Source organism: Neodiprion virginianus, chromosome 2 (genome assembly GCF_021901495.1).
Source record: "Neodiprion virginianus isolate iyNeoVirg1 chromosome 2, iyNeoVirg1.1, whole genome shotgun sequence".
NCBI classification, from domain to species: Eukaryota; Metazoa; Arthropoda; class Insecta; order Hymenoptera; family Diprionidae; genus Neodiprion; species Neodiprion virginianus.
In genome coordinates this window covers 12581054-12814172 of record NC_060878.1, presented here as the reverse complement: position 1 = coordinate 12814172, position 233119 = coordinate 12581054, and the positions used below count along the sequence as shown (strand labels likewise).

The 233119-nt window shown below is 37.8% G+C and overlaps 20 protein-coding genes and 2 long non-coding RNA genes across 46 annotated transcripts; 11 read left to right on the top strand and 11 right to left on the bottom strand.

Annotated features, from left to right (window-relative positions):
* Positions 1 to 296: 296 nt before the first annotated feature.
* LOC124297396 (arylsulfatase B-like) lies at positions 297 to 9959 on the bottom strand. Its single transcript, XM_046748378.1, has 9 exons — positions 9030 to 9959; positions 6280 to 6439; positions 4487 to 4719; positions 4039 to 4300; positions 3813 to 3970; positions 3213 to 3504; positions 1313 to 1590; positions 541 to 723; positions 297 to 444 (listed from the first exon to the last, which is right to left on the bottom strand). Exons 1-9 carry the CDS (start codon positions 9195 to 9197, stop codon positions 403 to 405), a joined length of 1776 nt encoding a protein of 591 aa, XP_046604334.1. The 5' UTR covers positions 9198 to 9959; the 3' UTR covers positions 297 to 402.
* Positions 9960 to 10978: 1019 nt separating this feature from the next.
* On the bottom strand, positions 10979 to 20587 carry LOC124297397 (arylsulfatase B-like). The gene is made up of 8 exons (XM_046748379.1): positions 20249 to 20587; positions 16476 to 16635; positions 15584 to 15810; positions 14985 to 15225; positions 14257 to 14414; positions 13395 to 13689; positions 12634 to 12941; positions 10979 to 11757 (listed from the first exon to the last, which is right to left on the bottom strand). The coding sequence occupies exons 1-8, from the start codon at positions 20393 to 20395 to the stop codon at positions 11524 to 11526; spliced, it is 1770 nt and encodes a 589-aa protein (XP_046604335.1). The 5' UTR covers positions 20396 to 20587; the 3' UTR covers positions 10979 to 11523.
* A 1823-nt stretch (positions 20588 to 22410) lies between these two features.
* LOC124296878 (armadillo repeat-containing protein 7) lies at positions 22411 to 24562 on the top strand. Its single transcript, XM_046747257.1, has 4 exons — positions 22411 to 22982; positions 23262 to 23429; positions 23597 to 23905; positions 23973 to 24562. Exons 1-4 carry the CDS (start codon positions 22874 to 22876, stop codon positions 24455 to 24457), a joined length of 1071 nt encoding a protein of 356 aa, XP_046603213.1. The 5' UTR covers positions 22411 to 22873; the 3' UTR covers positions 24458 to 24562.
* Positions 24563 to 25396: 834 nt separating this feature from the next.
* Positions 25397 to 26861, top strand: LOC124299056 (follicle cell protein 3C-1). Its single transcript, XM_046751919.1, has 4 exons — positions 25397 to 25661; positions 25875 to 26162; positions 26339 to 26410; positions 26644 to 26861. Exons 2-4 carry the CDS (start codon positions 25884 to 25886, stop codon positions 26755 to 26757), a joined length of 465 nt encoding a protein of 154 aa, XP_046607875.1. The 5' UTR covers positions 25397 to 25661; positions 25875 to 25883; the 3' UTR covers positions 26758 to 26861.
* Positions 26862 to 27655: 794 nt separating this feature from the next.
* LOC124299053 (zinc finger protein 836) lies at positions 27656 to 32273 on the top strand. The gene is made up of 5 exons (XM_046751916.1): positions 27656 to 29140; positions 29196 to 29281; positions 30223 to 30538; positions 30738 to 30841; positions 30962 to 32273. The coding sequence occupies exons 1-5, from the start codon at positions 28030 to 28032 to the stop codon at positions 31733 to 31735; spliced, it is 2391 nt and encodes a 796-aa protein (XP_046607872.1). The 5' UTR covers positions 27656 to 28029; the 3' UTR covers positions 31736 to 32273.
* Positions 32274 to 33932: 1659 nt separating this feature from the next.
* On the top strand, positions 33933 to 60919 carry LOC124299052 (E3 ubiquitin-protein ligase TRIP12). Of its 8 annotated transcripts, none has more exons than XM_046751909.1 (25): positions 33933 to 34299; positions 36194 to 36228; positions 36699 to 37097; positions 39056 to 39379; positions 42193 to 42544; positions 42648 to 42841; positions 43477 to 43650; positions 46136 to 46512; positions 46967 to 47251; positions 47448 to 47828; positions 48590 to 48762; positions 48851 to 49025; positions 49690 to 49912; positions 50075 to 50318; positions 50632 to 51037; positions 52644 to 52832; positions 52971 to 53159; positions 53277 to 53468; positions 53627 to 53832; positions 53990 to 54415; positions 55027 to 55279; positions 56383 to 56628; positions 56836 to 57165; positions 57692 to 58010; positions 58683 to 60919. In XM_046751909.1, the coding sequence occupies exons 3-25, from the start codon at positions 36728 to 36730 to the stop codon at positions 58877 to 58879; spliced, it is 6225 nt and encodes a 2074-aa protein (XP_046607865.1). In that variant the 5' UTR covers positions 33933 to 34299; positions 36194 to 36228; positions 36699 to 36727; the 3' UTR covers positions 58880 to 60919. The 8 variants fall into 8 exon arrangements, with proteins under 8 accessions (XP_046607865.1, XP_046607867.1, XP_046607866.1 ...); XM_046751910.1 differs by lacking the exon at positions 33933 to 34299 and adding an exon at positions 34795 to 35141; XM_046751915.1 differs by lacking the exon at positions 33933 to 34299 and adding an exon at positions 35301 to 35771 and having other exon boundaries at positions 39056 to 39373.
* Positions 60920 to 61305: 386 nt separating this feature from the next.
* On the bottom strand, positions 61306 to 63543 carry LOC124299054 (transmembrane protein 256-like). Of its 2 annotated transcripts, XM_046751918.1 has the most exons (5): positions 63371 to 63543; positions 63177 to 63294; positions 62637 to 62796; positions 61695 to 61813; positions 61306 to 61617 (listed from the first exon to the last, which is right to left on the bottom strand). In XM_046751918.1, exons 2-5 carry the CDS (start codon positions 63264 to 63266, stop codon positions 61474 to 61476), a joined length of 513 nt encoding a protein of 170 aa, XP_046607874.1. In that variant the 5' UTR covers positions 63267 to 63294; positions 63371 to 63543; the 3' UTR covers positions 61306 to 61473. The 2 variants fall into 2 exon arrangements, with proteins under 2 accessions (XP_046607874.1, XP_046607873.1); XM_046751917.1 differs by having other exon boundaries at positions 63177 to 63543.
* Positions 63544 to 77377: 13834 nt separating this feature from the next.
* Positions 77378 to 83089, top strand: LOC124297603 (deubiquitinase OTUD6B). The gene is made up of 4 exons (XM_046748814.1): positions 77378 to 77668; positions 80875 to 81259; positions 81516 to 81735; positions 82475 to 83089. Exons 1-4 carry the CDS (start codon positions 77599 to 77601, stop codon positions 82661 to 82663), a joined length of 864 nt encoding a protein of 287 aa, XP_046604770.1. The 5' UTR covers positions 77378 to 77598; the 3' UTR covers positions 82664 to 83089.
* Positions 82889 to 87952, bottom strand: LOC124297597 (lysine--tRNA ligase). 2 transcript variants are annotated; one of them, XM_046748802.1, is made up of 8 exons: positions 87762 to 87952; positions 87077 to 87215; positions 85327 to 85773; positions 85004 to 85249; positions 84333 to 84755; positions 83511 to 83704; positions 83186 to 83348; positions 82889 to 83113 (listed from the first exon to the last, which is right to left on the bottom strand). In XM_046748802.1, exons 1-8 carry the CDS (start codon positions 87797 to 87799, stop codon positions 83027 to 83029), a joined length of 1737 nt encoding a protein of 578 aa, XP_046604758.1. In that variant the 5' UTR covers positions 87800 to 87952; the 3' UTR covers positions 82889 to 83026. The 2 variants fall into 2 exon arrangements, with proteins under 2 accessions (XP_046604758.1, XP_046604757.1); XM_046748801.1 differs by lacking the exon at positions 87762 to 87952 and adding an exon at positions 87333 to 87644.
* A 122-nt stretch (positions 87953 to 88074) lies between these two features.
* Positions 88075 to 93755, bottom strand: LOC124297601 (solute carrier family 66 member 2). Of its 2 annotated transcripts, none has more exons than XM_046748809.1 (7): positions 93214 to 93755; positions 92999 to 93135; positions 92588 to 92771; positions 91647 to 91755; positions 90352 to 90474; positions 90030 to 90237; positions 88075 to 89946 (listed from the first exon to the last, which is right to left on the bottom strand). In XM_046748809.1, the coding sequence occupies exons 1-7, from the start codon at positions 93414 to 93416 to the stop codon at positions 89684 to 89686; spliced, it is 1227 nt and encodes a 408-aa protein (XP_046604765.1). In that variant the 5' UTR covers positions 93417 to 93755; the 3' UTR covers positions 88075 to 89683. The 2 variants fall into 2 exon arrangements, with proteins under 2 accessions (XP_046604765.1, XP_046604764.1); XM_046748808.1 differs by having other exon boundaries at positions 92588 to 92804; positions 93214 to 93753.
* Positions 93756 to 93856: 101 nt separating this feature from the next.
* LOC124297596 (conserved oligomeric Golgi complex subunit 4) lies at positions 93857 to 98402 on the top strand. Its single transcript, XM_046748800.1, has 11 exons — positions 93857 to 94182; positions 94251 to 94398; positions 94488 to 94685; positions 95244 to 95618; positions 95694 to 95902; positions 96036 to 96231; positions 96370 to 96617; positions 96971 to 97193; positions 97356 to 97622; positions 97709 to 97894; positions 98064 to 98402. Exons 2-11 carry the CDS (start codon positions 94336 to 94338, stop codon positions 98319 to 98321), a joined length of 2223 nt encoding a protein of 740 aa, XP_046604756.1. The 5' UTR covers positions 93857 to 94182; positions 94251 to 94335; the 3' UTR covers positions 98322 to 98402.
* A 1070-nt stretch (positions 98403 to 99472) lies between these two features.
* Positions 99473 to 106995, bottom strand: LOC124297595 (putative leucine-rich repeat-containing protein DDB_G0290503). 2 transcript variants are annotated; one of them, XM_046748796.1, is made up of 15 exons: positions 106651 to 106995; positions 106415 to 106552; positions 106093 to 106140; positions 105926 to 106023; positions 105367 to 105850; positions 104249 to 104398; positions 103629 to 103874; positions 103471 to 103551; positions 103253 to 103390; positions 102980 to 103168; positions 102768 to 102905; positions 102240 to 102386; positions 101819 to 102066; positions 100805 to 101006; positions 99473 to 100715 (listed from the first exon to the last, which is right to left on the bottom strand). In XM_046748796.1, the coding sequence occupies exons 2-15, from the start codon at positions 106478 to 106480 to the stop codon at positions 100512 to 100514; spliced, it is 2439 nt and encodes an 812-aa protein (XP_046604752.1). In that variant the 5' UTR covers positions 106481 to 106552; positions 106651 to 106995; the 3' UTR covers positions 99473 to 100511. The 2 variants fall into 2 exon arrangements, with proteins under 2 accessions (XP_046604752.1, XP_046604755.1); XM_046748799.1 differs by having other exon boundaries at positions 103629 to 103802.
* Positions 106996 to 107252: 257 nt separating this feature from the next.
* On the bottom strand, positions 107253 to 121968 carry LOC124297593 (coiled-coil domain-containing protein 18-like). Of its 6 annotated transcripts, XM_046748785.1 has the most exons (31): positions 121928 to 121968; positions 121556 to 121828; positions 120642 to 120824; positions 119898 to 120094; positions 119431 to 119446; positions 118201 to 118283; positions 117418 to 117601; positions 116673 to 116882; positions 116414 to 116596; positions 115060 to 115113; positions 114701 to 114742; positions 114491 to 114613; positions 112980 to 113105; positions 112871 to 112918; positions 112637 to 112774; positions 112457 to 112552; positions 112240 to 112371; positions 112027 to 112137; positions 111782 to 111877; positions 111481 to 111615; positions 111341 to 111406; positions 111050 to 111136; positions 110862 to 110954; positions 110691 to 110786; positions 110548 to 110604; positions 110390 to 110479; positions 109488 to 109634; positions 109229 to 109324; positions 108561 to 108611; positions 107721 to 107783; positions 107255 to 107642 (listed from the first exon to the last, which is right to left on the bottom strand). In XM_046748785.1, exons 2-31 carry the CDS (start codon positions 121721 to 121723, stop codon positions 107481 to 107483), a joined length of 3333 nt encoding a protein of 1110 aa, XP_046604741.1. In that variant the 5' UTR covers positions 121724 to 121828; positions 121928 to 121968; the 3' UTR covers positions 107255 to 107480. The 6 variants fall into 6 exon arrangements, with proteins under 6 accessions (XP_046604742.1, XP_046604741.1, XP_046604740.1 ...); XM_046748784.1 differs by lacking the exon at positions 121928 to 121968 and having other exon boundaries at positions 121556 to 121919; XM_046748786.1 differs by lacking the exons at positions 107721 to 107783; positions 108561 to 108611; positions 121928 to 121968 and having other exon boundaries at positions 107253 to 107642; positions 121556 to 121919.
* A 1260-nt stretch (positions 121969 to 123228) lies between these two features.
* Positions 123229 to 129782, top strand: LOC124297602 (mitochondrial uncoupling protein Bmcp). 4 transcript variants are annotated; one of them, XM_046748810.1, is made up of 10 exons: positions 123229 to 123474; positions 125329 to 125372; positions 125691 to 125778; positions 125864 to 126011; positions 126872 to 127151; positions 127284 to 127402; positions 127558 to 127618; positions 128153 to 128242; positions 128328 to 128554; positions 128637 to 129782. In XM_046748810.1, exons 3-9 carry the CDS (start codon positions 125700 to 125702, stop codon positions 128442 to 128444), a joined length of 894 nt encoding a protein of 297 aa, XP_046604766.1. In that variant the 5' UTR covers positions 123229 to 123474; positions 125329 to 125372; positions 125691 to 125699; the 3' UTR covers positions 128445 to 128554; positions 128637 to 129782. The 4 variants fall into 4 exon arrangements, with proteins under 4 accessions (XP_046604766.1, XP_046604767.1, XP_046604768.1 ...); XM_046748812.1 differs by lacking the exon at positions 123229 to 123474 and adding an exon at positions 123498 to 123525; XM_046748811.1 differs by lacking the exon at positions 125329 to 125372.
* Positions 129294 to 132187, bottom strand: LOC124297605 (ER membrane protein complex subunit 5). The gene is made up of 3 exons (XM_046748817.1): positions 131848 to 132187; positions 131659 to 131711; positions 129294 to 131510 (listed from the first exon to the last, which is right to left on the bottom strand). The coding sequence occupies exons 1-3, from the start codon at positions 131927 to 131929 to the stop codon at positions 131277 to 131279; spliced, it is 369 nt and encodes a 122-aa protein (XP_046604773.1). The 5' UTR covers positions 131930 to 132187; the 3' UTR covers positions 129294 to 131276.
* A 6-nt stretch (positions 132188 to 132193) lies between these two features.
* On the top strand, positions 132194 to 139951 carry LOC124297594 (BRCA2-interacting transcriptional repressor EMSY). Of its 5 annotated transcripts, none has more exons than XM_046748792.1 (15): positions 132194 to 132273; positions 133876 to 134050; positions 134211 to 134392; positions 134703 to 134824; positions 135064 to 135192; positions 135313 to 135478; positions 135746 to 135883; positions 136500 to 136751; positions 136886 to 137029; positions 137229 to 137368; positions 137454 to 137585; positions 137657 to 137830; positions 138016 to 138263; positions 138344 to 138510; positions 139543 to 139951. In XM_046748792.1, exons 1-15 carry the CDS (start codon positions 132261 to 132263, stop codon positions 139770 to 139772), a joined length of 2412 nt encoding a protein of 803 aa, XP_046604748.1. In that variant the 5' UTR covers positions 132194 to 132260; the 3' UTR covers positions 139773 to 139951. The 5 variants fall into 5 exon arrangements, with proteins under 5 accessions (XP_046604748.1, XP_046604749.1, XP_046604747.1 ...); XM_046748793.1 differs by having other exon boundaries at positions 132194 to 132807; positions 137714 to 137830; XM_046748791.1 differs by having other exon boundaries at positions 132194 to 132807; positions 139543 to 139950.
* Positions 139952 to 140314: 363 nt separating this feature from the next.
* Positions 140315 to 143117, bottom strand: LOC124297604 (small nuclear ribonucleoprotein-associated protein B). Its single transcript, XM_046748816.1, has 3 exons — positions 142951 to 143117; positions 142255 to 142789; positions 140315 to 140513 (listed from the first exon to the last, which is right to left on the bottom strand). Exons 1-3 carry the CDS (start codon positions 142951 to 142953, stop codon positions 140398 to 140400), a joined length of 654 nt encoding a protein of 217 aa, XP_046604772.1. The 5' UTR covers positions 142954 to 143117; the 3' UTR covers positions 140315 to 140397.
* A 3841-nt stretch (positions 143118 to 146958) lies between these two features.
* LOC124297607 (uncharacterized) lies at positions 146959 to 210992 on the bottom strand. Its single transcript, XR_006906641.1, has 4 exons — positions 210874 to 210992; positions 206136 to 206210; positions 148159 to 148347; positions 146959 to 147047 (listed from the first exon to the last, which is right to left on the bottom strand). It is a non-coding gene; the product is annotated as an uncharacterized LOC124297607 (long non-coding RNA).
* LOC124297606 (uncharacterized) lies at positions 148810 to 150173 on the bottom strand. Its single transcript, XR_006906640.1, has 2 exons — positions 150047 to 150173; positions 148810 to 149936 (listed from the first exon to the last, which is right to left on the bottom strand). It is a non-coding gene; the product is annotated as an uncharacterized LOC124297606 (long non-coding RNA).
* On the top strand, positions 152033 to 158877 carry LOC124297599 (Krueppel homolog 1-like). Of its 2 annotated transcripts, none has more exons than XM_046748805.1 (2): positions 152033 to 152398; positions 155706 to 158877. In XM_046748805.1, exon 2 carries the CDS (start codon positions 155732 to 155734, stop codon positions 157241 to 157243), a length of 1512 nt encoding a protein of 503 aa, XP_046604761.1. In that variant the 5' UTR covers positions 152033 to 152398; positions 155706 to 155731; the 3' UTR covers positions 157244 to 158877. The 2 variants fall into 2 exon arrangements, with proteins under 2 accessions (XP_046604761.1, XP_046604760.1); XM_046748804.1 differs by lacking the exon at positions 152033 to 152398 and adding an exon at positions 154561 to 155398.
* On the top strand, positions 163541 to 168184 carry LOC124297600 (aspartate aminotransferase, mitochondrial). Its single transcript, XM_046748807.1, has 8 exons — positions 163541 to 163825; positions 165108 to 165264; positions 165346 to 165474; positions 165668 to 165889; positions 166910 to 167066; positions 167172 to 167270; positions 167350 to 167666; positions 167755 to 168184. The coding sequence occupies exons 1-8, from the start codon at positions 163740 to 163742 to the stop codon at positions 167875 to 167877; spliced, it is 1290 nt and encodes a 429-aa protein (XP_046604763.1). The 5' UTR covers positions 163541 to 163739; the 3' UTR covers positions 167878 to 168184.
* Positions 204599 to 230759, top strand: LOC124297598 (T-box transcription factor TBX20-like). Its single transcript, XM_046748803.1, has 6 exons — positions 204599 to 205496; positions 214023 to 214275; positions 217112 to 217385; positions 217880 to 218044; positions 226724 to 226800; positions 228039 to 230759. The coding sequence occupies exons 1-6, from the start codon at positions 205094 to 205096 to the stop codon at positions 228637 to 228639; spliced, it is 1773 nt and encodes a 590-aa protein (XP_046604759.1). The 5' UTR covers positions 204599 to 205093; the 3' UTR covers positions 228640 to 230759.
* Positions 230760 to 233119: the final 2360 nt, after the last annotated feature.

Genomic DNA, 233119 nt, shown 5'->3' with positions numbered 1-233119 from the left:
ACAATCATCGCATAATTTTTCTTAATTATCTGAATTCTGATACCGACTAGTGAGGCTGCACTGCATAAGGACAAAGAGCCTCGGTCATTTGTATAATGCACGAACCGTGTATAGGTCCGTGGTATAATGCTACTTGAATTATGCCGCTTACTTTCAGCTGGTATCGAGTACATTATCTACAGAGTCTGCAGGCAACGTGTATTTATTGGTAAATTTATCGTCTCATGGTCTGTATGGCGCAGTCCAAAGATCTACATGATGGAAACATTGAAGCAGAAGAAATAAAACCCACGACGTGCAAGTGACAGTTGTCATTTATAACATTTGAACAGATTGAGTTAAAATTTAATATCATTTAAAATGTTGATCCATATCTCCATTTACAAACAGATACGTCAGGTATCATGATTGCCGAATCGACCTGAGATTCATGATGATGTCACCCTGAAACAAGAACCAGAAAAAAATTTTAAAACAATTTCTTAAAATTCATTTGAAAATTGATTCAAATTACTAATCAGCATGCTAATATAAGCTTACGGCGGAACTGGTTTGTGGCACTTCCAAAAGCGACGCAGATTCATCATTGTGGTTGAATTTTATCCACGGCATCCATGCCCCATTAAACTTGGCAGGACTTGAAGTTCTGTCGTACAAACCGCTCGATTGCTGGACCAAAACATCTTGATATTTCTCTATATAACTCTCCATTAGTTCAACTATCTGTGAAATAAAAAATACATATTTATTACACAGTTTATTTACATACCACAGAAAAGTTATACATCATGTATAAATCTGTGAAAATTGTATTTTTCATCAATTTAGTGACTTATGTTCTAGTAACTTTAGGTAAGATCAACATTGTGAACGTCGCATAAGGGTTCAAACTTTGTCGCATAGAATAATATGTTTTTTTTTTGTATTTTTGAAAAATTAAAAAAAAAAACAAAAAAAATGACATGGACTACCGGAATTATGACATTGTGCTGCCGAAGCAAGCGACAAGCTAATCGTTTTGGCAACATTTTTTAAACATTAAGACACAGTGCGGCATTATGTAAGCTGTTGGACTTTCATTTTACGTTATTCAATCGATGCAAAGTAAAATATTCAATGGGAGATATAAATTCGAAAAAAAATATTGAATCAAAATAACATGCTTGTAATTAAATATAACGGCCATGACAGTCAGTGTACTATATTTACTGTCAGTGTATAACATTGTTCGAAAATAAGGATCATGTAGCTCGTGTATCAAGCTGGAAAGAGTATAAAATTTTCGAAAAAGCATAAAATAACTGTGTCCTACCTCAGGATGCTGTTCAGATAGGTTAACAGTCTCACAGGGGTCAACGCTTAAGTCGAAGAGGCATCTGCTCGTGCAGTTCACGTATTCTTGGAATGGTGGACACGACATTTTTGTTTTCAAACGCAAGCTGATGATTTGTTGCGGAGTTGCAACGGACTCAGAAATTTGAGAAATCGCCTGCCCAGCAGCAGAAGATACGACTGACGCTGCAGAGTAAGGCGGATAATTATCCCCGTCGCCACTGTCACCATAAAAATCAGTGTAGTTGACTTGGTTACCTAATGTATTACGAAAAGAAAATCATCAGTCACGTATAATATATAATGTTACGAGTGCAGAAAGTGAGTGATTTCCGAGGAGCGTGACACACGCTATTTTCTGCAAAACCTGTAAAGGAGAGTTTGATAGGAGAAGCAACCAACGTGCCACTCACAACGCGTACAATTGTGATTAGGTAAATTACGCCAATGACGCAGTGAGTAATATTAAATTATTCGAAATTGTGCATGCGTCAAAGAAAGCTCTAGCGCGTAAAATATAGCATTTCAATTGTGCGCATGCGCCACCGCTGCTTCACCGTACTGTTCGGAAACGAGGCACCATAAGCTGTACGCCATACAAGGTTCGAAAATTGAACTTTCCAAACCGTTGTTGGATAAATAATCTATCATGTGTATTGCAAGGCTTTGTTCATATTGGTTGAATCCTTTCCATGTGAATCCATTATGTATTTATCTTCTCTTCTTTTTAACGAGTTTCTGGATTTATGTATATTCATTTTTTGTCTGTGCTGACTTCCATCATTCTAATATCTAGACATTACGTATTGCGAAAAGCCATCTTATGATGTGTGATAATCATCGTATACAATTTCCCAAATCTTTCCTTTTCACTTTTTTACCGTCAATAAACTTATCGTGAGCAAGTAAAAGCACCCCTGGCGAAAATAATTTCTACGTCAAACTATGAAAATCGTAGAAAGTAGTAGCCAATTATGAAAAATTATGGAAAATCCACGTACTTTCTACGGAAAATGATGAAAAATGCCTATTGGGAGTAGATTTAATTTTTTTTCCAAGAACTTCTTAGGAAACTACGCGGGTCAACGAAAAATTACGAATATCTACGACTTTTTATGAAATACAATTTCAATTTTGTACCCAAACATGAAGAATTTTTTTTATTCCTCGAACCGCGTTGAATTTTATAGAAAAGTGCAAATACTAACAAAAAATTATGGATTTCTACGAAGAATGATGAAAATCTACAATTTTATACGAAAACTAGTTACAATTTTGGACTTAAACCATCTGCTAGATGTAGCATCTCTTGCGCATAAAACTTATTACAGACAATTAATTAAGTACCGATAAGAGTTTGGGTCTATATCCGAAGTCTGATCTTCTCATCATTTTACATTACGATCTAGACGGATTTAGAGAATTTGTCGTATATTTTTGAACTCATCCTATCTCCATTAGGTGAATTTTACGAAAAAAAAAACTTAGCTAAAAATACTGTAATCTACGAAAAACTATGATTTTCGATGAATATCAAGTGCTAAAAGTAAAAAAAATTACTCAAATCTACGATAATCTACGAAACAGTACAATGTTTTACGAAAAAGTGAAATAATCTACAAACAAATATGCATTTCTACGAAAAATGAACGCTAACGGGTTAGAGCAGATTACAAAAATCTACGAAAATCTATGAAAAAGTACAATAATCTACGAAAAAATTCTATGCCAAAACCACGCACGTCTCCAAATTTGTCTGCTTAATCGTAGCAATTTTCGTAGGAAATCGTAAAATGTAATTTTTAGTTTGGCGTAGAAATTATCTCCACCGGGGACCGCAGCCTCTGTAGTAAAAAAGAGAAACTTCACGTCTGACCAACCTTGTAGAAATTTAAATTTTCCCATAACTGCTCCAGCTACCTTGAACTTTTCATCCACATGCAAGAGAAGCGAAGTTCTAGGACTTTTAAGGCCGTACTTCAATGTCGGCCATTGATCCACCCCGTCGAGTTCTCCGAGGACCTTGACATCCCCACCGGCAGCTGAATACAAGGTCGGCATCCAGTCGGTAATGTGCATCAACTCGTTCGATACTCTCGACGAATTTACGATCAGTGGCGAATAAATGCAGCCAACTCCTCTGACGCCGCCGTCAAACATGCTAAACTTCAACTGGAATGCAAATTTTTATATTTATTTTTATCAGATTATATCTCTTGAATAACTTCGATGACGTGAATATTTGTTCTGATGTTTTTAATTTTCTGAAAATGCAACCCGGCCAGTGACAGAAATGATTTTTGATCAATTTCTTTGTCAGTTTTAGGAATATTATTTCCTCTTATCAGATCTATGTCTTGTTCTGTAATTTGGCAGAGGTCACAAGAGACTCTTCAACTTCCGAATAGTAAAGCACGAATTTTTCCTGTCGCAGATGATATCGTGGCTGAATTTATCCCGTTTTTTTCAGCATCACTCACCCCGCGAAGAGGATAATTGGATCCATAATTCACGTGGAGTCCTTCAGTCTGGGCACCATTATCGGTGGTGAATATGACGATCGAGTTCTCCAGCATCCCGGCGTTCTTCAAAGCCTTTATCGTTCGCCCGACCGAATTATCAAGTCTCGTAACCATTCCTGAGCACAAAAGTACACGTCATGAGTGTCGGAAGAAGCAAAAACAAGGCCCACGGATCAATACTCACCAGCAAATTTCCGCCTGTTGATATCCTTGATGTAACCGAGAGTCAAGTTCACTTCTGTCACATTCCAAACCTCCAGCGGTTCCTCCGGCTCTCCGCTGTGCGGTGCCAGGTGAGCTATCTGCAAGTAAAGAGGTTTCGACACGTCGTGACTTTTTATCACATCCTCAACTTCCTCAGTCAGGAAGTCTGTGAAGTAATCCTTGTTTCTCTCAATCGTCAACTTCTGCCGATCGTCGCGATGCAGGTCATAGCCAGTCTCATTCTGCAAACGATTGTATAACAAGTGCATCGGTTAATCTGGCTAACCTTGATGAACGACACCACGAACTTCCTCCGCAGATGCAATTCAATTTCATTAAACATTGTTAAATATAATTTTTTTATTCGATGACTCGAAAACTACTGAACCAGTTCAATCCAAAATGTAATCGGAGAGATAAGAACGTACCGTTTTGTCCTGCCTGATGGTGTGGTCGAAGTACTTTATGTAGCCGTTGTAGTACCCAACGAAGGAATCAAATCCTCGTTGGGTTGGAACGTGATCTACGGTGTAGTAGCCGAGATGCCATTTTCCCAGCAGTCTGGTGGTATAACCCAAGTTACGAAGGTGCCCCGGGAAGAGCGGAATATCCACTGGGATTCCCCAACGTTCTCCAGTAGTCAAAGGTATCCCTTGCATTCCTGTCAATTTCGAAACAAACATTTACCCTGTTCAGATCCGGTTCTTTTGAATTCTTTAGACAACGAGAGTATCAAACAAAGGAATTGTGACTCGATGGTTCAGAATTCACAATCAAAGTTAGCTCGGTCGAACTTTATTGAAACGATCTCTCTTGAGTCTAGAAGAAGTCTATTAATCCCGCGAATCAAAATGAAAAACCCGGACTGGCAGTAATTCTAGTTAGAACAAACGCATCGTTGCATCATTTCTTTGGTATCAGAAACGCAGTATCGCTGACACAATTTCAATAAATTCTCTACAAATCACCTACGGAAGATAAATTCCACTTTTGGTTCCTAATATCTTCGCAAAAATGGTGTAAACAAAATTATTACTGGGGATCATCAATGAACTCCTGCTGTCATATTAACGTTGTTCAAAATTCATGTCTGATGGCATGCTCTGCTTTTTCGGTATAATTTAGCGAGTTTCGAAATAGCCGGACAGTCAGTCTACATGAGTTGATCAGTCTCGAGATGCAACGCATAGTGTAGCTTATTATTTGGAAGATCAAGCATTTCCAAAAAAAATGATTGTAAGCACTCGATCAGACCATAAGATGTGGAGTATCGACTAACGAACAAAATAAGCCCTGGCTTATCGAAATTGGGCAAACGATATGGTTTTTCAATCATTTCAACTTGTCCATAACCAAGCGTTCTTTATTTGAATAGACAGTTTTTAATTTTCTTTGAACTGGGAAGCGATTCGACCATTGGAATTCTACTCAATTTAACATAAATGTGACATTCTTAACCCTGCGGGATTACATTTGTCATTCAAACATGACTAATGAATTCGTTATTTGAGAAATCATTTAACAAATGAGTATGAGACAATAACATACAGTAGGCGGGAAATCATTTGCCCCAAGATACATGAAGTATCTCTCAGAATATTATTGAGATATCGGTGTACATGTGGGTATTTTTCAGTTTTTTTTTCTTACTCTGACAATAAGAATAAATTCTTTCAACGAAGCTCGACTCAGTCAATCACCTGTGGCTTCAGTTTCTGAACCAACACTGAGAATAATTTCATTTGTTATAGCAACTAGAAAAATTGAGTAAAATAGGTATCGTTATAAAAATTGTTTGAATATTGTTGGAATGACGAAAAACGACGTACGCGTAACCATTTTGCGCTATTGTCGATCCTTTTTTGGTAATTGCAACGCAAAATCAGTTTCTTCGGTTTACTCTACGTTTTTAGTTAAATAAGGCTTTAACGTCAATTTATTGTTGCACAAGCATTAAATTTTCGCAACAGTTACAAGAAAATATAGTAACAGTGATCGTAATGAGAAAGAATAGTAAGCGATACTAGACTTTCTAGTAACAGCTATAAAACTAATTTTCATTTTCTACCTAGAACTATATTTTTCGATTGTGATAAACAATGAAAATGAAGTCAAGGACTGAGCGGTAACCGAAATTAAAAATTTCTCTCAGTGCAGTGTCAATCGTTATTTTGCAATTCAATTAATTTCTACAGTATCTTATTTAATAATCAATAATTACCAGCACGCAGAGGATATCGTCCAGTGAGAAACGCAGTTCTGGATGGCGTGCATGTTGGCTGAACGTAATAACGATTCAGTATCACCCCATTTGCCGCCAAAGCATCGATGTTCGGTGTCGGAATTTGATCGTGCCCGTGAAAGCTGACGTCGTTCCAGCCCTTTACACAAAAACCTCGAAGTTAAACATTTATGACTAAATGACTTATGACGTCGACGCCCAAGTCACTGTCTCAAAATTGCTGTAAGCTTCCATTGATTTTGTCTAGATCAGCGTGTTCTAGGTAAGTATGCCAGATAGTAAATGAATACATGAACAGCGAATTTTTCCCGCATTTCAAAAGTTCACCGGTGCGTGAAATATTTAAAAAAATAGTATGTCATTCTATAAGTCATGACACATAACATGACTTTTATTCACCATACTTTATCGAGTGATTTGGGAAGTAATGCGAATCACAAAGTGCAATTTAGAAGAATAAAAAATACTAATTGCATTCGTAATTTATAATTAGCAGAATAAGCAATACTAATTATATTTGTAAATTGGAAACATAATCAGTATTTTGTTTTTCTGCTAATTACAAATTACCAATGTAATTAGTAATTTCGATGTAAATAATTTCACAAAGTAATTAGTGGTGCCCAACACTGATCGGAAATACACTAAATCATTTATTTAGCAGTTTCTAGAAAAGGTCCGTACAACACCAGATATTATTTGAAATAACGTCAAAGAGTAGTATTATTCAAAAATCTCGTTACAGAACAATTACTGTGGTACACAAAATTATTTGAAATTAATTTGAATTAAGCATAATCAAGCCTAAATTATCCTAAATCATTCAGAATTAATTTATATTAACCTAAGTTTGTGTCAGAATTATTCTCATTTTTGATTTGAGAGAGATTTCTGAATTCTGAATGCTTCTGTGACGAACTCATTTAAATCATTCAGTTCAGTAAATTATACAAAGATTAAATAGGCGATGATGTCAGTACCGAACACTATCTATGGGTATTTCTTATCAAATTTCGAAATTTGAGTCTTGAGTCATTAGTGCTAAGTCACAAGCATTTATTATCGATGTAACATTTTTATTTACATGCAAGTTATTGACACTAAGATTGTCAATACCACAAACGAGGTATCATACACAAAATGGCAAAACAATTTGAGGTAATGTGCCATTGTTTTCTATAGTTTTTTTCGAATTCGTCATTTCATCGCGATCATTTTCTCATCATATTTAAGAGTGAGAGGGATGATGATTGTATGAGGGAATGATTTATGCAGTATTCTATCTTAATCGCCTTTTAAGATTGTCGTTTGAACTTCTTTATTCTTTTTCTCTAGCTTATATAGCATGTTTACTTAATGTTCAACAGATCCGTATATAGCGAAAAAAATGGCAAAACAAAAAAAGTTTTCCCGTATTTTATAGCTATTTTAAATTCATTTTTCTACATTTTATAAACAAAAATATGGAGGAAGATTACATTTGAACACACTTTATTTAGTAAAACTTTGGATTTCTGCGATTAAAAATGTTGATGGTAAAATCCTAACTGAAATTTCGGAATTTGATGAAAAATACCCATATATAGACTGTTATACGACAAAGGGGTCAAAGATGCGCTTCCTAATGTTGAAATCGCGTTGAGAATATATCTGATTCTCATGGTGACAAAGTGCAGTGGAGGACGTTCATTTTCTAATCTGGAATACGCAAAGCTTGAGTCTTATCTGGAATAGACTTCGTACCACCATGAGACAAAACCGACTGAACAAATTTACTGTCATAAATATTGATATTTTGCGGGAAATGAACTTTGAACAGTTGATAGCCAGCTTTGCTCATCGCAAATCGCGAAAAGTTGGTGATCTTAATAGCATAGCTATGAGAGTTCTACACGCAGATTCCTGTTACCGACACTTACCGACAGTCTCCCTAGACTCAAATCAGTCATCAGTTTCAATTTCAAGCAAATCAGAAAATTATAGAGTATCAGTGACGTGTTTCCTTATGTTACATGGAAACCCACATTGCAGTATTCAATAAAGCTATTGCAGAACCTTGCAAAGTTAACAACGTCGATTCGTGGAACATAATTTGTATGCCAATACACGTAAAAGATAAACTTTTGTTCATTTTCATGACCCTGAAAATTTGTTATTTCAGTTCCAACTCTTTTTGCCGTTTATGAAAACTTCAAATATGTTTTTATGAATGTTTCCGTCTGGCACAATTGCACCTGATCAGCAAGGCTTATAATAAATATCGATCAATGAAATTAAAAATGTAAAATATTTTATCATGTAAATTATAGCCCCACAATGCAGCTATACAAATCTAATACGGATAATGTATCGCACAGAGATAATTTTTTATGATGATTTTTACTCTACGATTCAGCTATTGCATGCCTACATGCTTTTAGAATACCACTTTGTATCAACCATATGTGTATAATGGTTCAGAAATATTCATTCGTAAGATTACAACAGGATTAAGTACCAGTTTTCTAATAAATTGCGCATTATTGCATTTATCATTTTGTTTGTGTGAAATACTTAACATTTATTTCATCGAGTATGTTATACGAAATGCAAGTAAAAACTTTCTTTTTACTAAATCATTAAAAAAAAGAAACTACTGAAACATCTTCAAATATTTGCATCTTGGATATTGTTCTTTTTTGTAACGATTGTAAATATAACATATCTCAAATTATGACATAGAGCATTACCAGATCGTCGGCAATAATGGTGATGATATGTGGCTGATCGCTTCGAGGCGAATCTTCATTCGATTTTTCGCACATCGTATTAATTTTCCCACTGCATGAATCTGCACAAGATATCACTAACAGCAGACCAATAAGGGCACAAACAGTTTTGGAACGAGGACACTTCATTTTCAGATCTGATGAAATTTCTTTTCTTGCGATCAGACTGATTTTCTTATTTATTTGTATTTATATTGATGTATACGTATATATACACACATAAATACATACACACTGCGTGTGTACGAATATATATCCCTGACAGAAACGTACTCTTGCATCAATTAAACATACAATATGTATTGCTAAATATTATCACTGATTTAAAATACTATCCCGAAACACAATTCAAATTCGATACGTATAAGCATTGCGGATGCCGCTCGCTTGGAGAAATAGGAAGAAGTGAAACTCGGCAAACTGGTTAAGCCTTACAGCTGGTTACAAATATTGGACACGGCTTTTCAACTGACCAACTACCATGCGTTCTAATAAATATAGATATATAAAATCTGTGTCAAGTTATCGATACTTTTTAAGTCTGAAACGGAAATCGACAATCTCTACGGAACATCTAAACGACGCGCACGCCGCTCAAGACGAATTGTGAGTTAAATGTCGGTACACGTCCATATATTAAAACAACTCTGTCGTATGTTTGTCAATGAGGTCATAAAACGCTTCGCTTGATGTCACCTGTGATATAGTAACATCAGATTCGCTTATGGAGGGGATTAATTCTCGTGTATTCTTGCACACTGAACATATTTCGTTACCTAAAGAATTCTGAGTTACACTTCATCCACAATTCTGAGTTTTGTGTTATTATGAACGGCAGATTTAAAATTTGATACCCAAAATATACCGAGATTAAGAATTTCTTCAATAAAACGAAAACGGCAAGAAATGTCGATAAGTGGAAAAAGAAACTTTTATCAAGCTGTTATATAGAAGCACGATTCTCCTTCTAGAAAATTTCTTCGTATCTTCCACAGTTTTCGAAAGAAACTGAAAATTCTTATTTAAACCCCACCGCCTTTTTGTAACTTAAAACCTTTAGCCTTGCTCCAAATTTTTTTACTCGTAAAATTCGATAATTCAATTTAATTGAAGGAAAAAATTACTCTTGAAAATTTTCTAATATTAATAAGTTTGCGACCATTGAAACTGAACAACGTATCGCGTATGCGCATGCAATCAACTGGGTCAATGAACTTCGTAATTAGTGTGGCGATTAGCGAACGACTGTAGCTTAAAATATGCAGTGTCAACTATAATTTCGCAGGATACAACGTATTGTTATTACACGTAAAATGCAACTTGCAATCAATTTGAATACTCTTCTTACTGCGTAACTTTTATAATACCGTATAATATATAATGCGTGAGGTGAAAAAAAAGATTTATACCGAATATACAAATATTATATACTTTACATGATGAATAATATTTACAAAAATCTCTATCGTAAATATAATACGTATAAAATTACATAACAATATACAATATTAATATATATTTATATGCGTACACTGTAAAAAAATTTCTGTAAAAATTCACTAGTATGAACAATTTTTGAGGTCAATCCGAAGATTTAGCACGAGATAGTGTTACATGAACACCAATAGTGTTGAATTGACAGCAAATCATATTCCATATAGGTCCACACCAGAATATTGTTTACAGTGTATAAATTTAAGAACCTGTAACCTGTGCACTTTAATGTCATAAATTATTCCACGTCGATCATCAAAAAATTATAATTAGCTGTAATCAAATCAGTTTTTGGTAATCTTACAGCTGCGAATATGTCGACGAAATGAAAAATTCAGACATGCGCTGAATTCTGTAATCGACTCATTATCTGTTTTGTGGACAAATTACTTGTACGCTTGTATATAATATTCTGATCACTTAGCTGCAGCTGTGTGTAATTAGAAACATTCGTACTCGAACGTTTTTTGTTGGTTGAACGTATCTGTAGCGGTTCACTGACAATCAACGTCGCTACATTCAAGGAGTAAGCTCCCTGCACAGTTTCAAACTTATACAATAAATATATTATTATATTACTATTATTATTATTATTATTATTATTATTATTGATATTGTACTTACATAATAGGTATATATTCGGCACAAAACGCTTACATCTATGCGATAGGTATAATATAGATATAAATATGAGGTGCAAATAAGTAATATAAGATCATTTATGCGTGACAGATCAATTATAATAAGTTGTGGTTAGGTTATTATATTATAGTTGATTGTAATTTTAATCGTCATCGATAAAATTGATTTCCACTAGTTCCTCCTTTTCCTCGTTTCGTTTATTATACTTGCTTTTTTGTGCAGCAGTGAGCTGATCGCCTTTTGCGCAGTTCTGAGCGTCATCTTTGTAGGAGCAACGGAAGCTGGCGGTTATATTTTTCGCGGGAAACGTGTCCCTCAGTCAAAGAAATGCGCGGAGTCCGACGACCAGCAGAACCATTCCCATATGGGCGCATATTGCGATTGTGCTAACCGCCGCCCCGCATTTTGTGTAAGCGTAAGCCCCGGCGCTTAACCAAGGCTGCCAGGTGCCGTTGAAGCTGCGAGGATCCGCGTGCCAGTCGACCGGTATCAGAGCCTGTTTCTCCAAATAGTTGGAGTACTTCTCCAGGAAAAGATCCAACTCCGATACTATCTAAACACGAAAGTGTCGAAGGTGAGAACGACCAAAGATAATCGATTAATCGATTCTCGATTAAATCGTCAGTTCTTTAACGATTAATCGAGTACGATCGATTATTTTTCAAACTCGATTAATCGATCGACTCGATTATGTTTCCTCACGATCGGTTTTTGTTTTTTACTCCCAGGAACAACGCGATACAATATTAATTTATGTCATTAATGTATCTAATATTATCATTGTCTTACTTATTAAGTACCTATTTGATATAATAAGTGAAAGTTAAATGAATATTTTCACCTGAAATTGAACAATATTTTGAATAAATCTCAAAATCATCAAAGAACTTTGCAGCTATTGCGTTTAATGGGAAAGCGCATGCTCCGCCGGTGGTCACATGAAATTTTAATAATGATACTGGTCTATTAATAACTTGTTCGGGAAAATCTAAATTTTCATTCCATTATATAGCTACATTTTTCGACGTCCTGCCACATTGAAAAAGTATCTATAGATGTATAAGCACAAAAAAAAAAAAAATTAGAAATTATAAAGTAAAATAATTTTCACCAAAAAAATATGACCGACTGCAAATCAATTAAACAATATAACTTTGCTCTGAAAAAAAAGAAATAATTTTCTTTTGCTTATGAATTGATGAATCTAATTAAACTTTTTGTATTCGGCGACAAATTTCAGTTATAAAAAACTTTCGTCAATTATTATTCCGAAGGAAAACAATCTTTTTTCCAATGTCCTATATTATATATTGTATGAGAGTATAACATACGACTAGAAACAAATATTTGGTTTTGAATAAACGCTTGCCGGTTTGTATTGCGAAAGGAAACTGGCTCGGGACTTTTAACATGCAACTGTATTACCCACCTTAGGAAAATCTCTGGCAATATTCTTCGTTTCGCAAGGATCGTTAATAATATCAAAGAGGCACTCCGTCTCGTTGCAGGTGTCAAAGTGTGACTTCCGAAACGGACCGGGATATACGGTGCATTCGACGCTAGCGTTGAGACGAAGAGGAATCATGGCACTGTACTGAGTGATTGGACCCCCGAGATAAGTAGTAATCGTTTTCGAAACTGCGCTACCGATAACCAAACTCGTATTGTAAAACACATCTCGCATATCACGACCAGATTCTCCCTGATATCCATCGTAGAATCCCCGGTTGAAAGAACCTGAAACAGGCAGAGAACTCTAATAAAAAATTGCTTTCAAAGGATAGACCGGGACTTATCGCGTTTTAGTAACTGATTCAGCAAGTCGTATTTCATTCTTTTTTCACTCTTCTGAAAAATAGAATTGCTTAGAATAATTGAAAATGATTGGGTTTATATGATCGCGGGCGTATGAGCTTTGAGAAAGGTTCGCAAAATTCATATGTGAACATGTAAGATGTGGTATTCAAAGCGAGTGCAAATCAACTGCATTTAAATTTATGAACTGTTTTCACTGATTCCACAAGACCAGTGATCGCGAACTCTAAATTTTTCCAATGTTTAAGCAGATTCCGTTACTTACATTAAACAAAAAAAAAGTATAAAATACGATTTGTTGAATAGGTCCGTAAAACAAGAATCTCCACATTCGTTTCATCCGATTAGCCAATTTAACAATTATTAGCTGAAAACCTCGAAGGAGTTTGTAACGGCCTTGTATCGCCGCCTCAGTTTCGGAAACCTCATCGATGTTCAACAGTAGCGAATTCCTAATTTTTCCACCATGTTCCGTGCTGAAACTCGGCCACTGGTTTACACCATCGATGTCACCCAAGTCCCCAACTTTACCACCAGCTGCTGCATATAGAGTCGGAAGCCAGTCGGTCATGTGTACCAGTTGGTCTGAAACCCGCATCGTATCGTAGAGCCGCGGTGACCAAATTGCAGCCACTCCTCGGACTCCGCCTTCGTACAGGGTGTACTTTGTCTGTGCGAGTTTGTGATGGTAGATTATTTTATTTTATTACAATATTTGTTTCTTATTATCTCGTGCCAAAACAAAATTTGTCAGCCTTTATGACTCAGTCTCTAAGGTTTCTTAATTCTGTATCCCACTCATTCCTAAAATTCAGAAGAAGTCGTTTTATAGCAGGTAAATACACATGGCGATTGAGTTTTTTCCGAGAAATTTTTTTCAACATTTTCAAAATAGAAAAACTATTTGCAATTAAATTTGGATATCATTTTGTAAAACGTGCAATAAAAACAAGTCAAAAACGAGTCCATTGTCATGGCCATAATATTTAATCATAGAAGTGGTTTTTTTTATCGCATATTTCACCCTACGCTGACTCAGTATTACGGAAGAAAAGTGCAACAGCTTCCACGATACTTTCTGTACATGTCTTACCATTTGCTAAACGATCCAAAAACAATCCCCTGATAATCACCCCGACGCCATATCGTCAAGCTGTTTTCTGTTTTTTTTTTCTCTTTATTTGTTTGTAATCTTCAGGTAGCATGTTTATAATAATTCTGTATTGTTTCAACTCACACCACGGAGCGGCCAATTTGAGCCGAAATTACGAAACTCGCCGACGGAAGCGGCGCCGTTGTCAGTCATAAACACGATCAACGAATCCCTCAACATATGCTGGGCTCCTAAGGCGGCCACGATTTGGCCTACTGAATCATCAAGGCGACTGACCATCGCTGAAACAATATGTATTCTAGGAATCAGAACCTAAATCCAGGGCTGGATTTAGGGGGGGGCAACCGGGGCTACAGCCCCGGGGCCTCCACGAAAGAGGGGCCCCCACAATTGAGACTTCGAAAAAAAAATTTTCAAATTCCAACTAGTATATAAACACTAGTAAAAATTTTTTTACGCTGTTTTCGCTTTTAGAAATTTTTCTTTCGCTGTTTTACCTTGCAAGTGGCAAGTGTGAGTTTTGTTTCTTTTTATTGTAATCTTCAGAAGCCAAATTATTCATTGAAAAGCTCAACGGAAAAAAATTGTCCGCTTTATTTGGAAAATAATTTGGGGCCAGGGGGCCTCCACTCCTTTGTTGCCCCGAAGCCTCTCGACCTCTAAATCCGGCCCTGCCTAAATCATATGCCATAATGATAAAATTTTTCGAAGAAAAATCCGGAAATCTGTGTACCTGGTTTATTTTATTTTTTTTATTCTCCGTTTCTGCATCTCCAAAAACGATTTTCCAGATCATTACTATTGTTATTATTATTTTAATGAGATTATCAAATATCTGGGTATCTACATACCAGCAAAAATCCGACGGTTAGATTCTCGGATGTGTTTGAATTCGTCCGTCCATAAGTCTTCGCGAGGAACTTCGAGGGGCGGATGAACCGCCAAGTGAGAAACTTGAAGATAAAGAGGACGAGATGGGTCATGTGCTTTTATTACCCGAATTGCTTCGTCAGTAAATAAATCCGTAGCATAATCGCCCTGAGATCCCCAGTCCGGCTCCACTCCTCGGTGCATGTCGAACCCACTCAAATTCTGCAACGAAACATAACAATAATAAAAATAATAATTACAATGCCACCCCTTTCAGGTATGCCCCCATAAGCGATTAGCTTGTGTAGGGTAAGGAAAGGAGGGGTTGGTAACCATTTTTTTTCTTCCATTGAATTGACAAAAAGTGAGATATGCTTATTTAATAAAAATTTAAATTTACGTACGATGCGATCAGTACACAGTAAATTTTCTGCAGCTAGATGGCATCTTTTATTATTTTCAATCCCAATATATTCCAATATTTAAAAATTGTTTCACGATTAGAATGACGGAAGGAAATCGGTTAAACGAATCATTAAATAATGAATTACGATAATAATGAGCTGTGAATGTTTATCACCTGTTGTTTGTATTTGTGGTCAAAATAAGTAATGTGGCTGTTATAAAATCCGAGGAACGAATCGAAACCGCGGTGCATCGGCGTGTGCTGTGGCGTGTGATAACCAACGTGCCATTTTCCTATTAGTCTCGTTACGTAACCGATGCCCTTCAGGTGCTCTGGCAAAGTGTGGACGTTCAGTGGAATGCCACGTGGTTCTCCACCCTTAATTCCAGCACCCTGCATCCCTATAAAAAATCGTTTAATTACAAAAAATATTGAGTGGTATAATACTCACAATATTTAGAAATACATAATTCTTATAACATATGTATAAAATTGTGTTTCAACATACGATATAGATTTTGTTTATTATTATTGTTGCCATATTTGAATTCGAATAGGACTTACCATTCTTCAGTGAGAAAAATTTCATTGTTATAGCAACTAGAAAAATTGAGTAAAATAGGTATCGTTATAAAAATTGTTTGAATATTGTTGGAATGACGAAAAACGACGTACGCGTAACCATTTTGCGCTATTGTCGATCCTTTTTTGGTAATTGCAATGCAAAATCAGTTTCTTCGGTTTACTCTACGTTTTTAGTTAAATAAAGCTTTAACGTCAATTTATTGTTGCACAAGCATTAAATTTTCGCAACAGTTACAAGAAAATATAGTAACAGTGATCGTAATGAGAAAGAATAGTAACCGATACTAGACTTTCAGGTAACAGCTAGAAAACTAATTTTCATTTTCTACCTAGAACTATATTTTTCGGTTGTGGTAAAAAATGAAACTAGTTAAGGACTGAGCGGTAACCGGAACTGAAAATTTCTTTCAGCGTTAATTGTTCTATTTCTTTCAAGTGATAATAATAATCATCATCATGTCAAATTAAGGCAGAAACTTACCCATACGGATGGGATATCGTCCGGTGAGAAAAGCAGCTCTCGAGGGTGTGCATGAAGGCAGAGTGTAGTGGCGATTGAGGATTATTCCATTGTAGGCAAGAGCGTCTATATTCGGTGTTGGGATTTGGTTTGACCCGTGAAATCCAACATCGTTCCAACCCTGAAAAAAATACAATGATTCATTTGAAACTTCTCGATCATTGATTCGAACGGTACGTAAAAAAATAAATCACATAATTCCTGAATAATTCAAAATTGGAGTTCGGAATAGGTGAAAATGAATGTCAATCAATTAATATAAAACTAATATTCCAAAGTTTCGATGGTGCTATATTGTTCAGTAAAGTTAGCGGAACTGAAATTTGATGCTTAGATAATTTTTCACATGCTGTAGATAATACATTGAAAATGAAAAGTGTTCTGCAATATATATGTGTGTGCGTGAGTTTGTATGAATGTATGTATGCGCATGTAATTGTCACATATTGCACAGCATATTACCGGCAAACAAACAACCGAAAGAAGAAGAATTATGAGAAGGAGAAAGAAAGGAGGAATGAATTAAACACAGAGCGGCAATTACGTAACCTAAATGAATTTCGTCATCACTTTGCAGGAATTTTATTTGTTTGGCTCGCCGTGAGTCAGATGCCCGTGTCTGCGGATAATCTTCCTCATTGCACGTGCCCCTCTCCTTCTTCGCCCTGGATGCGTGGGCGCCGGTTCTAACATAAGTAGACTAGTAGAAGCCTCCGCATCTTAAGAGGTAATTGCCTTAACTCGGCGTGCATTATTAATCCGAGTCGAGAGTCGTATACCTACGGCCTACCTCAGACTCTCTGAATAATAATACACCGGAGAATATTAAACTCGCAGTTAACAATGAGACGGAATGCTCCTTGATCTCTGAGGCAAAGCCACATTTCTGGCGCATGCAACTAGTAAACAACCCTACTGTCCCGATACAACAGGCCATTTGGGTTCCAAGTTCCAAGAGTTACCTGCATTCAATGAATCACTTTGTGTTTTTGAGTTCTACCCAATTTTTAACCGGAATCATCGGCTTTCATACTCTTACTCAGGGAAAAGATTCTTCAAATTGAATAAATTTTTTCAAAAACTGATAAATTTTTAAATTACCGTACACTTGAACAAATTTTTATTTAATCTGAAGTAATATCTGGTACACCCTTCCATGTTCAACATGAACAAATCAGTTTGTTGTTTTAGAAACACGATCATCAACTGTATGTATTTCTACAAAGTATTTATTTCAAAAACCAATTTAATTTGTTGAATTCAAAAAAAAAAATTTTACGCCAAGTCAACTCCTTCAAAAAATTATTTTTTTAAACGAAGCAATTCTGTTTTGTTACTTTTTGCGAAATCAAACACAACTTTGCTTACTTTGAATATATCTATGATTCAGATTGAAGCAATTAAAGAATGATATTGTTTACAGTGAATAATCTCTTCTCTGAGTGTTCGAAACCGAGGGACGACCTCGACCATTTTTAATGGTGAACAAATTTACTCGTAACTACCACAATTTTAGGCGGAATTCAATATTTCGAGTATCAGTGTACTTAAAAAAATTCCAACGACTATCGGGGCATTTTTTTTTTTTTATCTTGGTACGATATTGTCGAAATTGTTATAACGAGGTGAAAATTAATTCGACAAAAAATTATTCTAAAACCACGCGTTTGAACATATAACAGCTGATAACTATGATTCAAAATCTGGTTAGACAGTAAACTATATTGTAGCATTTGTTTCGCCGAATTATTAAACTTTGAACTCAAGTACCCTAATTTGGATTGATGAAATTTCAAATTCTAAGGTAAAAGATGATGATGTATACCCTCACTATAGTGCAACGTTTCAGTCATTGCGTTTTGAGGTGTGACGATCTTAAAAACACAAAATATTTCTGCTCATAAAGACTGATATAATTACCCTTACGAATCCGGTAATGAACTTGTTTACTCTGCAAAGCGACTCTTAATATGCACGAAAGCGCAATTCTCTTGACCTCTCTAGACGGTCTACTTTATTTTGAATTTCTTTATTTATAATTTTTAATAACCGTTTGTGCGTAATCTGTTACGTCCGGCCCGGACGTCACAGATAATAAGTAATTAAAAATACATCGTGTTAGGGGCGATTCTGGTATTAGATTACGCTAAAACAAGGGTAGACCATTCGGAGAAGTGTTATCTAATGTCACCCTATTATAGTAGGCATTCTAGGCAAGCGTTAGCTAACATAGGGAATTTGAAGTGCGTGCTATCAATTAATATAAAGAATCTTTAAAATGAGGTGTTAATAATGCGTGAATTGCTCGGTAATAATATCCCAGCAAATATAATGTTTACTGGATGCATTTAAAAAAAACAAGGCAATTTATAATCTATTTAATACACAATGAATAATGGATTCACGTTTTAATGAAAATATTAATGTGTATTAATAATTAATAATAATTAATATTTAATAAAGTGGGAATAAATTTATCAGTATGCGGTTATAAATGGTATTTCTGCCAGTCCCATCAGGTAATGAATGGACTTGCCAATAAACTTTTCAAGAAGCGTTAGCTAACGTTAAAAAACAGTAGTGGACAAAACAAGAAAACATGACCAATTGTTCTCACGAGGGGTGGCATGCGAAAATTTGCAAAAAATGCATTAGCTAATACTTGAATGACCCCTTAACTGCTGCAAGGTTGTTCTCCCACTTTCACTACATCCTTGCCACACAATCCGCCCCCTAAATTGACGTGAAACTACATAGAAATACTTGCAATTCAAATTATTCGCTTCCAAAAATTACGTCGTCGAATTTAGAGGGTTTTTGACATCCCTACTCCCTTCAGATGACATAAGAAAAATTACCGACCCCCTTCCCCCGTGAACAAATCTAGACTTCCTTTCTTAACAGGAATAAATAATCACGCGCAGTATTCATTTTTACCGACCGAAAATAAGTAAATAAAAAGTTCAGTTCTTTCTCAATAAAATAGTACTCAATAAAGATCGAATAGGCTATTCGTCAAGGAGGTCAAGTGGGGGTTGCTCGAGCATCGGCACATACAGCTCGGGACCAAATATATAGGTATACCTGTGATAGAAGCCACACCAGTCCCCAAGCTGCAGCGCCTCAACGAGTACGCGGTAATAGAAATATTTTTTTTATTGTAAATGTTGTTATTTGCATTTGACGTAATGATTTTTGCACCCCCTCCGCCCCATATAATCGATAACGTGATTTACGGACGCATGCAATAGACAGGAGAGTCATTATCTTGTGGACAAGCTTCCCGGTATTGGAGGAACATGAGTAATTATAACGCGCATGCGCAGAAAGAAGCCCTGTTGTATTTGAAGTGTGCGCATGCGCCAACCTCTTCTTACCGCACAATTCGGAAATGGGGCATCTGACGTAGGCTCTACAGGCTTCGAAAAACGAACTTTCCAAGCGAGTGTTGAAAAAAAAATTAGGTGGGTAAAGTTACAAAATGCTCTAAAATCAAAATGGCCGCTATGAGCCACTTGAAGTTTTATTTCGGATCGATAATCGTTTTCGGTTCTTTGTAGCTAACAAGCGATATTTATTGCACGACAGAAACAATGATGGTAAGAGTGAATTGAGTATTATTTCAAAGTACAACTCATTGTCAATCTGAAACACTGAGAATGTAGCCTGTAAGCTTCAGACGAAACGTAGAAATGCCAATGGTTCCCTCTTGAAAATTGTAATTACGGGCTTACCAAATCATCAGCCATGATGACAATGATGTGAAGAGGGGTGTTATACTCTGTAGGTTCGCGTCTGTAATATTCGCGATAAGGTTCGCAGGAGACGAAAGCGAGTACGAGTGAAGCAATGCTCGCAAATTCCGCGAATCGCAGCACCATGATTTTACTTGATATCCGGTTTTAATTTGATAGTCGTAATTACCCTCCAGAAATAATGATAAAATTATAAAAATAATACATAAACACTGTTTCAATTCAAACGTGGAATAATCGACACCTCAGGTAGCGATGCACTTCAAGACCAACTGCATGCGGATATGAGAAAGCTCTTTGCCAAGGGCCGCCAAGCTTATATAGCAAAAGGCGGCAGGAAGATGGGGATATCAACGTATGAATGAACCCCAAGAATTGAGGTGGGGATCTGTCAGAGAAGAAACTAAGCTCGTATGTGGCTAATGACTCGGACAATCAGCAAAATACGTGCTCCGGTGCTCGGTCAACTTCATTGAATATATACGTGCAACCTGAGACCTGCCCGAGACCGTTTCTCATACTATGATCTTGCCCCATTTCTTATCCTTCTCGTTTTTCTTTCTTGTTCCTGTTTGTTTCAATTTATTATTCTCCTACGTCTTCTGCTTCTTTTTCTCACTGCAATCGCACACCGAGTTACGTCTCATTGGTATTCCAAGAACGTTTTTAGAGAAAAGTTCACCAGGAAGCGAGCGTCTTCATTGTATCTATAAGAAGCTATAAATCCATGTCAACCATAAACCGGCGCACACATTTTACTGTATTCATTGATTGATTCGTGGATTGTTGAGATTACTTATCAGCTGGCGCAATCCAGATTTTGCAATTGACTTATCAAACTTATCATGACTTGCGCACGTGACAATCAAGCCATTGACGTAGTAGGGTGTTTTTTTATCAATTCTTTTATACGAAAGCAATCATTCGAATAGACAACAGTAAGCAAAACAATTTTCTAAGTAACAATAAAAAAACGTCCTCACGTGGGAGCAGAGGTGAATTTTCAATCCCAATTAGGAGATTCTCCGCAACAGATGCGTGAGAATTCGTTTAATTTCAGTTGTAACCGACTTTCGAGCAGGCCTAAAGGTCATGAATGAAGAAAACAAGACCTCCTAATTTTTCGGTTGAAGGTATAATTCAAATTATTAAAATTTTCGCCCCTTAAATTCATAATTGCTCGCTCCTAAAATTCACCTGCCTTCGGATCACACCTTCGGATCCCTTCATCGATTTTTCTGCCCTATTTGCAATTAGTTTTTTTAGAACTTATAATTCTTCGATGATTGGCTTTGCCACGAGCTTTGCCCGCCTTCGCTCGACGCGGATCTCGATGATGAAGTATGGTTTTCGTCACATTGCCAATACTTTTGGAAAACTAGAATGAATATCCGAAAAAATCCGTTGGCTCAAAAAAAAACGCTTGTAGATTGAAAGTACAGAAGCCATAGTCAAATTAATAACAGTCATTACAAACAGACGCAGTTCCGGCGGAGGTGATTGCTCGCCCCATTCGGACTCAGTTTTGCACCCGCTTTCCTGGATTCGTGCCTGTACAAGAACTTTCACAGTGATGCAAGAAATCGCCGATGTCGTCATTGGTATAATGTGACGAAAATCATGGCGCATCATTGAGATCTGCGAAGAGCGAAGGTGAGTAAAGCTCGCTACAATGTCGTTGATCAAAGATTTAAAAATTCTAAAAAAAACTAACTGTAAACAGAATATAACAAGCGCCGAAGATGTAACTTATAAGGTCGGCGGATTTTGGAAGTGAGCAATGTTGAGAAAAATGACAATCTTTTCAGCACACAAACATTCCAACATTTTATATGAGAAGTATACATACAATTCTATAACTAATAAAAACAGGTCTTAAAGGTACTTTTCAAGCAGAAAACAATTTACTTTTTCTGAAAAATATGTTTCAATAATATTAAAAATATATTTTCTCAGTTATCTATTTTTTACCGAATGTAAAATTGTGTTCTTCAAATTTTTAAGGATGGGGTTTACGGTACTCTAATTTGGTCGAGAATAAAAAATTCACAAGGAGCCAACATTTTTTAACATACTTTTAATTTTATCAACATTCAATTTATCGCAACAAAACTGTTTAAGATATAGATTTACCGTCCCCCTAACACTGAGATGTCTTGTACCTGAAAAATTCGAGTTACCATCCCGATAATTGCGGTTGCTGCAATCGCACGAACACTAGCGTCAACGCAGCATGTGCGAAGGGGGCGCTCCGAAATTAGTTCCCAGTACTATCGACGGCCTGTTATCTCTTTTGCGCTGCCGCGTTCGTGAGTAGTTCTACCTCTGTCGCCCATGACGAGCACTGTAAATACCATAGTAAACACACGAGTCAAATCAATGAGTCAAATATCGTTAATCCGCACGTGTGACTCGCGTAATGTTCCGAATACCTGTGAAGGAAAGTTTGATTGAGAAACAAGCAAAATTTAATAAAATAACTTGAAAGGAGTAGAGCAAAGGCAAACAAAAAGTCGAGAGGAAACGTAACCTAACCTGAACGCGCAAACTTCAGGTCAAACACCCAAGCTGAGCTTGTAGGAATTCGCGTTGATTTTGGATATTATGTTTACTAGAAAAGAACAATTGATTGCACGTACAGGAAAGAATAAGGTTGGACGTTTTGAATTCTTAAAACTTTTGACCAACGAATTCAAAACTTCAAAGTCTAAAGGTAATCAACACTGTTATTATGATTGTTGTGTTGTTTTGTTGTTGTTGTTAATACTTTTAAGCTTGCATGATTTTTCATTATACAAAGATTTCGATGACGGACTTCCTATTTTAATTTTAAATATGTAAATATGGAATCAGTTGAAACAAACGTACTAACAGGAATACATGGGAAAGAATTCCTAACCCAACTAACTGAAAAGTCCCAAATGAGCTTATTTTTTGCAAAATAAATCTGTTGAATACATGACTGATATGAAAATTGATTGTATATTTACAGAAGCAAAGACACAAGTGTTGGCTAACTTGGTCAATTTTGCCTACGATCCAATAAACTATGAATATCTACGTAAACTGGGAGTAATCGATCTGTTTCTATATTTACTCTCCGAAGATGACAAAGATTTTATCCGTTTTTCCATCGGTGGAATCTGCAACTTGTGTTTAGGTAACTTCACTTATCGTCAACAAAATCCATCATTGGCAAAAATTATTTTCATGCACTCAGAAATTTTTACCAAACTACTCAGAATTTGAATTTCAGACAGTTGAATATTTCTGATAATTTTTTTTTTGCCATGGATTTCCCATGTAAAACCTAAATTTTGCTTTCAGATCCACAGAACAAGGATTACATCATTCACAGTCACGGTGTGCAGGCTGTATCGTCTCTGCTGACATCCTCTGATGAAGAAACGGTTCTTTCAGCTATAACGACACTGATGTTCCTGATCACGCCTTTTTCAAAACCACTAATAACTTCCCCTGAAATTATCGAATCTATGATATATTTCTCAAATAGTTCCAACATTAGAATTAAAAACTTGGCAACGATATTCCTCACAGATTACTGTTCTGATACCAACGTTAAGCACATTAAAGAACATCCAACAGTTGTCCCAGTTTCCGCGATTCCGCTACCGCATTGAGCTAATTTTCACCCTCTAACAACATTTTGATACTTCGGGTCACACAACGATATTATTTAAATAATTCGTGATGAATAGCAGGCTCTTTACATTCTGCGCAAGGTATTCAAGGTCCTACAGTGCCAAACTTCCATCTAAACTTGCCTCTGATCAATACCTCAAGCCTGGCGATAGCATAACTATAACTAAATCAATAACCGAGGATGATATTCTGAGTTTCGCCAAGCTCACTGATGACTTCAATCCAATTCATATAACGTCTCCTAAGAACATTGTACACGGAGCATTCCTAAATGGTTTGGTTTCCGGTGTTATCGGTACTAAATTGCCAGGTGCTGGGACGATAGTCGTCGAACAGATAATCAGGTATCCAAAGCCATGTTATGCTGGCGATACTGTTTCAATAAGCGTTGAAATAGTCACTGTAAGGAAAATTATCAAGTGTAAATATCGATGCATCGCTAATATGGAACGAATCGTTCTTGAAGGTGAAGCTAAACTCATGGCGAGTAATGCCCAAGTGAAGAAAATAAGCTTCACGCAGTAGGATTTATATATCTGTTCACTAATTTTAACTTTTTTGTTATTTAAATGTGTAATAATAAAAGTGAAATCTTGAGAAATAAGTTGCTCAGTTTTCCAATAGAACAAACATTTCTGTGGTTTTCTGAATCTTTTTCCACACTCAAAACTGACATCTCTAAGTTCTCGGAAATTTCTCTACATGCATTTTCAAAACTTTTGTATCAATTCTGAATATTAGACAATGCTCAGAGATTAATTATTTCCTCAAATTTAAACAAATTCTTATAGTATTATATTTCAATTTAATTTCTTACTTTATCATAATGTAGCCAACAAAATTAGATAATATTACTTGTAACACAGTTTCTGAATCTTTTACTTCAAGAACGTAAAAGTTCAAGCAACAAAATGAAAAATCGAAAAAAAACAGAATGGCTTTGTCACATTCGGGAGAAATATTTGTGAAAATGAAAACATAGGTATATTAGACCTATCCTTTTTCTTATAAGAACGAAAATGAGGTGTCCGAAATTTTTGAATTTCCATATATTACCTTCAGCAAAGAGTTTCCGTTTTCTTAAGACAAATAACATTGAGTTCCTTGAACGCTCAAAAGTTTGGATTCACTAGTCGAAATTTCTTACCACACTAAAAGTTAGATAGCGGAGTCAAGAATAGAGATAGCCAAATTTCCCAAGCGGGATTTTGAACTGAACGGACATCTTCTTTTTGCTTATTTAGAAAAAACTGTACGATTTTTTTTGAATCCGGTACGCATTTTTGCTTAAAAACCTCAAAAAATAAATGCTTTTTTTTATAAGAAAAAGCAAGTCTTTTTAGGGGTAGGTAAATATAAAGAGGAAAAAAAAGGAACATTTTTTAAAATTATTCCGAACCAATTTAAGGGGTATGACCATCGAAATTCGATTTCACCCTTCTTAACGACAGGTCTAATGTATATTCACACTATTCACCAATACCAAGGAATCAGCCAACAGTTGTTGTGCGGTGCTGCAATTTATTCGCAGGTATTTTGCACACCAAGCAATTTTTTCTTTCCTTGTTGACCTCAATGTGTAATTGTTGACGCTGACAATTTTTCCGAACTTTGCATTATGTTGCAATCAGCAGATTTAAAACGTATTTGGATAAACGCGAAAATCATTATTTAAATCGTCATTCAAGTTCCAGTCATTAAACTAAGAAGTGTTTAATTTCTGCTACAGGTAAGTGAAATTGTGAATCAAAGTGACATGCATTATGTTTTATTGTATTTTTCGGACTTACTGAGTTATACTATTAAGAAAAAACACTAACTCGAAATTTATCATGATTTTTATTGTACTGTTTATTAAATTGAAACATGTTCTCCAGATTTATTACAAAGAAGTTATTTCCTGGCAGTGAAGTTTTCTCTCAAATTATTTTTGTGCCTACAGCTTATTACCATGCGCCTACAAATTCTGGCGGTGATTTTGTGTGCGTCGCAAATCTATGCGGATGAAACGGCACAGATAGCAACGACAAGTAATGAGACAACGACCGATGCTCCTACAACTGAAACAACGCCACTCGGTTGTGTTTGCGGAGTATTTTTGAGCGGACAGTTCAAGAAGGGAAGCAAGGAACAACCCAAAGGGAATCCAGCTCTACTCCATGAACATCCGGACGATTTTCCTTGCTCAATTGTCGGGAACAAACTCTGTACCAACAAATGCCTCGACACTGTCAGTAATTTTTTTTTCTTCTAAAACTATTAACGTCAATTTAAATTCCTGCTCTCTTTTGTCTTTATCTATTGTTATTTCTTTTGAATCAAAAATAGAAAATGAATACGTGCGACGATCATTCATTCATCAATTGAATAACTATTTACAATTTTGAACATCAATGACCTTTACAGATTGTCAAGCATCTTCCCAACAGTCCAGCGATTCTTTGTGGATCAATTGATCGTGATTGTCACAAAGAAAGGGTAAGTGTTCGATCAGGTCAGAAAATAAAAACGAGCTCACCGATATCTTGATATAATTTAAAATTAGATAAAATTGGTAATATTGTGTTGGAATTGAATTTTCTAATCACATGATTTCATAACACTGGTGAAAAGAGACGATTCATTTCAATAAGGGTGATAAATTCATATTTCCTGCTTTCGTAGGAATTGCAATGTTGTGTCTAGTTTTCAATACCACAATTCGCTTCCAGGCATACTTGTTTATAAAGAACTGCAAGGACGAATGGATAAATACAAATCTCTCAGCTGGACGCGAATACTGCTGCAAAGATGGATTGTCGTACAAGTGTCCAATTTTAAGCTGATTTGAAAAAAGATGACGGTTCATAGAATTGTAACATGCATGTACTTGCATGTTTTTTTCGATTATAGGTAATTGGCTGTTTAATAATAAATGTCCTTCCACAAGCTTCGGAAATGTCCTGCAATTCTTACACTTCCTAACAATTTAAGAAAAGTTTTCATGATTAGAACCTTTAAAACTATTAAACTCTAGTGTTTTTGATTCAATTCTAATGTTTTTAAGCTCATTTTGCTCGCTGGTAAGAATTTCACAAACTGTCTAAAGAAGAAAAAAAGCACATTATAGAACAGTTACAATATGCAAAAGTAATTGACTAACATCTGTTGTACCTCACTTGAATAAATATATTTTCATCCTCTGTGATGAACAAATTAAGCCGAAAAACATTAACATTGGTTAAAAAAAAAAACACCAGATTTCAATCGTTGTCAACATTCTAATTATAAAAGCTTTTCTCAAACTTTTAATATTAGCTTAGTTTATGTTATTCATGTATGCTGAAATTCGATTCTTTTACATGATAAAAATATTGTTTTATTCGTGTTCACTAATCTAGGCGTAAAATAGATTGTTATACATTTATTGAACGATTATTCTTCGGTTTCCCTAACGTTTGATCCAGAGTAGCCCATGCATCCTTAAATGTTTTTGTACTTCTTATTTCATTATTACATCTGTTTCAAACGAAGACTAAAATTTTATTACACAATACATTGCACATATTCTCAAATCCAAAAATGCCTGTTAAATCAGGATATTACTATTATTATGGTTGTATATCTCTTGAACCTCCCGCCCTAAAGTGAATATAAATATAGAATAGGTGTGAGGAGCGAGTTTTGTCTGAAAATAAGTATTAAGCCTGACATTTCTATAATTAGAAATTCGGATTTTATCAAAATCAAGATTCGATGCTCTACAACTCAACAAATCAACGCAATTGAAAGATCTTGATTTCAACTTAACTCTATACCTGATCATCGCATCTAATGAGCATCTAAACAGGTCAAGATCAAATGCAGAGCCTAAACAACGAGGGCATATTTTGTTCTAATTTTAACTATGCAGACGCTAGAGGTAGCATGCTTGCAATGGTTGTTACAGTTCCTAATACTATAAGTAGTTAGTTGGATAACTGATTTTTCCTAACTAAAATCAAATGCATCTGCTGAATGCCAACGAAAACCTGGCGACAAAGTGAAGTGTAAGATGTTTAAACCGTCGTACATGTATTAAAAGAATTACGTTGAAAGGAACCGCAAGAGCAAGTAAAATGTGTGCAAAGTTACTTGCGTGTCCGCTCTGCTCTCAGCCTGCGTTTTTGACGCTTGACGCACTGCGCGCAGGACTTATAAGTGTGGCGACACGTCCACTGGCTTGTCCAGTATGTAATGAAGTATTACTAGGCGTAGACAAGCTGACGATACATTTATTCAGTCACACGATTAATTTTTCCAACGATCATAATGCCAGGAACGGTATCAGCTCTGTTATTGACAATCAGAAGAACTTAAGAAATGAAGAAGACGTCGACCACACAACCATTCACAATTGGAACGTAATCAACAAAACCATCGGTTCTCAACACGATTTTCCTAATGTGAAGAGTTTGCCAAAAAGTCAAAATCAAATAGTTCCATCGACTACGACAACTAATCAAGTGATATTTTTACAAACGTTGCCACAACTCCAATCTGCAACCTTAAGTCGCAATGTGAATAATTCTGTTGGCGAGGAAATTTACATGCAGAGTATTATGCCTGCCGGAGAGTCGGCGACTCAACAAACGTCGTCAGGATTTAGTAACGATAAATTGAAACAGTGTGTAGAAAATTCATTGACAAATTCTAGCAAATCTGAGAAAGTTGATGAAAATTGTAGGAAAAAAATCCTTCAGTTCCAACCAATTTGGTCGGACAATTTTTTGTTGAGCAAAGAAATTAATTCGGCTATTGAGGAAGCCAATTCATCTGAAATTGTAACAGTATCGTCAAAAGTGTTACCAAAAACTGACATAGAAGTTTTGCTTGAGTCTGTAGCCAAAGGTAAAGATGTCAACGAAGCAGAAACGATGAAAACAGAGAACTCTGAAAAGGAACAAGGAAGTTCTGAGCAATGCCAAGTGTCACCACAAATCAAGTCGCTAAAACCACTGGCTACAAAAGAGAAAACCGAAAGATGTGACATATGCGGTGTTTATTTTTCTGATCAGAACATATTAACTCTTCACAAACAACTTGTGCACATGATTAACGAGAAAGATTTGAACAGAAAATCTGAAGATTTATTGAAGAATTACCCCTGCCATTTGTGCCCAAAGGTTTTCAAGATGAGGGGCAGTCTTATGGTTCATATGAGGGTAGCACATATTGGTTTTAATTTAGGTAAGACTGTTTTACAGCCGAATCTGTCGAAGTAATAACGCAATATGTGATCTAGGCTCGCTACCGAAGGAAGGCGACGCCTTTCCAATGCCCGGCGAACATGGATACAACTGCCCAACTTGCGGGAAACTATTTAAGAAGGTATTTTCGTGTAAAAATAATTTCCGAAATTTCTTGCAGATATACTACACGTTTGATCTGCAGTTATGAAAAAAATTCTGTATTATTTTTAGCAAAGTTTGAATTATTCTGATAGTGTCTGAAGAGTTTCAGGAAATTCTAGAGATAGTTTTTGGAGAGAAAAACATATTCTTTTAGAACTTCATTTTCTACTGACGGTCTGACAAAACATTCTGAGATTAAAATTTTTTTATTATTTCCTATCAACTCAAGTTTGAAGTAAAAATCGAATCCCTTTCTGGGAACAACTCAAATTCTTTTCTAACTTCTTCTTTCTCTTGAAAACCTGCCAAAACTGCCAAGGTCTTGGCTTTCTGAATATTTCTGTTCATTTCGAGTTAGAGGTGAAAACCAGCCCAATTTCTAACCAAAACTCATACTTTTCGAGAACTTCATTTCATATCGCAAGTCTGCAAAAAATATGAGCTTTAGTGTTTTTCGTGGATTTGTGAAAGAGAAATTAGACATTTTTAGGCAACAGTCCAAATTATTTTTTCTGAAATTTAGCTAAAAAGTTTGGATATATTATCTGCAAAAGAACAACTCCAATAAAACTAAAGTTATGAAAATTTTGTGGAAATTCTCCAAAATTGTGAAGGTTTACTGTTTATTTGCTGAAATTAATTTCCAAGATTGAAATATTTCCACAAATTTTCAAAGATTTTCCAGGACAACTGACAAACTGTAAGAAATTCATAATATGATTAAGATCATTTAAAATTTCAGAAAGTTTCTGAAAACAAATGTCACCAGGATTTTTAATCAAACCTTATGCCTTGACTCTAAAACTGTCAAAAGAACTTCAGTTCGAGTACTGAGCAATTTTTTTATTTTTTATTTCTAAAACCAAACCTTTTGTCTGAATTCTATCACCAGGAAACATTTTTTTCAAATTTAAACAGGAGCAACATGTTACTCAACACTTGAAAACACACGAGGGAAAACAATGGGAATGTGATGTGTGCAGTAAAATGTTTACGACAAAATATTTTCTGAAAAAGCACAAGAGATTACATTCTGGCGAGATGCCTTACAGGTGTAACATCTGCGACAAAACGTTCACTTTCCAGCAATCTTATCACAAGCACAGGCTTTACCACAAGGACGATAAACCTCATACTTGTACCACTTGCGGTAGATCTTTCAAGGAGCTTTCTACTCTGCATAATCATGAACGTATACATACGGGCGAAAAGCCTTTTGCCTGCGAAACATGCGGTACGCATAATTCATGTTTGGTGATTATTCTCTTTCAATGAACAGGCCTGAAAACAGTAGATTGGACTTCATTCTTCAGATATCAGAATATTTACAATTTTTTATTTAATTTTCTAACACTCTGGATAATGTAAGAAAACCCAGATTGTTGAAAATCTGCAACTAAGCCTAGTTCAATAATTTATTTCCTTTTTGTCAGGCAAATGTTTTCGTCAACGTGTATCGTACTTGGTACATCGACGGATCCACACTGGAGTGATGCCATACAAATGTACAGCGTGTGGCAAATGCTTTAGATACAAAGTAACAAATCAGTTAATTTACAAAATCGAAAAAATCTATTCTACACTGTGAATATAGCTGGTTTAAAAAAACTATTACTCATAGCGCATCTAATGCTCGTATTTTCTTCTTTTACATTAGGTGAGTCAACGAACGCACAAATGTACAGCGCAACCACCAGGAACGGTGGTGCGTCAGTCGAGCGACCTGGTTCAACGACTATTGCAGGTATCGCAGATAAAAGATTCCAGTTCGTCAGATGGTGGCAATACCAACAAGGTTCCATCATCGTCAGAAACCGAAACTTCACAAGTTCAGTGTATAGCAAACGAGGAGAACAGGTACATTTTGATAATTAATAACCTAGGTCAGCATGTTTTAACGAGGCAATCAGAAGTCGAAGGTAAACGATTGAAGGAGGAAGTGGATACAGAGCGGAAATTGACTGCAATGAAATATGAGGAAAGAAATGATGAAACATTTATCAGGGACTTGTGGGGTCACAATATTCTAAATGGAACAACACTCAAGGATTCTATGGAGATATCAGTAAGAAGTGGCTTAGTAGAGTCCGAGCAGGAATTGCTATCAGGTGATGGAAAGAACGACTTCTTTTCCATGGGACTGTCATCGTCCACAGAGAACGAAGTTCGATCACCATCAAACGAAATGGAACACCTAAGACTTTCCTCCCCAACAAGCAGTGAAACTATCGTCAATAATGTCAATCAGACGTCCAGCGTTGAATTACACTCAATGACAAATGACTTTCAATGTGGAATGAACGGATGTCACGATATAATGATTCAACAAGACTTCGTAAGCGAAAATAGCACAGAAGCTATCTCTTCATCAACGATCAATGAGGAATCTTTGAAGCAATTACTCTACGGTAATACAGAAACACACAAATAATTTCAGAAAGAACAATTTCGTTTAATCCCTTCAAGTACAATCATTATATTTAAGTTATAAATATACATAGGTGTATATACATTGTAGACATTAGAAACAAAATTCTTAGGCAGGTTTTCTGTAACTTGCATAAATATTTTAACACGCTTTATTTTAAATTTGGTATCACTAATCAAAGCGATCATCATCGTTTGCCTGATCCTCTTTCTCAGAAAACTGTGTGTAGTGGTGATCACAGAATCAGTGGAATACATCTCTGTTATTAAGTGAAATTTGTTCTTAGTAGGCGTTTTCGAATTACAAAACTTGCGCAATGTGAATCTTAGAAGCTTCGATTGTATATCTTGATAATTAACTATTTTCGTTAGTCTTTTTTACTCATTCTCACTCACAAAATAAATAAATTATATGTGTTTGTTTTCTTTGTACATATATTTTCATCTCTACTACAATGAGATGGTGGTATAATTTTGAATCAAGATATTTTTATATACTTGGTACAGTGTTTAAGTATAGAGGAACACATCCAGTTTCGTAGTTTTCAAACTCATCAGATTATTTGTAGAGGTATATTTGAAAATATCATTTGAACGAACATAAATTAGTCAAACGGATCATAGGGTGGGCCAAAAAAACTAGACCAAGTTTAAACGTTAATAAAATCCGAACGCGTCCATCGAATTTTAAAAGCTTTTTTACTCATAATTAGAAGTATACACCTTACGTCATGCGTATGAATTTCGTGTTTCAGGTCAGCTGAATAGAATCTAGGAGAATTGCTAAAACTTCAGAATCAAACTGCGAATTACAATTTAAGATGGAAATTAAATTGAACGTTCTTTAATATTATTTTTTTCATGTTCTCAGCTACCTTTTCACAGTCCATTTTTCAAGAACGTAAAGATTGGTCGACGCGTTCGGATTTTATGCACGTTTTAAACTGGATTAGTTTTTTTTTTTCCCCGCCCTGTAATAGAAATTGCAATGATTATGTGCGCGCAAAATAATACGGTACTTCATTCAAATGAAAATTCCCTTTTGAAACTCATAAAAGAATCCTGCAATTCTCTCTAAAATCGCTTGATGTTGAATATTTCTAAAACAGGCCTGGAATTGGTAAATAAATTTCAAAATTAATCGACGCTAGAATGGCCGTTTTACGCATATTTGTACGCATAGTAACATATTGAGGATATATTATGGGGATATATCTTAGCCACGGTGATCGTAGCTGCCTTCGGCATTTGAGAATAACGACTTGAAACGCGTCGCAAGGAGAAGCACCGTGTTTCAAGGTAATTGAGCAATTAGATGTAAATACCGAATATTTTTTACAACTGGTTGCACTGGATGACTGCATGGAGTGCGTTGCATTAATTTGCAGGGTACAATTTCCCTAGTTTTCAACTGATGGCGAAGGCGGAATCTTAGGAATGCCACAGTGATTAGGAGCTAGTATCCCTTCAAACTTTGGCCGTGTTCGAAAATTGACTGACAGTACTGTCAGCAATCTTTTATCTCTTTTGCGCTGCCGAGTTCATGGACAGCTCTGTCTCTGTCCTAGGGAATTTTTAGTACTGGCAGTCAATTTACGAACACGGCCTTTGTAGACACTCTACAGAGCTAATATTGGAAAGCATCCATGGTTACGTTACTAATATGCGCTTACCGACCATGCATTTCGAAAAATATTGCCAAAAACCTATTTCGTATATCAGAGGGCCCTCCAAAATGGGGAAACACTAGTCTCGGGGACTCAAGGGTACGAAGAACGCGAGTGCGGATCGAGCGTGGGATTTCTCAGATCAACACTTCATGACGTCCCCCGATAGTGTTCTAGTCGTTATGTTGTTATACTGTTGGTAAAACAGTTAACTGAAGCGTCGCGCGTTAGAACATATAAGGCTGGATTTTCACGGGCAACAAAATGCTGCCGCAGTACTTTGCTGCGGAGGCAAAAGGCAAAAGGCAGGGAAGTACTACCTATAGTCCTCACACAACAGATAGAGCGCTATCTGGTGCGCGCTGAATGCGAATTATTACCTGCGGCAGCATTTTGCTGCTCATAACCGACCTCACCGTAATGGGTGATAGTCAGCCATATTCACCGTGTTTAAAGGAAAATGTACAGTTTCCACTCTATTGATATTTGGTATAGCTTGTGGTTGGTGATGAAATTTGTATACCTACATGGATTAGGTGGTAGGCGACACGGGAAACGACGGGTAGCGGTGGACGGTTCAATGTAGAGTTTAACGTTAAACCCCGTTCGAGATTATACAGCGTAACTAAAATTGAATCGTAATTGAAAAGGAGAATCGAGCATAAAAATTCATTAATTTTAAGTATAGCTGAAACGTTACCGAGTAATACGTAAATAAATAATCTAATCTGCGATATCGAGAGGGAGTATATACATATATTCTTGGTTGAAAATATCTCGATTAGCAGACGACATTGAGAGCCCGATCGACTTGACAGACACTTCTGTCTTCACATGTCTACTTGCGCATCTCGTTGCATAACTTGAGGTCCGAGTTCCCTGGGAGGAGCTCCAATATTCGGTAAGTTATGTATATCGCGAAATCCAAATAATAGGATAAATACGTCTTTCATAAAAAAAAAAATTAGACGCTCCTCAGACGTGTCGCACCGATACGGTCAAGAGATAATTCCATACATCGATCATTAGACTCACAAGTAGAGATCACGCTGATTTACCACGAAAGCTGTTTTGACATGGTAGGCTGCAGGCGTACGCCAGAGACCTTGATGCTTTTATCAATCGCCAATCCGCGCTCTCCAAATTAGTTCCGTCGACCAATCATGCAATTTCTTTGTTAGCCTAGGTTCCATAAGAAGCATGCCCTCACCACAGCTGTAGAAAAACCTTACGACGCGTGTAAATGAATACACACACAATTAAAACAGCCTTGGTACTTATACACCTTGTAATCAAAATTTCTCACGTCAACATTAGGTACAAATTACCAAGCAAAGTCAAAAATAGCAACGAAACATTAACACATGAAATTGAAATCAATAGTAAGTAATTTTCAGCTAACGGCATAAAGTTTTGAAACAAATAAAGAAACTAATTTTCTGATTTCGACGGTTAAAAACGTACGTATCATACAACACAACGTATGTGGTTGGTACACACATGTGAGTGACGCAAATTTAACGGGGGCGGAGCGTCGAGGACTGCTTCCAATCCTAACCAACCCGATTGAATAGTTCGCGTTTCTGGACTCTCATCGAGTCGATGCAGGTCCAGAATAAATATCCCCGCGTGCCCGATCGTTTCGAGTTGCAATTGAATAGTTTGAAATCGATAGAAAATCGTGACCAAGGGAAGTTCGAGGGTTAGACAACGACGCACCAGGATTGCCCTCGGGGCGCTGAGGTAACTAGCTCAGCTAATTTTTCGTCTACGCATATATGAATCGGAGTCGGAATTACCGTCAGCGTCGGCCATGTGCTGCACCGTCTCTCTTTCTCTTTCTCTCCTTCTTTCTCGAAGTATAGGTTTTTTTCATCCGCTACGTTTCGAGGGACTGAGAGGAGCGACGGCCAACAGCAGTGAGTCTGAAAAGGAGACTCGACCAAACTTCTCCTCCATTCCCCGTTCTGCAGAGCTCAGGTTCTCCATTACAGCAAATGGATGCTCGAAGTAGTCTGAGCGAGTCTTTGTTGCGATCACTGAGAGTGAATAAACTCGTTATAGCGCATCGTTGGACGATTTATTGAGGCGGAAAGTGATTACCGATCGCGTTCTTTTACCGCCTAACGAGCGACGAGTCTGTGAGCCTTGTCAGCTGTGCATCGTTTTATTCGACAACCTTAGTGCGCTGCTGCTTTGTGACAACCAGACAATCAGCCCCCCTATCTAAGTACTGTTTGTTTGTTATGATTCTCGCGATAAGTTTCTTGAAAAATTTCGACAGCCTGATGTATCCAAGCTGCGACGCTAATTTCGTGCCAATATTAATATAACCGACCGTTACTAAAATATCGCAATACGTTTTTGATACCAGTAAGTACATAACAGGTATACCTTGTAAACGTTATTATATTAATCGATTTATTATAACATCGCTACACGTTTCTCGAGACCTTGAATATTAAATTATTTCCCTTTATCTTTTACATCACTCAAAAATCTAATCGTAATCGAGGTATATTCAATCCCTTGTTTTTCATCCCCTCCCGTCTCCTCAACCTTTTATTTAATTAAGATTATGACTCCTCCGTCTATTTTACTTCTTTCACTTCACCAATTAGACCGTTTAATGGTCGTGGTGTGATTCATTTCTTCTTTTTTTTTTCCTCTATACCAAACTTGTCTAATTTATCTGTACGTACGATGATGGTGTGTGGATTTGTGTATAAAAAGTAAAAAATGACAGAAGAATTAGGACTGATTTTTATACAGCTCTGTATGTTTTTAATTTACAGGGGAAAACTAATGGGGTTTCACCAAAAAAAATCAGGTTAGGCATTTGTTATTTAAATTAATTCAAATCATTATCTCTTTGCTTCTTTACTTTTAAATCAGAGGTGAAACTATTGCAACCATCCTATGTATAAACATTTTAGTTATCGCCAAGTGTTTGTTTGACAATATCTCGAAAAGAACTGAACGTATCCTCATGAGTTTAAGCCCAATTTATGTGGATTTCCTTAGTCCAGAATTGATTTGTGCTTGAGTAAAATCAAGCGAGTTATTTCTGGGTTCTTCGCAGAAATTAAAATCTTATTTTTGGGAATTTTTATTTTTGGAAATAATTGGCATAATTGGAAATTTCAGGCTTCTTTCATATTTTATTTACTGTTACCGTTCGTTCTTGACTAGCTATTGGACATTTTGGAAAAGGGTACGATTAATGGAGTGCGGCGATTGATTTGACTAGATTGAGCGCATCAATTACGTAACCAATGTCTTTGTCATTTATGATTCCAGACAGAATAGTGGCATGAGTCGATTAATCTATGGCAGATCAACAAGATCAGTCGTTGTCAGGGGGGTCTGTAGAGAAGGCCAGTGCTTCAGCAGACGCCTCTAAGGAAGGCGGTAAAAGCTCTAGCGGACCGGCCAGTGGGACAAGCAATAACAGTAACAACACAAGCATAATAAGCCCAAGCAACAGTAGTGCCGGATACAGGAAACGGCAGAGCAGTGGAGAAGTTCAGGGTAATACAGAGGAGAAAAGGCGCAGGCAGACCTTCGCCAGCTCTCAGAGTGCTGCTCTACATACTCAAAACAATCTCAGAAGGTCCGTCGATTCGGTCAGAGGAGAAAACGCCAGGAACAAATCAGAACGCAGAAGCCATAATGCCACTGGCTTAGGGCCACCCACAGGTTATACAAATTTCATTCAACTTTTTCTCACCATGTTCTTCTTTGATTGACAAATATTTCTCACTGTTTTTCAATGGGATTTCTCATCATTTTTTGTAGATATTTCTAAGAAACATGCCAAGCCTTTATATAGATCTGAAAATAATTATTCATTATTTCTTGAGAAATCTGAATTATTTTGATATGTGGGGTTTCAATAAAATTCTAGAGTTTCCGGAAAAAACTCGGATTGTTTCGGAAGTGAAGTTTCTACTGGAAATTTAGTTATTTATTTAAATTTAGAGAATTTGAGGTTAAAGTTTCCAGCTATTTGTAATTGAGTCTAGTTTGAGCGAAAAATTGAATGAATATATGGGAAAAATTTAAGATTTCTTCTAGATTTCAGTTTTTCTCTTGAAAAACTGACAAATTTTGAGTTCCCATCTTTTTGACTATTTCCGACAAAGTCGAGTTAGAGATAAAATTGGACGAACTTCTATAAAAAACTCTTATTTGTAAGATGCCTAGATTTTTATTAATGCCCTGTGAAACACTGGGATGAATTTCTGAGGAAAATTTCGAAAAAACCTTTCTAATTAATCTCTCTCAAATGCAAGTGAAAAAATCTAAAAAGGGCCGATTCACCGCATTTCAAATTGCCTCAGAACACTGCACATCAACATATGGCATATGAACTTATACACACATTATTTGACTCTACATTATTCAACACAGACTTATTCTACACTTGTTTAATTTGACTCAAGACGTATTCTACACACCTGTTTTCTAAAACATATACTGTGTTTTACACAGAATTATTTGACACAGACTTCTTTGGTATGGGATATGATTCGACACGAATTTATTCTACACGGGTGTTATTCGACATAAACTCATTTCACACGGGTGTTATTTTGACACATTGTTATTCTACCAAAATTTCCCAGTAGACATGATTTCATTAATGATTTTCATTTCCAATATTCTGCAGGACATGTATTTTGTATTATTGAATCGCTCAAGTACTGTGGTAATGTGGCATGAAAACCAAAATACATGGCCTGTTCAATAATAGAAATAAAAATGACTAGTCTACTAGCATGTTCTAGTAGAATACCGTACTGAATGAGCCTATATCGAATAACACATGAGGCAAATATTACTGTGTAAAATAAGCTCGTGTGCAGTATGTTGGTGTGTAAAGTAGGTGTGTTCCATGTCTAGGGTGTACCAAAAATATTTCTGTGATTTCCTTGCAAAATATAATGCTATGAGCGCGAACGGTCTTCACAAAAAAAGATTCTTTGATTTTTACCAAAACCAAAATATTTCTGTATTTACCGAAACAACAATATTTTGGTATACCAAATGTACCGATTACAAAATTACTGCAGATGATTGATATTAAATTTTCAATACTGAACACCTCTAGTGTAAAGTAGTCTAAAGTGAAACGCAACAAGGTAGAAAGGTATAGAAAAAATCGGGATATATCTGTAAAAAAATATTTTCAATGAAACCAGAGTCGTCGAAAGATTTCACAGACATTTTCAGGAAATATCAAGGTTTTTCATTAACCTGAAGAAATTAATTTTCTGCATTGAAAATGAGACTAGGTTTATAGAAATGATTAGATTTCGTTGACATTTAAAAAAAAAAAAAAAAAAAAACGGAGTAATCGTCAGATGTTAGCATTGTGACAAAATTCCTAGAAATTTTTGATAGATAGTGAAAATAATTTTTGCCCGGTATCTGGGATTATTCTTACATAATTGGAACACTTTCAAATAGTTGACAAAAATCTTTGAAAGTGTTTTCAAACATCTACAGAAAATTTCAGGAAATCTTCACTGAAATACCAACTTTTTTAATGTTTCAGAATTTTTTTCTTAGATGTATCAAATCTCCTAAATATTTTCATCATCTATCGACTCTCATTTGCGAATGAAATTAACCGTTCAGTGGTTGTGTTTTAGATACGGATCGGCGGCACCTACCAAAGACGCAACAGTCGAATAGCGGAATCCACGGTAGTACGCGGAGTCGCAACTCCGCCAGATCCTCACTGCCTGATTTGAACTCAGCGCCGATAGACTGTGTTGCGTCTCGCACGCGATCTAGAACCCCGCAAAATTCTCAGAACAATACGCCACACGGCAGCAGCAGTTGCGACGTTCTACTTCTCGGACTTTTCAACAGCTATCCACCTAGGAAGTCATCCACTGCTCATCATAGCAATTCCGTACAAACACACTTAGGATCTCCTTTAACCAGCCATCCATCAACTTCGAGAGGTAGAGGTGAGTTTTTGCACTTTTTTTTTCATCATTTAAGTTTACATGTTCCGCGAATTGGTTTGAATTTGCGAGAATGGCCAGAAGCAAACAACCTGTGAATTTCAATCGGCTTGACGTGTTTTGAGCTCCGGATCACATAACCAACTTACGGGAGCCTAATGAGTACTATCCGAATAAAAAATTAGGCAAACAGAAGCAAACCGTTTATAAAATCTTCAGTAATCTTCTTTGCACAAATGATGTTGAGCGTGAATGATATAACATTTCTACCATATTATAAAAATGATTTTGAGTAAATTTCAATAACACAAGCTAAGATATTATGAATCTGAGAAAACGCTTTACCATTCCCAACATTCAAAAACTATTTGAATTCTTGTAATTTTGATCCAATTATAATCGTAATGAACTCATTTTGCTTGCTGATCAGATCGCTACAAATTGTCTGAAAAACTTTCAATAAATCTTACATTATAGTATAGTTATAACATGCAGATATAATTGTTGATGATCATCTGTTGCACTGCATTTGCAAAACTGAATTTTCATTTTCATGTAAAAATTTTCCACGCCATCGATCAAATTGGTCAAAAAACATTGCAATTGGATCAAAAAGACAAGAGATCATCTATTTAAAAGTTTTTATTAAAAAACATTTTCTCAAATTGTTGACATGTTAGCTTGTGTTATTCAAATTTGTTCAGAATCATTTCAAAGTGTGAATCCGAGTCTTTCTATTAATCATCCTAAGGGGGCGCCTTAGTTGAATACGAAGTTGCTATATATATCTCCAAATATCACAATCCACGTATCTCAAATGCAAAAAAGGGCATAGCTGCCCCATTTTCATTTGACGTAGAAATAAATAAATGGCACCGGTTCTACGAAATTGAGATAGTAAATTCGTACAAGTCAATTCATAGATTATTATTATTATTATCATTGTTGTTATTTTTATTATTATTACCCCTAAACTGTCCTACAAAATACATAAAGTTCCGATAATCTCCCGTTCCAATATGATCTGAATTGGCAAAATTTAAAAATATATTACGAAAGAAGTTCAATTCATTCCTTTGGAGCTTACAAACTAAAAGTAAACAAAATATTAATCGCTGGAGTTTTCTTTGTTGTTGTCTCAGCTGAGAGAACATGTAAAGAGTTGCACACGTGTAACACTTTCAAGTTATCTCTGCAAGGTTATCAAGCCATGTTAGCTGGAAGTACTTGAAGTGATTATCATGTCTACCGCACATTACATTTGTATACTTTTCACTGTGCATTAATGAGTACTGTAAAAAATTTGAGACGTAGTAAGATTGATTCAAAATTAAACACGCACTACTGTAAGAATATACGGATGGCCTTTCATCTGCCAATGTAAACACTTCGTCATAACGAACAGCATGATTTCCTTAACCAAATCAAATCACGATTAAAGATAAAAGTGCCTACTTATATTATATATATATTTAAATACTGTATAGACTGTATCTGTGACAGCTCGTAAATCAAAAAATGTAGGCATAGATTAGGCAAAAGCGATGCAGGAAATAATACAGCTTCACTTTTTTCTATGATCGTTACTGAAAGTACACGCTGAGTTTATTATACACAATCTGAATATCCATTTTCCTTCTCATTCTATTTAATTTAGTTTGTTTTTATATGAAAACAAGTGGGAGGAGAGTGGAAGGCTAATTTGTGATGTGAAAATGATACGCTGCGGTAATGAAAACTACATTTTCATACAGTTTTTTCCCCCTTTTAATTAACCCCATACTGTTGATATATCTTGGAAAGTATAATTAAAGATAGGAAACTAGAGATAAGTCATATGTAAATTTACAAAAAATAAGTGACTGTACAATAAGTGTGGAAAGTTTACCGAGAAATTATTATTACAGAATTACTAATCACATAATCTTATGATATTTGAAAACTTGCTACGATTGAATAAGAAGAGAGAAAAAAGCATTATTTCTCCCAGTATTCTAAATATCCGTCTTGGAATGAGAATTCCGTCCACTTCTGTTGTAATCCTAGTCCGCGTGCTAGGGGGGGTTGAGTAATCACTTTTACGTCTTCTCGGCAACTTGGGGAATCCTTATGTTTTTCGATGCGCTGAACCGATTTTTCGTGATTTCCAGGACCAAAAGTCGTCATTTTTCTAATTATGGCCCAATTTTGGTCGAAAATAAGGATTTTTCCCTATTTTCCGGAAAACGAGGGTTTTTGCATAATTCAAATAAGTTTTGTTTTATTCATTCATTATGTACAATGAATACTGTTCACGTAAATCGCAAAAAAATAAAATCGAGGGGTTAATCACTCCTGAAATCTGGTGTACACCCTCCTGTGAATCTTGCGAAGGCTTTTGAAATCTTGGAAATCATCCGACACATTTTGTAGTTTAGGAAGTTTCCTGAAATCTCTTAATATCCACTGAAATCCTCTGAAATCATTAAAGTCTTGAAGTTTTTGAAATCTTTGGAAATCTACCGAAATCGCCTGAAATCTCTTGAAACCTTTGCAATATTGAAATTAGGTGTACATTAAATCTGAAGCAGCTGAAAATCGCTGCTGAAGATATTTAACCAGTTTATTTTCTGTTCCTAACATTTTATTCGGAAGACACAGTCAATTCATGCTCAAACTCATCCTCAACTTCTTTGGAATTTAAAATTAGTCCTGGAGAAAAAGCAAATTTTTCGTCTCTCTTGGTTGTTTTATTTCCCATTTTCAACTGCATTACTCCATTTTATAAGCATCTTCTTATGCCTTGTTTCATCAACGCTTTGAAAATATTTCACCAGGTTACAAATCCCAAAGCCTGAGCAGCGGCTCTATTAGCAGCACGAGTAGTCGGGTATTGGGTGTAAAGTCCAGCATCAGAGTGGGTAACGCAGCAAGTAACTCAGTGGAGAGCGGTGGTGGGGCGTTGGCACATGAGGGGGCAGGTACGAGCGGCACAACGGCTGCAGCAACTGCTAACCCGCCTTCGTCCTCCGCCGCCCACTCCTCGCAGTCTCACCCAACGCACAAACACCTGCTCCGTTCGCGGGTTAAGCTTGCTGCCGATCAAGCCAAGGAAACCATACCTGGTAACAAGGTTCAAGGCAAACATAACAAAAAGGATTCTACAACGGGCTCCTGCTCCAGCTCCAGGTAATATTTTTTTCTTCTCTTCTATCCTTTGGATAACCAATACTCAAAATTGGCTTGCTTTTCGATGCTGATATCTTTATTACCGTCCCGTTTCATTGCTTAGACATCGCTCTTCGTCTCGGGCCAGAAAACCGATGGTGGAGAGTGGTTCTGGAGGAGCAGGAGTTGTAATGTCAGGCACTGACGCTGCAGCAAATAGTTCTACCCCAACTTCAGTTACATCTACGATTCCAAGCGGCCAGTTGGGATCATCGACTGGCGAAGAGGAATCAGCTTCAACGGCAATCTCTGCCATTGGTAATATATTGTGAATAGAAATGATGTTCCTGATACTTGAAACATTTCAGAGAACTAGATACGTAAAGACGGATCTTTATTTCACATCTTGGCAGTGTGTCAAAGTACCCATCTCATTAATATCGTCGATTTGTTGAAAATCATAAAAATTTGTCAAACACGATTTAAGATGAGGTTTTGAACTTCGACTTTAAGATATCTATGAAATTGAGTTATACAGATTAGATAAACAAAGTCACTTTAATATTTCTAACTTGACTGCCTAATTTGAAAAGTTTTATAAAATGGCCAAAGATTTTTGTCTAATTAAATTCATTTACTAGCTTGAAAAACATTTCTGTCTGCACGTATACTAGTAGACTAATAGGATATGACTCAAGATCCATTGAACTGATTGAATTCGATTTTTTTTCTGTTGATAATTAGATTATTCCGGTTTATTTTCACATTGTAACAGTGCTTTCTGGTGCTAGCTGCCTAAAAATATCACAACTATCTTTAAAAAAATAAAAAAATGTCAAATTTTCTTATAAAATCTAGGAAGTCCAAATGAAGTCATTCGAATTCACCATTATTCCAAAATTAACCAATATACGAAAAATTATTTTATATCGATTGTTACTCCATTTGTAAAGCGAGCGGAGGTCCGTCTGGAATGTCAGGTACTACTGGAGATAGTGAAAGCGACGATGGCGAAGTTGGTCGGCTTCAAGCACTCCTGGAAGCTCGAGGATTACCTCCTCATGTGTTCGGAGCCCTGGGACCCCGGATGCAGCATCTTTTGAACAGAAGTATGGGCGCCAGTTCAGGTAATTTTCACCTTTGCCATTGTTCAACGCAATTCATTCGAATAGGCAAGTTTCAATGTAATTTTACAACTAAACCTGTTACTCCTGAAACTTTAACCCAGGGTGGACATTAAATCTGAGCCCAAATCTGGCTGGATGTTTTATGTTTTTTCATGTTTTTAGTTAGCATGAAGTTTCATTTTGTTATGGTAAACAGGAAAGTGTAGTAAAATGGGTATTGACAAAATGCAACATACAAATATCAAATGAAAACCAGCTAATTATTTGGCACAACTAATCGTTCAGTATAATTATGCCTAGTTGTTGTTGTTACATTTCTTTAACGAAGCTTTAGACTGCCGGAAAGTCTAAATACAGTCTCTGTTTTATTTCCCTTAGAAAGTCTCAAAATATCGTGTCTGCATCATATATCTAATATGTGTGAAGTTCCGATTACAGTCAGAGACTATATTTACACTTTCTGGCAGTGTAAGGTTAATATCAAAGAATGGTACATACATTTGATCATTGGTATTTATTGTCGATGAATAGTAGTAATTGTACCGTATGAATCATAAGCTAGAAAAAAAAGAAAAACCTTTTTAAACATCTGCAGCTATATTATTTACACTAATTATGGTGAACACGAATTAAGCAACGTCTCTATGATTATTTAACAATATGCTTATTTATCATTTCATGCACAACTCTCCTTACATCCCATGCAATTAAAAGATAAATAATTTGAAACTATATAACACCCAGGTATAATCCAGTCAGACTGTTCCATTTCCCTGATTTACCCCAAAAGGCACTTAGATGTCTGCCCGTGGGTTTCAAAAAATTTTTCACGAACCTCACAATTTTCTCTGTGAGCGCATGACATAAACTCGTCACTAATCCCAGCACGTTTTTAGTAGTCCTGCTACCCATTTCGGACTCAGTTCACATAGTTTTTTGTCAATAATATCTTTACGTGAGTTTCCTGATGATTGAAGAATCGCATTACGCGTCTTGCACGACACTGAGTTTAGGATTATTCGGGCTATGTATACATGACATCTTCTTCGCGTTGTAGTTTGAAGAGCTTATTTTTCATGTGATATTTAAGCAAAGCATTACAAAATAGCTGTCGAACGTCGTACTATGTTTCCTTGTGCAACTGATTTGTCGGGAACAGTTGATCTTTTCCATAAATAATCTTTAACATTTGACTATTTGATGCATTTAGAAGACTAATTGCATTTTTCACAGCCCTACCCCAACCAATGACCCATATCTCATACTTTAAACAAACAAAGCTTTGTAAACCATTTGTAGCATAGAGTTAAACACAGGTTTTTAGTCTACTGAAAGCAAAAGTAAAGTAGCGCAGTTTTTTTTACTAATTTATTGATGTGCTCACCCCATCGCAGGTGTTGATCGATTATAATCCTGAGGTACTTCCCACTCCTAACTCTCATAATTTTCTTACAGTTAGTATTGCAATGTAAACTATCACACTCTTCACCATATACTACTAGTCCATCTACGTCTCGAATGCTGTCGCAATAGCATCCAAAAGTGATATAATTTGTTTTATCAAAGTTTACCGTTAGTTTTTTTTTCTTTGAACCATCTATAGATCCTTTGAAACTGTGGTTACAAATTCTCCCTAAGGAGCACCCTCATAGGGAATTGCAGTATCATCTGTGAATGAATATATTTTTCCCTTAAATTTAACTTTACATAGATCATTCAGGTAAATAATAAATAAGAGGGGCCAAGGACTGTGCCTTGTGGAACCCTATACTTTGAAACATTTACCCCCCCCCCCCCCCCCCTCCCCCCTCCCCCCCTTGATGTTTTCAATTTCCACAAACTGCGGTCTTTCTATTAGGTATGACTTGAGTATTTCCTGAGCTCTACCTTTGATTCCCACGTCATTTAGCTTGTCAAGTAAAATTTCGTGGCTTAGAGTATCAAATGTCATTTTTAGGTCAACAAATACACCCATACAGGGTCTGCTCTTCCCAATTGCCTCATAAACAAATTTCGTAACTTCTGCTATTGCATCCCCCATGGACTTTCCTTCTAGGAAACCGAACAGAGTTTTTTCAAAGAAATTATTTTTAGTTAAGTAGTCCATTCTGTCCTCCAGGCAAGTCTCAAAATCTTTGGCAATGTTCGAAGTCACAGAAATTCGCCTGTAATTATTAAGACACTTACGATCACCACTTTTAAATAGTGGTTTAATTTTTACTGTTTTGAAGCACTCCCGAAACTGTTGATATCTCAACATTGTGTTATTTGATTCTGCTCCAATTGATTCCTATCATGTATTAGGGTTTTGCTTTATTCTTCTGCACCATTATTGGCACAAATAATACTGGCTGGAGATTATTTGAACAAATTTTTCTCCCTTCATGACTTTTGATTTACAGTTCACCTCATTTATCTGCAATTAATAATTGATTATTTACAGTTATCCTGATTTAGGGTTTAATTCTTCATGTTGCAATTCCAGCTGCCAAAGCGCAACAGTTATTGGCAGGCTTACAGGCAGTCGACGACGAGGGCGAGCAGCTGCAGGCTGTGATAGGAATGGGAGAAATATTAGTAATGGGAAATGAGGACACGCTGACAGGTTTTCCAGTGAAACAAGTTGTCGCAGCTTTAATCAACTTACTTGGAATGGAGCACAACTTTGTTATAATGACACACGCCTGTCGTGCTCTGACTTACATGATGGAAGCCTTGCCTCGTTCATCGACAGTCGTTGTGGATGCCGTCCCTGTTTTTTTGCAGAAGTTGGAATCCATCGAGTGCATGGATGTCGCTGAACAATGCCTTACTGCTCTGGCTATGTTATCGCGTAGACACAGCAAAACAATTTTACACGCGGTACGTGTCATTTTTTATTTTTCATTCCTGTTTGAATATGGAATAACTCAATTTCTCAATCTTTTGGCAAGGCATTAAAGTACTTTATTGTACATACTACATTTTGATAATCCATTTCAATTTGCTACAAATTCATTTTTATCCGTTTATTGACGGAAATGAAATCTAGTTTTGGGTATGAGTCAAAATTCCGAATGGTTATAACTTCGAGTGTTGAGAACTTTCACATATGCCGTGAAGCATTTACAGCATAGCACAGCCCTGCAATTGGAATTTTGATTCACACCCTAAAATATGGACTTGGAAATGTTCCTACATTTCCTAAATATCATGTATCATATCTCCTACAAATATTGAATAATCTAATGAAGGCTCACAATTTATACTGCCTAAGTTCGACAATCAGACTTGATTTTAATATACCTAAAATTCTTGAACAATTTTATAATTACAGGGAGGTGTCTCGGCGTGCCTGAAATTTGTAGACTTTTTCAATATTACTGCTCAGCGGGCGGCTCTGACAATAACCGCCAACTGTTGTCAAAACTTACATCCTGACGATTTTCATCTAGTCACCGACAGTTTACCTTTGCTAACCAGCAGACTGGCCAATCAGGATAAAAAGAGCGTCGAGTGCGTTTGTCAGGCGTTTAGTCGATTAGTCGACAGTTTTCAACACGATCCAACTATGCTTCACAAAATCATCAATGCCGAACTTTTACAAAACTTACAACAATTAGTAAGTCTGCTGTAATTGCGAATGATTATTTCTGTTCATTGCAAAGAATATCCTAAGATTGTACATTCTGTTACGAAAAGAGTCCTAAACTTTTTTTACAAATATCTTAAAATCCGAACTCATTTTTCATTCATAAAACTAATACAATCTGCTTCTAAGTTTCCACACCAATACATCCTGTATTTTAAATTTTCAGCTGATGATTACACCGCCAGTAAACAGTATTGGCAATTTTATAACTGTACTACGAATGCTTTCTGTGATATCAAATCGCTGTCCTGACCTGGCGCAGCTGCTTCTCCAACAAAACATAGCTTTCACACTCAGTTATCTCCTTACCGGGTCCCTGGAGGTTAAGACTGAAGATGTGGAACTGGTGCCACGATCTCCACAAGAGTGGTACGAGATAACTTGTCTAATAGAAGAACTGATGCCGCCGCTACCTACCGACGGTATATTTAGTGTAAATAGTCTACTTGAGAGGACCAATAATCAACAAGAAACTGTGCACTGGGAATGGAGAGACGAGAGACATTGTTGTCATCCTTTCAGCACCATAGATTCAAGAATCATCGAGGTATGTGTGTCTGTGCCACCTAAATCGAAAATTGAAGAAAGAGAAAAACCTGTTCAAAACTCTCCACCAACGTTATTTACATCAATGATTGTGAAACACCCCTAATATGTAATAAGAATAATTTTGGACAAATTCTAATAACAAACTAAGATATAAATAACTTGAAAAAAGGTTTTATAATTAGATCATACAAAATGATTAAACTTTGATATTTTTCATTTGATTCTCATTTTTTCGGCGTATTTTCTTCACTGTACAGATTGCCACGAATTATCTGAAAAACATTCGAGAAATCGTACATTGTAGTAGTGTTATAATGGGTTACTGTAATTTTTGGCAAAGATTTGTTGCACCATACTTACATAAATCTATCTTAGTCTGCTTCAGAAATAACGATTTGTAGATTTTTTTTTATTGTCGCTCTCTGAAGACCTCTATCGTAAACAAATTGAGTCGGAAAACATTAAAATCTCATTAAAACAAAAGAATCAAGAGATCAATCATTTTGAATATTCCAATTATGTAACTCTTACATTGTAGATAACTTAGTTTGTAATATCCAAATTGCTTCAAAGTCACTTCTATTATTACATAATCAGAATGTAGTTTCATTCATCATCGTTGCCATAAATAACACTGCTGGTAAATTTTTTAAACCTTTTTTCCCCCTGAACTTTTGATTCGTTAGGTACGACTCCATTCATACTCTGTTTTCCCCGTTTTGACGAATGTTAGCAAATTTTCATTTTGTAATCATTCAGATGGCCTTCCAAAATGGCGAGGATGAAATATGCTTATCAACATTGGGCCGCACTTACACAATAGACTTGACTGTCATGAAGCAGATTAATGAGGACATTGGAATGGCAAGGAGTATATTTCGTAGGGTTAACACTAACCCTGCGGAAGGGAAGACTCCCAACTGTTTGTCAAGGTAACCAAAGATGCTTAATTGATTTACTTACATTTCTCCAAAACCTGGCTTTGGCATTATATTTAACTCACAAACTCTTATTTTCCAGTATGGACGTAGTGCCTCCTGTTATCGAAACCAATGAATGGTTAGTTTCATTCATTCGGACGTTATTCTCCGTTTTGTATGAAGTATACAGCAGTTCTGCCGGGCCTGCTGTCAAATGCAAATGTCTTCGAGCGCTTCTACGCATGGTTTATTATGCTTCTACTGATCTACTCAGGGTGAGAATTACTTGTAGTCACCTCAAACATTTGTAACTTTTTACTTCTCTGTAGTCAGAGAAGAAGAGAAGTTATTAAAATCACCCCGATAATGAGAAATTTAGTTTTCGGTAAATCTCCACGTTTTTCAGGTCAGAACCAAAAAAGTGTAACCATTTTGAAATTGACAACTGAGTGTGTGCGTGATTAATTTTTTGTCCCCTGATATATCGAAAAAAAATTAATGCATTCTAATGATTTCTGTCTCAGACGTTGCGGGATTTAAAAAAGAAAAAATCGATTGAGGTATTCTTGGTTAATGTGCAAAAACGATAATTTGTTTATTCGTCGAAAGTTCGAAAATCTGCATACTCATATAGATGAAATTTGATCTACTGGCTTGGCTTCGTTTAGCATAGACCTGATCAAGATCTAAGGACATAATTTATACATTTGAACATTTGTAATTTTGCAAATAACTGAACTAGTGGAAGGCCTCTTCTTTCCAAGTCATTGGATTTTCCTGCATATTTTTTTTCATTATTCCGTGATACTTCGACAAAAAGTGATTTGAAATTTTAACAACTGATCAGAAATGAACTGACAAGTGTCAATAAATTGTAAATTCGAAAGTATGCTGCGTAAATGCAATAAATTATCATGTCCTTGTCTCTTTACTTTAAAGGATGTGCTGAAAAATCAGGTGGTCTCGTCGCATATAGCAGGAATGTTGGCTTCCCAGGATCTCAGAATTGTGATTGGAGCTCTGCAAATGGCAAGCATATTGATGAAAAGGCTGCCACAAGTATTCGGTGTACATTTTCATCGCGAGGGGGTATTGCATCAGGTTAGGCAACTGGCAGACCCTGAAATACCACTTGGCGTGTCACCACCTAAATGTCCTTCGGGTCAGTGCGCAAGTAGATTAAAACAGCAAACTCTGATTCTTAATATTGCTACTTTTAAACTTTCTTCAATATACCTATGCTGGACAGATCCTCAATCAAAAAATACGCTAACGTTTTCACCTATTTAATTATTATCTCCCTCTTTCTCTTACGATTTCACAGGAATTTCCTTGCCAAGTCCTCAACCCGGTCCATCGAACACTCCGCTTTCTTCCACAACGACATTGTCGTCAAGCAGCGCAACGTCTCCCATCGCGTCACCGACAACCAATGGAAATATATTGATAGGTGCTATAGCTACTAGCCAATTAAAACCAAATCTCACTGCCACTATGGAGACTCGCAGTAGAACTGATTTAAACACCAGCGCCACTGATGACAGCAGCACTCCACAGAATGCTCATTTGTAAGTTATCATCACTTCCATTTGTCCTTTTGATCAAATTACAATTGCTAAAGCATGATGATAAGTTGTTCTGCAAATGGTCAGTAGGTTTTACACAAACAATTAATTAACAGTTTGGATAGACTATTTGGATAGATTAAGAACTACGTAAATTCAGTAAGAATACTTTTTTCTTCGTAACTTTTGGTACATACTACTTGGTCGCTCCATCCTCAAATTAAATTCTTGTTGTTTATGCCAACTCTACAGATCTTTCTGAATATTCAGACATTCCTCTTGTCGTGGAAAATGACTTCATGCTGGTTTTTTTCAGAAGAATCGGAGATGTTCTAAAAAGAAAACGACAGAACAAAAAGGGCCGATTCTCAAGACTGTCAAACGCGATGCCTCAACAAGCCCAACAGCAAGAGTCATTGTTCACCGGTTTCACACCGAAGAATAGCCGCTTCTTGGGTAATTTGAACCCGGCTCGATGGGGTCGAAAATCTTCTTCGTCAAGCGCCACAAGCGACAAACGTGACTCCAGCTCTTCAACGAGTTTAGCCAAACCACCGAGCAATCCTAGTTTAACTGGGGGGAATCGTGACAAAGCTAAGGCTTGGGTCAGAGAACAGGCTGCTCAGTTCTTAGCCAGGTATCAAGATGATGCTCCTTGTACACATCCGGCGCTCACTGTACTTTCCAGGCTAACAGCAGCAATACAGCGACTGCAGTCAAACGTAAGTTTTTGACAAGGGAACTTTTTGTCTAGAGCAAATAATTCTAAAATATTGATACCATTCAGGAGGCCTGGGAAATTTATTGAAATTGTATATGCTGTACCTAAAATTTCCTGTGATAATGAAGAATTAAAAATAATCCTGTATTCGTGACTCGAATTAATTTAAGGGGATATATATGAGTAGCCAGGTAAAGAAGTAGGTGACTTTTGGAGTTTTTTTAATTCAAATGTGCGCAAAATGAGCGTCATTTGTGTTTTTTATTTATTTATTTTTTTTCTCCCATTGTCAATACGAAGCATTGTTATTGACAGTAAGATTAATAACGTCAACCATTTCGCTCGATGAGATGTTTTGCAGTGTCCACTATATTTCAAAAATGACTTAATCGATTTGTTTAAAAGTTTGCAATATTATTTTTGAACTCTTTATCTTCTATCGCGACTCGGTTGATTTATTTATTTATTTTTTTGGATATCGTGTGAAGTTGAAATTTCAGACTTCATCTAAAATTTACGCCTTTCTTCAATTAACAAAAAAGTAATATGATGCTCAAAGAAGAATTTCGTATCGTGGCAGAGGATAAAATGTCTAAAAATACTATCTCTAAATTTAAAGTAAATAACTTGAGCTGTTCTTCAAACATCATGAGCAATGCGAAGCATCATGTGGCCAAGTAGAATGTTTGACGTTGTTGCAGTAACAATGCTTCTTAATAATTGATTCTGATAAGAAGAATATGTCACTGAAATTCGATCGACATACTTTCGAACAAAAAAATCCACAATTGATGAGAATAATTTGTTGTCAAGTTAAATTAAAAAAAATTTATCACTTGTTCCACCGTGTATTTGCAGATACCCCTATAATGTGCCACCAGATGCAATTTACGACGCAGTTTTTTAGAGTTCACACGCACAGGGAAAACCGGGATAACTCAGGGAATTTCGAAAATAAGACTCGAATTTTAAATTTCGAAGAAATAAAACTCGTTCTTAAACAAAATATGAAATTCTTCATTCATAGTGAAAATCGCAGGCTGTTGTTTGTGAATTGATAGTCAGTCGTTAAGATAGCTACTAAATAATACTGAAGGTATTAATATTAATGTGTAAAGAAATTGTCATCAATCAGAAGCATATATTTTTTTAAGTTTTCCTACAAAAATCGTATTTTGAGGCTGGAATACCTGGAAAAGTCAGGGAATTTCAGATTCAGTTTTTTATTAAACTGTAGAGTATCTTAGGTTTGAGAAATTCTATATCATATATTTACATTCTGCTCGATTTTTCATCGTAATTCCATCTGAATCACCAAAGTTAGTTTGCGGTTTGGTATTTTGCCTATGGAAAATTGATGACAAACTTGAAAAATCTGTGAACACATACGGATATTAATGTGGGCTGAAGTCCTCCATTGCCAACGTAATTGACTAGGGAGTAAAATTAGCTGTCGCTGAATCAATTTCCATATGTTGTATACTGATAAGGAGAAGAAGTCATACATTAAATTTTAGCTGAAATTTCATGATAGTTTAAAGAAGATCATAGTGTAATATTCAATTTTCTTTTTATAAATGATGAGTTTTTCAACTTCGTACACGCAGGAAATGGATGAAATGCTGTCAGCATTAACCGAGCTCCGAGACATTGTGTTAGAAAGTGATATATCGCCATTCGAGATGAACTACAGCGGATTAATAAAAGCTCTTCTCAACTACCTCACTACCACAGACGCGCCAGGGCATCGATACGATCGCTTACGGATGTTCTGGAAGCTCTTCGCCGATTCCACCGTAAGTTTCGTGTCCATTAATGAATAACATGCCATGTATAAACGAAAATATTCTAATTATTATATTGTTGGTCATTTCATTTCTCGTTTGCTAACTATTTCTTTCAAGTGCTTTTTTGTTACTTGCTCTACTATCCAGATTGAACAAGACAATGGAGTGTTGGTCGACCTAAATGCCAGGGCTTTTGGTGCACTCGTTGCCAAATTGAATAGCTGCGTTGCTCAATTGGAACAATTCCCAGTAAAAGTACATGATTTACCGGCTGGATCTGGAGCCGGACGAGGCGGAACGAGCGCTTTGAAATTCTTCAACACTCACCAACTCAAGGTATTTGAAATGGAAAATAATTTTTCTTGCCGTATTTTAAGATTGCACAAAGTTTTTGTGGCAGAAATTATTTTCATCAGCTTGACAAAGAATTAAAATGACTGAATCTTGTTTCAGTGCAATCTTCAACGACATCCAGACTGCAATAATCTGAAGCAATGGAAGGGAGGTACCGTCAAAATAGATCCCCTTGCGCTTGTTCAGGCCATTGAACGTTATCTGATGGTGCGAGGATATGGGAGAATTAGGGATGCTGAATCAATGGTCAGTGATGACGACAATAGTGAAGATGACATCGATGATACTTTGGTAGGATTCCTCACCTGATTTTTTCATTGACAATGTAGTTTGGGAAAATTCTTTTAATGTTTTGTACCTTTATTTTTTCCCGTTACTTCCCAAATGTCTGTTCTTCCTTGATGTATTTGTTGTCTTAAAAGGTCATTATTTTTGATACCATGAAATAGGCTGCAGTTGTGATAAGCCAGGGCTCGGCTAAACATAAACTTCAATTTCTGATCGGCGATCAAGTCCTGCCGTTCAATATGACAGTTTATCAAGCGGTGAGGCAGTTTGGCTGCGTGGGAGTTGATCATTCGGAGGCTGAAACTGACGGAGAAGCACCTCTGGGTCACGATGCTGTTTGGGTACAAACACACACAATTTACTACAGGTGCGTATTCAAATTTTTTTTCTGTTCACTGATACATTTTATCGGAAACTTAACCCGTTTGAATGGAAAAAAAAATTGAAAATCGTAAATTTCGATCGAAACAGTTTAGTCAATAATACGGTGTGCATTCTCAACGGTTTTGTCTTCCGAAATTCAGGCCTGTACCTGAGGATGAAACAATGGTATCCTCAAAACCTGGGTCAAGTTCTCAGAGCAGTAGCAGCCGGAAAGGAAAAGGAAAGAGTACGAAAATAAGCTCTAAGAGAAAGGAAGACAGCCTTTGGTTAGAGGGAACGATTCCACCACCACGATGTCCACTGGCACCTTATCTCACCCCGACACTCCCTCTCTCCGTAACAATAGCAGACGCTTCTCTGGACGGTCTTTGTTTACTCCGTTTGTTACATTCGTTGAATCGTCACTGGGGTGTTTTATTTCCTCATCTTAAAAGCATCAGACTTCTATCCGCCCAAGATTTTGTTAATAATAAAATTGCTGCCAAAGCGAATAGACAACTCCAAGATCCGCTTGTCATTATGACTGGAAATCTTCCTTCTTGGCTGCAACAGATTGCTGCAGTTTGGTAAGTTATGCTTATTACATATGTTAAATTACCAGATTGAAGTTTGTAACATTAACGTAATTTTGTACTATTAATACACCTTATGATATGTTATATAGTAACGATACTTTTTCACAATTACGTCGTCATTTCAACTTATGAACTTGAACCTCATATTTCAAATAAAAAGCTGAGTATTTATCCGAGATCAATTTTTATTCGAATGATATTTGAGAACTAATATATAAATAGATTTTTACAATATTGGTCTTAATTGATACGGTTCTTCTAAGTTTAGTACTGATCTAATTTTTACTAAAATCGGCTCAAATATTCCTGAGTTATTTGCATGAACGAAAATTTTTCGATTCGTTAAGAATTCTATTAACGGATTAATATATTTAAATGAAATTTAACTCCATTTAACTTGGAACAGATGAGGTTTTGAGTAAGATCGGTCAAACCATCCTTGAATTATTAGTAAAAATGAAAATCTGCTCATCAAATATTTTTACCCTTGCGATTAAAGGAAATAGTATTTAGTTTCAGGTCACTTTCTTTTAAGCCAGTAGATTTTTCTGCTGGCTTTTATGTTTTTTGGGAAATATGATGATATCGAAATTGCTTTTCAGCCCATTCTTATTTCCATTTGAAACACGACAACTGCTCCTCTACGCCACATCATTTGACCGAGATCGTGCACTGCAGCGACTTCTTGATTCCGCTCCTGAGCTCTCAGGCTCGGACAGTCAGGAGCGAGTAACGCCACGTTTAGAGAGGAGAAAGCGAACCATATCAAGGACAGACATCCTAAAGCAAGCTGAACAAGTCATTCAGGACTTGGCCTCGAGCAAAGCGCTGCTTGAAGTCCAGTATGTTAATGAGGTAATTATGCCATCATTAATCCATTTTCTTTTTGCAATATGCATATCATCTCTGTGTTTCAAATCCCTAAAGTTTATTTCGCTATTCGTATTACATTTGATTTTCCGTATTTAAGAGATTTTAGATACTCACTGTATTGAAGAAATTCAGAGATTCATATTCGTTTCTGTTATTTTTCAGTGATACATATCCAGGTATAAATTTTGTATCTTTTCAATATGGCTTTTGATTATTTTTAATAATGTTTGAACGGTTTTGAGAAATTCTATCAAGTTTTTTGAAAGAACTTTTATTCCTTCGGAATTCCAGTTTCTACTGACAATTTAAAATTTTTAAGTACTCCTGACCTAATTGAGTTCGAGGTTAAAACGGAATAAATTTCTAAAAACAACTCACGTTTCCCGAACTTCTTTTTTCTTTTAGTAAGTTTTAACGGCACGATATAATGAAAAATTGGAGCACAGTTCCAAGAGAAATTGAACATATTTAGGAAGTAGTTCAATAGTAATTTCTGTGAAATGTCGCTGAAGTAATTTGAACATATCTGTAATGTACCGTATTGTTCTATGTATAAGTCGACTCACATATAAGACAATCTCCAATTCTAAGACAGCATTTCAGGTGGTTTTCTTAGTTACCCGCACATAAGACGGCATATTAGGTGAGGATGATTTTGGCTGGTGCTGCCAACGACAAAAAGCCTCGGCTTATATTCGAAACAATATGGTCATATCTGCAGAAAAATTAAAATTATGAAAATCTTATAGTATTTTCAAGAAATATCAACGTTTTTCGAGAAATTTCGTAAAATTTATTCCCTGTATTGAAAATTAAACATTTCTACAAACTTTCTAGAAATTAATAGAATTTCAATTAGAAAAATTAGGAAACAGTTGGGAATTCAGATTCTCAGTACATTCGTAGAAAGTATTGAAAGTTTTTAAAAATAATTTTGGCCGGGGTATACACTTGATCTTTTATTTAAATAGCCTATGACCGTTGCTTCCTGTTACTATTTTAACAAATTCAATAACTGAACAGGGTATTTAGAACTATTTATTCATAATCATCAATTTTTAATTTTGGAACTAATCTCCTTATAGGTCGGTACAGGCTTGGGACCCACACTTGAATTTTACGCTCTGGTTTCAAGAGAGCTGCAACGTGCAGACCTTGAATTATGGCATGGAAGTTCAACACCAACTCTGGGAGGATATGTAAATAGCCCTCACGGCCTCTTTCCGACTCCCATTCCATGGAATACAAAGGTTTCACACCTGGCTAAGCAGAAAACTAAGTTCAAGTTTCTTGGAAAGTTCATGGCCAAGGCAATTTACGATTCTAGAATGGTAAGTGACACATTTTCTACGTAGTTATGAGTCTCAGACGAATTTTTCCTTCCTTCAGACGAATTGCAAAAAAAAATCCTAAAATCGCAACATGGACGAATTGAAGAAGTCCGAGGCTTGTAAATTATAGAGTTGAACCAATTATATACCTCGGATAACTTCTATAATTATTACGGTAGAAAGTAGTGAAAATTTTCTTTTTTTCAGCTGGATTTGCCATTCAGTTTAACTTTCTATCGTTGGTTATTGGGAGAGGAGCACACCCTAACTTTAAACGACTTGTGCTACGTTTGCCCTGATGTGTATCGCACTCTCTGCAAACTCCAAGATATCGTTAGGCGAAAAGAGGCGATTGAAAGGGATCAAACCTTGAGACCTGCCGAACGGAATCAACTGATCGAATCTCTATCTTTGGATGGATGTCCCATCGTTGATTTGGGTCTAGTCTTCGAACTTCCGGGATACGATAATGTCGAATTGAGAAAAGGTGGTAGCGAGCTTCCCGTTGATGTACAAAACCTAGATCAATATATCAAGGTGTGTATTAGTGTGTTTCGTTTTCAATAAATATGGTTTTTTACTTCATCCTTACAAACTGGCACATTGCTAAAAAAAAAAATTCAAACCTTAAGTTTCCTCTGGAATAAAACATTTTCCTATTTGAAATTACATAGGAAAGACATTTTTTTTCTTGTTCTGATTGGTTGAGAATTTAAATCTCTGCAAAATGCGACTGAGCAGTAACAATCTGAGAAGAAAATGAACATTTTCTCCGTGTTATTTCAATAAGAAAACTTCGAGTTCTGCCAACAACTTTTGAAAATTGGAATCAAGAGGTTATTCTTCAGTAAAGATTTTATTTTGCTTATGTATTATGTACAAGATTTTGAATGGGGAATTGAGAATTCACAAGAATTGACTTTGATGCAAAACACTCCGGTTTGTATTAAATTTGCCAGTTTCGTGCTGAATTTCGATTATAGATTTTTTTAAAATTGTGTAAATCTTACAGAAGGTGTAATAGTGTTAGGAAAAATTGACCTGATACAATTTGGTTTCACAGTTAGTGGTTCACTGGTTCCTGTACGAAGGAGTATTCAGACAAATGGAGGCATTCAGGGAGGGATTTGAATCGGTGTTCCCGCCTTCGCAGCTTCGTTTGTTCTTTCCTGAGGAGCTTGAAGCTGTTTTTTGTGGCCACGCTCAGACCGGCGGCAACTGGGATATAAAAACTTTGCTGGAATGCTGCCGAACGGATCACGGCTACACTCCGGACTCTCGCGCGATTCGATTCTTGTTCGAAGTCATGTCGGAATACAAGAGCGAAGAACAACGGCAATTCGTTCAGTTCGTCACTGGCTCTCCTAGGTTACCGGTCGGAGGTAAGTTCTTTCATTTATCCTACATTAGATGTTCTTCATTTTTACTCTTTTGTTTGTATGACGCACATTGAAAAATCGAATGTAAGGCAAACCTCGGTACGGTGAATGGAACTTAGAGATTTTTATCAATGTGAATAAAACTTATTGTTTCCAACACCAGCTCAAAAATTTCCATTTTCGAACACTGCGGTAAAACAAAGCTATTGCACAATTAAAAGCTATATTTTACACACTAGGTCTTCCTTCGGCGTAGGCGCACTTTCGAATAATTGAATTTTACGCAGTGTGTTATTCAACGTATACCTCTGACTCTGGTTTTAGATGCTGTCAGTCGCACTTTCGTAGCTTCTCAAATTAAACTTTCCTTCATAGGTGTTGCAAACTATAGCGTGTGTCATATGTGCGGGTAGGCGATATCTGACTCGTGTAATTACAGCGCTCGATTTGGCTCATGCTGCAAACTGTACACTCTTCGCAAATTGCCTACTATCCGTACTTGCAACACAATATACTACTGAAATCTTCGTGATATTGACTATTGTGAGAAATTGCTAAATGAGTCACGAGTTCCACCGAAATTCAAAACAAGAGTCGTTAGTTCATTGCATTGCACAAACACAGTTGAATGTGTTTCCACACATAGTTTAAAAACCTATTTTCTTTTTATTCCAGGCTTCAAAAGTCTAACGCCGCCATTAACGATAGTACGCAAAACATTTGACCCGTCAATGAAAACCGACGATTTCCTACCCTCTGTAATGACGTGCGTAAATTATTTAAAACTGCCCGATTACACAACGCTGGAAATAATGAGGGAGAAACTAAGGATGGCTGCGCAAGAGGGTCAACACTCGTTCCATCTGTCATAGAAATGGAATATTCGCCTGTTGATTTTTTCTGTTATATTTACCCCCTTTTCTTTGCCCCAATTTTGCCGATTTACTGAATTCAAACAAATTTTCCACTATGAAAAAGCAAAAAAATAAAAAATAAATAATAAAATAAAATAAAATAATGTTCGTAGTCAAGGGTTTAATGAGAAACAATGAGAAAGATAAGTTTTATTACACTTTATATAATACACACACGCGTATACCTAGCAATTATTATTATTATTGTGATTTTTTTGTCCATTGCTGAAGAGACATTCGCGAGTTTAATGTTATTTTTTTCTGTATCTTTTCCCCTCTTCTATTTTTCTCTCATCTTCTGAATGATTAGGTCAATTTTTAATAAATATTCCAGTTTCATGTTTATCGTTGGTTCTGGTTTTTTCTGTTTTTTTAATTTTATGTACATTCTTGCAGTTTTTTTTTTCGAACATTTGATTCCTGTTTCAAATTTAACAATATTAGCATAATTTTAATGGATTCAATAACGAGTGAGCAAACTGCAAGGCTCTCTCTTCCGAAAAGAAAAACAAAAAAAAAAAAAGTTGAGCACCTCACAGTGTTATGGCCAATCTCGCCTGTCTTGTCTCTGGCACATTACAATGATGATATAATGAAAATGAAGAGGAAAACAACAAAGAAGAGAAAGAAAAAAGTTGTAAATATAACTATTATTCTCCACATACTATGGTTTGTTACGTGCAAATCAATACAAATAATTTATAGAATTATTATTATCATCATTATTATTATTATTACTACAACAATAATATTCTACTGCTAATATCGGATAATATACCGATTAATTTTCTGCGCGTTATGAGGACCGAGTCCAGAGTAGGTTGTGAAATTAGTAATTTGTTTAAGAAATTTGAGCCGATTTTTATCCTGTCTGCATCTAGAGTATGTTCAACTAGTTACTATAGTAAAGTAGAAATATAACAAAAATATTGACAATGATTTATACAATATACATGTACACAAAGCGTCAACAAAACTACGAGACGAACAATGCGAGACTCGATCGGATTGACGCGCAGATTTGATTAAAAAAAAACAGTTCAAGAAGAAGAAAAACAGAAAAAGAAAAATACCATAAATAGAAACGATTAAAAAAAATATATAGCTACCATACAAACAAAATAATTATAATAATGAACTAACGAATGTCAGGTGAAGGAGGATTTAAATTAGGATCATGTAAAGTTTTATATTTGCGGTATGTCGAATGCCGTCATCGGTTGTATCTGCCTCTGTCGTTTCGCCTCTAATGACACATATTGTACACCTCTCTTCAAGTTCCTTCCTCCCCCAAAAAATACTATGAGAACAAGTAATGATAGTAACATCAGAAGGTAATTATTCTTTTGTTTCAGTATTTTTTTTCCAATTTTGTCTCGTACACCTAATTTTTTTTTTTTTTTTGTCCATATCTGTAACAGTAATCACACACGTTTTATTATTGGTATCACGTCAGGCGCAATTATACTTATATATATATATACACGCATATATATATTTTGTATACATATATATAGAGTAATGGAGTAATATCTAATAATTAAAATTTTAAATCTGTGCAAGCGTGTGTGTGTGTGTGTATTCTTTTCTTATCGATCTCTTGTGTTTGATTATGTTGCTGATTATCTCGAGGCAAAGAATGCCGACCAAATTAGGAGTTATGTAACCCAATAAACATGAACATACATGTATGGTTATAGACATATGTATGTGCGTACTATATTCACATCTGTGTTATATTTTATATGCATACGTATGTATATAAATATTCGATATTTATACGTTATTATATTTAATTTTAATTCATATATATTGTTAATTAATATTATTCGATGATTATTATTATTATTTTCCTTCGATTTTTTTAATTACTGTAAGTTAAGATAGTCTGATTATATTACTTAGTTGCGTAAGGAGTATATCGCCAACATCATCAGACCGTATTCCGCTGCGTCGATGTATTACTGTGATTCACGTTAATAAAAAGGATATCGTGCACTTATTATGGATTGGATATGAAGGAAAAAAGGACGTGAAGAAAAGAGAATGATTTCCAGAATCATATATTATATGTACATTTCAATCTTAATTTACTACAATTACAGAAGTCACGCTTGAATAGAAAAAATTTCGGCCCAATGTCAACTCAACAACATTTTTTGTTTCATTATTATTTCAGCAGCTATAAAATTTTTTATTAAAACCCGTAGAATATTTCTGAAATTAAAGAAAACAAAGCTTCGGGAAATTGTCTGATTTGATATTTCTCAGGGTGATTTCTAAAATGCCAGTGAAATTTGTCTTACACGTTTATTTAAACTTCAGTTTTTCAGGAAATTTTTGACTAACAGAGGGATTAACGAATGAACGTTTGGCAACAGTAATTATTGCACAAATAAATGTTTATTGCAGTTTGGTCAATAGGAAAAAAACACAGCAGCAGCAGTTGATCAACAGTCACTGAACTAAAACTTGAAACATTATTACCATAAGTTACAGTAAAATGTGGGATAATGTACCGGCTTATCGTATATCTTCATTTGCCGAAGTATTCAATAGAGCATTGCTAGCCAGCCGAGGATGAAGCAAGTGCCTCCGAATGGTGTCACTTTGCTAAATCGTTTGTCGGAGGTAAATGCAAAATAGTAGCATGGACCGCAGAACATCAGAATACCAGAAACCATGAAGACACCAGCCTGAAACATGCAACCTTATCAAGACCTGTATACTTCATGCGTCTAAATTCTGTACAGAAGCTAGCAAAGGTTCTTACCACATTTGACGCCCTGCAAAGCGGCAGGCCAAGCAAGGCCAAAGTGTGAATAAAGTGGTATCTATTGGCCGTTTCAAAAATCCTCATACTATCTCTAGCAGTCTCTTTCGGATATTGTCCTGAATTAATTCATACTGTTAATAGTATTATTTCTACAAAGTGTCGTGTACATTTTGATTAGAAGTGGAGGTGAGACAAGTGTTAAAAACAATTCAAGGTACCTAAAAACAATGAGCCCATTGCATGGAAATGATTCTGTGCAAATTTGAAGCGTACGAGTTACCATAATTTTTATATATAATTGCATCTTTTTTATGCAGATTTTTTTGGATTTTTATTTTTATAACTAAAAGGATCAAAATGATTATACTCTGCTATTTGTCAGCCAATTTTACTGTTTTTGGGCGCATTTTGGTCACTGTCCAAATCTCCACAAATATTTAGAACAAAAATCAAGAAAACTTACCGTATAAAATGTTTATAATGCGCAAATGTAATATTCACAAACATCTTTTGGATGAAACTCGCACAAATCCATTTGTATACAGTCTAGAGATAAGTAAGTGTAAAATTTTTTTTACTCTATCTCTTGCAATCCCTATGCTTAGCAAAATAACCCAATAAACATTAGAAGCGGACAAAACAACACCAGAGTTTAATTATTTCAAATGTTCTAATTATAATACCTTTTCTCAAATTGTTAATATCTTAACTTGTGTTATTCGAATCTGCTCAGAATTATTCCTAATCGCAGTATGAATATCATTTCATTCATTCATTTATATTTGTATTTATATTGTTCATTTGTGTTCAGTCATTAGCACAAATATCGTTGCTGAGATTTTTTCCCCAGTTTTTTTTTTTTTGATTTCTATCTTTTGATTCAGATGGCAAGGACCATTCATATTGAAAGAAAGATCAAGTCAACATGTTTCAACTTACGGTGAGATCCGTATGCACCAAGGACTACTGCTAATGCTCCACTGAATGCTGCAAGTCTCACGTATGGTCCGGTAGCGGCTGCAAGCTTCCATAACGGTACAGGAGATGGTACAACCATTTTAATATCTGTCTGTGGAGTTAATCCTACGTAACTCACTAACTGAAATTGCAAAAAAACAAAATAGCAATCAAATTGATTTTCACTGTGATCAACTTTGTTTTAGTACTAAAGGATGAAAATTTATGGAAGACAAAGAACTACCAGCACTATGGATTACTATGATGAACATTCTGGAATTGAAAATATGCGAAAAAGTTGCACAAAAAAAAAAAATTCTGAAAACTGAACGATCTGTGAATTTATTTATTCACTTAATTAAGTATACTAGGTATATACAGATAATTATTAATTGATAAAATGTAAATATACAGGGCATGACTTTTACTTATGTCTGTTCTAAGTGGAAAAATACGAAGAAATAATATGAAAATAAATAATGCGATGTCATCCAGTGCGCTGGTGTATCGATTAACACTTACGCCGGTGATTGTGCTCTTGGCGATGTCAAATGCGTTAGAACTGAGGGGATTAGTATACAACGCGTAATTCAACGCTTCTTGAATTCCCATTTTTCGATTCAACCTATCCTAACCTAACCTAAGACGTCGTACCGATTAGTTTAAATGCGGTGCTCAAATTCATTTCAATTCGTTTGAGATCATTGCTCACTCACGCGCACGTTTGATACTTTTTCTGCAAAGTCCACTCCGCCAATGTAGGCTGGATTTTCACGGGCAGCAAAAAATGTCGCAGTATTTTACTGCTGAGTTTTTGACCAATAGAAAATGCCAAAAAAAGTTAAAGCAGAAAAGCACTACCTTAAGGGGCGTGTTCGGAAATTGACTGAAAGTACTGTCAGTACTGAAAATCTACAGTATACGTCACATTGACTATACCATTGTACTGACAGTACTTTCAGTCAATTTCCGAACACGCCCCTTAAGGTAGTGCTTTCCTGCTTTAACTTTTTTTTTTTTTTTTAACTTTAACTGTCAGTACAATGGTATAGTCAATGTGACGTATACTGTAGATTTTCAGTACTGACAGTACTTTCAGTCAATTTCCGAACACGCCCCTTAGCATAGATTTCCACAGGCGTCAAATTGGCGCAATGGCACAGTGCCAAGCTGTCGGCGGCAAAACGACTCTCATGAAAATGAGCACTGACGCAACAGTAAAATATCGCATGTCAAAACTATGTGATTGAGTCAGTGGTACTGTTGCGTTTTTATCCTAAGAATTGAAAAATCTAGGATTGATAATTCGAAATTTGAACAAATGGAGATAATAAAGCAGCAAAAAGGAAATCAATTTAAACGTTAGCAGTTTTTTGAGGTGAGAAAATAATCCAACTCATTCTCATTATTCCAGAATCGTGCACTCGTGCATAATTATCATGCCTTTTCATACGTTTATTACCGCATGGTCTACACTGAAAACATTGTGGTGTGTCCAGGGCCTTTCTTCTGAACAATCGCTCTATCTAATAAAAAAGTTCTGAACAAATGAACAGGTAAAAAAGATTATAATAACAATAGTATATGCATGAAGTTGGCGGTGGGATGAGATGCCGAAAACAAAACAAAAAGCATCTAGCAAAAAAAAACTCCCTTTGACAGCTGTCATCGGCTGTTTATGACAGTCTTTGACAAATATTTTTATAGGTATCTGTTTCTGACACCCAAAAAATAAACATGCAAATGAGAATTATTAAGATGATTCCCGACGGGAATTGTCTTTTTCGCGCACTGGCGTATTGTGTATAACGGCACTCGAGATCGACACGCAGAGGTGAGACTGAGTATCGTTTCAAATATATCATACTGGCAAACATGTCAGTAGAAGTAATGAAACAGAACTCGAGGAGAGTTATATCAGAGAAGAAATAGGTTTTTTCGGATCCTGTAAATCCTTGATCCGGTTAACCACTAAGTAAGGGCCTTCCCAATTTCTTTGTAGTTTCGGACACCATCCTTTCTGCCTTCGAGGTTGAAAGAGCCAGACAGAATCTCCGGGATTAAATTTTATATCCCTGGCTCGAATATTATAACGAGTTTTTAATTTGTCTGAAGCTATAGAAATTCTACTTATAGCAAAGCTATGAATTTCTTCTACTGTGGGGAAAATAATAACTATAGCAAAATAAGTCGCCAAATGCAATTGGGGACGCATGGCATCGGGGGTTTTGTACATGTGAGCGGATTCGTTTACGAAAACAATCTGAGCAGACCTGCATAGGGAGCCAATAGCAATGTCGGGTTGATCGGAAACAACCGATCAAAAGTTGCAGACCTGTCATCAAATCAGCACAAATAAATTCACCTGTCTAACAGACACTGTATAAGGAAATAGTGAGGCGCGTAACGCCGAGACCTCGGCGGCGAGCGACTCGAGCGCCGAGGTGGGGTTGGCGCGCGAAGCGCGCAGGGGCGCAGCCCCTAGTCTCTCTATCTAATAAAAAAGTTTCAAACAAATGAACGTAGAAAAAGATTATAATAATAATAGTAAAAAAAAGATTATAATAACAATAGTATACGCATGAAGTTGGCGGTGGGGTGAGATCCCGAAAACAAAACAAAAAGCATCTAGCAAACCCTTTGACAGCTGTCATCGGCTGTTTATGACAGTCTTTGACAAATATCTTTATAGGTATCTGTTTCTGACGCGCAAAAAATGAACATGCAAACGAAAATTATCAAGGTGATTCCCGACGGGAATTGTCTTTTTCGCGCGTTGGCGTATCGTGTATACGGCACTCAAGATCGACACGCAGAGGTGAGACTGAGTATCGTTTCAAATATAGTAAATAATTGGTCTACATTTGCGGGTTTTATTACAGGTAATGAGTCAAACGGTGCTGTGATTAGGTCACCTGGTGATTACAAATCACATATGAATAAAAATGGAATATACGGGGGAGAAGCAGAATTAGTTGCAGCTGCGGACATTTTTAAGATATGTTTAATCGTGTATCGCGAAGAACAAATTCATCCACACCGGATCGGATCACAAAATGAAACACAATTCTCGCTACTCTTCACCGGCGACGGAGACAGTGGACACTTTGATGTCTTGCAGAACCAAAATAAAATTCAGATAGTGAGTAATAAGTATGAAAAGTAACAATCAAATAACGGAGACAGAGGACACTTTGATGTCTTGCAGAACCAAAATAAAATTCAGATAGTGAGTAATAAGTATGAAAAGTAACAATCAAATAATAGTAAATCTAAATACATCACCAAACAGTCGAAAGGATAGCCAGGATTTACGATGAAAATGGAGAAAGGAGGAGTTTCAAGCAGCAGACAAGGCGATGAAGATGGTGGATGGTCGGAAGTATCACAAAAGAAAGAGGAAAATAAAATTGTAAGTGCGAAGAACCAAATAAGCCATAGAATAATATCGATCAAATATTCGTATAACCAGGTAAGAGGACGACCAGGATCGATGTTGACCACAAGAGAAAGAGGTGTTTTGCGGAATGAACAGCAACGCAAATATAGAGAAAAAAATAATATAAAGAAGGTGATTTTGGAGAATAACCGGCAGAGCGGTAGTAAAAATAATTCAACGAAGGGTGTCGAAGAATTAGAAGAATCGATTGCGATTATTGATTTGGAAAATAAATCAACAGGACGACCAACCAATGTGATGGACATAGAAGAGCGAAAAATTAGACGACGAGAACAACAGCGAAAATATAGGGAAGCGAACAAAAAATACCATACTGGCTTTTCAACCAACGAACAGAAAGGAGGAGTTTCAACCAGCAGACAAGGCGATGGAGACGAGGTGATTTTGGAGAATAACGGGCAGAGCGGTAGCAAAAATAATTCAGCAAGTCAAGGAGATAGATCCATATCAATAGAGAAGGAACACCAATTTTCAACCAACGAATGGAAGCTTAGATTGATGAAAAAAAGAAAAGTAAGCACAGAAGGAATTGAAGTGGACATCAAGTGCAGACCTGTCATCAAATCAACATGACGGAATTCGCCTGTCTACTAGACAATGCGTAAGGAAATAGTGAGGCGCGCAGCGCCGAGTGCCCGAGGCGCGTAGCGCCGAGATGGGGTTGGCGCGCGAAGCGCGCAGGGGCGAAGCCCCTAGTAAACAAAAATAAAAAAGATATTAACACTTTATTCATTTCACTGCATTACATGTATGACGATTCTAGAATAATGAGAATGAATTAGATTTTTTTTCTTATATCTCTAACAGCTACTCATAGAGCTTATAGAAAAGTTTTGTGGAATACGCTGCGAGCGAAGTATTAAAAGTACAGCCGAACACGTAAGATTTTGTTCGTAATTCATCTGCTGTTGGTCCTATATATGCTTTATTGAATGTCTTTTCGGCATTTTTGAGGGTTAGAATTATCTGATTTAAAAAAAGTCCTGCAAAACGATTTTACGACGAAAAGGTTCCAAACTCCGAGAGTCGCAAATTTTTGGCTGATTTTGGGATATGCTGATATCGATTTATTCACAATCAGTATCAACATAATTTTGCAACGAATCAAAACTTACGGCTGAAAAACATCAAATTTGCACTGGAGTTTTAACGAGGTGGGAAAGAAAAATCACAAACTCGTAGGGACAAAGTTTCAGTTCCAGTTTATTCAATGTAGTACAAGTGTTCAGGTGTCAGTGTATACTACTTTACCAAGTTTCCAAATACTATAAATCTATTATGTTATACTAGTGCATTATACTAATGAATTTATACCAATAATTACTATAATAATATTCACATTGATATAATCAGTATGTTATTTCTATATAGAATAGATACTGCGATATATATTGCATTGAGCAGAATATGAACAATGTTGTGTAAAATAGTTATTAATGTTGTTTGTAAGCGTGGTTTAGGTTCCAGTCTGAGTACCTACAATGCTAAAAGCTACAATGCACCTCTGCAGGATTCGAGATGTGTAATGTTGTATTACTATTATACGTAACAATGAATAAATTGAATAACACCTACTGGAATTTCTCCGTAATTTTTTCGTATCTTCTCAGGTATTGGTCCCACGACGCTCCAAATACCTTTTTGTAATACTAGAGTTCCAATAAGTCGGGAAAGGGGTTGTTCGAATTGATTCTATGACGAAAAATTATCCGCTCGAAAAAAAGGAAGGTAGACTTCGACAGTTTTTTTCTATCCGTTGTTTGTGAATTTTGGACGATGCTGAAATCAATCTATTCATACGGTACATCGACGGACTTTACTGAGAAAAGTCGATTCGACGCAGTTCCAATACGCTGCGAGGAAAGCACCAAGAGTAGCCTACAAAGAATAGAGGATTCCGTTAGTAGTTCCCCTGCTGCTGACCTTGCGCTATTTTTTGTGCTATTTTTGCGTTCCTGTGGGTACAATTAGTGTAAAGGTCATACTGATCGAATCTGAGACTAATATCTTTCAGTCAAAAAATGAAGAAAAAAGTAAGACTATCCCCTTTGCATTTTTGGCGAAAATTTTCGCGATTTTGAAAAGTGCCGGAATAAATTCTTTCATGCACTATCCCGACGTAATCTTGCGCGAGAAATCGATCGAGTGCAGTCCCAATACACTGCGATAAACGCATCAAAAGTTACAGCCAAAAAACGAGACCTGTGTTTTCGACATATTTCAGCTGGTGCTTTTTCCGTCGTAATTTCTCTCCTGTTGATCCCACGCTCTTTTCGCTGCGTTTTCTGAGTTCCTAGGGGTCCGATTAGTCAGGAAAGGGTCATTTAAATCGAATCTGAGACCACAAATTTTCGGCTCCAAAAATGAAGAAAATGTAAGGCTAACCCCTTTGCATTTTTGGCGAAATATTCGTAATTTTGAAAAGTGCCGGAATAAATTCTTCCATCCACTATTCCGACGTAATTTTGCGAGAGAAATCGATTGAGTGCAGTCCCAATACACTGCGATAAACGCATCAAAAGTTACAGCCAAAAAACGAGACCTGTGTTTTCGACATATTTCAGCTGGTGCTTTTTCCTTCCTAATTTCTCTCCTGTTGATCCCACGCTCGTTGCGCTGCGTTTTCTGACTTCCTAGGGGTCCAATTAGTCAGGAAAGGGTCATTTAAAACGAATCTGCGACCACAAATTCTTGGCTCCAAAAATGAAGAAAATGTAAGGCTAACCCCTTTGCATTTTTGGCGAAAATATTCGTAATTTTGAAAAGTGCCGGAATGAATTCTTCCATCCACCATTCCGACGTAATTTTGCGAGAGAAATCGATTGGGCGCAGTCCCAATATGCTGCGATAAACGGATGAAAAGTTACAGCCAAAAAACGAGACCTGTGTTTTCGAGATATTTCAGCTGGTGCTTTTTCCTTCGTAATATCTCTCCTGTTGATCCCACGCTCTTTTCGCTGCGTTTTCTGAGTTCCTAGGGGTCCAATTAGTCAGGAAAGGGTCATTTAAATTGAATCTGAGACCACAAATTGTCGGCTCCAAAAATGAAGATAATGTAAGGCTAACCCCTTTGCATTTTTGGCGAAAATTTTCGTAATTTTGAAAAGTGCCGGAATAAATTCTTCCATGCACTATTCCGAAGTAATTTTGCGAGAGAAATCGATTGGGCGCAGTCCCAATACGCTGCGATAAACGGATCAACAGTTACAGCCAAAAAAACGAGACCTGGGTTTTCGACATATTTCAGCTGGTGCTTTTTCCTTCCTAATTTCTCTCCTGTTGATCCGACGCTCGTTGCGCTGCGTTTTCTGAGTTCCTAGGGGTCCAATTAGTCAGGAAAGGGTCATTTAAAACGAATCTGCGACCACAAATTCTCGGCTCCAAAAATGAAGAAAATGTAAGGCTAACCCCTTTGCATTTTTGGCGAAAATATTCGTAATTTTGTAAAGTGCCGGAATAAATTCTTCCATTTACCATTCCGACGTAATTTTGCGAGGGAAATCGATTGGGCGCAGTCCCAATACGCTGCGATCAACGCATCAAAAGTTACAGCCACAACACGAGACCTGTGTTTTCGACATATTTCAGCCGGTGCTTTTTCCTTCGTAATTTCTCTCCTGTTGATCCCACGCTCGTTGCGCTGCGTTTTCTGACTTCCTAGGGGTCCAATTAGTCAGGAAAGGGTCATTTAAAACGAATCTGCGACCACAAATTCTTGGCTCCAAAAATGAAGAAAATGTAAGGCTAACCCCTTTGCATTTTTGGCGAAAATATTCGTAATTTTGAAAAGTGCCGGAATAAATTCTTCCATCCACCATTCCGACGTAATTTTGCAAGAGAAATCGATTGGGCGCAGTCCCAATATGCTGCGATAAACGGATCAAAAGTTACAGCCAAAAAACGAGACCTGTGTTTTCGAGATATTTCAGCTGGTGCTTTTTCCTTCGTAATATCTCTCCTGTTGATCCCACGCTCTTTTCGCTGCGTTTTCTGAGTTCCTAGGGGTCCAATTAGTCAAGAAAGGGTCATTTAAATTGAATCTGAGACCACAAATTGTCGGCTCCAAAAATGAAGAAAATGTAAGGCTAACCCCTTTGCATTTTTGGCGAAAATTTTCGTAATTTTGAAAAGTGCCGGAATAAATTCTTCCATGCACTATTCCGAAGTAATTTTGCGAGAGAAATCGATTGGGCGCAGTCCCAATACGCTGCGATAAACGGATCAACAGTTACAGCCAAAAAACGAGACCTGGGTTTTCGACATATTTCAGCTGGTGCTTTTTCCTTCCTAATTTCTCTCCTGTTGATCCCACGCTCGTTGCGCTGCGTTTTCTGACTTCCTAGGGGTCCAATTAGTCAGGAAAGGGTCATTTAAAACGAATCTGCGACCACAAATTCTTGGCTCCAAAAATGAAGAAAATGTAAGGCTAACCCCTTTGCATTTTTGGCGAAAATATTCGTAATTTTGAAAAGTGCCGGAATAAATTCTTCCATCCACCATTCCGACGTAATTTTGCGAGAGAAATCGATTGGGCGCAGTCCCAATACGCTGCGATAAACGGATCAACAGTTACAGCCAAAAAACGAGACCTGGGTTTTCGACATATTTCAGCTGGTGCTTTTTCCTTCCTAATTTCTCTCCTGTTGATCCGACGCTCGTTGCGCTGCGTTTTCTGAGTTCCTAGGGGTCCAATTAGTCAGGAAAGGGTCATTTAAAACGAATCTGCGACCACAAATTCTTGGCTCCAAAAATGAAGAAAATGTAAGGCTAACCCCTTTACATTTTTGGCGAAAATATTCGTTATTTTGAAAAGTGCCGAAATAAATTCTTCCATTCACCATTCCGACGTAATTTTGCGAGAGAAATCGATTGGGCGCAGTCCCAATACGCTGCGATAAACGGATGAAAAGTTACAGCCAAAAAACGAAACCTGTGTTTTCGACATATTTTAGCTGGTGCTTTTTCCTTCGTAATTTCTCTCCTGTTGATCCCACGCTCGTTGCGCTGCGTTTTCTGACTTCCTAGGGGTCCAATTAGTCAGGAAAGGGTCATTTAAAACGAATCTGCGACCACAAATTCTTGGCTCCAAAAATGAAGAAAATGTAAGGCTAACCCCTTTGCATTTTTGGCGAAAATTTTCGTAATTTTGAAAAGTGCCGTAATAAATTCCTCCGTGCACTATTCCGACGTAATTTTGCGAGAAAAATCGATTGGGCGCAGTCCCAATACGCTGCGATCAACGCATCAAAAGTTACAGCCACAAAACGAGACCTGTGTTTTCGACATATTTCAGCTGGTGCTTTTCCCTTCGTAATTTCTCTGCTGTTGATCCCACGCTCGTTTCGCTGCGTTTTCTGAGTTCCTAGGGGTCCAATTAGTCAGGAAAGGGTCATTTAAATCGAATCTGCGACCACAAATTCTCGGCTCCAAAAATGAAGAAAATGTAAGGCTAACCCCTTTGCATTTTTGGCGAAAATATTCGTAATTTTGAAAAGTGCCGGAATAAATTCTTCCATCCACTATTCCGACGTAATTTTGCGAGAGAAATCGATTGGGCGCAGTCCCAATACGCTGCGATAAACGGATCAAAAGTTACAGCCAAAAAACGAGACCTGTGTTTTCGACATATTTCAGCTGGTGCTTTTTCCTTCGTAATTTCTCTCCTGTTGATCCCACGCTCTTTTCGCTGCGTTTTCTGAGTTCCTAGGGGTCCAATTAGTCAGGAAAGAGTCATTTGAATCGAATCTGCGACCACAAATTCTCGGCTCCAAAAATGAAGAAAATGTAAGGCTAACCCCTTTGCATTTTTGGCGAAAATATTCGTAATTTTGAAAAGTGCCGGAATAAATTCTTCCATCCACTATTCCGACGTAATTTTGCGAGAGAAATCGATTGGGCGCAGTCCCAATACGCTGCGATAAACGGATCAAAAGTTACAGCCAAAAAACGAGACCTGTGTTTTCGACATATTTCAGCTGGTGCTTTTTCCTTCGTAATTTCTCTCCTGTTGATCCCACGCTCTTTTCGCTGCGTTTTCTGAGTTCCTAGGGGTCCAATTAGTCAGGAAAGGGTCATTTAAATCGAATCTGCGACCACAAATTCTCGGCTCCAAAAATGAAGAAAATGTAAGGCTAACCCCTTTGCATTTTTGGCGAAAATATTCGTAATTTTGAAAAGTGCCGGAATAAATTCTTCCATTTACCATTCCGACGTAATTTTGCGAGAGAAATCGATTGGGCACAGTCCCAATATGCTGCGATAAACGGATGAAAAGTTACAGCCAAAAAACGAAACCTGTGTTTTCGACATATTTCAGCTGGTGCTTTTTCCTTCGTAATTTCTCTGCTGTTGATCCCACGCTCGTTTCGCTGCGTTTTCTGAGTTCCTAGGGGTCCAATTAGTCAGGAAAGGGTCATTTAAATCGAATCTGAGACCACAAATTCTCGGCTCCAAAAATGAAGAAAATGTAAGGCTAACCCCTTTGCATTTTTGGCGAAAATATTCGTAATTTTGAAAAGTGCCGGAATAAATTCTTCCATCCACTATTCCGACGTAATTTTGCGAGAGAAATCGATTGGGCGCAGTCCCAATACGCTGCGATAAACGGATGAAAAGTTACAGCCAAAAAACGAAACCTGTGTTTTCGACATATTTTAGCTGGTGCTTTTTCCTTCGTAATTTCTCTCCTGTTGATCCCACGCTCGTTGCGCTGCGTTTTCTGACTTCCTAGGGGTCCAATTAGTCAGGAAAGGGTCATTTAAATCGAATCTGCGACCACAAATTCTCGGCTCCAAAAATGCAGAAAATGTAAGGCTAACCCCTTTGCATTTTTGGCGAAAATATTCGTAATTTTGAAAAGTGCCGGAATAAATTCTTCCATTTACCATTCCGACGTAATTTTGCGAGAGAAATCGATTGGGCACAGTCCCAATATGCTGCGATAAACGGATGAAAAGTTACAGCCAAAAAACGAAACCTGTGTTTTCGACATATTTCAGCTGGTGCTTTTTCCTTCGTAATTTCTCTGCTGTTGATCCCACGCTCGTTTCGCTGCGTTTTCTGAGTTCCTAGGGGTCCAATTAGTCAGGAAAGGGTCATTTAAATCGAATCTGCGACCACAAATTCTCGGCTCCAAAAATGAAGAAAATGTAAGGCTAACCCCTTTGCATTTTGGCGAAAATATTCGTAATTTTGAAAAGTGCCGGAATAAATTCTTCCATCCACTATTCCGACGTAATTTTGCGAGAGAAATCGATTGGGCGCAGTCCCAATACGCTGCGATAAACGGATGAAAAGTTACAGCCAAAAAACGAAACCTGTGTTTTCGACATATTTTAGCTGGTGCTTTTTCCTTCGTAATTTCTCTCCTGTTGATCCCACGCTCGTTGCGCTGCGTTTTCTGACTTCCTAGGGGTCCAATTAGTCAGGAAAGGGTCATTTAAAACGAATCTGCGACCACAAATTCTTGGCTCCAAAAATGAAGAAAATGTAAGGCTAACCCCTTTGCATTTTTGGCGAAAATTTTCGTAATTTTGAAAAGTGCCGTAATAAATTCCTCCGTGCACTATTCCGACGTAATTTTGCGAGAAAAATCGATTGGGCGCAGTCCCAATACGCTGCGATCAACGCATCAAAAGTTACAGCCACAAAACGAGACCTGTGTTTTCGACATATTTCAGCTGGTGCTTTTCCCTTCGTAATTTCTCTGCTGTTGATCCCACGCTCGTTTCGCTGCGTTTTCTGAGTTCCTAGGGGTCCAATTAGTCAGGAAAGGGTCATTTAAATCGAATCTGCGACCACAAATTCTCGGCTCCAAAAATGAAGAAAATGTAAGGCTAACCCCTTTGCATTTTTGGCGAAAATATTCGTAATTTTGAAAAGTGCCGGAATAAATTCTTCCATCCACTATTCCGACGTAATTTTGCGAGAGAAATCGATTGGGCGCAGTCCCAATACGCTGCGATAAACGGATCAAAAGTTACAGCCAAAAAACGAGACCTGTGTTTTCGACATATTTCAGCTGGTGCTTTTTCCTTCGTAATTTCTCTCCTGTTGATCCCACGCTCTTTTCGCTGCGTTTTCTGAGTTCCTAGGGGTCCAATTAGTCAGGAAAGAGTCATTTGAATCGAATCTGCGACCACAAATTCTCGGCTCCAAAAATGAAGAAAATGTAACCCCTTTGCATTTTTGGCGAAAATATTCGTAATTTTGAAAAGTGCCGGAATAAATTCTTCCATCCACTATTCCGACGTAATTTTGCGAGAGAAATCGATTGGGCGCAGTCCCAATACGCTGCGATAAACGGATCAAAAGTTACAGCCAAAAAACGAGACCTGTGTTTTCGACATATTTCAGCTGGTGCTTTTTCCTTCGTAATTTCTCTCCTGTTGATCCCACGCTCTTTTCGCTGCGTTTTCTGAGTTCCTAGGGGTCCAATTAGTCAGGAAAGAGTCATTTGAATCGAATCTGCGACCACAAATTCTCGGCTCCAAAAATGAAGAAAATGTAAGGCTAACCCCTTTGCATTTTTGGCGAAATATTCGTAATTTTGAAAAGTGCCGGAATAAATTCTTCCATTTACCATTCCGACGTAATTTTGCGAGAGAAATCGATTGGGCACAGTCCCAATATGCTGCGATAAACGGATGAAAAGTTACAGCCAAAAAACGAAACCTGTGTTTTCAACATATTTCAGCTGGTGCTTTTTCCTTCGTAATTTCTCTGCTGTTGATCCCACGCTCGTTTCGCTGCGTTTTCTGAGTTCCTAGGGGTCCAATTAGTCAGGAAAGGGTCATTTAAATCGAATCTGCGACCACAAATTCTCGGCTCCAAAAATGAAGAAAATGTAAGGCTAACCCCTTTGCATTTTTGGCGAAAATATTCGTAATTTTGAAAAGTGCCGGAATAAATTCTTCCATCCACTATTCCGACGTAATTTTGCGAGAGAAATCGATTGGGCGCAGTCCCAATACGCTGCGATAAACGGATGAAAAGTTACAGCCAAAAAACGAAACCTGTGTTTTCGACATATTTTAGCTGGTGCTTTTTCCTTCGTAATTTCTCTCCTGTTGATCCCACGCTCGTTGCGCTGCGTTTTCTGACTTCCTAGGGGTCCAATTAGTCAGGAAAGGGTCATTTAAAACGAATCTGCGACCACAAATTCTTGGCTCCAAAAATGAAGAAAATGTAAGGCTAACCCCTTTGCATTTTTGGCGAAAATTTTCGTAATTTTGAAAAGTGCCGTAATAAATTCCTCCGTGCACTATTCCGACGTAATTTTGCGAGAGAAATCGATTGGGCGCAGTCCCAATACGCTGCGATCAACGCATCAAAAGTTACAGCCACAAAACGAGACCTGTGTTTTCGACATATTTCAGCTGGTGCTTTTCCCTTCGTAATTTCTCTGCTGTTGATCCCACGCTCGTTTCGCTGCGTTTTCTGAGTTCCTAGGGGTCCAATTAGTCAGGAAAGGGTCATTTAAATCGAATCTGCGACCACAAATTCTCGGCTCCAAAAATGAAGAAAATGTAAGGCTAACCCCTTTGCATTTTTGGCGAAAATATTCGTAATTTTGAAAAGTGCCGGAATAAATTCTTCCATCCACTATTCCGACGTAATTTTGCGAGAGAAATCGATTGGGCGCAGTCCCAATACGCTGCGATAAACGGATCAAAAGTTACAGCCAAAAAACGAGACCTGTGTTTTCGACATATTTCAGCTGGTGCTTTTTCCTTCGTAATTTCTCTCCTGTTGATCCCACGCTCTTTTCGCTGCGTTTTCTGAGTTCCTAGGGGTCCAATTAGTCAGGAAAGAGTCATTTGAATCGAATCTGCGACCACAAATTCTCGGCTCCAAAAATGAAGAAAATGTAAGGCTAACCCCTTTGCATTTTTGGCGAAAATATTCGTAATTTTGAAAAGTGCCGGAATAAATTCTTCCATCCACTATTCCGACGTAATTTTGCGAGAGAAATCGATTGGGCGCAGTCCCAATACGCTGCGATAAACGGATCAAAAGTTACAGCCAAAAAACGAGACCTGTGTTTTCGACATATTTCAGCTGGTGCTTTTTCCTTCGTAATTTCTCTCCTGTTGATCCCACGCTCTTTTCGCTGCGTTTTCTGAGTTCCTAGGGGTCCAATTAGTCAGGAAAGAGTCATTTGAATCGAATCTGCGACCACAAATTCTCGGCTCCAAAAATGAAGAAAATGTAAGGCTAACCCCTTTGCATTTTTGGCGAAATATTCGTAATTTTGAAAAGTGCCGGAATAAATTCTTCCATCCACTATTCCGACGTAATTTTGCGAGAGAAATCGATTGGGCGCAGTCCTAATACGCTGCGATAAACGGATCAAAAGTTACAGCCAAAAAACGAGACCTGTGTTTTCGACATATTTCAGCTGGTGCTTTTTCCTTCGTAATTTCTCTCCTGTTGATCCCACGCTCGTTTCGCTGCGTTTTCTGAGTTTCCAGGGGTCCAATTAGTCAGGAAAGGGTCATTTAAATCGAATCTGCGACCACAAATTCTCGGCTCCAAAAATGAAGAAAATGTAAGGCTAACCCCTTTGCATTTTTGGCGAAAATATTCGTAATTTTGAAAAGTGCCGGAATAAATTCCTCCGTGCACTATTCCGACGTAATTTTGCGAGAGAAATCGATTGGGCGCAGTCCCAATACGCTGCGATCAACGCATCAAAAGTTACAGCCGAAAAACGAAGAATTTTGCTCCACATTTCTCTCCAGTCGATCCTACGCTGTTTTCGCTGCGTTTTCTGAGTTTCTGGTGGTCCATTAGTCAGGAAAGGGAAATCGAGTCTGAGACGAAAAATTTTCGGCTCCAAAACTGAAGAAAAAAACAACGCTAAATATTGCCACAGAATTTTGCTGCGAGTGAAAATCTAGCCTTGGGATGCTAACGTCATGTCTACCTATAAGCTCGATGGTACCGCGCCGGATGGGGAACAATTTTTTCTGGCATGTTGCCTGTCCACAAAGTGAATTACCCACAAATCCCGAATATCCCTAGAATCCTGTAGAAGCGCGTGCTAGAGTACATACTACTAGAGGCGGTAAAAAAGTACGGAGGAGGAGTGAGATAGAGCATACATGCCACGCACAACCAGTCCTCCTCTCTCTACAACCTAGTTGGCCGATATATTTTCTTTCAGACGATCAAACGCAGAGTGAGAGAGATGGAGTATGCAGGGTAACCCAGCGATATATATCTCGCCTTCTCATCACGACGGACACAGTTTTCTCGAAGTTGACGGCATGGGTCGCTACCTGCAGAAGGATATGCTTCAGAGTGCTGCCGAACTCATGGCAGTATTACCACTTCGTGGTATTAGAATACTACAGCTCACTCCAAATTCTTCGACATGCATCATCTGTGTTTTCAACTTTGGTCGTGAGTGAGGTAAATTCCGATTAGTGAAGGCTGAGAAATTTGGACTCAACATTTTTCAAGATTTTCCTATAGATTACAATGGCTGACGAAGTGATAAATGGAGAAGCATTGTCTCTGAAACATAAAAAAGAACGAAAAGAACTCCAAGGTATGATGTAAATATATCTTGGAATACATGAATCACATGCTTTACCGCTTTACCTCATCTAAGGGGGTATTCTAGTCTAAAACTTTTCACCGTTTTTCAACGAAATTGTTTTCTTAACCCTTAAAACTCCTGGCACAGGTGATACCGTTAATATCTGTATGCTGCATACGGAGTTATTCATTTGTCTACATGTCGGTTGCTTCAGTCAAACCACTGGCCAATTTTTGTCATTGTAAAAACAATCGTTCTCTATAAGGATTTCAATATGGGAGCATATATGATTATACCAATTTCATCAAATATACTTTTCTGCTATTATTTCTTTTACCTAACGTTTGCTTGATTTACATAGAGAACCTATTTTGCTCGCTGCCTGTCAATGAGCGTAGTATCTGCGTTACTGTATAAGCTCTGAAGAATAAATGGTCAAATAATTTTTTTGAAATTCTCAAAATTGGTGATGCTATAACAATTCTTACAACTCGACTGCATAGCATGGAAGCAACTGTGTGCTCCTTCTCTGCAGGAAGTCTATTGTAAGTGGCGTATAGGTATATATTTCGCCATAGAGTTTTTCGAGATTGTTGCAAATTTTCGGATCTTGGAAGGTTTGAAAACACGGTCAGATATAGAAGCAAAAACCTAAATCAACATTCACATACATACCTACATAATCTGCATAAGATCTATAGTAAGTTTATATTTTTCTCTACTTTCGAGTTAAGCAGACACATGGTAATGACAGTTTGTTGTGCTGATTTCTGTCTTGTCAGGCAGAGTGTAGTCACTACAGAATTGTCAGGGCAGTACAAAATATCAGGCCCTTTACGCAGATCCAGCCAAGAAGAGGAAATTTCACGAAATTGATGTAGCACGGAACAATGAACAAATTCCACTAGTGCATTAGCCGTAAAGTTGAAGAAATCACAAAAACTAAGGATGCACGCATCTTGCATACTGTACTTTTTCAGATTTTATTTTTAGCCAATTGCTGGCAGTTCCTATTTGTATAAAATATATTTAAAAAAAAAATTGTACTTTGACCAAACCCATGGCTGTGGATTAGCTTTCAAAATTACAGTTAACTGTGATTGCCCTCCACAACATATCAATTCATGTCGATTTATTGTCAAATTATACGAGGTAAATCGTTGAATCGTCACTACATTGTAGTTATTATGAATTGACCAAGGTGTAAATTTATTTTGTGGCATATGAACTTGGGACAAGCACTTTCTACAACATCTACTTTCATCAACATATACTACACCTGTCTCAAAAATTTACATACCGCATCCAGAGCTGTTTTCAATAATGCCCTAAAAAGTGTAATCGAAGAAGAGAGAATATCAAATTCTGAAGCTTAAAATCCAGACAGAGAATTCATTGTCAATGAAGATGAAACCTAGGAGAAACAAGGTTATAGTTCTTCATTTGGAACCTCTACACTCATTGGAAAATCCAATAAAAAAAAAGTGTTTGATGCAATTGTCAAATCAAATTATTGTCAAGGGTGTAACCTGTGGAATGCAAAAAAATTTAACGAATAGCATGCATATAATGAGTGGTCTGAGGAACATAAAGACAACTGATTTATAAGTCTCAGGCACACCAGTCAAATGAAGATGATATTTCTAAGATCAATGTAGAAGAATGGTATCAAATACACAACGTATATCAGAGGTAGTGACAGCAAGCCCTTCAGAGGCATTTCAGATGACAAACCATATGGCGATGAAACCCTTATCAAGAAGAGTGTATGGGACACGTGTCGAAGTGAATGAATACAAGATTGCAATGCTAAGTAAGCCAACATGGGTATTAAATAATGGACGAATGTACCACATATTACGTAATGAAGAGGCTGAACAAATCCTTGATAAGATTATGCATAGGCCACCTTTGAACAACAAAGTTCTAGAAGTGGTTGGATCGATTAACGACAACCTGACAGATAATTTACTGGAAAGATGCTTGGGAGCGAACATCCAAAATAGTAAAGTATCTCTGAACTCACTGATTTGGATTTTTGCCCAAAGGACATATATTGTGGACTTGCCACGATCGAAATTGTCACCTACCTAGGAGTTTCCATTTTTAACAAAGAGTCCAGCAGTACTCTACATATTTTTTCTGTCATGGGAATAGCTATTGGTCAGCGAACAAAAGTGTATGCTGATTACGAGACTAATAACAGGTTCGCTGATTTGAGAGACAGGTGTTATTAGCAAAAAAAAAAAAAAGTCAGATTACTCTCAGACAAGAAATGCAGAACTGAGAAATGCCATGACATGCAGAAACAAGAAGAAACCCTTTATGGCTCAGGAATTGCCGATTAATGGTTCGTATCTTAAAATTCAATTGATGTAGAAAATAAAAAATTCCTATAAAAATTTACAATTTTTGCAACCATTTTTATTTTTCAAGTAAGAATTTTCATCGCAATCCAATTAACATTTCAACCTATCGAATGAATTAAAGAAAACACAAAAATATATTAATTATAAATTATTTCACTACATTATTTAAAATTTTGAAAAAATTCATTAACCACAAATCCAAGAAAAATTATTTATTTTGATGATTTTAAATTTTATTAAATAATTTATTTTAATTACCTTCATTTATATTCAGAACAATTATTGTTATTAAAAGACAAAAAAAATATCTGAAATTAAAACTTCATTTTTATGAGACCGGCATTCAATAAATTTCAATTTCCGTTCGTATTCTTTAGTCCCAACCATAGTTACACTCACTAATTGCTACCCTTTTTGATTTTTCAGTTTCAGAAAAGCAGAGCACGCGGTACCGTTTTTTTTTATCTCTTTCCACGCGTTACGGAGTAGCGGCCGTAATCAACATAATTTTTAAATGAAAATATTTACAGAGTACCTCTAAATATCAGTAAATAACTATAAAAAATATGTGGCAAAATATTTATCAGTTCGGCATAAAAAATTCCTAAAAACAGGTCAAAAATCTTTGTTTAAGACTAAAATACCCCCTTAAGATTACTGTTCATTATTTATAAAGGTTTACAATATTTATGATTAATGATAAATTTACTGTAATGAACCATCAATCAATATAAAAAAATTTAAGATGAGGCAAAAGATGTAACAAATCACACAAGTTGTTTCTAATTTAGATAACTATTCTTAATATTACTATGACTATTATTATTCTTATTCGGTTTTGCCCAGCTCAAATCCAGAATTTGAAAAAATCTATCTGCAAGGGTGATAAAAAACGGAAAAAAGAAATAACTGAGGAAATAGCACAGCTGGAGATCGATTTGGATAAAAAGCAGGAGCAAGAGATAATAAACTCAAAATTGAAAGAAGCCCCAGTTGAGAACGAACATGTCTCAGCCGATGATAACCAGCCAGAACAGACGCAACAACGTATATCAAAAGCGCAGAAGCGAAGAGACAAGAAAAGCAATGCAGAAAAGGAAAGATATCAGAGGATCATTGAGCAGGAGGCGGAAAATGTTAATGGGAAAAGAAACGTCGAGACACAAGCCATAATAAAAATACTCCAAGAACGTCACCTCCGTATTCATGAAATTCCCAGCGATGGCCATTGGTAAATTCTTACTCATGGATTGTTCCTATGTCGAAAAAAAAAGAATTATGGACGCTTTTTCCTGTTCATTGATCTGAAGTACCACGTTCTTGGACAGCAGTTGAAATTGTGCAACGAATTATTTTTTATTCTATATTCCATATTATTTTATTTTTTATTTTATACTCCAAAATTCTGATAAGTTTTTTTAATGAGATTACTTGAACTTGTGTCAAGCTACAATCATCATTAGAATGGTCATAAACTTCACTTTCAGTTTGTACAACGCGGTTTCTCATCAGCTAAGAGAAATAGGAGATATCCCATTAGGCTTCAAGACTCTTAGGGTGAAAACTTCGGAGTACCTCAAAGCCAATATGAACGACTTTGTACCATTTTTACACAATGCTGAATCAGAAGAAACTTTATCTCCTGAACAATACACAAAGTATTGTGACGATGTTGCAGGGACAACTGCATGGGGCGGTGCTGTTGAGGTATTAAATAGTACTGGAATAAATTTAGTCATATTTGAATGTTCAGTAAATTTTTTTCTAACTTTTGAGTAGAAATTACAGTTTTATTTGAAAGCAACTTTTTTTTCGTCTAGTTGTAAGGCTTGTCTATAGCAAACAATAATCCTTGTGAAAGAACATTTTGAATCCAATTTCGAAAGACCACTTATTGAATTGAAAGTTTGCCTATTTAAATAACATAGAGACGGTGTCATTTCTTAAGTTGTTACTACTTATATTCATTTGGTGATACAAACACGATCCTGGAAGCATTTTGTGATAATTGAAATTTTCTAAATGTGTCCCTTGAGAAAAATTGGTAGTCCTTATGGGTCAAAAATTATAAACCACAAAATTGCATATTATGAAAAAATTTAGCTTGAAACGTCGTTGGTGGAAATTACAATTTTGTAAGGAATTTAATTCTCTACAAAATCTAGGATCAAGTCAGTATAAGTGTGACTGATTTTAAACGACAAGTTTTTAAAAAATTATATTTTTCCGACGAAGTTTAAATGAGATAACTTCGAATTCCGAGAAGACATTTTAAAATAGGATTTAAGATATATCCTTCCGGGAAATATTTGTTTTATTATGTGCTATAAATTTTTCAGGTAAAGGTGGGACAAAATTTTGCTTTTAAATGAAACACACTTATAGATATGCTGAATAATTTGCTCATAAAAGCGATACTGATGGCTTTAATGCTTCATTTTAACAGCTACAAGTTCTCTCCCAAGTTCTGAAGTGTCCGATTGAAGTCATACAAGCAACTGGAGCCCCGTATGTTATAGGCGAGGAATATAAGGACGAAGGAAAAAAGGTCACCTTGACTTATCACCGGCACATGTACGGACTCGGTGCTCACTATAATTCCGTAACGAAATTTGCGATAAACGAAGAAAGTTGATCGACGTATCGAGTTAATTTCCTCAATCATTCATCACAATTGCCATGAAATTTTTCGCGCAGTGACGAATGAAAAAAAAATTTGTGAACAAACTAATGATGGATCATTTAACATCATTTATTCAAGCATTCGGAATCTGAAATTGAATCAGTTTTCGTTGTTATGACTTAACTCTCACTGGTGTATTCTGTTTCATAAATGGATTCAATCGATTAAAAGAAAATATTTATCCCAATAATACGAGTTGATTCTTTATTTGCAATCAAAAGAATGATGATTTAAAATTGAGATGATGCTCGTAAATAGTCACCGGTAACACTCGATTTTAGATAAAGTCACTATTCTTTATATCGACCCTAGATGTTAATCAGTTTTGTTTTCAGCTTCCTGATTCGTCTCTCGGTGTTTGTTTGGGTCGTCTGGTTTCATAGCAGGGAAAAATAATACCTCCTGTAGAAGAAACAGGTTGTTATTAAACTTACTCAGTCTTTTCAAGTATGGGTAACTCAGAGAATACGGTACCTTGATGTTATTAGAGTCTGTGAGGAACATTGTGAGTCTGTCAATTCCGAGTCCCCATCCAGCCGTTGGGGGTAAGCCGTATTCCAAAGCAGTGCAGAAGTTTTCATCAACTAACTGCGCCTCGTCATCTCCTGCTGCTTTGTCGCTTGCCTGTTGCTCAAATCTGAGAACAATTTACAGATAGTACTAAACTTTCAGAAGTAGGTGTATTTTATATTTTCTGGAATAGGGATTCGATTTAAAAGATTTGGGTTAATTTCAAGGTTTTGTAGATTAAAAATGACACGATGAATTAGAAGACCGTAGAGAAAGTTCCGGATATTACCTTTCTCTCTGAACAAGCGGATCGTTCAACTCTGTATAAGCATTGCAGACTTCTTTTTTCATAACGAAAAGCTCGAACCTCTCGGTTAGTCCTTTTGCTGATCTGTGCCACTTTGCCAATGGTGACATGATTTGGGGGTGGTCCAAAATAAATGTTGGATCAACACACGTTTCCTCTATGAACTCACCAACAAGCTGTAAAGGGTTATTCGGACATGAAAGAAAGTGATTTTATTCTGATGAGTGATTAGATTTGTATTAAATGTTATAATAATGATAATAATAATAATAGTAATAATCATTGTCCCCAGAAGCTATAGTTTGTGTGGGGTATGAAAGGAAGTGGTCAGTAATCATCACTATGCTTCTGCAGCCACCTTAATTTGTTCAATAGAAACACCTACATTCTCATAGAGAGCATGAAAAATTGCAGAAAAAAAGTTTGCCCAAGTGTAGGCGGACCGAGTTGAAACTTCACTTTGCCGATTCATAGCCCGAATAATGTAACTCGCATTACAATTTTTGCAAGTTGCTACTCAAACCCTCTTCGAAACACTGGGAATTTGAACCAAAGTCCCCCCCCTTCTATAGTTTTGTACGTTAGCGCGATGCTACTAAGGTTGGCTAATAACATAATATTTATGCAGCTGACGGTTAGTGTTTTATGTAAGAAATAAAAAAAATTTAAGAAGTATATTCCGAACTTTTACCATTTCAAGGGTCTCGGGAACCAAAATGAAAACAATACAATTTGTTGTGAAATTCCAAGGAGATTCCAAGTTTTTGGGAAAGTCAATGCCGTGTTTCAAACACCTAAACTCACCTTGTCTAGAAGCCTGGCAGTAGTCCGCGGTGGAGGACACTCAACATTGTGTTTTTCGCACAAATCGCTGAGAAATTTTGCAGCTTCAGGCGTGTTCAATTTATCGGGTTCGGGCAGCTTGACGTTCAACATTGTTTCAAGTGTTTTGAGCATTGGGATCCGCTTGAAAGGAGGTGTGAAGTCGATTTCCACTCCTTCGGTATCTGGGCCGTCAGGGTGAAAAACTAACTTATACGTCCCGTGAATGCTCTTCACCATGCCAGACAACATGTTTTCGGTTATTGTCATCAGATCGTTGTAGTCCGCATATGCCATGTAAAATTCACACGTCGTGAACTCTGGGTTGTGAGTCATGTCTATTCCCTCATTTCTAAACTGTCTTCCTATCTCGTAAACTCGATCTATTCCCCCAACAACGAGCATCTGGGTGAAAACGATATTTTTTTTACTGCATATTACACTGAAAAGAAGTTAGTTAGGTTTTGTTTTTACAATAATAAACTAAAACAATGAATTGGAGTGTTGGGGAACATGATAAAAATATCAGTTGATTTCTCCCAGAAAAATGGCTACATGTAACTTTCTGTGAAGTTCGATAAATACAAATCATTTCTCCTGCGAATTGAGTATGTATTCGTTTTCGAGAGATAGAACATCTGGGTTGTACATACTTTGTGGTAAAGTTCAGGAGCGACTCGCATGAAGAGATCCATGTTGAGATCGTTGTGATGTGTAATGAATGGTTTAGCAGTTGCACCGCCTGCTATCATGTTCATCATGGGTGTTTCAACTTCTAGGAATCCAATGTTATCAAGGAATCGGCGTACATAGGCGATTATTTTTGCGCGAACGTGAAAGACCTGCCTGACCTTATTGTTCAAAATAAGATCTAGATATCGTTGACGGAATCTCGTTTCCTGGTAGGTAAAATTTCGTTTAAAATCTTGAGGATAACAATAGAAACTATTGTAAAACAGTTAGTAAAATTATCTACCTTGTCTTTAAGGCCGAAGTGGAGATGGGGCAGCATATGCAAACACGGACTGAGCAGAGTTATGCTTCTCGGCATGATCGAGAACTCTCCCTTTTTTGTTTTTCCCGGATTACCGACGATTCCGATTATGTCGCCCCTCCTTATCTTAGCTGTATCGGAGAAGAATTTCTCCTCATTCTCGTAGTGCCTCGCATTGGCCATCACCTGGATTTTTACACCCTCGCCTCGCAGATCATAGAAGATCAGCTTTGCCCCCGACTCACGAATAGCGTGAACACGACCCGCAATGCTGTGAGTTTCATTCTCTAGGACCTCACCTTCCTTAATGTGACTAAAGCTCTCTATGAATATTTCCAAGGACGTCGAAACATGGAACTTATGCGGATAAGGATGCTGCCCAGCTGCCTTAAGCTGGCTAACTGCCTGTGTTCGCAACTTGAAATATTCCTAGTAGAAAAAATAAAGAAACAAGACTATCAGAAACTGCGGAGAAATGGTCTTAAAAGACTGACTAAAAACCGATTCTAAAGCATATAACGGAAAAGATAACTCACTTAAAACCACATCAAGTTGTTGAAAGGTTGAACTAAGTAATGTTGAAGACAAATGGACCCCACCCTCTGAATTAAAAGTTAAATAAAGAAAAGTGACGATTTTTCAAATATAAAGCAATGTTATTTGCACCAAATATTGTGAACATGAATGAAACATCACTACTATACAATAGAAATGATGTGAGCAAAATTAGAATTGGAAATACAATTTTTTTCTGAAAATGCACTGTTGCATCAGGGGCACACTTTTACTTACTTACTTCTGGAAACAAATTTCATTATATTTAAACTTTGAGAAATCGGAAGTTTTACCCATACCCACTAACATGATGATTTTTTTCATGTGTAATTGCTCATTTATTGAATATGCAAATGTTAATAGTGGATTACCTCTCATAAAAGTCAATATACAAATCTAAAAATTTGTGTGCATATTCAGATGGAAGTTTGGAAAAAACAGAAGGCAGATTACAACTTCTGAATTGTTCTTAGTTCATCGATGATATATTTTGTAATGTAAAACAAAAGACGTACGAATTATGCAAAATTTTAGCACCAATTGAATAGTTTTTTTTTAAAGGTAGGTAAATGTGGCGTCACGTTATGACCTTGGATCTTAGAAATTCTTTGTACCCAGACCACACAAGGGAGGTTACAAAAATCGTACAAATATTTTCAAGAAAATGTTTTCAGTGTAGTGTTTTCGAAAAGAAATGTTTAGAACATCAATGTGATATAATTAATTGGTCAGTATTATTATATTTATATAATATTGCCCTTAATATATTAGAATTTATTATCATGATTTTACTGGGTTAAATCTAAAGAATAAAATAATTGCAACTCACACAGTACTTGATATACAATCTCTATAAATGCATGCAAAAACAATGTTTTGAATACCTGTAGAAATTATGCCATATAAATCTTTTTCAGTTACATTTTTAAGGGAACGTTACGACATTATATATCCATACCTATAAAGGTCTATGAACCTTTCTGAAACCCCAAGTTACTAGGTTCAACAGTTACACAAACATTATATTTAGGCTAAACAATATTTTGTAAAAAATTTTAAAATAATTATGGGTATTTATAATTTGAGTCAAAGATCTTGATCGATTAACGAACACATGACAAGTAGTTTTAAAAAAAATGACAATCAGTTGAAAGTGAAAACTTCGTAATTAACTTACATTTGGGCTAATTTCCTCCTCTTCCTTTAGGGATGGTTTCTTATCCTTAACGGATGCCGCTTTGACTTCAGCTGCTGCCGTCTCTTTTTCAGCTTTTTCTTTAGCCTTCTGTTCGGCCTTTAGACGTCTTTTCAGCTCGCTGAGGTGGACAGAAATGATTGTGAGGTTAATTTAGGTTATGTTATGTTCGGCCCCATGAATTTTGATTTGTTTTTAAGTGGGAAATGAGACCTAAAGTTCAATTTCAATTACCCACCTCGAAAGAGGTTGTTGGATGGATATTCGTCGAAATACTGAATCTAAGCTTAACAAGGAAAGTTCTGTGAGAGAAGAGCCAATATTGCGAGAGCATTTGTTGGTTAGGATACGAAGCATGATGAATATACCATGGAAGTTCCTAACCTAGACACAATTTGACACCATTCAAACTGTCAATATAATTACGTTCATGTACGAGATCGAAGACGGTACAGTCTGATAATTAATACAAGATTAACATGTCAAGACAAAGGAGATCGTGATTGACAACGTGGGAGCCTAGAGCGACGGACGGCACGCGTTTATTTCAGGTTATTATCAAGAGTCCCGTGACTAAACTGAGTAGTGATTATATGGTCGCGCGTTTTCTGGGAAATGAAAATCATTCTGGCAGAATTGTTGACAAAAAACTTACAAAATTACTCACTTTTTTGAAACTTTTTCACCGTCGGTAGTATCGGCCATGCTGGTAACGTTTTGAGAAAGGGTCTTGTGTTACTACGTTGGCAGCCTTGTACTTTGGAGGAGGTCTGTCACTTTTGTGATTTTCGTCAATTTCTTCGAATTTTTCACCACTTTCTAGTCTTTACATTTTTCCAATACAAAACTATCAACTAATAACACTGGCATACACATTTGTAATCAAGTCGCGGATAGGTGACAATCCAGTTTGACTTCCACAGTACTGTTTCAAATAGTCTAGTTCAGTGTTGCTCGCATTAGCGGGATCACGGTTTATATGATTCGTCGCTCTCCCTCAATGTTTAAATTTCGAGTTTTTGTATTCCATTTCATAAATGAAAATTTTTGACATTCATGCAAATGCTAATTTTTTTACTTTTGAGGCAGTAGCTTTTTGTCGAACAAGCGATTATCTGATATCATAGGTATATCTTAGCTATTTCTCCGTCTTGGGTTTGTTTACACCACTAATTGCACATCAATCCTTGGCAAACGACTTGCATGGTCGAAGCTTCTTCAATTCGAAGTTACTTCGGATTTTCGTATTGGTTTCAATGATCTGGGATGGGAGTTCTAGGTCTATTATGACTTTGAATAATAACTCAGAATGATTGAGCTGTCAAATCGTAATATCATTTATTAGCTCATATGGGAAAAGCCTGAGGCATAAAAACCCATGACATTATAACGTCTTATTTTACATGTATTATCGTTATGTGTACATCCTATCATTACACGATATCAGATCGGCTTAATGAAATGTACGTAGCCCGTTTGACTCACACCATTGCAATCTCGCGTATATGATACGTTGGTTTTTGCGTTATTTTCGTGTTCTGTACCGGGCGATCTTGAGCCGTCGTCGTCCCCTCGGTCAGAAGTTCACTGTCAAAGGATCGGAGAATCTTGAGCCGTTGCCGTTCTCTCGATCTCTATGACAAGAACTGTTTACGTTAGATGTGTATTGGTCTTAGGCCTTATCGTGAACACGTTTCCGAAGCGAGTCGTTCTGACGACTGGTACAAATTCGCGTGCGCGTCTGCTCATCCGCGAAAATCAGACACCAGTGCTGCCACGAGTCGATAGAGCACGGCGATTTCGAGAAATTACGATGGCGCGATATCCAACGACCTTTAGTCACCAAACACGACTTTAGACTAATTGTAAGTCGATTACGTGCAATCATTATTTCTCTCGAAATGACGTCTATACAGCATCTGAATGAATCTTTCAAAATCAGCCAGGTTTATTTATGAAAATTCAAAGGATTGAATGTCGCTGCGGTTTTTGGGGACGAAAAATATTTTGTCTCAGAATTTTTGTCTCGATTTGCATGAATCTTTTTCTACGAAATGTACCCACACAAATTCAAATACATAAGGCAACCAGAATATCGCAGGATCAAAAGCAGCAAAAATGCAATGAAATTTGTCCGTTTTTCTGCAGTAACTTTCGAAAAGTTATAATGTTAGCGATTTCTGACTACCCGCAACCGTTTATTCTAGCGAAACTACGTCGATATGTCTGCATGTCTTCATTCTAACAATTCTTAAACCATCTAAAACTTTGCACAATAATCAAAAAAAATATTTTTAATCTCAGAATTGATTTTGAGGAACATGTTTTACTAGTTGGAAAAAAGGCTTCCGGCTTTCCAAAACGATAACTAGAATATCGTGGAACCAACAGTTGCAAAATTTTCTCTTACATGATCCACGCCATATCTTGTAATTCAAGTATAGTATATAGTACGTAATTATCGATGTTTATCAGAACATTTTACCACGCAACATTAGATCAGTATGCATGTACAACATTCGTAATCATTGATTTATACAGGTATCTAATTTTACGTACATGTTGTCACATTGTTTATTAATCTCACATTCACTTCTCTTTCCATGGTGGAATAACATAACTACGAACATACCCCTTAACGAATATAATCTTAATTATATATTTTCCTACGGAAGCAAAGAGGAAAAAAATTGCGAAGTATTGAATCCATGCCCACTTCAATTCTTCCCATAGTCCAGGCCGATAGTGAATCATTTCCTCGGAATAAAATATTTCCGTTTGTACGACAGTTTCTTTTTCGACGGAAAATCCTCTCTCCCACGTCAATTTGTCATTTGCAATTTGAATCGCGACTTGAATTCAGACACAATATTCAAATATTAATAATAATTTTCTGTAAATTTCAAATTACAATCCAATGATCAGTTCAACTTACATTTCCTTCTTGCATTTTCTGTGAGCAATTCGAACAGTGTAAAATCATTTATATCTGTAGAATAATTGTAAATATCATGGATGCCCTGATTGTGCAATAGAATTTTCTGATCCAATCGTAAATCACCAACGATCGAGATTCTCTGAACATTTGTAGGTATTGTGTATTGAAGAGCAGCCATTGTTTCCATTGCCAGTTTATTTCTCTCCTAAAATTCATAAGTAATAAAATGTAATTTCATTTTGTCACTGTCAGATTATTTTTACATCATTCATGTGATAATTATGTATATCTAAATAAATTTAATGGTAAGTAAACAAACCCTCAACTCGTAGTTGAAGAATAGTAAAAGCCTGACGGAATTTATCGGGATTTTTGCAAAGAAACACAATTCGAATTTCAAAGCATCGTTTAGCCCATCGTTATTGTAGTCAAATTCCTTTACCTGAACGTTCAAAATAACAATATTGAATAAATGAAACAATATTGACACTGTTCATATTTACAATACTGGAAGATCACACCTGTATCAACTTAAAATAATGATTAATGTATTAATAATTTATTAATAATAATGTGCCACCTTTGTGATTGTACAACTGTCCGTAATGCTGTTACCCTTGTAACTACGAAAAGTAGAACAAATAATTGGGCCGACGTCGTCGTTACTCTCGGCTATCAATAAATATTTACGTTTAAATATTATATTCGGTTTTTCTGTGTACGCGTAATTCCGGACCGAAAAGCCTGGAATTCGATAGACAAAGTTGGGTAAACAATTAATGGAATTCAATTTACAACTGCACACAAGTATTGCTTAAAGTTGGAAACTCGCCTCCTGTCAAATGAATTACAATAATTGGAATTAATAGTATTGACAATGTAACAAGTAGAACAACGAGCGTTCCGCGAGAGCGTAAATTTGATTTATATTTATATTGCACACACTCGGAAAATATATCAACCACCGGCATGTTGCCGCTTCTGGTTGCTTAGGCAACTGTCGTAAACTGTGGAAAATAAAGTACACACGAGGCTAGAAAGCTGTCCCCTTAATTTTTCTAATCTGAAGATGGCGCTGGGTGTCGCATGCAGTATTCATTTTTTCCGCTCGAATCTACCTAACAATAAAAGTATTTTTTACTGCATAGTTTAATTCACATCGACTCAATGTCTTAAAATGAAAGTTCAACAGTTTGCACGACGTTTTTTATGCCTTGTAATTTCTTGAATTAATTTAAAACGGTTAGCTGTTTGCCAGTCTCGGCGCCATGTTGGAATTCTTAATTGCATGTTAATCAGATATACATAAGTATTTACATAGTAAAAGATGAACCGATTACATGAATGATTATGTGATTATGTATCGATAATATTTACAATAAATTGGAAATATACAATTGTACTAATGCGATCTTAACGTAAAATATATAATAAAATTATAATATTATAATATATATTATTTACAAAGGTAGATGTAAAAAATTATTCTTGTAGTTTGTTGTTATTTACAAATTGCAAACGTATTACTGATATTTAATCAGAACGTGTTTGTGTCTTACTGGAAATCGTTGAATCTCTATACAAATACACTTGACTAAGAATGGAAAGGTCTACCATCACTTGAAGAGCTCCACATATTCCAAATTGCATAGGAGCTTCGCGCGCAATGAAGTAGCATGTTTTGAACGTGTCGCCCATGGTCCACATGGCCACCATTGTAATACTGGGAACATAATCAATGCGTTAGATAAAACAGAAAGACACCAACGATGTAACTTTTTACGGGTATATCGTTTGGAAGCAATATTTTATTTTTGACCTCAAACAAAAACGGTTTGTACACAGTAAAAAGAAAAAAAAACAACTCACTGGAGAATATCTCTTAAATTCAATTTTAAAAGGTTGTTCTCGAAATTCAAAGGTTCTCATTTAAATTACACAGAGAAGGAGTTGTTTTCTTTTAAATTGTTACCACTGAGGCACATTTAATTGTACAGAATTGATCCTGGGAGCGTTTTATAGCAAATTAAATTCTCTGCGAAAGAGTCCATTGAGCGAAATCAGCAGCTCAAACGGTTCAAAAGTTTTAAATCTAAAAGGATTTTTGTTTAATTTCGTTTTTACATGTCTGTACTAGATAAGTTATTCACTTTACCGTAAAAATTCAAATTACAAATTTCAAACGTAGTCAAGTTCGGTGGTGACATCAGAAAAAAGAAATAACATCTTTCCCATGTTACTTAAACAGGAAAGCTTCAAATTCCAAGACAAGCATTTTGAAATTGGCCTCAAGTAATAGCCACTTACAACAATTTTCAATTTGCTAAATATAACAAGTTTTGAGGTAGGAGAAAAAAAAAATTTCGGAAAACCCTAATATACATACTTCCAGCATATAAAATAAAACATGTCAAATACTCAAACATATGGAGATGAATACGCAATTGTTTTGCATCATTATTTCAAGGACAAACAGAAAATATCGAAGAAAGCCTACAGTTTGTTTTGTATGTGTTGCTTGTTTATAAGAAAGAATCAATTATACAAAGCCTCACCTCATTCCATCCGTTGACTGATTACGGAAGTTGTGAAGCAATTGAGGAACACCAAGCATTGCTTCTGTTAGAACTGCGAGCAGTCCAACCATCTCAACAAATATTAACACATCCACAAAAAGATACGTGATCACAGCACCCACTGCTCCAAATAGCAGTATAAAATCCAGGTAGGATTGAAAGTCTGTCCATTGCCAAAAGAATTTAATGTCCAAATCTATTCAAATTATCTGTTTTTAAGTGAGTTACCTATAACTATGCTTTGTTTAGATTGTGTAAGTAAATATGTATATCGATATAAAGATGTGTAAGAATTTCAATCAATCCTTCAATAGCACAAAAATTGTACATATATGAATACAATAATTGCAAATGTGTAAATATATTCATTTATTTTCGATTTACACATACCTGTGAAGACTCTCTCCTTTGCTTTGATGATCTGGTTTTTGTTCTTTACGCTAATGCATAGTTTTATCATGACTAACATGGTTATATTCATTAGTATGCTTTGAAGTAAAAGAGGAGTTTCGAAATGCTTTCCAAACCTGACAATGTAAAGAACGAAAGAAGTAAAATGAATAATACGAGTATTTTGGTATCAAGTCTTAGCGACAGATACTAACCAGAATAAGATGCGTAAAGTATTGGCAATAAGCAATGCGAGACATACATAGAGTGAAAACCCTTCAGAATCCTCTTTACGTTTAATCTCTCGATACTGAGGAATGTATGGCACAACACCGCCAAATATCATCGCTCCAGAAGCAACGTAGCTAGCCAGCTTTGTGATGCTTAATTCTTCATAGCCTTCAAAAATGTCACCCATTTTTACTGAACGCTGTGAAATACTGGTGATTCTGAACGTTCGAGAAATTATCAATCTTCTTGAGGTTATGTTGATAATAGGAAATTTTATTCCTTATAGGAACATCATGATGATAAATTATTGTAAAGATGAATAGGCCTAACTTTCAAAGATACTTCATGTGAAATTCATATATCAATAGTAAACTATGTAATCTTTCAATTTATATACTATATGATAGGGTTTGGTGATTCATATTTCTTGTAAACAAACAATCTGGATGAATTTGGTTGTTAAATGGTGTGTAGCATGTGTGTAGATGGCATATAAATGCGTATATGTGACGTACACAATACATGAGATTGCAAAACTGTATCTATACACCTATAATGAATTGGCAGCACTGAAACCAGTTTTGTGTCTTTTTTGCGCTCTGCATCGTTGACAGGCCTCTATCTCACTCTGAAGGAATTTAGTATAGTGCTAGGGTGTAGTGGTAAAAACTGGATTAGATTCTCTAGGAATCCCGTCCTCCTTGGTAGTACGCAGTGGTTTGAACAATTCTTTACGAGTCAGAGAAAGTTTACCAATAATGAAGCATAACATTAAAAATTTCCTGAAAGTGAGATATAGTTTGCAGTTTACAATTTTCAGGAGAAGGAGAGACGCACCCAAAATTTTTGTCAGTGCAGACAATCAATGATATAATTTCACCCTAGGAATACGACCAATTCCGTGTACTAGGGTGTACAGAATGTGAAGTGACATAGAAAATAATGAATCACACGTAAGTATATGTATACAAACCAGCTTACACCGTGGCACGCATATATATATATATATATATATATTTAGGTAAAAACGTTCCCTGATCGACGTGTGGTTGAGGGTATCAGCCATGTATCAGCATTAATGGAGAAGTAAATGTAAATATAAAGAAATGGATCAGACAGTGACTGAAGAAAATTTGCAACAGATATGCGCGAAATTATCTGACACGGAGGTACAAGTTAAATCAATATTCCTAAACCTTTCACACTGTATGATGCATTGGAAAGTCAATGATAAATGTTCGATTTCATTATTTTTCAGGTCGCTGTAAACAATGAATTGGATCTTATTTTGTCCAGATATTGCCATGTCGAAGCGAAATTGCAGAATATCAGTAAAGTTCTTCCTAATCTTACTATAATCCATTCCGAAGCTGACAAACTGGGAGAAATGATCACGTTTACCAACAGGCTTGCTGAAAATGTTAGCGCCAAAGTTAGACGACTGGATTTAGCACGTGTATGATATACACATAATTTTATATGCGTCTCATTTGTTCATTCTTTTAAGATTTACTGTTTTATTTAAACATTATCTACTCAGCTGTAACTCATCTATTCGATCATTCATTTATATATTTACTTATTCATTCAATTACTCAGTATCATCGGCTGAAACCTTTTGCAATTGTTACTATTTTTGCCTTAGTAATATTTGTTAAATTAATCTTACATACCCTCGCCAAAATTATTTTCTCAGAATTTCCTCATAATTGAAAAAATTGAAACCATTAAAGATATTCAGTTTAAAAATCAGCAATAAAGAAATTCATAGATTGGATTATTTCATTAGTTTAAGTGAATACAATTTTGAATTGAATTTCAGAGCTCATAAGACTGCTCTCTTTAGCAAAGAATGTCATAAGCATTCAGTGAGCCCAAAACTTCTCTTATACGTTTTTCCCTTCCCTCGATCTTTCACTTTTTTACCCTTTCCGCTTCCATAGTTCTTTCAGATGCTTAAATCTTACTTAGTATTTCTACAGTTTTAAATATTATTATAATTTTTTGTTCATAGAGCAGAGTATCCGAGTGCCAGAATCGAGTGCACGATGTTCTCGATTTACAGCTGTGCAGTCAAGGTGTTGCTACAGCATTACGGAATGAGGATTATGAACAAGGTGCTGCCCATGTGCATCGTTATTTATCCATGGATAGGCAACTCCTGGAGCGAACAGCTCAAGACGTTTCTGGAGATCACACAAGCATTTCAAGTTCACTAGTTACACTTCAGCAGGCTGCGCACCAGCTCAGAACAGTCATAACTCACAAGTTTGACGAGGCGGTAAAAGACGAAGACTTGGCGTCTGTCGAACGGTTTTTCAAAATATTCCCTCTATTGGGAATGCACAACGAAGGCCTCAGCAAATTTTGCCAGTATTTGTGCACCAAGGTAACTGTTTGTCAAAATAAAATGAATGTTTGTATGATCTATACATTTTTTATCTTATCTAATTTTTCATTCAAGCTCCAAGAAACTGCACAAAAAAATTTGAAAGCTGCACTCGACGCTAAACAGACAGACAAACGAGCATCAGTCATTTACGCGGACACAATGACCCTCTTGTTTGAAGGAATCGCACGAGTCATTGAAATTCATCAACCAATTATAGAAACTTTTTACGGCCCTGGAAAGTTGCTACCAACAGTCGTTATTTTGCAAAAAGAATGTGATAGGTAAAATAAACTCGTCTCAATGTTTAGTCACATTGTTGCACAGTTTCATTCACAAATTCGATTTTATAATTGAGGGATTTTTGTATTCAACTATCTTCCGTTTGAGGATTAATTCTGTTGCCTTCATTTGTAGGCAAATAAAAAAAATCGTCAGAGAATTTATGGTACATCGAAATGTTTCGAAAAAAGTACATGCAATAAATGAACTGCTTCGCAAACAGAGTGCAGACAAAATTGATCCAAAGGATCTTGACTTACTCCTTGGGGAAATAACAATAATGCATTCTCGTGCCGAACTATACATCAGATTTCTACGAAGAAGAATAAGCGTGAGTCCAACTGTATTTCATGATTGTTGAGTAACATGTCAAATAACATGTGATGGGTCCTCAAAACCACGAACTTGTACCCAAAATGATATATAATGCCAATGTATGCTATAAAGCTTTGACTTTTTGCATTAACAGAACGACTTGGAGATAGGTGTAGCGAACATTGATCAGCGAAAAGATCAACTTCAGGAATTTGAATTGTACATTGGTAAAAGTGAGCTAGCTCATGCGATGCAGGAGCTGCTAGGTGCTTATCTGGCATTGGAGAGATATTTTTTGGAGGAAAGTGTAAACAAAGCGGTTGGAATGGACACACTGGACCAAGATCAACAAACATCGAGTATGCTCGATGACGTTTTCTTCATAGTACGGAAATGTGTAAGGTGTGTTTGTAGTTTGAACGCGTAACTCCCTGGTTTATTCATTGAGGGTGTATATATAAGTAGATAGCTGAAAAAGTGGTTTGATTTTGGGAATTTGTATCTCTACATCCAGCTGTACGAATAGATTAGAATTTGTTTTCTTCAAAAGTACGAGACTCGAGCTTCATTCACGTGATCATTTTATTAGCATTAATTAATAAGAAGCATTGCTGTTAATGATACCAGCAACCAATTTTGCTTGGTGACATGTTTAGCAATGGTAATTTGATTTCCCAAAATTCACTCACTTTTTCAGTCACCTGTCCATATCCCCTTAATTGATGCAAGGTTTCAGACTATCAGATATTTTTCAGACGTGCTATCTCAAGCTGGAGCGTTGATGGTGTTTGCGCCGTTGTTAATATGGCCTGTGGCATTCTCGAAGGGGAATTTGCAAGCCAACTAAGAAGCAGACTGCGCCAAGGATATCCCGCAGGATACTTAGACTTGGCTCAAGCTTACAACGCTCTCCAGACGAGCATACAGCATGGTCGTTTACAAGCATCGGACACAGAACTTGCACGGCTCATGTTTTTGGTAGTATTTACTTCTTAGGGTTCAAAACTTTTCAGTAGATGTGATTTTGGACTGTCGACTGCGTCCGTTTGGTCATGTCGCTATCATAAGTTTTTAAAAACACGTTAATATGCGTCAAAACACAGATTCATTACAAAGTTTTCAAATTTACACTCATTTCAGGCGTACCTGAACAATACGGACGTCAGCATCGAACACGTCGAAACATTGACAAAGAGCCTTGGGGAAGAGATTGCAACGGCATTTCCCAATATGCGAGAAAAAGAGAGGGGTAAATTTGACAGCTGTTTGGCTGGATTACGAGGCGTGACGTCAACTTTGCGTGCGGTTGTCGACTATGGGTTAGAACAGTTACGTGCAAGCGCTGTCAAACCTAGAGTAACGCCTTGGGTGGATTCATTTTTGTCATTAAATCATCACATAAACGAGGTAGAGTTGCAAAAATATCCGCGAGTAAAAAACGATCGAATAAATGGCCTCTGATCAAAAAATGAAATTGAAGTACTCCATTACAGGATGAATTACTGGGATATGAAACCGAGGAACCGTTCGTTCAGACTCTCGTGATGAACTTGGAAGGGTTGCTGCAGGTGTTTAAAGGCGGACTCACACCTTCAAACTATGACGCACTGATCGGTATTCTCACAGCAGAAGTTACCGCCCGTTTCGAGAAAGTCGTTCTGAAATCAACTTTCAACAGGGTACATATTTCCAACAGGCTTATTCACCATCTGCACAGCTACTCACAATAGCACAAATAGCTCTGGTTTCAATGAAAACAGGCAATTACGACGAATTGTGGCTGTGTTGATGGGTTTTCTTTCCATCTGCCTACGAGTAATTACTATTTTTGGTTTTCTCGTTGCCCAGGCAGGCGGACTTGTACTTGACAAGGAAATACGAGCTCTGGCAGGCTACTTAGCCGCAGCAACTTCTTGGTCTGTGCGTGACAAGTTTGCAAGATTGACTCAAATCGCAACCGTTCTCAGCGTCGAAAAGGTTGAGGAACTCGCTGACTACTGTGGCGCTGATGCTGTCGCCTGGCGATTAACACCTGCTGAGGTCAGACGCATCGCGTCTCTGAGAACAGACTTAAGACCTGAAGATATCAAGAGATTGAAATTGTAATTCGATATTACAGCTACTTGCATGTTTACGAGAACATGAATTGTGTAACAACAATGACAATACAACGTTATGATTTAGAAATGCTTTTTGATTTTTAACCCTCTCGAGAAATCGGCTTGTTTCACCTAAACTTTAGTGTTTAACGAAACCGTATTTCGATTAAATGCGCACAGAGTTTATGAAATATAATCTACATTCGATCAGTTTTTAATCACTGTTAGTCTTTGCAAATGCTTTGAAAGGTCGCGTATCGCTTTCAATTGCATAAAACAAAATATAAACGACATGTCTTCATGTTAAGATACACAACATAAACAATCGTGAATGCCAACCTCTGAATTTAAATTTAATTCGGGATCAGGATAATTGCGCAATGTCTGATTCAGGTGAAATTGTAAAAGAGAAAGATACTGTGAATCCGACAGCATATGACTGCAATATCTTGCTGCAAGAGAAAGGATCTGCTGAATGTGTAAAAAGAAATTTTGCATCGCAGCCTTTAATTTGTTCGATGGATGAACAATTTTTGGCTAGAAAAATTTCCTCGGCTCCTAATATTGGAATAGAGATATCTTACGATGATTTATGCGGCAAATGGTCATTTCCGGATAATCCTGCATATCGGAGATACGATATTTCCTTGTTTCCTCAGATATGCACTTGGAAATTTATTGATGAAACTGATATGTTCTATTTGAGGCAATTTCAAGATGACAAACAAGCTGTTTTAGCATTAATCAGTAAACAGCTGCTTGCTTTGTGGTTAAATATTCATAAACCTAAATTCTGGTGTATCGTAACGAAATATTTTGTCACCTTAAATTATTTCTACAAAAAATTACTTTTATCCAAAAGTACAATTGAGCAAAATTCGAATTTCATGCTATATGTTCTTTTTTAGTTACAGCTAAAAGAAGTAAAACTAATTGTTGTATTTTACAACATACATTTCTGATTAGAATTACTTGAAACTTGTTATGAATTTTCCACAGTAATGTAATTTCACTGTAAATAGATAATATTTATAAATATTACCCGTTTTCTATTTTTCGGAATGCATAACACCATTTTGTTCTTCACAAACGTTTTACAAATTTTTAATCAATAATGTAATGCATTCCCTATACCAACAAATTTTATTTTTGCTCAAATCACGTGTTGTATTCACTGATAACTTTGTATCGTTGTAAAAGTTATGCGATTTTAATAAATTCATACATATAACATTCCAATTAATCAATTTCAGAAAAGAAGCTGCCGGATACAATTATATTTACTGGCACTAACAAAGAGATTTTCCTTCAATTAATCTGGGAAGTTTTCAGATTTGCAAGGTATGTGTTTGATTTTCAGATTCTAATTCTGGCATAGCAAATTGGTTTACTTACACAATACTTACAAAGCAGCGCCTAGCTTTCAGCCAATAAATACACAATATTACATATTGTACAGTATTCTACAGGAAAGTAACCATGCCAATTGTAATTCACAGAGATAACGCATATAGCGAGATATCGATTTCCTCGTTGATTGGAATTTTTTACTTCACGCATCGTTATTTTCTAACAACAATTTGGCACACTGCTGATGATATATACGAATTTTTCAAGGAAAGTGTTCTGCTGCACTCTGTTACGGTCAGTTTGCATATTCGTGTGGCCTGAATGAGCTGTACATTACAAACAATTCGGAAAACAAATCAAAGAATTGATAATAGCACGTGAAATTCTGCCAAATATTCTGCTTCAAATCATTCTTTCAGCATCCACCGAAAAGCATCGAAATATTTACACCGACAGAAAGCAAGCAAGTGCTTGATTTATTCTGGACGATATACATGCGACAATTACCTTTGCTGAGACTTGTTTGTCTACCAAATTATAGATTGATACTGAGACTGGAAAATGAGTCTGCTCATTATCATGGTAAAGAAGAGGACAAATTGTGACGTATTGGTGTTAAATTCAGCATCGGTATATTTTGGTCTGAGAAAAAATTAGCTGCAATGATATAATGTATTAGTATAAAACATTCGTTGTTAGGTAAAAACGAGATGTTCACTACAAATTTGACTAACTTCTTGGCCTCGCTGGCACAAATATCATCACATTGATATATAAATGATACAAAAGTAAAAATACCATTGCCCATGGTAGACGCAGATTCTATCAGATAGTCTTCAGAGCTTGCTCACTTACTCGTCGACGACTGATAACCACAGTCGCGACTTTCGTCCAGCCCAGGATCGCTCTCAGCCTTGTTGATTGCATTTTTACTCCACCACTGGTTGTTCCTTCTCAACTCTTGAGTCAAATGTTCCATTTTTGGAAACCACCAAGAATTACCGCACACTGAAGTACGACGAGCATTTCTTATTGGACCAAGACAAGATTTCTGAAACGTAAAATTGTGACTTTCATGCTTCGTATGCGAGTAAAATATACCGTAAATAAATTATCTATTTATTTTCGACTTGTACTAACTTTTCCTACACGCGAATGGTTGGAGTTTGATGGATCGGTTCGACCGTTGGGAAAATTTGAAACGAAAGTTTGGGATGATCTGTATCCATTATACACACTCTTCGTTCCTCTGCTGCACACAGAAGGCTTGTGGAGACGCTTTATTCTCTGTGTCAGTGCGCAATTAGCTCGTCGCAGTTCTCTGACTGTTGCGAGAAGTGCTCTGTACATAAAATAAGAGGTTTTTGTTCCATTTTCTAGTATCAATGGAGTATATCAGCTGAATCAAATGATGGGAGGAGAAAAAAATACCATTCAAGAAAGCTCTAGTACTGTTAATTGTACTGATAATAGTGAACACAAATCACATGACATATGTATTCTGTAATAGAAATAATCCTGGGTAAATTTGAATAATACAAGTTGAGGTATCAACGTGAGAAGGTTTTATAATTAAAACGTTCGAAGTATTTAAACTCTGGTCTTTTTGATCTCAATCGATTATTTTTGGTGCTACTTACTATTTTACAAATAGTTGTCGCCAGAGTGGATAAAAATAAGATTTGTTTGAGTACAGGACAACAGATGTTTGTCAATAATTACATTTGCAGTTGTAATTAACTACAACATAGAATTTATTCAATGTTTCCCAGTCAATTTGTGGAGATTTGGTCAATGGGCATATTAAGCTGCAAAATATTACAATCGGATCAAAAATACCAGAATTTAATCATTTCGAATGTTCTAATTTGCCAACCTTGCCTCAAGTTGTTGATTTCTTAGCTTGTGTTACTCGCATTTGCTTGTAATCATTTTTTACATAATATGGACATTCACCGTCATCGGTGCAAATAAAATGACTAGCGATGTTTCAAAGAGATTTTTTTTTTTTTTCCCAATTTTGGATATAAAAAATAAAGCCTCTGCATCCTTAAGCAGATATGATTCTCAAGTAAATTACGATGTTTACTTATTTCTCCTAAATCTTAATATAGAAATTTTATAAATTTAAATCTATAAAACGGAATCCATTACTTTTTTTCAAATGCAAGCTGCATCACTTGCTGTTGTTTAACATTGAGCTTAGATGCCAATGTCTCAACCAAATTCTTCTGCTCATCCATCCAGGCGCGAATACATGACACCACATGTTGCGACTCGGTGCACAACTCTGACCGACTCACTGCAACTTGACTCAATTCGGCTGACATGCTGACAAGTGATTTTGCCTTCACCTGATACTCTTGTCGTAATTCAAGCAATGATCTATGCATATCTTGGAGCTACAACAAATATTTTTGTGTTCGATAAATTGTTACGAATAAAAGGAAGAGATTCAACCCCAAAGAGTTAAATAAGAAGCAGCGAATCGTTCTGTAACGTTTTGCTGTGCAATTTTCGAAGCGATTCAATATTTGTATAAATTTTTACTACGTTTACATATATGAAGAATTACCTCCGATACACATTTGAAATTTTTTTGTTCAAGTACGCTTTTCTTAGTAGAAAGATCGCAATTTTCTTCCAAAGATTGTTGCAACTGTTTTGATAAGCAGCATTTAACTTCTTCCATTTTCAATAATTTTTCTTGGAGAGAGCGGATCTGCAACCGGGAATCAAAACTGAGATTCAATATAATTGGAGAATGGAAATTCGTTATTTACATTTTCTGTCAAATTAGTGGTTTCAAATTATGTGTGTCATTTATGTATATTTTCAAAAGAATAAATAGACTGTTGAAAGTTAAGAAAAGTAAAAGTAAATACCGAATGTAAAGTAATTGTTGAATTGAGATTCGTTATTCGGTATGTACCTCAAATTGGGTTGCCGATTCTTTACACATGTTTGTTCTCAAATCCGTATGAACTTTTGCTAGTTCTGTACTTAATCTTTCATGCATATCATCTTCAATATTCTGGTGATATATGTACATATGTAACGTAAAATTATTGTGCACAAAATAGTTATTGAATAATCAACTTACACAGCTTGTGTGATTGTCAATTTGCGTCCTCAAATGCGTATTTTCAGTATCGTTACAACACATCAGCTCGTTCAGTTTCGCTTCTAGTTTATTAACTGTAATTCGCAGAGCGTTGCTGTCGTCTTTGTGCTTTTGACACTGTATAAATTGAACATCGTCAAAAAAATTTTCCATATTAATTTTGCTAGTGTACTTTGAATATCGAAACTCACTTCTTTTTGGACAGATTCCAGCTGATTGGCGTAACATTTGCTGTGGCATTGAGCCTGACAAAGTTGAGAACTTTTGGTCAAAAGCTCGTTGTGGGCATCTTCCAGTTCCTCGCTTAGTTTGTCGACGATATCTGACAGACGATTTTCCTCCTGCTCTGCTAATGATAATTTTGACAGCAAATTGTTTTCCTGAAAGTTGAACGTTCGCTCAGGTATTAGAATTGAACTATTCCACAGTATTAGATAAAACTTATGACGAGTAATCTCGATTACCATCGATGTAAGTGTGCGTTGTAAATCAACCTCTCTCTTCGTTGCCTCGACCAAAAGCTCTTGGCTCTTGTTGAAATCTTGGGTTACTTTGCGATAATTATTCTCCATTAGAGATAACTGCGTCTGAACACCTTTCAACTGAAATATAAAATGTTCAGTGAGATTTGATTCAACATTTACAGCGGGCTAATTTTTTTATGCAATGATTCGCAAGTTACTCTTTTTTTCAAATCGTTGATGTCCTCACTTGCTTTGTTTTCGAATATACCTTGTTCCGCTTTCAGTATAGAGTTAGCATTCTAAAAAACGTGTATAGATTACAATTAAGACAATCAGAAATAAGCTAATCATACTTGTCGCTTCTTTACCATCATACCTTGAGAATTTGATGGTCGGCTTGTAGCTTCACCATGTCGTCTGATTTTTCTTGCAGTATCAGTTTTAGTGAAGAAACTCTGTCGCGAAGTACGGCTAATAATTCCTTGGAAACATTCAATTCGCCAAGACACTCTTCGGTCTGCTCTTCACTCAGTTGTAATTGTTTCTCCAACTGTTCCATGTAACGAGAATTCTCTGTTTTAGTTTCCTCAAAATCCTTGACCTGATCAGATAGCGCTTTCATCTGGATAATGCAATTTTCATCAGTGCCGCAATCAGTTACAAGATTTGCGAATTAGATATTACCATAGTATTCAACTCTTATGAAGTCAAAAAGCAAAAGGCTTGCAATATTATTCTAACAAAGTTTAGGATCTCATAATGGAATATTTCCCCAATATTTCTTTTCCTTCAAAGTAAAAAAAGTTCAAATTTTGTTAAATTTTAGTTTGAAACAGGATTAATTTAAAATAAAAATCGAATTTTCACTAAAGTAAAAAAAAATAACTATGACTCAACATTGAGCAGATTTATTCTTCACTGTCTGAATGATCTCTCACTGTAGAAGTACGTCAATAATTTGACATTAAGCATGACTGCATAAAAATATACACTTACTTCTTTGTTCTTCAGATTGACTTCATCGTGTAAGTGAGCAATTGTTTCTGCGCATCTTTTGAGCTTAAACTCAGTATTTTTTTTATCTAGTTGTAGAATCTCAAAATCCTTCCTCAGACGTTCGTTCAAGTTTTTCAATTCTTCGGTTCTCTAGAAATACGACCAAATACTAAGTTGATGTGATAATTATGAATACAAGTCCTGCATACTAGGGTGTCTAGTTTAGAAACAAAATTGTTTTTTTCTCTTTGCTTCCACTTGAAAAACTTGTATTTAACAAAAACAAAATCCTTGTGGAAGGATATTTCTTAGATCCAATTTGAAAAGGTCACTCTCACGATTAAAAGTGTTTCTATCTAAATAACACGTGGAAGTTGTCATATGTTTTTAATTGTTAAATAATATTGGTTAACGTGAACCTGGAATCATTTTATATAAAATTAGATTGTCCACAAAAGTGTCCAGTGAGCGAGATTCGTAATTCAGCTGCAGATAAGCCTCGAAAGATAATTTTATGTAAAAATTCATGTTTAAACATCATTGGTGGCTAAACTATGAACTTTAAAACAAAATTTTAATCATCTACAAAATAATTCTAGGATCAAGACTGCGTAACTAAATACAGCTAAACTGTTAAAAATTAAAGAAAAAAGATTACATATTCCCCATGTAATTAATAGGAAAAGGTTTAATTTCAAGAACAACCTCTCGAAATTGTATTAGAGATATATCCTTTGACATGAATTTTGTTTTTTGCTATACACAAGATTTATGGCCTAAAGAGAAAAAAAATTTTGCTTCTCAATGAAGCCCTACTGTTGCACAGAAAATAATTGGATCAGTTCACGTAATCAGCGTTTACTCAAAGTAGCAAAGTTCGATGCGCATTTCATGGTTTCAACCAAGTACCTCTAATTCTTTCTTGAATTCCTTTAAAATCTTAAGTTCCTCCTCTTTGATTTTAGCTTCGTTGGCTAGTTTCGCTAAGTCACAGTTACATTGTTGAAGTTCATCCTTTACTACGACAGATTTGACTTGCTGATTGACAACATTAAACAACGATAAGCTCGGGGTATCGAATAAAATACAAATAGAGATAGAAGGCGTGACAAGATTACCTCATTTTCCTTCAATTCTTGTTGCAAATGAATTTCTTTTTCCTTCAGTATTTGCAGCTCGTTCACTACAGCTTCAGTTTCTCTTGTATGATCGCCTAATTCCTGCTTCAAAGATTCATTTTCGCTCCGCAATTGCTCGACATCACCGTTAGATTTTCTCTCGGACTTCAATTCCTCTTCGAATATTTCCAAGTCTATTTTATACTTCTGTAGCTGCTTTCTCATGTCTTTATCTTTCTCAGTTGAAACCAATATTTTGTTTCGTAATTGCTTCTCAATGTTTTCAGACTTTTTCAATAAATCTTCCAAGTCTTTTATCTTTCTGCTGTGCATCTCTTCCATTTCTTTCATTCTGGCATCCTTCGAAGCCAGTTTGCTGGTCAAATCTTTCATCGCACAATTCTTCTCCTTCATGTCTGCTTTACAATTACTAATATCCGTTTGATAACCTTTTATCTCGTTTTCCCTCTTTGTTAAAATCGACCTGAAAAAAAGAAACGAACTATTATTTCGTTTCTAAGTCGATGGAGAGTTTTTTTTTGTTCCAAGTTTACATTACTTCAGTTCTTGCAACTCTTCGCTTGCTTCTTGCCATAATTTTTTCAGATTTTTATATTTCTCTTCTAAACAGTTCTTCGACTTCACAAGATTTTTCATCTGGAACGATACTTTATGTATGCGATATTACTGTTTTAACTGTTAAGTTAACTCATCCGCTACAATTACCTTAGTTGAGATGGTTTCGTATTCTTTGCGGCGATTCTGTAGCTGTTCCTAGAATATTGTCAGAGTATTAGAACAAGTATATTATTCACCCAGGTTACAAATGTATACTTAACATTTAACATTATACATCAACTTTGGAATATTTTGCAATCATGTTTAAAGAGTTATTAAAACGCTTGGATTCCATATTTCATTGACACGGAAATAAAAAAGTACCAATCGACAATACTCGAAATAAACAGAGCTGATAGTAATGTGATAAATCTTTATTTTACACTTACAGAAATATAATGGAATTCTGTAGAAATCTTTAATACACTACCTGTATTGTACTCAATACGGCAAAATATGCAGAGTGTAAATTAGTGACAATTAAAGAATTGTCCATTTGCTCTATCTTTTGTCTCAGCTGATGGACTGCTTCCCGTTGAAACTCTAAGATTGTGTCTTGCTTGGCAGCCTCGCAAATAAACGATATATTAAAGTAATAAGATAGTGCTATTCTGAGTATACAAGCTAAATTTTGTGTCGATAGTGTTATTTATTCAAAAATCTTACCTCTTCAAAGCATTGGCTGTACTGATATTGGGTTTCGTTTAAATACAGTGTCAGTAATTGAATTGCTTCGTCTTTATCATTAAGCTGTAATTAACACAAGGTACATAATGTTTATAATATTACGAAAAATATTCATAATAATCGCAACTGCGTGAATAAAAATAGGTGTTTTTCAGAGAAAGCAACAGATTTGCAAAATCTATCATCTTCAACAACAGTTCAACCGAGCAACGTGCGAATTTTTCACATGCGCAAGCACGAATCAAATAACTTGTACGATTCCTGACCGTTATACATCTGAAACGATACAATTTCAGAACAGGTATTCTTAGCGGTAAGAACAGTTCACGTAAGTTTTTCACGAAATTATTACAGTAGAAATGGATATACACAGGATTGCATTGCATAGCCTGCTATAACAACACATCATTGGATGGCATTTAACAGATACTCTAAAGAAACCAAACTCATGCTCTTAATATTGAATTTAATTAAATTCCACAATTACATTATAATGATGTAATAGATTTTGAAACATACCATTTTCACGAAATAAAATTGTAAATAAATTTCTAGTGGATGAAAACGAATTTAGGTTTGAAGTCTTTTAATATCGGCTCATCTAAGTTTAGCATTATCGAATTACAATTAAATCTGTATTTACAAGGGAATATATATCTATATATATATTTATATACACATATGTTGTACACACACAAGATATGCATTGTATGTATAACAAGTTATTTTTCTTTCTGTACAATTAGTATTGTTAGATGAAAACGGGATGACTTAATGTAATTCATTGTTAATTATACAAATCTCTGGCATCAAACATCATGCACATTCCCATGGTTGTACATAGTCGATGAAGCGGAGTTCCTTAGTCCACTCACTTCGCTGGCCGCTCTGTTTCCCATTTGATCTAAGCGTCTCTTAGCTTCTACCACAGCTTCTTGGAGATTACCGATAGTTTGGACTTGTAGTTCATTCTAAAAATAAAGCTTCATACGTAACTATAACTCAACAAGGATATGAATGACAATTGTAAATCGTAATATGGTGCGAACCTCTTTTTCCAACCGGGCTTTCTCTTTTTCAAGTTCAGTAATGGCCTGAGCTTGCAGCTGAACCTGAATCGAGTAAAGATTTGATTTAAATGCATTTTTCTGCACGTTTTTTGTTCAAAAGTTGATACAGGGTGCAGAGGATTCAATGGGGACCAGTATGTAGCAGAAACTCATTACTATAGGGTACAAATGTGCACTTTTCTCATGAGTACTGTAAATTTTACAGATGTTGACAATTGTATAGTTGAATTTCACTGTTTGAACATTAAAAACCACGTTTTCTACGATTAATTCATAAGCAATACTTAGCTTACCAACATAAGTTCAATATTTAGTAAAACCATTTTGTTATTGTGAGGTTGAAGTTACATTGTTAGTGCGATTTGACTTCAGGACATGTCATTTCCACTTGAGTGTGGACATCAAAAATATCGTCTTTTGAAGTATATTTGATTAATACGTCGTTATTTCAAGTATAACTAATCCCAAAATGAAGAACAAGAAATTTCCTGCACTCAAACAGAAATTGTAGTTTGTCCGGAGAGTACGGTAGCTTATGAAGTCAACTTGGATTAGCGGTGTACCTTCACCCTGGTGGTAACCAACTGAAATATGAACTTACGTGAACATATGTACTACACGTTAAATAATGATTTAAAACATGGTGTTTGCTGGTCAAACAGTAAAAATCAGTCACAGCTTTTCTAAAATGTCCAGAATTTTTAATGGTAGAAAAAAAATAATCGATTTTTGCACCTATGACCATTAGTTTCCACCATATATTGAAACCCATAACTAGCACTGCCTGAATCTTCATGGTGTAAATAGTGAAAGACGTACCTCTGATTGTACTAGCTGCAAATTTTCTATCATTTTTTCTTTATGTAGATCCTTGGATACGTGAAAACAAACACAATGTTAAAAAAAAATTTTGTGCATTTTTATAGGGAATACAAATTTTTTATGTAAAATTTAACGACATTTACAAATACCTAATATTGCTAATCGTACTTCAATGATCATTCCTTTTACTCAACACCAAGTATTATACTGTCTTGAAGTAAACACCTGTCATATATTCTGTCTGTGTGCTAAAATAGTTTACCGATATCTCTGCATACGCTTTTATTATCAATGAATGTTACGAAGTAAAATGTTTATCGAAACACGTTTTACAAATGTGTACAAAAGCGTTGCGCAAGTTTGTAGTTCTTAGCAAAAGTTGAAAAAAAAAGTTAAATTCTCTGCATGGAGTGTGGAAATTGCTTTGTTTCCAAGATTGACCAAAGTATTGCAATCGAAGCAGAATAAGCTCAAGATGATTATAATCCGGAAATGTTCATTTCTGGTGACGAATGGGCGAAGAAATGAAAGAAGAATAAGTTGGTTTTCACTGCATTAACAGATTAGGAAAAGATTTCGATACTTTAAATGTTAAAGCAGTGACAATATAATGCCAAATTTAGCTACCGAATAGTCAGATATAATAAAGTTTATGATAATCCCACCTTTTCCTGCATCTTCTGATGTAAGTCCTTCAATTCTGCTTGAGTCATCTTAATCGAATCTTTCTGTATACGTATAATTTCTTCCTTATTTTCAAGCTGAAAGTGGGAACATAATTAGTATTTTGAAAAAATGACAGACTGTAGTTTGATTTCGTCAATACGACGTGAAATTATGAGACAATTTTTTTTATGACAGTGAAATTTTATGAATAAGGAAATGGTAAGAAAATAATTGCAAGAATACAATAATGGTATTTACCAGCTTTTCTTTAGAGCATAGAGTATTCCTAAGCTTTTCAACATCTGCGAAACATTGCTCTGTTGTGTGACCATATTTTCTTAGTATATCCATCGCTGCTGAGAAAGAACCGGACGACAATGACGAATGTGAAGATCCTTCGCACACCTGGAATTCATGAGTAATGAAAAATAACCATTGAGAACATCGTTTTAGGAAACTCTGAGAGATTTTTACAAATTTACTCAGAATGTGAATTTTTTATACATGTTTCTCAGTTTTTCCAAAGAATCTCCGATAAATTATGGTACTTTCTACAAAGTTTATAGAAATTTCTCATTGTTGACGCAGAAAATTGAATTGAGCAGATTCATGGAAAAAACCTGTGATATTTTTTGAAAATTTCTGAAGAAATTTAGTAATTCTAGTTTCGTTGAAGATATTTGTTCACAGACGTATCCATTTGCATTTCCGAAAAATTAATTTCAATCGATTCCTAAAAATTTTCTAAATTTTTTCAGCAATTAATCCCAATTTTCTATAACACAGTACCGACAGAAAATACGCATAAGTACCAAAACTCGATTTGACACAGATTTGTGATATAAAATGAAGTTACGATAAGATTCGAGTTTTTTCTAAAAATTGTTCCGCTTTTGACCTCAAAACTCGACTTTGTAGAGATAGTTAGAATCGTAACAACTCAAGGTTTACTGAATTTTCAATGAAACATGAAATTTCAAAAGAAAAATAATTCTTACCAGAAACTATCTCGAATTTTTTTCAGAACTGCTCGAAAACACCAAATATTTCTGAGAAAAATTATGAATCGGAGAAAATGTTTTTTACAAGGAAAGTAAAATATTAGTTTAATAGACAGTTACGACTCCAGTACACATTGCATGAATGTGTTAACAACGCACCAATTTTTTTAGTTCGTTTGAAAGTTCTTCCAAGCCACACCTAGCTGATTGCATAGTGTCCTGTAAAACTTTGAAAGACTGCGGTATGGTCTGAAATAATAATAAGGAAGTTGTTAATATCATTAATAAACAGAAAATATTGAAATTAAAATAATCACCTCGAATTTGAAGTCTTGGCCGCAAGTAGTATGCATTCCATCTGGTTTGTAGTGACTCTGTAGGGATGGAAATGTGAAAGATAGGTTCAGAAAGGAATAAGACAAAGTTAACGATTATCCATTATCGAATGAATTACACTCACACAACAACCTAAGCGATCTTTCGACTTTTTAAGCTCTATTTCACTGCAGTCAAGATCCCGTCGCAATACATCCTCCCTCTCTTTGTGTCTCCTTGCCTAAAATATACAGATGACAAAAAATCATACAACGAATGAACTAGTGAAGCTTTTGTTTCTTGTTACCGTTCTTACCTCGTTCTGAAGTTCTCTTATTTGGTCTTGCAAATCAGCAACGCGGTATTTCCACTCATTCAGCTTCACGTGTTTTTGTGCTTCGCATATTTCCTTTAATGATTATTCAAACACTAATTATAAACGTTTCTCAATATTGAGTATTATATAAAACATAGTTTTATAATAGAGAATTATCAATTCCTTACCAATGACGTTTTTACTCTGAAGTCGTCATATTCCTTTTGGACTTTCCTAAGGTCATCCTTTATTTTGAAAAGGTCCTCCTGCTTGGTCTAGAAATAGAAACGATACGAATAATCGTAAACTCATGAATTAAAATTCATTGGTATAGATTGAAAAAAAAGGAAATGGGACTGCAATATGTTTACTCAGCTGAAATATAGATGATTAGATATGCCGTTGGGTACATGAAATGACAAAAATTGAGATTGAAAAAACGAAAATAAAGGAATAACAAGCATGAAAAAATCATTCACCTTGCAAAGAAAATCTTCATGGTAATCACTTTGATTTGATAAGGCGTTGGAGTTTCCATTTGAGATCTGAAAGGTAGTTCAAAACAATTTATTTCAGGCGACTAATTCCTCTTGAAAGACTGAAATAAGTGATAACTCACTTGTTCCATAACAGAAGAAAAGTTTTCTAGCATATCCTGCATTTTCGTATGTGTATTGTCAAGTTCGTGTTCAAGTCTGTTGAGTTTCTTACTCCTTTCAGAAAAAACGTTTTGCGCCATCTCATTGTCGAGTAGCTGCACGAACATATAAACATGATTGGAAAGTGGAAAGAGAAAAAAAATTACATAGAGAACACTAAAAGTACCTTTCAAATATAAGAATTTTAACACTTATTGAATACTAAAAATGTTTACTATTCGATTTTAGTGCACACATTTAGTGGGGAAAAGTTATGCTTACAACTTCATCCGCTTTTTTTTGAAAGTCTCTGAAGCATTCTTCCAGATAACTTATCTGCCCTCTGACTTCCAATAATGTTGCGACTGCATTGCACTCCTACAATTTGCAACAATTTGTTAATAATAAACAGTATTACATACTTTGTAAAATAAATAAAAGTAAAAGTTACCGGATGAAGAAATTATAATATGTGCAAGGTGAATTGTTTCTATAATAAATTAGCTAATGGAATTCTAATACTTTACCCCAGTTTGACAAATCTGTACATTCACGATAATTTGTTGAATTTCGTCGTTCACTATACTCAATAAATCATCGCATTTGTGGACTTTCACAGCTCCAATTGAATTGCATTCCTTTGATGAAATGAAACAATATTAAAAAGTTAATTTAATTGTAACAAAATGTTATAAATTTATTTTTTATCTGAATACATCTGAAAAAAGCCAAATACTTGCATCAAGTTTGTCGCTGGCATTGTCGATGCACCGAGACAAGTCACTTGTCATCTGATTTATTTCATTCTTCAAATCCTTTAACTTGATCGCACCATTTGCTATTCGCTCGCCGTGCCTCAGTTTTTCTTGTTCCTATAAAGATTGATGCGATGTTTCATTTCCTGTTTTCCTCCTTTCAAAATTGACAGCTTCGAATTAAATTGTTATGTATTCTTACTTGGAGCTTGAATTGGTTTATAGTATCCGTAAAATTTTCCCTCGTCTTTGTCAAATGCTCCTGTATTTGCTTCACTAATTTGGTTAGCTCTATAAACTATGCAAAAGAATAGGGGGTTCATATATTTTGCGAGATTGTGCTATTATATGTATTTTACAATACTCTTGTAACTCAGCGAACCTTTTCGTGTCGACAATTCAACGAACTTATAACATTTGTCATTTCTTCGCGTAAGTCTTCAGTAGCTGCCTGGGCTTCCACTGTACAAATTCTGAACTCTTCCATCATACGAAAGTGTTCGATTGCTTCATTATTCACCTGATTATGTTAGAATAATTACAAGATAACCATCTCGGCAATTTTTCCTAAGTGTATTTTACATTTTAAGAACTGGAAAATGTGGTTAACTCTTACCACCAAAGATCCTTTTACAGGCATGCAATCGTCCTTGCGCTTCTTTACCTGAAGTGAAAACTTATTTTAGAAAACATACCCAGTGATCAAGGTTGACAAATACACTTACCGCTGTTTTTATCAAGTTTATCGCCTTTTCCTTATCCTTATAGATTTTAGAGATACTTTCGATGCTGCTGGTTGTTCGTTTTTTCAAATTCTGCATTTGTGTTCTGTTACTGTCATCTATGCATGACTGTAAAACAAATCACATCTATTATTTGCAAGAAATCTTGAACAGCTTAATCAATTTTGTAGAAAACTTTATAAGTTTGGACTGAAATGAAGCCAAGCCAATCGATCAAATTTCATCCAAATTGGTTCATTCATTTTCAGTAATTGACAGACGAAAAAAGTTAATTTTTACAAATTGCTTAGGAATAGCTGAAATAGTTTGCTTAAAATCTGAAAAGTTCTAAGCTACACGGAAACTCATTAATTGAGTTCCAAATCATTGAAATCCATTGACCTGTTTTAGAGATATCAGACAAAAATTGATCAGAAACACAACCAGGAGTTCATCTGAAAATCGTTTGATGCGATTCTCTGGGCCTCGAATCGTAGGCATCTAGAAGAAACTAAACTTTTCCTTTTCGGAGTGATTACATAAATACACATACATAAAACTATTTACTTCTCTGAAAACAGAAAAGCGAGAAGCTGAAATTATCTAAAATTGGACATAACAGTAAAAACTAACGTATTTGGCGGTGATCTCAACGATATGCGATAAGTGTTTCAGCACAGCGTCGAAGCTATTTAACAATGTTCTAGCGCTGCCGTAACATGTATCCTGGATGAAATGGGTACAAAATTGATTTAGTACAAAGCTTAACAGATGCTTGAAAAGTTTTATCACAAAACTTGATTTACTTTCGATAATTTGTTGCACCGTAAATCAGCAAGTAGTGTTTTCATGTTCTGCAATGTCACTTCGTTGCTCGTGCTCTAAAATAATCATCACACGAGACAAAATATAAGAGAAATACTAACAACCAGAAACTTGTTTCACATGTTCTGAAACCTGGTAATTTGTAAGGGGTGGGAATACATACTGCAGATGAAGCAGACTGAAGTAAATCAAGAAGAGATGTAATTTTTGCCTCAACTGCATCCCTATCGCTTTTCAATGTCTCCATAAACTTGGTCTGCAATAAGTATTCAAGAAAATTGATACTCGTTGATTGATTCAGCTTTAGGAAATTGAATAAAAGAAAAGTGTACATAACATTTTAAGAGCGTGTTTCTTAAGGACCTTTCTCGAACAGTACGAGAGATCTAGTTTTTTCCTGATTTTAGAAATACTTGACTGTTAAATTACAATTATTAGCAATAAATTACAATTTATTGCTAAACACTTACATGACCAATTATTTCTGTCCTGTAATTCACAAGCAATTTTTCTATGTCGAGTAATTTTTCCTGAACTTTTGCCACACCATTATCTCGGTATAAATCCTGAACCGAGTGAAAACGGGGAATGCAAGTTATTCGTGAATGAAATTTTTAATTCCTTCAACCGCAAACCTTCAACATTACCTGCAGGTTAATAGTGATAAGTTTTCAAAAAATTGAACAAACCTCACTTTCCTTGGTGCTGACTTCTTCCAGGATCTTTTGCAGTTCCATTCTTAATCCCAGTAGCGCTTCTTTCTCCTTTTCCATCAACACTTTAGTATTTGATAAATAGACTAAAATCTCATCCTAAAATATTAATTAAAATGATATTAATAATCAAACTAGGATCAGAGTCGTTGCAATTTACCAAAGTATCAAGCGTATTCACAATACCTGATGGTGACTTGGACTATTTCCATCTATTGCATCTTCTTCCTGAAACAAAGAAAGGGTCATTAAAAATATCGTTCTCGTCAATCATTAGTCTTGTCGATTGGTTCTGGAGAAACTTTCGGACCAATTCCAATTTCTGAACTGAAATTTTCAAGGCATCCAGAAACTTACTGCGAAATCTCTATCAAATCACTGAAACTGTTCAAATTACATGGCTGTTACTTTTCAGAAATTTGTTTAAAATAAGTTAGAACAGTTTTCAGACTCGCTTTTTATTATCGTGATGGATGAAATAATGAGCTTTTGAGTAACTGCTTAGTGTTTTTTGAATTCTTGGTTTCCCATATATGTAAACTCACCTCCACTGATGTGTCAGTTTTTATTCGCACCCTCCGAGTGGACGAACAAGTGTCCTGAAAATACAAAAAATATATTGCTCAATTGAAGAATTACTAGGTAATGTTTCATGCACTTTTAACATAACATAAATTGCACGAACAAACAAAAACAATCACAACTTCTGAACCAGTTTTGTAACTACTTGTGATTAGTGATTTAGTAATTTGTAGACAATCAAGAATACATTGTCCGTTTGAACAAAATTTTATTTACTAATAGAATATTAAATGGTTCTTACAATGTTTAGTTATTCAATTAAATATATATGTATATTTATATATTTGATTTTCAACTTGAAGGTGTTTTCCCAGAGACATAGTGCACCTGAATGCCTGTTAATTGATTGTTATTTCTTGAGTTAAAATCTTTGCGAGGTGGGGAGAGTTTTCTGCTGGATTTGATTATCTGATGATCGACATCTTGGAAATATTTATTTCTATTAACAACAACGTCGCTCTGTGTTTGCTGATCAGAAACAATGAATTTTTCAGAAGTTTCTCTACCGTCGAGTCTGTGCTCAGGGTTCGAATGACGGCGCAAAGACGGCGCTTTATTCTTGCAACAGGGGGGAAATCGCAGGGGTGTGGAAGGGATGAACTTATGATAACATTCCCAGTAAGGCGGGTCAGTTACGTCAATACCACTTCCGTCACAGGAACTTTGCATGCAGGAGGTACGAGACGGTATTGAACGCTAGAAATCCAAGCCTGGGTGTTATTTACATGAGTAAGGTATAAATTTTGTGCTAAAAAATGGACATTTTAGGGTGTTCCGTTTGAAGGGAACATTTTTTTTCGCTTTTGCAACTCAAACTGTGCAAAATTTATAATTCTCAGCTCAAATGATAATTTTATGTAAAAATTCGAACGACAACTCTACGGGTGATTCAATTTTCTATAAATATATCCACCCAACAAAGTCTGCAGTTTCAACTGATTACAGATTACAAGTCTTAATAATCAATTTTATGTACAAGTTCATATTCAAACGTTTTTGATGGTTAAATTATCGACTTTACGGTAAACATTCAAATGACATTTTTACCCAAGATCTAATTCACTACAAAATACTTCCGGGATCAAGTTAATATAATTGTATGCAGCTGAATAGTAACAATTAAAAACAATGATAACTTCCCATGAGACAACTTCGAATTTCAAGAGCAATCTATTAAAATTGAAATTGGGAGATATTCTTACAGAAGGATTTCCTTTTTTTTGCTATAAACGATAAGTTTTTCAGGTAAAAGGAAATAACAAAAAAAAAATGCTGCTCTTAAACGAAGCACCCCAATAATTAGGTCGGAGTAATTACTTTAAGTTTGGCCTGCTTGAGCTCTCTTCTCATTTCTTTGATGATGTCATCCTTGAAATGCGTTTGCATGTCAGATTGGCGGCATTGTTCTTCGAGCATGGCAAGTTCCTCGCGTAGCGATAAAACGAGGTCATGTTTTTCGGCTACTTCGACTGTCAAGGCATCACGAGTTTCAAGAGATTCCTAAAGGTGAGAATCGCTTTTAGATATTTAGATTATAATCTGATGATGTGAATGTGTGAGAATATGGTGAACAAACTTTTTTCAAACAAGCCATTCGATTTTCAAGCTGCTCAAGTTCCATGCACTTTTCGTCCAGTTTAGACTGCAGAGTTTCCATTCCAATGCTCTTTTCGTGCAATAATTTCTCTAATTTAGTTTCACTCTCCATTAAATCCGACCGCAACTTTTCTATTTCTAGCTCACTTGTCTTTAAGGCATTTTCCACAATGTCAGCCATTCTGACAATCTGAACAGTAAGAGATATCTTCAATATATATATTCAAATACAGTGATGGTAAGAATAAATAAACTGAATAAAATCCAACGCGTGATAAGCGCAGAAGACAAATGCTTGCGCTGTACAACTTAAAAACTTTTTGACTATTTCACATCCCTTCATAGAGGGATTGGATCGTTTTAACACACATTTTTGTCTATTTCACATACGCAGTTTTATATACTTATGTATGATCCGATAAATAAAAGAATTCTTGAAATCCTGGCAATAAATGCAGACACGTTTTTGAGACAAACGATATAGATTGTAAAATAAAAGTTATTTTGGCATTTGAAAGGTGCGTAGGCCATTCTTAAATTCCTGCTCATTGAGAGAGTTTGTGTGCGTGTAATTGTGAATACAATTATTACATTACTATATCAGACTAATACATACGTTACAAATACATTCCCTGCATGCAACTTAACATGTTTTATAGTTGGAATGGAATATAATTGTTTTCTTTTTGTACCGAGAGAGCAATCATATTTTCTGAGAGACTTACGTCAGAATCAAGATCAATATCCGGTGAACTTGATTGTAGTACAATTTGATTAGCCAATATCGAGCGGTTTTTCAGATTATCTCTCAGAGTTTGAAGTTTGGAGATATATTTTCTAATTGTCTCTTCTTTTAAAACTACTTGTTTGTTCTGTTCAGCCAATTTTTCTTCCAGGTTTGTCTGATACCTGTAAAATTTGATTTGATTTAATCACTTATCAGCGTAAATAGTATCGACAAATTTCTTTTCCAAATTCTGCAGACAATTACGTGATCTTGGGCGTTCGTGCACATTGAAAAATAATATTTTATGAGGGTGTTTCAATGTAGAAATAAGCAGGATTGTAGATTTGAGTAGCTTCGTTTACCACATCAAAAATTAAAGTGGCGGGCATAGAGTACAAATGACATTGTTAATTTCGAATAATTCATCTTTTTTCAGTACAGTTGGCAAAATTTTTGTGAAGAAAAATAAGTGTCCTGTACCAAGAAACACAAAAACAAGATGATATTTACAAATATTATTTGTTTATATCGAAATTGTGTGATTGTGGAAGACTTGTGTCAAATTTGAAGATTTTATAATGTATAATGTGATCAATACCTTACGGCAACCACTTTTACTTCGTCTGGCTGTAACCGAAAAAGCTGAAGTTGCCCGAATCTATAATTTTTCTAAAATTTATTTTGGCATAGTAAGTATCTTGGGATAGAAAAGTCTAGTTAATAAAATAAGTGTAATTCTAAATAGCGGTAAATCAGTAATACTTCATTTTCAATGACTTACAGTAAGGCCTGTTTTTCATTTTCCTTCAGTTGATCAACCTGCTCTTTTAGACTAGTGATGTACTCTGCTGTATCTTCCTTTTCCTAATTTGAGGGCAATTGTCAATTACTATGTAGTTTTCTCAGCAGTGTATTTTTTACTTAGATCGCTTTACACGAGTCGCTGATAATTTTGTAGTAGCCAGATTGTTTGTTACACTGATTACAGGGAAATTTAATTTAGTGCATAAACATGCCTAAACATACAGTCTTTGACATTATTGTTGAAAAATGAGGTTCCGAGTTCTTTAATTATAACTGAGACACAAAAATTCAAATATAGCGTCACGAAATAACGAGCTAACGTTTCATTTTATAAAATTTGTACCCGTTAAGAAGTATACACGTGCGATTTTATTCAAGAATTTCGTATACATGTCAAAAATCTCTTCATTGAAAAAAAATAAAGAAGTTGCGAAAACTCTTCGGTTTATACATTCAATATATTGTCGTGAAAAGATTTTCTTCCAATTGAATTACAATTGACTTGAGCAAACTCGGTCTAGTTCTTCAATTAATAAATTATTCCAACATATTTATATTACATATAAATTATAATGTAGTTGAGATGAAAATAAAAATAATCGGTGTAAATTGTAATAGCAAAATGAAAAATTATCATAGCAAAAGCATTACAAAATGATAAAGTTCGTCGAAAACAAAGTTTTGCACAAAGATTGCTAATACTGACCACAACATTTGTAGTGTTAGTAGCAAAGCACAAAAGAGAATTTGAGTAAGTAATTTTGGTTACACAGCGCATGAAAAATGGAACGAGATAAAAATTTTGATGATATAATAATGATTTTGTTATACTCAGATTAAGAACTGATATGAAATTTAACCTAAAGTTAAGGAAAAAAAAATAAATAAATAAAAACCATGCTTAAATTGACAACGAAAGGTTTGTCAAATTCATAGTTTGATAAATGTTATTTCAAGTGTCTTTCAAACCTGAAACATTGTCACAAAATTGCTGACATGAATATTTGGAAAAAATGAGAGAGATATTGATAATCTACTGAAAAGTAATAGGCAAGTTATCCGTATCGCATGGAAAACAGACTGTTGGATGAGCGGTTGGGCAGTTGCAAAAACTTCTATTTTCCGGAGACCCTGGCCCTCTGGCAAGACCCCGTCCCAATTCTAGAATAAGCCTAACTTTCTTGTCCGCAATTGTGCGGGAATTTACCTGCCCGCAGGTGCAGCTGAAAAAAGAAAAAACCAAGTTGAAACAAAAATAGAGTGCCTGAATAGAAAAGAATTTTCGAAAAAGAAAAAAAATAATCCTGTTGTTATAAAAGTTAGTTTAAAAGTGAAAATTTTTAGCGTCACACGAATATGAATGTTATTGTTCACAGTTATTTCATGATGTAAGAGAGAAGAAAAGATATTTATAGATGAAACCAGAGCAGTGTCGGCCACGTACAGAAAGAACCTGATTATGGTTATTCAAATGACATTTTTCTATACTAATTTAGACATTAATAACGGAAATGTTCCACTTTTCAGGTTGTCAAAATAAAACTTTATTTTATCAGGGCAAAGCAGAACCTACTATAAATATGATCAAATTTCTTTTCATCATATTCTCCATTTTGCTCCAAGTGCTGATAAAGAGATAATTTGAGAAAGGCCAACGATTTGGAAGAAACTTACTCCAGAGGAGCTGGGATATCATTTGGCTGGATTTCAAAGAATGTTATCCCATCCAGACTCCAGCAATTTTCTCTTCGGGCCCTTCTTATCAGCTCGAGCAGCCCTCTGATATCGCTTTGGAGAAATTCTACTCTTTGCTGCAGCGTTTCTTCATCTTTCATAAGTTGAGTGACGCGGTTTGCAAGAGCGGTCATAGACTGAATGATGATAAGTGTTTAAAACAGTGATGGTGAGAAAGAAACGACTTGAAATAAAAGAAAAGATGTGAAATGGAATCGAACGATTATATAACCAACAGAAAATATCTTATAAAATTGTCAACAGGAACATAAATTCCCCATATACCGATAAAAAAATAACAGTTGTCGATGTGAAATTAAGAGGGAAATTGTGCTGATCAAAATTTGTAATTAAACATAGAGATTCTATGAATTGGGTACGTGTGTAAATGTTGGAATTTCCAATATGCAGACACTAATGTGAATTTCTCCAACTTTGACAAGTATGAAGTTTGTAATATTTACATAACACTAAGAAGTTTTTAAATATCACAACCACGCAATTTAAAAATTTACAGCAATGTGATGAATTGCAAAATATGGATCAAAATAAGGCAGAGATAACTAATTCCACAGTCATAACACGTACAAAGCAATTTCAAAGTTGAGCAAATGTTGTTTTCGTCTATCTTAGGTGACGCTGATACTACGATACTTCGGTAATAAGTTATCATCAATAACTCACCCCATCATCATCCGTACTCCGCTTATTGATATTAGCAACTGCAGCAGTTGACTGTCGAAGCTTTTCTTCTAATAGTATAACTCTGTTTGCAGCTTCACGCTCAAGTTCTTCGACAGTTCGTACCAGCATTGCATTTTGTTCACCTAAATCTTTGACCCATTCTTCCATTATTTTCAACTTTGCCTAAAACATATAATTTTTTTTTCTATCACAGAAAACATTGAAATCAAATTGCATTTACAATAATTACAATAGAAGATGATAATTCAATATACAGTCTAGAATGATTTCTGATTCGAATTACATTTACAGAAATTGCAGCAGCAGACGACTCAAATGGTAGGACTTGTTATCTAAAATAATTTTTAACTTAATGGTAAAACTTACGCAAGTATATAATCATATTGGTAATGTGTAGTTATAAGTTACATTCGTCTTAATTACAACAGCAAGCAACCGATGTGATTAAATTTATTGCCTCGAATAACTTTTGATCTTGTTACTTGAAGTAACCCAATTATCGAACAATATGCAAGCAATCATATTATGATGTTATTACATACATTAACATTAATTACAATAGTAGATGACTCAAATGATTCAATTTGTCGCCCAGGATAACTTCAAATTAGAACTGAACTGATCGCTCAACATTGACACAAACAATCATATTTATCTGTGGCTTTGAATTACATTTACACCAATCACAAGACCGACAATTTGTCTGATTCAGTTATCGCACGAGTAGATTATATGGATAGTGAAAAGTTTTAAATAACGGGGCACACGAAGAGCATGATTATATCAACATATGAACTAAGAAAAATAAAAAATACGCAGACCAGATGGAAAAATGTAATGTTGATAAATCGACGTAGAAATAAATAAGGCATGAAATACTATTTATTACTTACGTGATCCGAGCCTTCGTCAGTACCTTCACTAATTTTCCTAATACGGTCTTCGTAGAGCTTTCGAAAATCCTCAAGAATCCGTAAAGTACTAGTTTCACCACACACGTCGCCTGTTTCCTCGTTGACAGCCTGACAGCCCTTAGATTTCGGCTCGCCGGAATAATCCATCGCGACGTCAAACAATTATTTTTATACTATACACTCACCTCTGTGTCAAGTCATTCAATTTAAGGTTAATCAAACTCACAAGCCGACACTGATTACTAAAATGCACTGAAAATATCAATACATTAAAATCAACACACTAACACGCCATATTTGTTGACAGAGGCCATATGCGGCATCGACTAACGAGAAATAAAGTATACTGACGACGGAGACGATATCCACCTATGGCTAGATTTCCACGGGCAGCAAGATGCTACGGCAGCAAGCAGCGCCACACTACTGTCTAACTGTCCGTGAAAATGTGTTCGCAACGGCTGCCGAACCAGCGCCCTCGTGGGTTAATCCCGTGACTCATCAGTGGATCTCATTTCTGTTAATGTTGTCGATTGAACTCACAAACGGCAAGTGAATATCAATAGAAATGAGATCCACTGATGAACCCCTCCCCGATCAAATCACAAAATTTGGACCAAAGTGTTACCACAACAATGGGACAAAAGTACAGAACATAACTTTTTTTTCGATACTTTCTTGACTTCACAAACGTCAACACAAATACTGTATTATCAACTACTTCAGTGATAGTGTAAAATATTCTATAATATCCTTAGTGGGAATCATTGATATGTGTTCGCTACAGTTTGGTCCAAGCCGACGAATAATTCGTGCCTGAAACAATAGTCTTCATACCTTGCATGTGCACTTTCCAAACAGGCCTGCTGTAGATTTTCGGCAGATGACACGTATGCTTTGCTGGAAAAAAAAATTACATGTCCGAAAACCGAGCGAATTTACATCATACATGTTTTGATTAACGTGCAATCAATCGGCAACCTCTGACCGTTTTTCCATAGCTCTTCCCCTGGTTACTATTTGGATATAATTAGTTGTACATCAATCCAGTTTATTTACAAATCATATTATTATAGTTTGAGTATAACTCGCGGGAAAGTTGCAAGGAAGAACAGTTGAATCGCCACCTGTATGTGAGAAATGGAAGAAATCAATAAACAGCTCGTACGTGTCTGTCGTTCGACCCGATGTTCCACCCCACTTCGACCCACGCTGCAGTAGCGTGCAACAATAATGCATAATTCTTCATGAGTGCGACCTACGCTCCAGCAGCACACAACGATCATGCCCAATTCTGCCGTAAAGCATTGACGATCACACTCATGTACGATCTGATGCAATAGGGAACGCTATCTGAGCGTAGTAATTGTTTCTCATTACATCCAGCATCAGTGCGGGCTGCGCCCAGGTACTGAAATGCAGAGTAGAAATGCCATCCCCCTGCCCAACGATCGCCATTGACAAAATTTTGAATTGGGTAATTCGATTAACCGCGTACGGCCGTTTTGTGACAAATCTGTTGTCGGAGCCAATCAAAACACAGAGATAGATGACGTTCAGATGAAAATTTCTAGGGGTTTTAGCGGGAGTTCGAGTTCGTATTCTTTGCTTGTCGTTCGTGGCTAAATCCTAGAAATCATGCGATTATTCTAGCAACATTCGGATTGGCGGATTTTTGCGAACTCCAGATGTTATAAATAGTTAATTTCGTTGGTAAATCCATGATTTACCGGCCTGAATTGCGTGTTTGTAAAGCGTCTATGTATGAGATAATTTGCATGCGGCATACCGCTCGTAAAGATCGCCATAGTGTAAGGAGTTATGAAGTTCGCATAATTCGGGTTGCATGATACAATTTATATTACGAGGTGTAACTAATTGTCGTTGGATAATTTTAGGTGAGTGCCGAACTTTTTCTGATGTTATTACCTACATTTTTGAAACTGTCGGTGAATGTTACGTCTATATTTAAATTCTAAATATCGCTCGTTATCGACATCGCAGATACGTTATCCCGCAACTATTTCGGTTGATTGCGCAAACAAATAACGCTGATTCCGCGACAACATTCAACGATTATTATTTTTTTTTGTTAATTTATCATATATTTTCACGTTACTTTATTTCATTTTTTTTCCATTAATACCTCATGATTTCGGCATAACCTCTTTATAGTTTATGCTAGTTTTTCCCTTCTTTTACGTAAAATTTACCCTGCAGGTAAACCGATTACTCGTAAGTCAGGAAATTGCGAGTGAATCTCTTAATAATATCATGAGGATTTGGTCCAAAAAACGCGTCGATTTTCAACATTTTTGCAACTTTTTTACGCAGGTATTAGAAGGTCAAGGTCGGATTTTTACACACAGTACAAAGTTTTATGAAATTTAATTTTTTTTTCTTTTACTGAAAAATCTCAATTGGCAACGATCTTATTGAAAAAGATATTCAACAACCTTAATCGTTTGTTATCGAAAAAAAAAAAACATTTTTTAAAATCATCATGGATATTCACACTTTCCATTTTCATATTCAATATAAATTTAAATTATATAAATTTTTTTTTAGTTGTTCCGTTCAATGACCTTCATATCCAAGAAAACAATTTATTTCAACACTTTCGAGGTCAAGAAAATATTCATAATCTTTAAAGTCTGCTCAATATTGCTGGTAGTTTATGTTTTTGCGCACAAAGAATACAAATATGCAAGTTATTTTATCGTATTTTTTTTCCTTTATTTTTTGATAAATAATATATTTTACCTTCTTGACAAAAATTATCATAACTTGGTCAATTTTTCGAATTTTTGTAAAAACTTAATCGCAAATCAAGCTTTAATGTTTTAGAGTATAAGAATGTAGGAAAACCGAAAGTAGATATTTAGAAAATTCTCTAACTTGTGCATGAATTTCACCTTGAGGTTGGATTTTACAAGGTAAATGAAGCAATGGGTCCTTTATCGATTTTGGTGTACATAATAACGAACTTATTGCATTCCATTCAATGTTCAACGTTAAAACATTGTACTTACAGTTAGCGTTCATTTGAAAAAAAGGGGAATTAATTCATTGAGGTCAAGTGATGTTGACTAAATTAATTTCAAATCACTGGCAAAAATCATTTGAATTCACTTGAACTTTAATGATTTTTCAAAGTCTGGACTTTGTGAAATCACTCAAATTCACTTGAAGTCATTTGTAATCATCTGAATTCAATTGAAATTGGGTGAATTTATTTAAAGTTAATTTACGTCAAAGCATTTGTATGAAATTACTTGGAATTATGTGATTCTATTTCACATCATTTGAGTTCACTGACACTCACCTTGAAGTCGAGTGAAATTACAAGCATTAGAATTAAATTATAGTCTTCATTTGGATGATGTAATGCGTGATATGCTTGCATCACCCTTAAAACATTTAGACGTAGACAATGAATAAAATTTTGCATGAGATTAAAGTTTGTCACTTATGAAGTAATAATATAGGTTGGCAAAGAATAATTGAGATGAGCATAAATCTTGTTTTTTATGCCAAAGTAACTGAGTTTTACGTTTACATTTTTTGTGCTAAAAGCTACGAAGTTCAAACTCATGATTTCATCGCATTCATCAAATTTTCAAACGGACATGGCTGTTATGCATAAAATGAAAGAGATGTTGATGCTTAAAATATAAGCATGCATTATCAAGTATTTAGTATTGGGTCAACCAATTCAATATTCCTTAACGGTCCTTTTGCTGTTTGTTTAGATATGAAGCACAATTGGAAATGGAATATCTACTATGAGCTAGGAGTAAGTACTATTCGAATGTCTTCTTTATTCGAAAGGTGTTAGTAAATTACCTAGTTACGAAAATGAAACTGTATTCAACGTTTACACCAATTACTTTGTTCGTCTTACAATTCACAGAGATAATTTTACATTTCATTGTAATTCCGGATTTCTATAAATGATAGTAAATATAATGAAACACTGTAAAGGCATTAGAATCTACTTCATTCTATGCTCATCAGCCAGTATTAATTAATAATCACAATTAGAAATGCAGAATGGTGATTTTCTCTGGGCGTTATATAAACTGCCATTAAAAATGTTTTTCGTACATTCTAGAAACTTTGAATGGGTATGGGAGCAAGAGACTGGAAGGATTGGAGACCTTTCGTATACGGGGGATTAGCATCAATTGTTGCAGAATTTGGTCAGTAAGCACAAAACAACAGATTGGGGCTCTGGATGAAAAAAAGTCCTGGTTTACATGTAAAAAATTCAAATTATTTTACTAGGTACATTTCCATTGGACACAACAAAGACTCGTCTTCAGGTACAGGGGCAAAAACTGGACCAGAAGCATGCCTCTTTAAAATACTCTGGCATGACAGATGCATTGGTGCAAATATCAAGGCAGGAAGGATACAGAGCTTTATATTCTGGGTTAGCTGGTTTTTGTTTACGATATTGTGATTAGACATGTACGCGATATACTGCAGTTAGCTCACAAAAGTAGTGAAATAAAAGTTTACAAAGTATTGCCAAAGTTAATCTAGTAACTAAAAAGATCTGTGGCACAGGAAAAAATGTTAAAGTACTGAATTTAAACACTTAATTATTTTAACAACATTAGAGAAGAAATCACGTCATTCTACAATTCGTTCAGACATCAGAAATTCCACACTGGTTGCCCGAACCTGATGAGAAATAAACCTTTTTACTCTAAAATAAATGACGCGAACATAGATGAAATAATATTCGAACTGTGTGATAAAATAAGCATGTGCAATTTCGAATAACAAGCTAAGATATGAAAAATTCGAGAAAACGTTTGGTACTGAAAATGATCAATGCTTGAACTCTGTCTAGTCTTTTTGATTTTGTCCAAGTATTTTCGAACTCGTTCTGCTCGCTGACCAGATTCTGACAAATATTTAAAAATTCTGACTGTAGTACACAAATCTACGTGTAATCCGAGTGTAATCATTTCAAAGGTTCTAATTGAAAAACGTTTTTTCAGATTGTTGATATCTTAGCAGATTCATTTCTATTACATGATACAAATGTTGTTTCATTTGTTTTTACCATCACCGGCATAAATAACGCTACTGGAAATTTTTTGAATGTTTTTTTTTTCTCTTTTTTTTCTCTTTTTACATCTTTTTGTTTAGACAGTAGAGTTTATTCATCCTTCAATTTTTGTTTTGGTATATTTTCTAGCTGACTATAGTGCCATAAATCCTTCACGCAATTTCAATAACTGATTGAATAACATATGCCTTTATCTAATTTTTCACAATCAGGATCAGCTCTGCTGTTCTGAGACAAGCCACATACGGTACAATTAAGTTTGGGACTTACTACTCGCTTAAAAGAGCAGCAACAGACAAATGGGGGGCTGATGACATAGTCCTGATAAACATAGTTTGTGCAGCAGTAGCAGGTGCATTTTCAAGCGCAATTGCCAACCCAACAGATGTGGTAAAAGTTCGTATGCAAGTCAGAGGCGTTGAGGCAAACGTGTCCTTGTTCAGTTGCTTTCAAGATGTTTACCACAACGAAGGTGTTCGCGGCTTGTGGAAGGTGAAAGAGATTTCCGAGAATATTAATTGAGCTCAATCTGCCCCTTTCAGTTTGTACCAAGGGTTGTTTATATTAAAGCTTTTAGTCAATTTACAATGTACTTAAAAAACAGAGGTTTTACTTTTTGCGCAGGGTGTTGGACCAACTGCTCAACGAGCAGCAATCATTGCAGCTGTGGAATTGCCGATATACGACTACAGTAAACAGAAGTTATTGAACACCCTTGGAGACAGCGTGGCAAATCACTTTGTGTGAGTAATGAAGGATGTTTAATATCGTGTGAAAATTGGAACCAGGCTATTGGCAAGTTGAACATTTTTTTGGGATGCACTCATCTCAAAGTAATTTGCCTTTAGCAGAAAACCAGGACAATTTATATTGAATGTGTTACAAAATTTGCTTGCAGGTCAAGTTTTATTGCCAGTATGGGCAGTGCGGTAGCTTCAACTCCAATCGATGTTGTGCGAGTATGTACACAAAGTTTTTAATAACATATGGACAAAGGGTTGACCACCCTTGAAACCTGGTGTTCCTCAAGGAACCTCAAGGAATTTCATGAAATGATTTGAAATCTCGTAAAATTTCTGAAATATATGAAATCACATGAAATCATTTAAAGTAATGTGAAAGCTTTTAAAATCTGAGGTACACACCAACTAATAAGTGGTTAACCCCTTGCTTGTGGACTTTTTTTTAACAGATTATAAGTGTATAGAATCTATCATCAATCATATCATATAATTAAATGATTGATAGTTGAATTTTGACCGTCTTATTTAGAATACTAATCATACAATGCTGTTTAAAAATACTATAGTACCCAAATTTTGCGCTTCCAAAATGAAGGGAATTGAAATTTAAAAGAACTCGAATCAGCTGACCGAATCAAACTGATGTTTGTTAGCCATCTAGAAGTATAAGCATGGTAAAGTTCGCTTATCAACTTTGAAAATATAATTTTTATTAGGTAACTTGAATAAAATACCTGTTTCTTATTCCAGACACGTTTAATGAATCAAAGAAGGGTTCGTTTGGCTTGTGGCGGTCTTTCAGCCAGTATTTACTCTGGTAGCATCGATTGTTTTGTTCAGGTACGATGATAAATGCGTGTAAATTATTGATGCTTCATAAATTATTGCAAAAACAAAGTTAACATTGTTAAAACTAAAATTTCAGACTGTGAAGAACGAAGGTTTCTTTGCCCTGTACAAAGGTTTTATTCCAACCTGGTTCAGGATGGGTCCTTGGAATATAATTTTTTTCATAACATACGAACAGTTGAAACGTTATTGATTACGAAAGTGTCGACTAACGGAGTTCCAGCGCCTGTAGTCAGTATTGAACTCTACCGCAATTTTAGTAACCATCCATCCAAACGTAGTTCTATCAATTTACGGCTTATGGTGAGTTCATTATATGAATTGATCCAACTCTAATTCTGGGAAAAATAGCTTAGTACATAATTTAAAGCTATACTTTTTCCAGTTGCTGATCATCAACACTGATAAGGATGTACAGCTCAGGGTGTCTTTGTTGGAACATAAGGATAAATACTCAGTCTCACCCTTTGTGAATGCTACATTCGTAGTATGTTTTAAAACTCTTGACAGATAGAAACTGCGTCTCGCTTATAGAAATTTTTGTCCATCGAAAAACTATACCATTCTTAATTGAATTAGCAAATTGGTTCGTCAATAATATTTATTATTATTATAAGTTACTATGCGAATGACGATATTCAATAGTTTTACATATGTACTTATAAGACGTACTTATGAATACCAGTCAAAACGTGATAATTACTTATTGAGCTATTAATTATTATACGCATATTACGACTAATAGATCTTACGAATACACGACCATAGTAAAGTTAGAAACAAAAATATTCAACTACACATATCACAAGAGAAAGTAGTAGATTATTGCATTTCAGAGTAAAATTCTTCTCAATTTGCGTTCTGATTCTCATTTGACAATGAGTCTTTGTATTTAGATGTAAAAATGACAATCTGTCCCATAGAACATACCAAATATTAGGATATTTAAATACTCTGGTTTACATGCACTACGAAAAGACCATTGTTCAATGGTCTTTAAAATTGTGAAGCAATTCGGATAAATATGTTTTTTGCAGAAACATCAACGCATTTTTGACAATTATAGTTATAACATGAAATATTACTCCGAAGAAAAAAAACTAAAACAAAAAAATATATTCCAACAGTGCTGGTGCTTCTACCTTTGTGTGGATTGAATTCAGCACATACTATCTCTGAAGTAATTGCAACAAGATGAAACCAGTAATCAGCATTTGCGTCTATATATTATGATGCTTGAGAGTGTATATTGTAATCTTAGGTAGTTGGTGTTTAATCATTTCTTTGAAGCAGTACAAATTAGTGTAGGAAAATCGAGTACGTGTATTATTTATTTGCTTCATAATGAAATGTCCATATTAGTGTCAACTAGGTACATCAACACGAGTTATTGCCATGATGGTCTTTTACCGGTGTTGAAAAAGCATTGCTATACATTATATTGTAGTATTTATAAATCGTAAAACGATTGAGTGCCGCAATACACATGAGAAACCAATCATGAAATAAATCGACTGTTCTTGATGTTTCTTCAAATTTTCCAGGAAAATAACTAACATATCCCAAAATATCCCCTTGTTATTAGGATCTTTTGGGGTCCTTTTATTAGAAGTTATGTCTACACAACGCCATCAGTTGCCAACACTTAGGTGGGTCATTTAAATCATGGTTGAGAGTACAATGCCTGAAATGTATATTTTCTGAAATGAGGGTGCATATTACATTACAAACATAATCCTGAGATCTAATTTTCCCATAAATGTGAAGTGACAATACCGTCACTCCAGCTTAAATTAATGAACAACTTATACAATTTCCAATATTTTCGTCTTAAACCAGAAACAAATGTAGCGGGATAACGTTTAATTTCAACACCTGCTCGGAAAGTTCGATTTTCGATGCCTGTGGAGCGTGCGTAAAGTGCGCTATTTTCAAACTGCAGTAAAACAATGTGGCGCATGCGCACAACCGACATGCGGTATTTTACACGAGCTTTTTTTGGCGTGTGTACGCTTTTGAATAACTCAATTTTACACAGCGTAATTAAGCTACGGTATAGGAAATATAGGTGGTTCAATCCTATACCCAACGCTAAAATCTATGACCAGATTCAGAGAAGAGCCTGAGAGAGCATTTTTCGTCAGTAATCGGGATGGTGTGAATAGCTTGTAATTGTCGAGCAGGTCCTTTCAAGAGAACCTTGTAGTATATCTTAAGTCAACACTAAAGGAAAGTCTTACTATGCAGATTTTTATTTCGAATCACAGATCTGAGAAAATTTGAAAAACTGGAATGTATTTCTGAGAGAAATTAGAAATTCATGGTAAACATTTGAAATTAAGTTTTCCGAAATGCAGCTAGAAACATCTGGACGTATCTGAGAGAATATTTTCAATCAAACCAGAATTATGAAAACTATTCATAGAAAGTGCAGAAATATCAATGCTTCTACATAAATTTGTCCAACCCAATTATCCGGACACTTGTACAAAATTTTCAGGGATTATTAGAATTTATCAAAGATCGGAAAACTGAGAAACTGTCTAATCGTAAAGTCTACTTTCTGAGTAGATACGTATGCGTGTCTCAATTTTGTAAACAATTTCCGCCAGATGCTGGATAACTTTTCCGAAAACAAATACAGAGAAAATATCGTTTCAGATTTTAATTTCGTGACATCAGGTCAATGTAAAGTGAAATATTGGATCAAAAATTGCTTTCATAATGAAATATTACCCTGCAGTTTGTATAATATATTCACTACCACCAGAATCTTTGCGAACATAAAGTTAGACAAATACTGTTACATAGTAAATTGGACGAGGGTATACTGATCTAATATTGTAACACCTGCAGCAATAGAACTTTAAAATTGAGTAGACTAATATTCTTATTGGATGCTTTAATCTTTTGGAATTTTGTGCATTGTGATTTAAACCATATTGTCAAGCATATATTTACTGACATGGCGCCCAGTTATGTTACATAATAAATACATAAATAATTTATGCCAAACAGTGTGTTTTCAATTCATTGTCAGCAAGTTATCTTCAAGAGATGATTTCTGAACCTGTGGTAAATAGTATGGGGATAGCGATCTACCACGGTGATTATACATCTGAAAAGATGGCAGGTTCCTCAGTGTTTCCCATGATTTACTTTCCAAGTCAACCGCAGCACGTATTTCTTTGAAATCGCCTGCTATAAACATGACTGCGTACATGACTAGGAAGAGACTTGCAATACCTTGCGTTATAATCTGAAATTAGCGATCATTATTCTTTTTATTTGTTTATTGATATTCATCAACTGTGAACATAAGAACAAGAAGCTTAAGCTGAGAAGAAAATTTAGTTATAATCATGTATTGCACTCTGCGCAGCTATTGATTGGTAGTAATTACTCACGTCTACAGGTAATGTTATAAATTCTTGCTCCGTTATACGTAAATATGATCGATCTAAAAGCATATAAGAAATTCATTAGTTGAACAAAATGATTACAAATAATTGATGGGTGTGTAAAAATGAATGTCATTATTTCGTGTTAGTTATATGAGATTAGTAAATTTTCTTATTCTAGTTTGGTGAACTTACGCTGAGCCGCTGAGTATGCTGCATGCAGCAAGGAAATAAAACCAATAATCAAAATTACTTTGTGTAGCGTAGTGGCACTCATTTCGGGTTTTTGAAATTTTTATTCAACACTAGCGTTGTGAGATATTCAGAGGTTATGCGCATTTATATACTCATAGAATCCGTTGACTGATTATAACTTGAGAATCTATGCATTTACTGTACTCGATTGTAGGTGCGCACTGGAATATTATGAAATATGGTATATCCCTAGGCGATGTTCTTCATATTTCACTCAAGTTTCACTCACTGAAATATGATAGTTAATGATAATACTGGAACGTGACTGGAACGTTTACTGGATGAGGTGCTATCTCTCTTGCACTGATACAGTCTTCCAAATAGCTTGTTACATACACCGGAGATCTGCCTCAATGCACTTTTCAGGCGAGTTTTCTTTTGTAAATTTCTGACATTACATTTTGGCTTAGACTCTGTCACGCATGCGCAGTAGATAGTAGAAGCAGACACTTCCCTTCCATGCTATTTCTCTATCTCCGGCTCCCTCGTATATTTCAGTCAGCAGTGAATAGATCATGGTTCTTTTCGAAGGATACTGTAAAATAATTATCCACCAGCAGCAGAGAGAAACCTCCATCAGCACAAAAAAGTCTCTAGGAATTAGACAAGCATACCAACATTTCCTGGTTAAAGAAAAAAATTAAACTTCTGTGACAGCACTGCCAGCCTATATCGAAGCGCATCCTTTGTCTGTGCTTCGACTGTATCGATCGACCATGTGACAACTTCATTATCAACTGAAATTATTGTTGTCGACAGTTTGTTAAAATACCAAAATTATTTTTAAACAATGTAGGAACTCGTTCGTATTTAATGTAATCAGTTTTTATTCTGTAACAATGTGGCCTGGCAGACTAGACTTGTCTCGTGATGAGTGTAAGAAGTGTTTACGTTATCTCGGTAAGGTTATGTACAATATTAATTTAAATATTTTATTGTTCATTTGAATTTTGCATGATTAAATCACTTATTTTTGAGTTATTTTCTTACTTCTATAATTTATTCCTTTAAGGAAACTTAGCAGTGCTTTAATATGTGTTTAATTCTACACTATTCGAAACAAATTTCATGCCAGAGCTGTTCAACTTTTTTTTGACGTCGTACTCCAATTTTACTCTAAGTGTACTCATCTTCCCAACTCTCAACTCCTAAATCAAGTTGCTGCTAAGCATAGTTATGAAATCACGAAAGCAGCATATATTACTTGTGATTACATTTGCTTGAACTTGCTTAAGTCAGAACTTCATCTTTGTATATTAAATATTATAGCTGTTTTGGGATATAGGGTGCTTGTGTTCAACCGATTAAACACCTCAATGTAAATTTTCGAATTACTTCTAATTGAAGTAATAAGATAGATTTTTCTTTGGGTAGTCTATAACTTACAACCCTCGGAGTGACCGGAAATTGGTTAAGGAATGGTGGAAATTTAAAAAAGATCGCTTGCTCTGTCGATAAATTAGTGAAAAAAATGGAATCTGCTGATTTTATACAATGTATGTACAGCAAGCACAGTTCTATAATACGTAAATCGTTGTATGGTACAAGGAAATTCCATGCTAAACCTCAGTTCACACACAATTCAAAGACTTACAAACATGGTTTACCCATAGCATTGGCACAAGGATAAATGGACGTACCGTCTGCATTAGGAGTTAGAAAAAAAGACACTTGTGTTATTTAAATGTGCTCAGAATGATTTTTGTTACATAGCATGGATGATTTTGCAATTCAAACATTTTTTCTCTGTTTCTCAACTTTTATTTCAAACAGTTTCGTCCATTCACCTTCAACATTGCCAAGTACACTTCAATAGAAAAATCTATGTGTCGAGTTTTACTTGTCAAGTATCGTGGATATGCCATAACAGGAGAAAAATAGATGAAACAATGCGCATGATTTTATTGAGGAGTGGTATTCAGGCGTATGGTGAAACTTTTTTCTCACATTGATTGTAATTCGTTTCAGAATTAGAAGCCTATGGCAATACGGTCTCAGTATTGCGAGCGCAGGGCTCATTTACCAGTGAAAAACAAAAGCTATTGCAAGAGCTAGCGAAAGCTCTTCATATTTCAAATGAAAGACATCGTGCCGAGGTTCGTCGTGCTGTTAATGATGAGAAACTGACCATTATTGCGGAGCAGTGAGTTTGCCTGATTGAACCTCTGCTTAGTTGGATTAACAAAACGTCAGAAACAGAAGTTTTCCCATTCTTTGAAATCCGTCCCAATACATAATTTTCGCATATTTTATCATCAATTACATCCAATAAGTATTGCACTCAATCAGTTTTACCTTGTTAGATTAAATGGCCCGAATACTGGTACAGATTGGGCCATCGAAGGTCGACGAATGATTCCCCTTTTGCCTAGGCTGAAAGCAGGAAACATTTTCACCACCTTAGCCAACAGTTTGTCACTTGCAACTTCCGTTGCCAATGCTAAAAAGGGGGTAACATCTCAACAAGAGACACCAGATATAAAAGGTTGGTTAATATCGCTGTTTGACATCTCTCTATATCCTTTCATTACGAAAAGTTCTTTCATTTTCAGCAGGTGCTAGGTTTGGTAGTCAGTTTCAGGTTCAGAATTCAAACAATTATATTACTGTTTCTAATTGTTAAAATAATCATAACATCAAGAAAAACCGCAACATTTACAAATAATTGTGAGATCTATTTACCTTAGCTATTCTATATTAGTCTTCGCGTGATATATTTCTAAATAGTTTCTTCATCGTTGTTAGTTCATAAGTAAAGTATATTCAGTAAATTTTTCTGTAAATTATTTTTCCAGTCAAATTACAGACAGATTTTGTCTTAGAGAATTTAGAAGAAAAGAAATCACCCGTTAGTCCCATTGCCGTACAGCCAGAAAGGCATCCTGTAGGTAGAAAACGAAGGAGATCAGCAGTTGAGGTAACAAAAGTTAAATCAGTTTTCGATATCATCATTGTGACATTAGACACGTGATTTATAAATTTACAAATTGTCCTGAATGATGTGTGAAATTTTGTAACCAGAGTAAAAAGGACAGTCAATTTTACTGTAACTAATAGGCAAAAATATATTAATGATACTTTTGTATGGTATTTCTAAAAAGATAGTTAGAATTTGTGAAGAATTAAAAGAAAGTAATTGCACTGCCTCATTTGCAGCTCCAAGATGTCTCTGGTGGTTTGAATACATCTGATGACACTGGTAAAATTGTGAGAGATGTTGTTACATCTGTTTCTTGCATAGGATCAGAATCATTGTCTTCAGTATCAACTTCGTTACATAATAAGGTAAAAACATCAAATCAGTGCTGTTACTGTGGTTTTTTCGTTTGCCTATTATTAGCTAAAGGCAAAAAATGTAGTTATTTTGAGAAAAAACATAATTGATTTTTTTTTGATATTCACCAGGTGTTTATAGTACCCACAAGCGCAACTGTGGCTATGTCAAAAAACGTCATTATCGATGACGTTGAGGTAAATGCTGCTAATTCATCATGCTCAACAAGCACAACATCTCAACAAAATATTTCTGTTCATCCTAGTGGAAGTAATTGCAGCAGATTAAATTTAACAGGTTTCTCAATTTTTCAAATAACTATTATAATATAAACGCTCATGAGCCAACGTCAACTCAACATACGTATACATAAATTGAACAAAATAACTAATTCATCGGCAAAGTAAATTAAACTACTCTCTATACATATTTTCCAATATGAATCCATTCAAATATTTGTCCCGTTGGCAGGTCCCCGGGGCACTCGACTAAATTCTTAAAGGCATACCTAGGTATGTGTCCCTCCTAATGTAGTTTGTATTTCGCATTATGCGGCACTAATAGATGTACCCGCTGTGTCCCCTCTCGTCAACCACACGCGACACTACTACTGCCACACTGGCTACACTACGGAAATATCTGAGGCTCTGTGCCGGGGACCTGACCGTTGGAAACCTGAAATTCGGAAGACGCCATCTGTTGGTAGTAAATGCATTATACTACCTGTCGTGGCCGTCGTATTTAACTATAAAAGTGGTTTCCTGTCGCACATTTAACGCTAAATTGACTTAATATCACGATTTAAAAGCTTGCGCCATTTTTTCTGCGCCTTAATGTTTGCTAAATTCACCTAAAACCATGCCATATTGCCCTACTAAACATCCTTACATTATATTTTACATTTGATCGCACATTGCATGCAGAAATACTTTCAAACTCTTATGAGAGTGATTGTTTGGTTTTCGATAATCGTAGGAAATTTCGAGAATGAAAGTTCGTAATAACCCTGACTTTCTCCACAATCGATTATTAGATAACATTTTTCCAAACTATAAATTCCTTTTTACAGTTAAATGATTATCATTAGCATTTTGCTAATGAAGTAGTTGCTGAAAAGCTCTAAAATAGAATATTTCAGACAGATTCCATTGATAAATTTTCTGGTTCCTTCTGATAAGTAATCATTCACAAAAGTTATTAAAGTTCAGTGTGAAATTTGAGAGAAAACTTTAGGGGTTTTCATTTTATTTCAGAAAAAACACCTTGCACCGTGGTATATTAGGGTAGTATTGTGGTACACGTACGACGTATTTTTCAGTTCCATCTAAGAGCATCATAACTCCAATTGCGTCGTGCTCTCAAACACTGCTTCAAACTGGGCAGTCACTTTCCAAGTTTGTATCTGGATACGTGACTGTTACTGCAGCTAGCAAAGCACGAGTAAAAGCTATACCGACGCAAATGGTGCAGCCCAAAACGACACCGTTGGTAATATCTACTTGCGGTTCTCAAGGTGCCAATGCAAACATCAAACAGTCAGAAGTTTCTGATATTCAAACGAGCAACGAAGGTGATAAAAATATGATAACTTAAGTAGTTGAGCATCCATATTTTTATATCATGAAAAAAAATGGTTAAAAAAATGCTACAATACGCAATTTATATATTATAATGTAAAACAAATTCTTTCTCCTTCAATATCAGGTGCGAAATTAGTGCAGTTAACGAATTGTGTACAAAATGCAGTCATAATTAGCAGTAGTACAACTTCCGCGTGTGTGCAAGCGGTAATGACTACCACAAACTCAAGTACAAGATCCGCTATTGGAGTAAAGCCGATAACATTACGTAACTATAACTCAAAATGTGTAGATGAAGTTCTTTCGTACTGGAAGCGAGGTTTCTGAAACAATTATTTATATCATTTACATCAGGGTAGTTCAAGTAACTAGCTACACTTCTTCTGAGACTAGTTTCAGCTACTGAAAAAAATCTTCTCGAAAAAAGAACATAGAGAATAAATATTTTGATTTATTTTTTTCAATAGAAAACGGACCTCGAATGGTAACTCTGAATACTGAAGTAGCATCGAGCGGACCTGGTCCTCCTCATAACGGTGGTAGCACAACAGTATTAACATGTAAAAATATTCCAACTGTGAAAACTGGCCACCGGCCAGTCAATATGGTAATCAGCTAATAAAAGCAATTACATTCGTTATATAATGGATCACCTTAAAATATCTAAACATATTGTGAATATGTGTTTTCAGGGTATCACATTGAATTCTAGCAAAAGTGTAAATATAACATCTGATATTGGCTCAAGGGCGGGTGCCAAAGCTAATGTAATCGTTGTGCAAAAAGGTTCTGCAAGAGGTGTAACATTATCTCATGCTGGAAAGGTAATTGTTGGATTGAGAGCAGTGATTTTTCTTGTTTTGTCGTAATGAACAACCCTGATTTTAAATTTTAGGAAGTATTAGGCAAAGTTATTGTCGGTGGAAAAAATGTATGTTTATCAAATCCGCAGTCAGCTGGTACAATAGCTTTGCTGCCACATAGAATTACCGTTGGTGAGGAACAATCTTTAGCCGTGTTGTCCCCATTGAATTCTTCTCAACCAGAACCAGTCAAAATCAACGCAAAGGTAATGCTTACTAGTTTTAAAATAATTAATCTACTTATGATTGATTGTCTGATTTGATTTGTGCATTACCTTATAATTTGCCTCGATCTTTACACGGAAAATACGAAAGTGATACGATTTCAATGAGTCCAAATTGATACAGATCTAGTACATAATAACTTCTCGAAATGTGATTATGCTTACAGGCCGGAAACATGATTGTGTTTGATCTACGACAGGATTCTATGAAGAAGAATAAAGTCCTTTCCGAGATTCTTGAAGCTTCTGGCATTTTTAGTTCAGAATCAAAGACTGCTATTTTAAATACTAATTCCCATTTGTCGATAAAAGAACAAAACAAAGATGCTCAAACTCCTACTTGCCCTATTAGCAAATCATCATATGTGAAGAGTGGTGCCACCATTAGTTTCGTAATGGATTCGAAAGAACATAGGTCAGTAATTATTGTGTATTCTGTTTATAGAAGAGGTGATGCAAATTATAGTAGGATGTTTATACTGTAAATTGTTTCAGGAAAAACAAAGAAACTATAGATAGTACAAATTTTGATAAAACAGAAGTTCCTGATGAATCTAAGAAAAGCAACATTTCGGTAGAAACACTCGGAAATTTAGACTGCGCTAGTGAAATACAAGGAACACTAGATCCTCAAACTGGTGTCTACAGCTTTGAAACATCAGGTAAAGTGAAAATATAATATAATATATATATATAATATAATATATATATAAAAAATCATATATATATATATATATATATATATATATATACTAGCAGCCCATCCCGGCTTCGCACGGGCATATAATAATATTAAGTAATAATATAAATGTTATTTTTCTAGAAACTCACTGTAAACATTGTGTATTTTCTTTTATTATATTATTATATGCCCGTGCGAAGCCGGGATGGGTTGCTAGTGTAGCTTATAGGTATGACACGTTCGTAGATTTACCATAGCAGCGCCATCTATTGATTACTTACTCAACCCAGTCGAAAGGTATCGACATCTGTTAGAATCATTCGGAGTTAACAGATAATTGTGACTGTCAAATAATAACAGACAATTAATTAGCAATAAAATAAAATTGCGACTATAATTTGAGATTTAAACTATCCTATCTCTCAAGTTGGATCGAACTGCACATGGTGTGCGTATTTTATTATAATCGGTTAAGTGGTTTAGGAGTCCATTGAGGACAAACATCGTGACACGAGATTTATATATATTAAGATATATATATATATATATACACATATGATTTTTCACGAAGGAGACATCATTTAGTGAAATTCAGTCTATTGATTTAAATCATCAATACGTATCTGAAATTACAGTCTGTACAACAGAATAAATTCATGTGTAATGAAATTGAACGAAGAAATGTTTCACACAAGTCGCTTGATCCTAAAAGATTGTTTGAATCGGTAATTCCGAATTTTTGGTAAATATTTTGAGCTCTAAATGGCAAATGCAAAATCCTGATAGTGTGTTTAATTATAAAAGTAATTTTTTGACGCATATTTTACTCTGCATCAACATAACGTAACATACAAAAAATGCAGCTACTTGCACAGTTTTGTGTCCGTTTAGATAAATTTGATTTGGCTAAAACAATCAACTGATAATCTCATGCGACGCCATCTTGTCATAGTCATGTTAATACTTTGAATATGCAAAGCGGAAAAACATTGTAGTCTGCGTGTGTTCACAGAAAATGCAATAAACAATATTCAGACAGGAGAATCCATATCGAATTCTGGGATAGACATATTCAGCACAGCATTGGGTTCGGCAGATATAAATCTGGAAAGTTTCCAGTACATTGATGAAAACGACAGTAATAACTTATTGGATGATGCCGGGAGTCAGATTCTAGCCATAGATCATCTAACACACCTGTATGACAGCCAGCAATCGATCAGTGATAAATCAAATAGTTAATATTGGAGTGTGAACGTAAGGTTTAGTTTTTTAGCTATCACAATTGGATTATGAAAATACTAATATATATTTTATATATAGGTCTGATAAGTTTTATAAGTTTCCCGGCATAATAATGATATTATTGTTTGATATTTATACGAACCTTAATTAATAAAAAACACTATTACTTTGAATAAATATTTTGTCATTCTGTTGGTACAAATATAAATCTGTTAATGATTATTACTACTACTGTTATTACCATTACCTCTGCTACAATCATCCTGTGCAAAGTACGCACTAATTTCCAAATATACGAGCAATGGTATCCCTCCTGTATACTATGAAATATTCTTCTTTTTCCCACTAAATGCCCATTCATCAACAGATGAATTTTTTTAGTTTGGCCTCAGAGTCTGGTCAAAAAATCTCTTTCAATCGGTGTGCCGTATGGTGGAATCCCCTTCTAGTAACATTATTGAAAACAGCGTTTCAAAAAAATTAACAACATAGTAAATAGCTAACTATGATAATCAATGATGACCGATAACAGGTAAATATCCATAGTAGAAAGGTATTAGTTCTTTATTTATCATAATCATATTTTTCCAAGAATCCAAATATCATAGATTCAAACATGATCTCAATACGGACGTGGAGGTGGGCCACCTCGCATCATCCCAGGAGGTGGTCCCCGCATTCCAGGAGGGCCCATTGGCGGCCCGCCACGACCCATCGGTGGCATTCCAGGAGGCATTCCTGTAATAAGTATCTTTGACTGAAGAACTTAAGAAAGAACATGATCATTTTCATGTAATTGATATTTCAACAATAGTTCAGAAAGGAAAGGCCACTCAATTTGGTTTTGAAAATTTGCTTGCTTTACCGTGTTTCTCTGACTGAAATCACGGTTTTTCACTGACTTTTTGCTTCAACATGTTACATTTTAGAATACCTTTGCTGTAAGCTTGAAGCTGTTGAAATTGGATAGTTTATTAATGTGAAGCAATTCATGAGTATTGTTTAATATGGAGTTTTGTTCTTCAAGATAAATGGTCTACACTATCTGGGTAGTCATCTCCAGCAATGTTATAATTACCGATTACGGTGAACATGAATGAAACATCCATACTACATAATAGTGTTGTTGTTTTACTTGTGTTCACCATCATTGGCACAAATCACATCGCTGAAAATTTTTGAAACAATATTTACTTTTTACCTAACTTTTAATTCAGGTAGTGGGACCGATTCATTCTTAAGAATACACATTCACATTGTTATGAACATTATCATTACCATCTTTATAAATAAATACTGATAAACAAATGCAAATAAAGTTCAATAAACTTACAAACAAGTGTAGCGAGTGAGAAAAATGAGGGAAATCTAGTTTAAATTACTAATAAGTTGGAAATTTGAAAGATTGGATTCAATAGTACACTTCACAGCACTCAACTCAAGTAATTTCTGGGAGAATGAGGGGGTACTAGGGTTCTAAACTTTCTGCACTTACAAAACAAATTTGAGGATGCTATGCTTGATATCCATGTGGACTTCTGTAGATAACACAAAATATCCACGTTCACAGATCTTGAATGCAAAAAACAGTATAACAGCCAGACTCTACAGGCAAGCAATAAAAACATTCCAACACATTGTCCTGTTATGGAACAGTAAAGAAATGTCATAAAATCATGATGTGCCTATGTTGATTTCATGCCACATCTTTAATTATGATTGAAACCAAGATGTTTTAGCACTTGTTTAAAATAATAATGGCATATAGAATGTGAGTTATTCCCTTTTTCGCCTTTGATATCTGTGAACATAGATATTTTGATGAAACAAGCTAGCAGAATCCAAAAAATAAAAATTAAAAGAACGTGGCTGTCAAAAATGGGTGATTTTTGGAGGTAAACTATGTGCTGCAGGGTAAATTCAGAGAAAACCATCAGTTTTAGAAGGTTTGTAGAGAAAGGGAACTAAAGAAGGTAGTTTCAGAAGAAATAGGAAAAGTACTGTGAATGTTGGAATAACATATTGCTCGGCACTATTTTTAAGCGAGGTGTCATGTGTCTGATTTAAAAGTTTTTACAGGAAGCAGTCTCATTTTTTCATGAAACTTTGTAACTTTAGAAAACAAATCGTATGGCATTGAGGTTATATTTTGCAAATTGCGTGATGATTAACTTATATAATAATTTATCAGACCTAGCCGATCAGAGTACAATTCCAATCGTCAAAACGATCATAGCACAAAAATTTTTGCGTCAAATCAATGTTTTGTGAAAGAATGAGATAGATTTTTATAAGAACTCTTAAATCTGTCAAGTGACACTATGCTTCAAAAACCTTATAATTCCTAGATATTTATCAACTTTCCCATACTAAACAAACTTCCCTGAAATATGTCAGTTTTCAAAGTTTTCCAAGCGAGTAACCACCGTATTTGGGCAGTAGATTTAAAGTGTGGAGGACAAAGAGAATTCCATTTTACCCATCATTCCTGGCGGTGGACCCATCATACCAGGTGGCGGCCCGCCGACTGGCATGCGAGGGGGGCCTCCAGGGTGCATTTGGGGCGGTGCAGATACTTGACCCCTACCACCTGGGGTCATAATTTGTTGGGAAGGGCCACCAACGCCTCGAACCGGACCTTGCAGGCCAGCAGGTACCCCTGAGACGTTGGCAGGCATGCCACGACCAGCTGCCCGCCCCATTCCTGGGCCCGGAGCAGCACCGGGAATTGGAACACGAGGTAAGCCTTCTTCTGGAGGAGGGGGACCTTCTACTGTAAGAGAAACGATGTTCTCGCCTCGTAGAAGGACGAAGCCCAGAATTCTTTTCTCTTCGCGTTCGGGTTGTTTGGTATTCTTTGGTTTTATTCTTCTGAACTCTTCGCAATCACCAAGGATCAGATTCATATGCTTATCGAACGCTTTGAACGTACCAATGAACGTTCTAGAGTCTTGTAGTATTATTCTAACTCTAAAGTTTATATGCTGAAGCATTTTGTTGTTCTTTCCGATCGTCTGGAAAGAGATGTGTAAATTTTAATTCATTTTTAATGTCAGCTTGAAGGATTGAATTCGCAGCTGAGGGGTTATATCGACTTGGCGTGCCGCATCACAGGTTAGAATTGGTGATCGTCGTGAAATAAACGCTTATACGTTGTTTAAAAATTGAAACTTACCATTTTGATGAATTGCGATTACACCTTTTTGTATGAAACACAATATCGGTGATTTCTACACTCCCAAATCCTCTATAAACGGTCTACAGTTTATACTTCTCACAACGTTGCTACTTTACTTATTTGCACCGGTGAACACAAATTATAGCGTACACAAAGTGACAAAGTGGTTGCAGTTGCGGTAGGAGTAAATTTGTGTTCCGAATGAGCCAATACCAAAAGGTTCGCTAGGAGCGAAACGGAACGAGCTGCAGCCGATTGGCTGACTTTAATAGGGTTTTTGACGGGCTACACTTGGATTTACTAGGCTTTCGCTTTTATTATTGGTTAAGAATTTGGGGAGTCACGCTCAGTGTATAACGAGTGTAGCAAAGACGGATGCTATGTAACAATCTGAAGTTACTCAAGGGTCCGGCCTCTGATTCTTGGCTATATTTTGGTAGTAGAACAGCCACGATTGCCCGGGGAGTGATCAGAATCAAGCCCCAGGGGGCCTGAAATTTTCCGTTTAACGCTGCCTTTTGATTGGTCTAGATAGCGCTCATCACCGCTTTTACGAATGAAAAATAAATTAGAATCACGGGCCTGAGTTGGTTAAAACTAGGAAGCGGTTTTAGAAGGGCGACCTAACTCCTACTCTTATTTCACGAAAAAAGTGGGCCTAATTTCGGTAACAGAGTTCGGTATTACAGATACTGCCGCTTGTAGCGTGGCGGTTCCAAACTTCCAACCACGATCTCGTATACAGGTTGAGACCATAGTTTAGACCATAGACATATCTATGGTTGAGACTCTTAGAGCCATGGACTTAGAGCATGTACAACATACTACTGAAGGGAGCTACCCATCCCATCGACCTCGCGAAAAATGCAGCCGAAGTTATGGGAAAGATATACAATTAGGGTACTCCGTCTGACTCTGCATCGGCTTGGCTGACAATAAGCAAAATAGTATGTCAGTGATTTAAGTGGAGTAAACGTCTGTGAATGGGGTGTATGAGCTTTTTGAAAGACTTGCGCCGGTGCGAGAGAGACAGCACTTCAGCTCCGAGCTATCTCTCTCGGCTCTAAAGCAACCGTATACCGAACCATGTAGTGCGCGTTCTACTTGTATTATGGTTCAGTAGGTACATACGGAACACCAGTGCCATATTATTTCAGGTAGCTACTTATTTATGTGGAGTTCAGTCTCTTTGTGTAGTCTCCATGCGTTGGGAAGCCCCACACCACTGAAAAGTGAGTGGAGTTACGAGACTTGTAGACGAGACCGTGGTCCCAAACGCGGATTGAGGAATTGTGGGTAATGGTCTGTTGAACTAGCACAGCGCCGTGATATATCGAACTACAATACGTAGGTACATGCAATAACATGCTTTAAGTAACGCCAGTACTGCAGTACTTCAGTCTCTGGTCCTTCTTCCTCTACTACGGTACCCGCAACTTCTTTTGCTTATTAATCACAACTCCTGAATCCGCCTCAGAACCGCTACGCAGCGCGCGGCGCTCTCGGTACTACCAATTTCAGTAACCGAAATTGATCCCACTTTTATCGTGAGCTAGGTGTCGGAGTTCGGTCTACACTCTAATATTACTTCCTGGTTTTAACAAGCTCGGTGTAACTTCATGTTCTTGTGAGTCAGCCTTTTGACTAACCACAATCGTCCTGTAACAAGAAAATTTACACAATCGTCTGCCAACCGAAAGTTATAATTGCGAGATCCGTGGTCCAACACTCAGACGTTCCTAGAAGTGTAACATTCATTCAAAATCGGTTTAGTAGAGCAGGAGAGATATAAAACTACTGCCAGTGCTGATAACAAATGGCGAAACATATTCACAGAGATGCAAAATGGCTCAGGGTTAATTTTAGAACGTGGTACGATAGCGATTTTGCAAAAATCCTGTTTTTCATGTACTGAGTAAAGTCCAGGTATTTAGAATATCTCGTCGGTTTCACGTTACATTTTGATAAACTGATTTATGACTCATCTGATTATTGTCAAACATCCAACCAATTTTGAAAAATATCAAAATCAGATGCATTTTACTCTATGTCGATATAAATTCTGCGAGAGAAAACTATTTCGATCAGTCCCATTTGGATCGGGTCACGCGTTAGGAAGGCACAACAGAAAAATCTAGAAGTGCAGTTGTACCTTTCAATTACTTTATCTTGCAATGTTTTATCATGCGCCTTGAGACTCCTGGGTTTCCAATATCGTATTTGGGGCGCTGGCCCATTTGGTCTTTTTAAAAAAACAAGGCACTTATATTCGCTGGAAAATTTTCGAAGAGAATCGTAAACACAAAGTAGGCCCAATCGACGAGCAGAAGGCCTGCTCGCCACCTCCTCCCACAAGAAAACTCTTCAACATTGGCAGTACGATACCCAAGATTTCCAAAACTATAGGGACCGTGCACACTAATAGATTCTCACGAAAGTGAGAATGTGTAGTCGTATACATGCATACATTTTTCATTACAAGTTTCGTTCTGGACTTTAGATGTCGCAACTAGTATGTATGTATATGGCTACACATTCTCACTTCCGTGAGAGTCTATTAGTGTGCACGGTCCCTATACAATAGTTGCGCGGGTTATATCTGGGAATTGAGTACCAACATTTTTCCGGAATAGTGTCGAGACAATCCACAAGCTACAATTTTAACTCATTATACACAAAGCTGCAAGACATTCAACGAATACTCTTCGACTAATAACTCGTATGGTATTTATCGAGACCAATTCAATTGGTGGAACCATGGAGCACAGTGTTATTTTCACAAGCTGCACGTGGAGTCGTTGACCCAAGCGCAGCAACGATCAATAAGGGACCCTACCGGATCCTTAGTTGCGACAAGATTGTTGTGGATGGTAACAGTATTCGGTGGGTTACGCAATCGCCAACAAAGTTTACTCACGCATTCCGAGACCTTAGACTCTGAAGCCTAGAAACGAGAGTCGGAAATGTTAAGAGTACGGTCCTGCACGCGGGTTCTCTGCAACTCCACTAGACGGATGTGTCGTTGTAATGTCGACATTCAGATGATTCCAACTCAGCAACACTGACATCAATTTATAATTCTCAAATACACTTCTAGTTCCGCATTATACTTACATAGTTTTCTTATTGGTAGTTTCTTTCTTCAGAAAAAGTATCATATACATCGTATAGTCAGAACTTTAGAAGTACGTACATGGTTTCAAAAAAAAATATAATTATGTCTCAAAACTGAAAAGTAGGAATTGAATAATTCTCTGCATTGATTTTGTACTCATTTTTTAAAATGATGTATATACTTCCAAAGTTATGACCATGCATATTATATAAAATTTTAATACATATTCACGTTTTGGAGGTTTGAAAAATTGCGTCCGATCGTTTTCATATGGCCGTCCGGCTTTGCGTACGATTTTAATGATTTTAAGGATGAATCAATTCGGTTCTACTAATCATTTCTTTGGAACTAATTCGATTTTGACCAAAATTGGTCGAACCGTTTCTGAGATATTTGCGAAAATAAAGATTTTGATGACTAGCAGTAACTGGAAGCTGGATAGATCAATTCAAACGAAATTCGTGCTATTGATTCGGCTACATTAAACTCAGAACTTATTCATCGTTTAGCAAAATCTGGCGAGACATCTGACACTGGTTTACATTTGGCCGTGAATTCAGATAACGAATTCGCGTATTCCACGTGTAAGAGTCATTAAAAAATATCTGTTGAAGTTTGTGTCACTGACTCGAGCGGTGGAAAAAGGGAATCTTTATTCATGACCCTCTGTCAGACCGAAGATTGAAAGTCGCGCAGAGCCTGGCCAACGACCTGGATATTATCATAGAGGTAGCTTGGGGAGCAAAAACCGAAGACTTGGTGTTACGTAAGCGTAGGCATGGATTGTAGGAAGAGTAAGTAGGAAGAGAAAGCGGCACGTCTGCATTTGTTCACGGCCTTGTGACTTCATGCATCTACGAACGTCATGATGCCTACCAGTTGCACACGTGTCTTCGGTCAGCGACCTTCCCCGTGAATTCCACCCCACCTACACACTGGGAAAGCGAGAGGCTCGTTCGTCTTGATCCTGATCGTCAAGCTGAAATATGGTAATGGTCTTCAGACTTCCTTCTGGATACATAAATTACTACTCCAAATACGCGAATACTTTATTTCTGGGATCAAATTAAATTTTTTTTTCAAAGCAGTATTGTAAGGCTTTGAAAAAAGTTCAATTTGATCACAGAGACAACGTGTTTCGCATATTGAAAGAGGGCCCAATCTTACGGAAATCAGATATACAGAGCGAATTTTCTACACAAAATATGCTACAGTTTCTTCTCTACAAAAATGATGTCCTACAAAATAATATGGACGTCAGGGCGGATTCTACAGAATCCAGTCCTACGGAAATGAATTCTGACAGGAGAGGATAGTTTTTACAGAAATCATGTCTACAGAGTTTGGTTTTACAGATAGAAGCCTAATTTGTTCTAGTTTTTGGGAGGACACAGTGACCACTCGCATTCTTATCAGGGAATTGTGTATTGTATTTTCAGATATACCTAACTTATTCTAACCTTACGGAGCCACAAATTAATTAAATGCAGTTTCCGGACAAATAATTCTGAACCTATTTTACGTAATTTTTGTAGAAACTAACTTTGTAGAAACGGTCCTCTGCTGACAGAATTAATTTCTGTAGGACTCGGTTCTGTAAAATTGGTCCTGACGCCCGTTTTATTTTGTAGAACAGTATTTCTGTGGAAAGGGACCTGCACGACATTTTCTGTAGATCAGTCAGTCTGTTCTTCGAACCTCTGAACTTCGTTCAGTAGGATTTGTGCTTTCCTACGTAAAATCACCAATGGAAATGGAGCCCAAATAGCATACTACGGACCTTATCTCAATACCAGTTTCTTTATTTGTGGTCTCGAAGAGAATATGCTCATAATTACGTCCACATCAATTTTCATCCTCAATCACGGAATTACTCGATCTTCCAAGGACGATGATTTGAGCAGTGAAAACGTCAATATTATGTACGATTTGGATTGAAATATTTTTGAATAAACCATTGGCGATTTTTATATTGTTGATATTACAAGTCTATTGTTAAACAACGTTGGATCGTATTTTAATGGAAACTGTTCACAACACCAGAATTGCAGTAGTAGAAGATGCAAGTAGCCATAAAAAGTGATAATTACGCTAAATTACCAGCAGCTAATATTACAGTTTGGTTCAAAGTACTGCTGTGCATAATCTGCACTCTGCAGATCTCTACTTGCGTAAACATCTGCACTTGGTCGGTGGAGAGGATTTGCAAGTGCCCTGTTGGTAAATTGGAAATTGCGAGTGTAGACCAAGCACCATTGGAACAGTTAGCACACTGTACTCTGCAAAGAAAAGAGGAGTTACTGATCAAACTATGTTGTCCAAGAGAAGGATGAAGCAATGTGAAGTTCAACACAATAACCGGATTTCGGTGTTGAAAAATCTGTAACATTTTTTTCGAGTTGCAGTTTTCACTTTTTTAAATTATTTCTCGCCCAAGTTTACGAAAGTAACTGAATAATTAATGCCGAGAGAATTGGCTAGCTACGTTTGACTGTAACTTTTGTGTTATGTCACAGGATGTTAAAATTGTTGCGACTTATTTTGCCAAGTTCCTAAGGTTACAACAAAAAATATGTGTAACAGCTTGAAGAACTGAAAACAGTCACCAGTTGCCACGTAGGTGGTAAAAAAACCCTGAGTGATAAATAACTCATAGAATAACTGAGACGGGATCAAGTTGACCTTCACGCCCGCGTAGATATTCAGTCATTTTAGAAACGACAATTTGATGCACAAGCAGGAAGAAGAATGTTATTTTTATTTGTGAAAAAATAAAGAAAAACTTTATCTTATGTTTGTGGTAACTTAGAATATCAGTGTGTCATCTGTACATTTATTTCCAAGTTCACATTTCCAGAATAAATTGTCATCCAGGATATTGACTGAACTGGTCAAATGAAGTCGACATATTGTGAGAACATTTGCATGGGCATCAGCCTGTGTGCTTGCGGTCGTAATTTGCGGGGGCATTCCCTTCGCCATTTCAGTTTCAACGCGATTGCGATGTTCTAAGGTCGTTGCCGATGTGTAGCTTAAAACAAGTTGCGTTGAGATTGGTCAAGGTACGACACCACTGTAGAGTTTGCCCCCACCAGAGCCGTCGAGCCGCTGCCCTTGCCGCGCCTCTCCGCGACTTGGCGACCGCATCGACCGGAGCAAACCGGCAGGCCACGAGGCGCGATGAGGCAGCCGTCGCGTCGAGCGCCAGCCTAAAAAGCTGTGCTCGAGATCGCGGGGTGAGAATCGGCTCTCGGTTTTCGAATACCTCAACCTAGGTTTCCAAGCTGTCAGAATGGGGATCCACACTGCTCAGTACGATCGCAGCGCCCTCGAGATGCTAGTGTGAAGATGCCGGGTACGAATTTGCAATTGTCTATTTAGACCGAATGCTGGGTCTTTCTTTTCACACCAACTGGAGGATAATGGTACGGATAAATGGCACGAATATTTCTGACTTCAGACGGTATTGTAGCCCCGATATATGTTGAGCTAGGGGCACGACGAGGCATCGATAGTTACATCTGTCGCCATGGCATGGCTGGGCGTGGGGAACTCGAACCACCACGCAGTCCGTTGCCCCTCCAGAGGCGGTTGTCGTGGTTTTCCGTCCTACACGTGCAGGGCTCACAGTGGGTCATTGCTCTATACGCTTTTTGTTGAATAGTATTATCACGGCCGGGATGGCCTTACGTGTGCAAAAACACCAGGTTCAATTTTTCAGGAATAATTGTTCAGCACGAGTTTCGATTTCACTGCCCTTGGCCCCATCCTGATTGCTCTTCCGCCGTCTGGTATGATTGTTCATAACTGCAGCTAAACGCTTAATGATTCACCCTTCGCACCATTCGGAGCGTCAGATTGTCCGTATCTGAAATAATGTGACAATTGCGCTCTTAAAAATTGAATACTCTTACGTTCGTTATTATATAAACCTTATTTCAACTTCAAATATTTAGAATATGCAATCTATTCCAATACCAAAATCCTACTATCCTTGAAAGAACGTTACTATTCGAGTATGTACGTTTGGCGAAATATGGCAACGGGCGAGGAACATGCAGCACAGCCATTAAGCTTAAACTCTTGGGTTATAAGCCCATCAGTACTGCTTTGCAGGAATTTGAGGCGTAGCATACAATCAGACCCCCCCTTCTCGGCCACCCATAGAATAAATAACGCATTACAAGAGCTGCATAACTTCTGTTTTATTAAAATGTACTTTTTCACAAATGCAACTGTGCGTCTATTTCGAGGAAAGTGAGCGTTTCCGAACAAATAGTCACTCATTTTTAAGTAAATTTTTAGTAGTTATCGAAAAAAATTCAAGAAAGATGTATATTTTCTGATTCTTCCAAGTCGTATGTGTGCATGTGTATTATACAGATAAAAGGAACGTTCGGTAAAGAAGAGATACTTATACAACACATCTTTGGCATAACTGAACTGATTTAAAGGTTATCGAATCGACTCAAAACTACAGTTCTTTGCTATTGTGAAACAGCACCCGGCTTGGAAACAATTCAGCTAAGTTTGACAATTACACAAGTACCTGAACGGCGATTATAAAAGCACAATTTAAAAATTCACACCATTTAAAAATAATAACGATCAAGACGATGATAAAGATAGTGACAATGCGAAATTTAATCAACTTGCACATCGTTTAGACTTTCAGTGAAAAAATCTTCACCAGGATATAAATATTCATGACCTGAAAGAACAAATTTCAATTATACTTATCGGAAACAGCACGCAAAACCGCAGAAGCATTGCAGCAACCTATCTGAGCAAGTTTTAAAATATTTGGTATAAGCTGTGCGATGTTTCTGTAATGTTACGTACAATATAACCCGCAACAACATTTTGATACCCACTCTTGTACATTACATGCACTTGCTATAGTGCTGTAATGATCGAATAAAATACCTTTAAAATCACTAAATAACAATTTTGTTTGTTTCACTCATCCATTGCTTCGGTAGCCATTCTTTCAGGAACATTAGGAAGGCGACTATTTGCAACCTAATATGCTGAATAATCGGAACATTTACCGTCAGGTGTAAAATGTGGATACATGATTACGATAACAGTACTTCATAAACACAGCATTCGATGTACAAGAGTTTACAACACAACATACAACAAAACTTGGTAACATTGCTGCAATATTCCTGCAAAGTTCTAAATGTCAACATTGTAGCAATATTTATTGCAATGTACAGAAGTTCAACATGTCGTTCTACGCAGCTTTGAGCTATTCCTGCAATGTAGCAATGTAACATTGTAGCAATATTTCTTGCACTGTAAAATATATTCATAATCTTTGCCCCCCCCCCCCCTGAATAAATGGAACGGGTCCAACCTCGGGGCCTAAGTCAATTTCCCTGGGTGAGCAGCGGAAAGGGTTGGGATGACGATAGGTGTCCTGAATGATGCAGCGTCCTGGTACCCTGGCAGAGGTCAGATCCGGGCTGGGTTTCGAAGTGGCGGAGATGTGCGAAGGAAAAATCGAGGCTGGTTGAAAGTGAAAGAAAGAAAGAAAGAAAGAAAGCTGGGGGTGTTTTGTTTGTGGTGAATCGCCGCCATCGCGCCGAACGTTCCACCAGCGGTAGCGACCACGGACACGACGATCAACAATGACAAAGCGCCGTGCGTGCCGGTATATATAGGACGAGTCGTAGGAACGTGGAATTTTGCGCTTGTTTCTGTGCGATGTGGAGTGTGTTGATGCACGCGCCGCAGGTCACCGCGTCCTCTGCGTCGTTCGCACCGTCTTTGTCTGACTCGCACGCGTGTTTCTCGGGGGAAACCACGACGACTGCCTCCACGTGCTGGGAGAAACACTTTGCCGTCCTAAATTGTAGGTCGTCGTCGCGCTGGCGTTCAGGGGTCTCGGCTACGCGGAGGGGGGCGAAACGGGTGGGGAACTCGGAGCACGGTGTCCCTGGCTTCGGCAATTCGCTTCGGGACGCGTCGATCCTTTCCGCCGCTCTTCGGCTCGAGTAGGAGGTAAACATTACACAGTATGATTGGCCATTCCGAGGCGGGTCCTTCGGTTTCCCTCAGTTTTAGAGGAATAATTCACTGAACGAGCCAAAGTTTTATTCGAAAGATCAAATACAACTATACGATACATCGGCTCCTCTTTATTGTGTGGTTTTCTCAAAAGTGTTGCCAGTTACTCTGCGAACTAAGCGGATTAATATACCGCGGGACATTTGAAACGGAGAAATAATAAGACATATAATTGATAAAACTGGTTCGTGACTCTGGAACATGATCATTTAATTTTCATCATATGAAGACAACAGGACTTGAAAAGGCAATCAGGTATGTAACACTCATTTTTTCAATCTCATTATCCTTATTATCTCGAAATTATCATTATTTTTAATTCAGAACAGTGAGCGATTGCAAAATACGGTATTCTAATAATTATTAAAAAGAAACTGATTACAATTTACCCTAGAAATGAAATATCATCAAATTGAATTATTGCGGCAAATATTTTTCTCAGAGTACCGAATCACAATAGTTTATTTTCCCGAAATGTCACGAGCCTAAACGGTGTCGCAAATCTGGAAGGGCGTCACGAGGATTCTGCTGATTAAGTCGAAGGATCTTTCGGATTGAATTAAAAATTTGATTTTGTCCTTTAATTTTCATACCATCCGATGAGTAAGATATGACACATGTGTCAAATGGTAAATTTCATGGCTTGATTTATATTTGAGTACAAACATGAACCAAGTGTTAGTACAGTTCATAATGTCAGTAAAATTGTCCAAATGATCAAAAAACTAAACTATGGTCTATGGATGACATTGTATGAGAAAGCTAGGTTGTTTGATGAGTCGTGTCACATAGTAATCGAATAATTCCTGGGTAGCCGTTGATTTTCAACTTTGCGCAGTGTTCTTTGAATAAAAAGAATATGGTATGTGCGAGCATTTTGCGCAGCAATGCAGCGCGCATCGTTAGAGTGGCGATGGTTGCGACTCGTCAGGATCATATTCCCGTCCCTTTCTCGAGCGGCATGGGATTTGATGAATCAATAATCTGGTCCTCAGTTTCGGGGGCTGATTCGCGTGCATTTTTTCTTGCGGTTTTGGGAATGTCAGGAACGACGAGTACTGGATGGCAATAAAAATAACTATACTTTTTATCGCATTATTCACAGTATAACTAACAGATCCGTGATGTAACGCACCGTCCTTACATCGCGCGCAGCGCGTTGCACGAGGTCGGTGATCGCTATAAAAAAATGTAGTAGATACACGTGGAGGCAGCGGCCATTGGTTTCCCGTCAGGCCGACTGCAGAGCCAACCTCGACTACTGCCTCCGGCTTTCGGTCGACGCGCGTGCAGCAACCTACCACATTGATACTGGCTATCCCGGTGTGATAACACTATGACTTGGCCAGACACGAGTGCTGCTTAAAACAAAAATACGCCACTCTTCGTGCTCCGCACTTTTTCTTTTTGGTCATTCAAATTATTATATTTACTGTTCCGCTATACGGTTTTGGATACAATTTTGCTGATTACTTAGGAACTGGGTAGCGAAATGGATTTTCCGTCTTGCATTCGACAATTTACAGCTAATGGAACCACACCTGACAAAAATTTACGAAATTTTGGAAAAGCTTTTTGCTCTGTCGGTAAAATCGTGAATAATCTTTTGACTTGTTATAATCGATGTAGGTAGCATGCACTGTTCTACAACGTCTAAATTGCCGAATGGGGGAAAGATATTCTATTTCATTGTCTCGTTCAAGAGTGATTCACTAGATTGTGGAATTGTCGCCTTAAGCTTCATCAGGAAACAAAAACACCCAACGTTCCGAACCGGATATGAGATAACTAAACTGTACTCACTCAATACGATTCCAAAGAAGGTCCTGAAAATTCTTTACGGTGATTTCGGTCTGATTTTAATTAAACGTAGGGGTATATAATATGAAATACAAGTACATTCCATTCAAAGGTTTCAAACAGTTTCTGTTATTAGAGAAGCTGCAGCGATGGCGGCAAAACAGAAAGAGCAATCAGATGGTCTTTTTTTATTTTCGAAATAAAACATCCATATCTCTTCTACCTATGTATTTAATTCTTTCCCCGCGGTATAATCTTGGCTATTTTTCAAATTCGTCAATAATTCAATGACCTCCAACAAAAAATGTACGCGCGAGTTTGAATGACGGAGGAAATTTTGTCTCTCGCTACGTTATACTCAAGGTGACGTCAGAGCAAGATCAATAAACACAGGCTCACCCGACATTTCAGTATGTCAGGGTACGAAAAAAAATTCGGGTTCATATTATAATGTCATCCTTACGCACGCAATAGTACCTGTACTCATTTTCAACTTATACAGTAAAAATTTGATGTTAATGATATTCTATGTTTCCTTCTGAAAAGTTTCGATTCTTTACAGAATGTTAAAGAATCCTTTCCAGAGATGTGACATTATACGTAAAGTTAGAGGTGGATTTCAACTTTAGAATTTCCTCTTTTCAGATAAACAATCATACCTTATATTCAGTTTGCACAATTTATATTATACCTTAAAGAATATTCATTAATTTTGCTGAAACTGTACTTTCTGGATATTTAATGGTTTAATGGTGATTCAATTTCTGATAAATTACACCGTTTGAAATATAACTGATTGTGAAATTCTCCAGAGAATTCCGAAATGGCTCAGAGAATTTCAAAGAAAACTTGTGAGGCGATTGTTCTTTGAATTGTTAAGAAAAGGAATTTTTTGACCGGGTTAACTTTTTGGTGTTATAAATTTTGACATGCGCTCATTGATATCTGCGCGTGTATCCACACATGTACACGTCTACGGTATGTATACAGCGCCGAGAGAGGTCGAACGGAGGCTCGGAGGTATGTACATGGCGTGCATGCGCGCGTGCGTGTCACTGCATAAGTGGGTGTTTTGGGCCGAAAAGATAGTGGCAACGATGGTGGGGGTTCCGCTGCAATACGCGAGGCTTTGGGAAAGCCCGTACAATCAAGCCATACGCACACTAGAATCTCTAGAGTAAGGAGCGAGCGCGGCCGGAGCGTGCCTTAGCGATTTGCACACGCAATAAAATCGGTGCTCATCGTCCGTTGTGTAACTTTCAGTAGTCACACAAATACCTACCTCAATCAACCTCGAACTAAACTACCTCATGTTGCCTACCTCGATAGCGGTCAACTCTCTTGTCATAAGCCAAAACTCTGAACACACGTCGCTTTGTTGTGTTTCTCGGTCGAGCCAAAAAATTACCTACAAGAATACGAACCTCTCAAAAGGAACATCAACTACAGACACGGGTACGAAATGTTCTCAAGAACTGGTGTCGTAATTTTATTTTCATACGTCTGAAGCTCCAAATCATAATTTGAATGAAAATTACAGTAACTTATCGGTCGCAAGTTTTTCTACAAACTGACACAAATTGAATGACAATTTCATCTATTCTTCATGCGAATTTCGGAGTAACCGTTCGATCTATTCATTCAAACAAACTTCAGAATTTCAGAATTTCAAGTACGTCTTATGTCGACTGTGTGAAACATAGGTTTATGACGAAGAACTGGTACCGACGTATGTGAACATCGTTTTTGTTTCGTTTTCCAGGTAAACATTGGGAGTGGGTACCGAAAATGGTGAACTTCTACCCGGCTGAGGGGCTGTCAAATCGGGAGGCTCCACCGATGCCGATTGCGAGTCGAGTGACAGATATAGTGGCGATGAACTCTGTGAAGAATCTGGTGTGCAGTCCGGACGTTACGGTGTTTACGGGACCATCGGGAGAGTCTCTAGAGTCTATAACGGAGGACAAACTGTACCAGTGTTTAATGTGCCACAAGACGTTCAGCCAAAAGAGCGTTTATCAAAGTCACGTAAGGTCGCACAGTAAGGAGGGCGAGGATCCGTACCGGTGCAACATATGCAGCAAGACATTCGCCGTCCCAGCGCGGCTCACACGCCACTTCCGGACACACACAGGTGAGAAACCGTACCAGTGCGAATACTGCAACAAGTCATTCTCGGTGAAGGAAAACCTCAGCGTCCATCGGCGAATCCACACCAAGGAAAGGCCTTACAAATGCGATGTCTGCGAACGGGCCTTCGAACACAGCGGCAAGCTCCACCGCCACATGCGGATACATACGGGCGAACGGCCCCACAAGTGTTCGGAATGCGCGAAGACGTTCATCCAGAGCGGGCAGCTGGTGATTCACATGCGTACTCACACGGGAGAAAAACCGTACGTCTGTAAGGAGTGCGGTAAGGGTTTCACCTGCTCTAAACAGCTGAAGGTGCACACGCGGACGCACACAGGCGAGAAGCCCTACACCTGCGACATATGCGGAAAGTCGTTCGGCTACAACCACGTGCTGAAGCTGCACCAGGTTGCGCACTACGGCGAGAAGGTATACAAGTGCACGCTGTGTCACGAGACCTTCAATTCGAAGAAGACGATGGAGCTGCACATAAAAACGCACTCCGATTCGCCGGGTTCGGGCTCTCCGCGGAACGCGTCACCCGTAGAGCCCGTCATCGAGATTTCGCAGCTGGGCTCGGGCGGCGGGGTCGGCAGCGACAAGGAGAATAAGACTGACCCTGCGACGCAGGCAACCGGGTATTCGCAGTCCCGCGACTTCGCCTACTACCTCTACCCCCGCGACCAATATAGCGGTCACGCGCCAAGCCCGACCGGTGTAAATCCGGCGCTTCTTGCCGCTGCAGCCGCGGCCGCGGCCGAGGATCGCACCTTCCAGCCCTCGCCCGAGACTTACTACCTCTACCCACCACCCGCTGCCGCTTTTTCGACCTACGGTCTGCCCGATCCCGCCGCTGAGTGCGCGCTGCTCGATCTCCCCGGGAACGATGCTCGCCGTCGCGTCGAGGCTGCCCTCGAAGTCGTCGAAGAACAGCGGCAACGAGAGTGCGGTCTCCAGCGGCAGCCCATCCTCACACCGCCGAGCAGCAACCCCGTCAGCCCGGCCCCATCGCCTGATCCGCTCGACCTCGCCGTTCCAGTTAGAGAGACGCTCATTCTTCCGCCCCGGAAACGTAGCAAGATGATACTAGAGTCTATGGAAAGTGAGAGGACTGGCATCGCCTCGCAGAGACAGAGCTCTGTCATCCAGTACGCCAGGGCGTCGTAGTTCGTTCTTCGAACGGTGGATTTTGTCCAATCGCTAACAGACTTTTCAAAGTGCCCTGTGTTTGTCGTTGCAGCGTAATATAAACGATTTTTCACAACTTACGGTTATCGGGTACCGTCGCGATTTAACCGTTGTTGCAACGCGGAGAAGAACTAGATTACATTGAAATCGTTATAATGCGCCTCTGAATGCAATCTGTCGAAACAAAAGATTTTTCACTATGACTGAACGTTATGGGTAATGTCTAACATAAGTGATTCAAATTTTCCTATTATTGACATGGTGTTATGGTCAGTCGTAGATTGAATAGTAAATTTTTGTACAAAGCAGAGAAACTTAAAATAATTAGTTCTAAAAACCCTATTTTACTTTAACATAAATTGATGCAAATGGACGAGATTAACAAATAAGACAATGTATGATGATGTAATACAAAATCAGCGAAATTCAATGGTAATATAACTGACAGTTACATCTTTAGATTAATTTGATGAGTTTCTTTGCTTTTTACACATATAAAAATTGACAGGATTCTTTTTAATGCAAAGACCTAATTGAAATATATGTATTATCGTTATAGCTTTTTTCCTCTAAATTGATGCAATTTTTCACGAGTTTAGTATTAATGGTAAACGGGTGTGCCGCATAAGTAAGCGCGTGAGCTAACTGAATTACGTACGGAACAAGAAAATGGAATGAAAAATTGTTTACAGTTTTCATTTTACGTCTTACAGATTTGTTTATATCACCAACTATTATTTCTATCACCCTATAATGTATGTAATACACAATTTTTCTGTTTACTGTACGCATATAAGAACAAATGATCAATGGTTTCTTACCATTTATAAACGTCCATAATTGTTTTCAAATTCAAACTTGTACATATTATATCGATGTATTCATGTTACCTACAACTACACGATATAAGAGACTGCGAAAGGAATCAATTAGGGTTCCTGATTGGCTCGTATCGGAGAAAATATTTTCCAAGTTCAATTGTACATAACTATGATTGAATCGATTCGGGGCGCACTTGTGTTTCATTATACCTTTCATTCACTCTTTCTCTCTTTCCGTAATCTGGGTTATGTGGCACCGAAATAAATTTTGTACGTAGTAATCGAAGCTGCTACATTGCTAAACATTGCTATACATATACATATTGTGAAGTACCAAACAAAATTGACATCTCTGTGATAACAACTCCGTACTATACCAGAGTATTGAGAATATAAGCTGAGCCCACTGCCAGTACAAGCGTATATATGTATATGTACGTATCCAAGTATTTATATATCACGCATCATAATTTTATAAATGAACGTAACTGTTATTATTATTACTATTATGATTATCTGCATATAACTATATACTATTCGTCTTGTAATGGTTAATTTTTTTTATTTCCGTGTGACCCATTATTATTATTATTATTATTATTATTATTATTATTATTATTATTATTATCATTATCATCATCATCATCATCATCATCGTTGTTATTGTTATTATTATCATTATACACGGCGATGATATATCCAAGCAGCTTCTGAATTGAATATAATTTTTATGATCCCGTGATAAATGTACATATACATATTTAAATCAGATTTAATATACCATTCATCTTATACCTATATGTATATATAATGTTCCTTCACACACAACCCGATTGCAAAAATGCGTATATTTGTATATATTTAACCGATGAAGAATTGCAATAGCAACGGCATGAGGTTCAGTGATGAAAAGAGATATAAAAAAAAGAAAAAGAAAAAGGAATGAAAAAGCGAAAAAACACGAAACGTAACGTGGAGTAAGGAAATAGTAGAATAGTAAATTATAGAACAATCAAGTTATGTCGTCTTTAGGTCCTATTACATTTACAAACCGTGCATAGCGGTCCGACAGCGATTGATATATAGCGGATATACTAATATAGTATATGAGGTATGCCATTCGACTAAATTTCTTGTGTATGTGTATAATACATACATATGTACATACGGATGTGTAAGTAGTTTACTATGTATACCACCTATATCCGCGCCACGCTGTCTCCCTGCTGCGGGCACATCGAACTGATTACGTGTAAAATATAATAATATTACGTTTATATATACATATAATATAATAATAACAACAACAACAACAATAATGATAATAACAATAATAATAATAATAATAACGGTAGTAGTAGTAGTAGTAGTAGTAGTAGTAGTAGTAGTAGTAGTAGTAGTAGTAGTAGTAGTAGTAGTAGTAGTAGTAGTAGCAACAATAACAACAACAACAACAATAATAATAATAACAATAATAATAATAATAACAACAACAATAATGTAGAGTTGCGAATTTGTCACGTATGGCGGATTTGGCATGTTGGATTAAAAGTAACAAGAAAAAAAAAAAGAAATATACATTTATTCTCTCAACGCCGTTATATATTACGTGGAAACTTTTCATTTGTGTGATTCGAACGAATTTCAGAATACGATGTAGTAGAAAACTGTTGAAGGAAAGAAAAAAATACAAGTAAATAGCAAACTAAATAAAATAATTAAAAAAAACTCTGTCGACGTGCCATCGGATGCCTTTGATAATACGGTATTTGCATATTCAGCTCATTACTCTCATCTCATTTCCCAATCATTTTAATCTATATGCAATATATATTAAGTCTATCTATATACCATGTGCGATCACGATCTTCCTCCGTTTTGTCAAGTTTGAATAAGGCCCACCGTGAGATAATTCGAACAAAGAAGAACATAACACACATATATATGCCATATATATATATCCGCCTTACTTACATATAAATACATGTAGAAAAATACCTGCATATTATATGTATATTACCAGCATTACTATTATTACTATTATTATTATTATCATTATTACCATTAATAATATCATCATCATTGCATCATGGTAACTGCGAAAAGAAATAAGAATATACATACAACAACTTGGCATAACAATTATTGATGCACATAACGTATAACACTTAAAAGCGCCAATGTGACGCAAGCCGCCTGCCATTAAGATGTATCTTGTACGTTACTGGATATACTTATAAGTTATTATTATTATTGTTGATATAAAATAAAAATAAATATAAATATTACTAGATAACTTATAAGTTTACTTTTGATTTTAAAACGAAGTACGTTAATAAGTTTGTGTACTAGTTAGTTATGTAAACAGAACCCGCTGACGTTGCAGTTCTATCGTAAACTGCAGTGAATTGCGGGATCTCGTTGACCGTTGTGAAGCTGTGTGTTGTTACGTTGTTTCTTTTGTATATAATAACAAAAACATTATATTTAAATTTAAGTCTGAACCGTTGGTAATTCGTATTTTTTCCCCTCGACACTAGCGTATGTACACCGAATACGAATGAATTTAGCGGGCTGAATTCACTCAAAACACTTAAAACTGTGGACACTCGAGGCGATCAATATTACGATTTTAAATGATCGATTACTAATAGTTTAGCGGGCTAAATTTTCTGTTTTCAGCATTGACTCGATTGTCGAAACATGTATCATTTACACTTGCCATAATTTTCTTTGACCCGAAGCATCACTTGATAGCTATCAACTTCTCAAAATGATCTTCCAGCCGGAGTGAAATCCGGAATGGCGAACACATTGATTCTGCGCTACCTTCCAAATTCACCTGTTGAGTTATATATTCAAAACATTCTTTCTTCGAATCTAACCACATTCGAATTTAACCAGCAGTTAATTCTGGAGAACTTGGGACGCAAAATTTAGTTATTCCTATAAAGAAGCAAGTAAATAAGAGGAAAATAGAAAAAAAAAGAATTACCAATGGTTGACTCTTAAAAGGTTATCTGTTGGCATGAACATGATTTATTCGTATAGTTCAATTACAGTTATCATCGCCATCATTGTCACTATCATTGTCGTCATTATTAATCATATTATATAATAATATTATTATTCCTTTGTTAGAGATAAATCTTATCATATAATAAAGACTTTCAGTTATTATGTGTGGATATCGTCATTTCCCAAGCTTCAACTTTTCCGAAAGATGCTGAAGAATTTTGTGAGCTCTAACAACGTCAAGTTCACAATTCTATATAAAGTTAGGAAAATCTTCAACTTAATAGTGAGCCAGATTTCCTTCAGTGCATGCCATTAGATAATCGACGAATAGAATATAAATCGAAGTTTTGACAAAGTTCAATAAACTACTTATTGATGCATAACTTTGGTGACAATTTTTTTATTGGCTATTCAATGAGAATCAAATAAATGAAACTAAATATATTGGAATTAGGCGCCAACCAGACTGCACAGCTTAGATCCGACGAAAAACGAGGTGGGCCCCCGTCTTCCCGTTCCCCTCGCTGCGGCACCCTCGAAATCTACTTCCCCTAGCCATTCAACAAAATTCGGTAGGGTGCATAAAGCCCCGGGGTAAGTTCAATGACCCAATGTGGATCGCTGTGTCGTTAGGGTGGCCCGGACATTACACAGCACGAGTTCTTCAGCCATGCACATCGTGGGGCAAAGAACGGTGCCATCACAGTGGTGACTGGCGTATAAGCATTGGGCAGGGAAGCGCCCGAATTCGGTGGAAGAGGTCGGCGAACCTTAGCTCGGAAAGTTCGAACCCTCGAACTGACCTTTCGGCTTCTTACTGCAGCTGTCCATTTCTCTCTGTTTGCTCAAGGCATACTAAGAAGCCACACGGCTTGTCGGTGAAACAACGGTCATAAATTTTTTCATTCTCCCAAAGTCAGCTTCGAAAATTCACAGTCAATACTCATTGTGTTACAGGATAGGTTCTTACAGGATAAAAGTACCCAAATATGAAACGCGATCTGGCAGTACGTTCAAATTTGATTTTTTTTTTCAGTGAGATAGAAGCTTTGGTAGAAATTTTTCAACTATCTCAAGATCTTTTACTAAATCGTTCAAAGTTGGTCTTTATTTGGATCGTAAATTATATAAGTCCGTTCTTTGAATGCAGATAGCAAAATTTAGCATAGCAAAACCAAGAAATGCGTCACATATTATCATCGGAGCGTACGATTTAATTAGAAATCAAGAAGCAGTTGGATTAGTGAGTCGAAAGTTCGTGCAGTAAAATATCTTGTACTCCTTCAATTCGTTTTAAAGTCCCTGACCTACAATTATACGTATAAGACCCAGAAATATGTAGTACAAAAATGACTCGGTCGATAAGGGTAACTGGATAAATTACTCGACGTTCTATCCGTCTCTTCAGTTAGACCGGGTTTGAGCTAGATAAATATCCTCGTGGATACTTTTAGCCCAAGTCAGTGAATATAGAAAACTGTTGTATCTACCTCTGAATTGACATTGAGCCGAACGTCTTTGCGTGTACTCCTACTGAACGCCATCTTTAAAATGACATCTCAAACACTTATGAGTCAGGCATCTGTCTTACTGACCGAGTCACGCAGGACGGATTACCTCATTTCGAACGAGTAATCAATTCATTCGTGTTACTCAGTAATGTTACTGACAGATTGAAACGCAAACAGACGGAAAGATTACGTGCTTGTCAGAATTCCTCTGTAAAGGAGAGCCAATTTAAATATTTTTAATCGATCAAGCATTCCGTTGAGCCACGCATTCAGTTATGGTTGTGTTTATAGTTCATAGGCAAGCTCTTAAAAGCGTCGTGAAGCGCAAACACACTCAAAACAACACTCAAAACACTTGAAAGTATCGACATTCGAACCGATTATTTTTACGGGTTTAAGTGAGTAATTCACTGATTATGCTACAAACAACAGTTCTTTTTGGGGTTTTGAACAGTTATAACGACTGATTCATTTCAAATTTCGAGCTGGCACTCTTCGAGTACTCAGTAGTTCGGTTTAAGCCCGAGCAGGCAGCGCAGTGCTCGCTTAAAATCACAAATTCAGTGAATATGCCGTATGATTTTAATCGTACTTCTTACGTCAATGGTAATCCATGCTTCATTTTTATGGAAGATAACCAAGATAACCAACCAATGAAGAGAGTGGTGTGGGAGAATTACGACTTCAAGATGAATGAGTTCTATACCGAAGACTGGTTATTTTGCTTCCAAGACCAGTGACAGATCCGTTCTTACAAACTGGAAACAAATTAGGTGAATTTGTTGATGATGTTGATAGATCCAAATTTATCAATAGGTGCGAGACGTGATCAGGCTCTACGAAGTTGTATTTCTAAACAAACCAGATAACCTTAAGTAACCTTGGAAAATTTTAGTAACCTGTGACGACAGTGGAAGGGCATTTTGACGTAACACAATACTGGCAGTGCCTGACGGCGCATGAGCAGCCTTGCGCATTTTTCTCTCGTTTCCACTATCTGTGGAGTATTCAAAGCTAGCCCCACACGGCCCACTCTTCCAACTCGCAAGCTCAAGTTCACCAGCTGCTCTGACCAACATCATTTGCTGTTTGTGCAAAAATCACCTCATTATAATTTAACCGACAATGTCGCAGAAAACAAAGTTACTCGCGGCTTCGTTCAATTGTTTAAAAATCAGCAACCATGCTTACGCGACTTCGCTCAAAAACATGTAAGTTTATCTAAAATATTTCTAATTCTCGTAATGCATAGTTGGCATACTACATTTGACCTTGACACATGATAACGATGTTCCGGTGGGGAAATAAATCGATCGTTATATTCGTTGATTAGATTGTCTACTTGCCGATCTACAGTTCATATTTTATATTAATGAAAAAAATTTCTACTCCCTTCATTCTTCTTCTCTCTTTTCCTCTTCCTCATTTTGTTACTAGTGTAAAAAAATTAATAGATTTTGGCCGCAAAAGTTGAAATATTACTTCATCTACTATGAATAGATGAGACATTAATAATCCCGATTTTTGCCATTGAAAAAATCTACAATATTTCACCTGGATTATGTGTCCGAACGAAATTATGTAACTGCAACATTTTTATTCAGCCGTAAATACAGGCAACATAAATTGGGAAATATATTATATTATTACAAATATTTTCCAGCTAGTGAACTTATTTAGAAAGTTTTATTTTTCATACCTACAACAATAACACAATATTGGATCAGAATTACAGTTTAGAAATTTTTTTACGCTCAACTTATTCCAAACCATTTCACTAGTGCACAATTAATTCTTTGTACAAGTTTTCCGAACTTGACAGATATAATTTTCATGACACTGGGACTTGGCTATAATTTAGATTTAAATTTCGGAAAGTAACTGATAAATGTAGAACAAAACACAAAAAAAAGAAATTTCCTCTTTAGTTTAAGTAGCCAGCATGAATTTCATATGTATCATCCTTACCTCGGATTCTTTTCCAATATGGATTACATAACAATATGGATCCCAGATCAAATCCATTGTAAATCTTCTATTGGCTGAATCTGAACATGCAGCATAGTCATAGATTAGATTGAATATGATAGAATATTATCTTTTGATAAGAGATAGATAGACAGATAGATAGAGGGCTTATTTACCTTGGCAGGAGTCCCCGCAGTAGTAAAGTTCGTAAAAATTGAATTCAAAAATAATTATAGTAATAATGAATTAATGAAAAATTTAACATATACTAGATGACGAATAAACTACCTAAAGTGAAATAAAGTAATATAGAATGAAAAGAGAGAGCGATAATTTGAAGCGAGTGTGATGTAGATTACTATGTTTACGGTCAAAGGTTGAGATAAAAATTTTATCGCATGAAGACATTGTATAGAGTTTTCAATACTACAAAAGTCATAGGTTTTCTAGTTATAGATTTAGACAACAGGTATTTGAATGTGTCTGTAAGCTGATTTTAATCTAGTTTATTGTTTTTGCACACAGTGCGTGGTGGGACAAAGTTGAGATGGGGCCCCCTGACGCCATTCTTGGTGTAACGGAGGCTTACAAGAGGGACAGTAACCCTAAGAAGATCAACTTGGGAGTCGGCGCTTACCGTGATGATAATGGAAAGCCATACGTACTGCCCAGCGTCCAAAAGGTGCGTCCGAATGATGGTTTAAAACTTTTCTGTTCGATTTTGTACACTTTCTTACATAACAGAAGTTTTCATCTTTGACAGGCGGAGCAAATTATAGGATCGAGTGGGCTCGATAAGGAGTATTCGCCGATTGGAGGAAACCCTGAATTCTGCAAACATAGCATCAACCTTGCACTTGGCGAGAATAGCGATATAGTAAAAAACGGCTTGGTGAGCATAGAAAGTAGAAAATAAGTTTTCACAGTCAGAGGATTTATTTTTCAGGAATTGTTTTTGACAGAATAAATTGAAAAACAAAACCCTGGTGAACCGAATTCCGTTCTCTATTCTCAAATCTAGTTTTATGTAACTGTTTTTGGTTAATGATCATTAGTATACATCTAACGCTTGCATTATTTTTCAGAATTCGACCGTTCAAGGAATTTCTGGTACTGGGTCTCTTCGTATCGGTGCAGCATATTTGGGAAATTTTTTCCCTGGCCATAAGGATATTTATTTACCAGCGCCAACGTGGGGCAATCACATACCATTGTTCAAACATTCTGGTTTGAATGTCAAGACCTATCGATACTATGAGCCAAAAACTTGCGGGTTTGATTTCCAGGGTGCCATAGAAGATATATCTGTAAGTTGAATAAAAAATTTATGCAGATACTGGGATCTGTGGCGCGGGCCTGGTTAGCAGATAATGGTGTCGCGCCTGGTAATCAAACGATCGTTTTGGATCGATTTTACAGGAATTGGGGAACAGAAAATACAATGCAATTTATTTTCCATGCGGACGTTTATAAGTTAATCTACGGTAAAATCAAGGATAAAAACGACTTTTATAATTACATACAAAGACTCAGTTGTTGTCGTTACTGCAAGATGCTGCCTTCTGAATTAAAGAATCCCAATCTATATCATCATTCGATATTTAAGAGGATGATAAAGTCAGCCCTTACCAACTGCGTTGAATGTCACGTATTTTGACTATTATCAGACCTTACGCATCACTGATGTGAAAATACCGCAGTCAGTGCAATTCTACATACAATGCCGAATATAACGAACTAAAAAAGTTTGGTTTTATGCAACTGTAATGCTAACAAATGTACTCCTATAATTGAATTACCACTTACTGCAGAAATACATTTCCTAGGGGCATTTTCACAGGAATCCAAAAAGCTTTTAGGCAGTTTCGTTCGGCATTGCATGTAAAATTGCACCAACTGTGAAATTTTTGCATCAGTGTTGCATAGGCTAGGATAATAGTCACAAAATAAGTAACATTTTACTCATTCGGTAAAGATTGACTATAACATCCTCTTAATACTACCAACTGTTGGGAGTGGATAAAAATTGCGTTTCTAAACAAAGTTTAAAATATTAGTTTGTGTATCAGGGGCGGAAAGAAGGTGATTAGGAGTATGATGCGAAGGTGGTGGTCAGACGAGTGAAATCACCTTCCGTCCGTAATGCACACGATTTTACTTGTCCTAGTTCCTTCAGAAATTGCCGTTTGACGCGTTTGAATCAGGCTGACGAAATTGGCGAATTTGCGCCCACTCCACATTAGTGAAATGCAGTTTTCCGAGGGGGGGGGGGGGGGGGGTCATACAGAAAATAATAATCACTTTTGTATGCAACCGTTTCTTTACAGAAAATTCCGGAGAAATCGATAATCCTGTTCCACGCGTGTGCTCATAATCCAACCGGTGTTGACCCTAACCCTGAACAATGGGCTGAGATTTCGCAAGTCGTCCAGAAAAAAAATCTTTTCCCGTATTTCGACATGGCTTATCAAGGTTTTGCTTCCGGTAAGAATACAGCAAAATATTCCTACCCATACACAGTGCTCTGTACCTTTTAGTGTATTTAAATACAAAATTTGTGCAACGTGTTAATTCTATTTGGATTTCTAGGTGATGTTGACAGAGACGCTCATTCCTTGAGGCTGTTCATCAAGGATGGACACAACCTTTGTATATCTCAATCGTATGCCAAGAATATGGGATTGTACGGTGGGCATCTTGTTAAATTTTCACAGTCTCACGGGAAATTCACAATACAGATTTTAGCATTTCCTGCTTACATTTTCAGGCGAACGTGTGGGTGCATTTTCGTTGATTACGTCTAGCAAAGATGAAGCCGCGCGCACGATGTCGCAAATTAAGATTTTGATCAGACCGATGTACTCGAATCCGCCAATACATGGTGCTCGCATCGCTACTACGATTTTGGGCGACCCGAGTCTAAAAAAACAGTGGCTTGTCGAATTGAAGGGCATGGCCGACCGAATTATTTCAGTGCGTACACAGCTCCGTGATAATCTTAAAAAAGAAGGTTCTACGCGTGACTGGTCGCATATCACAAATCAAATTGGAATGTTCTGTTTCACGGGACTCACGCCACCTCAGGTTATTATTAATTTTCATCGAGGTCGACTCCTGATATTATGAGAGATAAACAAATTGACAAATTAATAACAATGTATTTATTTCCCAGGTTGAAAATCTTACCAAGAATTTCAGTATCTACCTGACGAAGGATGGCAGAATATCCATGGCTGGTGTTACCTCCAAGAATGTGGAATATCTTGCACATGGCATCCACGAAGTTACAAAGTGAAGCGTAACGTGCGCTTCGTAACTTGCTGCTGATGTTTGAGAAGAGATTAAAAATTTAGAGAATTTAACTTTTTTTTTCTTTTACCATCAATTCCTCGTAGATCAAGGTGAACATGATAAAGATTCCAATTCATCACATTTACTCTACGATGATGATGTGCATTTTATGATGAAAATAAAGCATTTATATCCATTTCGAACGAATTTCAAAACATCAACTGCAGGCAGTTTGGTGAAGACAAGTAATTTCTATATTCGATCGTGTAACACATACATGCAATGTGTAGAATAAAGTTGTCATATTTTAATTGCTTTTTCTTCAAAATCTTTCAGTTATCAATTTCAATCCCATCAATAGTTCACTCTATATTTTTCACACAACTGCCATACGGACAGCAATGTCCTTGGGCAACAAACAGTTTTGAAACAAGACCTCATCCCGGAGGCCAAGTTATTTCAGTAATATCTGGCTTTGCCTTACCTCGAACGATAAAAAAAAGATCCGTCGGTAAACCCGTTTTCGCCGAATGGTATCCAGTACCGTTCAGCGGTAACGTAGGGCTTATTATTTGAGTACTTTGATTATCCCACTCGGGGCATAAAACAGACAGACTCTTGTAGTGAGTAAAATTCCACGTTACAGCATCACTTTCATGTAATATAGTATTTTATATGTGCTATACTTGCAGAAGGATTTTTACTGCAAAGTAAAATGTGTACAATATAAAAATGACTCGGTGGGTAAGCTCGGTCAAATTATCGATAGGGTAGAATCAGTATCTGTTCGTCGTGTGATACATATATCATGTAGGTATATATATAGGCCATAGCCTGCGAAATAAGCAAACTTATTATAGTGGGTTATGAAACTAGACGTTGTGCGCATTCCAATAAAAGCATCCGACTACCGGGACTGTTCAACATTAGGTTTTATGTTTGGCTGCTGGTACACCTACCTTCATTGGAAATAGCATTGCGGAAACGAGTATATCCGGTCAAGCTGAGTCAGAGTAAACATACTTCTGTGCAAATTTGTGTCGGTAACTCTCGACAAAACTCTGAAAAGTATGTCGGAAAAAATCCGTGAAATGGGAAGAAATTCTCTGTGAATGACCGAGTTACTGTAACTTAAAACTGTACGACTTTAATCAAGAAATTTATAGAAACAATGAAGAATAACTCGTCTAATTTCACAGAAATGTAGTAGAACTTTATAGTAATAAGTCAGAAAACTTTATTCAGCGAAAGCTGCGTTAATATTTTGAATTTTTAATAATCGACAGGTGAGGCGAAGAATAAGGAATTGTAGTTTCTCTGAATTGCTTACTTGATTTACGTTAAATCTCATCGGAGTTTTATTCCGTTGAAAATAGTCTTATAATCAGCACGTACAGATATTTAACTTTTTCTTGAATTAGTCTTTTCGCTACGTTAAATCAATATTTGTTCAGAAATGTAAATTACATAGATCGAATATTCATCGAGAGTTTTTTTTTATCGTCAAATAAACTGTCAGTTGAACAGGAAATCATGAGAAAATGTTATTAATTGAACCCTTTAAATTGGAACCTGCCCCAGTAGTGGTCGTCGAATCATAAACTTTGTGTACATTCAGGCTTTCATCCGTCACTTTCTAAGATGAGTAAATCGGCTGTTAATTTCACTACTTTTAGTAATTTGTTATATCGAATGAGTGACTGCTAACGCAGAATTCATGGTAAAAAAATATTCCTTGAAAGTTGAGAACCTTCCTCTACATTAATACTGTACATTATAACAGTCTCAGTAATAAAATTATCGTCAGAACGTCTTTAAGATAGCGAATTTGGGCGAAATTGATTTTGTGAACAAATGACGAACGTCTGTGCGCTTGATTGGATAAAAACATTCTCTGGGACTCGCGTAGCGGACGGTTATAACAAAGAGACGCTGTCGTTCTGGAGGCGAGCTTTGATGATAATAAATATAAAGGGTGGAAGCACGTATTCGAACGCATGGTTCGTGCCTTGCGGCAGCATTGGCGGTGCCTCCAGATCAGCCACACGGCACGATTTCGTCTAATTGAAGTAACCACAAGGCACAGAGCACCGCGGTGCCATGGAAGAGACGGTAACAGTCAGCGAGCGACCGGACGATCTTCCGTAGCAATTCCTTCAAATGACTGCCTCTGGTTCTTCTTGGGCGCAACTAACCACTCCCTTTGTCCTAACCCTTCGCCTCGGCGTTTCTGCGATCCGCACGTGCCGTCCGACGCGATTTTATGAAAAAAATAGTGAAGGAACGATTCCTCATTCTTGTTCATGTCTAATGACAACTCAATTGTACATTCCTATCACTTTAATGCGATATTCTTGATGAAAATTCAATGCTACAACGCCTACAACACTTAAAAGAGTTCTCTTATGCAGTTTTCAGTGATCTACAGATCGTTTTGGACCGTTAATGAAATCAGTAGTGATCGCTTGACACTGGTATTTAATAGTACCTAACAGATTATTTTTGTGGTAAAGTATCGAAATCAACCTAATTTAATTCTTGCGATCGATAAGAAATTGAGTGAAAAAGAAGGTTAGCTGTGATTCATCGAAATTAAAATTTATCGACAACAAACTCGTAATGTGTAGCCCAATGACAGACATATTAGGCAATAGTATATTCTGTAACAAGTGGAGAAAAGTCGATGCTGTCATCATACGAGTCAAATATAGCCTATTCGACGTGTCATACACGATGTCATTTGCAACATCTGCGTGGAAAGTTTAACTTCGAAGCACCATTGAAGGCGTGTAAAGTTGAGGTGATGTAACTTATACTCAACGACACAATGCGTAAAATTGAGTTATTTGAAACTGCACATGCGCAAATTAAATCCTTAGTGTGAAAAAAATATATCATATCAGTTATGCCCATGTGCGGACATCGCTTTTCAATACTGTTCAGAAATCGGGGAACTTTACGCACACCCCGCAAAGCTTCGAAAGTCAAAGCACAATTGAAATGTTTTTTTCCACATTTTCGTTTGCGCATGTGCACTTTCGAATAACTCAATTCTACGCACTGCGTCGTTGAGCTTAAATTACGTAATATCAACTTCGCGGGCTCTCAGTGGTACGTTCAATTCTTCTCGAATTAATCTTTCCCCGTAGGTATTGTAAAAAAATGTCGTTCTTCTTAGGTGCGAATAGGCGATATCTAATTCGTGTGACGGCAGCATTCGCCTTCGGTTCCTGCCGAACGCCGCGCTTGTTCAGATATCGCCTATTTTTAGCACGTATCACACAATATACTATTTCGTCTCCAGGAAATACTTTTGTGATTATATTCAAGCTGATATGTCCAAAATTTTATTTGATAGTAATCACATATTCGGGTGAATTCATTGACTATAAAACTTGAGCGCATCTACGTTGTGTATATGTACTCTATGCTCTTCGTTATTAGACATCACCATCTTGGCTGTTGTATCTTTGGCAGTAAATAAATCATTAAATGTAGTTATAACACAGAGTAGCGAGATTTCACTTGTGTCTAAAATCAGGACGTTCAGTTGTAATTTTCTTTTGGAGGATATCGTATATCGGGTTATATAACAATGTAGAAATAGGTAGCAGAGATCACTCGGCGAGGTGAAGAATCTGAATCGGTGATTTGAGTCGCGGCGAGATATTTGGGCGATTATATGATTGAGATTAACCTTCCTCTGCGACGGATAGACGCACGGATAAGTACATTCGATGGTTCGTGAATGTGTGTAGAGTTCGCTCAGAAGCACCCCGCCGCGAGCTGTATAGGCGCGAAGCATCCTGTTGCACAAAACCACGGCGCATAGGTTCGAGCAACAATAAGAAAGGTTGCATTATAAAGCAACCCATGCCCACCTGGAGACATCTAGACGGGGGGTCGGCCGATCCGTTGACACAACTCATTTTTACGCGGTGTCCCACGCACGATGGGCGGCCGGCCACTCTAGCTGGTCACACCAGCCTCGAGTGTTTATACAACCGGACTGACTGAGTAATGGTGTGAGATCTGTGGCATGTCATAGGGGGCGCTGTATCGCTCTGTACCATCTGAGTCGCCCGCGGTGCGACTCCTCACTAAACTCAAGAGGGGGGAAACCCTCCGAAGGACATCTTCTGGCCCACACATTGCCTTAGCATTCTATTAGGATGCTTCAACGGTTTATTTCACGTATATAATGCATCTATTTATGGCGCGTCCTGCGCCTTCTTCTCGTTATCCCATGACGCCTGCACTCAAAATGCTGTCGGGCGAGTTTCTTCTGTCAAGACGATTTCGGATTTGCCTGTTTTACCAACAAAATCAGCATATCGTATTTTACCCTTTTGACTCCTAAGTAACGAAGGATCTTCAAAGTTTGAAAACTATGTCATACTGCTTCGTGGTTATCAAAAAGAGTTGGAAGATTGTCTTTGTAAGGTACTAGCAGGCTGCTATTTTCGTAAATTCCTCGAACTTTTCTTTGATGACTAAAAGCGCGGGATCATAAACCGGCCGAGTTTTAGAAATCTAGGACGACTTTTGCTGAATTGTGTCGTTCAACTTGTGGGTTCGATATTCTACTAACGGACGAATTCGTACTCTAACCTTATAGATGCATTAGTCTCATCTGATTATAGTTACATAACACCACCTTGCACGAAATGAACCTCTGACATACAATGCATCAACTCAAATGAAACAATCAAACCGATGCAAAAATGGAAACGTACATATAATCGTACAATAATTGTACATGCATTTAATAGCTCTATGGATGGGGCTCTGATGAATGGTCAACAGGGCGAAACTTTAGGGGTTACGGAGTCCCCCCGGAAGCCATAACAATTCAATTAATTCGGTGAGTGGGTATATACCAGCGTTTGTATATTATTGCTTGCGCGACGTAAATACGGTCGCATTTAAACCAATCGTGTTGTTGCTCTTTGCTGAACGACCAGCAGCTTCTCTTATCGTTTAATTACTGTTAATCAACATCGTCTGGGTATTTATAAAGCGAGTTGCAGCTTTTGAAATCAAGTTGCTAGACGAGACGAAGGCTTTCTGGGTCCTGCGCAAGAAACTCGAAAGGACCGCTTCAAACATATATTTTGTAGTTTAAATAACATTATCCACAAAGTTACCGCTTTAAACTTGCACACGTAGAATAACGACAACTGTACTTTCCAAATTATTCGTTGCAGTATTTTTTGTATTTAGACGAGTTCAAGAAAATTGAAGACTTGCTGTATTACTTGTCACTCATCATTCAGAATGTTTCCTTTCCGTGAAATGATGAGTGGTGTTAAAATCGGAGTATTTGAGACGTAAGCGTTCCTGAAATCTCCAGATTCACGTCACCGCGACAAGCCCACAGACAGAGGGAGACAGAATATATCCTTCAATGATGTTTAGGCGGCGAGATAACTCGCCGGGGGAGAGACAGACGGGCAGGCAAGCAGGCAGTCAGGCAGGCAGGCAGGCAGGCTGGCTGGCGGATGGACAGATACACTCGTCTGCGTGGTTGTAAAGCCTTAACTGGTGGGATGGGTGTGCTGCAGTTCTTGGTACCGCCGACACTGTCGCCAGTTTGATAAGCGAAGTAGGCAGTAGGTAGCTGGCTAGCTGTAAGTGGCACGTGTCCTGTATCTCCTTGTTCATAGAGCTCAGTGGCTCCTCTTTTGAACTTGGCCTCATAAGTGCGGTCGGTTAGATAAATAGGAGACGTCAACCAGTAGCGAGTCTGCCATCTTCTTCACGATAGCTTCACGGGCACACTTTTCATTCCCGGCTTTCTCAAGAGCAAGGATTACCTCAAGCATTTTGTTACATGCACTGAACGATACTCCCACGGCGATTATGAGTCAGAACTTGCCAGTCAAGTGTAGTTCTTTCAACGAAAAGCTTCGCTCTCAGAACAGATCGCGAACTCTGATAAATGTTCGGAATTCACTAGAGCTCATTGTTTTCAGGTCTAGAGAATCAACTTCGACAAACGTCGGGTATTCGTTTGGACATGTTTGTACGATCAAGGTTCTGTTCGGTGATATTCCAAAAATGAATCGCTGGAATTCGACGGCCTTTGTTGCAGTTCCTTTTAACACGGAACCGATTGGATTTTGACCAAAATCAACGCAGTTATCCCCAAGTTATTTACAAAATTGAAATAAAGTTCTAGGACTGGTCCGTTCGGGCTATCCAATTTATCTTCCTTAGTTTCTTTGCTGTTCTACTTCCAGATCAAATTTGAAACATCCTTCGTAGCTTGAAGTCATAAAATTTGATAGTAGTTGTGAATTTCAAGAAACCTCGCAATATGTTCGAGAGTCATATTTCACGTCCACCGATTACAGAGATCATGGTAATACTAGTCTTAGGTATGATGCTTAAGAAATCTACAGATAACAAGCGTTAGCGTAGGAACAAACTCATGCACAGTGGCAACGTGGGTGGCTGGATTTCGGCTGCTGATCAAATTCTAGTTACTAATGCCATTGTGGGAAGTTGTTCGTCGGTGGTTCGAAGGTGATCGATCACACGTACTCACGCGGCCATTTAGGAGAACACGAACACGAATGCGCGCAATGCGGTATCTTCATCCATTGAGACTGTACAGACGAGTTTTGTTTGGTGTGGGTGTCCACAAGCGGTCGAGGGACGAACGATGCACAATACTGAATACAGAGGTAGGTACCTGCGCCGTCAGAAAATGCCAGATCGGCTAACGATGATCCGACAGATCGACATCAGCCTCGCTACGTCCAGCTTGCAGGCACTGAATTCTCAACCCTGATGGGCAACCGAGTGCGCGACAAGTAATGACGTGATTGGGATACTTTCAGATTCGACAAACTCATTCGACAACCCGGGAATTGAATTTTGTCTGCTCACCGTGGTCAGGTAGATTTCATCGACAAATGAAACAAATGATTTTTTTTGCGTCTCGAATTCGTAAACAAACTTAAGTGTCGTGTGGTAAACGCAATCATATTGGATTCGATTCTGCATTCTCGTTTCATCGCAAATTTTGTCCGATAGTAAATTTTCTGCAAAATAAAGTTTCTAGTTTAATTTTAAACGATGGAACTAGATAAATAGAGATTCGAATTTCATTTTTAAGTTTAAAAAATCGGTTATTGCTCCAGTAAATTGATCATTCAAAGAAAAGTTTATTAAAGTTGTACACAAAGTTCTTAAAAGCTGAGAAAATTTCACATAGCTATATGTATAGTTGAAGAAATTGTAAATTATTTGAGTATAAAATCGTCTTCACTTGTATTTATTCAACAGAAATGCCTCAAAGGCTAGTGCTTTAATCATAGGAGACATATATCGCTAATCCGCACTTGTGCCGCACGTTATTTTTCCCAACACCTGTGAAGGAAAGTTTGATTTGAGAAGCATTGAAGGTGCCACTGACAGCGTGTAAAATTAGGGTGAAGTAACTAACGCTCAAAAATAAAGTGCATAAAATTGAATTATTCGATGGTGCACATGCGCCAAAGAAAGTCATTGCTTGTAAAATAAATATATATAGCAATTTAATTGTGCACGTGCGCCTACATTGTTTTACCGCTCTGTTCGGAAATGGCCTACTTTACGTACGGTCCATAGGATTTGAAAATCGAAATTTCCCAACAGGTGTTGAAGAATACTTTTTTGCCTGTAGAGATTTCGAGGGTGCCCTATTACCGAACAGTGCAGAAAAACGACGTTGGTGCATTCGCACAACTGGAGTGCTTGATTTTACACAGTGGGGCATTCTTTGGTGCATGTGCACTTTCGAATAATTCAATTTTGCGCACTGTGTTATTGAACGTAAATTACCTAACCTCAATTTTACGCACTGTCAGTGACACCTTCTTTGTTTCTCAGATCAAAGCATTCTCCATAGGTGATGGTAAAAAAGCGTGTCTTACACGCACGTTTGGGAGAAATATGACTGGTACGATGGCGGCAATCGCCCTTACGGCTCACGCTGCAAACTTCTCACTCATCGGAAATTACCCACTTTCCGTAACTCTAATACAATATACTATTTTTACATGAAAAAAGCTAATTTCTTGCATTGTACAAAAGGAAAAAAAACTTTGATCACTTCCAACACATTCTCGCTTCAGATTGACCGAAGGGTCTTGAAAAAAATGTTTAGTTGTAACGAGTAATTTTTTTCCTTTCATTGTGAGTGTATAGGATCAAACCATTTGTGTAGAACGTATTGCTATTGGCCTCACTGCAGTTACCTTGTCGAGTGCAGAGTGCTTCTGAAGAGGATATTTACACACGTTGGAATTTATGCTAATAAGCTTCTTTGCGTGGAAATTCTCTCTCGAGAAGCCTTCATGTTCCGACTGAGTTTTCAAGAATTCTTCAGGTACGGTGGATTGTCTTCTTTCTTGCGTATTTACCGCCCCTAAAACTTTTAATGCATGACAGAGACAAATAAAATTGCATTGAAGTGTTTAATAGTGGTTCCTTGCATGTTCTGACATTCGAGAGCATATTGGACGTTACGAGAGAACTCCGAAGCGTCGGTTACATTATCGCTGGTACTTATTCTCCATACAACATTTTGGAATTGCTCATTTTAATCCAAATTGTGCGGTCGCGCAGCGAAGAGGCCACATGTTGTGGTGATCCCCGGTCGTCATTACCAGCCCTTGGCATGGCGTCATATGGCGCCCCCGAAACGCACCGGCTAGTAGCTTGTCCTTATTCCTTTCACTGCAGCGTTACGACACTGTCACTACACCCTGTACAAGCCTATAGGTTATACCCACATAAAGCCCTTCTGATAAACCCGTCTCTCAGCCCCTCGCGTGGTCTCATCAACCTGATAACCCTCTCGAAGCGCGTGTCGCCCACTCACAGTGATTGCCTCGCTCCTTTTCCTCATCCCGCCTTCTTGTTCTTCTCCAAACGCACCCTCTTTCACCTTTTGACCGCTTAAGGGGTTGTTGGACCCTGAACCTTCAGCGACGAATTTGGAAAATCGTATCGTTAGTCACTTCCACATTTTCCGCGAGATAATGTTATTGCCTCGGTGAACTTAAATATAATGTCAAACATGATTTGCTGAATCCGTAGGTAAGACAGAAAGCTTTGACATGTCTTCCGATTATCGATCGAGAAGTTTTTTCATAACTCTAAAGGAATCTCAAGATTACAGGTCATATGTATAATGAGGATTCTAATAGTGCGTTCTGGCACTATTTTCACCGAATATTAAGACCAGAGAAAGATTCACATTCACAGGCAAAGTATTGCCAGATCACAATGATTATTTGCTAACGCACTTACAGTTGCAATTGAAGGAAAATATCTCGTACTTCTATTGCCGACACAAGGACGGGGTCCGGGAGCAAGAGCGAGAGTTAAAACGCGATCCAATTTCTCAGACCATTGACTGCGGCGACTGCCATCTGTCTAGTCACGCCGTGGCCCCCAGGCTTTTTACAGGCGAACCGTGAAATGCGCAAACAGAGGGTGTATGGTGAGAGGCAGACAGGCTCCTTTACATTTTAATCAAATCATTTCTGTATTACGCGCATCAGGCGCACCGCGGAGGCAGGAAGGTTCTCTCCGGCTGAAGGGTTAATTCCTCTGATGAAACGGAGCCGCAATCCATCACCTTGTACGCCTTTCCGACGATATCAACCCTTCGTTAACATACACTATTTAACACGAGTGCATTACTCATGGCTTGTAAAACAATTAGGTTTGAGTATCAATTTAACGCATTCTTGGTTCGATCATATCATAGATGATCGACAACGTCGTCCAGTACCGTCATGACAAGTTTCGAAAATTGATTCAACACCATGCCACATTTCCACCCCCGCAGCTTCGGGTTTTGATTCTCTTCCTCGTACGTCACGTCGCTTCTTCACGTCAGCCATACGGCTTCTGTTTCTGATTTATTGGAGAGATGTAAAACAAGAAGATACGTCACGAATTTTCGGTTTCTACAACAGTCGTAAGATTTTTGTTCCCTTTTCATCGTCACTTTGCGACCCAACCAGAATCTTCGGTGTGCACAGTTATGAAATGAGAAGGTGCAAAAGCTATTGTACTGAGTCCTGAATTGAACATATTTTCTGAGGGAGGAATGCATAGAAATTATTCATTGCTCGTCAGGTTTTTCAGGTCATTCGGAATCTACCGACTGATCAAATTGCTTGAAAAATGAATGGCAACACAACTTCGACTCTCCACTTAACGCTGGTTTCATTTTTATCCGTCTAGCCTTTGGTCAGTTTTGGGCCACCAAACAATTTCACCTGATCTCCGTCCAATTTAACATTCGGATTTCAGAAGCCAGTGTATCTTTAGGCCATGATACTTTGTTAAAGCCAGTGAGCGGGGTGCTTGACAGATTTAAGCTCCGCTGTCTGATTACGGAACGCAAGTATGTTACTGCCGAGCAAACGAAGAAGGCGGTTTATGCCCGAGATCTAGGTGGCTCGAGATCAATCAGATTAAAATATCGACGCATGGATGACTCCATTTAATTTCATATTCTTTTAATTTCATAGGATGAACATCGGAAGCTATTTCATATCAAATCTCCGGATCGAATCTTCTGTTTGGTCAGACAATAAGGGTTGTGCCCCTTCTTATACTTGGTAAGTTTATAGCCACTGAAGAAATGCAATTTAGATCTTATGAAATTTTAGAAATCAAAGATATAGTTCCTGATGAGTTTGCGAGGGGTTTTCAAACAGTCAATCGAATTTCAAAACACCGATACGTAGCGTGATTTTCAAATGACGGAGAGTAACTTGTTACTGCGGTGTTTGAAAGTGAGGTAAAGGAAGATGTTTGTTCCGTTTCCACGAAATGTTCTCTCAACTCTCTAATTTAAAGTCACCAACCATTGGGCTGATAAATAATCGCGTCCAACAAGTATACAGTAGAACGCCTAGCCTAGTGGCTTCCTTCAACTTCTCAATAACAACTTAATTGTGTTTATATTACACCGCATGTTTATTAAAGGGTAAACTCGGATGGATGCGAGTATCCCCCAAAGACTTTTCCTTCCACGGAAAGGAATCGCATCACATCATCCAGCATCTTTGAAGTCCTGTATTATAGACTTCACGTTTTTTTCCCATTTATTTCAAGCATTTGATTCTCGAGATGGTAGTTGTCAAAACACCACAATAAAATCTAGTTTACAGATTCAAGTTGTACCTTATTGCATGATACTTGTAAGTTATCTTTACGAGTGTTCTCAAAAACGACAGACTCAGTTACACAAAGCCAAAACAAAAAACGGACATCCGTTACAAGATTAACAAAATCTTGTAGTTATTATATAAAAATGTACCAAAGTAGTTCTCTTCGCCATTTTTTTCAGGATTAAAATTCAATTCGCAATACAATTTTCTACTGTACATTGTGTTTCCTAACCCCAACCCCAATCACCCGCGTAGAATTTTTCACCAAAGAAGTTAGAGATTGTAATATTTCCGACTAATTTCATTGAATTCTGTGATTCTTTATCCGAAAACCTTTGGTTTTAAAGTAACGTAAAAAGAGTTAGAAAGTTTTTCAGGGAATTTCTAAGAAATCTCGATGGGTTCTCAATCAGGGGTTTCAAGCAAGAAAAAATCAACTCCCTGTATCAGGGAATTGGAGTGAGATAGGATAAGTATTAAACAACTGCGGTTGAATCTAAATTAACTGACTTGATTTTCTGCGAGTAACGAGTGAAGCTTGATTTGCGACTGTGACACGGGATAAGTAAATAATGTCGATGAATATCCGTAGTATTAGATTTTCTACTTTAGTCGTTCCTCAGCGCGAGTATCTACTAAAGAGAATAAAATGGAGAGGGTGTGAGTAACAGATAGAGGAGAGCCCCGGGAGCAGTGGAAGGGGGCTTAAAGGTAGTGCGGGGGTGGCGGGGTGGCCGCTAGTTCCGCCGAGGAGCGCTTAGCGAGAGCGGTAGGCAAGGCGTGGGGAACAGCGGGCGCGGGGAGAAAAGGTCGAGTAGGAGAACGGGGGGTCGATAAAGTAGCGATCGCGCACGGGACTCAATTACACGCTCCGGCGCGCTCCCCTTTCACCCCCTTTCCAGTCACCATTCAACCTGCTCCCCCATGGGATCACTAAAAGAACGACTGAGGCTTGCCCCCGCCTGACTGCTTTCTGCGAGGGTGGTAACAGCGGGTGGGTCGTGGAGCATTCGAGGGCAAAGGGGGCAGCAGAGGAGGAGGTATACCAGCAGGCAGACAACCCGCGCAACACGGGCCGCGTCGAGAGACCGTCACCGACGCGATGCTTGGGCGTTGAGGGCGCCGCCTTTCCCTCCGCGCATCTCCTACGCTACCGAGAAGGGCTTCCAGTTCCAGCTCCAGCTTTGGGCTCGGCTACGATTCCAGCTCCGCCACTCCACTTCTGTTACACTCTAACCGCTATGCGAGTCAATTTATTATTATTATCAGGATGAGGAGATGGGTAGATACGGAGAGCGAGAGAATGAGAGCGCGGGGATTGAGGTGGAGGACACGGTTAGCTCTGTGGTTAGTGCTGTTGGGCACCGAGAGATGGAGACACCGTTCCTGCAGGCGGAAGCTTTCGTTCCGGAGGCTATGCGCGCGTACCTCTTAGCGGCAATTGTTAACCTCCGCGGCTACGTCCGTCGGGCGAAAGTGGAAGTCTGGGAGTCGATAAATGGAATACAGGGAAAAGACGTTTGGTGTAATTAAAACGTTGTCTTGAAGACTCCTTATCCTCGCGACAGCCGCGAGATTTGGAGGAAAAGTTTTAAGCTGAAAGGTCGTAAAAAGACGGGTAAATCGAACTGAACACTGTATTGTACACGGACTTTGTGTGAAGAGACAAATGACTTCTAATGAAGCACAACAATGTCTCCGGGCATTCTTTGAAATAGACAAGAGAAGTTTTATCGAATAAAAGGAGTTTATGATTTTTTGTAGATATCTAAAAGACGGCTGTTGGACAATTTTTAGGTGCAAAGTGGCAGTAAGACGTAAGATGAAACATGGGACGGTGTCTTGAAAAGTTATAGAAAACTCTCAATTCGAAAATGGTGATGGGACTAAGCCGTGTCTTGAAGAACTTTTCTAAGTAACCAGCATACGTACGTATAATAGAAATAAACGGGGTCTCGAATTTTTTCCCAAACGGCCAAAAGTTGTCCAATGAAGCGAAAGGTGTCCTAAACCTTTATAAATAGTTAACAGAAATTTTTACATAATCTTTAGGCCAAAAACTAGCAGAAAGACATACATGCACAAAATAGATACTCACAGTTGCGGACATTTTTCGGCTAAATATCTGTCGTCTAGACGTCTTTTGGCTGGCAAAAATATCTTCAATGAGTAATTTAGAAACTAAGAAACATTCTTTTGACTCCCTGATCTATGATCAAAGTATTAACGATCATTAATTCCTTTCCGTACTTGAATGCTTTAGACAAGCAAACGCATAATGCTGTTTAGTTTTGTATAACTAATCACGCCTCGAAAAAGATCCGACATCTACGATATATTCGAATACTTCTCTTAAAAATATGATTACGGTGTTTGCAATAAACAAATTTGACGATTCAGAATGGTTGAAGTGAGCTCGGATTCCAAATCCTTTGAAATCTCTTTCAAAGCAGTTTTCAGCCATTAGCCACGTGAAATTGATACGTGGGAAAAAACTGTAACGACCATTCGTTGAATAATAAACAAACAGACTTCCGGCAGTGGCCGTTATGACTGGATAACATATGAAAGAGAAACGGTAGCACGATAGTAAAATGAAACTAAAAGTGAACAGAAGCTTTTTCCGCCCGCGAGATAATCGTATTCCGTCCCGAAAAGTCGACTCCGAATGCTCGAGTCGTTTCATCAAAGATGCAGCTGAAGGGGACCCGGGAACGAACTAACGAGTGACCGAATGAATGAATAAACTCGGTGTATCCAAACCACCGGATGGGAGGCTGCAGGAAAAGGTGAATCAAGTAGTCCGGAGGCTTTAAAATGCATTAGAAAGATCCTCAGAGCCTCGGCAGCGTCCGTCTCTCTCCCCCTTTAAAAATTGAACGCATGAAACGAGGCGGACAATAATATTTCACGTGCAGCGAGGCTAATTGAATGCTACCATGGTAGTAGTTCCCATCCTTAAGAGCTCCGGGGTAGGAGGACAATAATTAACCGGCTGTTAGTTTACGTCGCCCCCCGCGGTTCGAGGAACACAGCACCATGCACCACCACCGCAAAGAGAGGAGTTCAACCAGCTACGCGAAGTGTCTTCGAAATGCATAAATATCAAGCGGGCTTCACGGCCCCTCAGTGTGGGGGTCACACCTTCTTATAATTATTAAAAGGACAAATGGCCCTCTGTCAGGTATATACCAACGGGTTTTCGGCCGCCTAATACTGCGGTTCGAGGAAGAAGAATAATTCGAACCATAAGGAGTGACGAAGATACACGTTAAGATCATTCGACTGGTTGTTCGGATGTACACGCAGCCGGCCGACGAATCATCATTCATGATTCAATAACGTATGCTTTGTACCGTCGAAATTCTTTGGTTCTAAAAAGCATCGAATTATTGATCAAGACATCGCGACTATAGGTCGTTGTTCAAGACATTTATGAGCTCTACGATTTTTTGCCCGATATGCAAATGAACGAAAGGTTATTAACGGAAACTGTCATCTGTTGGTTTTCTACGAGGAAGAGTACGCTACCGTTCCGCCTTAAATATGGTTCCACTGTGATTTATGTTTTGGAAACGGAGAATCTTTCGAACCTTTATGTTTCACCGACGGATTCAACAAATCTTTGGGAAACAATATGGTTTATGATCGCGCTTTCGCGTGCATGGTCATCAGCAGGATTCGAAATTGACGGGAAACAGGGGATGTTTTAACCTGTTTTAACGTTAGAGCACGCTTACTATAAAGCACTGATTAATCGAATGAAATTTTTCACTTTCCTCAGCGACGATTACAGCTTATCATTTTCTACAGTTCAAGAGAAGACAAGATAGACTAAAGAATTGCAATGTACGACTTGCTGAATTTATTAGTAAAATTGAAGCTCCGACATCCCCCAAAGCATATGTCACACTCTGTGCGATATAAGTGTCAAGAAAAATGACGGATGTGTTCGCTTTTAATCGCCATGCGGGATGAAGCCGACCGTGAATATCAGTGTCCTGCTCAACCGAATCCTGAGGGACCATTCAATAAGACGTGTGTATTACTGCACACCGAGAACGCAACTTCCACACATGCAATTTCACCGGGTTTCGGTGGTACGTCAATTCCATGTTGAACATCGTAAGTTTGCGGTACGAACGTTGCGTTCTTCGAGTAGAGGTACCATTGTTATTATTATATCATCAATATTATTAATTTTCTCTAAGAAACTGCGTTTATTTGCGTCCTTAATGCCGTCGTAAACCAACCCTAACCGAGAGTGAATATACGGCTAAGGGGGTGAACAGGGAGAAAGAGGTTCGCGCACGCTCTACAGGGGGGCACGTCAGTGTCCTTTCCTCCTCTTCTCCCTCCTTCCAGGGCAGCAGCAGCAGACGCGCCTCACCGAGCCTGCCGGTCACCGCATTCCTGATTCCCCTCCGTTCTCCCGCCCGCAGACTTTAGCCATCCTGACACTCGTATATATACAGTGTATAGTATCATCGTAGTTGGCTGCTTCAGCTTTTATCCTGCCCCATGGAGATAACATCGCACTTAGAATAAGGGGAGTCCCTACTGAGCGAGCACCGCGGTGGGCATTCTGGATACAACCTGCCACTCGTCAGGCCACCCTCGTATAACCAGATTCCTTCAGCTACCAGTGACTCTGCTATCATTCGGACATTAGGAGGATACCTACACGCCTATATGTACATTGTAGGATGTAAGGGTATAGCTTCAGATTTGGTTTAACATCACGGGTCCTGGTAGCCAGATAGAAATATGTACGCTCAGGTATGTACGTACTGACGTACCTGGCATTCAGAGTATGTCTACGTACGTTACGTGTTAGAACCAACGTGTTTTATTGCCGATCCAACGGTGGTCAAGATTATGTTCGAACTCCTTCCGCTTTCATCGATAGGTCGTGTCAATTCTATCACACACTGCGTTTTTCTCCCTTTCTGCGAGGGAATTTGAAAAGAAAGCGTACAGTAAAGAAACTACCGAATCGGCAAGGGTAGGATTACTACATGCCCTTACCGTATCACGGTGATATATTAGTCCGATAATATTTATAAGAATTGGAAATAAACTTTTTCGGTCTTGAAAAGAAAAGAAATACAACTTGTGACGATAAATGTTGGATTTTATCTGATTAACAATATGCGCGTATCTTTGAGGAATTTCGTACCTTCTTGTTTTAACGAGGGATTAAACAAAGCGCATTTTATACCAAGTGTCTTCCATCTGAGAAACAAAGTTTTTCCCTCAAACTTCGGGAAATAATTGGGTTTAACACCACGGTTGTTTGACCACTGTTGTAAAGAAGGTTTAAGAAATTGATAAATAAATAGTGAATTTAGCTGTACAGTAGCATGTCGTAATTTCGAAGCGCGTCAAAATTATCAACTGTAAATTACATATCCGCATCGTTACCGTCAATTTTCTGAACTTTTCTTCATTACCACAAATGCACGATAATTAACTTCCCAAAGTTTGTCGACAAACATCATTACTGGGGGAAAAGAGAAAAGTGCAGTAATTAACTACGAATTGCCGAGTCTGCTGGTGAAGTTGAATAAGTATGCGGAAAGCTGTTAATCCATGTATAAAATCGACAATAATCTTAAGAGGGAACATCGATCTTGAGGGTTTGAGATTTGAACGATCCGTCATGGTTCGGACGATCGAAAGAAATCGATACTGGCAGTTCAGTTTTCGGCCCCGTTCTTCGACCCAGCGATCGAAGGCGTACCGATTACGGCTGTTCCTTCGATTGTTAAGCTTGACTTGAATTCGCGATGTGATCGGGTCTGTAAGTAGCCACCTGTGCCAGGGTGCATCATGCACGGGCAGGGAATGAATGTCTAAAGTGGTGTGTTGACCAGGGGGAGATTAACAAATCAGAGGAATCTTTCTAATTATTGGTTATTCGAAGGCGAGATCTTAATCGAGAATAATACCAGGAGGCCAGGATCGAAAAACGCACGCTAGCACCCAAACGCCGTTTGACGCTCGGAGCTACGCCGCGGATGCCAAGGCAGTAATATACTTGTGTAGAACGGGGCGCGGCGCTAAATCTGCACCTATCGACGTAAGTATTAGGCGGCAAACCGTGTAATGACCCATCAGGAAAGATGTGAAGAAGTGGTAGTCGACGGAGTCGAAGTATAAGAATTGGTGGGTAGGGAAGTGGGAATTGGGCTTCGATACCGCCGAGATGCAATTACCCGCTATTAGGGAACTAATTTGAATCAATTTACTTTGGCGGCGCGTTCTCTCATGCATTCTCTTGTAACGTCCACGTTTAAGCCGCTTCGGATATGACCGATATGACCTGCCTTGACTGGTAGATCGGACCTCCTAGAGATACCGCGAAAATTTTACACTGTGCGCGATTTTACTGATTGCGCAAGACTGAGATCACAGACCGGCGTTGAGAAGAGTTGGAAAGTTAACGGAAACAGTGTATAAAGTAAGTGTGTAAAAATCGTTCCTTGATAAAGGTAAAAACGAAGCTTTTAATGATTTTTCAACATCGCCTCGGTAAACAACCGTAAGACCTGTTTTTTATTGTTAGCTTTCGGAATTCCCTTCCCGTGCGAATGCTGTCAAGTTTGAAGATGATTGGCCTGGTTGACCGAAACGTCACAATGTTGAAAAATCGATCAAAGCTTCCTTTGGGCCATCATCGATTAACGATTTTTGTTAAACCACCATGGTTACGAAGAAGAACTTTTAGGTCATGGCTATTACTGTACAGCTGAATTCTAGAATTTCCGTGTTACATCATTCCGACGTAACGTTCGAAATTGAAAAAAAGGAAACTTTTCTAGCATAGGATGCTTCGGGTGTCTTCGAATCTATAGAGTGTGAATTTTGCGAAAGACATCGTTGTTCCAGCCACATCGCTCGATAACCATTAACTGTCTTCTTTCTCACATACGAATTGCACGACATGTACCATTGCTAGTTTTTGTTTTTCGAGTATTTTCTCGCGACAGCTTCGACTAAACTGAATCCTCGATTCGATGCGGATCGGTCTAGTCGTTACAGCGCACCGTCTGCGATATGATAATATAATCGATGTGCAAAGTTAAGGGTGAACTGTAAATCCGGAATGACAAAGCTACTGCGCGATAAATCAGCCGTTCTTTACGCTGATTGTCACAGTGCGCAGTACTTATCTTTGAACCCCGGTGGCGCGACGAATCGAGGAAGTGCAGTGCGCCAGGTTTCGTAGGGCTACACGTGCGGTACGATTTGGTGAGAGTGGTCACTCTAGGCGACTTCGATTCAAGGGTGTCACCCCCAACGGGATAACGGGCTGAATTCTCCACGGGGATCGAGTCCCTCAGTCCCCGTGCTCCTCGTAAATCAAGGATTAAAACGCGAGCCGTGTAATTCACTGCAGTTTTAACCGTAAACAGTTTTAATCCTTTTGTGATTTTGAATCGGTGGTGTCACAACAACGAATATTAACCCTTACGGGGAGACCCATGCCCGGGAGTTTCTGAGAGTTTCAATTAGCATCGTTGGCTTAGATCCGTGCACAAGGATTCAGTCAGAATGGCAGACGCGTCGTGTGGAAGAACGTTAGAAATCCGTTTCCCGGATAACAAACGCATCGTAAGGTCATGTTTCAAACACCCGTTTGAAGACAATTTTCATTCAAACCAGGTATAATACGCCCTGAAGACGTTCTTCTATGACGCTGTTTTAAATAAAACAGATCTCGCGATGCGCAGCAGATGTGCACACTAAACCCACAGAAGTGTGTCTGAGGATGTCGTCCATTCGATAGATTTCGAAATCTATTCTACAGCGATCTCGAAATTATTTAAGAACAAAATGAGAAGGAGATTAGCGAGCGCCTCTTTCAATAAACACCAAGGCGTTTTGATTATACTGTCATTATTCACTGGCTATATTGGTACACCTAAATTTAACGAATTTGTGCAGCCTTGACCGAGTAAATAAATTGCTGTAACACAAAGGAATTGTCTTTCAAACAGGCATCTTTGAGATATCTTTAAGCCGTCCAACAAAAGATGTAAATCCTTGAAATGTCTCGTGTACCGCCCAAAAGGCATGAGAAAATATCGCATTCTGCGTACGTATTGTTTAGACATATTTTCGGTGCATTTTAGCCAAGATTGAAAGTCGACATTCTGAAACTAAAGACGACCTCCGGACGTCATTCGGGAATTAAGAAGGTCTTTCGGACGTCCCGTGTGCCGTCTCGACCTTGGACGCCTTGGACGCTGATTCGAACCAAGAATGACCTTCCGCGGTCTCATCGGGATCTTCCGTTTGACCGGGACAGGTCATTGCCAGCCTGGTCCCTGATGTGGACAGTTTTCTGCAGTCTGTGTTTTCGGAATCGTCCTAGGATCTGCGGCCCTTAGTTTTGCAATGCGCAGGAGCGAACTCTCCTCGCCCACATAATGCGGGACGTTAACATTCGTGCGGCACACACCGCCAGACGCTACCGACTCGCAACAGCTTGGCTGGACCCTGTTCTACGGAATATATGGATCGGATCCCGAAGGGTGGGCGGATTGTACCTGCCTAGCTGCCGGCTGTATTACGCTCGTGTCACCGACTTCCATATCCCGTCTTTTAGTTGATCTACATTCATACTTATCCCTCGACCTCTACCGAATATTGCTTTCGAAGACAATCTGTAAACCAAAGGACGCCGTATCGGATCTGTACAATATGAATACACCCCATGCAATACGAACGACTCTGGGGGACATTTTTCTAATATGCTAAGCTAATCTCCAAACTTTATTTCGAAATTTTCCGCATAAACTTTGCAAACTTTTAGACGTACATACTTCAACTCAATATTTTGATCCGAATTTTGTTACTCGGGAGGTTTTGGGGTCGCTGATCACGAATCCGATGTCGGAATTTGATCATTTCTTGATTCAAGATAGTGGATTCGATATAGCGGATGTAAAATTTTTAAAACTATCCAAATTCGATGATTCTGGACGAAATTTGTTACTCGGGGGTTTTTGGTGCTGTACGAAGTAACAAAGATCATTTGAAGTTGTAAATAAACTGCGATAAGGCTAGGACGTGGACATTTTTGGGGTAGGACGCTGAGCATCTCACTGCGACTGAAAGGGTTAATCAAAGGTCAAGAAAATTTTGGCAAAATCTCGTAGCAATTCAGCGTAAGTGAGAAAGCCGCAAAGTGCTGAAATAATTCCTAAATTTACGTACTCCAAAATTAAAAGAGAAAAACGTAATTTTACTTCATATATTCTGAAAGATTCCGCGAATTGGAACATGCTAGAAATTCGTTTAAAGAAATTCGATTTGCGAACTATTCGAGATGGTTAGTCATCTTGTATAATAGTTCATTGTAATTCCTGACCAGTGCAAAATTTTGATTATTTGTTGAAAATATTTCTGATTTCATATATTTCTGAATTGACGATTGACCGGCACATCCGAAGGAATTCCACGTTATTGTACTGCCGGTAATTTTCAGCATCTGACACAGGAAAGCTGTAACGTTTTCCCTTAGATAAAATCCGAGGAGTAGATATTGCTGCGAACCGTTTCCCAACAACCGAATCGGCTATAAATATGCGAAGCACGGTGCAGATTTCCTTGTAAAACGGAATCCGAATTTGACGACGGAGATTGTCGATGTATATAGGGAAGTTTCAAGATGCCGATGGGATTGCGCTGCCGTCATATTCCACGAAAATTCCACCGTCGTTACATCGAAAGTCCTACTTGGGTTCACTCTCTATAAATTTTCAGTATTCAACTTGTTGCAAAATATTTTGCACAATATTGGGCATTGTTTTGAATACAAATGTTTATACGGTTAAAAGGAGGAATGGAGAAAAGATAAGACCGTAATATGCGCAATTACAAATAATGGTAAAAGTAGTTACGCTGCTTCTCTGCGGCACGGCTAAAATGGCAGTAAAGAAAAGAATCATGAGCGAGTCACGGTTGAACGGAGTTGAACAGTTTTTGCTCGGCTTCTTCGAACCGGTTAATTTTGTCGAAAAATTAACAGTTTCCTGCACATGTACCATATAATGGCCTGTAATTTGAGAGCTCAACACCTCTCTAAACTGCAGTGCATCGGAAATTTCAGCCAATAAGTTAAACCGCGTCTCTATAAAAGAACAACTCCAGATATTCCGTAGAAATTTCGCTCAAGAAAGAACTCTTGTAATTTATACTGGAAATTTTTGATCGACAAATGTTTTTCGATTCCTTTGCAACAATTTCAGAGATAATTTTTATACCAGGCTTAGAATATGAAAATTTGTCAAAAATATAAATATGTGTATAATATATTAGAGTCGTTCACGAAAAAAAATAATTTTTTTTTCACTAGGGATTTCTTATAAACAGTTGTTTAGGATGAAAAAAAAAAAAAAATTCACTGCAAATTTGAGCTCGATCGGATAAGCTTTAGACGTCTCGCTTTCGAGTTTTCGTTTTAACATTGAAATAACGCGTAAACAAAAATGCTTACCTTACATATTATCGATTTCGCGCGAAGATATAGATGGAAAAGAGACCTTTTTTGTAGGCAACAATATTTTGTTAAATGAAAATGATGAAGACTTTTATTTTCTCTGAATTTAATAACATTATTTTCGTCACAAACAAGAGTTTTATGAGGAGTCCGCACTGAATAAAAATTCTTTTTTTTTTTGTGAACCAGTCTAATATAACATATACTCGTATATATATATATATTACCACCGATGTGACGTAGCTTTTGGTAGTTCCGGATACATTTATAGTACGATGTTTTGCCTATTATTTGAAACGTAAGGCATAAATGCGCGGAAAATAAAACTTCGACGGTAATATATGTTTGGTTCATTTTAGGTTTAGAAGTTTTCCGTAGGGCCGACCGTGAAACGTGTTTAGGGTATATTAGAGACTAGCCGTTCGGATGAAAATAATAGCAGCAAGGTTTACCTCACGGACGCATTTGCAACTGCGGTATTTACGTTATCGTAAAATTACAGGGTGTTCGATGAAGTTTCATCAAACGATCAAGCGTAATTATAATACATGCAGCACAGAAGTATACGAAATAAAGTGTACAAATCATTCTCGGCTGTCAGGAATAAAGAATAACGAATCACTAATTACAGACGCGCGAAAACGAAATAACGGTATAGGTACCTAATAAGCGGGGACTGAATTCACTCAACTTTCCTCACAATAGATTTTAGTATTATAACACCTTGAACGAAAGTTTTTACCGCAAAACTAGCATCGCTCACTGTGCAGTTTATAGCCAACGAAAAGTTATTCGACGATTTCGTTGCAAAATAAGAAGAGTAGTGGTAACATATGAAAAAATTGCGTTGTCTCTGTGTGTCATTGCAAATGGCGGATAGCCTGTGTTCCAACAAAATTTATTCTTCGGTAGAATGGTGCAGTGTTAGTAACTAAAAAGGTATCTTCTTCTCAACTCGCAAGAAAGAGTATCGGACCTCTGGATAACGGATTCTGCTGAAACTTCTAGAGATATTTTTTTACCTTAGAATATGGAGCTTCCGATTTGTAGTTTCGTACATTTGAATTTGCTTAGGTTGAAATTTAATTGAATGACATGATTTTATAACAGTTGAAATGCTTGATAAAAAAAAAAAGAAAAACCCATAATATTTTGCGATAAGTCTGGTATTTTCGTTGTTAATCTCGAAAAAAGTGAATTTATACATTATTTCAACCTTAACCTTGAATAACTTTTGAAAGTGTTTAGTCATAAATAAATCGTAAGAGACCGTTTTTTGGAGAGCGTTAAATTCCCTGTGAAAATACGCGTCGGAAATTTATGCGCATTGCCTCGTTATCGAGCTACAAATTTTAGAAACAACTGTGATTATATCCTCAGGTTAATTAGATGGAAAATGGAAAATTGCGTTCAGGAATCACTAAATATTAATTACAACTACAACTATTAATCATGTGACATTGAAATAGAAAAAATTCAATTTTTTTTTTAACCAGTATAGTGTTTACATGTATCTGTTATGTTATATGTTACCATTTTATTATATACATAGAATGCGAACTTGTCGGTTAGTAATTTGGAGCACTTAAACAAATGTCGTTTGGTCGCGGTTTGGGGGCCCGGAAATATTTATTTTCCGTATAATAATGTGGTCACGACCCGACATTCGGCGGTTGAAGAGCTGATAAAGACGACGAAAAAAAAGCATTTCAAACCAATAATATATATATATAATATGTTTAACGATATGTCGCACAGTGCGGTGAGTAGAATAGAAGAAATTCTTTTCGCATTACGCTTCAATTTCACACTGCATCATTTCTTACTATCGGACTTCGCGCGTCAAACATTCCCTGCAGGACGCCATCTTGTATACGCATTTAAAAGTGTGGTATCACCCGGAGAAAATGAAGCGCTACCTGGTTGAACGGTATTTCAAACTATTTTGAAACAGATATTCCAAAAGATTCTAGAAATTCAGTCAAATTTCAATTTTACTTTCAATTTTTTGATTCAACAACTACCTCAAGCATCTAAAAATCTCATGTTAAATATCCTCTGGCTATAGTTCGGCCACATTTTTCGGACTCGCTCAAACGGTCACGTTTTAAATATTACTTGCAAATTGTCTCTATGAATTTTTCCAGAATTTTAAATCAACACTGTTAAGCGATGGATTTTTGTGAATAATTCATCGGATCGGGTAAGTCTGGCAACAAAGTTGCTAACACGGTAAATACCGTTTTTCACTGAGATTTGGAATACAATAAATTTTGTATTTTTCTTACGACTGAAAGATGTCGAATTTCCGCAGTATCGTCGATATAGGATACAATAATTCCTGTCAAAATCGACCGGTGAATAATGTTTATCTGAAAACTGAAAAGGAAATGGCGATTGATAAAATATTTACGATTATTCTGTTACTACGTGTTGCGTTTCGGTCTCCACGATCCCAACATCCAATTTTCTGTTAAAGATCTGCGAAGAACGATTGGCTGAATTAATTTTAACACCCACTTGACAACAATAATGTAATTACGAAAAAGTATTCAAGGCGTTCGAACCTCTGCGAGGCTTTAGAATTACGATTTTTTTTACAGCGAATTTCAAATGCGAATTTATTCGTTTAAGTAATGCAATACATGCGATATCTGACGGCACAAGCATCGATAATCATATTTTTATCGACTTTAATGTAAATTTCTAGTATTCATCTATGCACTTTTCACTCGTGAGGTATTGGACAGTTCTGTGCGATCAACTAATTCAAGTATGTTAAAATTACAAAATGAAGTGTTAACTTTGGTCAACTGCCCTCGACGTAAACGGTGTGTTGCGAATGGACATATAAATTTTACCGTGAATCTCCACCAACAATAAGTTGATATTTAATTGTAATTCAATAAAAAAAAAAAAAAATGTAGGCAACTAAAGCAACAGATTTAATGTAACGATAGGTAGAATATATAATATTGCCAAAAAAAAAATCACACAATACGGCTACCTGTACAATACATTTTTTCGTAATCCAAGAAGAATGTAAACCGTCATTACGTGAACCGATCCGTATGTCCGAAAAATCGGCAAAAACACGTGTTTCGCACAGAGTTCGATTCCCATACGAGCTACCTTCGATAATCGCTGATACTGGCTTATGCGCGATGTAATTAATTACAAGATGAAAAGGACCGAGTCTTCAACGCCGCCTTAATTTCAATTAAGCGACTCCGCAGATGGTCGCTGCTAAATATCAGGCTCACAAGCCGAGCGGGTCTAAACGGTCAGAGAGAAAAAAAAAAAGAAAATTGAAAAACACATACCGCAGGGGCAGGGTTGATAGCAAAAGCCAACCTCCGACATGGGCTGCTATATACACCTGCAGGCGAGTGCAGACATTCGATCTATCGTTCGCCATTATGCGATAGGGACTATTATACTTTCGCGGTTGTACACTGGACGAGAAGTCGTAGCCCGTAGTCAGGATATCTTACCCTCCTCCCCTCGTCTTTCCCCTTTCCGAACCGTTCCTCTTATAAGCACGACTCAGCTTCGCCGCCCTGTAATCATCGCAGGAGGTGGCGGTGGCTGCTAATTATGTTTCATAACACTTCTTGCCCCCGCCCCTAGGTAGCCGACATCCATCCTCGCCCCCAAGGGCACCTCCTCATTGATTTACATCGTGTATTCATCCGCAGGATGCGCACATGCAGCGGGGCTCGATGCGAAAACGAAAATTTTTTTTTTTTTATTTTCTTCTCCCTTACTTTCGCAGAGTGAATTTGTCGCGCATTATTCAGCGGAACGAAAACACGAGCGGACTATCAAAACCTAGGGACGCGATCGGTCCGAGGTGTAATTTTCAACTCGTTTGAGTTCTCTCCGTGGTTCCTTAGGACACGTCGGCAATAAAGAGCGCAAAGCTTTTTTCGGTGCATAGCTGCATAAAGCTGACGATATTTAAGCTGCGTGTCGTGAAGATGTATTCGTTTTCGCAACACGAATGGAAATTTAATAAACGAGTTACGCGTATAATGGGACCCAATTTGCTGATCCGAATTCTAGAATTACATCTATTTATACGAGCACGATTCAGACGTGCAAAAATCAAGTGGAGGTAGGGTGTAAACGTGAGGGAACGAGGCCTCGCAGTTTTTTGCACGTCAACTATTACGCTCATCATTCGATGGAGGGGAAAGTATAATTTCAAGGTATAATTCCACCATATTGTGGAGCTAATATAGCCATTAGCGCAAAGAGCTGTTTGAGAGAATTTGTTGGTTCAGAAGGAACTTCAAGTGGCTTCAAATTTAAAAAATTGCTTCTGGTTAGAACGCCAGGACGTTCATAAGTGACGTTGAACCTGAGTTGGCGATGCTTTGCATATAATGCAGTAGGTATATACTTTGACTGTTGATCGACTCGTCGTTCATCAGAGGATTGAGATGTCAGGACGGTAAGGAGACTGTAGTAACAGAAATTTGTATATCAACGATTACGCGCCATGTCATGGTACATACAGAGTAAAATCAGTTGAAACGTGACCAGCGGTAGAATCGAAGCTCACCGATTAGCTGGTCATGAAAAACATGACGCTTGGACAATGCGTCGAATTTACTCATACCGTTTGTTCATTTGGGGATCAATCTGGTTGGCAACGATTATAGAACAAAGATTATCTCGTCTGGGGGAAAAACCTGTTGCAGTATTCCTGCGAGTCAAGTCTGATGTGCCAACGGATGCGAGGATGATGCCGGTGATCGTAATGCAAACCGTGCCAATGTTTCGTGAAAAGCAGTGCGAAGCGCCGCCGGCCTTAAAAAAGAGAGAAACAGGAATCCGTTCAGACTCCTGATGCAGGCTGCACGTATACGAAGTCATTATACCGCATCGCTCATGTCTCACGGTAATTCATCCTGTTCTTTGTCCGAGCTTTATGCTATTGGTATAATACAATCCGTTGCTGTTCTAAGAATTGCTCTATAAATTTCTTGGGCGGATGGCACGCTTTCCGCTTCGCAATCCGCCACTGCTTTTCAATTTCTCCAACCTGAGATCATCTTCAGCGGTTCTAGCTACTGCCAAATATTGTCTAACGGCTACACGCGGTAAAAGCTTGTGTCAAACTTTGGGTTAATATCAACTTTGTACAGACTGCACTGAAAAAAGAAACTGCATACGGTGATATTATTATTCTTGATGAATTGTACAGGCAATCTAGTCGAGAAGTATTATTTCATTAAAAAAATTGCATAGTTTCGGTCAAAGACGCTTCTTCCTATTAACGGTTACAATTCTAGCCGCTAAGGTAGATTGCTGATTTACCGACCGTATATAGCTGGCTGAATTGGAAAAATTTCGTTAACATATTCGTGCAACTTTCTACAAAAATTATATTATCGTACAATCGTTCCGGATTCGATTCCCTTCGAATGCGGCGATTTTCGTAGGATTGAAAAGACGTTGTTCTACCATTGTCGTCCAATGATAAGTTATTCGAGACTCAAGTACGCGTAATAATTAAATATCAACCCTTTTTTCAATCTTTCCGTTCACGCAATTGAGTTACCTGAAAATGCAAAAAAAAAAACATATTTCGCATGAAATATAAAAGAAATTACAACAAAAGGGTGAGACTATATAGTGAATTGTGTGATTGAAAAGGTTAAACCAGCACATAATAGAAGCAATTTATATACCTAACGATTGTCTTACGATGCACGTATGGTTTATATTACCCCATATCAAATACCATAAATTTATTTTTCAAGGATAAAATATAGTGTAAGGCTTCCTCAGTCCCCGATTTTAAAGTTAAAATGTGGTAAAATCGACTACCCATACCTAAATTGTTCGCCGAGTGAAAAAAGTTCCAAATCGGGTTAAGTAAAACTAAAATGGGTTAAGTATTTTTTCGTTACGAATCGCCGGAAGTTGCAATACAATCTGAAGTGCAACGCAGCAAGTTAGAGATTTTGGAATACCGCATCTTCTGGGCTTTGCATCTTCGGAAAACGCAGAATATTTTGTTGGACTACCAAAGAATTGTTTAATTTGTCGAACCATTTTGTAACCGAAAATGCAGGTTTGCAGAAATCTGCAATACAAAAAAAGAAAAGCTTTATTACGTTAAACTTTTTTATCACGTTAAAGCGTCTCGTCCGTCATTTCAAGTGTCCACTATCGAAACTGGACACATCGCAACGAATACCCGCACGTATTTTTACTGTGCAAAATATATTGGCGAAATTTGCAAAACTTTTGAGCGTATAGCATATTCTACGAACACTCCACGCGGTGGGGAGACGGATGACTTACAAAAGCTATGGCGCTGTGCGAAGAGAAACAAGAATTCTGCAGAAGAACGGTTTTACGAGTGTGAGGAAAGTTTCACGTCCGTTTGTGGCTTTGAGTTGCTGGAATCGCCGGTAGAGAATGTAAATAATTTTATTTAAGTGTAATAATTTTGTTTGGAACTTATCGAAGCGGTACTAAAATTTTGAACGCGTTATTCTCGAAGTCATGATTTCCAAATTTGTACCCGTGACGTTTCAACAACCAGCTGACCAATTCAATCAAGCTTGTGCACAGAGGAAAATTTTCGTTTGTCACAGTAACTAGAAAAATTTAGTAAAACAGGTGTCGTTAGAAAGAAAACTGTTTCAATAAGTAATCATTTTGGTAATTACAACGCAAAATCAGTTTCTGAGATTTACTCTACTTTTTTTAGTTAAATAAGGCTTCAACATCAATTTATTCTTGCACAGGCATTGAATTTTCGCAAAGGTTGCACAAAAAAATCTAGTAACAGTGATAGTAATGAGAAAGAACAGTAACGGATACTAGACTTTCCGGTAACAGCAACAAATCTACCGGTACTAAAAATTTCTCTCATTGTCAGTGTGTGTGCATAAGTATATGGGCAAGACTGTGGTTCGAAGATTCCAATGTATTTTTGATTAAAAAAATTTGCAAAAAAAGCAAAAACATTTGATTGCAAAACCGGAATACCGTCTGAAAAAGTTTCCTCGTTTTCGGCATTGAGGATCACTTTGTCTCGTTCCTACCACCATTTGAGTTCCAAGTTGAAAGTACGTCTACCTAGGCTAGGTCGACATTAATAATGATTGAGGTGCGAGTCGTTGTGGAGTAAGGTCCAGGCGACTGCGGTCCATCGAAAGATTGAAAAGTTGCAGGCTATCCCCCCGACGCCTCCCTTACTCTCCCTCCCTCTCTCTCTCTCTCTATGAGCACCGAAGACGAGGCAGAGCGGCGCGATGCAGGGTGTGGCCGCTGTAGCGTAAACCAAAACATAATATCACCTAACAAAGGTGGACCTTCTCTGGTTCTGCCGAGTGATTGACAGCCGCCGTTTGGACGTCACTCAGGACTCTGGAAGCGATGCTGTAGGTACCATGTGTGTGTATTCTGTATACGTAGGCGAATAGGTGAACAAATATACTTGCGCAGAGGTAGGTACGTGGATATACGTGTTACCTATCCATGATTGCATCTGTGTTTCTATACGTATATCACAAATCGCTCCGAGTTGACGTATGGGTGCGATGCGATGATCCTTTTTCTTATCCACAAGTCGGTACAGCCGTGCAATGACACTAAAAGAATTTCTAGACTCTTCCCTGACTTATTCAACTCGAAATACAAGCGATGCTACTTTCATAAGTTATCAAAAGAAAATGAGCGTACCAATAGAACGAGATTCAAGAAAATTGTGAGGGAGATGTACAGATTTCGTCATCTTGGTACTAGTTTGAGCCACGTTCATTGTCCGTGATCGAAGATTACGGCCGCAAATCGTACAAAGATGCTTTGATACGCTGGAACGGAAATTGTCAAACAATTTATAAAGTGTTTAAAGTGTTGAAAATGGAAGCAGGAGAAAAGTTTGTCGAGAAACGGATTTCGGTGATGAATTGAGTAATCAAATAGATTTGAAGTTACGTCGTTGAATGCAGAATTTCGGACAAGTGGCCACAAACGGTGCATTCACTCTTTGTGAGAATGATCAAAACGTAGGTATACAGTGGAATTTGGTGCTGAACAATCGGACTGGATTACCCAGTTATTTTCAACCGAGTGGACCACAGTGGCCTCATTATATCGACTGGAACGTTTCACCTGGGTTTGGTATTTGGAAAATAAGAAGGAACGAGAGAAAGAAGTAAAATAAGGATCAACTATAATATAGGCCACAAAGGTAAACAGGTCGCGTGACGGGCGAGCACATAACGCAGGCCTTTGAAGAGGCCGCGTTGTATTCAGAAAAATAACACCCCGTGTTACTTGTGCACGGGGTATGCATAAGGGAGTCTCAAACACGGGGGAAGAACGCGTCTGCAATAAGGTGGAGGCGTCGGATCGTGGAACGTGGCGGGAGAGTCAGAGTCCTGGCAGTAATAGTGCCGAATGGGTGCCGAGTCAGGGCGCAGCTTTTGCCCGGAGTTTAGCGCAGACCGATTTGAACATCGGTTGGCCTGCAGTTTGCGATGTGTAAACACGATTCAGCGGTACGAGCGCAGTGCGCGCGGCTTCGACGTTGTCAAAACTCCCGTGATGAATCGGTCATTACTCGCGCTGTTTCGCGTTTCGGTAAGGCATGAGTTGGGTATAAAACCACCGTAAATCGACGGCCTCTTCCACTTGCCCCCGGAATGTTCGAATCCCGCTTCCAGCATACATGCCGATACATATGTAGCTGCGTGTGCGTACGTCGCTAATCGCGAGTACATAACCCGCGGCTATATGCTCGTTTACATAACAATCTAGCACGAATCTTGACGATTGCGTATTACCTACACCCGCATCGGTTTGTACTCGTTACGAATCTGTGTACGCGCATGTGCGTGGGTGCTGTTATTACGATTGTCCGCTTTATTGGGAGCTGTGCAACTTCTACGTTTGCGATCGAAATACTGCATGCGTTCTTTAGGGATATGTTTGTAGGTCAATAGTGGGAAAAAGTGTACGAAACACACCATTTTCAATTCACGTCAAGTTACTTCAAGTCAATCGTATTCGATCAGTCTCCTGACTTCGTTAAGTCGCTTGAATTCAATCGAAGTATTTTGATTCCATGAAACCACAGTGACTTCGTAATGTTACTTATTCCAGTGAATTCACGTCAAGTTAGTTGCATTCAACTGAAGTAATTTGATTTCTTGAAGTCACTTGAAATCAGATCAATTCAACCTTTGAACAGTCGATTACTTAGACAAGCAGAGTATCGGACTTTCCGAAAATATGGGGCTTCAGATGCGTAGTTTTATCTATTGGGCCATTCTTCACTTCGATTAAAATTCAGTTAATACAGTAGCAGTTTAACGAGTGGTATACCCTGATGAACGAAACCTGTTGTATATTTTTGCCTGAATCATTAATTTTCATCGTCCTCTCTTGAAGATTCGATGACAGGCATTCGTCATTATTCCAGAGCCATAGTAACGTACAAAACTGCGTTTTGTCGGTAACCTGATGTAATGCAAATGGAGCGAAATAAGGCCGAATGAATGCAACTACGCATCGTAAGTTCCATATTTTGAGCCAAAGAAACATCTCTGAAAGTTTCAGGAGAATCTGTGATTCGGAGATCCGTTACTCTTTCTGTAACTGCATCCTTACACAAGGGTGATTGAACGACGATATGAAAAAATGTTTTCTCCATCCAGAGAGGAAAATAGCTGTTTTGAAGAAATTGAAGCGGCCGTTGCGTCTCTTCCCCAATTTTCCACACGGTATACGTAACGTCGGGGAATTTTTCTGGGCTACGAGTCTGATTTCTTCGAGTGTCCGAACCCTCGTGTTTGGATTGTCCTCATCCTCCGTTCGAACATAGAAAATAATCGCTGCGTAACCGAACGGCAATTTGTCCGGATCAGCGTCAGGCTAAGCAGATTATGGGTAAGCCGAAACGAACAGCGAGGCACAAGCGATGGTCATCAGGGGTGACGTGTAATATTTCTGACGAACTGCAACGCGACATCATCCGACGTACGGAGCGTCAAGTGCGATACAGAAATAAATCATTATGTACATACACGAGTAAGATAATCGTCTTGTCTAGCTGCTAGCTGTGCAGGCTGTACTAACAATTACCATGTCGATATGATAATAAACCCGACGGTATTTCGCGTTCAAGTCGCGTAACTTTTTACTCGGTGTACGTGAATTCTTCTCTGAAAAGTTTCTTATTCCAAGAGACACAAGGAATATAGAAATCAATATGTTAAACAATCAAAAGCCTTGCCCAGTTGCACTACTTTCGAATAAACAGCAAAATTAATATTTTCGACGGATGAATAGAAGATGAATAACTTGTAGAGAAATTATAATCGTTTTTTTTTTTTTTTTTCTGTTTGCATACCCTGAAGCCGTGCAAGATAACTAAGTAAGAGAGAAAAATTATTCTCAAGATCCAGTTTGTAGAAGGCATCCATTTTCTGCCGGTGCAGTGCCACGGCAACAGAAACGCCCATATCTTTGGGTTAGTACGTTTAATTCCCGTGTCGTACATGTTTTTGCAGAAAAGCTGACGGAACACTTGTGCATATGTATGAATGGGCAGGGCATCGCATATGGACAGGTGTTCTGCTTCTAAGCAAATTACAGTTTTCCCTCTCCAAGAGCCACAAGACGGTCCCTCCCATTCGAGTGAATTTCTAACTGTTGCCTACTAGACGCAGCGCGAGGTATTTTTCAGTCCGCGATTCTTTGATTCAATTTTATTTGACTCGAAAATAACTTGATTCGAAGTAATTGTTCGTCGGGTAAGAAAAGTTGAAAATTCTCGGCTTTTCTCGGTACCACGCTACTTTTTTCCAGCTCATTTATTCGATCAAATTTCAGCAATAAAATGCAGACTCATGGTAACTGAACGGAAAAAAATTGTTATTTGGATCTTACATCTGTTGCGATGAATATATGGACAGCACTTTTTTGGAGTCAGATCTACATAAATTCTGGTAGATCTAACCAAGCATATTGTAACTCTTCCTATTGCTTTTTTAACTCTTATTATCGGATTTGTAAATATTGCTGTGATGTAGATTAAACTCCAAAAAATACGTCCGTATATTAAACACGGGAGATGTAGGATTTGCAATATGTTTCTTTCCGTGTATGTATGAAAATTTATTTCTTGATCGATGATGTGCAAGTAGGTAGAATGTATTTTATAGGTGAGCCGACAGCCTGAACGGCTTCCGAAGACCATAATGTAGAAGTTTCCCCGCTAATCGCATGAATAAAACACGTTTAATGTTGTGACGATTGGGAGTCCATTATTTTCATTTTTATCATTGAGAAATTCGGACTATTGCGGCCCCGGGCAACTTCGGATAATACGGACTAAAAAAATTATAATGAATTTTTGAGTGATAACGAACGTATTATACTTTTCTTTTTAAACAAACAGTCCTATGTGTTTGCATTGACTCAAATACGTTAAAAAACGACGAGAAATACAAGTATACACATGTGGTCAAGATAAACAAGCCTAACTGCAATGGACGTATGTACTAGAAGCAAAAAAAAACAGACATTTTTGCATTTCACAGACGCGACAAGTAAAACTCGGATGAAGCGGGCTTGGATAGGCGAGGTTCAACCGTGCTGTGAAAGTCTTAGAAAAGTTCCCGGATAGTGGCCGAATTTTCAGCTTTTTCTCCACTTTTTCCGGTAGCAAAAGGATTCCGGTTCATTCGCAGCGAATGGCCAGTCTGTCTGAAATTGTTGAAAAATGTTTGACTGGTTCTTTGCCCAGCGCATATTTATTCATGTCTCAACACGAGGTCAGGAAAATTCTTTCACGTTATCCACGCATCTACGTGAAAATGTTGATTTCAAACCAATCTAATTCTGCTAATGATGATAAGAATTCTGAACGATCGTTATAAATGAGTCGGATTTCATCAGCCAGGAGCTTCAAGCCTCTGAATGGTCGAGTTTCGAAGCGATGGAAAGTCAGCGTGTTTCTGATTTTCAAAAGTTTTTACGTGAATCTTTCGAACTCCTGAGTTTATTGCAATTGCAATGAGAATTGTTGAAAAATTTGGATTCTTCGGTAAATCGAACTATTCGAAACGGATGAAATTCGACTAAACGGACAGTCCGTATGCTGATTCGTTCGGACTCCGACCCGCAGCCGAATTCCCGTCACTCTGGTAATAAGACGAACGATTCATCAGAGAGTAGAATAATATTTTTGTTGCATTTTCACCGCGTTTTCCTTGCAGGACAAGACCTTAGCGATGTAACAGTGAATAGGTTAGGCCTGGGGGTAATGCGAGAGTCTTTTTGACTTGGTAATAAACGAGAGGTAGTCAAACGAGGAACAGTTTAATTCGAAAGTACCCGACAGGCTTTGTCAAAGGAAAGCCGCCGCCACTTCCGGTCGTCTAACGTCTTCTTTCAGGTTTAGTTCATCCCTGCCCGCCGACTCGCTACCGAAAGTCTGCACCGAGAACCACAAACGTCTCTGTATCTGCTTGTTGCTCTGTCACGTGTCCATTATTGTTATAATTATCATTCCCTGTATTACTATCAGCCTAGCTACAGGCGGATTAACGTTCGCAGACAAACAGGACGATGAAACCACTTCAAAGAGGCTTTTATACTATACTTACAAGCCCGAGATTGTCGGTCGGTTATATGTCTCTACTCCCAGAGCTTCGGCACAACTTCCATAAAACATAAATGTGTGCACGCAGACTCGTATTTAGTCAAGACTCACATGGCCTTTGCCGTGGTAACCAGACTCGAATCTTCCTTACTTTCGGAATTGTGACAATACTTCAGACATCCGTCTGGGCACAACTGCGGTTTTATTCCAATTCCCTCGGTTCTTCGTTCGAAACTGGCTACTTTCGTTAAAAGGGCAAAAAGTAAAAGCAACGACCCGGTGATTGCAGCTTGGATAATTTTTTTATTTAATTAAATATTCGTCGATTGTAGGAATGTTTTACTGTTCTAGATCGCGTTTACCGCATCGATTTACAAATTTCGTACCTCGCATGCAATCGTGCACGTTTTTTGTAGAAAAACTGTGCTGAAATATACATAGAATACATTTCTTTTCGCGTATATAGGTACACCTGATTTATTCTCTAGCGGAAGAAATATGTTGTGGTATACTGTTTTCCGTGGGAAATTTGAATTTTATTTTTTGGCACAGTGCCCATCCGGTGTTGTAGGTAGATATATCGAGAGAGCTGACCACGCGTGCAAGTTGCATGAATTTATATCTAGCCGCGTCTTCTCGTGGTTCAAAAGGTATTATACTGCGCTGCCATTCACAAAAATTCAGCCACGAGCGGACATTGACTGCATTAAATTAACGTTGTTCCCACCCGATATCGATATCGCGAAATTCAATTGCCTCTCAGTCACTTTCATCAAAACACGATAATTTTCTTCCTTTTTTTTTTTGACGAACGCGATAGAACTTCGTAGTCCTACGGAAAATAAACATACTTCTTTTTCTCATCCACCCACTATTGATCTTACCTTGATAGAATTTAGACTTGTTTTTATCCGCTGTATGATATTTTTTACTTTCATCGGGTAAACGTTCAACTTCTTAAACACATCAACGCGGTCTAGACAGACGAAGAAATATTTCTTCAGTAATGCGTCGATAAACATGTTCATTTACATGTTCGCGAGTGTTTGCTATTTTTCATTATTCCCCAGTGCTTATATAATCTGACCCCAGGAATTCACATTGTGTTGCTCATTTTGCTCATCTTCGTGAAATCTTGGTCATCTTCCACCCTTCCTTTCATACAGTTAGGTGCTGGACAGCAGATTCCATCGCGGTATTTGTCATGTGGTAATTTCCACACTCGGCAGGCATCTTCGAAGCCACACTGTGAAACCCGGTATGATTATTGGCCTGTCGAGATGTTCCCGATCTCGTCGCAGTTCTTCTCTCGAGTCGTTCAGTCGGATACGCCGATCTACAAAAAGTAGCGAAGCGGCATTACGTGTACTGGTTAATTTTTCTCCTTGCGAGAGAATCCAGCCGAGATGAAAAATAGTGATCGAAGATGGCGAATGTCGGTATATTATCAACGAGGTACAAGGCAGCATCACTATTGGCGATGTGATCGGCGATGATCCTCTGCGAATAGCGTATAATGGTGAGGAAGTGAAGAGTATAGCCGGTGTCTCGGTTGAACCTGGAACTGCGGTATTATAAAGAAAACATGTCGGCTCGAGGTATGCGGTGCGCTAACGCATGCGCGGTACTGGATGCATAAATAAGGACAATCATAATATCCATAAAAATAGTAATAAGACGAATAATAACATAATTGCTCCAAGTGGTAGGTAGGTGGATAGGGTATACATTGCGATTCCCAGGGGAGTGGGGGACCGCCGGGTGGCACCGGGTTTGGACCCCTCCCATCGAGTGCAGAGAACGGCGTCACCGACGCCCCTGAATAAGAAGAGGAAGAAGAATAATAACAAGTAGACGAGAACACGCCTGCGACTCGCTCGCTCGCACGCAGCGTAGCAAAAGCGTTTTAAACTCCGACAGCGTAAAACAATAAATTGGTGCTCACCGGGCGCTCGGGCGAAGGGAAGGAAAGCGGTCGCTGTCAGCAATTGCCTTCCCCCCTCCTCCTGCTCCACCTCTACCTCCCCCTCCTCCGCCACCCGACCCCTCCCTCTTTGATATAAGAAAAAATGGCAGCTGCTGGTAGCGGCTGAATCAGGCTTAGTTATAAGACGCAGGCGCAGCTCCCGTTCCTCTTTCTACCGAGAGGGGAAAATTACGCGGGGGGGTTTCGGGTACCGAGCGTGCCACGCCGCGCTTTTCTTCCGCGCAGAATCCCCGGCTATTGGCCGATCACCGCGTCCCGATGGGCGGAGACGAGCAGCCCCGAAAGGCGGGGCCTCCGTTCGATTCAAGGCCACGCCCCTACGACCGGGACGCAGAGGACGCAGAGCGAAGGGAGGAGGCCCAACCAACGACCATCCTGCCGAAGTGAGGTCAGTCTACCAGGCACTAGGTCTGTTACGAGGAGCGTCCGCGCGTGCTTTTCACCGCTGATTCGGATTCCTGACCACCCGTCAAAAACCGGCCGCTGTTGAAACGTTCGCGTTCCGGGTTTAATACAAACCGACGTCGTGTCCGTGCGGAGGATACTGGGAGCCCGCAGACGGAGTCGCTTCAACAGCGTTCAAAGGACGTTATTTATTTAAGAGTGGTGACGGAGACTCGGTGGTTTGATTGTTCTTATCTGTATGTCGGCGCGATCATGTGCTCCTGAAGTATTGTGCCGAAAAACGTAATATGAATTTGTGCCCATATCGTTGCCTCGCATCGGTGCATACGACATGCAGCGTGACCATGTTTGACCGAGTGAGCGTGACCGTCGCCGTCGCAGCCGCAGCGCGTCTTCTCAAGGGATCCTTCCGTGCTCCTTCGGCGACCGACACTTGAGTCCTGGCGGAGCGTCTTAAGCGAGGGAACTGGAAGCAACGGGCCGTCTACAAGGGAGGGAATGTTGCTGGAGTCGCGTACCTTCGCCGGCTGCAGGAAGAGACACGGACTGACGGTCAGGACTGAGACCCGGGGCGGTGGCGCTGCAGAAGAGGAATCCTCCTGCTCGCGCCTCCTCGGTAAAATGCAGAGCGAGTCTACGACTACCACGGTTAATTCTGCTGGAATACCGCGGTGCAACCGAGACGACGGCGACGAGAGCTCGAGCCCTTCGCCCAACAGCAGCATACCTGGGCTGCTCAACAACCTCAGCAACAATTGCAACTCCAATCGGCCATGCGCCACGGACTTCAGCATAGCGGCCATCATGGCACGGAGAGATTCACGCAACCAGCAGCAGCAGCATCATCATAACCGGAACTCGCAGCAACAAGCCGTCGGTGGAGGAAAACTCCATCAACACGGTGAGTACGCGAGTTATTTCTACCAATTCGGATCGTTGACGGTTGGATCAAAGAGTTCGTTGTCGAAGCTTTACGTCCGATGTTCGCAGTCGGTTTTTAATTTTAATTAGGTACATTTTAGATCCTTTCCCGAGACAGTTTAAGAAATATGAAGCGAACATGGACGGTGTTTCAAACATCCATCGAGAAGTGAGAGCTCCGTTGGGCACGGATTAGATATTCTGAAATTGTTTGGGTGCAACAATCGTCGTATGAGACAGAACAATAATACCCAGCTTCGACAAAAGTTGGCGAAAATTTTTACGCGGTTCAGGCTATTTTCCAAGACGGCAATATTTCGCTAGATCGCGATGGTGATAGACTGATTAAAACATTCAGTGATAGCAGGTCTCGCATTCTCTTTCTGCGCAGTCTCGTTATACCGACATTACGTTACTCGAACAGCATAATTTTCAGAAGATGAATAAGATTAAGCGACCATTAACTGTGTAATTAATTGCACTCGAGTCGCAAAAAGATTTGTAATACCTCTTGTGAGTTCAATATTCAATTTGCAACGAATATAAGGATAGGTGAGCTCGAAATAAATCATCGGAGAAATGATCTCCACAAATTGAAGTGTTATAAATGAAAACTCACCATTCAATGTCACTGTTTCTTCGCTTTGATTTGCAAGAGTTGTCTAAACCACTTTCAACCGACAACACTATCGATCTGAAACAAGAATTTGAGAATAAGTGATGTAAAAATGATCTAATTTCGAGAAGCGAAATACTCGTTGCTCGTTTAAATCATTTTTCTGAGGAAATGTAGATGGAAAAATTCATCTCGGAAGATTTGCAAACCATTCGTTTACGACGAAACTATAATATCAATGATTAATAACTTGAAATTGCAGAGTGAGCGTTAGGTTTTTAATTTGAAAAAAATTGCAATAACGTATTAGATCCAAAATAATTGATGATCGGGATTATGCGGCGTTTAAAAATATTTTCTGTTGTAAAGAAAAACCGGTTTAGATAAATTCCTATAATTTGATTTTAGTCACAGATTCTAAGCATTCGATTTACCAATTTTTTGTTTCGGTACTTTCGTGTTTAGAATGTACACACGATACATCATTAAAATCACCATGAAACTTGAGTCGAATGACTCGTACGACGCGAAGGAAATTTGAGTGCCTTCGAAATGTCTGACCTCGATTAAAATAATTGCAAGAAAATGAACTGCGGACAAAATACAACATCAATTAGCATCTACGTGTCCGATTTTCGCAAATCAGTGAAGTAAACGACCGAAACACAAACAAGCAATTCGCATCGATTCTGACACATAAATTTAACTGTTTCGATACTTGCGTGTTCGAGACTGCGCAAGAGTCGCCAGATCGTTACAAGAAGAAACAATTGTTGGATACTTGGGATTAAAACGGCAAGAAATTTGATGTTGATTGAATTACGAGCGGCAAGGAAGAGCAACTTACAATAAATGCTTCGCGTGTCCGAACCACAATTATTGAGGTATCGCAACTTTGGCAAGAATTCAGTTGGATTTTCCTTGGAACAGAGTAAATTTGACGTGGTAGTTTGCCAACGTCGGTGACCGCGAGGAAACGATTCCAGTCCTGCGTGATTCGACGCAGACGTTGCCGTCGAAACGCGGGACCAGGTGCGGACCATAAAGACATTTAAGCGATCGGGATGGCCGAGCGGTGGTAGGGCAAAGGGAGATATCTCGAGACGAGGGATCCGTGGGTGCCCGTAGGTGCTAACCAACAAGCTAGCAGCCGGCCTAACTACTGTTGGAATGAGCCCTATCTCCCCCGGCATCGGAAACCCACTGGTTCGTTGTTTACAAAACATAACAATTTACGCGGGGACCGAACACGCACGCAAAGCGACCATTAATTTATCACCGAGCTCGGCGATCCGTGCCTCGAAGACTGACTTTGGGCCCGCCAGACTCTTCTTCCTCCTTTTCCTCCGTCTTTCTCTTCCTTTCGACGTTGAGAACTTTCTGCAGTCAGGCTTCCTGCATCCTTGACTTTACCTACTGCATACATCCTGACAAAATTTGTGCATAGAATACACAGACGCTATGGAACACGTTTGCTTCGGTTCGCCGAGGTCTGAAGCATGTACAGTCTGGTCATAAAAGCCTTGCAACAACGGCTCAAAAAGTTAAGATGCAAGTCCAATCGAATTGAAAAAAACTCTTCGTGATCCCGGAAAAAATTTGTGAAAATTTCAAACCTGAACTTAATTTTAACCGTACGCATTTTCATAGATCAGTTTCGCACAGACTTTTGCAACCTCTGCTTTATCGACATTTTTTCTTATATTTTCTTGACCTGACTGTACATCCCATAATTCCTTAATAGAGCTGTGCCTCTGTTTGGTGTCGTCTCGGAGCTGATAGCCTTTAAAGTTTTAATTTAAGGCCTGATGAGGCAAGATGCCGCTTAGCTCTTAATCATATACACCCGCAGTTTACACCCATACCACGTGGCTTCACTCATCGTACAAACCCTGCAGTCAGAACGCCGAATATTCCCGAGTCTATAAAATGTAACCAGAGTTGTTCGCGACGGCAAAAATCTCTGTTAAAATCAATGCGAATCATTTTACGTCCTTAATTTTATTTCAGTTTGTAATCGAATGTTTCCTTACGATTATAGTCAAGAAACCGAATGTGTGAGTGAAAGTTATTCTTGCATTGCGCTCGGCTTTTTTTTTTACAATGTGCCTGTGATTGAGGGGTAAAAATTAGACGTCCATTAAATTTCATCCACTTTACACAATTAATTTGCTATCGAGAGAATTGAAAGAAAAAAAAAAATTTTCGTCAAAAGTTGAGAAGGTACGACTAAAGTTAGCCAAGCTGAAATTAGTTTAAACAAACACCCAATTAGTATAGCAAGTATTTTTAACCCCGCAATTTTTTAATGTAAAAGCCGGTCTATTAGGCATTTTAGAGTAATCTACTTTGTGAATAGATATCGTTGATTACCAAAATGATGAAAGTAGCAGCATAAGTAATTTCGACGGTTATTAGAATTGTTGATGCACAAAAAAAAAATAAGAAAAAAAAAAAAGAAAAACTTGACACTGGAACTCCAACATTGGATCATTTGTATGTATGAGAAATATTTCAACAGTGAGTAAAATGGCTACATGTATTTGAGTCTTGGAGACAATTATGATTAAATAGCATTTTTTCGGCAAGGTAAAAATTTCGTCATTTATTTAAGAGTTCAAAGAAGACGCACATTATAACGTAGCCAAATAAGCGACCAGTGGGAACGATTCGTGGTTAGGGTTTACGGGTGCCATGCTGATAATTACGTTGAGATTTTACGGTCAAGATTTAGGGAGAATATGTTGAAATTTTGTTAGAAGATCAACGAAGCAATCAAAAAGTATTATAAGACTATGTGTAATTTTTTTCATCCGTTGATTCACTATATGCACCACATTTACTTTACTGATAATAATCACTTTTTGTTGTAATAACTGAAGTAATCAGTAAGAATGGTGAATTTTTATGGATAAATTATGGGCACTCATGAGATAACATGAACTTATAATAACAGCAAGATAATATTATATTAAAAGATATAATGTAATCTTTGATCGAATTGAGAATTGCAGCCCGAAAACAAGAGTTTGACTCCGTGTAGTAGACCGAAGCAGTGAGAATGAAGGAGCAGTATGAAGAATAGGAAATATTTGTGGTACAATAACAGGAGATGAGGTATTCCGAGTTCTTTTATCAGGCGCATACTCTGTCAGTAAAATAAGAAGCACTGGCTGAAAGACGTATGTTTTGGTTCAGAGGTACTGAATAGAGCTGTTCGAATAGAGAAAAAATATGTAAAGTAATAGATTTTCACTGAAAAAAGCTTTAAGAATAAGTAAGTTATTACAGTTGCTTTTTCCATAAGCGAAAGATCGAAGTTATTGGTTCGGCATTTTAGGCTAGATCGATTTGGATGAAAGAAAAACACTTCAAGTTCAATATGAACCAAAAAATGGACTACATTGAAGTGGATCATTTATATATACTCAATCTGGGGGTATTTGCAGCTTGTAAGAGAATCTGTAAAAAAAAATCGTTTCGAAAAAAAAACAAATTTGCAAGGCTCTTTCATTTAGATGTTACTTATTGTTCGTAAATTATACGAGTATCTGAATAAATCGATATTCTGTCGTGAAAGCGTAACAACTATTTCGAGAGCAGTAGAGACGCAGTTTTTAAACGTTGCTTGCCGTACTGACAAAAAATAAATTTTATCATTAAAGAGGATTGAATTGAAAAAGTTCTTCGCAAACATCTACCATAGATTATTTATTGTGGGTCAAACTCGAACAACTTTTTTAACAAATGTTTCGAAAACTTTTTGTCTTCCCAATCCTAGAAATAATTCTTGCAGACCTACTCCGACGAAAAAGATGTTTTGAGAAACGACTTTTGAAACACTTTACGTGAAGAAATTTACGCGATTATGGATGTAAATATCTCAGTTATATCAGAGTTTTTATCCGTAGTATTCCATAAGCCGGAGTTTCTCAAGAAAGTTTCTTAGAACATTTTTAGAGCATTTTGCCGCAGTAGGGTACGAGTAATTGTTAAGTGGCGGGTTTCATTATTCAACCCACCGTTGGAAAAAAAATAGATTTTTTCTCCATTGTTAATCAAATTACACGTAATTCCTTCGCAAACGTTTGATGACATGGAAATACAAAATTGCAATAATAACGCGTTAAATAGACCAAGCAAAAGCTATGCAGCACAAATGGCGCATCGAACAACGTCGCAATATATGACAAGATTTGGGAGCGTAATGATGCATGTCAATTCGCACCTTTATGAATTTTCGAAATTTATTAAACCATTATAAACAAACTATACACTAATTCTGAAAGGCCAACTCATTGAAAATCATTCTAAAATTGCCCAATAACAATGGTTTCTCCCGACGTATCGTTACGTTAACGTTACCAACTTCAGTCTCATGAAAATCGGTCACTGATTCACGCATGCGCAAACTCTCACGCACGTCGTCGCAAGCTTTCGACGCGATGCGAAAGATACGGGACAGTAACAAGATTCTCACCCCACGCAAGACCCCTGAGAGCTCAATAATCTGCAGTGAGGTAAACATAAGTTTATCGGTGAAACAAATTCTACGAGCAGAAAAACACGGAGAATGTCGCGAACTGGCAAGAAGCTTGGCGGCCAATGGCCGCTGATCTGTTGTCACTAGGTTGCTAAATTTGGGAAGGAAACAATCGACAAGCCTCCCGAAGGGTCGCGAGGTACGATGCTTCGCTCATTTGAGCTATCAAACAAGAAATTAGTTAAAGATACTACTCACGGAGACACAGAGCGAGGATACGGCACGTTGAGTCAGGATGCCAACTGAAGATTTAGAGACACGCAATCACAATGATCACAACGATCACAACGGATTCTCACCGATAACTCTACAGAAGTAAGGCGCACGAACTTGACGACTCCTGCGACGCGTTACTTATGTTCCTGACGGGACCCGCGGCGCTCGCGTTCACTTGTTTCGTCGTGTTTCCGAGCCTCGTTGTAGGATGGCGTTGGTGGCGAGAAGGTTGAGCGTCGCTGCCGCGAGTACAATCTGGACATTGGCCATCGGATGAAGATGCGTGAAGTAGACTACGGTCTGAATAGAGTAACAACCGCTACTGTCAGCAATCTCGTATCTTTCTTGCACTTTTTGGCACCGGTCTATCTTTGTTCTAGGGACTTTTCAGCCGTGACAATTTGTTCCGAAATCGTAAAAAGCCCGAGTAAGTTTGTCTCGTGTAACTTCACTTGTGTCCTGTAACAATCAGTTTCAGAAACTTGGAGATATTTGTGTGAATTCACTTGCAACATAAATTCCTGATAGTATGGCAGCTTTCTGAAAAAAAACTCTGAGGATACAAAAGACGTATAATTTAATTAACGCCAAAATACCGCTTGACTAGTGTAATTTCTAGTAACTGTGTAGAAATATCTCAATTTGATTGCTGAAATTTCGGCAGATTTATGGAAAAAGTTTCGTAGCTTGTCAAAATTTTCGCAAACTTGTCATCATTTTAGTTTTACTGAAAATATTTTTCTACAATATGTGCAGGATTTTTTAGCTGCATTTAAAAAAAATTGATTTCTACTGTTTCCAAAATGTTTCCACTTTCGCTCAGAAGTCTATCCAGTTTTTCGAAACACGCCACCGACAGAAGACACACCAAAACACTATATTTCAATACATAAATCAATATTTTTCAGATGTATGACGCACTCATAGAATTTGGTATATTATGTGGCGAGGGACGAAAGTCGGCGATTGCGACGAGTGTGAAGCTTGCGCCTGAATAAAGCGAGGACGGCAATTACACGAGTTGCGATCGCCAACTTTTGGCCCGAGTCACACACGATAGTTTTTATAATAAGTGAATGAAAAGTGGTGAGTTAGTTCTGTGGAACGTAAGTGGGCAATTTCTTCTCCCTAGGGTCAAAAGTGAAGAAATTGTGGTCTGCGGATGCGCGAACCTACCTTTACAACACACTGAGATGAAGTTGGTTACCTACTTTCTTTCCGCTAAACTGCTACGCGAAGCCCCAATTTTCATGCACTTTTGATAACAAATGAAATTGCTGAACGTGTGATAGCAGAACACTATTTACGTTCACGTTTCGAATCGTACTAACCCTGTAACTGCATTTTATCCATGTTTCATGATACGAACTTACTTTGGGAAACTTGTTTATCTCGGACGCATATTGTTTGATGTTGACTTGCTTGGAGAATGTGGAAAAATTTAGGAGTTTGATCTCTCTACTGTATAATTCGGTTTTGGTCGTATCGAAACATTCATAGCTTTACACTTTTTTCGTGTGAAAAACGAATGGAGAACGGTTTAATTAGACAAGAATGAATGCAATATGCAGTTCTAATTCGTCTTTTGACTTACTTATACAAGAATGTTTTTATCTCTTTTACTTTACACAGTTCCTAACTGAATCTCATACAGCGAAAAACAAATTTATTTGCAAGGTTGGAATGTTTTGCTCTTGAACTGAATATGACTTCAATGCGAACTCTGATAAAATGGGTTGACTCTTGAGAAGACGTAAAAGAAGCATAAGCGAACAGAAGCATATACATCTAAACGGATGTAGGTATATAATTGTCGTCCGTAATGACTGAAGTATTTTTAAATACTTGCTCTACCTTGACGTATAAATCTTGTAACGTACTACTTGCATTGAGTAAGTCACGAAGCATTAAGTGGCATGTAAATTTAGACGCCTTAATTAAGCCAATTAGATACATATTTCTATTACGGACGTACATATAAACACACACGCGTATCGTTATTTTTGTAGATTATCGTGAAATAGGATGTATGCACATATACCTAATGTATTGTATATTCCCGAACTGAGACAGATAATTATTTCCAATTAGTGGAACAGACGGTACTAAAATTCGAGCCCTATATTTTTCTCTTCACTTTTTGTAATGACGAATCGATGCATGATTAGAAAAATATCGAAAAAATATAGGATACAGCTATCGTCCGTTACACTAGTTTCATTTTTCAGTTCAAATATCGAAGAAACGAAACACGTTCATTCGTTATAAAGTGTTCAGAAATTTTCCGGAAAATAACATGTGTAAATTGGTTTACATATTTAGTGATCAAGTATCTGAAAGTAAAAATAATTTTCATTACTTTTCTTCACAAATTTTTAAACATTATCGAAAAAACTCTTGAAAATTGTTATTTTTCTTTTGCTTATCGAATCTTGGAATGGAAATTCTGACACTTCTAAAAATTATCTGGTAAATCTTTAGAGAATACTCGAAAAGTATTGGGATTTCGAGGCCCTTTTAAAACACGCTGTAAATGTGTCGTATTTTTAATGGTGCGGTTTTCCGAGTTCTTTATTCGTAAGATATTTGAAGAAAATAGTCAACTCAATATGTTTCCACCAGAGTTACATGATTTATCGAAATATTAAAATTGAAAAGTGTGTGAACTTGTACCCAGAGAATTTAATTTACGTTGTTACTCCGTTCCTGCGTCTGTCTGTCGTCTGTCAACACTCAGACGTAGAGTTTCCGACCGTTTTGAATGAACAATATCTCCGACAGGTCGCGGAGCAAGAAAGCATCGGGAACAGAGCGCCGCCATTCTTATAAATAGCATCTTATTTCCTCTTTAAAGAATTCCTGTCGAGGCATGGCATCTGTGCTCTGACGCCACGACCACTTCAGAAGCAAAACGCATCAATTGAAATATCACCCTTGTCGTAGCTGTGTGCGAGCGTCTAGACGAACAGCGGAGCGTGTTTTGTCCTCCGTTAGTCGTAACTCCACGCTGACACATTTCAAATTTCTACAATCAGAGTCATTGTGAACAAGCGCTGGTAAAGCAGTCGCCTAATTTTTGCTCTTGGCGGTCAAAATTCAGTAAAACCGACAACGTGAATCGCTTTTTTCAGAAAGGGAACCGGGTGGCTCAGGCGTTTCAAGGGGAAGACCGCCGCCTTTGGATAATGTTGACACGGAGGAAGAACCGGAAAATGATGACGCCGGAAGCACGAGTGGCAAGGCTGCGTCACCCGCAAATCCTCTGCTCCAGGAGCGGTCGAATTGCGAAGAACTCAGGCACGTCGTTTGCCATTTGGAGACCAAGGAGCTCTGGGACAAGTTTAACAAGCTGGGTACGGAGATGATCATCACCAAAACGGGACGGTTCGTATATGATATTTATGAATCTTAAGAATATTAGAATTCAGGTATGCAATAGACTCGAAAAGTGTTGGCGTGAAAAATTTGAGAAACGAAGGTTTAGAATCAATAATTGAATGAAGTACTTGCGAGTTTTATCGGAGAACTATCCCATTGCTGCGTAAAAGAAGAATTGAAGACTGCAAATTCAGATCTAAATAGTTCATTGATTATCAATCAGAAATGAGTTATACTGTCGAGCACACATTCACCCATACCAAATTGGTATAGTTTATTCAAATTCAGTAAATATTAGCTCAGTTTTGTTGAAATTGGGTAAGTTTTAGATCATAAACCATTTTGCAAACAAAATAAGTTGCGATGATCAAATTAGAGTACCGATTGCCTGTCTGAAAAAAATGGAATAGTATATTGCTGCCTAAAAAGTTGTTGATAGCTGAGTTCTAGAATTGCAAATCCGTTCGGTTTTTCCCACATATACTGCGGAAACATTGTTACGACCTAATTCAACTTTATTAACCTCAGTCGCACTTGTTCAGTTCTTATTTAAAATTTTTGTCGTTCATAAATAGGCGAATTTTTCTCACAGTGTATTAATGATAATGATAGTTAAAATGATAACAACAACAACAGTAATGATAATAGTAACCACTGCCATCAAATCCGGAAGGGTAGGTCCCCATGACGTATTGCCAGCTTATGGGGGGCAAGCGAAGAACGATCAGTAACCATCATTACGCGTTTGCAACCGTCTTAAGATGTTCCATAGAAACATTCGCATTTGTACGGAGGACTAGGAAAATCGCGAATTCACTGAAACCTGTTAAATTCCAATAATAAACCGAACAGTCGATAAATTCGACAATCATTTTCGAAAGACGAGTCGCTTAATGAAAATCGCAACCTAAGATCGAGACGACATTAAACAGCATGTCGCCAGTTCAAGTTGCTTATACCAAACCCCGTAAGAATTATTCTTCTCGACGTTTTCCCAGCTGCCGGTCTTGTCCGGTAGCCAGATTAGATTTCCCTCGAAGTCGATGGTAGCCAAGAGATACGGATTTACGTCCGTGTGATCGCGGTGCATCTTCGAAGGTGCGAAGGAGTACCGTACCATTCATCCAAGGAGTATAAATAACCGAGGACAAGAGCCATCGGTCAGCTCGAGCGCCGATCGCGGGTTACGCGTTATTTGATCAAAGAATCGAGAGTCGGGTAAAGCCGTATCTGCATGTGTTTAAAAGGTAGAAACGGATGGTGCTGCTCACCGCGGTAGCGGCGCGAACCTCGACTTAGCGCATCGCTGCGCCACCCTTTAACCGTGGTCCGAGAATCCAAGAGGGGAACATTAATACAACGTCGCGCCCCCTGCTGGGCGCGCACTAAACCAACCACGGGGACACCCGCCGATCTTATCTCCACTTCGATCTCGCGACCGGTGCATCGTCGTCTCCGAGTCGAGTAGGCGACTCGGTATGCATTCATCCCGGTCGAGCCTCGGGGTCGTGAGTAATGCTTTTATTTATCAACCCGTCCTTTGTTAATGAATTGAGCGTGCCGCAGGCGTTGGGCTGAGGGGTTGCTGCAGGTACCTAGTATCCTATCTCTTCCCACGTGGGAAACCCGGGACTTTATAACACAGGAAGACAGGTTTTCGATGGGGAGAATTGGGAGGGAGTTGAGGAAGAAGGAAGCGAGCAGGCGCGCAACGGCGAACCGGAGACAAAGGAAAACCGACTGATGGGGCGGGACACGTAAGTTGACGGGTGAAGGGAGCGACGACCAGCGTCGCGACGCGGATCTAATTACCGAGGCGCTGGCGGACGACGCGCTGCGGAACTGCTCGCGTTTCCCCCTCGCGGGGGATCAACGCTTGGTGAGCGCTAGGGCGTGGAAACCGTGCGGCGGGCAATTAGGTACCCACCCGTCGCCGTAGACGCCCGTTCTTACCCTAGGATTTTCTTCCTCCATTTCCCTCCATTTTACAACAATTAAGAGGAGGGGAAACTTCGGTGCATCCTTCAAAGTCCCAAAGGCTGTGATTTATTTTTCAAATTTGTTAATATAATTTCTATCGAATATCGTAAACGAGAGATTATTCGAAATGCTTATCTTCAGCTCTGCTGCAGGTGAAAAGATATTCCGTTCCTGTTACGCGAACAATCGTGATGAGAATTATTGGATTTTGAAATTTTTTTTTAAAAACGAAGTCTACGCCAAGTCGGGTCTAAGCGCGGGTTCCTCTTGCAAAAAGCAAACAACCTCCCTGTGTTGAGATCTATCCAGTTTTCCTGAATTCCGGGGGAAGTGCAGAAATACCGAATGAAGTATTGAAGCATGTTGATCGGGTCGCATACTTAATTATAAAAGTAACTTTTAGCCCAATATTTTACTCTTTATCAATTTAATATCGCGAAACTGAATTGTAACCGTTTGCGCGAAGTTGTCTGTCTCTTTATAGTCGCAGAATTCAGTTAAAACGTAGGTTTAAACGATCAACTGAGTACGCTATATTGCTCTGGTCATACGAGCACTAAACAATAAATTTAGAAATACCAATCGAAAAGTTGAACAAAAACTTTAGATAGTTGAACGTAAACTGAGCTTATCGCTGATAACGAGATACTACAGTGTGCGAATATTTGTGATTGACAATATAGTTATAATGAAGTTACAGGATACGAACAGTTTTCAAACGACAGGCCCGCAATGATTGGAATAAAAGTTAGACCATGATGCTTGCGAACAGCGTCCAAGATGGACGCTGCGTTTTTATTCCACGAATGTGAAAAAAGGAAAAATCGCAATGGTAACGCCTGCCTCGTTTAACTCTTCGTAGGCGAATGTTCCCGACTTGTCGGGTGTCCTTTAGTGGCCTGAGGGCGGAGGGTCGCTATGCAGTACTGATGGACATCGTCCCCGTGGACAACAAGAGGTATCGATACGCCTACCACAGGAGTTCCTGGCTCGTAGCCGGAAAAGCTGATCCACCCGCGCCTGCCCGTCTCTACCTTCACCCCGACTCTCCCTTTACCGGGGAACAGCTGCGCAAGCAGGTCGTCTCCTTCGAGAAGGTCAAGCTGACCAACAACGATTTGGATAAGCTCGGACACGTGAGTCTTCATGGCTGTTATTATTATTACGCTTCCTTTTTTCCATTCGTTCACCGCAATTCTCCACATCTACGGACATCTAATCGCTGTTACAATCTAATTGCTCATGTGTCGGGCAATTTTTCTACTAAAGTTCATTCGATGTTTCGATAAAACTCACTAGTCGTTTCAAACAGAATGCGCTACTACCGTTTTTCCCCTCTAATTTCTTGTTACCATCACAATGATTTAGTTCGGGTAATTAGTGAAGAGTGATGAATGGATGGGCATCCGTCAACTTTTCAACCCGAATTGATCTGATATGTCAAGGAGATATTTTAGCTAAATAAAAAAAAATAAAAAATGTGTTGCCATTTTTCATCTCATAATTTCTTGTGACTGTTGCAATGATTTAGATCAATTAATTCAAAGTGACGGATGCATCGATAGGCCGAAGCGAGAAAGCTCAGCAACAGCGAAAGCCACCAAGTTAAAATGGTTCGTTTGAATTTCAGCTTGTGCTTAATTCGATGCACAAATATCAGCCCCGCATTCACCTTGTGATACGTCCCGACTCCGGCGCTGGAGGACCGATTTTGGATCTCGAGCAGGAACCTTACAAAACGTTCGTCTTCCCGGAGGCCATTTTTACAGCCGTAACCGCCTACCAAAATCAACTCGTAAGTCGCTTAGTTCTATCTTTCTACTTGCCGAGGGAGAGGCACGGAAACATTTGTAATTGAGTCGCGTTTTTGTCTAAACGGAAAAAAAAAATAAAGGAAATGCAACAGTGTTTATAGTTAGGGAGAAATTCAAACAGCCAAACGGGATCTTAAATTACAAGTACCGGGTGTTTTCGGTAAATTGACGTCTGCGGTAAAGCTTCAAATCCTGAAAAACAGAAAACAAATCGTACTTGCTTAGGTACGTCGGAGGAAAGAAGAGTCAAACCCCTCGGAGGAACATACATATTGTCAGCTGAGTCGAGGAATGGTTAAATTTTGCTGTGACAGAGTGTCAAAACTTACGCCCCAGGCTTACTTGTGATCCTAAATCTCGCCGCGATGGTTACAGTGGCGCAAACAACCAAGATTTGGTTTCAAATACCTCCGCTGATGGAATGAGCAGCGAAAACTTCCGCTGTGCGTTTCACGCTGTTCTTGCAAATACACGTTAGATTGGCCGGGATCATATTATGTGGAATTCCTCGACAAATTTCCCTTCACTGAAGCTTTACGATCGCGTTGTTTATATACATACGTTTGGATTAAACGCAATGGAAAAGTTTCTTCGCCTTAGACGTCTTGCGCTGCTGCACCGTTAAGCGGAAGATTAAGACTGATAAATGAACCTGGAATTCGAACGAAACTTTAAGAAGTAGGCTGGATATTAATTATCCGTGCACTTACGCCATCGCGTAAGTCTTATTATGAGTAGTTAGTACTCGCTATCGTCGACTTCCGTTATTGATTATTCGACAGTCATTCTCAAATTAGGTTCATGCCCAATGCACCTGTACAGTATTTCAAGATCCACCGAAGTTCGAATCAAATATTACCCGAATAATAGCTATCCATAAAGTTTTTGTTCGCAGAGTGATGGTTACTTGATCTATAGATGATCAAAATGACCGTTATTGAACTAGTTCATATTCGAAAATAATGAAAATTCGACTACTGTGCAATTCTTGACATTAATTTGAGGCTATGCCAAGTTCTTCAATAGATCATCACTTCAACAGTGGTCGAAAACATTTTTTTAGAAAATTTTTACAGATTTCACAAACTTTGAATGTTTTTCATTATATTCAGCCTATCCTCACGTAACTTATCCCATCGAAAAATTTCACAGACTCCATGTATAGGTTTTGTAAAAAGTTTACAAACATTTGCACAGATTTGAGCTAAAATACAAAATTTTTTAAAGTTTCACAACTTTTTTCAAAATGTCTTTTTATAAATATGTTCACACAGTGCCGGTAAAAATACTTTTACCCTCCGTCGACCCGGTTGATTGACTTTCGAAGAAATTTTGTGCAGTGTAATTTCAATGAATTTTTCTCAAAACACACCTCAATTTGTGATTTCTTGATTGAAGTTATCCGACATTGTCTAAAAAAAAAAAGTGTACGAGATATTTAAAAGTATTCGAATATGATTAACCCTTTGAAAACACGCCTATTTTTTGAATCATGCAAAATTGCTGGGTCAAAATGACCCGCCTGTTCCACTTTTCATGTCATACCATTTAAAACGTACGAGTCCGATCTACCTGAAAAAATCCATGGGTATAATTTCACTATCATAGACAAGTCACGAGTAAGAAAAAAAAAGTATATGTAAAAAGAGAAATTTTTCACGAATTACTGTTTCAGGAGAAAAACATGGGTCAGAATGACCCGGTACGTTCTCGATGGGTTAATTGGAAATAAGTAGAGTTTACAATAAAGTCGCTGGCATTTTCGAAATACTTGTTTAAAAATAGTAGGAAACGTTTTGTGCCCGAAGGATCAAGGCGTATGACTTTACGAGCTTAGGTATAGAGGCTCGAAGGCAAGACCGAATTCCGGGAATCCCAGCGGAAACGCACCTGCGAAAAACGAGCCCACGCGTCGCGGTCAGCTCTTATAACAACGAGCCGGGTTGTGAGCACGTAGGATATTGTAGGTTTACCGAGGGCTGCGGATCTGCATTATCGTATTTCACGGGCGTCGTTTAGAGCGCGCGTGTGGTCCAAGCAGCCGCCGACGTCGCCGACGCATTCTCGGCCGTCGCGGCGCTCCCGCCGCTTTCTCCGCGTTCCCCGTTCCGGAGTTTCCTTCCACCGTTAGGTTAGGATCGCCCGCTTTGAGACCTCCGCGCTCGCCGTCCGCACGCGACGTCTCGCGATCACCGGAATCTGGTGCACCTCTGATCTCGTCGAAGTGACAATAGACGAACGGACGGCATTCCTTATTCCTCCGCTCCGCTGACTTTCCGCAGTGACGCAACGTTGACTCGTAAGAGCTCTCCATGCTGCACTTCGCTTTGCGAGCTTCGCGAGCTTCGCGAGCTTCACGAGAGAGAGAGAGAGAGAGAGAGAGAGAGAGAGAGAGAGAGAGCGGCGCGTGTGCGAGCGGGTGGTCCAGCTACCGTCTTCTCCGGCGTCCCAGCCGCGACGACTCGGCCCAACTGTTGATGACGATGATGAGGTGCGAAGAGATTGCTCCGGCAATTACCTACGCGCAGTTCTTCGTTCATCACTCCGAATTCTTTCGACCACGTCACGTCGAGATGTATCAGATTCGTTCCTTCCTGGCAGCCTCCGACTCTTCGAGACGTCTTCCCGGATCTCGTTATCCTCTTTACTGTCACCTACTGTACCGTTTCTCCTGTTTTCACAAATTCTCTCGTCACACCTAAGTTTCTTTTCTTTTTTTCTTTTTGCGACACACTCCCTGTTCGGTACGGCGTGAATATTGCAACAAACAAACTCATTTCCAACCTTAGTCTTCGTCGATTTTAAAGCAGTAGTGATTATTCTTCATTATCAGCTGGCTCACGTTCAACCTCTTCTCTATACCTTATTGAATTATATTCCATTTGCACGGTTCCGTCATCTTTTCTAGAGATTCATAACTTTATTTTACGGAGGTTCTATCTTGCCTTATTTCCCCCTATCACATCGGTATTGTTTTGTTTCGAGTTTATCTAAAACTTCAAACACGGTACATGAATCGTGAGTAATTGAATCAAGTTACCGAAAAACTTGCTTTCAACAAGTTTACCGAGATTTCCTGGAGATGAAAACTCGTCAGTTTACAGGTTATATAGTTCTGCTGATTTCTAAATAAGCACAGTCTATTTTTATTATACCCTTGCCACGTGTTGTGCTCGCATGTGTATAATGTAAGACTGATTCACGAATCTGTTTAGCTAATCGTGCGTTGACTAACATCATAAAACGAAATGACTAAGTCACCATTCCACCTAAAATCTAGTTTTTAAGACTCCTGAAGCGACAACCCTTTGGGCGAATTTTTGTCCAACACTTTTGCGATTGCTCAATTCTTTCCGTAAAATCTTGCTTAACCACGCGAAGAAGATATATCGTCAGTGTCATACTGTATGTGCGGATGTTTCACTAGAAATTCATTGCACGCAATCGGGTTTTCAAAATATATGAATACATTTTACTATTTGAAAACTTATTTCAACAAAATAAAGGTGTAACTGCTTGTACGAAGTTTCCCTCCACATTATACTTTTACGATTCAACTAAAACAATCAGCTGATCTACAAATGCGACGCCATATTGCTTCAAATCAGCCATATTACTTTCGATCCGAGTTACAGCGCATCGAGAATTCATTACAATATTTCTAAATAAGGGATACAAAAAAGAGGCGACTTGTTTAAGTAAACTTTGTTGAGCTTAACTTTTGATTTGTGCAAATTTTGAAAACGTTGCACCGGCGCTGTGGAAAAATTTGGTATCTCATCCGAAGACCGTACCAAAGCTTTTACTAGAACACGTAGAACCTGTTAAATTGTATCAAACAATGCTTGACGGAAGTTGACGAGAGCTCTCCGGCGTCCGTCACTTCCCGAGGTCCCAAACTGCATCACGTTTAACCGATGCGTCGTGTTAGTTTTTAACTTGCCGGTTCGTATATTTCCTCGTCTAACCCTCGGACTTCTTTGCGGTAGGCTGGGATCGGTGGTTCCTGTCCCCTCCCTCGACTCTTCGCTCTCGTCTCCGTTTAACAGGATTTTTTTATTTTTATTCCCCCCCCCCCCCCCCCCCCTGCTTTTTCTTCACCGACTTCCCGTAGCTGCTGGCAAGTCGCATCACGCTGCGCCGGTCGCGCCGAAGTCATTTCACTTTTTGCCCCCCATCTCCGACTTCACTTCTCGACGTTCTCGTAATGACCTTACGAGCGTTTCGCATCCAACGTCCTTCTCACTCACACGTCATAATTCATAACTTAACTGCCTCGCTTTCCCCTTGAATTCCCCTCGATCCCTAGCGCATGACTATTTGTCTCTCTTTCTCCGACCATTCTTCAGAGACACACTGTCATCGGAGTGATGCGTTGCCACCGCATTCCAGAGTTATTCAAAATGACACGTACGTTGCTCGCAATTTAATCATCCATAAAAGAGAGACGAGTTTTCAAATCAATTTATACACCCGTTGGTTGGTATTCACGTTCGATTTAAACGACTGCCAGCATTACGTCGGGTAAAGGCTGTATTCAAAAATTTTCTCATTCGAGAGGTACTTAATTATTCCTGCCTTTTAAAATTATTTCTAAAGACTGCCAATATCTCTTCAACACCATTGAATGCTTCTTTTACTTGTTTGATTCTACGATGAGATTCGAATACACTTTTAAAATTTTTTCTAACTTAAAATTTCATCTGATCAGAATTCTGATTTGAATACCAACGGTAAATTAAGAAGATCGTAGGAGCATCGATCAATATTTATCCTCAAGTTACTCAGACTCCTAATTTTATTCAGAAGACATTTTCTTTACAACTCCAATGAAATACTTTTCCTCTGCATCACATTGGTATCGGTAAAAATATAATTTCTCACGATTGCACCAACGTAGATTTTTATCAGGAAAATAGCAACGCGTGCAGGTGGGAGATCGGCTGATTCTACCCGAAATTTTGGCATTTCAAGGCTTGTAATTTGATAAACTCCAAATTAAGTTGATTATCGCTTCGAGATAATAGCGTCGTCTGCTAATCGTGAAACAATCAATGCCTAGCCTCACCTAATTTCCAATGATAACCAAGCTGGTTGAAATCGGTAGTGTGGTTAAATTTCGGCGATATTAGCCTCCCCCCCCCCCCCTGCCCCTCGCCCATCTTTTGCTTACACTTTACGCGGTACGTGGCGCGTGGGTGGGGGTCAAAGAAGGAGGCGATGGTTTTAGTGGCTGCAGGCGTCGCCGTCGGCGGCTGAGCGAAAGAAAACATAAATAATCGGGCTCAAATGAGACAGCAGCTCGAAGCCACACACGGCGGTATCAGCAGCGTCGGTGGCGTCGGCGACGGCAGCTCGGTCTCTCTCTCTCTCTCCCTCTCTCTCTCTCTTTCTCTCTTGCTTTGCGAGAGAGCCACGAAGAGAGACGGTCACCAAGTTTACGGTATGGTATAATGACTCAGAGCGCTCCGCGCGAGACGCTTTTCAATGAGTGTATCTCTATTAAATATATAAATAGACACGCCTTTACCTACGTGCAAAGATTCAGACCCTCTCACCCTCTCTCACCCTCTCTCTCTCTATCTCTCTCTCTTTCTCTTCCTCTTCCTCTTTCCCGACGGTCGCGTTACAACTCAATTTAACAAAAGTCGATCGCCGACCGAAGTTGGCCATCATTGTTGTCAACACCGCTGACGGTTAAGTTATGTTGATTAGTTTTATAGCCCATTTTTAATTTTTTTAATCAATCCACTTATATATGAATCTCAGATGTGTAAGAAAAAAATTAGTTATGTAATCCTTTGCGATGCATATCGGATGTTCTCGTTACTTTATTCATGAGCCAACCCGATTCGATTTTACTAAATAATAATAACAACAACAACTGAAAATCATTGTTGTAGTCGGCTTTGCTCGGAAATTTTTTATCCGCAAAAAAATCTGTCCTATACCCAAACTAAATATCAGGGTTCCTAAGGTTTTGTCCAAATGGCCATTGTTCTGAAGTTCTTAGAAGCCTGAAATTTATGCGAAAGGACTGTTGGGTAAAGTACCACAATTATTTAGTACATAAATAACACCGGAAAAAATATGTAAGTCACGTGGTTAATCGCATATGTAAAAGCACTGCCAGTTTCGAAGTAAGAGATATCGGAAATCATTTCTTTTAACCGGCATTCTATCCTGATGTCAGTGTTCAGTATATTTGAATAAAGGTGATGCTCCGGTCGATTTCGACGTTGACGTACACATCTCCACATATCTAACAAGTCCACGCAAACGCAAACGTGGAAAAACGCTTAACAAGCGATTATGTATGTAATTCTGAACAAAAACACTGTAACTAGATATTTGGAGATGCGTATTTCAACGTCGGAAATCACCAGGACACCACTTTAACCTCACTTTACTGTTCTGACCTACAAAATCTTAATTTTGATGCATTGACATGCCGGAATCGTAAATAATTATATTACGCGAATGTCGCATTGAAAAGGCATTTCACAACCAGTTCTTGTGATTATCTACAGCTACATTTAATCATTTTCGTCAATAAATTAAACATATAAAGCAGATAATCCTTACCGATTTCCGAATCGGTTTTCGTAAATGTAATTGGTGAGAATTGTTTAAAAATTTTTACCTCGGACAACTCAGTCCTTATTTCGTAAACCATTTGGACTTCACCGGTTGCACATTATATTTGACAAACAACATTTTGGGACTTGGTATGCACACCTAGAAAACAAATGTAATCGGTAAAGGGCAGCTTCGGGATACATTGAAGTGAATTTAGCGGAAATCAATTTATGCAAATCGTTGAATTTCCAAAAGTCGAGACTTCCGTTTTAGATTTGTACTTCGACCATGACGTACACCGTTTCCTGTGCATTTATATTTATACCTATATACTCGTATCAGCCTTGGAAATGCGAAAAAATGTTAAAGTGTCGAGGATCAGGGAACGGGGAAGCGGTCCAGATGTTTGGCTAATGATGTCAACGGATTCGTTACTGTGTGTCCAGAAGAGGACCCGGACGAAAGAGTCTTATTACCCTGGCCTAAGGCTTCACTTGCCTTACTACGACCCGGCGAAAGCCGGGGCTGCACGTGGTGCTTGTGCCGCGCGAACACCCAGTCTAATTGGACCACCCACATGCTTCACTTCGCTATACCAACCTACTTCACTTCGGCATGCCATGCCCTTCTGGATTTTCGGTCTCTTTTTCTCTCTCCCCGCGTTGTAACGCCGTTCGTTTCTCTTGTTCGTGTTATTTTTCACCTAGGCACCTTACGCAACACGATTGAATACGTGCAGCGATCTCATCAAGAGCTTGAGAGATTTTTTGAACGATGCCCATCTTTTTCTAATTATCACACAAGCACGACCGTGAATCTCATCATTTCTTGGCATTTGATAAGACTCCGTTTTTCCGTAGGAAGGAAAAGTGTAAAATTCGAATTGCTAAAATTGTCGACAAAACGGAATAGTGACAAATCAACTGAGAGAACTACATTCTACACTTCCTCTATCCTGAGTAGTAGGATCGTTTCCAACCTTGGCAAATGATGGAGTTTGCAATTGTGTTTGTGTGGTGATTAAAAAAAGTTTGGAAAATCAACGAAATCTCAATAATTTTGTCGTTATAATATCCTAATGCATAGATTATTGTGAACCCTAGATATTTTTGTACTCATTCGTCAATTTTTTAAACTCATCTTGGTGGGCACTGAAACTGGATCGTAAACCGTATGATTCCCAAGAATTTGAAAAGATTTCATCACCCTGGCAAATGAAAAAAGTTTAAACTACGGTTTTCCCAACCTGTCGGTGAAACATTGGAGTCCCACCATCCCTTCAGGGCGCGAAGCATCTTTACGGATAGTTAATACTGCTTGCAGAGTAATAAAACCGATGAAACAACGCGAGGCTGTTGAAACCCACATCGACAGTAACTTCCCTGTCTGTTACATTTCGGGTTGAACCGAGCATTAACCGCTCGTTTATCAATCTACGAAGCAAACCAGGGGTATTGAACATTGCTGAATAGTTCAAAGAAAATGTATTTTTTTAACGACTCGACCAAATAAATAATTCGCTAACCGTTGGCGATGACGTTGCGTGACGGGAAACGGAAATCTACAAGTAACGTCAAGTTCGGTGGATCGCAGTGTATAATTCTAGCGAAGTCCGGCCAAGTTTCGAATCTTCTTAGAGGTAATTCGAACGTTTTAAATCCTGTCTTATGCCGATTAGCATCAAGTTCACTGTAAAATTTGTCCTTTGGCGGTGGATTCATTGACAGAGCTCAGATGGCTTCTGCAATAAACGACCACCGTGTCGGTGTATTTAAAACCTGTCGACATCTGGGTGCGTGCGAACAACACGCGGATCTTTTTTCAAGCAAAAGGATAAGCGTGGCTCGATCGCATCTGGGAGAAGCTTCTCTTTGTTTCGGTTAATCACAGGCGAGGGTTTTGGCACAAGGTTGTTTAAAATTAATAATTGTGAATGTTGGAGAAATTTATTAGGAGTAAATTTTTATGGAACTATTAAATTGCCCTTTTAAAATTAATTGTTACACAATCTCAGTAGAAAGTCGGGAGTCTCGATCAAATGAATTAAACTGGTGTTCAAAAACGATTCAATTTGATTTCAGATTACGAAACTGAAGATTGACAGCAATCCCTTCGCCAAAGGTTTCAGAGATTCTTCTCGACTAACCGAATTCGAGAGGTGAGTGTATAACATGATCCGAAGAATTTTCGTCACACTTTGGTTACAATGCGCCTTGCGAAAGCAAGTAATGAGCTCTCGTACCTTGCTGCATATTGAACATATTCATTATGAATTGCGCAAGTCGATTTCGTTCAATTTCAAACCGAGTGACACGCGAAAGTAATAACGGTGTCTGATTCGAAAAGTGTGAGCCTCGGTTGCTCGATTGTATAATCTGCATATTTATTCGGAAACGTGTACTTTACGAAAGAATTTAAATTCTTGAAGCACGCGCGTAAAAAAGAAAAACAGATTTTCACAATTAATCGTAATGCATGCATATAATATAATTATGAAAAATATAACCAATTTTTTGCACGACGGAATTTCAGTTCTATTTTCATTCTAATTCCGTCACAATCGTGATTTATCCAGCAAATATAATGCATTTTTATGAAACTGTACACAACAATGCAAATTTCTCGTTCGGAGTTTCTTTTGCCGTCAGGATCGCAAGCTTGACGAAAGCAAGCTTTCGAGATTATCTTCAACTTCAAACCAATATATTATTTGTTGAACGATATTAGAATTTAACTAGTTATTGGAAATAGCGTCAATCCACTTAATAAAAAATTGCTGTTTCCCGCGAAATTGAATCAACCAGTCACAACTCGTCATAACTTCAAGCACTTACAAATGTGTACGAAATGAGCCAGGATCTAATTAGACGAAATTGGTTAGTCTGCTAGAGTAAGCGATAAAAAATTAACGCACTCGCACTTCAGCCAACAATTTCTTGATATTGTTACAATAGAATCTATACTTTGGCAAAAAAAAAAACTCGGAAACAGAATATTCCAGACAAATTTCACTAACATTTTCCAATCTATTCTGAAAATTTCGAATTCTCAGAAGATTTTAAAATCTTATCAGAGACATTCGATTTAAAGTAGAATCCAGGGTAAGGTAAACATCAAAGTATCTAATGAAAATATTACTTCTCTGCTTACCTCGTCATTTTTAAGTCACGAAACGTGGCTCAAATCGTATTTTCGGCTCTTGCCGGACTCTGATTTTTCTTCCCCCCGTTTCAAAACCCACCCATGAAATTCCACCGAAACCGTACCGACCATCGGGAAATCCCGAAGACGATCCGAGGACTTTTCGTCACACGTGCGTGCAATAAAATGAGAAAAAAAAAAATCAATCATCCACGAGTGTTCACTTGAAAGGGGATGTTTCGTTTAAAATTGCAGAGAGACGATGGAGTCAATGCTGGCGGAGCAGCAATACCTGCGATCGCCGTTGCGGCTCTCCTACGAAATGGAGCAGCTCCAGGCGGCGGGAACCACGAGCAACCTAAGCCTCGAGGAGAAGGCCCTCCTGGCAGCTCGATCTCAGCTCTTCCTGCGGGCGGCGGCAGCCGCGGCGGTTGGGCCTTACACACCCCTTGTTAACCCAGCGTTGATGTACTCCGGTGTCGCCGCGGCAGCTTCCTCGAGTCACCACCACCACCAGCAGCAACAGCAGCAGCAGCAGCAACAGCAACAACAACAGCAGCAGCTCTGGTGGGCCTCGTCGATCGGGCCCACTCTATTCGCGGCGGCGCATCATCACCATCAGCAACAGATCGCGGCCTCGAACGCGCAGCAACAGGCCGCAACTGGACCAGCGGCGCCCCGCCCACTTTACCCTTCCGCCCTGGCCTTGGCCCATCACCGTTTCTCTCCGTATCACACGGCTAACCCTGTCTCGGCAGTCACATCCTCCGCACCCTCGCCCTCGCCATCCAGGAGGGCTACACCCTCACCGACCGACAGTCTTTGCTGCGAGGCCCAGGACCTCTCGCCCTCCTAGTCCGACGCCGCCTTTCCTCTTCCTCTTACTCTGCGTAAATGTCATCGGTATTTTCAACCCCCTCGATCGCTAAGCCCGGTCTCCTCCTCACCGACCGCTCTGCCCCACCTCTGAGCATCCGTTTGGCCTCGATTCACACTGAAATGTTAATCGCTATGCGGTACAAGTGAAAATTTTTATCAATTTGACAAAATTTTGTCTCAGAGACAATTTTTTTTCGTTAGTACTCTTACGGTAATCAAACCCTGATACTAAATATCCACAAGAAAGAAGTTGAGGGTGCAAATTTACGCCCAAGTTGAGGGATTTTTTTTTTTTTTTTTTCTCGTCAGGGTAAGTGAAACAAACTCGTACGAATTGTGAGAAATATTTTTGTTTTCGTCGTATTTGGTGACTCCGTAAATTATTTTTTGTGTGTATGCGAATGTTTTAAAACTCGCAGTGTTCGTGATAGTGTAGAATTTTCCTTGTGGGAATATTTCTATGTAAAAAATCGTCGAAGTTTAGGAAAAGTCGGAAGATATCAAAATTGTTACAACATTTAATTTTGGTGATTATTTCTTATCATTTATCGGTATTTCTCACCTGTGAAATTTGGTAATTTGAAATTTATTTGAAAAACTCGTCAAATTCTCGGAGACTCGTTGCCGGAAAAATTTTGTGAATTGCCGATATATTTGAAGAAAATCAAAAAACCGTCAATGTCTTCTGCGGTGAAAATTGAGAGCAATGTACGTGCTAATTTTTTTTTTTCAACATTTGTGAATACAGTGTAATTTTTTAGAGGAAGATTTTCAGTAAGGCATCATCATAGCAAGAAAATAATTCCATCACTTGAAATGATACCGAGTGCATGTTTCAGTGAACAGTAAGGTACGAAATTTTCCACTTGATGAAATTTGCTACCTACAGCAGATTTCAAAAAGCTGCCGTTTAGCTTCCTATCAAGAAAACGGAGATGTCGTTTAATAGAAAATACAAAACCTGGCAGTAAGTCTTGTCTTGTGAGATCACTGTTACAGCTGTTCGAGAACACTTCGATAAAGGCACGAGAGAAAGGTATTCTTGTAAATAAATTTCTGGAGGAAAACATTATAACTGTAACCTGGCTACCCTCGAAAGATGTACGACATTGTATCGAGTACTACTATGTAAATATCAACTATAGGTTATCCGCCTCTACTACTGTAATATAAGCTGTATATTTCGTATCATGACTTATTGTTATTGTTATTTATGTTTTAACGGCTATTCATTGCCATTGTTAAAAAAAGTACAGGATACGTTGTCTCCGTAGTTGATATTCATTGAAGATGAACCACAGGCGAGATATATCTAAATTTGTAAGAAAGAAACCTAAGAGTGCAGAAGTTAGAGAAACAGATCCCCAGAGTTCAGTTTTTAAAGATTATAATACATTTGGGCGTGATTAACCACTTTCACGTGATGTGTACTTTTATTTTTCAAAGATTATCATAACGTCAGAGCCTCGGGAAACTATACACCGAAACGCGTATGCGCCAGCTTTTTTTCGTTTGCTGAAGCAGGTTGACCAACTTGGTCTGATTGGATCCCAGCTCGATTTGTCCAGATTTGTAAATGCTTGAGGTTAGGATGAATTGTAAGGTGGACTCATTGTTAGTTACGGAATAGTCTATTCAATTTCACAAGGAAATGAAATTTCGAAGTTGAGTGGATTAACGTGACGGACAATAAATAATCAAATCGTAGCAGGTATTCTTGATCAACCAAGGCAAGTTGGTTAATATTGAAATTTAAATATCTTAATCCAGTTCTTATCCGGTTGGCGAGCCTGACGAGCAGACGAAACTTGAAGCGTGATTTAGTCCGATTATCCAATGAAATCGAATTATTTGGCACATTCACATTAGGGTGTGCAGTTTCTTAAAATTGTCTCACCATTTGCACTTCCAGAAATATAATGTATTTTGTACTATTTTTACAATTACACCATAATAATATGATTATTACTGCTACCATGATTAGTATTAGCATATAGCGAACGTTAAATTGTTAATGCTTGTGTTGTGAGAACGCCTACCTATCACCGTGCAAGTTGTCCCTTGTAAATATACCCTATAATAAACTCTTGTACTGAATCGTTTCATCATCTTCACTTTCCACGTATCTTCACAATTTTCATTAATAATTATCCTTTCTATTGCTATATTCGAGTTCCCCCGGATTATACATGCCTAATAGTCCTCAGAGCCTCAAATGTAAAAATTTACGGAGAGTCCGTTGTTTCAGGTTTTGACCCACAAGAATTGAAGGTATGTCACGAAAGAATGGAATACGAGTAAGCTCTCTTAGCTTATACTCTTAGCAAAAAAAGTATCGTCTGACGTCCTAAAAAATGATATCGAAAATTACGTAATTTTATCATTAGAACTAGAACTCCGATATCAATCAATTTCCTGATTTAAGATTTATCATATCTCATTCTGGATCATTCAGCATTGAAAAACATACCTGCACTCATCTTGAACTAAGAACTTATTTCATCCGAAAATATATCACGATCATAACGTACCGCAAGCCTGCAATTCCAATACTCCATAATTCATTAATAGGTACTGTAGGTACTCACCAATTTTCTTTCGTTTTAGAAGTGCAGAATTCCAGACTGTAGAAGATTTAATTACTATTTCGATCAACTGTTTGCAAGTGCAACTGAAATCGAGGGATTTTCGACCTCCCAGTCTTATCGACAGATTCAGCAAATGGTATTTTACTAGTTCTTCTTCTTCAGAGTACGGAGATTTGTTTGAAAAACTATAAACACGCTTGGACTTGATTTTCAATCGCTTCGAGGTTATGGCGCACTACTGTGTGACTGAATCCCGCATTTTTTCAAAAATTTTCTAAATTCCCTTCAGTGGCCACACAATCGCGATCATAGACCCTGTAATTTCCTACCTTCCAATGCGATTTAATGGCTCAGGAGAAGACGAGTAAAATACGACCTGCTGACTTAGTCGGTAAAACAGGAAGTTCCAAAATTTCCCTAATAGTGTTAATTTCATGTTGTAGGTACAACGTCCGTTTGAAACGATCTGACTATATATTGGTAAGGTAATTACGATTAGTAGATGAAAATTGACGCCAGAGGTGTTTTTTCTGTAACGTACAACACCAGAGTTAGCCCGCGTATTAAATCGAAAAACCTTTCGGTTCTCGGGGACGGTGTAATTCCAGGGTGAAAATGAACCGAAGATGAGCTAAAACGAATACCGCGTATTTCACCGAGGAGCCATCCATCATCCGAAGGGCTGCTGGCGAGCCCGAAGGCCTCAGAGGCACTAAATGCCCCCATTACCGACGCGATCCCAATTCCCATAAGCCCATCTATATTGTAATTTGCTAAATGCTCACGCTCTGACCTCCAGCTTCTTTCAAATCATTGATCGCCCCCCTCATCGCCACGTATTTTCCAGCCACATGGCATTGTAAGACATAATTCTAGAAGTGTTCCTTATCATACAAATGATGCAATTCAATTTGCCATTGCAGAAAATAAACTTCGAAAAATTACTTCCTACTACTACATAGTATGACAACAATGTTTTACACGTTCAATTTACTAAAGAAAAATTACAAAGGTAATTGGTAAAGTACATATAAGCTATCAGGAGACCAGACTTGTGACGTCACGAATGCATGTTGACTAACGGAATCTAAAAATGTAGAATAATTCTGCAAAAAACCTGAGTCAGATATTGAAATAAAAAGCCATAGGGCACGGCGGGCCGGTGACTCCTTTCTATTATTTTCGAAAGGAATAACAATAAAAATTTCAAAAACAATTTTAAGTAAGAGGCAGCTTACTAACGCGGCTGCTTTCAAGTATTTTTAGATGTAACATGAGATTTTTTATATTTTTTTAGGATTTCCAAAACTAATTCATTGAAAAAAATCACTTGGGAATAATCTATAAAATTTTCGGAAAGCCGGAAGTGTTACGTATAAAGATGATTGAGCAGCCACTCTTGGTGGGCTGGATCTTCCTCCGAACTTTTTCCAATATTTGATTCGAAAACCGCTTGAAAAAAATAAGCAGGGAACATCGGCGAAATCAAAGTCGAAGCTTGAAGACTTTGATATGTTACACGCGATTTGTTAGGATTATAATAGATTTTTACAGTGTGTTGATCAATATGTTCCAATTGTGTGTTATCAATTGTAGACCATTCGAATCGAAAAAACAGCCTCTGCCTTTGAGACTTATAAAAATCATTTATAAAATGGCTGGTCTAATCTGAGGGGTCAAGGGTCAGATCCAGGTTGATATGGAATGCCCAATATGCAATAGAACGATGTCATATTTTCAAATTTCAGTATTTACAAAATATTTCACCGTTTAAGAGTAGGTATGAAAAAACGTGCCAAGGCAAACTCAATCCCCAAAATGATTTTTTGCTTAATCGCCGCCACTCTCACTGCAATCGAAACATATGGG

Excerpts from the sequence above, each read along its gene's own strand:
- LOC124297602 (XM_046748811.1), top strand. The coding sequence starts at position 125,700 with ATGGGTATGGGAGCAAGAGACTGGAAGGATTGGAGACCTTTCGTATAC. Across the intron at positions 127,403-127,557 it reads AGCGTGGCAAATCACTTTGT|GTCAAGTTTTATTGCCAGTA; the intron begins GTGAGTAATGAA and ends ATTTGCTTGCAG. Across the intron at positions 128,243-128,327 it reads GCATCGATTGTTTTGTTCAG|ACTGTGAAGAACGAAGGTTT; the intron begins GTACGATGATAA and ends CTAAAATTTCAG.
- LOC124297604 (XM_046748816.1), bottom strand. Across the intron at positions 140,514-142,254 it reads TCCACCGCCAGGAATGATGG|GAATGCCTCCTGGAATGCCA; the intron begins GTAAAATGGAAT and ends TACTTATTACAG.
- LOC124299056 (XM_046751919.1), top strand. The coding sequence starts at position 25,884 with ATGCGCCTACAAATTCTGGCGGTGATTTTGTGTGCGTCGCAAATCTAT. Across the intron at positions 26,163-26,338 it reads CCAACAAATGCCTCGACACT|ATTGTCAAGCATCTTCCCAA; the intron begins GTCAGTAATTTT and ends TGACCTTTACAG. Across the intron at positions 26,411-26,643 it reads GTGATTGTCACAAAGAAAGG|GCATACTTGTTTATAAAGAA; the intron begins GTAAGTGTTCGA and ends ATTCGCTTCCAG.
- LOC124299052 (XM_046751911.1), top strand. The coding sequence starts at position 36,728 with ATGGCAGATCAACAAGATCAGTCGTTGTCAGGGGGGTCTGTAGAGAAG. Across the intron at positions 53,469-53,626 it reads ATGACATCGATGATACTTTG|GCTGCAGTTGTGATAAGCCA; the intron begins GTAGGATTCCTC and ends ACCATGAAATAG. Across the intron at positions 54,416-55,026 it reads CAACAGATTGCTGCAGTTTG|CCCATTCTTATTTCCATTTG; the intron begins GTAAGTTATGCT and ends ATTGCTTTTCAG.
- LOC124296878 (XM_046747257.1), top strand. The coding sequence starts at position 22,874 with ATGTTTACTAGAAAAGAACAATTGATTGCACGTACAGGAAAGAATAAG. Across the intron at positions 22,983-23,261 it reads CAAAACTTCAAAGTCTAAAG|AAGCAAAGACACAAGTGTTG; the intron begins GTAATCAACACT and ends GTATATTTACAG. Across the intron at positions 23,906-23,972 it reads TTCCGCGATTCCGCTACCGC|AATTCGTGATGAATAGCAGG; the intron begins ATTGAGCTAATT and ends TATTATTTAAAT.
- LOC124299053 (XM_046751916.1), top strand. The coding sequence starts at position 28,030 with ATGTGTGCAAAGTTACTTGCGTGTCCGCTCTGCTCTCAGCCTGCGTTT. Across the intron at positions 29,282-30,222 it reads GCGGGAAACTATTTAAGAAG|GAGCAACATGTTACTCAACA; the intron begins GTATTTTCGTGT and ends AAATTTAAACAG. Across the intron at positions 30,539-30,737 it reads TTTTGCCTGCGAAACATGCG|GCAAATGTTTTCGTCAACGT; the intron begins GTACGCATAATT and ends CCTTTTTGTCAG.
- LOC124297593 (XM_046748785.1), bottom strand. The coding sequence starts at position 121,723 with ATGGATTATTCCGGCGAGCCGAAATCTAAGGGCTGTCAGGCTGTCAAC. Across the intron at positions 113,106-114,490 it reads TCAGCACCAAGGAAAGTGAG|TCATGCATAGATGACAGTAA; the intron begins GTTTGTTCAATT and ends TTTGTTTTACAG. Across the intron at positions 108,612-109,228 it reads ATCAGAAGATGCAGGAAAAG|GATCTACATAAAGAAAAAAT; the intron begins GTGGGATTATCA and ends CACGTATCCAAG.
- LOC124297601 (XM_046748808.1), bottom strand. The coding sequence starts at position 93,416 with ATGGGTGACATTTTTGAAGGCTATGAAGAATTAAGCATCACAAAGCTG. Across the intron at positions 92,805-92,998 it reads AAAGGAGAGAGTCTTCACAG|ATTTGGACATTAAATTCTTT; the intron begins GTATGTGTAAAT and ends TAATTTGAATAG. Across the intron at positions 90,238-90,351 it reads TCTTCAACTACGAGTTGAGG|GAGAGAAATAAACTGGCAAT; the intron begins GTTTGTTTACTT and ends TATGAATTTTAG.
- LOC124297597 (XM_046748801.1), bottom strand. The coding sequence starts at position 87,451 with ATGCTTCGTATCCTAACCAACAAATGCTCTCGCAATATTGGCTCTTCT. Across the intron at positions 85,250-85,326 it reads ACTTCGGCCTTAAAGACAAG|GAAACGAGATTCCGTCAACG; the intron begins GTAGATAATTTT and ends TTTACCTACCAG. Across the intron at positions 84,756-85,003 it reads CTCCTGAACTTTACCACAAA|ATGCTCGTTGTTGGGGGAAT; the intron begins GTATGTACAACC and ends GTTTTCACCCAG.
- LOC124297596 (XM_046748800.1), top strand. The coding sequence starts at position 94,336 with ATGGATCAGACAGTGACTGAAGAAAATTTGCAACAGATATGCGCGAAA. Across the intron at positions 94,686-95,243 it reads GACGACTGGATTTAGCACGT|AGCAGAGTATCCGAGTGCCA; the intron begins GTATGATATACA and ends TTTTGTTCATAG. Across the intron at positions 97,194-97,355 it reads TTGCACGGCTCATGTTTTTG|GCGTACCTGAACAATACGGA; the intron begins GTAGTATTTACT and ends CACTCATTTCAG.
- LOC124299054 (XM_046751917.1), bottom strand. The coding sequence starts at position 63,266 with ATGGGAATTCAAGAAGCGTTGAATTACGCGTTGTATACTAATCCCCTC. Across the intron at positions 62,797-63,176 it reads CCAAGAGCACAATCACCGGC|TTAGTGAGTTACGTAGGATT; the intron begins GTAAGTGTTAAT and ends TTGCAATTTCAG. Across the intron at positions 61,814-62,636 it reads TGGTGCATACGGATCTCACC|GACAATATCCGAAAGAGACT; the intron begins GTAAGTTGAAAC and ends GAATTAATTCAG.
- LOC124297598 (XM_046748803.1), top strand. The coding sequence starts at position 205,094 with ATGTTGCTGGAGTCGCGTACCTTCGCCGGCTGCAGGAAGAGACACGGA. Across the intron at positions 205,497-214,022 it reads AGGAAAACTCCATCAACACG|AAAGGGAACCGGGTGGCTCA; the intron begins GTGAGTACGCGA and ends CGCTTTTTTCAG. Across the intron at positions 226,801-228,038 it reads CGACTAACCGAATTCGAGAG|AGAGACGATGGAGTCAATGC; the intron begins GTGAGTGTATAA and ends TTAAAATTGCAG.
- LOC124297396 (XM_046748378.1), bottom strand. The coding sequence starts at position 9,197 with ATGAAGTGTCCTCGTTCCAAAACTGTTTGTGCCCTTATTGGTCTGCTG. Across the intron at positions 4,720-6,279 it reads ACGATATCCTCTGCGTGCTG|GAATGCAAGGGATACCTTTG; the intron begins GTAATTATTGAT and ends CGAAATTGACAG. Across the intron at positions 4,301-4,486 it reads CCATCAGGCAGGACAAAACG|AATGAGACTGGCTATGACCT; the intron begins GTACGTTCTTAT and ends AATCGTTTGCAG.
- LOC124297605 (XM_046748817.1), bottom strand. The coding sequence starts at position 131,929 with ATGAGTGCCACTACGCTACACAAAGTAATTTTGATTATTGGTTTTATT. Across the intron at positions 131,712-131,847 it reads AGCATACTCAGCGGCTCAGC|ATCGATCATATTTACGTATA; the intron begins GTAAGTTCACCA and ends ATATGCTTTTAG. Across the intron at positions 131,511-131,658 it reads TTATAACATTACCTGTAGAC|ATTATAACGCAAGGTATTGC; the intron begins GTGAGTAATTAC and ends CGCTAATTTCAG.
- LOC124297595 (XM_046748796.1), bottom strand. The coding sequence starts at position 106,480 with ATGGACAATTCTTTAATTGTCACTAATTTACACTCTGCATATTTTGCC. Across the intron at positions 106,024-106,092 it reads ACGAAACCATCTCAACTAAG|ATGAAAAATCTTGTGAAGTC; the intron begins GTAATTGTAGCG and ends GTATCGTTCCAG. Across the intron at positions 102,067-102,239 it reads ATTTCAAATGTGTATCGGAG|CTCCAAGATATGCATAGATC; the intron begins GTAATTCTTCAT and ends TATTTGTTGTAG.
- LOC124297397 (XM_046748379.1), bottom strand. The coding sequence starts at position 20,395 with ATGGTGCTGCGATTCGCGGAATTTGCGAGCATTGCTTCACTCGTACTC. Across the intron at positions 13,690-14,256 it reads CAAATTGGCCGCTCCGTGGT|ACAAAGTACACCCTGTACGA; the intron begins GTGAGTTGAAAC and ends AAACTCGCACAG. Across the intron at positions 12,942-13,394 it reads CCGTTACAAACTCCTTCGAG|GTTCTTTCAACCGGGGATTC; the intron begins GTTTTCAGCTAA and ends TGCCTGTTTCAG.
- LOC124297594 (XM_046748791.1), top strand. The coding sequence starts at position 132,747 with ATGTGGCCTGGCAGACTAGACTTGTCTCGTGATGAGTGTAAGAAGTGT. Across the intron at positions 134,393-134,702 it reads AGAGACACCAGATATAAAAG|TCAAATTACAGACAGATTTT; the intron begins GTTGGTTAATAT and ends TTATTTTTCCAG. Across the intron at positions 137,030-137,228 it reads AGTAAAGCCGATAACATTAC|AAAACGGACCTCGAATGGTA; the intron begins GTAACTATAACT and ends TTTTTTCAATAG.
- LOC124297603 (XM_046748814.1), top strand. The coding sequence starts at position 77,599 with ATGGCTGACGAAGTGATAAATGGAGAAGCATTGTCTCTGAAACATAAA. Across the intron at positions 77,669-80,874 it reads AGAACGAAAAGAACTCCAAG|CTCAAATCCAGAATTTGAAA; the intron begins GTATGATGTAAA and ends GGTTTTGCCCAG. Across the intron at positions 81,736-82,474 it reads CATGGGGCGGTGCTGTTGAG|CTACAAGTTCTCTCCCAAGT; the intron begins GTATTAAATAGT and ends TCATTTTAACAG.
- LOC124297599 (XM_046748804.1), top strand. The coding sequence starts at position 155,254 with ATGTTGCCTACCTCGATAGCGGTCAACTCTCTTGTCATAAGCCAAAAC. Across the intron at positions 155,399-155,705 it reads AACATCAACTACAGACACGG|GTAAACATTGGGAGTGGGTA; the intron begins GTACGAAATGTT and ends TTCGTTTTCCAG.
- LOC124297600 (XM_046748807.1), top strand. The coding sequence starts at position 163,740 with ATGTCGCAGAAAACAAAGTTACTCGCGGCTTCGTTCAATTGTTTAAAA. Across the intron at positions 163,826-165,107 it reads GCGACTTCGCTCAAAAACAT|TGCGTGGTGGGACAAAGTTG; the intron begins GTAAGTTTATCT and ends TTTTGCACACAG. Across the intron at positions 165,475-165,667 it reads ATATAGTAAAAAACGGCTTG|AATTCGACCGTTCAAGGAAT; the intron begins GTGAGCATAGAA and ends ATTATTTTTCAG.